At 48.3% G+C, this 288,358-nt stretch overlaps 1 protein-coding gene across 1 annotated transcript; it reads right to left on the bottom strand.

Annotated features, from left to right (window-relative positions):
* Positions 1-110,058: 110,058 nt before the first annotated feature.
* LOC138666366 (zinc finger protein 585A-like) lies at positions 110,059-280,841 on the bottom strand. Its single transcript, XM_069754594.1, has 10 exons — positions 280,791-280,841; positions 273,759-273,907; positions 273,450-273,629; positions 273,244-273,367; positions 273,063-273,160; positions 272,774-272,864; positions 266,453-267,588; positions 110,706-111,458; positions 110,309-110,618; positions 110,059-110,243 (listed from the first exon to the last, which is right to left on the bottom strand). Exons 2-10 carry the CDS (start codon positions 273,834-273,836, stop codon positions 110,059-110,061), a joined length of 2,955 nt encoding a protein of 984 aa, XP_069610695.1. The 5' UTR covers positions 273,837-273,907; positions 280,791-280,841.
* Positions 280,842-288,358: the final 7,517 nt, after the last annotated feature.

Raw genomic sequence — 288,358 nt, 5'->3', positions numbered from 1 at the left:
CACTGACATCACACATAAATCACATCGACATCACACGGACGGCTCACTGACATCACACATAAATCACTGACATCACACGGACGGCTCACTGACATCACACATAAATCACACCGACATCACACGGACGGCTCACTGACATCGCACATAAATCACACTGACATCACGCGGATGGCTCACTGCCATCACACATAAATCACACGGACAGCTCACTGACATCACACATAAATCACACCGACATCACACGGACAGCTCACTGACATCGCACATAAACCACACTGACATCACACGGATGGCTCAGTGACATCACACATAAATCACACGGACGGCTCACTGACATCACACATAAATCACACGGACGGCTCACTGACATCACACATAAATCACATGGACGGCTCACTGACAGCTAACTGACGGCTCCCTGACATCACACATAAATCACACTGACATCACACGGACGGCTCACTGACATCACACATAAATCACACTGACATCACACGGATGGCTCACTGACATCACACATAAATCACACTGACATCACACGGACGGCTCGCGTACATCACACTGACATCACATAAATCACCCGGACGGCTCGCGTACATCACACGGACGGCTCACTGACATCACACATAAATCACACTGACATCACACGGACGGCTCACTGACATCAAACATAAATCACACTGACATCACACGGACGGCTCACTGACATCACACATAAATCACACTGACATCACACGGACGGCTCACAGACATCACACTGACATCACATATAAATCACACGGATGGATCGCAGACATCACACTGACATCACATATAAATCACACGGACGGCTCGCGTACATCACATGGATGGCTCACTGACATCACACGGACGGCTCACTGACATCACACATAAATCACACTGACATCACATGGATTGCTCACTGACATCACACATAAATCACACGGATGGCTCACTGACATCACACATAAATCACATTGACATCACACGGACGGCTCACTGACATCACACATAAATCACACGGACGGCTCACTGACATCACACATAAATCACACTGACATCACACGGACAGCTCACTGACATCACACATAAATCACACTGACATCACGGACGGCTCACTGACATCACACATAAATCACACTGACATCACACGGATGGCTCAGTGACATCACACATAAATCACACGGACGGCTCACTGACATCACACATAAATCACACGGACGGCTCACTGACATCACACATAAATCACACGGACGGCTCACTGACAGCAAACTGACGGCTCACTGACATCACACATAAATCACACTGACATCACATGGACGGCTCACTGACATCACACATAAATCACACCGACATCACACGGATGGCTCACTGACATCTCACATAAATCACACTGACATCACACGGATGGCTCAATGACATCACACATAAATCACATGGATGGCTCACTGACATCACACATAAATCACACGGACGGCTCACTGACATCTCACATAAATCACACGGACGGCTCACTGACAGCAAACCGACGGCTCACTGACATCACACATAAATCACACTGACATCACACGGACAGCTCACTGACATCACACATAAATCACACTGACATCACACGGATGGCTCAATGACATCACACATAAATCACATGGACGGCTCACTGACATCACACATAAATCACACTGACATCACACGGACGGCTCACTGACATCACACATAAATCACACTGACATCACACGGACGGCTCACAGACATCACACTGACATCACATATAAATCACACGGATGGATCGCAGACATCACACTGACATCACATATAAATCACACGGACGGCTCGCGTACATCACATGGATGGCTCACTGACATCACACGGACGGCTCACTGACATCACACATAAATCACACTGACATCACATGGATTGCTCACTGACATCACACATAAATCACACGGATGGCTCACTGACATCACACATAAATCACATCGACATCACACGGACGGCTCACTGACATCACACATAAATCACACGGACGGCTCACTGACATCACACATAAATCACACTGACATCACACGGACGGCTCACTGACATCACACATAAATCACACTGACATCACGGACGGCTCACTGACATCACACATAAATCACACTGACATCACACGGATGGCTCAGTGACATCACACATAAATCACACGGACGGCTCACTGACATCACACATAAATCACACGGATGGCTCGCAGACATCACACTGACATCACATATAAATCACACGGACGGCTCACGTACATCACACGGACGGCTCACTGACATCACACATAAATCACACTGACATCACACGGACAGCTCACTGGCATCACACATAAATCACACTGACATCACACGGACGGCTCACTGACATCACACATAAATCACACTGACATCACACGGACGGCTCACAGACATCACACTGACATCACATATAAATCACACGGACGGCTCGCGTACATCACACTGACATCACATAAATCACATGGACGGCTCACTGACCACACTGACATCACACGGACGGCTCACTGACATCACACACATGAATCACACTGACATCACAGGGACGGCTCACTGACATCACACATAAATCACACTGACATCACACGGACGGCTCACTGACATCACACATAAATCACTGACATCACACGGACGGCTCACTGACATCACACATAAATCACATCGACATCACACGGATGGCTCACTGACATCACACATAAATCACTGACATCACACGGACGGCTCACTGACATCACACATAAATCACACCGACATCACACCGACGGCTCACTGACATCGCACATAAATCACACTGACATCACGCGGATGGCTCACTGCCATCACACATAAATCACACGGACAGCTCACTGACATCACACATAAATCACACGGACGGCTCACTGACAGCAAACTGACGGCTCACTGACATCACACATAAATCACACTGACATCACACGGACGGCTCACTGACATCACACATAAATCACACTGACATCACACGGACAGCTCACTGACATCACACATAAATCACACTGACATCACACGGACGGCTCACTGACATCACACATAAATCACACTGACATCACGGACGGCTCCCTGACATCACTCATAAATCACACTGACATCACACGGATGGCTCAGTGATATCACACATAAATCACAAGGACGGCTCACTGACATCACACATAAATCACACGGACGGCTCACTGACAGCAAACTGACGGCTCACTGACATCACACATAAATCACACTGACATCACATGGACGGCTCACTGACATCACACATAAATCACACCGACATCACATGGACGGCTCACTGACATCGCACATAAATCACACTGACATCACACGGATGGCTCAGTGACATCACACATAAATCACACGGACGGCTCACTGACATCACACATAAATCACACGGACGGCTCACTGACATCACACATAAATCACACGGACGGCTCACTGACAGCTAACTGATGGCTCCCTGACATCACACATAAATCACACTGACATCACACGGACGGCTCACTGACATCACACATAAATCACACTGACATCACACGGACGGCTCACTGACATCACACATAAATCACACTGACATCACACGGACGGCTCGCGTACATCACACTGACATCACATAAATCACCCGGACGGCTCGCGTACATCACACGGACGGCTCACTGACATCACACATAAATCACACTGACATCACACGGACAGCTCACTGACATCAAACATAAATCACACTGACATCACACGGACGGCTCACTGACATCACACATAAATCACACTGACATCACACGGATGACTCACAGACATCACACTGACATCACATATAAATCACACGGATGGATCGCAGACATCACACTGACATCACATATAAATCACACGGACGGCTCGCGTACATCACATGGATGGCTCACTGACATCACACGGACGGCTCACTGACATCACACATAAATCACACTGATATCACATGGATTGCTCACTGACATCACACATAAATCACACGGACGGCTCACTGACATCACACATAAATCACATCGACATCACACGGACGGCTCACTGACATCACACATAAATCACACGGACGGCTCACTGACATCACACATAAATCACACTGACATCACACGGACGGCTCACTGACCACACTGACATCACACGGACGGCTCACTGACATCACACATAAATCACACTGACATCACACGGACGGCTCATTGACATCACACTGACATCACATGGATGGCTCACTGACCACACTGACATCACACGGACGGCTCACTGACATCACACATAAATCACACTGACATCACGCGGATGGCTCACTGCCATCACACATAAATCACACGGATGGCTCACTGACATCACACATAAATCACACGGACGGCTCACTGACAGCAAACTGACGGCTCACTGACATCACACATGAATCACACTGACATCACACGGACGGCTCACTGACATCACACATAAATCACACTGACATCACACGGACAGCTCACTGACATCACACATAAATCACACTGACATCACACGGACGGCTCACTGACATCACACATAAATCACACTGACATCACGGACGGCTCCCTGACATCACTCATAAATCACACTGACATCACACGGATGGCTCAGTGATATCACACATAAATCACAAGGATGGCTCACTGACATCACACATAAATCACACGGACGGCTCACTGACAGCAAACTGACGGCTCACTGACATCACACATAAATCACACTGACATCACATGGACGGCTCACTGACATCACACATAAATCACACCGACATCACACGGACGGCTCACTGACATCGCACATAAATCACACTGACATCACACGGATGGCTCAGTGACATCACACATAAATCACACGGACGGCTCACTGACATCACACATAAATCACACGGACGGCTCACTGACATCACACATAAATCACACGGACGGCTCACTGACAGCTAAGTGACGGCTCCCTGACATCACACATAAATCACACTGACATCACACGGACGGCTCACTGACATCACATATAAATCACACTGACATCACACGGACGGCTCACTGACATCACACATAAATCACACTGACATCACACGGACGGCTCGCGTACATCACACTGACATCACATAAATCACCCGGACGGCTCGCGTACATCACACGGACGGCTCACTGACATCACACATAAATCACACTGACATCATTGAAGAGTTGGGGAAGAAAGTAAAGGAACTGGATGCACAGGTAGTTTTTTCTTCTATCCTTCCAGTAGACGGGCATGGCACCAGGAGATGGAACAGGATCCTTGATGCAAACAACTGGCTAAGACGATGGTGCAGACCACAAGGATTTGGATTCCTGGACCACGGTGTGAATTACTGGTATGATGGACTCCTCGCCAGAGACGGACTACACCTCAACAAACCTGGGAAACACACATTCGCCAGAAGACTCGCTACACTCATCAGGAGGGCGTTAAACTAGAAGAAGAGGGGACGGGAAGAAAAACATTAGACTCGAACAAAGACGACCCAGGAAAACATACTCAGAAGGGAGGTAAGAACATTTCTAAAACAATCCACAGTGAGGAGATTGGAACAAAACAAAATCCTCTAAACTGCATGCTCGCAAACGCCAGAAGCCTGACAAACAAGATGGAAGAACTAGAAGCAGAAATATCTACAGGTAACTTTGACATAGTGGGAATAACCGAGACATGGTTAGATGAAAGCTATGACTGGCCAGTTAACTTACAGGGTTACAGTCTGTTTAGAAAGGATCGTAAAAATCGGAGAGGAGGAGGGGTTTGTCTCTATGTAAAGTCTTGTCTAAAGTCCACTTTAAGGGAGGATATTAGCGAAGGGAATGAGGATGTCGAGTCCATATGGGTTGAAATTCATGGAGGGAAAAATGGTAACAAAATTCTCATTGGGGTCTGTTACAAACCCCCAAATATAACAGAAAGCATGGAAAGTCTACTTCTAAAGCAGATAGATGAAGCTGCAACCCATAATGAGGTCCTGGTTATGGGGGACTTTAACTACCCGGATATTAACTGGGAAACAGAAACCTGTGAAACCCATAAAGGCAACAGGTTTCTGCTAATAACCAAGAAAAATTATCTTTCACAATTGGTGCAGAATCCAACCAGAGGAGCAGCACTTTTAGACCTAATACTATCTAATAGACCTGACAGAATAACAAATCTGCAGGTGGTTGGGCATTTAGGAAATAGCGACCACAATATTGTGCAGTTTCACCTGTCTTTCACTAGGGGGACTTGTCAGGAAGTCACAAAAACATTGAACTTTAGGAAGGCAAAGTTTGACCAGCTTAGAGATGCCCTTAATCTGGTAGACTGGGACAATATCCTCAGAAATGAGAATACAGATAATAAATGGGAAATGTTTAAGAACATCCTAAATAGGCAGTGTAAGCGGTTTATACCTTGTGGGAATAAAAGGACTAGAAATAGGAAAAACCCAATGTGGCTAAACAAAGAAGTAAGACAGGCAATTAACAGTAAAAAGAAAGCATTTGCACTACTAAAGCAGGATGGCACCATTGAAGCTCTAAAAAACTATAGGGAGAAAAATACTTTATCTAAAAAACTAATTAAAGCTGCCAAAAAGGAAACAGAGAAGCACATTGCTAAGGAGAGTAAAACTAATCCCAAACTGTTCTTCAACTATATCAATAGTAAAAGAATAAAAACTGAAAATGTAGGCCCCTTAAAAAATAGTGAGGAAAGAATGGTTGTAGATGACGAGGAAAAAGCTAACATATTAAACACCTTCTTCTCCACGGTATTCACGGTGGAAAATGAAATGCTAGGTGAAATCCCAAGAAACAATGAAAACCCTATATTAAGGGTCACCAATCTAACCCAAGAAGAGGTGCGAAACCGGCTAAATAAGATTAAAATAGATAAATCTCCGGGTCCGGATGGCATACACCCACGAGTACTAAGAGAACTAAGTAATGTAATAGATAAACCATTATTTCTTATTTTTAGTGACTCTATAGCGACAGGGTCTGTTCCGCAGGACTGGCGCATAGCAAATGTGGTGCCAATATTCAAAAAGGGCTCTAAAAGTGAACCTGGAAATTATAGGCCAGTAAGTCTAACCTCTATTGTTGGTAAAATATTTGAAGGGTTTCTGAGGGATGTTATTCTGGATTATCTCAATGAGAATAACTGTTTAACTCCATATTAGCATGGGTTTATGAGAAATCGCTCCTGTCAAACCAATCTAATCAGTTTTTATGAAGAGGTAAGCTATAGACTGGACCACGGTGAGTCATTGGACGTGGTATATCTCGATTTTTCCAAAGCGTTTGATACCGTGCCGCACAAGAGGTTGGTACACAAAATGAGAATGCTTGGTCTGGGGGAAAATGTGTGTAAATGGGTTAGTAACTGGCTTAGTGATAGAAAGCAGAGGGTGGTTATAAATGGTATAGTCTCTAACTGGGTCGCTGTGACCAGTGGGGTACCGCAGGGGTCAGTATTGGGACCTGTTCTCTTCAACATATTCATTAATGATCTGGTAGAAGGTTTACACAGTAAAATATCGATATTTGCAGATGATACAAAACTATGTAAAGCAGTTAAAACAAGAGAAGATAGTATTCTGCTACAGATGGATCTGGATAAGTTGGAAACTTGGGCTGAAAGGTGGCAGATGAGGTTTAACAATGATAAATGTAAGGTTATACACATGGGAAGAGGGAATCAATATCACCATTACACACTGAACGGGAAACCACTGGGTAAATCTGACAGGGAGAAGGACTTGGGGATCCTAGTTAATGATAAACTTACCTGGAGCAGCCAGTGCCAGGCAGCAGCTGCCAAGGCAAACAGGATCATGGGGTGCATTAAAAGAGGTCTGGATACACATGATGAGAGCATTATACTGCCTCTGTACAAATCCCTAGTTAGACCGCACATGGAGTACTGTGTCCAGTTTTGGGCACCGGTGCTCAGGAAGGATATAATGGAACTAGAGAGAGTACAAAGGAGGGCAACAAAATTAATAAAGGGGATGGGAGAACTACAATACCCAGATAGATTAGCGAAATTAGGATTATTTAGTCTAGAAAAAAGACGACTGAGGGGCGATCTAATAACCATGTATAAGTATATAAGGGGACAATACAAATATCTCGCTGAGGATCTGTTTATACCAAGGAAGGTGACGGGCACAAGGGGGCATTCTTTGCGTCTGGAGGAGAGAAGGTTTTTCCACCAACATAGAAGAGGATTCTTTACTGTTAGGGCAGTGAGAATCTGGAATTGCTTGCCTGAGGAGGTGGTGATGGCGAACTCAGTCGAGGGGTTCAAGAGAGGCCTGGATGTCTTCCTGGAGCAGAACAATATTGTATCATACAATTATTAGGTTCTGTAGAAGGACGTAGATCTGGGTATTTATTATGATGGAATATAGGCTGAACTGGATGGACAAATGTCTTTTTTCGGCCTTACTAACTATGTTACTATGTTACTATGTTACTATGACATCACACGGACAGCTCACTGACATCAAACATAAATCACACTGACATCACACGGACGGCTCACTGACATCACACATAAATCACACTGACATCACACGGACGGCTCACAGACATCACACTGACATCACATATAAATCACACGGATGGATCGCAGACATCACACTGACATCACATATAAATCACACGGACGGCTCGCGTACATCACATGGATGGCTCACTGACATCACACGGACGGCTCACTGACATCACACATATATCACACTGACATCACATGGATTGCTCACTGACATCACACATAAATCACACGGACGGCTCACTGACATCACACATTAATCACATCGACATCACACGGACGGCTCACTGACATCACACATAAATCACACGGACGGCTCACTGACATCACACATAAATCACACTGACATCACACGGACGGCTCACTGACATCACACGGATGGCTCACTGACCACACTGACATCACATGGATGGCTCACTGACATCGCACATAAATCACACTGACATCACACGGACGGCTCGCAGACATCACACGGACATCACATATAAATCACACGGACGGCTCGCGTACATCACACATAAATCACACTGACAACACACATAAATCACACGGACGGCTCACTGACATCACACATAAATCACACTGACATCACACGGACGGCTCACTGACATCACACAGACGGCTCACTGACATCACACATAAATCACACTGACATCACACGGACGGCTCACTGACATCACACATAAATCACACGGACGGCTCGCTGACAGCAAACGGACTGCTCACTGACATCACACATAAATCACACAGAAGGCTCACGGACATCACACTGACATCACACTGACATCACACATAAATCACACTGACATCACACATAGATCACACGGACGGCTCGCAGACATCACACTGACATCACATATAAGTCACACGGACGGCTCGCGTACATCACACTGACATCACATATAAATCACACGGACGGCTCGCGTACATCACACGGACGGCTCGCAGACATCACACTGACATCACATAAATCACATGCACGGTGTCACGATATGGTATGAAATATCATAAGTAGTTCTCTAGCCTGTGTGGGCTAAGCCCCCCTTCTTGGAGCAACAGTTTGTAGCTGCAAATTCCTGGCTTTCCTTCTCTGAGAGTATGGGGGAAGAGAGGTTTTATTGCTCTGGGGTCGTAAATTCCAGGCTCAGAGGAAAGTCCCTCACCCCTCCCACATTCTCTAGTTCAAACTGGAAAAGTGGCTCCAAGATTCAGGAAAGATTCTTTGTTTAGTTTTTGTTAGATATTAGGCAAACGATTTAAGCTAGAAATACGAAAATGTATATTTTTATTCTCACTCGGTGTATCTACACAACCCGCGAAACACGAGCTTCTAACTCCATCTGGTAAAAAAGTAGGGATTTCTCTGGAAATATGTATCCCAGATAGGACATATTTGATCTCATTAGAATGCCCACGTTAATCTGAGATGAATGATGAGTTTGGTCTGACTCTGACATGTTTTGTAGTGAAGTTATAGCAATCAGAGAGAATAGTTTAACGTTTAGGCAGAATGTAGAGAGAGGAGGGTCTGGATAAGCCAGCCTTTCTGTGATGTCACAGCCTTGAAAGTATAACTGGCTGCACACATCCCCAGCTGTCTCTCTGCTAGATTTCTTCCTGACTTCTTGTCCTCTCCTGAAGCCAGCAGCATCCCATGGACTGGGATATATGGAAACTGCCCTAGCCTGGTTGCCTGTCATGCGTTGAACATGTAAGTGTTGCTTTTTCTCATTTATTCCCTTTATGTTATAATTACCCTTGTACATATTGGCAATTGTCTCCTTTGTAACTTCTTTATAAAATATTTTTCATAAAGCACTGCCTAATTAATTTCAATGGAATATACTATTATATATTAGTTCGTTCATCCATGCTCTAAACTTACCCTGTCTTCTGAAGTGAAATACGCTACTGTTACTGTTGTGTTGGGTTAGCTTCGGACCCGTTTAATCGAAGCTGGTGGCAGCGAGAAGTGTGCAGACTTTTGGGTTATGTTGTAGCGGCTGCGACGTTAATAATTATTGTTCCTGCCTGAGTGGGAGTAGTTATCGCGTCGCTGCAGCGTGCCCAATAGCCAGTACATAGCAGGCAGCCTTTCTGGCGACTAATTACCCAGGGTGCAGTACCTAATCTGACCTGAGAGTAAGGGGGCGCCAGAGAGCTGCAAGTGTTAAGTGGAACTGTAAGCGGGATATACATAAATCCCTGCAGTTCGTGGTATATAGAAAAGCAGTGGGATACCTAGAATAAGCCCCTGCTGTAAACTAAGAGGTCAATAGCCTTGTGTGTGGTTTTTTTCATCACATCGTGGAGTGGAGGGATAACTAAGATAAGCCCCCTGCACATGTGATAGCCGTCTGTTGGCCTAAAGTCACCTCAATCCGTGACGTAGGGGTGACGGTCACGGTGTGAATCCTGACCCATTGGTGACAGCGGTCAGGGGGAATCGTGACAATTGGTGGCAAGGCGGTGGGATATCTTAGAGCATTAGTGATTTGGTTTGAGTAATCATTCCTCTCACTAAAAACTTGCAGAAAGTTCTTGCGAGGACTCTGCGCAAATAAGTTTGGAGAACGAACTCAGTGCTTTTTAGTTGTGAGACAATTGCGTACTGGTAATTATCCCTTCCCTTTCTCTTCGTTTTTCTATCCTATCTTTTATTTGGCAACCATGGTTGTGCTGGGAGAAACCTTCTATGAGCAGCAGACCAGAGACACCCTTGTTGCCTTATGCAAGTCACAGCACATTGACTTTGCAAGCAAAAACAAAGCCCAACTGGTCGCAGATCTGGTGCAATGGGAAGCCGCTCGAGACCAATCTCAGAGCTCAGAGGCTGCAGAAGCCAGCACCAGCGAACATGAGGCTGCAGCAGAGGTCCAACCACTGAATACGGGCCCTACTGGCAACCAGGGGGGCGCAGACCTCCTCCTGCAGCTGGCTCTGCAACAATGCTCTGCAGATGACCTAGAGAGACGTCTGCAGCTGATCCAGCAATACCAGGAGCGAGCTGAGAGAGAGGCCCAGGCCCAGCGAGCTGAGAGAGAGGCCCAGCGAGCCGAGCGAGAGGCCCAAGCGGAGCGGGAGTACCAGCTGCAGATGGCCCGACTGCAAATGCAGGGGTCGTCCAAGTCCAGCCGTGAGCCCAGCAGCGCTCAGATGCCTAAGCCCCGGCCCGATCACTTCCCTGTTATGGAGAAGGACGGAGACTTGGACACTTTTCTGCGGGCCTTTGAGAAAGCCTGGAGGCAGTACCAGCTGCCTACAGATGAATGGGCCCGATACCTGACACCAGGGCTGAGAGGTAAAGCTCTGGAGGCGTTTGCTGCCCTCCCTCAAGAACAAGATGGTGACTATGAGGCCATCAAAAAGGCTCTGATAGCCAAGTACCAGCTTACACCCGAGGTGTACCGTAGAAAGTTCCGGACCCTCCAACGTGGCCCACACGACAGTTACAGTGATGTGGTGCATGGACTGGGGACCCACTTTGACCAGTGGACCCAAGGACTGTCAGTGACCACCTTTGCGCAGCTGCGAGACCTGATGATCAAAGACCAGTTCTTTCATCTTTGCCCAGCTGAGGTGCGACAGTTCGTGATGGACAGAGAACCCAAAGACGTGACGAAAGCAGCGCAGATTGCCGATGCCTATGAGGCCAACCGTAGATCGGAAGTGCGGAAGCCAGTCACCACCAGCTGGAGAGGGGGTAAGCCTGCAACCAACGCCAGTACCCCTGCCAGCCAGCACACCCGAGGTCCTGGCCCTGTGGCCAACAGCACCAGACCTACCACCGAACCTCGCACGTGTCACACCTGCAAGCGGCCTGGGCATATCAGTACCTTCTGTCCAGACAGGCCGAAGAACCCCCCAGCCAAGGCCCCAGGGCCTAATGCAGCAGTTCTTTTGGTGGGTGGTGTGGTTGGGAGGGTGTGTGACAACGTGCAGCCCGTCACTGTGGGAGGCCATGTTGCTACAGGCCTCAAGGACACCGGGGCTGAACGAACCCTCATCCGACCCGAACTGGCGGCCCCTGAAGAAATCATTCCGGGGAAAACCCTAACTGTCACTGGGATTGGGGGCATCAGCTGTCCCTTACCGATGGCCCGGGTTTTTATTGATTGGGGTGCTGGGAGCGGGGTGAAGGAAGTGGGGCTGTCTGATAATTTGCCCACTGATGTTTTGTTGGGGACTGATTTGGGGAGGATGTTTGCATACTACGTTCCTGACACCCCTCCCCAATCTACTAATAAGGGTAACGTTAACCCTGATGATGATGATGATGGGAAATCGCATGTGTTACCTGACCATGCTTTACCTTGTAATGATGCATCTATTAACCATTTTTTCCCTAGGATTGATGGCGAAAATGTTGTACCTGTGTCAACTGAACCTGATAATGATTTTTCTGTGAAGGTTAATGTGTCCATAGGTACAGGCGTGCCCAGCCCCGTCGCTCTGCGGAGTGAGACGGCTGAGGAACCCCTAGCAGGGGCAAGTGTCGGTGCTACAGGAAATGGGGAGAAGCATGGGAACCGTGAGAAAGGTGATGCCATGAAATTGACCAGTGCCACCGAGGAAGGTAACTGGCCCATAAGTAGCACTGCCCCTGGAGTGTTGGGGGTGGATGGGGAGGTAGAGCCCATAGCAGCATCGGCTGATGGGCCTGTAGAAATCCCCGGGGAGACAGCCTACGTAGCTGCTGTCACCCGCAGTCACAGTGCCCGGAACGCAGATAACTGTCGGCCTTCCGGACCCTCCTCAGTCATTACTGTGACTGAACCAGAGGTGGACCCAGAGCAGGTCCAAGAGGGTTCCCGTGGGGAAGGGACCCTGACATCGCTTCTGGCTTCCCCTAGCCAGGAGTTTCAGGCCGCTCTGCACACAGATGCGAGCCTAGAGAGTTTGAGACAACTTGCCGGGACGCATTTCTCCGAGACTGATAAGGAGAAGGTGTTCTGGGAACAAGGTAGGTTGTACCGGGAGACAGTACCCGGAGAATCACAAAAGGAGTGGTTGAGGGAAAGACAGCTGGTCGTCCCGCAGCAATTCCGGGGTGAGTTGTTGCGGATTGCCCATGAGATCCCGCTAGCTGGACACTTGGGGATCAGCAAAACTAAGGCCCGGCTGTCTCAACACTTCTATTGGCCTAAGATGGGGACAGATGTGTCAAACTACTGCCGCTCCTGTATCACTTGTCAAAGAGTGGGGAAGGCGGGACCTGCTAATAAGGCTCCCCTGATCCCTTTGCCAGTGATAGAGGAGCCTTTCCAGAGGATCGCGGTGGACATTGTGGGCCCGCTGGCCGTCCCCAGCAGCTCTGGAAAGCAATACATCCTTACTGTGGTAGACTATGCTACCCGGTACCCAGAGGCAGTAGCTCTGTCGTCAACTAGGGCAGATAAGGTGGCGGATGCCCTGTTGGCCATCTTTTCACGTGTAGGATTTCCCAGGGAAATGCTTACTGATCAAGGGACCCAATTTATGTCTCGCCTAATGGAGGCTCTCTGTAAGAGAATGCAGGCGAAGCACCTGGTATCGAGTGCGTATCACCCACAGACCAATGGCTTGTGTGAACGCTTCAATGGTACCCTCAAACAGATGCTACGCATGCTGGTTGAGACTCAAGGGCGCAACTGGGAGCGGTACCTCCCACACCTGCTGTTCGCTTACCGAGAGGTTCCGCAGGCCTCGACGGGGTTCTCACCCTTCGAGCTCCTGTACGGCAGGCGAGTCCGGGGACCCCTTGGGTTGGTAAGAGAATTCTGGGAAGAGGAGCCGAACCCTTCTGAAGTGTCCATAGTGGAGTATGTCATGCGCTTCCGTGACAAGATGCAGACCTTGACGCAGTTGGTGCATGACAACATGACGCAGGCTCAGGCTGATCAGAAGCACTGGTACGACCAGAACGCCCGGGAGCGGACCTACCACGTGGGTCAAAAGGTGTGGGTGCTGGTCCCTGTACCAACGGATAAGCTTCAGGCCACCTGGGAGGGCCCGTACGTCGTCCACCAACAGCTCAACCCGGTCACTTACGTGGTCACGCTTGACCACGCTCGGGGTAGGCGAAAGGCCTTTCACGTCAACATGATGAAGGCTCATCACGAACGTGAACCTTTCGTCCTACCGGTCTGCAGCTTACCCGAAGACGGGGAGGAAGACACCCTCCTGGACTTGCTGGCCCAAGCCAAGGCCAATGGGTCCATCGAGGATGTGGAGGTAAGCGCCTCGTTAACTGAACCCCAGCGGGTGCAGTTGCAAACCACACTGGAACCCTTCCGGGTCGTATTCTCCAACCGACCTGGGAGGACTGAGTTAGCAGTCCACGAGGTGGACACCGGGAATCACGCCCCACTACGGCGAACACCCTATCGAATCTCTGACCAGGTGCAGCAGACTATGCGCCAAGAGATCGATGAGATGTTACAGATGGGGGTGATTCGACGGTCAAAGAGCGCGTGGGCATCACCTGTAGTTCTCGTGCCAAAGAAGGACCGGACCACCCGGTTCTGCGTGGACTACAGGGGGCTCAACGCCATCACAGCCTCGGATGCGCACCCAATGCCGCGCATGGAGGAGCTGCTTGAGAAGTTAGCTGGCGCAGATTACCTAACAATAATGGATCTGAGTCGAGGATACTGGCAGATTCCCCTGAGCCCCGAGGCGCAGGAGAAGTCCGCCTTTATCACGCCCTTCGGACTGTACGAGTCCACGGTCATGCCCTTCGGCATGAAGAATGCCCCTGCCACTTTCCAGCGGATGGTCAACCTCCTGCTTCAGGGACTGGAGACGTACGCCGTGGCGTACTTGGATGACATTGCCATCTTCAGTCCCTCCTGGAAGGAACACCTGCAGCATCTCGAGGAGGTGCTCAGGCGAATTCACCAAGCAGGACTGACTATCAAGCCGGGAAAGTGTCAGATGGGCATGAGGGAGGTTCACTACCTGGGAAACCGGGTAGGCGAAGGCACCATGGAGCCAGATCATGGCAATGGTGATGGGTTGGCCCACCAGGGTGAACCTGCTGAGGTGCGCATGGAGGAGAACCATCAGGTCCTGCCTCCCTAGCGCACACCAAAAGGGGGAGGTGTCACGATATGGTATGAAATATCATAAGTAGTTCTCTAGCCTGTGTGGGCTAAGCCCCCCTTCTTGGAGCAACAGTTTGTAGCTGCAAATTCCTGGCTTTCCTTCTCTGAGAGTATGGGGGAAGAGAGGTTTTATTGCTCTGGGGTCGTAAATTCCAGGCTCAGAGGAAAGTCCCTCACCCCTCCCACATTCTCTAGTTCAAACTGGAAAAGTGGCTCCAAGATTCAGGAAAGATTCTTTGTTTAGTTTTTGTTAGATATTAGGCAAACGATTTAAGCTAGAAATACGAAAATGTATATTTTTATTCTCACTCGGTGTATCTACACAACCCGCGAAACACGAGCTTCTAACTCCATCTGGTAAAAAAGTAGGGATTTCTCTGGAAATATGTATCCCAGATAGGACATATTTGATCTCATTAGAATGCCCACGTTAATCTGAGATGAATGATGAGTTTGGTCTGACTCTGACATGTTTTGTAGTGAAGTTATAGCAATCAGAGAGAATAGTTTAACGTTTAGGCAGAATGTAGAGAGAGGAGGGTCTGGATAAGCCAGCCTTTCTGTGATGTCACAGCCTTGAAAGTATAACTGGCTGCACACATCCCCAGCTGTCTCTCTGCTAGATTTCTTCCTGACTTCTTGTCCTCTCCTGAAGCCAGCAGCATCCCATGGACTGGGATATATGGAAACTGCCCTAGCCTGGTTGCCTGTCATGCGTTGAACATGTAAGTGTTGCTTTTTCTCATTTATTCCCTTTATGTTATAATTACCCTTGTACATATTGGCAATTGTCTCCTTTGTAACTTCTTTATAAAATATTTTTCATAAAGCACTGCCTAATTAATTTCAATGGAATATACTATTATATATTAGTTCGTTCATCCATGCTCTAAACTTACCCTGTCTTCTGAAGTGAAATACGCTACTGTTACTGTTGTGTTGGGTTAGCTTCGGACCCGTTTAATTGAAGCTGGTGGCAGCGAGAAGTGTGCAGACTTTTGGGTTATGTTGTAGCGGCTGCGACGTTAATAATTATTGTTCCTGCCTGAGTGGGAGTAGTTATCGCGTCGCTGCAGCGTGCCCAATAGCCAGTACATAGCAGGCAGCCTTTCTGGCGACTAATTACCCAGGGTGCAGTACCTAATCTGACCTGAGAGTAAGGGGGCGCCAGAGAGCTGCAAGTGTTAAGTGGAACTGTAAGCGGGATATACATAAATCCCTGCAGTTCGTGGTATATAGAAAAGCAGTGGGATACCTAGAATAAGCCCCTGCTGTAAACTAAGAGGTCAATAGCCTTGTGTGTGGTTTTTTTCATCACATCGTGGAGTGGAGGGATAACTAAGATAAGCCCCCTGCACATGTGATAGCCGTCTGTTGGCCTAAAGTCACCTCAATCCGTGACGTAGGGGTGACGGTCACGGTGTGAATCCTGACCCATTGGTGACAGCGGTCAGGGGGAATCGTGACAGACGGCTCGCAAACATCACACGGACAACTCGCGGACATCACACGAATGGCTTGCAGACATCACACTGACATCACAAATACATCACACGGATGGATCGCGGACATCACACTGACATCACATATAAATCACACAGACGGCTCGCGTACATTACACGGATGGCTCGCAGACATCACACTGACATCACATAAATCACACGGACGGCTCGCGTACATCACACTGACATCACATATAAATCACACGGACGGCTCGCATACATCACACGGACGGCTCGCGTACATCACACTGACATCACATAAATCACACGGACGCCTCGCGTACATCACACGGACGGCTCGCAGACATCACACTAACATCACATAAATCACACGGCCGCCTCGCGTAGATCACACGGACGGCTCGCGGACATCACACTGACATCACACGGACGGCTCACTGACCACACTGACATCACACGGGCGGCTCACTGACATCACACATAAATCACACGGACGGCTCACTGACAGCAAACTGACGGCTCACTGACATCACACATAAATCACACTGACATCACACGGACGGCTCACTGACATCACACATAAATCACACTGACATCACACGGACAGCTCACTGACATCACACATAAATCACACTGACATCACACGGACGGCTCACTGACATCACACATAAATCACACTGACATCACAGACGGCTCACTGACATCACACATAAATCACACTGACATCACACGGATGGCTCAATGACATCACACATAAATCACACAGACGGCTCACTGACATCACACATAAATCACACTGACATCACATGGACGGCTCACTGACATCACACATAAATCACACCGACATCACACGGACGGCTCACTGACATCGCACATAAATCACACTGACATCACACGGATGGCTCAGTGACATCACACATAAATCACACGGACGGCTCACTGACATCACACATAAATCACACGGACGGCTCACTGACATCACACATAAATCACACGGACGGCTCACTGACAGCAAACTGACGGCTCCCTGACATCACACATAAATCACACTGACATCACACGGACGGTTCACTGACATCACACATAAATCACACTGACATCACACGGACGGCTCACTGACATCATACATAAATCACACTGACATCACACGGACGGCTCACTGACATCGCATATAAATCACACGGACGGCTCGCGTACATCACATGGACGGCTCACTGACATCACACATAAATCACACTGACATCACACGGACAGCTCACTGACATCACACATAAATCACACTGACATCACACGGACGGCTCACTGACATCACACATAAATCACACTGACATCACACGAACGGCTCACAGACATCACACTGACATCACATATAAATCACACGGATGGATCGCAGACATCACACTGACATCACATATAAATCACACGGACGGCTCGCGTACATCACATGGATGGCTCACTGACATCACACGGACGGCTCACTGACATCACACATAAATCACACTGACATCACATGGATTGCTCACTGACATCACACATAAATCACACGGACGGCTCACTGACATCACACATAAATCACACTGACATCACACGGACGGCTCACTGACATCACACAAATCACATCGACATCACACGGACGGCTCATTGACATCAGACATAAATCACACGGACGGCTCACTGACATCACACATAAATCACACTGACATCACACGGACGGCTCACTGACATCACACTGACATCACACGGATGGCTCACTGACCACACTGACATTGCACGGATGGCTCACTGACATCACACATAAATCCCACCGACATCACATGGACGGCTCACTGACATCGCACATAAATCACACTGACATCACACGGACGGCTCGCAGACATCACACGGACATCACATATAAATCACACGGACGGCTCGCGTACATCACACGGACGGCTCACTGACATCACACATAAATCACACTGACATCACACGGACGGCTCACTGACATCACACTGACATCACACGGACGGCTCACTGACCACACTGACATCACACGGACGGCTCACTGACATCACACATAAATCACACTAAGATCACACGGACGGCTCACTGACATCACACATAAATCACACTGACATCACACGGACGGCTCACTGACCACACTGACATCACACGGACGGCTCACTGACATCACACATAAATCACACTAAGATCACACGGACGGCTCACTGACATCGCATATAAATCACACTGACATCACACGGATGGCTCACGGACATCACACATAAATCACACTGACAACACACATAAATCACACGGACGGCTCACTGACATCACACATAAATCACACTGACATCACACGGACGGCTCACTGACATCACACAGACGGCTCACTGACATCACACATAAATCACACTGACATCACACGGACGGCTCACTGACATCACACGTAAATCACACGGACAGCTCACTGACAGCAAACGGACTGCTCACTGACATCACACATAAATCACACAGAAGGCTCACGGACATCACACTGACATCACACATAAATCACACTGACATCACACATAGATCACACGGACGGCTCGCAGACATCACACTGACATCACATATAAATCACACGGACGGCTCGCGTACATCACACTGACATCACATATAAATCACACGGACGGCTCGCGTACATCACACGGACGGCTCGCAGACATCACACTGACATCACATAAATCACACGGACGGCTCGCAAACATCACACGGACAACTCGCGGACATCACACGAATGGCTTGCAGACATCACACTGACATCACATATACATCACACGGATGGATCGCGGACATCACACTGACATCACATATAAATCACACGGACGGCTCGCGTACATCACACGGATGACTCGCAGACATCACACTGACATCACATAAATCACACGGACGGCTCGCGTACATCACACTGACATCACATATAAATCACACGGACGGCTCGCATACATCACACGGACGGCTCGCGTACATCACACTGACATCACATAAATCACACGGACGCCTCGCGTACATCACACGGACGGCTCGCAGACATCACACTAACATCACATAAATCACACGGCCGCCTCGCGTACATCACACGGACGGCTCGCGGACATCACACTGACATCACACGGACGGCTCACTGACCACACTGACTTCACACGGACGACTCACTGACATCACACATAAATCACACTAAGATCACACGGACGGCTCACTGACATCACACATAAATCACACAGACGGCTCACTGACATCACACATAAATCACACCGACATCACACGAACGGCTCACTGACATCACACATAAATCACACTGACATCACACGGACGGCTCACTGACATCACACATAAATCACACCGACATCACACGGACGTCTCACTGACATCGCATATAAATCACACTGACATCACACGGATGGCTCACGGACATCACACATAAATCACACTGACAACACACATAAATCACACGGACGGCTCACTGACATCACACATAAATCACACTGACATCACACGGACGGCTCACTGACATCACACAGACGGCTCACTGACATCACACATAAATCACACTGACATCACACGGACGGCTCACTGACATCACACGTAAATCACACGGACGGCTCACTGACAGCAAACGGACTGCTCACTGACATCACACATAAATCACACAGAAGGCTCACGGACATCACACTGACATCACACATAAATCACACTGACATCACATAAATCCCACGGACGGCTCGCGTACATCACACTGACATCACATATAAATCACACGGACGCCTCGCGTACATCACACGGACGGCTCGCAGACATCACACTAACATCACATAAATCACACGGCCGCCTCACGTACATCACACGGACGGCTCGCGGACATCACACTGACATCACACGGACGGCTCACTGACCACACTGACTTCACACGGACGGCTCACTGACATCACACATAAATCACACTAAGATCACACGGACGGCTCACTGACATCACACATAAATCACACAGACGGCTCACTGACATCACACATAAATCACACCGACATCACACGAACGGCTCACTGACATCACACATAAATCACACTGACATCACACGGACGGCTCACTGACATCACACATAAATCACACCGACATCACACGGACGGCTCACTGACATCGCATATAAATCACACTGACATCACACGGATGGCTCACGGACATCACACATAAATCACACTGACAACACACATAAATCACACGGACGGCTCACTGACATCACACATAAATCACACTGACATCACACGGACGGCTCACTGACATCACACCTAAATCACACGGACGGCTCACTGACAGCAAACGGACTGCTCACTGACATCACACATAAATCACACAGAAGGCTCACGGACATCACACTGACATCACACATAAATCACACTGACATCACATAAATCACACGGACGGCTCGCGTACATCACACTGACATCACATATAAATCACACGGACGGCTCGCATACATCACACGGACGGCTCGCGTACATCACACTGACATCACATAAATCACATGGACGCCTCGCGTACATCACACGGACGGCTCGCAGACATCACACTAACATCACATAAATCACACGGCCGCCTCGCGTACATCACACGGACGGCTCGCGGACATCACACGGACGGCTCGCGTACATCAAATGGACAGCTCGCGTACATCAAATGGACGGCTTGCAGACATCACACTGACATCACATATAGATCACACGGACGGTTCGCGTACATCACAAGGACGGCTCGCGTACATCACACGGACGGCTCGCAGACATCACACTGACATCACATAAATCACACGGACGGCTCGCAAACATCACACGGACAACTCGCGGACATCACAAAATGGCTTGCAGACATCACACTGACATCACATATACATCACACGGATGGATCGCGGACATCACACTGACATCACATATAAATCACACGGACGGCTCGCGTACATCACACGGATGGCTCGCAGACATCACACTGACATTACATAAATCACACGGACGGCTCGCGTACATCACACTGACATCACATATAAATCACACGGACGGCTCGCATACATCACACGGACGGCTCGCGTACATCACACTGACATCACATAAATCACACGGACGCCTCGCGTACATCACACGGACGGCTCGCAGACATCACACTAACATCACATAAATCACACGGCCGCCTCGCGTACATCACACGGACGGCTCGCGGACATCACACGGACGGCTCGCGTACATCAAATGGACGGCTCGCGTACATCAAATGGACGGCTTGCAGACATCACACTGACATCACACGGACGGTTCGCGTACATCACACGGACGGCTTGCGTACATCACACGGACGGCTCAGAGACATCACACTGACATCACATATAAATCACACGGACGGCTCGCGTATATCACACGGACGGCTCACGTACATCACACTGACATCACGTAAATCACACGGACGGCTCGCGTACATCACACGGACGGCTCGCGTGCATCACACTGACATCACATATAAATCACACGGACGGCTTGCGTACATCACACGGACGGCTCGCAGACATCACACGGACGGCTCGCGTACATCACACGGACGGCTCACAGACATCACACTGACATCACATATAAATCACACGGATGGCTCGCGTACATCACATGGACGGCTCGCGTACATCACACGGACGGCTCGCAGACATCACACGGACGGCTCGCGTACATCACACGGACGGCTCACAGACATCACACTGACATCACATATAAATCACACGGACGGCTTGCGTACATCTCACGGACGGCTCGCAGACATCACACGGACGGCTCGCGTACATCACACGGACGGCTCACAGACATCACACTGACATCACATATAAATCACATGGACGGCTCGCTGACATCACACATAAATCACACAGACGGCTCACTGACATCACACATAAATCACACCGACATCACACGGACGGCTCACTGACATCACACATAAATCAGACTGACATCACACGGACGGCTCACTGACATCACACATAAATCACACCGACATCACACGGACGGCTCACTGACATCGCATATAAATCACACTGACATCACACGGATGGCTCACGGACATCACACATAAATCACACTGACAACACACATAAATCACACGGACGGCTCACTGACATCACACATAAATCACACTGACATCACACGGACGGCTCACTGACATCACACAGACGGCTCACCGACATCACACATAAATCACACTGACATCACACGTAAATCACACGGACGGCTCACTGACAGCAAACGGACTGCTCACTGACATCACACATAAATCACACAGAAGGCTCACGGACATCACACTGACATCACACATAAATCACACTGACTTCACAAATAGATCACACGGATGGCTCGCAGACATCACACTGACATCACATATAAATCACACGGACGGCTCGCGTACATCACACTGACATCACATATAAATCACACGGATGGCTCGCGTACATCACACGGACGGCTCGCAGACATCACACTGACATCACATAAATCACACGGACGGCTCGCAAACATCACACAGACAACTCGCGGACATCACACGAATGGCTTGCAGACATCACACTGACATCACATATACATCACACGGATGGATCGCGGACATCACACTGACATCACATATAAATCACACGGACGGCTCGCGTACATTACACGGACGGCTCGCAGACATCACACTGACATCACATAAATCACACGGACGGCTCGAAGACATCACACTAACATCACATAAATCACACAGACGCCTCGCGTACATCACACGGACGGCTCGCAGACATCACACGCACGGCTTGCAGACATCACACGGACGGCTCGCGTACATCAAATGGACGGCTCGCGTACATCAAATGGACGGCTCGCGTACATCAAATGGACGGCTCGCGTACATCAAATGGACGGCTTGCAGACATCACACTGACATCACATATAGATCACACGGATGGTTCGCGTACATCACACGGACGGCTTGCGTACATCACACGGACGGCTCAGAGACATCACACTGACATCACATATAAATCACACGGACGGCTCGCGTACATCACACGGACGGCTCGCGTACATCACACTGACATCACGTAAATCACACGGACGGCTCACGTACATCACACGGACGGCTCGCGTGCATCACACTGACATCACATATAAATCACACGGACGGCTCGCGTACATCACACGGACGGCTCGCAGACATCACACGGACGGCTCGCGTACATCACGCGGACGGCTCGCAGACATCACACTGACATCACATATAAATCACACGGACGGCTCGCGTACATCACATGGACGGCTCGCGTACATCACACGGACGGCTCGCGTACATCACACTGACATCACATATAAATCACACGGACGGCTCGCGTACATCACATGGACGGCTCGCAGACATCACATAAATCACACAGACGGCTCGCGTACATCACATGGACGGCTCGCAGACATCACACTGACATCACATATAAATCACACGGACGGCTCGTGGACATCACACGGACGGCTCGCGAACATCACACTGACATCACATAAATCAAACGAAAACCTCGCGTACATCACATGGACGGCTCGCAGACATCACACTGACATCACATATAAATCACACGGACGGCTCGCAGACATCACACTGACATCACATATAAATCACACGGACGGCTCGCGTACATCACACGGACGGCTCACTGACATCACACGGACGGCTCACTGACATCACACATAAATCACACTGACATCACACAGATGGCTCACTGACATCACACATAAATCACACTGACATCACACAGATGGCTCACTGACATCACACATAAATCACACGGACGGCTCACTGACATCACACAGACGGCTCACTGACATCACACATAAATCACACTGACATCACACGGACGGCTCACTGACATTACACATAAATCACATCGACATCACACGGACGGCTCACTGACATCACACATAAATCACACGGACGGTTCGCGGACATCAAACTGACATCACACATAAATCACACTGACATCACACATAAATCACACGGACGGCTCACTGACATCACATATAAATCACACGGACGGCTCGCGTACATCACTCGGACGGCTCGCGTACATCACACCGACATCACATACAAATCACACGGACGGCTCACTGACATCACACGGACGGCTCGCGGACATCAAACTGACATCACACATAAATCACACTGACATCACACATAAATCACACGGACGGCTCGCAGACATCACACTGACATGACATATAAATCACACGGACGGCTCGCGTACATCACACGGACGGCTCGCGTACATCACACGGACGGCTCGCGGACATCAAACTGACATCACACATAAATCACACTGACATCACATATAAATCACATGGACGGCTCGCAGACATCACACTGACATCACATATAAATCACACGGACATCTCGCAGACATCACACGGACGGCTCGCAGACATAACACTGACATCACATAAATCACACGGACGGCTCGCAAACATCACACTGACATCACATATAAATCACACGGACGGCTCACAGACATCACACGGACGGCTCGCGTACATCACACTGACATCACATAAATCAAACGGACGCCTCGCGTACATCACACGGACTGCTCACAGACATCACACTGACATCACATATAAATCACACGGACGGCTCGCGGACATCACACGGACGGCTCGCAGACATCACACTGACATCACATAATTCACACGGATGGCTCGCGTACATCACACGGACGGCTCACAGACATCACACTGACATCACATATAGATCACACGGACGGTTCGCGTACATCACACGGACGGCTCGCAGACATCACACTGACATCACATATAAATCACACGGACAGCTCGCAGACATCACACTGACATCACATATAAATCACACGGACGGCTCGCGTACATCACACGGACGGCTCGCGTACATCACACTGACATCACATATAAATTACACGGACGGCTCGCGTACAGCACACGGACGGCTCGCGTACATCACACGGACGGCTCGCGTACATCACACTGACATCACATATAAATCACATGGACAGCTCGCAGACATCACACTGACATCACATATAAATCACACGGACGGCTCGCGTACATCACACGGACGGATCGAGTACATCACACTGACATCACATATAAATTACACGGATGGCTCGCGTACATCACACTGACATCACATATAAATCACACGGAATGCTCGGAGACATCACACTGACATCACATATAAATCACACGGACGGCTCGCGTACATCACACTGACATCACATAAATCACACGGACGGCTCGCGGACATCACACTGACATCACATATAAATCACACGGACGGCTCGCGTAGATCACACGGACGGCTCGCAGACATCACACGGACGGCTCGCGTACATCACACGGACGGCTCGCGTGCATCACACTGACATCACATATAAATCACACGGACGGCTCGCGTGCATCACACTGACATCACATATAAATCACACGGACGGCTCGCGTACATCACACAGACGGCTCACTGACATCACACATAAATCACACTGACATCACACGGACGGCTCACTGACATCACACGTAAATCACACGGACGGCTCACTGACAGCAAACGGACTGCTCACTGACATCACACATAAATCACACAGAAGGCTCACGGACATCACACTGACATCACACATAAATCACACTGACATCACATAAATCCCACGGACGGCTCGCGTACATCACACTGACATCACATATAAATCACACGGACGCCTCGCGTACATCACACGGACGGCTCGCAGACATCACACTAACATCACATAAATCACACGGCCGCCTCACGTACATCACACGGACGGCTCGCGGACATCACACTGACATCACACGGACGGCTCACTGACCACACTGACTTCACACGGACGGCTCACTGACATCACACATAAATCACACTAAGATCACACGGACGGCTCACTGACATCACACATAAATCACACAGACGGCTCACTGACATCACACATAAATCACACCGACATCACACGAACGGCTCACTGACATCACACATAAATCACACTGACATCACACGGACGGCTCACTGACATCACACATAAATCACACCGACATCACACGGACGGCTCACTGACATCGCATATAAATCACACTGACATCACACGGATGGCTCACGGACATCACACATAAATCACACTGACAACACACATAAATCACACGGACGGCTCACTGACATCACACATAAATCACACTGACATCACACGGACGGCTCACTGACATCACACCTAAATCACACGGACGGCTCACTGACAGCAAACGGACTGCTCACTGACATCACACATAAATCACACAGAAGGCTCACGGACATCACACTGACATCACACATAAATCACACTGACATCACATAAATCACACGGACGGCTCGCGTACATCACACTGACATCACATATAAATCACACGGACGGCTCGCATACATCACACGGACGGCTCGCGTACATCACACTGACATCACATAAATCACATGGACGCCTCGCGTACATCACACGGACGGCTCGCAGACATCACACTAACATCACATAAATCACACGGCCGCCTCGCGTACATCACACGGACGGCTCGCGGACATCACACGGACGGCTCGCGTACATCAAATGGACAGCTCGCGTACATCAAATGGACGGCTTGCAGACATCACACTGACATCACATATAGATCACACGGACGGTTCGCGTACATCACAAGGACGGCTCGCGTACATCACACGGACGGCTCGCAGACATCACACTGACATCACATAAATCACACGGACGGCTCGCAAACATCACACGGACAACTCGCGGACATCACAAAATGGCTTGCAGACATCACACTGACATCACATATACATCACACGGATGGATCGCGGACATCACACTGACATCACATATAAATCACACGGACGGCTCGCGTACATCACACGGATGGCTCGCAGACATCACACTGACATTACATAAATCACACGGACGGCTCGCGTACATCACACTGACATCACATATAAATCACACGGACGGCTCGCATACATCACACGGACGGCTCGCGTACATCACACTGACATCACATAAATCACACGGACGCCTCGCGTACATCACACGGACGGCTCGCAGACATCACACTAACATCACATAAATCACACGGCCGCCTCGCGTACATCACACGGACGGCTCGCGGACATCACACGGACGGCTCGCGTACATCAAATGGACGGCTCGCGTACATCAAATGGACGGCTTGCAGACATCACACTGACATCACACGGACGGTTCGCGTACATCACACGGACGGCTTGCGTACATCACACGGACGGCTCAGAGACATCACACTGACATCACATATAAATCACACGGACGGCTCGCGTATATCACACGGACGGCTCACGTACATCACACTGACATCACGTAAATCACACGGACGGCTCGCGTACATCACACGGACGGCTCGCGTGCATCACACTGACATCACATATAAATCACACGGACGGCTTGCGTACATCACACGGACGGCTCGCAGACATCACACGGACGGCTCGCGTACATCACACGGACGGCTCACAGACATCACACTGACATCACATATAAATCACACGGATGGCTCGCGTACATCACATGGACGGCTCGCGTACATCACACGGACGGCTCGCAGACATCACACGGACGGCTCGCGTACATCACACGGACGGCTCACAGACATCACACTGACATCACATATAAATCACACGGACGGCTTGCGTACATCTCACGGACGGCTCGCAGACATCACACGGACGGCTCGCGTACATCACACGGACGGCTCACAGACATCACACTGACATCACATATAAATCACATGGACGGCTCGCTGACATCACACATAAATCACACAGACGGCTCACTGACATCACACATAAATCACACCGACATCACACGGACGGCTCACTGACATCACACATAAATCAGACTGACATCACACGGACGGCTCACTGACATCACACATAAATCACACCGACATCACACGGACGGCTCACTGACATCGCATATAAATCACACTGACATCACACGGATGGCTCACGGACATCACACATAAATCACACTGACAACACACATAAATCACACGGACGGCTCACTGACATCACACATAAATCACACTGACATCACACGGACGGCTCACTGACATCACACAGACGGCTCACCGACATCACACATAAATCACACTGACATCACACGTAAATCACACGGACGGCTCACTGACAGCAAACGGACTGCTCACTGACATCACACATAAATCACACAGAAGGCTCACGGACATCACACTGACATCACACATAAATCACACTGACTTCACAAATAGATCACACGGATGGCTCGCAGACATCACACTGACATCACATATAAATCACACGGACGGCTCGCGTACATCACACTGACATCACATATAAATCACACGGATGGCTCGCGTACATCACACGGACGGCTCGCAGACATCACACTGACATCACATAAATCACACGGACGGCTCGCAAACATCACACAGACAACTCGCGGACATCACACGAATGGCTTGCAGACATCACACTGACATCACATATACATCACACGGATGGATCGCGGACATCACACTGACATCACATATAAATCACACGGACGGCTCGCGTACATTACACGGACGGCTCGCAGACATCACACTGACATCACATAAATCACACGGACGGCTCGAAGACATCACACTAACATCACATAAATCACACAGACGCCTCGCGTACATCACACGGACGGCTCGCAGACATCACACGCACGGCTTGCAGACATCACACGGACGGCTCGCGTACATCAAATGGACGGCTCGCGTACATCAAATGGACGGCTCGCGTACATCAAATGGACGGCTCGCGTACATCAAATGGACGGCTTGCAGACATCACACTGACATCACATATAGATCACACGGATGGTTCGCGTACATCACACGGACGGCTTGCGTACATCACACGGACGGCTCAGAGACATCACACTGACATCACATATAAATCACACGGACGGCTCGCGTACATCACACGGACGGCTCGCGTACATCACACTGACATCACGTAAATCACACGGACGGCTCACGTACATCACACGGACGGCTCGCGTGCATCACACTGACATCACATATAAATCACACGGACGGCTCGCGTACATCACACGGACGGCTCGCAGACATCACACGGACGGCTCGCGTACATCACGCGGACGGCTCGCAGACATCACACTGACATCACATATAAATCACACGGACGGCTCGCGTACATCACATGGACGGCTCGCGTACATCACACGGACGGCTCGCAGACATCACACTGACATCACATATAAATCACACGGACGGCTCGCGTACATCACACGGACGGCTCACTGACATCACACGGACGGCTCACTGACATCACACATAAATCACACTGACATCACACAGATGGCTCACTGACATCACACATAAATCACACTGACATCACACAGATGGCTCACTGACATCACACATAAATCACACGGACGGCTCACTGACATCACACAGACGGCTCACTGACATCACACATAAATCACACTGACATCACACGGACGGCTCACTGACATTACACATAAATCACATCGACATCACACGGACGGCTCACTGACATCACACATAAATCACACGGACGGTTCGCGGACATCAAACTGACATCACACATAAATCACACTGACATCACACATAAATCACACGGACGGCTCACTGACATCACATATAAATCACACGGACGGCTCGCGTACATCACTCGGACGGCTCGCGTACATCACACCGACATCACATACAAATCACACGGACGGCTCACTGACATCACACGGACGGCTCGCGGACATCAAACTGACATCACACATAAATCACACTGACATCACACATAAATCACACGGACGGCTCGCAGACATCACACTGACATGACATATAAATCACACGGACGGCTCGCGTACATCACACGGACGGCTCGCGTACATCACACGGACGGCTCGCGGACATCAAACTGACATCACACATAAATCACACTGACATCACATATAAATCACATGGACGGCTCGCAGACATCACACTGACATCACATATAAATCACACGGACATCTCGCAGACATCACACGGACGGCTCGCAGACATAACACTGACATCACATAAATCACACGGACGGCTCGCAAACATCACACTGACATCACATATAAATCACACGGACGGCTCACAGACATCACACGGACGGCTCGCGTACATCACACTGACATCACATAAATCAAACGGACGCCTCGCGTACATCACACGGACTGCTCACAGACATCACACTGACATCACATATAAATCACACGGACGGCTCGCGGACATCACACGGACGGCTCGCAGACATCACACTGACATCACATAATTCACACGGATGGCTCGCGTACATCACACGGACGGCTCACAGACATCACACTGACATCACATATAGATCACACGGACGGTTCGCGTACATCACACGGACAGCTCGCAGACATCACACTGACATCACATATAAATCACACGGACAGCTCGCAGACATCACACTGACATCACATATAAATCACACGGACGGCTCGCGTACATCACACGGACGGCTCGCGTACATCACACTGACATCACATATAAATTACACGGACGGCTCGCGTACAGCACACGGACGGCTCGCGTACATCACACGGACGGCTCGCGTACATCACACTGACATCACATATAAATCACATGGACAGCTCGCAGACATCACACTGACATCACATATAAATCACACGGACGGCTCGCGTACATCACACGGACGGATCGCGTACATCACACTGACATCACATATAAATTACACGGATGGCTCGCGTACATCACACTGACATCACATATAAATCACACGGAATGCTCGGAGACATCACACTGACATCACATATAAATCACACGGACGGCTCGCGTACATCACACTGACATCACATAAATCACACGGACGGCTCGCGGACATCACACTGACATCACATATAAATCACACGGACGGCTCGCGTAGATCACACGGACGGCTCGCAGACATCACACGGACGGCTCGCGTACATCACACGGACGGCTCGCGTGCATCACACTGACATCACATATAAATCACACGGACGGCTCGCGTGCATCACACTGACATCACATATAAATCACACGGACGGCTCGCGTACATCACACGGACGGCTCGCAGACATCACACGGACGGCTCGCGTACATCACACGGACGGCTCGCAAACATCACACGGACAATTCGCGGACATCACAAAATGGCTTGCAGACATCACACTGACATCACATATACATCACACGGACGGCTCGCGTGCATCACACTGACATCACATATAAATCACACGGACGGCTCGCGTACATCACACGGACGGCTCGCAGACATCACACGGACGGCTCGCGTACATCACACGGACGGCTCGCAAACATCACACGGACAACTCGCGGACATCACAAAATGGCTTGCAGACATCACACTGACATCACATATACATCACACGGATGGATCGCGGACATCACACTGACATCACATATAAATCACACGGACGGCTCGCGTACATCACACGGATGGCTCGCAGACATCACACTGACATCACATAAATCACACGGACGGCTCGCGTACATCACACTGACATCACATATAAATCACACGGACGGCTCGCATACATCACACGGACGGCTCGCGTACATCACACTGACATCACATAAATCACACGGACGCCTCGCGTACATCACACGGACGGCTCACAGACATCACACTAACATCACATAAATCACACGGCCGCCTCGCGTACATCACACGGACGGCTCGCGGACATCACACGGACGGCTCGCGTACATCAAATGGACGGCTCGCGTACATCAAATGGACGGCTTGCAGACATCACACTGACATCACATATAGATCACACGGACGGTTCGCGTACATCACACGGACGGCTTGCGTACATCACACGGACGGCTCAGAGACATCACACTGACATCACATATAAATCACACGGACGGCTCGCGTACATCACACGGACGGCTCGCGTACATCACACTGACATCACGTAAATCACACGGACGGCTCGCGTACATCACACGGACGGCTCGCGTGCATCACACTGACATCACATATAAATCACACGGACGGCTTGCGTACATCACACGGACGGCTCGCAGACATCACACGGACGGCTGGCAGACATCACACTGACATCACATATAAATCACACGGATGGCTCGCGTACATCACATGGACGGCTCGCGTACATCACACTGACATCACATAAATCACACGGACGGCTCGAAGACATCACACTAACATCACATAAATCACACAGACGCCTCGCGTACATCACACGGACGGTTCGCGTACATCACACGGACGGCTTGCAGACATCACACGGACGGCTCGCGTACATCAAATGGACGGCTCGCGTACATCAAATGGACGGCTCGCGTACATCAAATGGACGGCTCGCGTACATCAAATGGACGGCTTGCAGACATCACACTGACATCACATATAGATCACACGGATGGTTCGCGTACATCACACGGACGGCTTGCGTACATCACACGGACGGCTCAGAGACATCACACTGACATCACATATAAATCACACGGACGGCTCGCGTACATCACACGGACGGCTCGCGTACATCACACTGACATCACGTAAATCACACGGACGGCTCACGTACATCACACGGACGGCTCGCGTGCATCACACTGACATCACATATAAATCACACGGACGGCTCGCGTACATCACACGGACGGCTCGCAGACATCACACGGACGGCTCGCGTACATCACGCGGACGGCTCGCAGACATCACACTGACATCACATATAAATCACACGGACGGCTCGCGTACATCACATGGACGGCTCGCGTACATCACACGGACGGCTCGCGTACATCACACTGACATCACATATAAATCACACGGACGGCTCGCGTACATCACATGGACGGCTCGCAGACATCACATAAATCACACAGACGGCTCGCGTACATCACATGGACGGCTCGCAGACATCACACTGACATCACATATAAATCACACGGACGGCTCGTGGACATCACACGGACGGCTCGCGAACATCACACTGACATCACATAAATCAAACGAAAACCTCGCGTACATCACATGGACGGCTCGCAGACATCACACTGACATCACATATAAATCACACGGACGGCTCGCAGACATCACACTGACATCACATATAAATCACACGGACGGCTCGCATACATCACACGGACGGCTCACTGACATCACACGGACGGCTCACTGACATCACACATAAATCACACTGACATCACACAGATGGCTCACTGACATCACACATAAATCACACTGACATCACACAGATGGCTCACTGACATCACACATAAATCACACGGACGGCTCACTGACATCACACAGACGGCTCACTGACATCACACATAAATCACACTGACATCACACGGACGGCTCACTGACATTACACATAAATCACATCGACATCACACGGACGGCTCACTGACATCACACATAAATCACACGGACGGTTCGCGGACATCAAACTGACATCACACATAAATCACACTGACATCACACATAAATCACACGGACGGCTCACTGACATCACATATAAATCACACGGACGGCTCGCGTACATCACTCGGACGGCTCGCGTACATCACACCGACATCACATACAAATCACACGGACGGCTCACTGACATCACACGGACGGCTCGCGGACATCAAACTGACATCACACATAAATCACACTGACATCACACATAAATCACACGGACGGCTCGCAGACATCACACTGACATGACATATAAATCACACGGACGGCTCGCGTACATCACACGGACGGCTCGCGTACATCACACGGACGGCTCGCGGACATCAAACTGACATCACACATAAATCACACTGACATCACATATAAATCACATGGACGGCTCGCAGACATCACACTGACATCACATATAAATCACACGGACATCTCGCAGACATCACACGGACGGCTCGCAGACATAACACTGACATCACATAAATCACACGGACGGCTCGCAAACATCACACTGACATCACATATAAATCACACGGACGGCTCACAGACATCACACGGACGGCTCGCGTACATCACACTGACATCACATAAATCAAACGGACGCCTCGCGTACATCACACGGACTGCTCACAGACATCACACTGACATCACATATAAATCACACGGACGGCTCGCGGACATCACACGGACGGCTCGCAGACATCACACTGACATCACATAATTCACACGGATGGCTCGCGTACATCACACGGACGGCTCACAGACATCACACTGACATCACATATAGATCACACGGACGGTTCGCGTACATCACACGGACGGCTCGCAGACATCACACTGACATCACATATAAATCACACGGACAGCTCGCAGACATCACACTGACATCACATATAAATCACACGGACGGCTCGCGTACATCACACGGACGGCTCGCGTACATCACACTGACATCACATATAAATTACACGGACGGCTCGCGTACAGCACACGGACGGCTCGCGTACATCACACGGACGGCTCGCGTACATCACACTGACATCACATATAAATCACATGGACAGCTCGCAGACATCACACTGACATCACATATAAATCACACGGACGGCTCGCGTACATCACACGGACGGATCGCGTACATCACACTGACATCACATATAAATTACACGGATGGCTCGCGTACATCACACTGACATCACATATAAATCACACGGAATGCTCGGAGACATCACACTGACATCACATATAAATCACACGGACGGCTCGCGTACATCACACTGACATCACATAAATCACACGGACGGCTCGCGGACATCACACTGACATCACATATAAATCACACGGACGGCTCGCGTAGATCACACGGATGGCTCGCAGACATCACACGGACGGCTCGCGTACATCACACGGACGGCTCGCGTGCATCACACTGACATCACATATAAATCACATGGACGGCTCGCGTGCATCACACTGACATCACATATAAATCACACGGACGGCTCGCGTACATCACACGGACGGCTCGCAGACATCACACGGACGGCTCGCGTACATCACACGGACGGCTCGCAAACATCACACGGACAATTCGCGGACATCACAAAATGGCTTGCAGACATCACACTGACATCACATATACATCACACGGACGGCTCGCGTGCATCACACTGACATCACATATAAATCACACGGACGGCTCGCGTACATCACACGGACGGCTCGCAGACATCACACGGACGGCTCGCGTACATCACACGGACGGCTCGCAAACATCACACGGACAACTCGCGGACATCACAAAATGGCTTGCAGACATCACACTGACATCACATATACATCACACGGATGGATCGCGGACATCACACTGACATCACATATAAATCACACGGACGGCTCGCGTACATCACACGGATGGCTCGCAGACATCACACTGACATCACATAAATCACACGGACGGCTCGCGTACATCACACTGACATCACATATAAATCACACGGACGGCTCGCATACATCACACGGACGGCTCGCGTACATCACACTGACATCACATAAATCACACGGACGCCTCGCGTACATCACACGGACGGCTCGCAGACATCACACTAACATCACATAAATCACACGGCCGCCTCGCGTACATCACACGGACGGCTCGCGGACATCACACGGACGGCTCGCGTACATCAAATGGACGGCTCGCATACATCAAATGGACGGCTTGCAGACATCACACTGACATCACATATAGATCACACGGACGGTTCGCGTACATCACACGGACGGCTTGCGTACATCACACGGACGGCTCAGAGACATCACACTGACATCACATATAAATCACACGGACGGCTCGCGTACATCACACGGACGGCTCGCGTACATCACACTGACATCACGTAAATCACACGGACGGCTCGCGTACATCACACGGACGGCTCGCGTGCATCACACTGACATCACATATAAATCACACGGACGGCTTGCGTACATCACACGGACGGCTCGCAGACATCACACGGACGGCTGGCAGACATCACACTGACATCACATATAAATCACACGGATGGCTCGCGTACATCACATGGACGGCTCGCGTACATCACACTGACATCACATATAAATCACATGGACGGCTCGCTGACATCACACATAAATCACACAGACGGCTCACTGAATCACACATAAATCACACCGACATCACACGGACGGCTCACTGACATCACACATAAATCACACTGACATCACACGGACGGCTCACTGACATCACACATAAATCACACCGACATCACACGGACGGCTCACTGACATCACACATAAATCACACTGACAACACACATAAATCACACGGACGGCTCACTGACATCACACATAAATCACACTGACATCACACGGACGGCTCACTGATATGACACAGATGGCTCACTGACATCACACATAAATCACACTGACATCACACGGATGGCTCACTGACATCACACATAAATCACACGGACGGCTCACTGACAGCAAACGGACTGCTCACTGACATCACACATAAATCACACAGAAGGCTCACGGACATCACACTGACATCACACATAAATCACACAGAAGGCTCACGGACATCACACTGACATCACACATAAATCACACTGACTTCACACAGAGATCACACGGACGGCTCGCAGACATCACACTGACATCACATATAAATCACACGGACGGCTCGCGTACATCACACTGACATCACATATAAATCACACGGATGGCTCGCGTACATCACACGGACGGCTCGCAGACATCACACTGACATCACATAAATCACACGGACGGCTCGCAAACATCACACGGACAACTCGCGGACATCACACGAATGGCTTGCAGACATCACACTGACATCACATATACATCACACGGATGGATCGCGGACATCACACTGACATCACATATAAATCACACGGACGGCTCGCGTACATTACACGGACGGCTCGCAGACATCACACTGACATCACATAAATCACACGGACGGCTCAAAGACATCACACTAACATCACATAAATCACACGGACGCCTCGCGTACATCACACGGACGGCTCGCGGACATCACACGGACGGCTTGCAGACATCACACGGACGGCTCGCGTACATCAAATGGACGGCTCGCGTACATCAAATGGACGGCTCGCGTACATCAAATGGACGGCTCGCGTACATCAAATGGACGGCTTGCAGACATCACACTGACATCACATATAGATCACACGGACGGTTCGCGTACATCACACGGACGGCTTGCGTACATCACACGGACGGCTCAGAGACATCACACTGACATCACATATAAATCACACGGACGGCTCGCGTACATCACACGGACGGCTCGCGTACATCACACTGACATCACGTAAATCACACGGACGGCTCGCGTGCATCACACTGACATCACATATAAATCACACGGACGGCTCGCGTACATCACACGGACGGCTCGCAGACATCACACGGACGGCTCACGTACATCACACGGACGGCTCACGTACATCACACGGACGGCTCACATACATCACACGGACGGCTCACATCACACGGAAGGCTTACAGACATCACACGGTCGGCTCACAGCACACAGACATCACACAGACGGCTCACATACATCACACTGACGGCTCACATACATCACACGGACGGCTCACGTACATCACACGGACGGTTCACAGACATCACACGGACGTTCACAGACATCACACGGATGGCTCACATATATCACACGGACAGCTCACGTACATCACACGGACGGCTCACATACATCACACGGACGGCTCACATACATCACACGGACGGCTCACGTACATCACACGGACGGCTCACGTACATCACACGGACGGCTCACGTACATCACACGGACGGCTCACGTACATCACACGGAGGGCTCACAGACATCACACGGACGGCTCACAGACATCACACGGACGACTCACAGACATCACACGGACATCACACATAAATCACACAATAAAGGCACAGATGATTGGCCTCGGGGAGACCAAAACATCCAACACTGCGGAGACACCATCACGTGTTTCTCAACGCAGTGATTCCAGAACACTGCCCCCATCCCTTATCCCTTTACATGCATATTACATACATAAATCACACAGACGGCTCACATACATCAAACGGACGGCTCGTGTACATCACACGGACAGCTCACGTACATCACACGGATGGCTGACGTACATCACACGGACGGCTCACAGACATCACACGGACGACTCACGGACATCACACATAAATCACACGGACATCACACATAAATCACACGGATGGCTCACGTACATCACACGGATGGCTCACAGACATCATACGGACGGTGTGCGTACATCACACGGACGGCTCACAGACATCACACGGACGGCTCACTAACATCACACGGACGGCTCACTGACATCACACGGACGGCTCATGTACATCACACGGACGGCTCACATCACACGGAAGGCTCACTGACATCACATGGACGGCTCACTGACATCACACGGACGGCTCACGTACATTACACGGACGGCTTACATACATCACACGGACGGCTCACATCACACGGAAGGCTTACAGACATCACACGGTCGGCTCACAGCACACAGACATCACACGGACGGCTCACATACATCACACTGACGGCTCACATACATCACACGGACGGCTCACGTACATCACCCGGACGGCTCACAGACATCACACGGACGGCTCACAGACATCACACGGACGACTCACAGACATCACACGGACATCACACATAAATCACACGGATGGCTCACATACATCACACGGATGGCTCACAGACATACGGACGGTGTGCGTACATCACACGGATGGCTCACAGACATCACACGGACGCCTCACTGACATCACACGGACGGCTCACGTACATCACACAGACGGCTCACAGACATCACACGGACGACTCACGGACATCACACATAAATCACACGGACATCACACATAAATCACATGGATGGCTCACGTACATCACACGGACGCCTCACTGACATCACACGGACGGCTCACGTACATCACACGGACGGCTCACAGACATCACGCGGACGGCTCACAGCACACAGACATCACACGGACGGCTCACGTACATTACACGGACGGCTCACATACATCACTTGGACTTCTCATGGACGGATCACAGACATCACATGGACAGCAAAGACCCCAGACCCCCAAGACCCCTGCAGCCCAATGCTTAGACTGGCGGAGACACCCGAAGCCACAAGACCCCTGCAGCCCAATGCTGAGACTGGCGGAGACCCCCAAAGCCACAAGACCCCTACAGCCCAAAGCTGAGACGCATGGAGCATCAGTGCTGGAGCCGCGGGGATTTATCATTTCATGCTAATTCTTTTTACATTCTCAGTAAACCCCTGTAGTGTCTGTTCACCATTTTTGCTGTGGATTGACCTACAGTGTTGGCAGGAAATATTCGGCGTTTTCGCAGCCTTTTCACTTGCAGTTTTGTGTCCCGTTCATTTGAATAGGGAAAGAAACGCTGAAAGACGACAGCAACAGATAAAAAAAAAAGTGTCTTCCGGCCGCTGTCCATGTCTGGCAGAATGCATCGGGAGCAGTAAAGTGTGGACAGGCCCTAATATAAGACATTGGCATCAGACATACCGTATTTTTCAGATTATAAGACGCACTTTTTTCCCCAAAATGTTTTGGGGAAATGGCAGTACGTCTTATAATGCAGATATACCTTACCAGCCGCGGTGAAGCAGGGTCTCTGCAGGCTTGGATGAAGGGGTGATCGCATGTGCCGTTTGCCGCAGCGGGTGTTCGGTGCTGTGGGGGCTCTGCCAACATTTTGTGAAAGGCCAGAGCCCTCGCAGTTGCATGGTCTCCTATGGGGTGGACCCCGGGAATATGGCTGCCAGGGGCGGCGCCTGAGCAGATGGAGATCTTGGCACCAAGATCTTGGGAGATGAGATTTCAGCGCTGAGATCTCATCTCCCGAGATCTCCATCTGCGCATGCGCCGCCCCTAGCAGCTATTTTCCCAGGAGTCCACCACATAGGAAACCATGCAACTGGGGCGGCACGGGGCTCAGTGGTTAGGCTGGTTTCACATTTGTGGTTGTGTCCGCAGCGTATCGTCCACAACCACAAACGCACGAAAATCCGCATGCAAACGCAGCGGTTTTTGTCTGCATCAGCTTCTGCATGCAGTCAAAAAAACGCCATGTTAGTACGCGTTTGCGCTTTTTGTGAGTTGTGATGGAAATATCATGTAGATCTCACTTGCATGTATACTCCTTTATAATCATATATGCTCATATAAACGCAAATATCTACTATATAATTGTCTAAGGGTCACTTCTGTCTTTCTGTCTCTTTCTGTCTGTCACGGATATTCATTTGCTGATTGATCTCGCCAGCTGCCTGTCATGGCTGCCGCGACCAATCAGTGACGGCCACAGTCCGATTAGTCCCTCCCTACTCCCCTGCAGTCAGTGCCCGGCGCCCGCTCCATACTCCCTGCAGTCACTGCTCACACAGGGTTAATGCCAGCGGTAACGGACCGCATTATGCCACTGGTAACTCACTCCGTTACCGCCGCTATAACCCTGTGTGACCAATTTTTTACTATTGACGCTGCCTATGCAGCGTCAATAATAAAAGGATCTAATGTTAAAAATAATAAAAAAAATAAAAAATCATTATATACTCACCTTCTGCCGCCTTTCTGGCTCCTCGCGACCCTCTGGTAACCGCTCTGTGCAAGCGGCAGGTTCGGGTGGCAAGGATCGTGTGTGAGAAGGACTTGCCATGACGTCACGGTCATGTGACCGCAACGTCATCACACCCTGGGACCGGAAGCTGCTGCCTGTACCTGTACAAGTATGGTGAGTATGTTAGAACTACAAGGGGCCCTCGGATCGGAAGGTGAGTATTTTTATTTTTTAACCTGTGACATACGTGGCTGGGCAATATACTGCGTAGCTTGGCAATATACTACGTGGCTGGGCAATATACTACGTGGCTCTGTGCTGTATACTACGTCGCTGTGCAATATACGTCACTGGGCAATATACTGCATGGCTCTGTGCTGTATACTACATCACTGGGCAATATACTATGTCACTGGGCAATATACTACGTGGCTGGGCAATATACTACGTGGGCTGTGCAATATACTACGTGGACATGCATATTCTAGAATATCTGATGCGTTAGAATCGGGCCACCACTAGTATCTATATACTCAGCTAGTTTATAATCAATTGCTTAACTTGACCATATGAGCTAGGCCAGATGGTTCCTTAGTACTTTCCAGACACCCAAAAAGCGGAACAGCACCAGATGTATTAAGTGATGATCAGATGTCTCAACTTTGTCCTAGATGCAGAAAGATGCAGAGAGCTACATTTTAGTTGCTTAATCAGCATTCATATGTGCATTAATCACAATATTCCATATATATTTAGATAGCCAATAACAGAGGAGCTAGACAATATGGTATTTGACTAACCACCCCTAACCACCTCCTTTCTATATGCAATTATAAATCCATGTATGTACAATAAATCATCAGTATTGGTGGAATGTTATTGTCACAATGTTGTGCAGTCTCATTCCTTGAGCGCTCAAAATACTCAGTCTTATTGGGAACGGCCGCAGCACACACAGGGATAGATTTAACCAAACCAAATTTCCATAACATCTGGTGCCTGCTCGGGGGGGATTTGGACGAAACGTATGGGGACCCTGCTGACCGGAGAGACGGAGGTGTTGGCCACGGCCTTGGTTCACGGGATAGAGACTGCGCAGCTCCATAAGTAAGGTAAGAAAATGTTACCATCTTACCTGAAAGTCCCCTGTGCCCAGTCCGGGTATATACCTCTTGCCGGTCAGGTGTGGTCACCACCACATTCCCAGGGAGTGTAAAAAGTCCAAGCCCGTATCCAAACCCTGGGATATAAGTCATGTGTCTGCTGTGTGCCGTGTATGTGTTCCATGTTTGTGTAAGATCCGGGAGAAGGTAGGAACGGTGACTTTTGTTTGTGGTTGCTGGGTAACAGACGGCAGGTCAAATCCCTTGATAAATTATTGCAGGATTCCCGTGCATAGGAGGGACAGGTAGTCCCGCGGCAGGTGGTCCGAAGCTCCAGGCTCAGGTAGTGATAACTTAGAGGGCTACTGCAGATTCCCGTAGTGCTGGTGAGCCAGTTAGGATGACCGGACCGGGGTGGTAGATTTCCTGCTTGTGTTTCTCACTCGGGCGGTCCGGGCACAGGTGTGCCCAGTGCGATTGGCAGTAGTCTGTTCCCAGAGCAACCTGCACGTGTCACAGAATAATAAAGAGGGCATCGGTTCTCCCAGACGTCTATCTGTTTTGTTCATGTCACGTACTGTTTGCTTTAAGTGCATACAATTGTAGTAAGAAGTTTTTTTCCTTCCCCTTCTGCTAGCAAAGATATATCCATTGTAAATCACAGTCACATCTGTTTTTGCAAAGTTTCCTGTTTCTGCAGTGCTAGCTACAGTGTAGCAATTTTTGAAAGAAGTGAAACTAAGTGGTATCTATCATTTTTGCTGTGACATACTTGTTTTCAGATACATGATTTTAGTGACTCTGGATACAGCAGCATAAGAAAGGGGAAGTGTGTGTGTCTGACTGTGTTTGAGCAGAGACACAGTATAAGGAAAGCCGTTTTTAACTTTTTTATTCTTTGAAGTTTTTCCTTCTGTCTCTTTACTTTTAAAAGTTTTTCCTTCTGTATCAAAATTTTAAGTTTTTTGGTTGTGTACCAAGTTTTGATGGTTTTCTTTTGACTTCAACTTCTTGTGCCAACTTTTTGAAGGTTTTCGTTTTGTTTGTTTTTTGTGTTTTTATATACCAGTCTTTTTGATGTTGTTGTTGTTTTTTCCTTTTTTTTTTTTTTTGCCATGGGGAATAAGGTGGCCAAGCAACAGGAGGGTCTTTTACTTCCTGATGAGAAAACGGCCCCCCCAGATAGTGGCAGAACATGAAGGTGTTAAGCATGTGAAGAATTTTAGAAGGTATAAAGTATGTGAAATCCATCAGAATGGCAGAATTCAAGCTGCGGAATGGGATGACGTAGAAAGGAAAATAAGGGAAGTTAGCTGGTGTTAAATTGCTGAATACTAATACATGGTATAAAGTAGCAGCAGAGCTTACATCGTTTAGGTGGTCTTACAAAAAAACACAATTTTCTTGTTTTGTTGTTTTATGTTTTTTGTTTATTAATAAAATATTATGTTTTAATTGTATTCGCCTATGCCTCTTTTTCACCCACTATGGTTAGGGTGTTTTTTGTAAGATATTGTATTTGGAGGTGGTGAGTCCACTTTTTTTCTGGATTTTGTTGATATACTTATCGTTTAGGTGGTACAGAAAGATATGTGAGCAAACCAGGAAGTGATTTTTATGTCTATAAGAAGGGAGATATTAGACATGTGCAGTCTGCTCTCAACAGAATCCATGGTATAGGGAGTTTTTGCGCAGTATGTGGCGCGCCTCGTCCCTCCCTACAGGGAGAGGGCATCCTTGTTCCAACCATGCCCTCTGAGACTGCACAGGGGGGAGGAATTCTCTTCCCTGTCACTCTTTCTCTCCTCTCTCACTCTCCTTTCCTCTCCTCTTTCTCCACACTTTTTTCTTCTCTCTCTCCTTTCTTCTCCTTCTCCACACCTCTTTCCTCTTTCACTCACCCTTTTTCTCCCCTCCTCTCCTTCACTCCCCACCACACCTATCTCCTCCTGCTCTTCCTTCCCCTCATCCATCTCCACACCTCTCTTCTCTCTCCTCCCTTTGTTCCTTTTTCTCACTCCTCACCTCCTCCTCCTATACACCTTTCATCAACCCCTTTGTTGCCGGCTGGGCTAACGCCCAATTCAAACAATGTGGTGTCTCTGTATCCAGTGCTTACAGCACAAGGCACCCCTTCTATGTCCCTGGCACAGTCCAGCCATTGCCAGTTATAATATCGGGGGAAGGTGAAAAATCCCTCTACACACAATGCAGTAGGCAACCCCCAGACACATCAGACAGCTCAGCCCTGGGTGCAAAGGGGGGAGGACTGACATCACCATCTGCTGATAATGTACAACTTCAGCACCGGTCAGAGCTGCCAGTGCCTACATTCACACCAACATAGAACTATAAGCCTATGCTTCAGCAAGGGGGAGACATCCTCACACAAAATGGCAACTTCTAAGTCCAAAATCAGCCAGTGTATGATCCCAGCACATGCTATCACAAGTATTCCTCTGATGAAGATGAGGAGGGAACATCATACATGCTGCCCAGTACTAGGAAAAGAAACCCACAGGCACCAAGAATACAGGGGCAGATAGAGGCACCACAATTACACTATGTGCACTTCACCCCAAGTCAGGTGACAATCTTCCAGACCCAGCGATGCATCCCATGCTATTTTATCGAAGACTGTAGCAGAACTAGCGAACATATGCAGCCACCTGGAATGATCTCTGGGCCATAAATGGAAATAAAAGCAGGTGATGCACTCTGGCCAATCATGAAGGAACAATTCAAACTTCCAGCAGAATTAGATGTACACACTTGGGAGTCAAGGCCTCAGCTAATTGAACAGCTCAGAGAGTGGGCCAAAGGCAGATTGGCAGGACAAGCCCTCAGCTTACATGACATGAGCCAAAACAAGACAGTCTGTGTAGAAGTTTCATGGCAGAGTAATGCAAGTTTTCCAGGACCTGGGCTTCACCATTCATGACCAGATACACAGGCAAATGTTGGCACAGACCTTTGTGCATGGACTGAGATAGCTAATCAGGAAACCACTGATAGTGGCTAGGCCCAGGAACAGGTCAATAGCAGTGGACTTACCCAGCAAAACGGGTCATGTGCGCCTGGGAGACTGTTTATTGCCAATTGTCACCAAAACTGCTGCCACGAAGAGCGCAAGGGAAGAGGTGTACTTTCGTGGGCGGAGCCAGCTGGAAAGGGCGCGAAGAAGGGAACAGGTGCCGCGCTGCTGAGAACGCCAGAAGGGGAGCCAGAAGTAAAGACGCTGCAAAGTGCCGAGCGACAAACCGGAAGAACCACTGCAGACTCCGGAGAGGAGACACCGACCTCAATAAAGTTAGCAAAGGGGAGAAGCTATGTCAACCCAAGGGGAAGACGTGATGGCAGATGCAGCCGCAGCCCTTGTAATGCCCCAAGACCTCGGGTTGGATGCAGCCGCCAGTCTCATGGCACCCCTGGGCCTTGCTACGGATGCACCTGCAGGCCCCATCTTACCACCAGGGCCCGCAGCTTCGATCAGCAGGCCGGACCCCACTGCCGCTACAGTGCCCATCATGCCATTGTCCACAGTAGCCAAAGGGATTGAGTCCCAACCAGAGGTGCAGAAGACAGCCCCTCTCATGGTGACCACTGACCTGGAAGCGCAACCACCCTACAAAGACAGAAGAAGTGTCAAGTGTTACATCTGTGGCAAGTTTGGCCATTTCAGGAACGAGTGCAGAGCACCCATGCAACCCAAGAGTTGGTCCAGAGAAACAGGTCAAAGAATAAGTACAGAAAGCAGTGAAGTACCCCGTCCATGGGCAGGGGAAAGCAAGCCAGGTCTGCAAGACACTATGCTCCTGACATGTAAAACCCTGTCTGCAGGACCAATACCTCAAATTACCCTGAAAGTGGATGGCGTTGTCATATCTTTTCTTCTGCACACCAGTGCAGCCAGAAGTGTGATGATAACTGTGGAACTCCCTGATCCCACCTGCCTATCAGAATCCTCTGTCTCGCATGGGCGTTGAAAGTCAAGTCAGACATTCTCAGCTTACAAAGCCTCTGAGCGTGTGCACTCAGCCAGGACACTATCCTGTCCCAGTTTGTGGTGTCAGGGACCTGCCACTCAACCTGCTGGGAGTGGACCTACTGCAGAAGCTGAAGGCAGTCACAGTGTTCCAGGAAGATGGGACTGTGACACTTTCTTTATCCCTGACCCAAGAAGAATTATGCTGGCGGCCTTACAAGAACCTCAAACAACCAACGGAGGCCTACCCAAGGAGGTACTGGACATAGTACCAGAAAGTCTATGGTCTAAGGGACCCCAGGACGCAGGAAAACCTCAAGTTGCCCCAGTGCGGGTATCACTCAAGCCAGGCACTCCATATCCTCGTAAGGCCCAGTATCCACTGCCCATGTGTCACGGGGCTACCACGACAGAGAGGTTCCAGAGAACCGCAGCGCTCTGGGCCTCGTTAACATATGGTGAACAGAAGCTCTTCTCCTGAATTCTGACCTGGCTGTCTTGTGCCAGCAGGGCAGGAGTTAAACCTTGTTGCTGAAGTTGCTGAGAGCTTGGTCTCTCAGCTGAATTGGTTTTTGTAATCTCTCCTATATAGACTCAGCTTTGACTACAACTGTTGTCAGTGATCAGTTCTGCTGCCTGGCTTGAAGTGGGAAGGAGCGTGGTGTTAGGAGCTTGGAGGTTTATCTACAGAGATTGTTGTTGCATGTTACACCTGTTTTCCTTTCTAGTTTTTCCCCCCCTCTTCCCTTCTCTGTGTTTCCTCTGTGGTTGTGTGAGCATTTGGTGAGTTTGAGATTTTTGTTACTTTGTCTGCATACCCTGTTTACTTGTCATATTAATACACTGGTGCGGTCCTCCTCCTTGGAGGGGAGGGCCACTGAGAGGACCTGCACAGGAGACAGGTATACGCTGGCGGCTCAGGCCTCCTAACCATTATAGGTACCCCTGAGATAAGGGTAAGCCAGGGCCCCTTTATAGTGGCAGGGACAGGTGCGGGTCCCAGTACGCTATCCTGCCCCTTTATCGCCATTAATGGTGTGACACCATCGCCCAGAGTCAAGCTGCCTCTGACTAACTGAAGGTCTACCTGGAAATAGGAATCATTGTTCCTTGCACATTGCCTTGCAATATCCCGCTTTTCTCTGTCAAGAAAAAGACTGTAAAAGGAGAGCCAGCCAAGTTCAGAATGGTACATGACCTGAGAGCTGTGAATGACGCCACGGTGTTTGAAACTCCAATTGTGCCGAATCCGCACACTCTGCTCTCAAATGTGCCTTCCACAGCAAAAGTTTTCACAGTGACTGACCTGGCTAATGTTTTCTTCAGTGTTCCCCTTCACCCGGATGACCAGTACCTGTTTGCCTTAACACATCAGGGGGCACAGCACACATGGACAGTGATACCACAGCAGGCCCAGAACAGCCCCTCACAGTTCACCAAAGCAATGTCCACAGTCCTCGCCAACTGGGTCACAGAACACGCAGAAGTAACCCTGCGCTACAATACATGGACGATCTACTCCTTTGTGCAGTTGACTTTGACACGTGTAAATCCCATTCCTTGTTTCTCCTACTCTACCTGGCGGAGCAGCACTGCAAGGTCTCAAAGAACAATGTCAAATGGTGTCTGAAGCGAGTTACGTTCCAGGGACACTGTATTGCTCACCAGATGAAACACCTGACAGATAACCAGAAGACCACAGTGGAGAAGATGGTTCCTCCAACAACTCCAAAGGCGCTACAGGCCTTCCCTGGTCTAGTTTGATATTGCAGAGCCTGGATCCCTAATGTCTCAGTCCTAATGCAGCCTCTGTATCAGAAGTGTCAAACTGCATTCCTCAAGGGCTGCAAACAGGTCATGTTTTCAGGATTTCCTTGTACTGCACAGGTGATAATTTAATCACCTACACACATAATGATTACAGCACCTTGTGCAAAGCTAAGGAAATCTTGAAAACACGCATGGTTTGCGGCCCTCGAGGAATGCAGTTTGACACCCCTGCTCTGTATGATTGCGTCAACGTAATCCCGTTCCTCCAGCACTAGGCCTACCTGATTACGAGAAGCTATTCCGTCTCTACCTGATGGAAAAATAAGGCTTTGCTACTGGAGTCCTGACTCAGCCTCAGAGGGGAAAGCAGAGACCTCTAGGCTACTTTTCAGCTCGCCTGGATCCAGTTACAAGGGGAGCCCCCTCCTGCATGAGAGCAGCATTTGCAGCACACGCCCTCCTGGACAAGACTGCTGACATAATTCTTGGATATCCATTGGAAATCCTGGCATCGCATCCTCAACCAAACCCAGCCAAAACATCTCTCCACCACCAGGCATCTTTGCCTCCAGTGCTCTCTACTCCTGCCCGACAGTGTCACCATCTCCAGATGCACAGTCCTCAACCCGTCCACTCTCACTCCCAAGGGGGGATATACAGATATGGACCCTCAGATCAAAATTCTGATCAAAATCTGCATGATACCTTCTGCAGGGATCTGGATTTGCTCCGGATGGATGACCATGATTGCTTCAGCATCATGCAACAGGAAACAGCAGGACTACCCAAGAAGAGCCACTGACCAACCCAGAGTTGATCCTCTATGTGGATGGCTCCAGATTTGCAGATGATGAAGGAAGATTCACTCGGGATATGCAGTGACCAGCAATCAGGAGATCCTGTGGTCCAGAAGTCTGCTGCCTAGTCTGTCAGCCCAGGAAGCAGAACTGATAGCGCTGACGAAGGCCTACCAGATGGCAGAAGTCAAGACTGTGAACATGTATACCGATTCTTGCTACCTTGCCCTGAGGAAGCCGCCACTGCTGCGGCGATACGCGTGGGCTCGCACCCCACTTCCCTGTCTCCTTTCCTCTATATCAACATTTGCATCCCACTAGGTGTATATACAGTTAGGTCCATATATATTTGGACAGAGACAACATTTTTCTAATTTTGGTTATAGACATTACCACAATGAATTTTAAGCAAACCAATTCAGATGCAGTTGAAGTTCATACTTTCAGCTTTCATTTGAGGGTATCCACATTAAAATTGGATGAAGGGTTTAGGAGATTCAGCTCCTTAACATGTGCCACCCTGTTTTTAAAGGGACCAAAAGTAATCGGACAGATTCAATAATTTTAAATAAAATGTTCATTTTTAGTACTTGGTTGAAAACCCTTTGTGGGCAATGACTGCCTGAAGTCTTGGACTCATGGACATCACCAGACGCTGTGTTTCCTCCTTTTTGATGCTCTGCCAGGCCTTCACTGTGGTGGTTTTCAGTTGCTGTTTGTTTGTGGGCCTTTCTGGCTGAAGTTTAGTCTTTAACAAGTGAAATGCTGCTCAATTGGGTTGAGATCCAGTGACTGACTTGGCCATTCAAGAATATTCCACTTCTTTGCTTTAATAAACTCCTGGGTTGCTTTGGCTTTATGTTTTGGGTCATGGTCCATCTGTAGTATGAAACGACGACCAATCAGTTTGGCTGCATTTGGCTGGATCTGAGCACACAGTATGGCTCTGAATACCTCAGAATGCATTTGGCTGCTTCTGTCCTGTGTCACATCATCAATAAACACTAGTGACCCAGTGCCACTGGCAGCCATGCATGCCCAAGCCATCACACCGCCTCCGCCGTATTTTACAGATGATGTGGTATGCTTTGGATCATGAGCTGTACCACGTCTTCTCCATACTTTTCTCTTTCCATCATTCTGGTAGAGGTTGATCTTGGTTTCATCTGTCCAAAGAATGTTCTTCCAGAACTGTGCTGGCTTTTTTAGATGTTTTTTTTGTAAAGTCCAGTCTAGCCTTTTTATTCTTGATGCTTATGAGTGGCTTGCACCGTGCAGTGATCCCTCTGTATTTACTTTCATGCAGTCTTCTCTTTATGGTAGATTTGGATATTGATACGCCGACCTCCTGGAGAGTGTTGTTCACTTGGTTGGTTGTTGTGAAGGGGATTCTCTTCACCATGGAGATTATTCTGCGATCATCCTCCACTGTTGTCTTCTGTGGGTGCCCAGGTCTTTTTGCATTGATGAGTTCACCAGTGCTTTCTTTCTTTCTCAGGATGAACCAAACTGTAGATTTTGCCACTCCTAATATTGTAGCGATTTCTCGGATGGGTTTTTTCTGTTTTCGCAGCTTTAGGATGGCTTGTTTCACCTGCATGGAGAGCTCCTTTGACCGCATGTTTACTTCACAGCAAAACCTTCCAAATGCAAGCATCACACCTCAAATCAACTCCAGGCCTTTTATCTGCTTAATTGAGAATGACATAATGAAGGGATTGCCCACACCTGTCCATGAAATAGCCTTGGAGTCAATTGTCCAATTACTTTTGGTCCCTTTAAAAACAGGGTGACACATGTTAAGGAGCTGAAACTCCTAAACCCTTCATCCAATTTTAATGTGGATACCCTCAAATGAAAGCTGAAAGTCTGAACTTCAACTGCATCTGAATTGTTTTGTTTAAAATTCATTGTGGTAATGTCTATAACCAAAATTAGAAAAATGTTGTCTCTGTCCAAATATATATGGACCTAACTGTATGTGCTTGACTAGATATGCATGGACCCTATCATATTTAGTGGCCCTTCTATCTGTCTGGCTTCACTTTTTGTAGCTGTTTAGGCATTAACTATTTGTCTGCCTGTCAGCATTTATTTTGATCCATCTTTATAGGGCTGTGATATCAGCAGGTTTATGCATATGCACACATTGCACTTTTTGCTGTCATCTGGGAACTATATATATATATATATATATATATATATATATATATATATATATATATGTATATACTGTATATACACAAACATGCCCTACTTTTTGGCATATTAATTATATTGTATATGGTCACACTATAGGTCATTGCATTTCATATGTATACATGTGTATATATATACACACTACTATTATTATTATTTATTGTTATAGCGTCATTTATTCCATGGCGCTTTACATGTGAGGAGGGGTATACATAATAAAAACAAGTACAATAATCTTAAACAATACAAGTCATAACTGGTACAGGAGGAGTGAGGACCCTGCCCGCGAAGGCTCACAATCTACAAGGGATGGGTGAGGATACAGTAGGTGAGGATAGAGCTGGTCGTGCAGCGGTTTGGTTCATCGGTGGTTACTGCAGGTTGTAGGCTTGTCGGAAGAGGTCGGTCTTCAGGTTCTTTTTGAAGGTTTGGATGGTAGGTGAGAGTCTGATGTGTTGTGGTAGAGAGTTCCAGAGTAGGGGTGATACGCAAGAGAAATCTTGTATGTGACTGTGGGAAGAGGAGATAAGAGGGGAGTAGAGAAGGAGATCTTGTGAGGATCAGAGGTTGCGTGCAGGTAAGTACCGGGAGACGAGGTCACAGATGTATGGAGGAGACAGGTTGTGGATGGCTTTGTACGTCATGGTTAGGGTTTTGTACTGGAGTCTCTGGGCAATGGGGAGCCAGTGAAGGGATTGACAGAGGGGAGAGGCTGGGGAATATTGGGGGGACAGGTGGATTAGTCAGGCAGCAGAGTTTAGAATAGATTGGAGGGGTGCGAGAGTGTTAGAGGGGAGGCCACAGAGCAGGAGGTTGCAGTAGTCAAGGCGAGAGATGATGAGGGCATGGACTAGGGTTTTTGCAGATTCTTGGTTGAGGAATGAACAGATTCGTGAAATATTTTTGAGTTGAAATCGGCAGGAAGTGGAAAGGGCTTGGATATGTGGTTTGAAGGAGAGATCAGTGTCAAGGATTACCCCGAGGCAGCGAGCTTGTGGACTGGGGAGAGTGGGCAGCCATTTACTGTAATGGATAGGTTCGTTGGGGGGGTCACGTGAGATGGGGGAAAGATGATTAATTCTGTTTTGTCCATGTTAAGTTTCAGAAATCTAGCGGAGAAGGATGAAATAGTGGACAGACATTGAGGGATTCTGGTTAGTAGGGAGGTGAAACTGTCTCTGATGCTATCAATCTTCTGCTTGAAAAATGAGGCAAAGTCTTCAGCAGAGATAAGTGGGGAGGGAGGAGGTGCTGGGGGACGGAGGAGAGAATTGAAGGTGTTGAATAACTGTTTAGGGTTGTGAGACAGGGAGGATATGAGAGATGAGAAGTAGGTTTGTTTAGCTGTGGAGAGTGTGGTCTTGAAAGTAGTGAGAGACTGAATGCGATTTTGTGCTCGTTGGAGTGGGATCTTTTCCATCTGCGCTCAGCAGCCCTGGAAGCTCGCCTCAGTTCTTTGGTCAGGCTGGTGTGTCAGGGCTGTCTGTTGATTTTGCGAGCTTTGGCATGTGTAAGTGGGGCAGCAGATTCCAAAGCTACAGCTATTGTGGTTTTATATAGAGCGGCAGCGTCATCCGCATTGTGTAAGGAACTTATATCTGTGAGAGAGAGGAGGGATTCAGAGAGTGAATGTAGGTCAAGATGTTTAAGATTTCTGCGAGGGTGTGAAAGTTTGTGGGGTGGGGATTGTAGACATGGAGTGGAGAGAGATGAGAATGTGAGAAGGTTGTAGTCAGAGAGTGGAAGAGGTGAGTTAGAGAGGATAGAAAGGGAGCAGAGGTGGGTGAAGATGAGGTCCAGTGTGCGACCATCTTTGTGAGTGGCTGCAGAAGACCATTGAGTGAGGCCGAAGGAGGAAGTGAGAGATAGAAGTTTAGTGGCAGCTGAGAGGGAAGTGTCGATGGGGATGTTGAAGTCGCCCATAATGATAGCGGAGATGTCCGCAGAAAGGAAATGAAGTAGCCAGGTTGTGAAGTGGTGAAAGAAGGTGGTGGCTGGCCCTGGGGGGCGGTAAATAATAGCCAGTTGGAGGGGGAGTAGATGCGCACAGAGTGCACCTCAAAGGAAGGGAGGGTGGCAGTGGGATTGGGGTGAAGGAGCAGTTATCTGACAGGAGAAAGCCAAGTCCTCCTCCATGTTTGCTGCTGGGGCGGGATGTATATATATGTGCACATATATGTATGTATACTTCTACTTTCTGAGGGGACAGGGATGTGGTTTGTCATTTTCCCCATATTAGGATATGACTTTTGTGGAGTTTTGTGCTGTTTGTTGCACTTTTAAATGTTTTTAGACATGTTTTCTGTGTGATTTGTTTTTTGCTATACATATTTCTTGTGAGATTTATCAATAAAAAAATTTTTTTATTTTCGATATTTGTTTGTGGTGCTCCCATACGTGTGGACATGATGATCTTTTGCTCTTTTTCCTGGTCAGAATGTAGTTTTGCAAGTCCATGGTGAGCCCCAATATTTGTATATTCTGCGGTGCCCTCCACCTTTTTGTATTTACATACCGATTCAAGGTACTCGCATGGCATAGCACACGACTTTGGACCCATCTGGGCTGCAAGGGACTTCACAGCAAGCGGAACCATGAAGCATCATGGAGCCATCAAGGACCTGCTGGACCCACGCCAATTTCCAAAAACAGTGGCAGTACTAAAAGTCAAAGCACATGGAAAATTGAGCACAGTAGAGGCACGGGGTAATAACATGGCAGATATGGCAGCCAAAGAAGCAGCCAAAGGAAGACAATATGGAGAAGTGGGAGAATGAAGACAAGAAACCTGACCAGATGGCATCCTGGGATCTGCTCAATATGCTGCAAAAGCAAGCCCCACAAGGACAAGAAGGAATGCTGGATGCGGAAAGGAGCAACAAATGAAGAGGGAAGGGTATACGCAATGGACTACAAACCCTGTTTACCCCGAAGCATGTACCCTATGGTGGTCCAGTGGGCACATGGGCCCACACACAGATCAAAGACACAGATGAATGATCTGATTGGTGCTTACTGGTTCGCTCCAGGGATCTCCACCCTAACAGCCAAATTCACTAGCAGCTGTTTGACCTGCGGCAAATGCAACCCTGGAAGAATGGAGAAAGTTCCCACATATCATCTTGCCAGACCACGCCCCCGAAGAGACTGGAGCCTCAATCCAGATGCCGCCTAGTGGAGGATTCGTTAAAAAACACAGATGCACCAATAAAATATAAAATGATATATGAATAATAATATAAGAAATCAATAATATCAGTGCTCTGTGAAAGAATAGTGACTAAACACTAGAATGTGAAAACAAACACTACAACCAAGACCTGGAACGCCAAAGGGAGTGAATCCACACAGGAGATAAATATTAAATAGCCTTTATTATAGTGAAATGGCAACAAAGTTATACATAAAAATATTAAAAAATCAATAAAAACAAGTACGCGGTTTTATAACAGGACAATTAGAGAAAATATACAATTATGGTGATAAATATATGTGGTGACCTCCAGTACCGGTTAATACAGATAGAACACTAAAAAAATATAAAAATGTGTAAAGAAAAAAAAAAAAAATAATAATTTTTTTTTAAAAAATGTATATATACAACTATCTGTGTACTGAAACATATGTGCAAAATTGCAAAAACCAAATAATTAAATCGAGCAGCAAAAAATTATTTATCAAAAGAAACTCACTGAATAGTGGCGTGTATGATATACGATATACCCTGTGTTAAAATATATATGTGCAATATTATAACATAAATAAGAGCCAAGCTATCGGCTCAAAAGCACCGGATAAAGTGCATACGTGCAAAAAAAAAAAAGGGAAGATGCAGGAGATGGGCGAAAAAAAATAGCTACAAAATAATGAAAGTGAAGCAGCACACAATTAGCGTACTAAAATATAGTGCAAAAATATGAGGGATCTATCCTTGTGCCACATATGTTAGTGTGCAGAGCCACAAAAAACACACAGCCATAATATGCAATGTGCCATGGGTATTTTCTCAATGGGTGCAGAGCCACAAGTGAGAGCAGTACGCAGCTGCAGGCAAAGTGAACACACCAGCAAGGTGCAATAGACAAATATAAAAGAAAGGTCACTGTCTGTAAATTACCTCTCGGGAGAGTCACCAGGTCCTGACACCGCGCACCCCGACGCGCGTTTCGGAAAACACTTTCCTTCGTCAGGGGGTGACGAAGGAAAGTGTTTTCCGAAACGCGCGTCGGGGTGCGCGGTGTCAGGACCTGGTGACTCTCCCGAGAGGTAATTTACAGACAGTGACCTTTCTTTTATATTTGTCTATTGCACTTTGCACCTTGCTGGTGTGTTCACTTTGCCTGCAGCTGCGTACTGCTCTCACTTGTGGCTCTGCACCCATTGAGAAAATACCCATGGCACATTGCATATTATGGCTGTGTGTTTTTTGTGGCTCTGCACACTAACATATGTGGCACAAGGCTAGATCCCTCATATTTTGCACTATATTTTAGTACGCTAATTGTGTGCTGCTTCACTTTCATTATTTTGTAGCTATTTTTTTTCGCCCATCTCCTGCATCTTCCCTTTTTTTTGCACGTATGCACTTTATCCGGTGCTTTTGAGCCGATAGCTTGGCTCTTATTTATGTTATAATATTGCACATATATATTTTAACACAGGGTATATCGTATATCATACACGCCACTATTCAGTGAGTTTCTTTTGATAAATAATTTTTTGCTGCTCGATTTAATTATTTGGTTTTTGCAATTTTGCACATATGTTTCAGTACACAGATAGTTGTATATATATATTTAAAAAAAAAATTTTTTTTTTTTTTTTTTTCTTTACACATTTTTATATTTTTTTAGTGTTCTATCTGTATTAACCGGTACTGGAGGTCACCACATATATTTATCACCATAATTGTATATTTTCTCTAATTGTCCTGTTATAAAACCGCGTACTTGTTTTTATTGATTTTTTAATATTTTTATGTATAACTTTGTTGCCATTTCACTATAATAAAGGCTATTTAATATTTATCTCCTGTGTGGATTCACTCCCTTTGGCGTTCCAGGTCTTGGTTGTAGTGTTTGTTTTCACTAGTGGAGGATTCGAATATGCCCTTGTGGTCGTGGACGTGTTCTCAGGATGGCCAGAAGTTTTCCCAGTGAGGAACCAGTCAGCAAAGACTACTGCAAAGAAGCAACTCTCAGAGATCGTGTGCAGATACGGGGTCCCCGAAGTGATAGAGAGTGATCAGGGGCCCGCATTCACAGCAAACCTCACAAGGGAGATCTGGTCAGCAGTAGGGTCAGACTTAGGCCGGGGTCACACTAGACCGCAATACGGACGAGTGCAATGCGATAAAAAATCGCATAGCGCTCGTCCCAATGTTAATCTATGGGGCAGCTCCCATCATCCGATATTTTCTCGGCCGTATTCAGGATCCGAGTGAAATCGCAGCATGCTGCGATTGTCAGCGTTTCTCGGCCGAGAATCGCCAATGAAAGTCTATGGGGGTGAGAAAAAATAGCACAGCACACGGACCATCAGTGTGACGTGCAAGAAATTCTCAGGCATTGGGCAGGTGACAGGAAAGGCTCAGCCATTATTTGCTCATTTTGCAAGTGTGTGAGAAAATCTCACTATACGGACGCCATACGGATGTCACACGGATGCCAAACGGATCATTGGATGCGAGAAAATCGCCCCAGGTTAGGGGTATTCTTTCCCTCAGCAGCTGACTATGCAATATGATACTTTGCTTATGTAATTGAAATCACCAAGAAACTTGCTAACATCCATTCTCGAGTTTTTTCTATATTGCCAGATCCAGATTCAGTGTCCGGTACGCACTCCTTGGAGTCAGGAGATTGGGTGTTGGTGAAAAAAAGTTTGTAAGGAGAACACCACTCGATCCCAGATTTGATGGTCCTTTCCAAGTGCTGCTGATGACACCAACCTCTGTGAAGCTGGAGGGAAGACCCACTTGGATCCACTCATTGAATTGCAAGAAAGCTCCCCTAGCAGAGGATGACACCCAAGCCAGAATGATGTTCTGGATGCCCTGCCTGACCAAATAGATGACCTACCTGATAAAGAATACCCACCGCTCACTACACATGCTTTTGACTAAGAGACTGATTGCAACAAACCCCCATTAGGGACAGATATCCTGACCGCCCATTTGCGAAAAATCTGTACAGAGTGGGGCCTATGCGCTAGGCATGTGTCAGTTCACCGGCAGCACAAAAGAGTTGCAGCGCTTTGGGACAGGAGGCTAGGATTAGGGCAAGTGATATGTAAGGGGGGATTGTGATGGAAATATATATATCATGCAGATCTCACTTGCATGTATACTCCTTTATAATCATATATACTCATATAAACGCAAATATATATATATATATATACTCAGCTAGTTTATAATCAATTGCTCAACTTGACCATATGAGCTAGGCCAGATGGTTCCTTAGTACTTTCCAGACATCCAAAAACTGGAACAGCACCAGATGTATTAAGTGCTGATCAGATGTCTCAACTTTGTCCTAATATTTTGCATTAATCACAATATTCCATATGTATTTAGATAACCAATAACAGAGGAGCTAGACAATATGGTAATTAACTAACCACCCCTAACCACCTCCTTTCTAAATGCAATTATAAATCCATGTATGTACAATAAATCATCAGTATTGGTGGAATGTTATTGTCACAATGTTGTGCAGTCTCATTCCTTGAGCGCTCAAAATACTCAGTCTTATTGGGAACGGCCGCAGCACACACAGGGATAGATTTATCCAAACCAAATTTCCATAACATTGTTATGGTGAAAAATGTACCAGGAGAAAAATCTAGATAAACAGACGCCACCAATGGAACACCAATGGGCGTGTGTTATGAGATTTCTTTATATAGACCCTTTGAACAGCTGAAATACTCAGATATTTCTCCTGTATCCTCCGTCACGATGTATCTTTGCATGGAGAGCTTTTATTTCAACCTGGATTTGGATCTAAAGCTGTTTTTTGCATTTGCTTGTGAGCAACAAAGATACAGAGAAAGACTGAGAACACGGCGTCGGCATTTTTGGAGACACCCCATTATCGAAGTCCGGGAGAGCCGTGGAGCCTACCACACCCTATACAGTGAGCTCCATGCCAACCCATAGAAATTTGTGGACTATACCAGGATATCTCAAGATACCTTCCGGGATTTGCTTGGTCGTGTCCTAGGAGCCATCAGGAGACAGGACACCCAGCTCCGTAGAGCGATTCCTGCTGAGGAACGTCTCCTGATCACATTAAGGTGCGTAATAATTCTAAACAAACACCTGTATTATCGTTCTGCCATGTATTAATTGTTTTTTCCTTTATCTGCTTTGCAAAACCCCATCATAAATATTGTTCGTAATTTTTTTCTCTCTCTGGCAGATTCCTGGCTACCGCAGAGAGCTTATCATCGCTCCATTTTCAGTATCGGCTAGGAATATCCACCCTGTCTGGAATAGTTGCGGACACCTGCCCTGCTTTGTGGAACGTTCTCCGGGCTGAATTTATCCCCCTACCCACCATTGATATATGGATGGAAATTTCTGAAAAATTCTGGCGAGTGTGTAATTTCCCCAACTGTTTGGGAGCAGTGGATGGAAAACACATTCGGATTACCAAACCCGCCAGAACTAGATCGGAGTACTTCAACTACAAAAAACATTTTTTTTTGTAGTGCTCATGGCGCTTGCCAATGCTGTCACTTTGTCGACGTGGACATTGGAGCTTTTGGCCATGGAAAGCCTGGGAGCTTTCAAGGAAAGTTCCCACGATCTATGAACAGCCAGCAGAGGGCGCCTCACCGCAAATGAAGCTAAATATAGCTCATTGATCTATATTTAGACTCATTCCCCGGGGTTTTGCAGCGAGGAGTAGCATTGCATTAGCAAAGCTCCTGGCTGCAAAATGTTTTAACCCCTTCAGAAGGATTTACATCGTTGGACTTTACAGATCTGTGGAAGGTAAGTATATTGTTGGTTTATTATTTTTTTTTGTCACAGAACGAGGGTCTTCACTGAGTGGATTGGGCGTTAAATAAAAAATTACAACAACCTTTGTTTTTATTTCATTAAAATAATTTTTAATAATGTGTGTGTATTTTTTTAACCCTTTCTTTCAATTGGATTAATAATGGATAGGTGTCATAATTGACGCCTCTCCATTATTAATTAGGCTTAATGTCACCTTACGATTGCAAGGTGGAATTAACCCTTCATTACCCCATATCCCACCGCTACACGGGAATGGGAAGAGAGTGGCCAAGTGCCAGAATAGGCGCATCTTCCAGATGTGCCTTTTCTGGGGTGGCTGGGGGCAGGTGTTTTTAGCCAGTGGGGGGCCAATAACCATGGACCCTCTCCAGGCTATTAATATCTGTCCTCAATCACTGGCTTTACTACTCTGGTGGAGAAAATTGTGCGGGAGCCCACGCCAATTTTTTCCGCCATTTAACCCTTAAATATAATAGCTAGAACGCCCAAATTTTGCATATACACACTACTAACATTAGTAATGTGGAATATGCAAAAAAAATGGTGATATGAGATGGTTTACTGTATGTAAACCAGGTCTCATATCATGTCGGGTTTGTGAAGGAGAAAGCAAAAGCAGGTAATTGAATTACCAGCTTTAAAGCTATCTAGCGCTGCATTAAATATAAATATATATATAGGTGTCTCCCTGACATATATATATGTATATATACCTATTCTATGTGTATATATCTACTCTCATCTAACCTGTCAGTGTGATTTTACTGTACTCTGCGCTGAATTGCCGGCTTTTCTAAGGACACGGGTGCGTAAAAATCGGACAGCACTCGCATGGTGCGAGTGCTGTGCGTTTTTTTTCTCGCACCCATTGACTTGCATTGACGAGTCTCGTCCGAGAATCTCAGCAATACGCAGCATGCTGCGATTTTTTTCTCAGCCGACACAGATTTTTCTCAGTCCGATTTCGGCTGGGAAAAAAATCGCAAATGGAGTGTCACCTATTGATTAACATTGGTCCGAGTGCAATTCGATTTTTTATCGGATTGCACTCGTCCGTTTTCCTCACAAGTGGAGATGAACCCTTAATGCTGCAAGAAAAAAAGAGACAGAAATTAGTACATACTAAAGATAGAGAAAAGAACAGACAGATATTCGCTTTTATACTCACATTAGCCAAAGTTGTGATTCTTCACAGATGAGGAGGTTCCAGTCTGGTTCCAAGTCTGTAGATTAGTGGACTGCCAGTGCCCACACCTTTTTATCTACGTTTGTGTGGGGGGGTGGCTAATCAGTGTCTAGACAGGTTTACTCTGGAAAAACACATGCATACGAAAACGCTAGAGAACGCGTGTGCTTGCGTACACCTGCGTTCCCATAGACTGTAATGCATTGTTTCGACGCATTCCTTCCACAAGCGTCCACATGCGTTTTGGCGGCAGCAAATTGCTGCCTCCAAAATTGCAACATGTTGCGCTAGCCGCGTCCAGCCGCACAAGCAAAAACAACGCATGCATAGTCAAACGCGGCCGAAAGTATAGGAACGCATGTATCTGCGTCCACAACGTTAAAGATAGGAAAACACGACGCATGCGGATGTATGCGGAAGAAACGCTGCGGACACAACCGCAAATGTGAAACCAGCCTAACGAAAACAGCCTCACAGGCAGACTTGTCTAGTTGCCCATACCAACCAATCATAGCTCAGCTTTCACTTTATCTCAGCAGCTTCACTGATGAAAGCTCCCTGTATAGTAAGCAGTAATGACAATCTTACTATGAGGCATTTTTCGCTTGACCGATATTGCTGCTCAGTAATGTTTGTCCATGTGCGTAGGATGCATCCGAGTGTGTTTGCATGTGTGTGTGGTCCTTGTGTGCGTGTGTGGTGTGCATGTGGTATTTATGGGGTGGTGTTGTGGTATTTATGGGGAGGTGTTGTGGTATTTATGGGGAGGTGTTTGTGTGGTGTGTGTCTAGAGTGGTCTGGTGTTTGTGTGGTGTGTTGTGGCATTTGTGTGGTGGTGTGCTTGTGGGTTGGTGTACACTATGTGCAGAATTATTCGGCAAGTTGTACTTTGATGACATGATACTTTTTATACTTGTTGTCCTACTCCAAGCTGTTCAGGCTGAGAGCCAACTACCAATTAAGTAAATCAGGTGATGTGAATCTCTGTAATGAGGAGGGGTGTTGTCTAATGACATCAAAACCCTATATAAGGTGTGCTGAATTATTAGGCAACTTCCTTTCCTTTGGCAAAATGGGTCAGAAGAGATATTTGATGGGCTCTGAAAAATCCAAAATGGTGAGATGTCTTGCAGAGGGATGCAGCAGTCTTGAAATTGCCAAACTTTTGAAGCGTGATCACCGAACAATCAAGTGTTTCATAGCAAATAGCCAACAGGGTCGCAAGAAGCGTGTTGGGCAAAAAAGGCGCAAAAGAACTGCCCATGAATTGAGGAAAATCAAGCGTGAAGCTGCCAAGATGCCATTTGCCACCAGTTTTGCCATATTTCAAAGCTGCAACGTTACGGGAGTAACAAAAAGCACAAGGTGTGCGATACTCAGGGACATGGCTAAGGTAAAGAAGGCTGAAAAACAACCACCTGTCACCAAGAAACATAAGATAAAACGTCAAGACTGGGCCAAGAAATATCTTAAGACTGACTTTTGAAAGGTTTTATGGACTGATAAAATGAGAGTGACTCTTGATGGGCCAGATGGATGGGCCAGAGGCTGGATCAGTAAAGGACAGAGAGTTCCACTCCGACTCAGACGCCAGCAAGGTGGAGGTGGGGTACTGGTATGGGCTGGTATCATCAAAGATGAACTTGTGGGACCTTTTTGGGTTGAGCATGGAGTAAAGCTCAACTCCCAGACCTACTGCCTGTTTCTGGAAGACTTCTTCAAGCAGTGGTACAGGAAGAAGTCGGTATCGTTCAATAAAAACATGATTTTCATGCAGGACAATGCTCCATCACATGCCTCCAACTACTCCACAGCGCGGCTGGCCAGTAAAGGTCTCAAAGAAGAAAAAATAATGACATGGCCCCCTTGTTCACCTGATCTGAGCCCCGTAGAGAACCTGTGGTCCCTCATAAAATGTGAGATCTACAGGGAGGGAAAACAGTCCACCTCTCGGAACAGTGTCTGGGAGGCTGTGGTGGCTGCTGCACGTAATGTTGATCGTAAACAGATCAAGGAACTGACAGAATCTATGGACGAAAGGCTGCTGAGTGTCATCGTAAAGAAAGGGGGCTATATTGGGCACTTATTGTTTGGGGTTTTCTTGCATGTCAGAAAAGTTTATTTCTACATTTTGTGCAGTTATATTGGTTTACCTGCTGAAAACAAACAAGTGAGATGGGGATATATTTGGTTTTTAGTAAGTTGCCTAATAATTCTGCATAGTAATAGTTACCTGCACAAACAGATATCCTCCTAAGATAGCCACATCTAAAAAAAACCCACTCCAACTTCCAAAAATATTAAGCGGATTTCTATGTCGATACTGTGCCCGTCGCTGATTGGTCGAGGCCTGGTGGCCTCGACCAATCAGAGACGCGGGATTTCCAGGACAGACAGACAGACAGACAGACAGACGGAAAAACCCTTAGACAATTATATATATAGATACCTGTGTGTCATCTCCCCTGTATATAGTATATACCTGTGTGTCCTCTCCTCCTGTATATAGTATATACCTGGGTGTCCTCTCCCCTGTATATAGTATATACCTGTGTGTCATCTCCTCCTGTATATAGTATATATGTGTCATCTCCCCTGTATATAGTATATACCTGTGTGTCCTCTCCCCTGTATATAGTATATACCTGTGTGTCCTCTCCCCTGTATATAGTATATACCTGTGTGTCATCTCCTCCTGTATATAGTATACTAGATTGTGGCCCGATTCTAACACATCGGGTATTCTAGAATATGCATGTCCCCGTAGTATATGGGCAATGATGATTCCAGAATTCGCGGCAGACTGAGCCCGTCGCTGATTGGTCGAGGCAACCTTTGTGACATCATCGTCGCCATGGCAACCATTATGACATCTACGTCGATACTGTGCCCGTCGCTGAATCAGAAACGTGGGATTTCTACGTCCTTTATGACATTATCGTCGGCGGCCTCGACCAATCAGAGACGCAGGATTTCCAGGACAGACAGACAGACAGAAAGACAGACAGAAAGACAGACAGATGGAAAAACCCTTAGACAATTATATATATATAGATACCTGTGTGTCATCTCCCCTGTATACAGTATATACCTGTATGTCAGCTCCCCTGTATATAGTATATACCTGTGTGTCCTCTCCCCTGTATATAGTATATACCTGTGTGTCCTCTCCCCTGTATACAGTATATACCTGTGTGTCATCTCCAGGTTGCCCCCGTCTGTACACAGTGGAGGCGCCGTGTCCCCGCAGCACAGATCATTTCAGTAATCCCATTAGTTAGACATTGTATAGAAGGAGTCATGTAGAGTGGCATTAGTTGTAGCTGTATAAATAGGTGTACAGTGAACCCGGCATTGTCAGGGTGACGCTGTTACACTGAGTAAAATGTGTGTCATTATCTGTTCTTGGGTTTAATCCTGTCTGCCCTTTTTCCAGGTGGATCATGTCAAGGGTTAACTTTGCTCTGCCTCATTCTGGGTTCAGGTTTGCTATTTAGCTCCCATGCATCCTGCAGGCGGAGTCAGCTATAGTGCTGCCTTCGGAGTGTGAACTGTCATGATCCCAATGGCAGGGGATCACAAAAAGGACAAGCACAGATACAAACAAGCTCTAGGGCGATGGAACCTGAGCTGACCGCGACCCTGAACCTAACACACAAATAAAAGTAGCCGGGGAACGTGCCTACGATGATCCTAGACGTCTCGCTCCAGCCGAAGATCTAACTTCCCCTATCAGAAGAAACACAGACCTCTCTTGCCTCCAGAGAAATACCCCACAGCAAATAGCAGCCCCCCACATATAATGACGGTGAAATGAGAGGAAAGCACATACGTAGTATGAAAACAGTTTCAGCAAAATGAGGCCCGCTAAAGCTAGATAGCAGAGGATACAAAAGTGAACTGCGCGGTCAGCGAAAAACCCTTCAAAAAACCATCCTGAAATTACTTGAACTCATGTGCCAACTCATGGTACATGAAAAGCAATTTCAGCCCACTAGAGCAACCAGCAGCAGAGAATCACATATCTGCAGGCTGGACTAAAAACCAAATAAAGCAAAACACAAAACAGGAAAATCCAAACTTAGCTTGTCCAGAAGGTTCTAGGAGCAGGGAGCAGAGGTAACAAGACACACTGGATACATTGATAACCGGCGAGGAAATGCCAGCAAAGCCAGGTTAAATAGGAAACTCCCATATGCTGATGGAACAGGTGGAACCCAGAAACCCAGGAAAGACAAGTCACCCAGTACCATCAGTAACCACCAGAGGGAGCCCAAAAACAGAACTCACAACAGTACCCCCCCCTTGAGGAGGGGTCACCGAACCCTCACGAGAACCACCAGGGCGACCAGGATGAGCCCTATGAAAAGCGCGAACCAAATCATCAGCATGAACATCCGAGGCAACCACCCAAGAATTATCCTCCTGACCATAACCCTTCCACTTGACCAAATACTGGAGTTTCCGTCTGGAAACACGAGAATCCAAGATCTTCTCCACAACATACTCCAATTCTCCCTCCACCAGCACTGGAGCAGGAGGCTCAAGAGAAGGAACAACAGGTACCTCATACTTCCGCAACAACGACCGATGAAACACATTATGAATAGCAAACGATGCCGGGAGATCCAAACGAAACGACACAGGGTTAAGAATTTCCAAGATCCTATAGGGACCGATGAACCGAGGCTTGAACTTAGGAGAAGAGACCTTCATAGGAACAAAACGAGAAGACAACCACACCAAGTCACCAACAAGAAGTCGAGGACCCACGCGGCGACGGCGATTAGCAAACTGCTGAGCCTTCTCCTGGGACAACTTCAAATTGTCCACCACATGACTCCAAATCCGATGCAACCTATCCACCACCATGTCCACTCCAGGACAATCAGAAGGTTCCACCTGACCAGAGGAAAAACGAGGATGAAACCCCGAATTACAAAAGAAAGGAGAAACCAAGGTAGCAGAACTAGCCCGATTATTAAGCGCATACTCGGCCAGCGGCAAAAAGGTAACCCAGTCATCCTGATCAGCAGAAACAAAACACCTTAAATAAGTTTCCAAGGTCTGATTAGTTCGTTCAGTCTGGCCATTCGTCTGAGGATGGAATGCAGACGAAAAGGACAAATCAATGCCCATCTTAGCACAGAAAGTCCGCCAAAATCTAGACACAAACTGGGATCCCCTGTCAGAAACGATGTTCTCAGGAATCCCATGCAAACGAACCACATTCTGAAAAAACAGAGGGACCAACTCAGAGGAGGAAGGCAACTTAGGCAAGGGTACCAGATGAACCATTTTAGAAAAGCGATCACACACAACCCAGATGACGGACATTTTTTGAGAGACAGGGAGATCCGAAATAAAGTCCATGGAAATGTGCGTCCAAGGCCTCTTCGGGATAGGCAAAGGTGACAACAATCCACTGGCCCGAGAACAGCAAGGCTTAGCCCGAGCACAAACCTCACAAGACTGCACAAAAGAACGCACATCCCTCGACAAGGAAGGCCACCAAAAAGACCTGGCCACCAAGTCTCTAGTACCAAATATTCCAGGATGACCTGCCAACGCAGAAGAATGGACCTCGGAGATGACTCTACTGGTCCAATTATCCGGAACAAACAGTCTCGCAGGCGGACAACGATCAGGTTTAGCCACCTGAAACTCCTGCAAAGCACGTCGCAAGTCTGGGGAGACAGCAGACAAAATCACCCCATCCCTAAGGATACCAGAGGGCTCAGAATTTCCAAGGGAGTCAGGCACAAAACTCCTAGAAAGAGCATCCGCCTTCACATTCTTTGAACCTGGCAGGTATGAAACCACAAAATTGAAACGAGAGAAAAACAGTGACCAACGAGCCTGTCTAGGATTCAGACACCTGGCAGACTCAAGGTAAATCAAATTTTTGTGATCAGTCAAGACCACCACACGATGTCTAGCACCCTCTAGCCAATGACGCCACTCCTCAAATGCCCACTTCATGGCCAAAAGTTCCCGATTACCAACATCATAATTCCGCTCAGCCGGCGAAAACTTTCTAGAAAAAAACGCGCATGGCTTCATCACTGAGCCATCGGAGCTTCTCTGTGACAAAACCGCCCCCGCTCCAATCTCGGAAGCATCAACCTCAACCTGAAAAGGGAGCGAAACATCTGGCTGACGCAACACAGGAGCAGAAGAAAACCGGCGCTTAAGTTCCTGAAAGGCCTCCACAGCCGCAGGAGACCAATTAGCAACATCAGCACCCTTCTTAGTCAAATCCGTCAAAGGCTTAACAACACTAGAAAAATTAGTTATAAAACGACGATAGAAATTAGCAAAGCCCAAGAACTTCTGTAGACTCTTAAGAGATGTAGGCTGCGTCCAGTCACAAATAGCCTGAACCTTGACGGGATCCATCTCAATAGTAGAAGGGGAAAAAATATACCCCAAGAAAGATATCTTCTGGACTCCAAAGAGACACTTTGAGCCTTTTACAAACAAGGAATTGGCCCGCAGGACCTGAAACACCTTCCTGACCTGCTGAACATGAGACTCCCAGTCATCAGAAAAAACCAAAATATCATCCAAATACACAATCATAAATTTATCCAGATATTCACGGAAAATATCGTGCATAAAGGACTGGAAGACTGAAGGAGCATTAGAAAGTCCAAAAGGCATTACCAAATACTCAAAATGGCCCTCAGGCGTATTAAATGCGGTTTTCCACTCATCACCTTGCTTTATTCGTATAAGATTATACGCACCCCGAAGATCAATCTTAGTGAACCATTTAGCCCCCTTAATGCGAGCAAACAAATCAGTCAACAATGGCAAAGGATACTGATATTTAACGGTAATCTTATTCAAAAGACGATAATCTATACAAGGCCTCAAGGAACCATCTTTCTTGGCCACGAAAAAAAAAACCTGCTCCCAAAGGGGACAAAGATGGACGGATATGTCCCTTTTCCAAGGACTCCTTAACATAATCCCGCATAGCAGTATGCTCTGGCACTGACAGATTGAACAAACGACCTTTAGGAAATTTACTGCCCGGAATTAAATTTATAGCACAATCGCAATCCCTGTGAGGAGGAAGCGAACTGAGCTTAGGCTCCTCGAAAACATCCCGATAGTCAGACAAAAACACAGGAATCTCAGAAGGAGTAGATGAAGCGATAGAAATCGGAGGTGCATCATCATGAACCCCCTGACAACCCCAGCTTAACACAGACACTGATTTCCAGTCAAGGACTGGATTATGAGTTTGTAACCATGGCAGACCAAGTACTAGAACATCATGCAAATTATACAGTACCAGGAAGCGAATCACCTCCTGATGAACGGGAGTCATACGCATGGTCACTTGTGTCCAGTACTGAGGTTTATTCATAGCCAAAGGTGTAGAGTCAATTCCCTTCAAAGGAATAGGGACTTCCAGAGGCTCCAGACTAAACCCACAGCGATTGGCAAATGACCAATCCATAAGACTCAGGGCAGCGCCTGAATCCACATAGGCATCGACGGAAATGGATGATAATGAACAAATCAGAGTCACAGACAGAATGAACTTAGACTGTAAAGTACTAATGGCAACAGACTTATCAACCTTTTTTGTGCGTTTAGAGCATGCTGATATAACATGAGCTGAATCACCACAATAAAAGCACAACCCTTTTTCCCGCCTATACTTTTGCCGTTCACTTCTGGACTGAATTCTATCACATTGCATTATCTCAGGTGACGGTTCAGACGACACCGCCAAATGATGCACAGGTTTGCGCTCCCGTAAACGCCGATCAATCTGAACAGCCATAGTCATAGACTCATTCAGACCAGCAGGCGCAGGGAACCTGAGCTGACCGCGACCCTGAACCTAACACACAAATAAAAGTAGCCGGGGAACGTGCCTACGATGATCCTAGACGTCTCGCTCCAGCCGAAGATCTAACTTCCCCTATCAGAAGAAACACAGACCTCTCTTGCCTCCAGAGAAATACCCCACAGCAAATAGCAGCCCCCCACATATAATGACGGTGAAATGAGAGGAAAGCACATACGTAGTATGAAAACAGTTTCAGCAAAATGAGGCCCGCTAAAGCTAGATAGCAGAGGATACAAAAGTGAACTGCGCGGTCAGCGAAAAACCCTTCAAAAAACCATCCTGAAATTACTTGAACTCATGTGCCAACTCATGGTACATGAAAAGCAATTTCAGCCCACTAGAGCAACCAGCAGCAGAGAATCACATATCTGCAGGCTGGACTAAAAACCAAATAAAGCAAAACACAAAACAGGAAAATCCAAACTTAGCTTGTCCAGAAGGTTCTAGGAGCAGGGAGCAGAGGTAACAAGACACACTGGATACATTGATAACCGGCGAGGAAATGCCAGCAAAGCCAGGTTAAATAGGAAACTCCCATATGCTGATGGAACAGGTGGAACCCAGAAACCCAGGAAAGACAAGTCACCCAGTACCATCAGTAACCACCAGAGGGAGCCCAAAAACAGAACTCACAACAGTGAACCTGACTCTGGTAGCTCTTGATATTTCTCCTGCTGTGATCCCTGACTTGCCCCGTGTGTGTTGACTCCCTCTGTCTGCTCTTTTCCCAGCGTTTCCCCGTTTTTGGTTTTGATTCTCTGGTTTCTGACTCGGCTTGTATTTGGATCCACTTCTGACCGTTGCTGAACCTCCTTGCTTTTTCCTGACCACGTGTACTGCTTATCCCTTTTGTACTTCTGCCTCTTATTGTTTTTCAACTCGGCTTGTCTCACCACTCTCTCGCCACTTGGTGGCGCCTGTGCTGCTGCTCTGTGTACACAGTCACTTCCCTCTCAAGCTCCCCCTGGTGGAGGTTGTATTAAACTGCACTGCAGCAGCATGACACTGTGTTTGACATGTTTGGCATGACGCTTGTGTTTCTTTCTTTAATCTGTGGTTGAAGTTAATGAGATGCTTCATGCCAGACAAAGAGAAGTTCCTGATTCTGGGCCCTGTCATGATCCCAATGGCAGGGGATCACTAAAGGACAAGCACAGATACAAACAAGCTCTAGGGCGATGGAACCTGAGCTGACCGCGACCCTGAACCTAACACACAAATAAAAGTAGCCGGGGAACGTGCCTACGATGATCCTAGACGTCTCGCTCCAGCCGAAGATCTAACTTCCCCTATTAGAAGAAACACAGACCTCTCTTGCCTCCAGAGAAATACCCCACAGAAATAGCAGCCCCCCACATATAATGACGGTGAAATGAGAGGAAAGCACATACGCAGTATGAAAACAGTTTCAGCAAAATGAGGCCCGCTAAAGCTAGATCGCAGAGGATACAAAAGTGAACTGCGCGGTCAGCGAAAAACCCTTCAAAAAACCATCCTGAAATTACTTGAACTCATGTGCCAACTCATGGTACATGAGGAGCAATTTCAGCCCACTAGAGCAACCAGCAACAAAGAATCACATATCTGCAGGTTGGACTAAAAAAACAAATAAAGCAAAACACCAAAACAGAAAAATCCAAACTTAGCTTGACCAGAAGGTTCTAGGAGCAGGGAGCAGAGGTAACAAGACACACTGGATACATTGATAACCGGCGAGGAAATGCCAGCAAAGCCAGGTTAAATAGGAAACTCCCATATCCTGATGGAACAGGTGGAACCCAGAGACCCAGGAAAGACAAGTCACCCAGCACCATCAGTAACCACCAGAGGGAGCCCAAAAACAGAACTCACAACAGTACCCCCCACTTGAGGAGGGGTCACCGAACCCTCACGAGAACCACCAGGGCGACCAGGATGAGCCCTATGAAAAGCGCGAACCAAATCATCAGCATGAACATCCGAGGCAACCACCCAAGAATTATCCTCCTGACCATAACCCTTCCACTTGACCAAATACTGGAGTTTCCGTCTGGAAACACGAGAATCCAAGATCTTCTCCACAACATACTAGAATTCTCCCTCCACCAGCACTGGAGCAGGAGGCTCAAGCGAAGGAACAACAGGTACCTCATACTTCCGCAACAACGACCGATGGAACACATTATGAATAGCAAACGATGCCGGGAGATCCAAACGAAACGACACAGGGTTAAGAATTTCCAAGATCCTATAGGGACCAATGAACCGAGGCTTGAACTTAGCAGAAGAGACCTTCATAGGAACAAAACGAGAAGACAACCACACCAAGTCCCCAACAAGAAGTCGAGGACCCACGCGGCGATGGCGATTAGCAAACTGCTGAGCCTTCTCCTGGGACAACTTCAAATTGTCCACCACATGACTCCAAATCCGATGCAACCTATCCACCACCATGTCCACTCCAGGACAATCAGAAGGTTCCACCTGACCAGAGGAAAAACGAGGATGAAACCCCGAATTACAAAAGAAAGGAGAAACCAAGGTAGCAGAACTAGCCCGATTATTAAGGGCAAACTCGGCAAGCGGCAAAAAGGTAACCCAGTCATCCTGATCAGCAGAAACAAAACACCTTAAATAAGTTTCCAAGGTCTGATTAGTTCGTTCAGTCTGGCCATTCGTCTGAGGATGGAATGCAGACGAAAAGGACAAATCAATGCCCATCTTAGCACAGTACGTCCGCCAAAATCTAGACACAAACTGGGATCCCCTGTCAGAAACGATGTTCTCAGGAATCCCATGCAAACGAACCACATTCTGAAAAAACAGAGGGACCAACTCAGAGGAGGAAGGTAACTTAGGCAAGGGTACCAGATGAACCATTTTAGAAAAGCGATCACACACAACCCAGATGACGGACATTTTTTGAGAGACAGGGAGATCCGAAATAAAGTCCATGGAAATGTGCGTCCAAGGCCTCTTCGGGATAGGCAAAGGTGACAACAATCCACTGGCCCGAGAACAGCAAGGCTTAGCCCGAGCACAAACCTCACAAGACTGCACAAAAGAACGCACATCCCTCGACAAGGAAGGCCACCAAAAAGACCTGGCCACCAAGTCTCTAGTACCAAATATTCCAGGATGACCTGCCAACGCAGAAGAATGGACCTCGGAGATGACTCTACTTGTCCAATTATCCGGAACAAACAGTCTCTCAGGCGGACAACGATCAGGTTTACCCGCCTGAAACTCCTGCAAAGCACGTCGCAAGTCTGGGAAGACAGCAGACAAAATCACTCCATCCCTAAGGATACCAGAGGGCTCAGAATTTCCAGGGGAGTCAGGCACAAAACTCCTAGAAAGAGCATCCGCCTTCACATTCTTTGAACCTGGCAGGTATGAAACCACAAAATTGAAACGAGAGAAAAACAGTGACCAACGAGCCTGTCTAGGATTCAGACGCCTGGCAGACTCAAGGTAAATCAAATTTTTGTGATCAGTCAAGACCACCACACGATGTCTAGCACCCTCTAGCCAATGACGCCACTCCTCAAATGCCCACTTCATGGCCAAAAGTTCCCGATTACCAACATCATAATTCCGCTCAGCCGGCGAAAACTTTCTAGAAAAAAACGCGCATGGCTTCATCACCGAGCCATCGGAGCTTCTCTGTGACAAAACCGCCCCCGCTCCAATCTCGGAAGCATCAACCTCAACCTGAAAAGGGAGCGAAACATCTGGCTGACGCAACACAGGAGCAGAAGAAAACCGGCGCTTAAGTTCCTGAAAGGCCTCCACAGCCGCAGGAGACCAATTAGCAACATCAGCACCCTTCTTAGTCAAATCCGTCAAAGGCTTAACAACACTAGAAAAATTAGTTATAAAACGACGATAGAAATTAGCAAAGCCCAAGAACTTCTGTAGACTCTTAAGAGATGTAGGCTGCGTCCAGTCACAAATAGCCTGAACCTTGACGGGATCCATCTCAATAGTAGAAGGGGAAAAAATATACCCCAAGAAAGAAATCTTCTGGACTCCAAAGAGACACTTTGAGCCTTTTACAAACAAGGAATTGGCCCGCAGGACCTGGAATACCTTCCTGACCTGCTGAACATGAGACTCCCAGTCATCAGAAAAAAACAAAATATCATCCAAATACACAATCATAAATTTATCCAGATATTCACGGAAAATATCGTGCATAAAGGACTGGAAGACTGAAGGAGCATTAGAAAGTCCGAAAGGCATTACCAAATACTCAAAATGGCCCTCAGGCGTATTAAATGCGGTTTTCCACTCATCACCTTGCTTTATTCGTATAAGATTATACGCACCCTGAAGATCAATCTTAGTGAACCATTTAGCCCCCTTAATGCGAGCAAACAAATCAGTCAACAATGGCAAAGGATACTGATATTTTACGGTAATCTTATTCAAAAGACGATAATCTATACAAGGCCTCAAGGAACCATCTTTTTTGGCCACGAAAAAAAAACCTGCTCCCAAAGGGGACAAAGATGGACGGATATGTCCCTTTTCCAAGGACTCCTTAACATAATCCCGCATAGCAGTATGCTCTGGCACTGACAGATTGAACAAACGGCCTTTAGGAAATTTACTGCCTGGAATCAAATTTATAGCACAATCGCAATCCCTGTGAGGAGGAAGCGAACTGAGCTTAGGCTCCTCAAAAACATCCCGATAGTCAGACAAAAACACAGGAATCTCAGAAGAAGTAGATGAAGCGATAGAAATCGGAGGTGCATCATCATGAACCCCCTGACAACCCCAGCTTAACACAGACATCGATTTCCAGTCAAGGACTGGATTATGAGTTTGTAACCATGGCAGACCAAGCACTAGGACATCATGCAAATTATACAGTACCAGGAAGCGAATCACCTCCTGATGAACAGGAGTCATACGCATGGTCACCTGTGTCCAGTACTGAGGTTTACTCATAGCCAAAGGTGTAGAGTCAATTCCCTTCAAAGGAATAGGGACTTCCAGAGGCTCCAGACTAAACCCACAGTGATTGGCAAATGACCAATCCATAAGACTCAGGGCAGCGCCTGAATCCACATAGGCATCGACGGAAATGGATGATAATGAACAAATCAGAGTCACAGACAGAATGAACTTAGACTGTAAAGTACTAATGGCAACAGACTTATCAACCTTTTTTGTGCGTTTAGAGCATGCTGATATAACATGAGCTGAATCACCACAATAAAAGCACAACCTTTTTTTCCGCCTATAATTTTGCCGTTCACTTCTGGACTGAATTCTATCACATTGCATTATCTCAGGTGACGGTTCAGACGACACCGCCAAATGATGCACAGGTTTGCGCTCCCGTAAACGCCGATCAATCTGAATAGCCATAGTCATAGACTCATTCAGACCAGTAGGCGCAGGGAACCCCACCATAACATCTTTAATGGCCTCAGAAAGGCCATCTCTGAACTTTGCAGCCAGGGCGCACTCATTCCACTGAGTAAGCACCGACCACTTCCGAAATTTTTGACAATAAATTTCTGCTTCATCTTGCCCCTGAGAGAGGGCCAACAAAGCTTTTTCAGCCTGAATCTCTTGGTTAGGTTCCTCATAGAGCAAACCCAATGCCAGAAAAAACGCATCCGCATTAAGCAACGCAGGGTCCCCTGGTGCCAATGCAAATGCCCAATCCTGAGGGTCACCCCGCAGGAAAGATATAATAATCTTGACTTGCTGAGCAGGGTCTCCAGAGGAGCGAGATTTCAAAGAAAGAAACAACTTGCAATTGTTCCTAAAATTCAGAAAACGAGATCTATCTCCAGAAAAAAACTCTGGGACAGGAATTCTAGGTTCAGACATAGGAGCATGTACAACAAAATCCTGTATATTTTGAACCTTAGCGGCAAGATTATTCAGGCTGGAAGCCAAACTCTGAACGTCCATGATAAACAGCTGGGATCAGAGCCATTCAAAGATTAAGAGGAGGAGGAAGTAGCCAGGCTGCAATAAGGCTAGGCAGCAAACTCTGAGGGAAAGAGAGAAAAAAAAAAAAAAACTTCCTCAGACTACTTATCCTCCTACTTCAGCCAATACAATTAACACTTTGTGGGCCGGTTATACTGTCATGATCCCAATGGCAGGGGATCACTAAAGGACAAGCACAGATACAAACAAGCTCTAGGGCGATGGAACCTGAGCTGACCGCGACCCTGAACCTAACACACAAATAAAAGTAGCCGGGGAACGTGCCTACGATGATCCTAGACGTCTCGCTCCAGCCGAAGATCTAACTTCCCCTATTAGAAGAAACACAGACCTCTCTTGCCTCCAGAGAAATACCCCACAGAAATAGCAGCCCCCCACATATAATGACGGTGAAATGAGAGGAAAGCACATACGCAGTATGAAAACAGTTTCAGCAAAATGAGGCCCGCTAAAGCTAGATAGCAGAGGATACAAAAGTGAACTGCGCGGTCAGCGAAAAACCCTTCAAAAAACCATCCTGAAATTACTTGAACTCATGTGCCAACTCATGGTACATGAGGAGCAATTTCAGCCCACTAGAGCAACCAGCAACAAAGAATCACATATCTGCAGGCTGGACTAAAAAACCAAATAAAGCAAAACACCAAAACAGAAAAATCCAAACTTAGCTTGACCAGAAGGTTCTAGGAGCAGGGAGCAGAGGTAACAAGACACACTGGATACATTGATAACCGGGGAGGAAATGCCAGCAAAGCCAGGTTAAATAGGAAACTCCCATATCCTGATGGAACAGGTGGAACCCAGAGACCCAGGAAAGACAAGTCACCCAGCACCATCAGTAACCACCAGAGGGAGCCCAAAAACAGAACTCACAACAGGGCCCCCTGCAGTCTGTGGCAGAGGGGGGTCTGTGTCGGCACGGTAATAAATTGTGTTATTTCCAGCTTTACAGAAGGACGATAACACCATAGAAATGATAAGAATATTAGGCCTCAGTTACCACTACGGTCTACAAGGAAAACTTGCTCATAGCAACCAATCACAGCTCAGCTTTCATCTTTTAAACAGCTCTTGCGAAATGAAAGATACTTAGTGATTGGTTGCTATGGGCAATACAGGCAGTGTAAGCTGTTGTGGTCAAGAAGATGTGCCTATGAAATAGATATATTAGATATTTATTATACGAGGCTTTGTGTGTGGAGTGGGCGGGGCTATGTGGAGTGGGTGTGGCTTCATACACACATATATGTATGTATACATGATTGATTACCGCTTCTGTCTCTGTAAAAAAAAATCCCCTTTAACCCCTTTCCGACATCAGGTGTAAATTTACGCCAATGTCGGACTCCCTCCCTTTGATGTGGGCTCCAGAGCTGAGCCTACATCTTTTCTGGCACATGTCAGCAAGCGCACCGGAAATCCCACCCCATCAGTGATCCGTCACATGATAGCGGGTCCCCAATGGGTTGGCATGACAACCAGAGGTCTCCAGCAGAAGTCTATGGTGGTCACTGCCGGATTGTTATGAGCGCCGCCCGCTAGCCGAAAACGCATGGACCAGGGATCGTCTCACAAACTCCCGCTCTCCTTTTAACATGGGCAAAACGTTACTCAGGCAACACAGGGTGAGGGTAAAACAGTGTGTCAAAGCTTTATTGTACCACAAAATAGGCAGATAACACAGAGAACAGTCCCAGCACAGTACCCAAGATGGTGCACATTGCAGAGTCTCACCCTTCCACTGACTCGCCGGGATTATAGCAGCTGTAACTACAGATCTTCTAGGGTCGCTGCCTCACCTGTGGCACACACACAGAGAGGAGGTAATGACAAGCGTAGGGAGATGACAGTCCATACAAGGACAGTTGATCTGAGGAGCACAACATGGTTTCATATTCCAGGGTCGGTTACTCCACCTGTGGCACACACACAGAGAGGAGGTAATGACAAGCGTAGGGAGATGACAGTCCATACAAGGACAGTTGATCTGAGGAGCACAACATGGCTTATTATTTCAGGGTCAGTCACTCCACCTGTGGCACGCACACAAAGAGGTAAAGACAAGCGTAGGGAGATGACAGTCCATACAAGGACAGTTGATCTGAGGATCACAACCTAGCTACTCCAAACCTAACCATGGTTCAGCGATGGTCAATGGAGCAGATCTGTATTCTTCCAACCGAGGCTGAAAACCCCTAGGTCAGTGTTTCTCAACTCCAGTCCTCAAGACCCGACAACAGGTCATGTTTTCAGGATTTCTTTAGTATTGCATAGTTGATGGAATTAATGCTTGAGCAGGTGATGAAATTATCACCTGTGCAATACTAAGGAAATCCTGAAAACATGACCTGTTGTGGGGTCTTGAGGACTGGAGTTGAGAAACACTGCCCTAGGTTGTTTACTATAGAATGATAGATCCGTGTCCCTCGTAATGGAGCCATGATGTAAAATGGCTGCTGTCCTGTCTCTGGTCCTTTGGATGTATGGATGTCTTGGCAGAATCTCTCTGGCTGTTTCTCTCTGTCAGTCTCTTTATACAGAGGCATGTAACCTACTTTTAGACTTAACAAGTGTCCCTCATTCAGTATTTACATAAAGGGTAAGAATGGGGACGAGATCAAGCAGCATTACTTCATTATTTAAACTATCTGCATAGTTTTTCCCTCTCTGCTTTAGAAGTCAACAAGCTGGATCAATAACACAATGCATAATTAGCATATCAGCAAACATCACTAGTGATCAAGGATAAGCCAGGATAAAAGTCAATATTCCAGGTCTACACAAACAAAAGTCTGTTTCCTTGACTAACCAGAAATCAACACTTAAATTTGAAAGCCAACATACAGATAACTTTCTATTATTCTTTGTTTGCTAAAAATAGTCATCTGGTTAATTAAGATACAATGCTGTATGTCTTCACAATGCCAAAAAGTAAAAAAAAAGTTTTTAAATATACTAAAAAAAATATAAAACTTCAAATCACCCCCTTTCGCCCCATTCAAAATAAAACAATAATAAAAAAAAATCAAGCATACACATATTTGGTATTGCCGCATGCAGAATAGCTTGATCTATCAATATAAAAAAAGAATTAACCCGATCGCTAAACGGTGTAACGAGGAAAAATCAAAATGCCAGAATTACGTTTTTTGGTTGCCACAACATTGTATTAAAATGCAATAATGGGTGATCAAAAGATTGTATCTGCACCAAAATGGTATCACTAAAAACGACTGCTGGGCACACAAAAAGTAAGCCTTCACCCGACCTAAGATCATGAAAAACGGAGATGCCACAGGTATTGGAAAATGATGCAATTCTTTTATACTTTACCTAATAAAGAGGAGTTATTTTTACTGATAAATGTTTGTTTTGGGTGATTTATTTTCTGCTGGTATTTGGTTTATCCTATAAAACTCCCATATAATATTCTCACCTTGAATGCACGCTGAGCTCATCATGTTTTGTACAATTTGTCAATAACATATATAGGTTCTCCCCGTCTGAGTTATTTTTGAAGGTCAACAAAATACGATTTTCCTGTAATTCATTTCTCACCCTCTAGGTATAATAATGGCTTATCCCTGTGTGGGATTTTTGATGTTTATAAAGGTTGACAACTAGTTGGACAAGCCCTTCTCATTCCTCATGTTTGGTCCTGTTAAAATATAAATCCTCATACAATCCTCCGATGGTGGCGCCGTTTCACTGGTGTTGGCGCTTGTGTTCTTGAGGCTCTTTTGAGGTTGTTACGTCATGTGATCCCTGTGCCCAATCAGCTCTGACGTCACTGTCCCCACCTTTGGACAAATCAAGCATCATGAGGCAGAGAGCAGCCGCGGCCCTGGATTCCTGTTCATGGTCAATACGTCCGAAGGAAGGAGCAGTGAAGCTGTCGCTGATCGGGTGCAGGGCTCGTGTGATGTAACAACCTCACATAAGCCCGGGGACAGTGAGTCTCGACACCGCTGAAGTGGAGCCGGCCGCCAGCGGAGTATGAGTGTTTTTATTTTAACCTCTTCACGACCTCCGCTGTACTAGTACGGCACATGTCGTGTCTCCCCCTTTGATGTGAGCTCCGGCAGTGAGCCCACATCAAAGCCGGGACATGTGGAATTGCGATTCACCCGCAGCTATTAACTAGTTAAATGCCGCTGACAGCCATCGGGCCGGAAATGAGCGCACCGCTGGCCCCCGTCACATGAACGGGGTCAGCGATGCGTCGGCATAACAACCAGAGGTCTCCTTGAGACCTCTATGGTTGTTGATGCTGGATTGCTGTGAGCGCCACCCTGTGGTCGGCGCTCATAGCAATGCAGTAAATCTACTACATCGGGGCGATCGGAGCATTGCTCCAATGTAGCAGAGCCGATCGAGTTGTGGCAGCTTCTAGTTTCCCATGGAGGCTATTGAAGCATGGCAAAAGTAAAGAAAAAATGTTTTAAAAAATATGAAAAAAAAATTAAAAATATATAAAAAAGTTTAAATCACCCCCCTTTCGCCCCATTTAAAATAAAATAAAAAAATCAAACATACACATATTTGGTATCGCCACATTCAGAATCGTCCGATCAATAAAAAAAAGGATTAACCTGATCGCTAAACGGCGTAGCAAGAAAAAATTTCAAAACGCCAGAATTACTTTTTTTGGTCACCATGACATTCCATTAAAATGTAATAACGGGTGATCAAAAGAAAGTATCTGCACAAAGATGTTATCATTAAAAACGCCAGCTCGGCATGCAAAAAACAAGCTCTCACCCGACCTCAGATCACAAAAAATGGAGACGCTACAGATATCGGAAAATGGCGCAATTTATTTTTTTTTTAGCAAAGTTTTGAATTTTTTTCATCACTTAGATAAAACATAACCCAGACATGTTAGGGGTCTATGAACTCGTAATGACCTGGAGAATCATAATGGCAGGTCAATTTTAGCATTTAGTGAACCTAGCAAGAAGCCAAACAAAAAATAAGTGTGGGATTGCACTTTATTTGCAATTTCACCGCACTTGGAATTTTTTCCTGGTTTCTAGTACAAGAAATGGTAAAACCAATCATGTCATTCAAAAGTGCAACTCGTCCCGCAAAAAATAAGTCCTCACATGGCAATATTGACTGAAAAATAAAAAAGTTATGGCTCTGGGAAGGAGGGGAGCAAAAACGAAAAAGCAAAACCAAGAAAGGGCAGGTCATGAGGTTAATGAGGCCAAACATGAGGAATGAGTTCACTGAAAAAAAAAAAAAAAAAGATATCTATATACATAATTGTCTAAGGGGTACTTCCGTCTGTCTGTCCTTCTATCACGGATATTCATTGGTCGTGGCCTCTGTCTATCATAGAAATCCAAGTCGCTAATTGGTCACTGCAAAACAGCCACGACCAATCAGCGACAGGCACAGTCTGGAAGAAAATGGCAGCTCCGCTCCCCGCAGTCAGTGTCCCCGGCACTCCGCTCCCCACAGTCAGTGTCCCCGGCGCTCCGCTCCCCGTAGTCAGTGGCCGGCGCCCGCTCCATACTCCCTGCAGTCAGTGTCCCCGGCGCTCCGCTCCCCGCAGTCAGTGTCCCCGGCGCTCTGCTCCCCACAGTCAGTGTCCCCGGCACTCCGCTCCCCGCAGTCAGTGTCCCCGGCGCTCCGCTCCCCGCAGTCAGTGTCCCCGGCACTCCGCTCCCCGCAGTCAGTGTCCCCGGCGTTCCGCTCCCCGCAGTCAGTGTCCCCGGCGCTCTGCTCCCCGCAGTCAGTGTCCACGGCGCACCGCTCCCCGTAGCCAGTGTCCCCGGCGCTCCGCTCCCCGCAGTCAGTGTCCCCGGCGCTCCGCTCCCTGTAGCCAGTGCCCCGGTGCTCCCCTCCCCGCAGTCAGTGTCCCCGGCGCTCCACTCCCCACAGTCAGTGTCCCCTATGCCCGCTCCATACCCCCCCTGTCAGTGGCCGGCTCCCGCTCCATACTCCCCGCAGTCAGTGTCCCCGGCGCTCCCCGCAGTCAGTGTCCCTGGTGCTCCGCTCCCCGCAGTCAGTGTCCCCGGTGCTCCGCTCCCCGTAGCCAGTGTCCCCGGCGCTCCGCTCTCCATAGTCAGTGTCCAGGGCGCTCCGCTCCCCATAGCCAGTGTCCCCGGCGCTCCGCTCCCCGCAGTCAGTATCCCCGGCGCTCCGCTCCCCGTAGCCAGTGTCCCCGGCGCTCCGCTCCCTGCAGTCAGTGTCCCCGGCGCTCCACTCCCCGCAGTCAGTGTCCCCGGCGCTCCGCTCCCCGTAGCCAGTGTCCCCGGCGCTCCGCTCCCCGCAGTTAGTGTCCCCGGCGCTCCGCTCCCCGTAGCCAGTGTCCCCGGCGCTCCGCTCCCCGCAGTCAGTGTCCCCGGCGCTACACTCCCCGTAGCCAGTGTCCCCGGTCCTGCTCCATACTCCCCGCATTGTCCCCGGCGCTCCGCTCCCCGCAGTCAGTGTCCCCGGTGCTCCGCTCCCCGCAGTCAGTGTCCCCGGCGCTCCGCTCCCCACAGTCAGTGTCCCCGACGCTCCGCTCCCCGCAGTCAGTGTCCCCGGCGCTCCGCTCCTCGCAGTCAGTGTCCCCGGTGCCCGCTCCATACTCCCCGCAGTCAGTGTCCCCGGCGCTCCGCTCCCCACTCCCCGCAGTCAGTGTCCCCAGCGCTCTGCTCCCCACAGTCAGTGTCCCCGGCGCTCCGCTCCCCGCAGTCAGTGTCCCCGGTGCTCCACGCCCCGCAGCCAGTGTCCCCGGCGCTCCGCTCCCCGTAGCCAGTGTCCCCGGCGCTCCGTTCCCCGCAGTCAGTGTCCCCGGCGCTCCGCTCCCCATAGCCAGTGTCCCCGGTGCTCCACTCCCCGTAGTCAGTGTCCCCGGCGCTCCGCTCCCAGCAGTCAGTGTCCCCGGCACTCCGCTCCCTGCAGTTAGTGTCCCCGGCGCTCCGCTCCCCGTAGCCAGTGTCCCCGGCGCTACGCTCCCCGCAGTCAGTGTCCCCGGCGCTACACTCCCCGTAGCCAGTGTCCCCGGTGCTCCGCTCCCCGCAGTCAGTGTCCCCGGCGCTCCGCTCCCCGCAGTCAGTGTCCCCGGTGCTCGCTCCATACTCCCCGCAGTCAGTGTCCCCGGCGCTACACTCCCCGTAGCCAGTGTCCCCAGCGCTCCGCTCCCCGCAGTCAGTGTTCCCGGTGCTCCGCTCCCCGTAGCCAGTGTCCTCGACGCTCCGCTCCCCGCAGTCAGTGTCCCCGGCGCTCCGCTCCCCGCAGTCAGTGTCCCCGGTGCCCGCTCCATACTCCCCGCAGTCAGTGTCCCCGGCGCTCTGCTCCCCACTCCCCGCAGTCAGTGTCCCCGGCGCTCCGCTCCCCACAGTCAGCGTCCCCGGCGCTCCGCTCCCCGCAGTCAGTGTCCCCGGCGCTCCGCTCCCTGCAGTCAGTGGCCGGAGCTTGCTCCATACTCCCCGCAGTCAGTGTACCCGGCGCTACACTCCCCGTAGCCAGTGTCCCCGGCGCTTCGCTCCCCGCAGTCAGTGTCCCCGGCGCTCCGCTCCCCGCAGTCAGTGTCCCCGGTGCTCGCTCCATACTCCCCGCAGTCAGTGTCCCCGGTGCCCGCTCCATACTCCCCGCAGTCAGTGTCCCCGGCGCTCCGCTCCCCGTAGCCAGTGTCCCCGGCGCTACGCTCTCCATAGTCAGTGTCCCCGGCGCTCCGCTCCCCATAGCCAGTGTCCCCGGCGCTCCGCTCCCCGCAGTCAGTGTTCCCGGCGCTCCGCTCCCCGTAACCAGTGTCCCCGGCGCTCCGCTCCCCGCAGTCAGTGTCCCCGGCGCTACACTCCCCGTAACCAGTGTCCCCGGTCCCACTCCATACTCCCCGCAGTCAGTGTCCCCGGCGCTCCGCTCCCCGCAGTCAGTGGCCGGCGCCCGCTCCATACTCCCCGCAGTGTCCCCGGCGCTCCGCTCCCCGCAGTCAGTGTCCCCGGTGCTCCGCTCCCCGCAGTCAGTGTCCCCGGCGCTCCGCTCCCCGCAGTCAGTGTCCCCGGCGCTCCGCTCCCCGCAGTCAGTGTCCCTGGCGCTCCGCTCCTCGCAGTCAGTGTCCCCGATGCCCGCTCCATACTCCCCGCAGTCAGTGTCCCCGGCGCTCCGCTCCCCACTCCCCGCAGTCAGTGTCCCCAGCGCTCCGCTCCCCACAGTCAGTGTCCCCGGCGCTCCGCTCCCCGCAGTCAGTGTCCCCGGCGCTCCACGCCCAGCAGCCAGTGTCCCCGGCGCTCCGTTCCCCGCAGCCAGTGTCCCCGGCGCTCCGCTCCCCGTAGCCAGTGTCCCCGGCGCTCCGTTCCCCGCAGTCAGTGTCCCCGGCACTCCGCTCCCCATAGCCAGTGTCCCCGGCGCTCCGCTCCCCGTAGTCAGTGTCCCTGGCGCTCCGCTCGCCGCAGTCAGTGTCCTCGGCACTCCGCTCCCTGCAGTCAGTGTCCCCGGTGCTCCGCTCCCCGCAGTCAGTGTCCCCGGCGCTCCGCTCCCCGCAGTCAGTGTCCACGGTGCACCGCTCCCCGTAGCCAGTGTCCCCGGCGCTCCGCTCCCCGCAGTCAGTGTCCCCGGCGCTCCGCTCCCCGCAGTCAGTGTCTCCGGCGCTCCGCTCCCCGCAGTCAGTGTCCCCGTCGCTCCGCTCCCCGTAGCCAGTGTCCCCGGCGCTCCGCTCCCCGCAGTCAGTGTCCCCGGCGCTCCGCTCCCCGTAGCCAGTGCCCCGGTGCTCCACTCCCCGCAGTCAGTGTCCCCGGCGCTCTACTCCCCACAGTCAGTGTCCTCGATGCCCGCTCCATACCCCCCCTGTCAGTGGCCCGCGCCCGCTCTATTCTCCCCGCAGTCAGTGTCCCCGGCGCTCCCCGCAGTCAGTGTCCCTGGCGCTCCGCTCCCCGCAGTCAGTGTCCCCGGCGCTCCGCTCCCCGTAGTCAGTGTCCCCGGCGCTCCGCTCTCCGTAGTCAGTGTCCCCGGCGCTCCGCTCCCCATAGCTAGTGTCCCCGGCGCTCCGCTCCCCGCAGTCAGTGTCCCCGGCGCTCCGCTCCCCGCAGTCAGTGTCCCCGGCGCTCCGCTCCCCGCAGTCAGTGTCCCCGGCGCTCCACTCCCCGCAGTCAGTGTCCCCGGCGCTCCGCTCCCCGTAGCCAGTGTCCCCGGCGCTCCGCTCCCCGCAGTCAGTGTCCCCGACGCTCCGCTCCCCGTAGCCAGTGTCCCCGGCGCTCCGCTCCCCGCAGTCAGTGTCCCCGGCGCTACACTCCCCGTAGCCAGTGTCCCCGGTCCCGCTCCATACTCCCCGCAGTCAGTGTCCCCGGCGCTCCGCTCCCCGCAGTCAGTGGCCGGCGCCCGCTCCATACTCCCCGCAGTGTCCCCGGCGCTCCGCTCCCCGCAGTCAGTGTCCCCGGTGCTCCGCTCCCCGCAGTCAGTGTCCCCGGCGCTCCGCTCCCCGCAGTCAGTGTCCCCGACGCTCCGCTCCCCGCAGTCAGTGTCCCCGGCGCTCCGCTCCTCGCAGTCAGTGTCCCCGGTGCCCGCTCCATACTCCCCGCAGTCAGTGTCCCCGGCGCTCCGCTCCCCACTCCCCGCAGTCAGTGTCCCCAGCGCTCCGCTCCCCACAGTCAGTGTCCCCGGCGCTCCGCTCCCCGCAGTCAGTGTCCCCGGCGCTCCACGCCCCGCAGCCAGTGTCCCCGGCGCTCCGCTCCAAGTAGCCAGTGTCCCCGGCGCTCCGTTCCCCGCAGTCAGTGTCCCCGGCGCTCCGCTCCCCATAGCCAGTGTCCCCGGCGCTCCGCTCTCCGTAGTCAGTGTCCCCGGCGCTCCGCTCCTTGCAGTCAGTGTCCCCGGCACTCCGCTCCCTGCAGTCAGTGTCCCCGGCGCTCCGCTCCCCGTAGCCAGTGTCCCCGGTGCTACGCTCCCCGCAGTCAGTGTCCCCGGCGCTACACTCCCCGTAGCCAGTGTCCCCGGCGCTCCGCTCCCCGCAGTCAGTGTCCCCGGCGCTCCGCTCCCCGCAGTCAGTGTCCCCGGTGCTCGCTCCATACTCCCCGCAGTCAGTGTCCCCGGCGCTACACTCCCCGTAGCCAGTGTCCCCGGCGCTCCGCTCCCCGCAGTCAGTGTTCCCGGTGCTCCGTTCCCCGTAGCCAGTGTCCCCGACGCTCCGCTCCCCGCAGTCAGTGTCCCCGGTGCCCGCTCCATACTCCCCGCAGTCAGTGTCCCCGGCGCTCCGCTCCCCGCAGTCAGTGTCCCCGGCGCTCCGCTCCCCGCAGTCAGTGTCCCCGGTGCCCGCTCCATACTCCCCGCAGTCAGTGTCCCCGGGGCGCTCAGCTCCCCACTCCCCGCAGTCAGTGTCCCCAGCGCTCTGCTCCCCACAGTCAGCGTCCCCGGCGCTCCGCTCCCCACAGTCAGCGTCCCCGGCGCTCCGCTCCCCGCAGTCAGTGTCCCCGGCGCTCCGCGCCCCGCAGCCAGTGTCCCCGGCGCTCCGCTCCCCGTAGCCAGTGTCCCCGGCGCTCCGCTCCCCGTAGCCAGTGTCCCCGGCGCTCCGCTGCCCGCAGTCAGTGTCCCCGGTGCTCGCTCCATACTCCCCGCAGTCAGTGTCCCCGGTGCCTGCTCCATACTCCCCGCAGTCAGTGTCCCCGGCGCTCCGCTCCCCACAGTCAGTGTCCCCGGTGCTCCGCTTCCTGCAGTCAGTGTTCCCGGTGCTCCGCTCCCCGTAGCCAGTGTCCCCGACGCTCCGCTCCCCGCAGTCAGTGCCCCCGGTACCCGCTCCATACTCCCCGCAGTCAGTGTCCCCAGCGCTCCGCTCCCCGCAGTCAGTGTCCCCAGTGCCCGCTCCATACTCCCCGCAGTCAGTGTCCCCTGCGCTCCGCTCCCCACTCCCCGCAGTCAGTGTCCCTGGCGCTCCGCTCCCCACAGTCAGCGTCCCCGGCGCTCCGCTCCCCGCAGTCAGTGTCCCCAGGGCTCCGCGCCCCGCAGCCAGTGTCCCCGGCGCTCCGCTCCCCGTAGCCAGTGTCCCCGGCGCTCCGCTCCCCGCAGTCAGTGGCCGGAGCCCGCTCCATACTCCCCGCAGTCAGTGTCCCCGGCACTCCGCTCCCCATAGCCAGTGTCCCCGGCGCTCCGCTCCCCGTAGTCAGTGTCCCTGGCACTCCGCTCGCCGCAGTCAGTGTCCCCGGCACTCCGCTCCCTGCAGTCAGTGTCCCCGGTGCTTCGCTCCCCGCAGTCAGTGTCCCCGGCGCTCCGCTCCCCGCAGTCAGTGTCCCCGGCGCTCCGCTCCATACTCCCCTCCGGTCACCGCTAACACAGGGATAATGCCGGCGGTAACACACTCCGTTACCGCTGCTATTAACCGTGTGTGTCCCCAACCTTTTACTATTGACACTGCCTCTGCGGCATCAACAGTAAAAAGAAAGTAATGTTAAAAATAGTACAAAAACAAAAAAACTGCTATACTCACCCTCTGTTGTCTGCTGAACCGCTCGCGCCTGCCGCCATCTTCCTTTCCCAGCGATGCTTAGCGAAATTACCCATAAGATCTAGCGGTCTCGCGAGACCACTAAGTCATATGGGTAATTTCGCAAAGCATCCTGGGAATGCAAGATGGCGGCAGCCACGCGCCCATCTGCACAGCACCATTGAATCTCAGGAGGCGGAGAGACAGGAAGCTGAGGAGCAGCGACGAGAATGGTGAGTATGTTCAACTACAAGGGGCCCTCGGATCGTTAGGTGAGTATGTTTATTTTTTATTTTTCTAACCTGTGACATACGTGGCTCGGTAACATAGTACGTCACTGGGCAATATACTACGTGGCTCTGTGCTGTATACTACAAGGCTGGGCAATATACTATGTCGCTGTGCAATATACTACAAGGCTGGGCAATATACTACGTCGCTGTGCAATATACTACTTCCCTGGGCAATATACTACGTGGCTGGGCAATATACTACGTGGCTCTGTAGCCAGTGTCCCCGGTGCTACGCTCCCCGCAGTCAGTGTCCCCGGCGCTACACTCCCCGTAGCCAGTGTCCCCGGCGCTCCGCTCCCCGCAGTCAGTGTCCCCGGCGCTCCGCTCCCCGCAGTCAGTGTCCCCGGTGCTCGCTCCATACTCCCCGCAGTCAGTGTCCCCGGCACTACACTCCCCGTAGCCAGTGTCCCCGGCGCTCCGCTCCCCGCAGTCAGTGTTCCCGGTGCTCCGTTCCCCGTAGCCAGTGTCCCCGACGCTCCGCTCCCCGCAGTCAGTGTCCCCGGTGCCCGCTCCATACTCCCCGCAGTCAGTGTCCCCGGCGCTCCGCTCCCCGCAGTCAGTGTCCCCGGCGCTCCGCTCCCCGCAGTCAGTGTCCCCGGTGCCCGCTCCATACTCCCCGCAGTCAGTGTCCCCGGGGCGCTCAGCTCCCCACTCCCCGCAGTCAGTGTCCCCAGCGCTCTGCTCCCCACAGTCAGCGTCCCCGGCGCTCCGCTCCCCGCAGTCAGTGTCCCCGGCGCTCCGCGCCCCGCAGCCAGTGTCCCCGGCGCTCCGCTCCCCATAGCCAGTGTCCCCGGCGCTCCGCTCCCCGCAGTCAGTGGCCGGAGCCCGCTCCATACTCCCCGCAGTCAGTGTACCCGGCACTACACTCCCCGTAGCCAGTGTCCCCGGCGCTCCGCTCCCCGCAGTCAGTGTCCCGGCGCTCCGCTGCCCGCAGTCAGTGTCCCCGGTGCTCGCTCCATACTCCCCGCAGTCAGTGTCCCCGGTGCCTGCTCCATACTCCCCGCAGTCAGTGTCCCCGGCGCTCCGCTCCCCACAGTCAGTGTCCCCGGTGCTCCGCTTCCTGCAGTCAGTGTTCCCGGTGCTCCGCTCCCCGTAGCCAGTGTCCCCGACGCTCCGCTCCCCGCAGTCAGTGCCCCCGGTACCCGCTCCATACTACCCGCAGTCAGTGTCCCCAGCGCTCCGCTCCCCGCAGTCAGTGTCCCCAGTGCCCGCTCCATACTCCCCGCAGTCAGTGTCCCCTGCGCTCCGCTCCCCACTCCCCGCAGTCAGTGTCCCTGGCGCTCCGCTCCCCACAGTCAGCGTCCCCGGCGCTCCGCTCCCCGCAGTCAGTGTCCCCAATATACTACGTGACTGGGCAATATACTACGTGGCTCTGTGCTGTATACTACAAGGCTGGCCAATATACTACGTCACTGTGCAATATACTACAAGGCTGGGCAATATACTACGTCGCTGTGCAATATACTACGTCCCTGGGCAATATACTACGTGGCTGGGCAATATACTACGTGGCTCTGTGCTGTATACTACGTGGCTGGGTAATATACTACGTGGCTGGGCAATATACTATGTAAATGGGCAATATACTACGTGGCTGGGCAATATACTACGTGGCTGGGCAATATACTACGTGGCTGGGCAATATACTACGTGGCTGGGCAATATACTACATGACTGGGCAATATACTACGTGACTGGCCAATATACTACGTGGCTGGCCAATATACTACGTGGCTGGGCAATATACTACGTGGCCGGGCAATATACTACGTGGCCCTGGGCAATATACTGTGTGGCTCTGGGCAATATACTACGTGGCTGGGCAATATACTACGTGGCTGGACAATATACTACGTGACTGGGCAATATACTACGTGGCTGGGCAATATACTACGTCGCTGGGTAATATACTACGTGGCTGGACAATATACGTGACTGGGCAATATACTATGTGACTGGGCATTATACTACGTGGCTGGACAATATACTACGTGGCTGGGCAATATACTACGTAGCTGGGCAATATACTACGTGACTGGGCAATATACTACGTCGCTGGGCAATATATTACGTCGCTGTGCAATATACTACGTGGCTGGACAATATACTATGTAACTGGGCAATATACTACGTGGCTGGACAATATACTACGTGACTGGGCAATATACTACGTGACTGGGCAATATACTACGTGACTGGGCAATATACTACGTCGCTGGGCAATATATTACGTCGCTGGGCAATATACTACGTGGCTGGGCAATATACTACGTGACTGGGCAATATACTACGTGACTGGGCAATATACTACGTGACTGGGCAATATACTACGTGACTGGGCAATATACTACGTGGCTGGACAATATACTACGTGTCTCTGTGCTATATACTACGTGACTGGGCAATATACTACATGACTGGGCAATATACTAGGTGGACATGCATATTCTAGAATACCCGAAGCGTTAGAATCGGGCCAATATCTAGTACATATATATTTACCATATTTTTTGGACTATAAGCTGCACCTAGGTTTTAGGGGAGGAAATTAGGAAAAAAATTGAAGCAAAAATTATAGTCAATTCTGTACTTAATATCCCCTATCCTGGTATGCATGGCCCTCTCATCCCTATCCTGGTATACATGGCCTCCTCATCCCTATCCTGGTATATATGGCCCCCTCATCCCTATCCTGGTATATATGGCCCCCTCATCCCTATCCTGGTATACATGGCCCTCTCATCCCTATCCTGGTATACATGGCCTCCTCATCCCTATCCTGGTATGCATGGCTCCCTCATCCCTATCCTGGTATATATGGCCCCCTCATCACTATCCTGGTATGCATGGCCCCCTCATCCCTATCCTGGTATACATGGCCCCCTCATCCCTATCCTGGTATACATGGCTCCATCATCCCTATCCTGGTATACATGGCCTCCTCATCCCTATCCTGGTATACATGGCCCCCTCATCCCTATCCTGGTATACATGGCCTCCTCATCCCTATCCTGGCATACATGGCCCCCTCATTCCTATCCTGGCATACATGGCCCCCTCATCCCTATCCTGGTATATATGGCCCCCTCATCCCTATCCTGGTATGCATGGCCCCCTCATCCCTATCCTGGTATACATGGCCCCCTCATCCGTATCCTGGTATACATGGCCTCCTCATCCCTATCCGGGTATATATGGCCTCCTCATCCCTATCCTGGTATACATGGCCCCCTCATCCCTATCCTGGTATGCATGGCCTCCTCATCCTTATCCTGGTATGCATGGCCCCCTCATCCCTATCCTGGTATGCATGGCCTCCTCATGCCTATCCTGGTATACATGGCTCCCTCATCCCTATCCTGGTATGCATGGCCCCCTCATCCCTATCCTGGTACGCATGGCCTCCTCATCCCTATCCTGGTATACATGGCCACCTCATCCCTATCCTGGTATGCATGCCCCCTCATCCCTATCTTGGCATACATGGCCTCCTCATCCCTATCCTGGCATACATGGCTCCCTCATCCCTATCTGGTATACATGGCTTCCTCATCCCTATCCTGGTATACATGGCTCCATCATCCCTATCCTGGTATACATGGCCTCCTCATCCTTATCCTGGTATACATGGCCCCCTCATCCCTATCCTGGTATGCATGGCCTCCTCATCCCTATCCTGGTATACATGGCCCCCTCATCCCTATCCTGGTATGTATGGCCCCCTCATCCCTATCCTGGTATACATGGCCTCCTCATCCCTATCCTGGTATACATGGCCACCTCATCCCTATCCTGGTATACATGGCCCCCTCATCCCTATCCTGGTATAAATGCCCCCCTCATCCCTAGCCTGGTATACATGGCCTCCTCATCCCCATCCTGGTATATATGGCCCCCTCATCCCCATCCTGGTATATATGGCCCCCTCATCCCCATCCTGGTATATATGGCCCCCTCATCCACAGCCTGGTATATATGGCCTCCTCATCCCCATCCTGGTATACATGGCCTCCTCATCCCTATCCTGGTATACATGGCCACCTCATCCCTATTCTGGTATACATGGCCCCCTCATCCCTATCCTGGTATACATGGCCCCCTCATCCCTATCCTGGTATACATGGCTCCATCATCCCTATCCTGGTATACATGGCCTCCTCATCCCTATCCTGGTATACATGGCCCCCTTATCCCTAGCCTGGTATACATGGCCTCCTCATCCCTATCCTGGTATATATGGCCTCCTCATCCCTATCCTGGTATACATGGTATCCTCATCCCTATCCTGGTATACATGGCCTCCTCATCCCTATCCTGGTATACATGGCTCCCTCATCCCTATCCTGGTATACATGGCCCCCTCATCCCTATCCTAGTATACATGGCAACCTCATCCCTAGCCTGGTATACATGGCCTCCTCATCCCCATCCTGGTATATATGGCCTCCTCATCCCTATCCTGGTATATATGGCCCCCTCATCCCTATACTGGTGTGCAGGGTCCCTATCTCGTCCTAGTATGCAGGGCCCATCCCTATCCTGGTATACATGGCCTCCTCATCCCTATCCTGGTATACATGGCCCCCTCATCGCTATACTGGTATACATGGCCTCCTCATCCCTATCCTGGTATACATGGCCTCCTCATCCCTAGCCTGGTATACATGGCCTCCTCATCTTTATCCTGGTATGATTGGCCCCCATCCTGGTCATGGTATGACTGGCCCAATCCTTATAATTGGCCCCCACCCCCATCCTGATATGTATGGCCCCATCAGAGAACATTACACTTACCTACCCGGCGCTCCCTACCAGTGTCCTGCTCCGATGCCAGCAGCTGCTTTATGTTTGTAAGCAACACATGGCAGGGATGTCACAAGCAGAGCACCAGCCTGGTATACATGGCCCCCTCATCCCTATCCTGGTATACATGGCCTCCTCATCCTTATCCTGGTATGCATGGCCCCCTCATCCCTATCCTGGTATACATGGCCCCCTCATCCCTATCCTGGTATGCATGGCCCCCTCATCCCTATCCTGGTATACATGGCCACCTCATCCCTTTCCTGGTATGCATGGCCCCCTCATCCCTATCCTGGTATACATGGCCACCTCATCCCTATCCTGGTATGCATGCCCCCTCATCCCTATCTTGGCATACATGGCCTCCTCATCCCTATCCTGGCATACATGGCTCCCTCATCCCTATCCTGGTATACATGGCCTCCTCATCCCTATCCTGGTATACATGGCTCCATCATCCCTATCCTGGTATACATGGCCTCCTCATCCCTATCCTGGTATACATGGCCCCCTCATCCCTATCCTGGTATACATGGCCTCCTCATCCCTATCCTGGTATACATGGCCCCCTCATCCCTATCCTGGTATGCATGGCCCCCTCATCCCTATCCTGGTATACATGGCCTCATCATCCCTATCCTGGTATACATGGCCACCTCATCCCTATCCTGGTACGCATGCCCCCTCATCCCTATCCTGGCATACATGGCTCCCTCATCCCTGTACTGGTATACATGGCTCCCTCATCCCTATCCTGGTATACATGGCCCTCTCATCCCTATCCTGGTATACATGGCTCCCTCATCCCTATCCTGGTATACATGGCCTCCTCATCCCTATCCTGGTATACATGGCCACCTCATCCCTATCCTGGCATACATGGCCCCCTCATCCCTATCCTGGTATACATGGCTCCTCATCCCTATCCTGGTATACATGGCCCCCTCATCCCTATCCTGGTATACATGGCCCCCTCATCCCCATCCTGGTATATATGGCCCCTGACCCCCTCATCCCTATCCTGGCATATATGGCCCCCTCATCCCTATCCTGGTATACATGGCCTCCTCATCCCTATCCTAGTATACATGGCCTCCTCATCCCTATCCTAGTATAAATGGCCTCCTCATCCCTATCCTGGTATACATGGCCTCCTCATCCCTATCCTGGTATACATGGCCTCCTCATCCCTATCCTGGTATATATGGCCTCCTCATAACTATCCTGGTATATATGGCCTCCTCATCCCTATCCTGGTATACATGGCCTCCTCATCCCTATCCTGGTATACATGGCCTCCTCATCCCTATCCTGGTATACATGGCCTCCTCATCCCTATCCTAGTATACATGGCCTCCTCATTCCTATCCTGGTATACATGGCCCCCTCATCCCTATCCTGGCATACATGGCCCCCTCATTCCCATCCTGGTATATATGGCAGCCTCATCCCTCTCCTGGTATATATGGCCCCCTCATCCCCATCCTGGTATACATGGCCTCCTCATCCCTATCCTGGTATACATGGCCCCCTCATCCCTATCCTGGTATACATGGCCTCCTCATCCCTATCCTGGTATACATGGCCTCCTCATCCCTATCCTGGTATATATGGCCTCCTCATAACTATCCTTTTATACATGGCCTCCTCATCCCTATCCTGGTATACATGGCCTCCTCATCCCTATCCTGGTATACATGGCCTCCTCATCCCTATCCTGGTATACATGGCTCCCTCATCCCTATCCTGGTATACATGGCCCCCTCATCCCTATCCTGGTATACATGGCCCCCTCATCCCTATCCTAGTATACATGGCCCCCTCATCCCTAGCCTGGTATACATGGCCTCCTCATCCCCATCCTGGTATATATGGCCCCCACATCCCAAGCCTGGTATATATGGCCCCCTCATCCCCATCCTGGTATATATGGCCCCTTCATCCCAAGCCTGGTATATATGGCCCCCTCATCCCTAGCCTGGTATATATGGCCCCCTCATCCCTAGCCTGGTATATATGGCCCCCTCATCCCTATCCTGGTATATATGGCCCCCTCATCCCTATCCTGGTATATATGGCCTCCTCATCCCCATCCTGGTATACATGGCTCCCTCATCTCTAGCCTGGTACATATGGCCGCCTCATCCTGGTATACATGGCCTCCTCATCCCCATCCTGGTATACATGGCTCCTCATCCCCATCCTGGTATATATGGCCTCCTCATCCCCATCCTGGTATATATGGCCTCCTCATCCCCATCCTGGTATGCATGGCCTCCTCATCCCTATCCTGGTATACATGGCCACCTCATCCCTATCCTGGTATACATGGCCCCCTCATCCCTATCCTGGTATACATGGCCCCCTCATCCCTATCCTGGTATACATGGCTCCATCATCCCTATCCTGGTATATATGGCCCCCTCATCCACAGCCTGGTATATATGGCCGCCTCATCCTGGTATATATGGCCCCCTCATCCCTATCCTGGTATGCATGGCCCTCATCCCTATCCTGGTATACATGGCCTCCTCATCCCTATCCTAGTATACATGGCCTCCTCATCCCCATCCTGGTATACATGGCCCCCTCATCCCCATCCTGGTTTATATGGCCCCTTCATCCCCATCCTGGTATATATGGCCCCCTCATCCCCAGCCTGGTATATATGGCCCCCTCATCCCCAGCCTGGTATATATGGCCGCCTCATCCTGGTATATATGGCCCCCTCATCCCTATCCTGGTATGCATGGCCCTCATCCCTATCCTGGTATACATGGCCTCCTCATCCCCATCCTGGTATACATGGCCTCCTCATCCCCATCCTGGTATACATAGCTCCTCATCCCTAGCCTGGTATACATGGCCCCCTCATCCCTATCCTGGTATACATGGCCCCCTCATCCCCATCCTGGTATACATGGCCTCCTCATCCCTATCCTGGTATACATGGCCCCCTCATTCCTATCCTGGTATACATGGCCTCCTCATCCCTATCCTGGTATACATGGCCCCCTCATTCCCATCCTTGTATATATGGCCGCCTCATCCCTATCCTGGTATATATGGCCTCCTCATCCCTATCCTGGTATACATGGCCCCCTCATCCCTATCCTGGTATACATGGCCTCCTCATCCCTATCCTGGTATACATGGCCTCCTCATCCCTATCCTGGTATACATGGCCCCCTCATCCCTAGCCTGGTATACATGGCCTCCTCATTCCTATCCTGGTATATATGGCCTCCTCATCCCTATCCTGGTATATATGGCCCCCTCATCCCTATACTGGTGTGCAGGGTCCCTATCTCGTCCTAGTATGCAGGGCCCATCCCTATCCTGGTATACATGGCCTCCTCATCCCTATCCTGGTATACATGGCCCCCTCATTCCCATCCTTGTATATATGGCCGCCTCATCCCTATCCTGGTATATATGGCCTCCTCATCCCTATCCTGGTATACATGGCCCCCTCATCCCTATCCTGGTATACATGGCCTCCTCATGCCTATCCTGTTATACATGGCCTCCTCATCCCCATCCTGGTATATATGGCCCCCTCATCCCCATCCTGGTATATATGGCCCCCTCATCCCCATCCTGGTATATATGGCCCCCTCATCCCCATCCTGGTATATATGGCCCCCTCATCCCCATCCTGGTATATATGGCCGCCTCATCCTGGTATATATGGCCCCCTCATCCCTATCCTGGTATGCATGGCCCTCATCCCTATCCTGGTATACATGGCCTCCTCATCCCTATCCTAGTATACATGGCCTCCTCATCCCCATCCTGGTATACATGGCCCCCTCATCCCCATCCTGGTTTATATGGCCCCTTCATCCCCATCCTGGTATATATGGCCCCCTCATCCCCAGCCTGGTATATATGGCCCCCTCATCCCCAGCCTGGTATATATGGCCGCCTCATCCTGGTATATATGGCCCCCTCATCCCTATCCTGGTATGCATGGCCCTCATCCCTATCCTGGTATACATGGCCTCCTCATCCCCATCCTGGTATACATGGCCTCCTCATCCCCATCCTGGTATACATAGCTCCTCATCCCTAGCCTGGTATACATGGCCCCCTCATCCCTATCCTGGTATACATGGCCCCCTCATCCCCATCCTGGTATACATGGCCTCCTCATCCCTATCCTGGTATACATGGCCCCCTCATTCCTATCCTGGTATACATGGCCACCTCATCCCTATCCTGGTATACATGGCCCCCTCATTCCCATCCTTGTATATATGGCCGCCTCATCCCTATCCTGGTATATATGGCCTCCTCATCCCTATCCTGGTATACATGGCCCCCTCATCCCTATCCTGGTATACATGGCCTCCTCATCCCTATCCTGGTATACATGGCCTCCTCATCCCTATCCTGGTATACATGGCCCCCTCATCCCTAGCCTGGTATACATGGCCTCCTCATTCCTATCCTGGTATATATGGCCTCCTCATCCCTATCCTGGTATATATGGCCCCCTCATCCCTATACTGGTGTGCAGGGTCCCTATCTCGTCCTAGTATGCAGGGCCCATCCCTATCCTGGTATACATGGCCTCCTCATCCCTATCCTGGTATACATGGCCCCCTCATCGCTATCCTGGTATACATGGCCTCCTCATCCCTATCCTGGTATACATGGCCTCCTCATCCCTATCCTAGTATACATGGCCTCCTGTTGTGAATTCTATGGCAGAGCTCCCTCTTGTGGTCACAAGTGGTACTTCGGCTGATTCTCTGTGAGCTTCCGTTGGTGGAGGGAAGTGGTACTGCGGCTTCTGAGTTTCCTTCCTCAGGTGATATGGTGAAGTCGTTAGGTGCTACCCTATTTAACTCCACCTGGTGCTTGGATCCTGGCTTCCAGTCAATGTTCTAGTGTTGGACCAGTTTTCCTCCTGGATCGTTCCTGTGGCCTGCTGCTCTGCATAGCTAAGTTCCTCTTTGCTATTTGTTTGCTGTTTTTTCCATTCCAGCTTGTCATTTTGTTTTTTTCTGCTTGCTGGAAGCTCTGGGACGCAGAGGGTGCACCTCCGTGCCGTTAGTTCGGTACGGAGGGTCTTTTTGCCCCATTTGCGTGGATTTTGTAGGGTTTTGTGTTGACCGCAAAGTTACCTTTTCTATCCTCACTCTGTTCAGGAAGTTGGGCCTCACTTTGCTAAATCTATTTCATCTCTATGTTTGTCTTTTCATCTTAACTCACAGTCATTATATGTGGGGGCTGCCTTTTCCTTTGGGGTATTTCTCTGAGGCAAGGTAGGCTTATTTTCTATCTTCAGGCTAGCTAGTTTCTCAGGCCGTGCCGAGGTGCATAGGCAGCGTTAGGCGCAATCCACGGCTGCCTCTAGTTGTGTTGGAGAGGATTAGGGATTGCGGTCAACAGAGTTCCCACGTCTCAGAGCTCGTTCTTATTTTTTGGGTTATTGCAGGTCACTGTATGTGCACTGACCTCTATGTCCATTGTAGTACTGAATTACCAGCCATAACAGTACTGGAAGCCAAAAGTACTAATGATTCTCAATAGAGGGAAAAAAGAAGTTCTGAGACCATTTTTTTTTCTTTGCACTGTGTTTTGCCTTTTTTTTCCCCTAGACATTTGGGTGGTTCAGGACACAGGTGTAGCAATGGACATTAAAGGTCTGTCATCATGTGTGGATCAGCTCACGGCAAAAGTACAAAGTATTCAAGACTTTGTGGTTCAGAATTCTATGTTAGAACCGAGAATTCCTATTCCTGGTTTGTTTTTTGGAGATCGAACTAAATTTCTGAAACTGAGTTTCAAAAATAATTGCAAACTATTTCTGGCTTTGAAACCTCGTTCTTCTGGTGACCCAGGTCAACAAGTTAGGATCGTTATTTCTTTTTTGCGTGGCGACCCTCAGGACTGGGCATTTTCCCTTGCGCCAGGAGATCCGGCATTGCGTGATGTTGATGCGTTTTTTCTGGCGCTTGGATTGCTTTATGATGAACCAAATCCAGTGGATCAGGCAGAGAAAATCTTGCTGGCTCTGTGTCAGGGTCAGGATGAGGTAGAGATATATTGTCAGAAGTTTAGAAAGTGGTCTGTGCTCACTCAGTGGAATGAGTGTGCCCTGGCAGCAATTTTCAGAAAGGGTCTCTCTGAAGCCCTTAAGGATGTCATGGTGGGATTTCCTATGCCTGCTGGTCTGAATGAGTCTATGTCTTTGGCCATTCAGATCGGTCGACGCTTGCGCGAGCAAAAATCTGTGCACCATTTGGCGGTATTACCTGAGCTTAGACCTGAGCCTATGCAGTGCGATAGGACTTTGACCAGAGTTGAACGGCAAGAACACAGACGTCTGAATGGGCTGTGTTTCTACTGTGGTGATTCCACTCATGCTATCTCTGATTGTCCTAAGCGCACTAAGCGGTTCGCTAGGTCTGCCACCATTGGTACGGTACAGTCAAAATTTCTTCTGTCCGTTACCTTGATCTGCTCTTTGTCATCGTATTCTGTCATGGCATTTGTGGACTCAGGCGCTGCTTTGAATTTGATGGACTTGGAGTATGCTAGGCGTTGTGGGTTTGTCTTGGAGCCCTTGCAGTGTCCTATTCCATTGAGAGGAATTGATGCTACGCCTTTGGCCAAGAATAAGCCTCAGTACTGGACCCAGCTGACCATGTGCATGGCTCCTGCACATCAGGAGGTTATTCGCTTTCTGGTGTTGCATAATCTGCATGATGTGGTCGTGTTGGGGTTGCCATGGCTACAAGTCCATAATCCAGTATTAGATTGGAAATCCATGTCTGTGTCCAGCTGGGGTTGTCAGGGGGTACATGGTGATGTCCCATTTCTGACTATTTCGTCATCCACCCCTTCTGAGGTTCCTGAGTTTTTGTCTGATTACCGGGATCTATTTGATGAGCCCAAGTCCGATACCCTACCTCCGCATAGGGATTGTGATTGTGCTATCGATTTGATTCCTGGTAGTAAATTGCCAAAAGGTCGACTGTTTAATTTATCTGTGCCTGAGCACGCCGCTATGCGGAGTTATGTGAAGGAGTCTTTGGAGAAGGGGCATATTCGCCCGTCATCGTCGCCATTGGGAGCAGGGTTCTTTTTTGTAGCCAAGAAGGATGGTTCACTGAGACCTTGTATAGATTACCGCCTACTGAATAAGATCACGGTTAAATTTCAGTACCCCTTGCCATTGTTTTCTGATTTGTTTGCTCGGATTAAGGGGGCTAGTTGGTTCACCAAGATAGACCTTCGTGGTGCGTATAATCTTGTGCGTATTAAGCGAGGCGATGAGTGGAAAACTGCATTTAATACGCCCGAGGGCCATTTTGAGTATCTAGTACTGCCGTTCGGACTTGCCAATGCTCCATCAGTGTTTCAGTCCTTTATGCATGACATCTTCCGAGAGTACCTGGATAAATTCCTGATTGTGTACTTAGATGACATTTTGATCTTCTCGGATGATTGGGAGTCTCATGTGAAGCAGGTCAGAATGGTGTTTCAGGTCCTGCGTGCTAATTCTTTGTTTGTAAAGGGATCAAAGTGTCTCTTTGGTGTTCAGAAGGTTTCATTTTTGGGGTTCATCTTTTCCCCTTCTACTATGGAGATGGACCCTGTTAAGGTCCAAGCCATCCATGATTGGACTCAGCCGACATCTCTGAAAAGTCTGCAAAAGTTCCTGGGCTTTGCTAATTTTTATCGTCGCTTCATCTGCAATTTTTCTAGTATTGCTAAACCATTGACCGATTTGACCAAGAAAGGTGCTGATGTGGTCAATTGGTCTTCTGCTGCTGTGGAAGCTTTTCAAGAGTTGAAGCGTCGTTTTTCTTCTGCCCCTGTGTTGGGTCAGCCAGATGTTTCGCTTCCGTTTCAGGTCGAGGTTGATGCTTCTGAGATTGGAGCAGGGGCTGTTTTGTCGCAGAGAAGTTCTGATTGCTCGGTGATGAAACCATGTGCCTTCTTTTCCAGGAAGTTTTCGCCTGCTGAGCGAAATTATGATGTGGGTAATCGAGAGTTGCTGGCCATGAAGTGGGCATTCGAGGAGTGGCGTCATTGGCTTGAAGGAGCTAAGCATCGCGTGGTGGTCTTGACTGATCATAAGAACTTGACTTATCTCGAGTCCGCCAACGGTTGAATCCTAGACAAGCTCGTTGGTCGTTGTTTTTTGCCCGTTTTGACTTTGTTATTTCATACCTTCCGGGCTCTAAAAATGTGAAGGCGGATGCTCTGTCTAGGAGTTTTGTGCCCGACTCTCCGGGTGTATCTGAGCCGGTGGGTATCCTCAAAGAGGGAGTAATTGTGTCTGCCATCTCCCCTGATTTGCGGCGGGTGCTGCAGAAATTTCAGGCTTATAAACCTGATCATTGCCCAGCGGAGAAACTGTTTGTCCCTTATAGGTGGACGAATAAATTCATCTCTGAGGTTCATTGTTCGGTGTTGGCTGGTCATCCTGGAATCTTTGGTACCAGAGAGTTAGTGGCTAGATCCTTTTGGTGGCCATCTCTGTCGCGGGATGTGCGTGCTTTTGTGCAGTCCTGTGGGATTTGTGCTCGGGCTAAGCCCTGCTGTTCTCGTGCCAGTGGGTTGCTTTTGCCCTTGCCGGTCCCGAAGAGGCCTTGGACACATATCTCTATGGATTTTATTTCAGATCTTCCCGTCTCTCAAAAGATGTCAGTCATTTGGGTGGTCTGTGATCGCTTCTCTAAGATGGTCCATTTGGTACCCTTGTCTAAATTGCCTTCCTCCTCTGATTTGGTGCCATTGTTTTTCCAGCATGTGGTTCGTTTACATGGCATTCCAGAGAATATCGTTTCTGACAGAGGTTCCCAGTTTGTTTCGAGGTTTTGGCGAGCCTTTTGTGGTAGGATGGGCATTGACTTGTCTTTTTCCTCGGCTTTCCATCCTCAGACTAATGGCCAGACCGAACGAACCAATCAGACCTTGGAAACATATCTGAGATGCTTTGTTTCTGCTGATCAGGATGACTGGGTGTCCTTTTTGCCTTTGGCTGAGTTCGCCCTTAATAATCGGGCCAGCTCGGCTACCTTGGTTTCACCGTTTTTCTGCAACTCTGGGTTCCATCCTCGTTTCTCTTCAGGGCAGGTTGAGTCTTCGGACTGTCCTGGTGTGGATACTGTGGTGGACAGGTTGCAGCAGATTTGGACTCATGTAGTGGACAATTTGACCTTGTCCCAGGAGAAGGCTCAACGTTTCGCTAATCGCAGACGCTGTGTGGGTCCCCGACTTCGGGTTGGGGACTTGGTTTGGTTATCTTCTCGTCATATTCCTATGAAGTTCTCCTCTCCTAAATTTAAACCTCATTTTATTGGTCCGTATAGGATTTCTGAGGTCCTTAATCCTGTGTCTTTTCGTCTGACCCTTCCAGATTCTTTTTCCATACATAACGTATTCCATAGGTCATTGTTGCGGAGATACGTGGCACCCGTGGTTCCATCTGTTGATCCTCCTGCCCCGGTTTTGGTGGAGAGGGAGTTGGAGTATATTGTGGAGAAGATTTTGGATTCTCGTGTTTCTAGACGGAAACTCCAGTATCTGGTTAAGTGGAAGGGTTATGCTCAGGAAGATAATTCCTGGGTCTTTGCCTCTGATGTCCATGCTCCCGATCTTGTTCGTGCCTTTCATATGGCTCATCCTTGTCGTCCTGGGAGCTCTGGTGAGGGTTCGGTGACCCCTCCTCAAGGGGGGGGTACTGTTGTGAATTCTGTGGCAGAGCTCCCTCTTGTGGTCACAAGTGGTACTTCGGCTGATTCTCTCTGTGAGCTTCCGTTGGTGGAGGGAAGTGGTACTGCGGCTTCTGAGTTTCCTTCCTCAGGTGATATGGTGAAGTCGTTAGGTGCTACCCTATTTAACTCCACCTGGTGCTTGGATCCTGGCTTCCAGTCAATGTTCTAGTGTTGGACCAGTTTTCCTCCTGGATCGTTCCTGTGGCCTGCTGCTCTGCATAGCTAAGTTCCTCTTTGCTATTTGTTTGCTGTTTTTTCCATTCCAGCTTGTCATTTTGTTTTTTTCTGCTTGCTGGAAGCTCTGGGACGCAGAGGGTGCACCTCCGTGCCGTTAGTTCGGTACGGAGGGTCTTTTTGCCCCCTTTGCGTGGATTTTGTAGGGTTTTGTGTTGACCGCAAAGTTACCTTTTCTATCCTCGCTCTGTTCAGGAAGTTGGGCCTCACTTTGCTAAATCTATTTCATCTCTACGTTTGTCTTTTCATCTTAACTCACAGTCATTATATGTGGGGGCTGCCTTTTCCTTTGGGGTATTTCTCTGAGGCAAGGTAGGCTTATTTTCTATCTTCAGGCTAGCTAGTTTCTCAGGCCGTGCCGAGTTGCATAGGCAGCGTTAGGCGCAATCCACGGCTGCCTCTAGTTGTGTTGGAGAGGATTAGGGATTGCGGTCAACAGAGTTCCCACGTCTCAGAGCTCATTCTTATTTTTTGGGTTATTGCAGGTCACTGTATGTGCACTGACCTCTATGTCCATTGTGGTACTGAATTACCAGCCATAACAGCCTCCTCATCCCCATCCTGGTATATATGGCCCCCTCATCCCCATCCTGGTTTATATGGCCCCCTCATCCCCATCCTGGTATATATGGCCCCCTCATCCCCAGCCTGGTATATATGGCCCCCTCATCCCCAGTCTGGTATATATGGCCGCCTCATCCTGGTATATATGGCCCCCCTCATCCCTATCCTGGTATGCATGGCCCTCATCCCTATCCTGGTATACATGGCCTCCTCATCCACATCCTGGTATACATGGCTCCTCATCCCCATCCTGGTATACATGGCCTCCTCATTTCCATCCTGGTTTACATGGCCCCCTCATCCCCATCCTGGTATACATGGCCCCCTCATCCCCATCCTGGTATACATGGCCGCCTCATCCCTATCCTGGTATACATGGCCCCCTCATTCCCATCCTTGTATATATAGCCGCCTCATCCCTATCCTGGTATATATGGCCTCCTCATCCCTATCCTGGTATACATGGCCCCCTCATCCCTATCCTGGTATACATGGCCTCCTCATCCCTATCCTGATATACATGGCCCCCTCATCCCTAGCCTGGTATACATGGCCTCCTCATTCCTATCCTGGTATATATGGCCCCCTCATCCCTATACTGGTGTGCAGGGTCCCTATCTCGTCCTAGTATGCAGGGCCTATCCCTATCCTGGTATACATGGCCTCCTCATCCCTATCCTGGTATACATGGCCCCCTCATCGCTATCCTGGTATACATGGCCTCCTCATCCCTATCCTGGTATACATGGCCTCCTCATCCCTATCCTAGTATACATGGCCCCCTCATCCCTAGCCTGGTATACATGGCCTCCTCATCCCTATCCTGGTATGATTGGCCCCCATCCTGGTCATGGTATGACTGGCCCAATCCTTATAATTGGCCCCCACCCCCATCCTGATATGTATGGCCTCATCAGAGAACATTACACTTACCTACCCGGTGCTCCCTACCAGTGTCCTGCTCCGATCCCAGCAGCTGCTTTATGTTTGTAAGCAGCACATGGCAGGGACGTCACAAGCAGAGCACTAGCCTGGTATACATGGCCTCCTCATCCCCATCCTGGTATATATGGCCCCCTCATCCCCATCCTGGTATATATGGCCCCCTCATCTCTATCCTGGTATACATGGCTCCTCATCCCTATCCTGGTATACATGGCCTCCTCATCCCTATCCTGGTATACATGGCTCCCTCATCCCTATCCTGGTATACATGGCTCCTCATCCCTATCCTGGTATACATGGCCTCCTCATCCCTATCCTGGTATACATGGCTCCCTCATCCCTATCCTGGTATACATGGCCTCCTCATCCCTATCCTGGTATACATGGCCTCCTCATCCCTATCCTGGTATACATGGCCCCCTCATTCCCATCCTTGTATATATGGCCCCCTCATCCCTAGCCTGGTATACATGGCCTCCTCATCCCTATCCTGGTATATATGGCCCCCTCATCCCTTTACTGGTGTGCAGGGTCCCTATCTCGTCCTAGTATGCAGGGCCCATCTCTATCCTGGTATGATTGGCTCCCATCCTGGTCATGGTATGACTGGCCCAATCCTTATAATTGACCCCCACCCCCATCCTGATATATATGGCCCCATCAGAGAACATTACACCTACCTACCCGGTGCCAGCAGCTGCTTTATGTTTGTAAGCAGCACATGGCAGAGACGTCACAAGCAGAGCACAGCTGCCGGAGTACTCGCCGGGACTGTGCGCACAGAGAGCGGTGAGTATTCATTGCTTTTCAGTAGTGCGCAGTGTCAGCCACCGGCTTCCTGCTGTTACCGGCAGTCACGTGTGCTGCTACTTGAGAAATGAATATTGGATTCATTAATCAGGAGACTATTTAACCCCTTTCTGACATTAGACGTACTATCCTGTCGAGGTGATATGGGCCCGTATGACCACCAACGGGATAGTACGTCTAACGCAATCAGCCACGCTCACGGGGGGAGCGCGGCTGTGTGTCAGCTGACTATCACAGCTAACATCCGGCACTATGTGCCAGGAGCGATCACGGACCGCTCCCGGCACATTACCCCCAAAACACTGCAATCAAACATGATCGCAGTGTTCCGGCGGCATAGGGAAGCATCGCGCAGGGAGGGGGCTCCCTTCAGGCTTCCCTAAGACCCTGGTTGCAACGCGATGTGATCGTGTTGCTCCAAGCGTCTCCTCCTTCCTCCTACCTGTAGGCCCCGGATTCAAGATGGCCGCGGGAGGCCTACCGGGTCCTGTACGGAGGTGGCTTGCAAGCGCCTGCTGAGAGCGGGCCCCGGCAAGCCTGCAGCACTGCCTGTCAGATCGCTGATTTGACACAGTGTATTGCAAAATGTCAGATCAGCGATCTGACCCTATAATGTGATGTCCCCCCTGGGACAAAGTAAAAATATATTTACATATGTCAAAAAAAAAATCCTAAATTAAAAAAATAAATAAATGTAATTATTGGAACAATTTTTAATGTAAATGAAAAAAACCCCAAACAATAAAAGCACACATATTTAGTATCACGGCATCTGTAACGACCCGACCTATAAAACTATCCCGCTAGTTAACCCCTTCAGTGAACACTGTAAAAAAAAAAAAGAAAAACTAGGCAAAACACAATGCTTTATCATCATACACGCGATCAGAAAGTCGGATATAAACATTGTACCGCTGAAAACGTCATCTTGTCCCGCAAAAAATGAGCCGCCATACAGCATCATCAGCAACAAAATAAAAAAGTTATAGTCCTGAGAATAAAGAGATGCCAAAATAATTATTTTTTCTATAAAATAGTTTTTATCGTATAAAAGCGCCAACACATAAAAAAATGATATAAATGAGGTATCGCTGTAAACGTACTGACCCGAAGAATAAAACTGCTTCATCAATTTTACCAAACGCGGGACGGTATAGACGCCTCCCCCAAAAGAAATTCACGAACAGCTGGTTTTTGGTCATTCTGCCTCACAAAAATCGGAATAAAAAGTGATCAAAAAATGTCACGTGCCCGAAAATGTTACCAATAAAAACGTCAACTGGTCCCGCAAAAAACAAGACCTCACATGACTCTGTGGACCAAAATATGGAAAAATTATAGCTCTCAAAATGTGGTAACGCAAAAACAATTTTTTGCAATAATGAGCGTCTTTTAGTGTGACAGCTGCCAATCAAAAATCCGCTAGAAAACCGGCTATAAATAGTAAATCAAACCCCCCATTTTCACCGCCTTAGTTAGCGAAAAATAATAAAATAAAAAAAAGTATTTCTATTTTCCCATTAGGGTTAGGGTTGAGGCTAAAGTTAGGGTTGGGGCTAGAGTTGGGGTTAGGATTACGTTTACGGTTGGGTTAGGGGTGTGTCAGGGTTAGGGGTATGGTTAGGGTTGGGATTAGGGTTTGGGGTGTGTTGGGGTTGGGATTAGGGGTGTGCTCGGGTTGGGGCTAGGGTTTCGATTACGTTTATGGTGGTTAGGGGTGTGGTTACGGTTGGGATTAGGCTTAGGGGTGTGTTGGGGTTAGGGTTGGAGTTAGAATTTGGAGGTTTCCACTGTTTAGGCACATCAGGGACTCTCCAAACGCAACATGACGTCCGATCTCAATCCATACAATTCTGCATTGAAAAGGTAAAACAGTGCTCCTTCCCTTCCAAGCTCTCCCATGTGCCCAAACAGTCGTGTAACCCCACATGTGGGGTATCAACATATTCAGGACAAATTTCTCCTGTTACCCTTGTGAAAATAAAAAATTGGGAACGGAAAATCATTTTTGTGGAAAAAATAAGATTTTTTTTAGTTTTACGGCTCTACATTATAATCTTCTGTGAAGCACTTGGGGGTTTAAAGTGCTCATCACACATCTAGATAAGTTCTTTAGGGGGTCTACTTTCCAAAATTGTGCCACTTTTGGGGGGTTTCCACTGTTTAGGCACACCAGGGGCTCAATTCCAGCTAATTTTGCATTGAAAAGTCAAATGGCGCACCTTCCCTTCCGAGCTCTGCCATGCGCCCAAACAGTGGTTCCCCCCACATATGGGGTATCTGCGTACTCAGGACAAATTGCACAACAACTTTTGGAGTCCAATTTCTCCTGTTACCCTTGGTAAAATAAAACAAATTGGATCTGAAGTAAATTTCTGGGAAAAAAAGTTAAATGTTATTTTTTTTAACCCCTTTCTGACATCTGACGTACTATCCCATCGAGGTGGGGTGGGCCCATATGACCACCGACGGGATAGTACGTCATAGCGATCGGCCGCGCTCACGGGGGGAGCGCGGCCGATAGTCAGCTGCCTATAGCAGCTGACATCCGGCGCTATGTGCCAGGAGCGGTCACGGACCGCTCCCGGCACATTAACCCCGGCACACCGCGATCAAACATGAGGGGGAGGGGGCTCCCTGCGTGCTTCCCTGAGACCCCCGGAGCCCCCCGAAGGTCTCTTTCCTCCTTCCTCGCTGCAGGCCCCGGATCCAAAATGGCCGTGGCATCCGGGTCCTGCAGGGAGGGAGGTGGCTTCACAGCTCCTGCTCAGAGCAGGCACTGTGAAGCCTGGAGAAGTGCACGTCAGATCGCTTATCTGACACAGTGCACAGCAAAGTGTCAGATCAGCGATCTTACACTATAACATAATGCCCCCCTGGGGAAATGTTATAGTGTAAAAAAAAAAATTTTCACATGTGAAAAAAAAAATAAAAAAAAATTCCCCCCAAAAGTCTCGCCCCCCCCAAAAAAAAATATTGTTCCTATAAATACATTTCTTTAAATAAAAAAAAACAATAAAAGTACACATATTTAGTATTGCCACGTCCGTAACGACCCCACCTATAAAACTGTCGCGCTAGTTAACCCCTTCAGGGAACGCCGTTAAAAAACAAACAAAAAAAACGAGGCAAAAAACAACGCTTTATTATCATACCGCCAAACAAAAAGTGGAATAACACACGATCGAAAAGACGGATATAAATAACCATGGTACCACTGAAAACGTCATCTTGTCCCGCAAAAAACGAGCCGCCGAGCATCATCAGCAAAAAAATTAAAAAGTTAAAGTCCTCAGAATAAAGCGATGCCAAAATAATTATTTTTTCTATAAAATAGTTTTTATCGTATAAAAGCGCCAAAACATTAAAAAAATGATATAAATTAGGTATCGCGTCTTTCAGTGTGTGACGGCTGCCAACCATAAAAATCCGCTAAAAAACCCGCTATAAAAGTAAATCAAACCCCCCTTCATCACCCCCTTAGGGAAAAATTAAAAAATTTTAAAAAATGTATTTATTTCCATTTTCCCATTAGGGTTAGGGCTAGGGTTAGGGCTAAAGTTAGGGTTAGGGTTGGGGCTAAAGTTAAAGTTAGGATTACATTTACGGTTGGGAATACGGTTCGATTAGGGTTAGGGGTGTGTCAGGGTTAGGGGTGTGTTTAGGGTTACCGTTGAGATTAGGGTTAGGGGTGTGTTTGGATTAGGGTTTCAGTTATAATTGGGGGGTTTCCACTGTTAAGGCACATCAGGGGCTCTCCAAACGCGACACGGCGTCCGATCTCAATTCCAGCTAATTCTGCATTGAAAACGTAAAACAGTGCTCCTTCCCTTCCGAGCTCTCCCATGTGCCCAAACAGGGGTTTACCTCAACATATGGGGTATCAGCGTATTCAGGACACATTGGACAACAACTTTTGGGGTCCAATTTCTCCTGTTACCCTTGGAAAAATACAAAACTAGGGGCTAAAAAATAATTTTTGTGGAAAAAAAAAAGATTTTTTATTTTCACGGCTCTGCGTTATAAACTGTAGTGAAACACTTGGGGGTTCAAAGTTCTCACAACACATCTAGATAAGTTCCTTGGGGGGTCTAGTTTCCAATATGGGGTCACTTGTGGGGGTTTCTACTGTTTAGGTACATTAGGGGCTCTGCAAACGCAATGTGACGCCTGCAGACCATTCCATCTAAGTCTGCTTTCCAAATGGCGCTCCTTCCCTTCCGAGCTCTCCCATGCGCCCAAATTGTGGTTCCCCCCACATTGGACAACAATATTTAGAGTCCAATTTCTCATGTTACCCTTGGAAAAATACAAAACTGGGGGCTAAAAAATAATTTTTGTGGAAAAATATGATTTTTTATTTTTACGGTTCTGCATTATAAACTTCTGTGAAGCACTTGGTGGGTCAAAGTGCTCACCACACCTCTAGATAAGTTCTTTACAAAATGGTGTCTCTTGTGGGGGGTTTCAATGTTTAGGCACATCAGTGGCTCTCCAAACGTAACATGGCATCCCATCTCAATTCCTGTCAATTTTGCATTGAAAAGTCAAATGGCACTCCTTCGCTTCCGAGCTCTGTCATGCGCCCAAACAGTGGTTTCCCCCCACATATGGGGTATCAGCGTACTCAGGACAAATTGTACAACAAATTTTGGGTTCCATTTTCTCCTGTTACCCTTGGTAAAATAAAACAAATTGGAGCTGAAGTAATTTTTTTGTGAAAAAAAGTTAAATGTTCATTTTTATTTAAACATTCCAAAATTTCCTGTGAAACACTTGAAGGGTTAATAAACTTCTTGAATGTGGTTTTGAGCACCTTGAGGGGTGCAGTTTTTAGAATGGTGTCACACTTGGGTATTTTCTATCATATAGACCCCTCAAAATGACTTCAAATGAGATGTGGTCCCTAAAAAAAAAAATGGTGTTGTAAAAATGAGAAATTGCTGGTCAACTTTTAACTCTTATAACTCCCTAAAAAAAAAAATTTTGGTTCCAAAATTGTGCTGATGTAAAGTAGACATGTGGGAAATGTTACTTATTAAGTATTTTGTGTGACATATCTCTGTGATTTAATTGCATAAAAATTCAAAGTTGGAAAATTGTGAAATTTTCTAAATTTTTGCCAAATTTCCATTTTTTTCACAAATAAACGCAGGTAATAGCAAAGAAATTTTACCACTATCATGAAGTACAATATGTCTCGAGAAAACAAGGTCAGAATCACTGCGATCCGTTGAAGCGTTCCAGAGTTATAACCTCATAAAGGGACAGTGGTCAGAATTGTAAAAATTGGCTCGGTCATTAACGTGCAAACCACCCTTGGGGGTAAAGGGGTAATATTGACGTATATTCAAGCGAGACTAGACAAAGAAAAAGTAAAATCATGTATCATGTTATTCGAAACAGAAGAAGCCACATATTGGCAGATCCCGGACCTCAAACTATATACTTCCTAAGTTTATAATCCACTCCAGTGTCAGGAATAGATAGTATGTGACAATACAGTATATACCACTCAGGGAACACTTAACTTTCAGAGATAATTTCCATATTCATACTAAATAATGTCACAGATCTTCCAGACATTACGATTGTACACATCACTAGTCTTTATAACGATATTGCACTCATTCCTTGACAGACCGCAGCATGGCCATTAGTTAGAAGCTGCTATTGATCTTTGGAGCAGGTAAGTTTCCCTGAGTGGTACATATTGGGTCGTCTGAAAACGGAGTTCAGTCCAGGACAATTTGTCTGCACTACTAATTAACAGCTGTTACATTACCAAACTAGGGCAGTCCCTATAGGAGGAAAACACAAGAATTATACTGTATTGTCACATACTATCTATTCCTGACACTGGAGTGGCTTATAAACTTACGAAGTATATAGTCTGAGGTCTGGGATCTGCCAATATGTGGCTGGTTTTCTGACTGTTTCGGATAACATGATACATGATTTTAGTCTTTTTTTGCCTAGTGTCACTTCAATATAGGCAATATTAAATAGTCTCCTGATGAGTCGCCTTTGGTAAGGATGATGAAACCCGTAGAAATGAGAGGCTTGGAGAGTGAGTGTGTATATGTCACCTCATCCTATATACTGAACTGTGGGGTACATGTTTTTTCTATTAGTCACCTACTGACTAACCTTCAGGGGGTGAATTATGTGTATAGTTTTACATTTGGAATTAATAAAGTTTAGTTGTATCCTTTTGACAGCAAACATGAGGAATGACAAGAGACAACCCATTTAAGAAAATTCAATTTTGGTTAAAACTATTCCAACATTATGAACATACAAAAAGTTTCTCCCCCATGTGAAGCCTCTGATTTTTATTAACAGTTGATTTCCAAGTAAAATATTTCTCACATTAAGAAAATGAAAAAGGCTTCTCGTCTGTGTGAGTTCTCTGGTGTCTTACAAGTAGAACTTTCCGGTTAATATATTTCCCACATTCTGAACAGGAAAAAGGCTTCTCCCCTGTGTGGGTTCTTTGGTGTCTTACAAGACTCCCTTTGAGGGTAAAACATTTCCCACATTCTGAACAGGTAAAGGCTTCTCCCCGGTGTGAGTTCTCTGGTGACTAACAAGTAGAACTTTCCGGTTAAAATATTTCTCACATTCCGAACAGGAAAAAGGCTTCTTCCCTGTGTGGGTTCTTTGGTGTTCATGTAGACTCCCTTTATGTTTAAAACATTTTCCACATTCTGAACAGGAAAAAGGCTTCTCCCCTGTGTGAATTCTTTGGTGTGTATCAAGATTCGTTTTGAGAGTAAAACATTTCCCACATTCTGAACAGGAAAAAGGCTTCTCCCCTGTGTGGGTTCTTTGGTGTCTAACAAGACTCTCTTTGAGGGTAAAACATTTCCCACATTCTGAACAGGAAAAAGGCTTCTCCCCTGTGTGGATTCTTTGGTGTCTAACAAGACTCTCTTTGAGGGTAAAATATTTCCCACATTCTGAACAGGAAAAATGCTTCCCACGTGTGTGAGCTCTATGGTGAGTAAGCAAATCTGCTTTCTGGTTAAAACATTTTCCACATTCTGAACAGGAAAAAGGCTTCTCTCCTGTGTGAGTTCTTTGGTGTGCAACAAGATAACCTTTACGGCTATAACATTTCCCACATTCTGAACAGGAAAAAGGCTTCTCTCCTGTGTGGGTTCTTTGGTGTTCATGTAGACTCCCTTTATGTTTAAAACATTTCCCACATTCTGAACAGGAAAAAGGCTTCTCCCCTGTGTGAGTTATTTGGTGTGCAACAAGATTACTTTTATGGCTAAAACATTTCCCACATTCTGAACAGGAAAAAGGCTTCTCCCCTGTGTGAGTTATTTGGTGTGCAACAAGATCACCTTTACGGCTAAAACATTTCCCACATTCTGAACAGGTAAAAGGCTTCTTTCCTGTGTGAGTTATTTGGTGTGCAACAAGAAGCTGTTTCCATTTAAAACATTTTCCACATTCTGAACAGGAAAAAGGCTTCTCCCCCGTGTGAGTTCTATGGTGACTAACCAAACCCGATTTCAAATTAAAACATTTTCCACATTCTGAACAGGAAAAAGGCTTCTCCCCCGTGTGATTTCTATGGTGATTAACCCATTCTGATTTCTGGATAAAACATTTTCCACATTCTGAACAGGAAAAAGGCTTCTCCCCTGGGTGGGTTCTTTGGTGTCTAACAAGACTCTCTTTGAGGGTAAAACATTTCCCACATTCTGAACAGGAAAAAGGCTTCTCCCCTGTGTGGATTCTTTGGTGTCTAACAAGACTCTCTTTGAGGGTAAAATATTTCCCACATTCTGAACAGGAAAAGTGCTTCCCACGTGTGTGAGCTCTATGGTGAGTAAGCAAATCTGCTTTCTGGTTAAAACATTTTCCACATTCTGAACAGGAAAAAGGCTTCTCCCCTGTGTGAGTTCTCTGGTGAGCAATAAAATGTGATTTCTTGCTAAAACATTTTCCACATTCTGAACATGAAAATGACTTCTTTGCTTTAGGAGCAGTTTGTTTTTTAATGCTTCTTTTGTGACTTTGATTTTCCTTAGTAGTCAGTAATGAATCAGAAGATGGAACCAGTTTCATAGGATCAGATGACAGATCTTTGCTGTGAATGGATGATGGTATATCTGGAGTAATAGCATTCACTTTAGTTGTATCTTGTAGGATCTCAAGATCATTAGATTTGAAAATTGAAGATGTCAGCTGTCCCTCTGATCTCCTGGTACAGTCATCTGCTAAGATAAAAAACAATTATTATTTTTTAATAAAATATCCTTGAGTTTTATATTTTTAAACATTTCTACTTAAACGGTCCATAAAAATGGCAAGCTATGTAAAAAAAAAAACTTTAATTACACTATTTAACAATTACTTTTTTTCTGGGTAGACAGTGTGTTTTCCTAACCCTAAAACAAATAGAAATAGTTGTTGTTCCACCAAAACTTTGCTTCTGTGATCAAGACAATGACATTTTGAAATTTTTCTGTTTTCGGTAAAAATCTCTATTCTTATTCAATACTGAATAGTCTTCTAGAATACTCTTGAACTGATAGACTTGTGCAGAGGTATCTAAAATTTTCCAGAATTATTTAGAAGTTTCTAGAAATTTTTAGAACTTTCAAGAACATTCTAGGACTGTTCAATAGTAGTCATACAAGTATAAAAGCACAGGTGACTCGAACCAACATTTCGGTTTGTTATTGCTGAGTAAGAGAATAACGAATCGTAGTTAAAGAGCAATTATTTTTTTTAGAAGGCATCAAGAGGTTGTTTGCGCCCAGCAGATGCATTTTGCTACGTGTGTGGACAATTTATAAAGACAACAGCGAGAAAGTATTCCATGAAAGCATGTCGTAAGATGTGCGAGGCCTACAAGACATATTTCGGCATGCCTGTCGGGGATCAAGACAAGTCCTGGGCACCTCATTTCACATGCGAATATTGCAAGAAAACTCTTGAAGTGAACAATTGCTGCTCATTTAGATGGCAGTGCTTTATTTTGTAGCATTTCAATGATTAGATCTAGTACAGTTTAAGGCAGTGGGCCCCAACTCTAGGCCTCGAGGGCCGCCAACAGTGCAGGTTTTCAGGATTTCCTTAGTATTGCACAGGGGTTGGAATCATCACCTGTGCAGATGATCACATTACCACCGATGCAATACTAAAGAAATCCTGAAAACCTGCACTGTTGGCGGCCCTCGAGGCCTGGAGTTGGGGACAACTGCTTTAAGGAGTTGCAATTGACAAAATTTTCACATGTCAATTCACTGTAGTAAAATATGTTTTAAGTAATGTATAAAATTTCATGTTTTCAAATTTATATAATTAGATCTGCTATGCTACAGGTTGGTACAGGGGAGAAAAGAGAGCCATGAAGTTTGCTATCCCGCGAATTTGGCAGCAACCGACCGACCACTCAAGCAACTGCTACTTATCCATGGTGGATCCTGCCAAATGTCGCACAGGCAAGAATGCGCCTCAAATCATTTAGCCAGACAATCCTTCTTCCATTGCCCCAGTACAACACTGCCCCGAGATGCCTGTTCCAACTCCCTCGAAAAGGGATCAGCCATCTTCAGGAAAAAGCAGCAAGTCGGACAGCGTGGAAGATATTGGAGATCAAGATTACGTTTTTACAGATGCAGTTGAGAAGAGAAAGCCATACTTTCCTAACCAGAAAGACGTCAAAAATCTAATCAGAGACCTTCGTCTTACCAAGTCCAATGCTTAGCTTCTGACATCCAGGCTCAATTAGTGGAACTTGTTGGATGAAAGCGTGCAAGCCACAGATCAGAGAAAGCGCCACCAAACATTTTCCAACTTTTACCTTTAACATGTTTGTCTATAATTTTCTTTCTAATCTCCTGAGACAACTCTTTCCTTCGCTTCCTCTGGTCTATGTTGAGTGTGATACACACAATGTCACCAAACAGCACAGTGAGTATCTGAACAAAAACCACTGAAACATACTAATTAAACAGGTCCGATTACATACATTTTCAAGGGACTAGATCAATATGATCAAGGACACTCCAAAATAGATAATTCCTGCACAAACACATGGAGTAAATGTCTAAAAAGAATTATTTCATAAAAATAACAAAGTTTATTGAAAACATGATATTACAAGAAAATCACAAAAAAATCATGATAAAAACAGCATATCAATGACAAGGCACATAGAGAGCTTCTGTGTGAAGGACACAAAAACAGTGGCACTGAGATAAAGCAGGCTGGGCAAACAGAGGTCATAAATCTTCACCTCAATGAACTTCAATGCAACAGCAAAAAAATGCATAGTGCAAATAAGGTGCAAACATTATACCAATTATCCGAAAAAGTTGAGGGCTTAATGTGAGTATACATCACTCTAAATAAATCCATTAGCCAAATATCACTACTCTAGGGAAAAAAGCGACACTCAAAGTCCTGCTTACCCATGTTGCCTGTCAGCGTGTGTCCAAGGCAGCCCCGACGCTCGTTCAGGAGGCAGCCACCTGAAGACGACCACGTGAAAAGCGAGTCAGGGCTGCCTTGGACGCATGCTGACAGGTGACATGGGTAAGCAAGACTTTGTTTGAGTGTCACTTTTATACCTAGGGTAGTGATATTTCACTAATGGGTTTATTTAGAGTGATGTATACCCTCCCACATTAAGCCCTCTAATTTTTCGGATAATTGGTATAATGTTTGCACCTTATTTGCACTATACACTTTTTTGCTATTGCATTGAAGTTTATTGAGGTGGAGATTTATGACCTCTGCTTGCCCAGCCTGCTTTTTCTCAGTGCCACTGTTTTTGTGTCCTTCACACAGAAGCTCTCTATGTGCCTTATCATTGATAAGCTGTTTTTATCATGATTTTCGTGTAATATGTTTTCAATAAACTGTTATTTTTATGACATAATTTTTTGGATAGTGAGTATCTGTAGCCCTGTATACAGGCCACTCACTGATTCCAAGATTGTAGACCCCTGTGATGCTAGTTAGTAGTCACACCGCGATTTAACATGTCCCTTTGTCACATTATTTTCAGGGGAACCATCATTTCTGTCCAGGCCTATTTCATGAGTTTTCTAAAAAATTCTGTAGATGCATGGTGGAAAAGCAATGTCTGACTTTCATTTGTTCATTTTCATAGATCTTTTATTTCTTATTACTTTTGTCAGTTTCAAGTTATTTCTGTGACCAGTCGGTTTTTCTGCCATTTAACGAGGGGTACCAACAATTTTGACCACACATGTATAGATTATAACCCTCAGTGAATAATTTATAAAATGGAATCACATTTCTGTCATTTAGTCATATTAGGGCTTCAGCATATGGTGTGCCCAGTCTCATCTGGGATCTGTTCCTGCTGTCCAGCTGGAGTAATCTGCTCTCTACTTCAGCAAATTGGAAAGTACCACACCCTACTAAAGCTCAAAGCACATGGCCGGAATCTGCCAGAAACAGCGTTGTTCTCCTCTGGTTCAGTCCTCTGTGCTCAGCTTGTGTATTTGTTCCCTGTTGTGACCGTGGCCCGTTTACTGACTACTCTTGTGTCTTCGGATTCTGTATTCTGTCCTTCTAGTTCTGACCCTGCTACCTGACCATTCTTCTTGCCATCTAATACCACAGAGTAGCAGGTAACACCATGGTCCAAGCCTAGGGGTCCCAGTGTAAGTCCAGATCCATGTAATGGTGTTAAAGGGCGATGAGCAAGGCAATCCTTGGGATATGAAAAGCAGAGAAGATAGTGCCAAGCATGTTCATGGTGGAGATCTCTTGAGCTGCCAGTTGACCATGAACATTGCTCGCAATACATTGTGTCTGCAAACTATTCCAGCTAGATCTGCAGTCAAACAGCTAAATGGCTCCTTCCCTTCTGAACACTGCCATGTGCCCAGAGAGTAGTGTACAATCGTATGTAGGGTATTGTGAGAATCTGGAAAATAATTTGTAAGATCCATTTGTTTTCTATTATCCTTTGTGAATAATTCCAAAGTTATCACCACATAAAGTGATAGACGTCAGATTGTAAAAATGGGGCCTGATTAAGAACACAAAACTGGCTGCGGGAAGAGGATAAATCAGAGTATTCTGGACACTACTGTAATCAAAAACTGACTATAGATAATAACATCTACTGAAATGCTCAAACTGAACAGTCTCCATCAGTAATAAATGAGCAGCTAGTGGTGAAACCTCTCTGGGGTAATTAGAGCACGGGGCTCGGTGACTTCACAATCTAAACTATCGGAAGCTCCAATATTTTTTGTCAGATGAGTTTCAAGAAGAAATATTACACATTTATAGAGAACTGTATATAATAGTGCAGAGCGGAGATGTCTTAAAGGGAACCTGTCAGCAGGATTGTGCTCAGTAACTACAGACACTGTCAGGTCGGTGCCGTTATACTGATTACACCGATACCTGGTGATGAAATCCGTCTTGTGGTTGTTGTTTAATCTGTATTTGTAGTTTTCAGTTAATGAGATTCTCGTGCTCTGGGGCAGGGCTGTGGGCGGGGCTTTGTGGTGCTCTGGGGCGGGGCTTTGTGCGGCTCTGATTACATATTCATCTGTATTGGCTTATGACAGGTCGCTGATCCCTCACTGTCCTGCCCCCATTTTTACATAATGTATATAATAGTGTTGATATTATTGCTGACTAATGCCTATAATATTGTGGCTATTGGGAGGTGTCACGGATCCCTTCTCCGTGGTGTCACTTATTCGTCACGAGCCTCCTCTCACACGTGACTTGGGGTTGTGCCTGCAAGGGTTAATCTATCTCCCCACTCTCAGTCCAGCATTCAACTTCTGTCCTATGCTGTAATGGGAGCATAAATCACACACCGACCCAGGCCACACACCCGCTCATACACTCTGCCACCACTCATCGAATACACGGGCGATGAGTCCCGGAACTAATAATACTAATAATGTTTATCACTCATAAGGCTCACACACCTTAGGCTATGGATTCTTTTAGAACATTCAAGGTTCAAATTGTTAAAGTTTTATACTTTAATAACAAAAGGTTCAATGCTTACAATAAGAAAAAGGTATAAAAATATGATAATAAAAAGACATACAACTTATGCAAAACAATATAAAATAAAGAGGATAAACTTACAGAAATTATCTAACTGGTAGTTGCTTCTGCTCCCTGAGGGTAGGACGAATGCAGATTGGATCATACCAGCATCTCAGGCTGCCCTATCATGTGAACACAATTCTCTGTCTGCAGCCTAAATTTATAACTTTGGTCTGGAGGTCAGGTTTCTAGACCGGCCCCTCAGGTTAATATCATAATTGCTGGCTTTTTGATTGGCCATGGCCGCGCTACTAATGAATATATTATTTTTCTCTTGAGACACTTGTGAAAAGGTTCTCAGGAATAGATAACCTCAGGCCGCAATTAACATCCCCCCTCCAAGCGCTAGGAGGTTTCAAGTGCTACCTTTCTTCTTGGCCCTAGCTAGACCTCCTGGTGAGATATGGAGACAATTTCTACTAGTCCCAAGGAAGTACCTATTAACACCTAGGTGCGACTTGCCTTCAGGACAGATGTTAATTATCACTAGTCACACATATAACCCTAGACATATGCCCCACACACATTATATATATATATATATATATATATAGATAGATAGATAGATAGATAGATAGATAGATAGAGAGAGAGAGAGATACACACATATTTCACCACACCTCCCTCCTTATGAACGTGCATGGGGGTTGACTTACAGGTCAGCTCCCGAGCACGTATCTGGGGTCGTCCTCCCAAAAGTCCTTAAAAGGGGGAGAATACAGTGGACGCCTGGGGTACCTCTCTGTAGGCAAACAGCAGATGGGGAGGTACCGCTTCCAGTCTCTCCCTTCAGTCTCCACCAGCATTTTGAGCATTTGCTTTAACGTTCCATTAAAACGCTCGCATAGTCCTTTGTTTTGGGGATGATAGGCGCTGGCCACAAAATGCTGTACTTGTATTCTTTCACAGAGGCTTTCCATCAGGTCAGACATGAACTGGGTTCCCTGATCGGTCAACATTTCCCTGGGGAAACCCACACGAGAGAACACAGTCAGTAAAGCATCCGCCACTTTGTCTGCTCGGATGGAGGACAGTGCCACAGCTTCCGGGTATCGTGTAGCATAGTCCACCACTGTGAGGATGTACTTTTTGCCAGAGCTGCTAGGGATTGCAAGTGGCCCTATGATATCCACAGCCACTTGCTGGAAAGGTTCATCGATCACAGGCAGTGGTATCAATGGAGTTTTTTGTATACTCCCGGACTTTCCAACTCTCTGACAAACTACACATGATCGGCAGTAATTGGCAATATCTGTCCCCATCTTGGGCCAATAGAAGTTATGTGTCAGGCGAGCTTTAGTCTTTTGTATTCCAAGGTGTACGGCCAAAGGAATTTCATAGGCAATTCTCAATAATTGTTCTCTAAATGGATAAGGGACGATCAGCCGCCGTTCATGGTCCCAAGATTCTGTAGTATCCGTGGGGATAGTCTCTGTATACAGTCTGCCCTGGTCCCAGTATACTCTCTTTGCCAGAAGCAGCAGGGGGTCGGTCTGCAAGACATCTGAGCTCCTCCAGACTGACATCTGTGTGCAGGGCCTCCTGGAAGCTCTGACGGTCAGCCTGCAGGCCCTGGCCTAGTGTGACTGCCAGGCCATGGTCTGAAGCTGAGTCCTCAGTGTCTGTTATCTGGGACCTTGGTAGGTCTGCCATGTATGGAGGCTCCGGGACCACAGTATGGGCCTCCTGCCCTGGCAGTTCTGTCTGAGACTCATCCTCTAATCTCTGGGCCTGAGTCTGAGCCGCAGCCTGACTCCGGGTCACAGCTGCCACATAATTACAGTCCTGTGCATTGGGACATTTTCCCTCCTCGCACGGGATCTCAGGTGGGTCTCTTTCTTCCACCTTCTCTGCATCATTTACTTGCAAGGGAGGAACATAGTGGGACACCATCCTCCCCAGGTCCGTGCCTAGCAACACATTGGTGGGAATAGCATCTGATACTCCCACTTCCCTCAGTCCCTTCCCTGCTCCCCAGTCCAGGTACACACGGGCCATGCGCACGGCAGGGCTGACCCCTTCAATCCTGGTTATAGACATAGTCTTTCCTGGTATGATATCGGCAGGGGTTATCATGGCTGGACGCACCAGGGTCACCTCTGCCCCAGTGTCTCTGAGGCCAATGGTGACTTTATTGCCAACAGTGACAGATTGACAGTTCTCATTAGCCCTCGCATCAGAGCTGGCTACAAAGAGGACAGACGGTGGGGACACAGACGGCTTTGTAGTTGGGCGTTTCTCCCTATCAGGGCAGACAGCGCTAACATGTCCCACTTTGTTGCAGGAGGAGCACCGGCGTGCATCACCTAGAGAATGTCTATTCCCCGGGGCCCCATAGAAGGTGGGCTTGGACAGCACTGGTGATCAACCGGCAGAGGGAGAAGGGTCCCCGTTTGGCTTACTTCCCCTCCAGCTGAATCCCGATGGCTTCCGCACCTCAGGCATCCTGTTAGCCACATAGCAGTCTGCAATCTTTGCAGCCTGATCCGCAGTTTGTGGCTCCCGATCACACACAAATTGTCGTACATTCGTGGGGCACGTGTGAAGAAATTGATCCTTGACCATAAGATCCGTTAAGGCCTCAAAACTGTTAACAGAAAGTCCCTTAATCCATTGGTGGAACGTGGTCCTCAAGGTGCTCACAACATCTGCATAGCTGTCAGTTGATACACGTTGTAGGTTCCGGAACTTTCTACGATACACTTCTGGTGTCAGGTTGTATTTCCTGATCAGGGCCTCTTATGGTCTCATATTATTATTATTATTATTATTATTATTCGCATCTAGCTCTGGTGGGAAGCCAGGAAAAACTTCCAGGGCTTTGCCTCTCAACCCTGGAGTTAGATACTGCGCCCGCTGCTCACGGGGTATATGGTATTGCCTGCAGGTTTTTTCAAACCCCCGAAGGAAAGTATCCAAGTGCGTATCCTTCTCCATCACAGGGAAGTTTTCCAGACGTGGTCGCCTTGGATTTATGTCCTGGGAGGGGGTTATCGGAGGACTGATACCCCACTCTATTTGAGCCATCTGAAGCTGGAAAGCTGTCCTCCCGGCGTTCTGCAGCCTCTCTCTCAGCTCGGTCCCGGCGTTCTGCAGCCTCTCTCTCAGCCCGGTCCAGTTGTTCTGCAGCCTCTCTCTCAGCCTGTCGGTGCTGTAGGATAAGCTGCATGCGCAGATTGGGATCACTTGTTCCCAGCCGCTGTAAGTCCATTTGCAAAGTACAGTCCATAGGCTCCTCAGCACTGGCATTGCTGACATTTCCATCAGGTATCTCCGGTGCAAGAGCTGGCATTGCTGGCTCTCTCTGAGGTGGACTCTCTCCTTGCCCAGATGTTCCAGCACTTTGCTCTATGTCCTGCTCGACCAGGGCGCGTATCAGCAGCTCCCTGGATCTGTCGGCTGTCTCTATTCCTCTCTGCTCACAGAGGCCGGTCAGAGCCTCTTTGCTCTGCTTCTTGTACTGGGCTGCCATATCGATGAACAGCCTTTGCCAAATAAAAGATAGAAAAGAAAAACTAGGAGGGGAAACTGTTTGCAAGTATGTCTAAGCACTGAGTTGAACCTTGAAGAACTGGTGCACTCCTCGCAAGGATACCAATTCTTTAGTACAGGGAATAATTGCTTAAACGATGCACTAATGCTCTAATAGAAATAATTCTATCCCACCGCTCTGCCACCAATTGTCACGGATCCCTTCTCCGTGGTGTCATTTGTCGTCACGTGCCTGCTCTCACACGTGACTTGGGGTTGTGCCTGCAAGGGTTAATCTATCTCCCCACTCTCAGTCCAGCATTCAACCTCTGTCCTATGCTGTAATGAAAGCATAAATCACACACCGACCCAGGCCACACACCCGCTCATACACTCTGCCACCACTCATCGAATACACGGGCGATGAGTCCCGGAACTAATAATACTAATAATGTTTATCACTCATAAGGCTCACACACCTTAGGCTATGGATTCTTTTAGAACATTCAAGGTTCAACTTGTTAAAGTTTTATACTTTAATAACAAAAGGTTCAATGCTTACAATAAGAAAAAGGTATAAAAATATGATAATAAAAAGACATACAACTTATGCAAAACAATATAAAATAAAGAGGAGAAACTTACAGAAATTATCTAACTGGTAGTTGCTTCTGCTCCCTGAGGGTAGGACGAATGTAGATTGGATCACACCAGCATCTCAGGCTGCCCCATCATGTGAACACAATTCTCTGTCTGCAGCCTAAATTTATAACTTTGGTCTGGAGGTTAGGTTTCTAGACCGGCCCCTCAGGTTAATATCATAATTGCTGGCTTTTTGATTGGCCACGGCTGCGCTACTAATGAATATATTATTTTTCTCTTGAGACACTTGTGAAAAGGTTCTCAGGAATAGATAACCTCAGGCCGCAATTAACATCTCCCCTCCAAGCGCTAGGAGGTTTTAAGTGCTACCTTTCTTCTTGGCCCTAGCTAGACCTCTTGGTGAAATATGGAGACAATTTCTACTAGTCCCAAGGAAGTACCTATTAACACCTAGGTGCGACTTGCCTTCAGGACAGATGTTACATTATGACTAGTCACACATATAACCCTAGACATACGTCACTACACACACATATATATATATATATATATATATATACATACATACATACATATTTCACCACAGGAGGCATAAAAAAAAAATTACATCCAGCAAAATGTCACCGGTGATGGCGGCGCCTGCGCAGTAGCATCTATAAGTAAGAGATAGATGTTACTGGACAGGCGCCGCTGGTGACATTTTGCTGGATGTAATTTTTCTAATCCTCCCAATAGCCACAATATTATAGCATTATCAAAAATAATATCAACACTATTATATGAATTATGTAAAAATGGGGGCAGGTCAGTGAGGGATCAACGACCTGTCACAGGCCAATACAGATGAATATGTAATCAGAGCACCACATAAAGCCCTGCCCACGAGCACCACATAAAGCCCCGCCCAGAGCACCACATAAAGCCCCACCCACAGCCACGCCCCAGAGCACGAGAATCTCATTAACTGAAAACTACAAATACAGATTACACAACAGTAAACCAAAGTTGCATTCATTTATGGTGGACCATTGGCGCTACTATGAATCCTGACCAGAAAATTAGAGGAAATAATATTGCTCCCCATTTCAGAAGAGATTGTGCAGTAATCTGAATTTCTTAGGATCAAAAACAATGTAATTTATGAGGTGGAGTGAATCCATGAAACCATGGCTGGAGCCAACACATCTCCTGCAGGCGGGAATACATGTATATTCCAGCCATCAGCCACGCACAGCTCAGAGATATATCATGGCACCGGTGTGATGGGTTTATGTAGATTATCACAATCCTCCTGGAAGTTAGTCGGTTTTAATACAAATTGAAAAGTCCAGATAAAGGGAAACTCTGTTATTGTCCAGAAATTCACACTTGGCCTCACTGCACATTTAATGTTGTCGATCATTAAAGTGAAGTTTGGCCAGAAAGACTGGACCTGGTCTTGTAGGGACCATATGATCACATTCAGCAGCACAGAAGGGAGAGAAGGGAGATTCCTCCGATAAGATCTCAGGGTTCTAGGAAGCCAACAGCATCATTACCCTCCGCTTTCTCTTACAGGACCATCAGAATATTTTTCTTCTAGTGATTTTCTATCTTGTCAGCACATTCTACGTACGCTGTCACTTGGCTTTATAGTTCACAGATCTGGGCAGGTAACAGCGTCTCCTAAACCCAGGGGGTAGGTGGATCTACCAGGTTGTAAGTTCTACAGAAAAGGGCTTTCAATGACCAAAGTTATTTGAACAGTTTTGGGTGGAGGAGAATGTTGTTGTCTAGAGGTAAAATGGTGATCATGGTAATACGGCCGGACTACACCACCGATAAAGCAGCCACAGCCGGTGACTGAGAAGAATCTGTGACTTCTCTGCATTTAGTGGTCACTACTCACCTGGGTAGCCATATGTAGGAATCTCCTCTTTACACCGCTCATCCCAACTCACATATGTCTCTGTAGTATTAATATGGGTCAGATCTTCACCCTGAAACAAATATTATAAAAGTCACCGACAGAAGGAGAAGTCACATCTATGATCAGCTCTAATCCTGCCATCTCCACCATTCTTATTACACAAGTATAAAACATATAATACTGGTGGATAAAACAAGACTGAGCACAAGACCTTCACCGGCGTCTACACATCATAGGGGAGATCTCCTGACACCTTCTCTCCATCTACCTGATGATCCTGAGGAGCATTGGGATCTTCTTGCTTGCAGTCCTGTGGAAGAAGAGGACGGGGACATCTCTCTGGTGTTGTCTTACTGGATAGATCTGGAGGAAACACATACAGGGAGTGAATTCATTCTTTACATAGTGATAATTATAGGCCGTGTGTATTTAGTCCTGTCTATTACCTGGAGATGTGAGGGGCTGGGGAACCTCCATTATGACATTCTTGTACAGATCTCTGTGGCCTTCTAAATACTCCCACTCCTCCATGGAGAAATAGACAGCGACATCCTGACACCTTATAGGAACCTGACACATACAATGATACCATCATCCCCCGATCCCTTCATAGTGTTACTGTGTAATGTCCCAGCATTCCCAGCAGTGTCACCTCTCCAGTCAGCAGCTCAATCATCTTGTAGGTGAGTTCTAGGATCTTCTGGTCATTGATGTCCTCATGGATCAGGGGGTGAGGTGGAGGCCCCGTGATTGGGCTCAGGGGTCTTCCCCATCCCTCAGACACAGGGTCCTGACAGCGATCACTAGAGGTCTTCTTCACCACTGTGTAATCCTGGTAATGAAGAGACACATTAATAAATCTCACTACAGACATTTCCAGAGTCCTCACCTCTCCAGTTCTGTCCATCTGTTATTCCCATAGATAAGAATGATGTAATGTGATGTCATCAGAATCTCTCACCTCTCCAGTAAGCCGGAAGAGGATCTCTAGGGTGAGGTGTAATATCCTCTCCGCCATCTTGTCTCTGTCCATATCCATCTTTGATGGGTAAATCAGGAAAATTCTCTTTTGTAGAAGATCTTCACTGAGAGGATCCGATATTGTAGAGACCTGAATGAGAAGATGAGCCGATGTAACACCATAAGAATCCTGTAATAATACAATTACTGGAGATAATAAGGGAAACATATGAGGAGATTTATTATTTTACAGTATTTAGTTCCCTTCTTTACATCTACTAATAAATCCTATATATTTATGCAGCACCCCAGAGATCTGGTCGTTGCAGTATGACACTCTGCCACTAAGGGGAGTGATGGTACGTCTGATGGCACTGAAGGAATTCTCCTGACCAGGTATCACCAGCACACATTACACTTCACACTCCGGCCACTAGGAGGAGCAAAAGGCTTTATTTATTGGGCCCCTCCTCACACTGGTAAAACTAGGGGTTGGATAGGAAGTTAGTCAGAAGCTGACTGGGTTGGATTCAGGCAACATCCCGTGGCAGGGGGTGTTGCAGGGAGAAGACACAGGGGGGTCCCTGTCAGGCGTGGGAACCTGGCAGGAGCCTAGCGAACAGAACAAAACGTTACGGAACCGCGCCTGCACCTCCTTGCGGCGGTATCCTAAGAAAGAGACATTTAGCCATGTGTTCCTTGGCTTCGGTCTCTGGTACTGGCTATGGACCAGCATGTCCCTAATGGATTTGCCCTTTCTAAATGTGATGTTCGGGCGCTCTCCCACAAGGTCCTTAGGGTCCGGATCAAATCTAAGTACGTCCCAATGTCTAGAAAAGATCCTCCTGATCTCCTGATGTTGTGTATCAAATGTACCGATGATCCTCAGAATATCATCCGAACCCTCTCTTGTGTGTTTCTGCAGAAGTGCTTGTCTGTCCGCTTTTTTTGCAACATCATAAGCTCTGTTAAGAACATGCCTAGGGTATCCCTTCTCATTAAACCTGTTATACATGTCCCCTGCTTGACTTTTGAACATGTTGTATCCGGAGCAGTTCCTCCTGAACCTGAGGAACTGACCCTTAGGGATCCCTCTTTTGAGGGAGGCCGGATGGTGACTCTGCCAATGTAGCAGGCTATTTGTACTCGTCGGTTTTCTATATATACTGGTGGCTATACCCCCCCCCCCGTTAATTTTTTTGACAATTTTCAAATCTAGGAATGCCAATTCTTTTTCCGCAATTTCAGAGGTAAACCTCAGACCCACGTCATTCACGTTAAGATGTCTCATAAATGCTTCAAAACCCCTCCTTGGAACCAGTCCACACCAAAAAAACATCATCAATATACCTATACCATATAGATATATACTCATCCCACCATCTGTCATCACTTCCAAAAACTATGGTCTCCTCCCACCAGCCCAGGAACATATTAGCATACGACGGGGCACAGGGACACCCCATCGCGGTGCCCCTGAGCTGGTGGAAGTGTTTCCCATCAAAACTGAATGCATTATGGGTAAGGATAAAGCTGAGGATGCTGAGCACAAACTCATTGTGTTCCCAGCATATGACTGATCTTTGTTGTAAAAAATATATCTCACCCCTTCTATCCCTGCTTGATGCGGGATACTACTATAAAGTGCTTCGATATCGATCGAAGCTAGCCACGCATCTTGCCCCAAATGCACCCCTTCTAGTTTCAATAACAGATCAGAGGTGTCCCTCAGATAGGACGGGATGGAGGTGACAAAGGGACGGAGAATCTGGTCGACATAAATTCCACAGTTTTGTGTTAAGGAGTCCACCCCTGAAACGATCGGACGTCCCTTAAGGGGGTGACACCCCTTGTGTACCTTGGGGAGTGTATAGAATGTCGCCACCAGGGGACACTTTGGTAACATAAAGTCAAATTCACTTGGTGAGATTAATTTATGGGATATGGCTTCCTCCAGAATTAGCCTCAATTCACTCTTAAAGTCCTCAAGCGGGTTACTTTCAAGTACCTCGTATGTTGTCCTATCTTGTAGGATGGTGGCGCACATAGTGCGATACTCAAGATGGTCCATAAGGACTAAATTTCCCCATTTGTCTGAGGGTTTTATAATTAGTTGGTCGTTTTTCTAAGGGTATCTAGTGCCCCCCTTTCCTTCTCCGTAGGATTATCCTCAGTATACCAATCCTTTTTTTCAAGTTTCTTGAGGTCCCTTTCTACTAGTAGCGAGAACAGGTCAATATTTCCCATATCCCCCTGTGGGGGCATTCTCACACTTTTATACCTCTCCCCTACTATATGAATTTACTATTTGAAGATTACTATTAGGCGCGCCCTCTATTCAGCAGAGCCAGGGGACCGGAAGCAGTCATTGATCGGCGTCACCAGAGGGCGGACTACTGTGAGTAGCGTGCGATCCAGGGCGAGCACGCGCAGTGACAAGTCTGGGACGCTGTTGGGGGAGCCTCTGGCTTTGTTTGCGCTCCAGAGCGGACATGCGCAGATATGGGCGCTGAACGCTAAAGGAAGTGAGGAGGGGCCTCCTTTGTGATGAAGCTGGCGGGGATTATAAAAGCAGGTATGTGTCATAGGGCAGATTGCTTACCATTAGATATGACACATATCAACTCTGCATCAAGCCTTCTGACGAGCCCGGTTGGGTGAAATGCGTAGAGGCGCAAAATAACAAGGGCGTATGGGGAACCACCGCTGACACATCGGGAGATGAGTATCTATATATCCAATACATCTTGGTATCTATGCAAGGTGTTTTTTGGTATCAGGACCAGATTGGTTCTTGCAGGGGATCTAAACTAATATGCTTTATGAGCTAAATCTCAATTTGTCCTGCATTGCATATAGTGACACGTCTATCTAATCAAAACCAAATATTCTCTTATCCTGCATGTACAGTTAGGGCCAGAAATATTTGGACAGTGACACAATTTTCGCGAGTTGGGCTCTGCATGCCACCACATTGGATTTGAAATGAAACCTCTACAACAGAATTCAAGTGCAGATTGTAACGTTTAATTTGAAGGGTTGAACAAAAATATCTGATAGAAAATGTAGGAATTGTACACATTTCTTTACAAACACTCCACATTTTAGGAGGTCAAAAGTAATTGGACAAATAAACATAACCCAAACAAAATATTTTTATTTTCAATATTTTGTTGCAAATCCTTTGGAGGCAATCACTGCCTTAAGTCTGGAACCCATGGACATCACCAAACACTGGGTTTCCTCCTTCTTAATGCTTTGCCAGGCCTTTACAGCCGCAGCCTTCAGGTCTTGCTTGTTTGTGGGTCTTTCCGTCTTAAATCTGGATTTGAGCAAGTGAAATGCATGCTCAGTTGGGTTTAGATCTGGAGATTAACTTGGCCATTGCAGAATGTTCCACTTTTTGGCACTCATGAACTCCTGGGTAGCTTTGGATATATGCTTGGGGTCATTGTCCATCTGTACTAAGCGCCGTCCAATCAACTTTGCAGCATTTGGCTGAATCTGGGCTGAAAGTATATCCCGGTACACTTCAGAATTCATCCGGCTACTCTTGTCTGCTCTTATGTCATCAATAAACACAAGTGACCCAGTGCCATTGAAAGCCATGCATGCCCATGCCATCACGTTGCCTCCACCATGTTTTACAGAGGATGTGGTGTGCCTTGGATCATGTGCCATTCCCTTTCTTCTCCAAACTTTTTTCTTCCCATCATTCTAGTACAGGTTGATCTTTGTCTCATCTGTCCATAGAATACTTTTCCAGAACTGAGCTGGCTTCTTGAGGTGTTTTTCTGCAAATTTAACTCTGGCCTGTCTATTTTTGGTATTGATGAATGGTTTGCATCTAGATGTGAACCCTTTGTATTTACTGTCATGGAGTCTTCTCTTTACTGTTGACTTAGAGACAGATACACCTACTTCACTGAGAGTGTTCTGGACTTCAGTTGATGTTGTGAACGGGTTCTTCTTCACCAAATTAAGTATGCGGCGATCATCCACCACTGTTGTCATCCGTGGACGCCCAGGCCTTTTTGAGTTCCCAAGCTCACCAGTCAATTCCTTTTTTCTCAGAATGTACCCAACTGTTGATTTTGCTACTCCAAGCATGTCTGCTATCTCTCTGATGGATTTTTTCTTTTTTTTCAGCCTCAGGATGTTCTGCTTCACCTCAATTGAGAGTTCCTTTGACCGCATGTTGTCTGCTCACAGCAACAGCTTCCAAATGCAAAACCACACACCTGGAATCCACCCCTGACCTTTTAACTACTTCATTGATTACAGGTTAACGAGGGAGACGCCTTCAGAGTTAATTGGTCCCTTGAAAAAGAGGACGCTATGCATTACAGAGCTATGATTCCTAAACCCTTTCTCCGATTTGGATGTGGAAACTATCATATTGCAGCTGGGAGTGTGCACTTTCAGCCCATATTATATATATAATTGTATTTCTGAACATGTTTTTGTAAACAGCTAAAATAACAAAACTTGTGTCACTGTCCAAATATTTCTGGCCCTAACTGTATCTATGTGTTATATATAGGTGATTTTGTGACCCTTGCTCCATTTTAGGGGATACCTATAAAAGTAATATTTGGATCACTGAGGCTGATACATGAGTGATCTCCTATAGGGCGGTATTATTTGTTTCCCCAATCTATATACGCCATGTGTTCATACACTGTTTTTATTATATTGGGGACCTAGCTTTTCCCTAGCACAGGCAGTCCTCTGTTCAGTGTTATAGGATCCTTTAGCTTGTGGGTAGAGGTGCTCTCTAGCGGCGGTAGGACTTATCAGGGCTACTAGGGTCAGCTATCGTGGAGCGGGGGCACCATAACGTTCCCCCCTAGGGTGCCAACCTCCGCTGTCAGGCAGGGGCGTATATAGGTGCCGAAGCTAGGGCTGTCTAGTCTCTTCCCCATTAGACTTTTGTGGTTGTGTTTTTTGAGCACCTTTTTGTTTTTTTGTGTTTGTTTTCTTTTGAGCACGGCAGTCTGTCTTGGTTTTAAACAATAAAGTATTTTTTAACGTTAGGGCATTCTAAATATGATTTATACCTCTCCCCTACTATATGAATTTACTATTTGAAGATTACTAATACATGGGGGCACACAGGTGCAACGGGGGCCAGGGTGGTAGCCGTACCGAGGGATTGCTGCTGCTTCCTCATCACACATCGACGCTCCGCTACAGAAATATCATGTCCATTTTGTGGTGTGCTGTGTGTCAAGTAGTTCATCCACCTGTGAGTCAGAATCCTTCACAGCATACAGGGCATCCGTCGCAGACACACACAAATGTTATCAAAGTCCAGATTCATTTTCAATAAAACTTTACTTAACTCGTGCATCTTCATAACAGATTTAACCCAACAATCTTCAAAAGACTTAAGAACTTCTCCTCCTGCACTTTCCCTGGTCTTTTCCTTCAGCTTATCTTCTAGCACTGTGGCTTCCAGACCCGCAGTCCCCTGGGAATTCCAGCTTTCTGATACTAGGTGCTCCCCGTCCACTTTCCCCATCCTGGGTGAAAAATCAGGTTGCCTCTGCAATTCCTGTTCAGACCGTAAGTCCCGGACGTCACGGGAGGTAACCCACAGACAAGCCACCGACCCTTCCAGACTACCTCGCTTTTCACGTGCTTCAAGATCTAACATCTCCAGACCTGCTTCCCTCAGTGCTTCTTCTGTCTCTCTCAACTGTAACTCACCACACAACTACTACCACTGCTTCTAGAACAATTCCTCTCACTCTGCTCTAGCTCCTCCCACTACCTGAAAATTACCTCAGAAAGGCACTCTCCCTGCCACTACACTGGCTCCGCCCCTTTCTCGACTGTCACTACTCTGACTGAAACCAGTTCTCAACACAATCTAATCTCCTACTCTACAGCGCCCCCTTAACACTAACCCGCAACTACACTGCCATAACCCTTACCAATGCTGACCTACCACTGCCACTGACTGCCCCTATTCCTGTCCCTAACACACAGATATCAGAACAGTGTCAGCCAATGTCATATTAAACAGTGTCAACTATCATAAACTTCACAGGGCACAGAGCAAAAACATACCCAGTTTCATTAGGTAGGCATACACAGGAATGCAGGGCTCAAAGCAGTGGCCTGCACACCCCCTTACATAGGGGCCGGTAGTAATACACGGGGGCACACAGGGGCCAGAAGTGATATACGGGGGCACACAGGGGCCAGTAGTAATATATGGGGCACACAGGGGTCAGTAGTAATATATGGGGGCACACAGGGGCCAGTAGTAATATACGGGGGGCACACAGGGGCCAGTAATATATGGGGGCACACAGGGGCCAGTAGTAATATATGGGGCACACAGGGGCCAGTAGTAATATATGGGGGCACACGGGGGCCAGTAGTAATATATGGGGGCACACGGAGGCCAGTAGTAATATATGGGGGCACACGGGGGCCAGTAGTAATATATGGGGGCACACAGGGGCCCATAGTAATATACGGGGGCACACAGGGGCCAGTTGTGATATATGGGGGCACACAGGGGCCAGTAGTAATATATGGGGGCACACAAGGGCCAGTAGTAATATATGGGGGCACACAGGGGCCAGAAGTAATATACGGGGGCACACAGGTGACAGTAGTAACATATGGGGGCACACAGGGGCCAGTAGTAATATATGGGGGCACACAGGGGCCAGAAGTAATATATGGGGGGCACACAGGGGCCAGTAGTAATATATGGGGGCACACAGGGGCCACTAATACTATTTGGGGCCACATAGAAGGATTTATGGCTCCTGTAGGTGAATAGGGGAATATTATCATGTGGGGTTAGGAGGGAGAATTCTTACAGTGGCCGGTACACAGGGGAGGACATTAAGGTACCTTCACACTGAGCAACTTTACAACGAGAACGACAATGATCCGTGACGTTGCAGCGTCCTGGATAGCGATCTCGTTGTTTGACACGCAGCAGCGATCAGGATCCTGCTGTGACATCGCTGGTCGGAGCTAGAAGGTCAGAACTTTATTTGGTCGTCAAATCGGCGTGATTCGTCATGTTTGACAGCAAAAGCAACGATGCCAGCAATGTTTTTACATGGAGAAACAACCAGCGAGAATGATAGCACTGGATCGCTCCTGCATCGTTCTGGAGTAGCTGTGTTTGACGTCTCTACAGCGACCTAACAGCGACGCTCCAGCGATCTAGTTTAGGTCAGATCGTTGTCTATATCGCTGGAGCGTCGCTAAGTGTAACGGTACCTTTACTGTCTGGAGACAAAGAGGAAAACGCACTCACTGCACAGACACAGCCAGGACTATCAGGTGTGAATAAGCGCTATAGTGAGGGTGCGGAGTATGGAGGCGATATAGGAGGAGGAATCCCCCACATGGAGGATGACGAGGACTGCGCAGACTCCACCTGCAGAGCCGCACACCGGGAATCCACAGGGAGAAAGGAGCTTCTGGGGGAAACACTAGACTGTGCAGCTCCTCCCAGGTGTGACGTCATTTCCGGGGTGTGGCGTCATTTCCGGGGCGTGTCACACTGGGGGCGTGACCTGACTCAGTACAGGCAGAGAAGCCGCCATTACACAGGTTGGCTGCAGTCAGGGCAGGCAGCGGCCATACAGCCCAGGCTCACCCGGGAGAACACAGATCCCTGCGGTGTCCTGACTGCACTGTGCGGCCGGCGGCTCCAGCTCCCACCAGACAGTGTGCTGTCCCCTACTGAGCATTCGCCCGGAGGCCCCGACCCTGCCGTCACGTGGTGCTGACAGAGTCACGGGACTACATTTCCCGGCGCTCACTGCATAAGAGAAGAAGCGATTCCCGGTAACGGGCGGGAAATTCCCGGGGCGGGGCCATCTCCCGTGATTCGTGTGTCCCGCCGTGCACACACTGTGGTGAGGTGTGGAGCTTGTAACAACGCTGCTGGCACCACTGCATGGCCTCCCATCCCCCACCTGCATTACACTCAAACTCACTCACTTCTCTGGGCCTTGTTGTGACTTATCTCTGCTGCCAGCTCCATGCTGTGTGCCTCATGTCTGCTGCTTGCTCTGTGCATGCTGTCTGTGTGCATAGGGGGGCGGCGCCGGAAACTCCTGTGTCTTATTGAGTCTCTGTGCACCTTGCTAAGGTGTCCCCGGCCAATCGCCATGAGGCTTCCTGTATTTAAGACATCCCCACCCATTGGTGGGGGCCTGTGCAACTTACTACCTCAGTCAGTTCTTAGCTGCTGAGGTGCCAGGCCCTGTCTGTTAATCTTGTGTCCGCCACCCAGGGGGGCGCTGCACACTCTGTGGCTCAGCTCTGCACACTCTGTGGCTCAGCTCTGCACACTCTGTGGCTCAGCTCTGCACACTCTGTGGCTCAGCTCTGCACACTCTGTGGCTCAGCTCTGCACACTCTGTGGCTCAGCTCTGCACACTCTGTGGCTCAGCTCTGCACACTCTGTGGCTCAGCTCTGCACACTCTGTGACTCAGCTCTGCACACTCTGTGACTCAGCTCTGCACACTCTGTGACTCAGCTCTGCACACTCTGTGACTCAGCTCTGCACACTCTGTGGCTTTGCTCTCAGCTCTGCACACTCTGTGGCTTTGGACTCAGCTCTGCACACTGTGGCTTTGCTCTCGGCTCTGCACACTCTGTGACTCAGCTCTGCACACTCCGTGGCTTTGCTCTCAGCTCTGCACACTCTGTGACTCAGCTCTGCACACTCTGTGACTCCGCTCTGCACACTCTGTGGCTTTGCACTCAGCTCCGCACACTCTGTGGCTTTGCTCTCGGCTCCGCACACTCTGTGGCTTTGCTCTCAGCTCCGCACACTCTGTGGCTCTGCTCTCAGCTCCGCACACTCTGCGGCTCTGCTCTCAGCTCCGCACACTCTGTGGCTCTGCTCTCAGCTCCGCACACTCTGTGGCTCTGCTCTCAGCTCCGCACACTCTATGGCTCTGCTCTCAGCTCCGCACACTCTGTGGCTTTGCTCTCAGCTCGGCACACTCTGTGGCTCTGCTCTCAGCTCCGCACACTCTGCGGCTCTGCTCTCTGCTCCGCACACTCTGTGGCTCTGCTCTCAGCTCCGCACACTCTATGGCTCTGCTCTCAGCTCCGCACACTCTGTGGCTCTGCTCTCAGCTCCGCACACTCTGTGGCTCTGCTCTCAGCTCCGAACACTCTGTGGCTTTGATCTCAGCTCCGCACACTCTGTGGCTTTGATCTCAGCTCCGCACACTCTGTGGCTCTGCTCTCAGCTCCGCACTCTGTGGCTCTGCTCTCAGCTCTGCACTCTGCGGCTCTGCTCTCAGCTCTGCTCTCTGTAGCTTTGCTCTGTGGCTCCGCTCAGCGGCTCTGCTCCTTGTGATTCTACCTTGCTCCGCTCCTTGCGGTTCTACGTCTCTTGCTCTTGGCTCCGCCTCCTGCATTTCTTCCCCTTGCTCCGCCTCCTGCTCTTGGCTCTGCCCCCTCTGTTTCTGCATGTGGCAACGCCTCCTGCTCTTGGCTCCGACTCCTGCGTTTCTGCACGTGGCTCCGCCTTCTGCGTTTCTGCACTTAGCTCCTCCTCCTCCTGGCTCCGCCTCCTGCGTCTGTCATTGGCTCTAGCTCCTGTGCTTTCGCTCTGCATCCGCTCTTGCGGTCTCTCTCTACCTATTCTTAAGTCGTCCTGTCTGAACAGGTTCCTAAATGTTTTCATATATCTGCCTGCAGACCGGTCCCTACCGGTTCTTCCAGTGTACCAGCCTTGTCCGCCTGTCCTGCCAGAGAGCCAGCCGTACCCCCCTGTCTGCCAGAGTGCCAGCCATACCCGCTTGCCTGTCTGTCCATGTTCCGTTCCCCGGTGGGATCAGCAGCCACAGCCAGACTCCACCCTGGAGTGGCACCTGGTAGTTTCCTGCCGCACAAGTCTGACCTCACCATCAGAGGCTCCAGCGAAGACCAAGGAAGCTACTTAGTTACGCCCCTTCCAGGGAAGTCTGGTCTGTGGCCCAGTGGGGTTACACCCCCGCACCAACCAGTCCGGGCGCGAGCATGACAGAGCTCTTCCCAGTAATCCGGCCTCATCCTGGCGGTCCACACTGTGCTGGACTGTGAGAGAACCTGAGCTGTGGTGACATCATCACACTGATAACAGCCAGTGCAGGAGCATACACTGACGGCTCAAGCAGTGATAGGAGCGGCCCAGAATGGCCTCAGAGGCGCTCCGAAGGGAGAAGTGACTGTGGCCCTGAAGGGAGAAATGACTGTGGCCCCCGAAGGGAGAAATGACTGTGGCCCCAGAGGGAGAAATGACTGTGGCCCTGAAGGGAGAAATGACTGTGGCCCCGAAGGGAGAAATGACTGTGGCCCCCGAATGGAGAATGACTCTGGCCCCAGAGGGAGAAATGACTGTGGCCCCCGAAGGGAGAAATGACTGTGGCCCCCGAAGGGAGAATGACTCTGGCCCCAGAGGGAGAAATGACTGTGGCCCCCGAAGGGAGAAATGACTGTGGCCCCCGAAGGGAGAATGACTCTGGCCCCAGAGGGAGAAATTACTGTGGCCCCAGAGGGAGAAATGACTGTGGCCCCAGAGGGAGAAATGACACTGGCCCAAGAGGGAGAAATGACTGTGGCCCCAGAGGGAGAAATGACTGTGGCCCCAGAAGGAGAAATTACACTGGCCCCCGAAGGGAGAATGACTCTGGCCCCAGAGGGAGAATTTACACTGGCCCCAGAGGGAGAAATGACTGTGGCCCCAGAAGGAGAAATTACACTGGCCCCCGAAGGGAGAATGACTGTGGCCCCAGAGGGAGAAATGACTGTGGCCCCAGAGGGAGAAATGACTGTGGCCCCCGAAGGGAGAATGACTCTGGCCCCAGAGGGAGAAATTACTGTGGCCCCAGAAGGGGAATTGACACTGGCCCCAGAAGGAGAAATGACTGTGGCCCCCGAAGGGAGAATGACTCTGGCCCCAGAGGGAGAAATGACTGTGGCCCCCGAAAGGAGAATGACTCTGGCCCCAGAGGGAGAAATGACTGTGGCCCCAGAAGGAGAAATGACACTGGCCCCAGAAGGAGAAATGACTGTGGCCCCCGAAGGGAGAATGACTCTGGCCCCCGAAGGGAGAAATTAATGTGGCCCCAGAAGGGGAATTGACACTGGCCCCAGAAGGAGAAATGACTGTGGCCCCCGAGGGGAGAATGACTCTGGCCCCAGAGGGAGAAATGACTGTGGCCCCAGAGGGAGAAATGACTGTGGCCCCCGAAGAGAGAAATGACTGTGGCCCCCGAAGGGAGAAATGACTGTGGCCCCCGAAGGGAGAAATTACTGTGGCCCCAGAAGGGGAATTGACACTGGCCCCAGAAGGAGAAATGACTGTGGCCCCCGAGGGGAGAATGACTCTGGCCCCAGAGGGAGAAATGACTGTGGCCCCCGAAGGGAGAAATTACTGTGGCCCCCGAAGGGTGAATGACTCTGGCCCCAGAGGGAGAAATTACTGTGGCCCCAGAAGGGGAATTGACACTGGCCCCAGAAGGAGAAATTACTGTGGCCATCGAAGGGAGAATGACTCTGGCCCCAGAGGGAGAAATGACACTGGCCCCCGAAGGGAGAATGACTCTGGCCCCAGAGGGAGAAATGACTGTGGCCCCCGAAGGGAGAATGACTGTGGCCCCAGAGGGAGAAATGACTGTGGCCCCAGAAGGAGAAATGACACTGGCCCCAGAGGGAGAAATGACTGTGGCCCCTGGGCTCCCACTAAGAATACACAGATAGTGAGGCCTCTGAGTGGCCCCGAAGGGAGAAATGACACTGGCCTCAGGGCTCCCACTAAGAATACACAGCTAGTGATAGGACGGGGCCCAGAATGGCCTCAGTGGCCCCGAAGGGAGAAGTGACTGTGGCCCTGAAGGGAGAAATGACTGTGGCCCCCAAAGGGAGAATGACTCTGGCCCCAGAGGGAGAAATTACTGTGGCCCCAGAGGGAGAAATGACTGTGGCCCCGAAAGGGAGAATGATTCTGGCCCCAGAGGGAGAAATGACTGTGGCCCCAGAGGGAGAAATGACTGTGGCCCCTGGGCTCCCACTAAGAATGCACAGATAGTGATAGGACGGGGCCCAGAATGGCCTCTGAGTGGCCCCGAAGGGAGAAATGACACTGGCCCCAGGGCTCCCACTAAGAATACACAGCTAGTGATAGGACGGGGCCCAGAATAGCCTCAGTGGCCCCGAAGGGAGAAATGACTGTGGCCTCAAAGGGAGAAATGACAGTGGCCCCTGCCGGGCTCACAGTGATAACATCCAGTGCATTGAAGAGGACACTGACTGCTACAATGATTGGAGCGGCCCGGGGCCGGTGTTAGACAAAGTGGGGCCCATGTCCATATAAAACACGGACATGTTACATTTATATCGGTGTCACCAGTGTTTTCAATCAGTGTCTCGTCCTGCCCTGTTTTTCCGGTACGGATAATGGAAATTAAATTACAAAGCTTCTCACATACTTTCCATGTTAAACACGGACATCACAAAGACAGCACACGGACATCACATGGACAGCTCACATACATCACACGGACGGCACACGGATATCACATGGACATCACACAGACGGCTCACATACATCACACGTACATCACACGGACGGCACACGGACAGCACATGGACAGCTCACATACATCACACGGACGGCACACGGATATCACATGGACATCACACAGACGGCTCACATACATCACACGTACATCACACGGACATCACACGGATGGCACAAGGACGGCACAGTTACAGCATGTTTTCATGGACTCAGATCTTTATTGGCCCTTGTCATCTGTGCTGCTGGAAAACACAGACATGAGGGCAGCACCGCAGGTCAAATAGGGCACACGTGGCATCTGTGGAAATCATGATGGGTCGTGTGAAGGGGCCGTACAGTCACATAATAGAAAACAGCAGAATTGCCGTCTGCATCCTACCTCACTAACAGCAAAATAAAAAGCGATAAAAAAATCCTACATGTCCCCCAACCTACTCCGCTAAATCCCCTCTGGCTCCAGTGCTGATGATTATTATTCACTTTGCAGCTATAATATAAGGTGAAGCCTGAGACCAGCGGATACCCCCGAAGCCACAAGATCCCTGCAGCCCAGTGCTGAAACTGGTAGAGACCCCCGGAGGCACAAGACGCCTGCAGACCAGTGCTGAGACTGGCAGAGACCCCTGGAGCCACAAGACCCCTGCAGCCCAATGCGGAGACTGGCGGAGACCCCCGGAGCCACAAGATCCCTGCAGCCCAGAGCTGAGACTGACAGAGACCCCCAGAGCCACAAGACCCCTGCAGACCAGTGCTGAGACTGGCAGAGACCCCCGGAGGCACAAGACCCCTGCAGCCCAGTGCTGAGACTGACAGAGACCCCCAGAGCCACAAGACCCCTGCAGCCCAATGCGGAGACTGGCGGAGACCCCTGGAGCCACAAGACCCCTGCAGCCCAGTGCTGAGACTGGTAGAGACCCCCGGAGGCACAAGACCCCTGCAGACCAGTGTTGAGACTGGCAGAGACCCCTGGAGCCACAAGACCCCTGCAGCCCAGAGCTGAGACTGGCAGAGACCCCCGGAGTCACAAGACCCTTGCAGCCCAGTGCTGAGACTGGCGGAGACCCCCGAAGCCACAAGACCCCTACAGCCCAGTGCTGAGACTAGCAGAGACCCACGGAGCCACAAGACCCCTGCAGCCCAGTGCTGAGACTGGTGGAGACCCCCGAAGCCACAAGACCCCTGCAGCCCAGTGCTGAGACTGGTGGAGACCCCCGAAGCCACAAGACCCCTGCAGCCCAAAGCTGAGACCCCCTGGAGCATCAGTGCTGGAGCCGTGGGGATTTATCATTTCATGCTAATTCTTTTTACATTCTCAGTAAACCCCTGTGGTGTCTGTTCACCATTTTTGCTGCGGACCTACAGTGTTGGCAGGAAATATTTGGCAGTTTCGCAGCCTTTTCACTTGCAGTTTTGTGTCCCGTTCATTTCAATAGGGAAAGAAACGCTGAAAGATGACATCAACAGATTTATAAAAAGAAAAGTGTCTTCCGGCCGCTGTCTGTGTCTGGCAGAACGCATCGGGAGCAGTAAAGTGTGGACACTGGCATCAGACATACCAGATTTTTCAGATTATAAGACGCACTTTTTCCCCAAAAAAATTTTTGGGAAAATTGGGGTGAATCTTATAATGCAGATATACCTTACCAGCCACGGTGGAGCAGGGGAAAATAGCTGCCGGGGGCGGCGCATGCGCAGATGGAGATCTCGGCACCAAGATCTTTGGAGATGAGATTTCAGCGCTGAGATCTCATCTCCCGAGATCTTGGTGCCGAGATCTCCATCTGCGCATGCGCCACCCCTGGCAGCCATTTTCCCCTGCTCCACCACATAGGAAACCATGCAACTGGGGTTGCACGGGGGCTCAGTGGTTAGGCTGGTTTCACATTTGTAGTTGTGTCCGCAGCGTATCGTTCACAAACGCACGAAGAACCGCATGCAAATGCAGCAGTTTTTATCCACATCAGCTTCTGCATGCAGTAAAAAAACGCCAGGTTAGCATGCATTTGCGCTTTTTATGCGCAAGAGTTATGTTGAAAAATGTACCAGGAGAAAAATCTAGATAAATAGACACCACCAATGGGCCACCAATGGGCATGTGTTATGGGATCTCTTTATATAGACCCTTTGTACAGCTGAAATACTCAGATATTGCTCCTGTATCCTGCGTCACGATGTATCTTCGCATGAAGAGCTTTTATTTCAACCTGGATTTGAGATTTGAAGCTGTTTCTTGCCTTTGCTTGTGAGCAACAAAGATACAGAGCAAGACGGAGAACACGGCGTTGGCGTTTTTGGAGACACCCCATTATCGAAGTCCGGGAGAGCCGTGGAGCCTACCACACCCTATACAGTGAGCTCCATGCCAACCCAGAGGAATTTGTGGACTATACCAGGATGTCTCAAGAGACCTTCCTGGATTTGATTGGTCGTGTCCTAGGAGCCATCAGGAGACAGGACACCCAGCTCCGTAGAGCGATTCCTGCTGAGGAACGTCTCCTGGTCACATTAAGGTACGTAATATTTCTAAACAAATGCCAGTCATAATTATTGTCCTGCCATGTATCAATTGTTTTTTCCTTTGTGTTTTGCAAAACCCCATCATAAATATTATTGTTTGAAATTTTTTTCTTTCTCCGTTTGGCAGATTCCTGGCTACAGCAGAGAACTTATCATCGCTCCATTTTCAGTACCGGCTTGGAATTTCCACCTTGTCTGGAATAGTTGCGGACACCTGCCGCGCTCTGTGGAACGTTCTCCGGGATGATTTTATCCCCCTACCCACCGTGGAAATGTGGCTTGGAATTTCTGAAAAATTCTAGCTAGTGTGTAATTTCCCCAACTGTTTGGGAGCAGTGGATGAAAAACACATTCGGATTACCAAACCCGCCAGAACTGGATCGGAGTACTTCAACTACAAAAAATATTTTGCTGTAGTGCTCATGGCAATAGCAGATGCTGACTGTCGCTTTGTCGCCGTGGACGTTGGAGCTTTTGGCCGTGGCAATGACTCCCAGACTTTTAAAAACTCGGACATAGGCCAACGCTTGTATGGCAAACATTTTAATTTCCCCCTGCCATGACCTCTTCCCAACACTGAAGGCCAGCCAATGTCATTTGTTATGGTTGGGAATGAGGCCTTTCCGATCTCTGAAAACCTACTGATCCACAGATACAGCAGAGAAATATACGGTAGGTATAGTACAATGCCAGATTTCACTTCTTACATGAGTGATAGCTATTGTAAATTCTACAATACCATTGAGCAGAGGGGCTTTATATACAGTACAGACCGAAAGTTTGGACACGCCTTCTCATTTAAAGATTTTTCTGTATTTTCATGACTATGAAAATTGTACATTCACACTGAATGCATCAAAACTATGAATTAACACATGTGGAATTATATACTTAACAAAAAAGTGTGAAAAAACTGAAAATATGTCTTAAATTGTAGGTTCTTCAAAGTAGCCACCTTTTGCTTTGCTGACTGCTTTGCACACTCTTGGCATTCTCTTGATGAGCTTCAAGAGGTAGTCACCAGGAATGGTCTTCTAAGGGTATGTGCACACGTCCGGATTTTTAGCGTTTTTTTTGCGGAATTTCGCCATAAAAACGCTATAATTCCGCATCAAAAACGCTAAAAATATGCATCCTATCATTTAGAATGCATTCCGGAATTTTTGTGCAGATGGATGCGTTTTTTTCCGCAAAAAAAACGCAATCCGCAAAAAAAATGAACATGCTCATTCTTTTTGCGGATTTTTTGCGGATTTCCTGATAAAAGGACATTCAGGAAAAAAAAAAAAAACGTAAAAAATCCGCAAAAATTCCGCGCAAAATCCGCGCAAAAACCGCGAAAAATCCGCGCGGAAAAAAACGCAAATTTCTGCCAGAAAACTCCGGATTTTGTCAGGAAAATAACCTGACGTGTGCACATAGCCTAACAATCTTGAAGGAGTTCCCAGAGATGCTTAGCACTTGTTGGCCCTTTTGCCTTCACTCTGCGGTCCAACTCACCCCAAACCATCTCGATTGGGTTCAGGTCTGGTGACTGGAGGCCAGGTCATCTGGTGTAGCACCCCATCACTCTCCTTCTTGGTCAAATAGCCCTTACACAGCCTGGGGGTGTGTTTGGGGTTATTGTCCTGTTGAAAAATAAATGATGGTCCAACTAAACGCAAACCGGATGGAATAGAATGCCGCTGCAAGATGCTGTGGTAGCCATGCTGGTTCGGTATGCCTTCAATTTTGAATAAATCCCCAACAGTGTCACCAGCAAAGCCCCCCCACACCATCACACCTCCTCCTCCATGCTTCACGGTGGGAACCAGGCATGTAGAGTCCATCCGTTCACCTTTTCTGCGTCGCACAAAGACACGGTGTTTGGAACCAAAGATCTCAAATTTGGACTCATCAGACCAAAGCACAGATTTCCTCTGGTCTAATGTCCATTCCTTGTGTTCTTTAGCCCAAACAAGTCTCTTCTGCTTGTTGCCTGTCCTTAGCAGTGGTTTCCTAGCAGCTATTTTAACATGAAGGCCTGCTGCACAAAGTCTCCTCTTAACAGTTGTTGTAGAGATGTGTCTGCTGCTAGAACTCTGTGTGGCATTCACCTGGTCTCTAATCTGAGCTGCTGTTAACCTGTGTGTAAGGATTTGGACTGTACATCTGTTCCTGTCTGCTGTTGCCCTCAGTTCGGTTACTTTTGCCCTTACCTAAGATGGAGTCACTGGCCTCACGGGGGTCATCTTGCTTCCTGTCAGACTTTCCCTGTTCCTGTCTGTGGTGTATATAAGGGAGCTCTGTATATTACTCATTGCTTGAGTATCTTGTTCCTGGACTTGTGATCAAGCTGGAAGAACTGCTATCTTGCTGGTTCTTCGTTACCTTGGGATACCCCGTCTGTCTCCGGATCTACAGCTCTTCATTGTAAGACTTGTTTCCCTGGATCTGCTCTGCACTCCTCTCTGCTGCTGGACTGTTCCCTGCTAGGAGGCCTGGCCTGGTCTCCAGGTCTCTGGACCTGACATACTTGGACTTCCACGGTCTGTACACGTGCTTACTGCTTATCTAGCTCTGTCTGCTACTAACCTGCTGTGTCATAGCTGTTTACCTGCATACTATCATATTCTTGAACTCTTAACCTGTTGTCTCTCTGCCTCTTTTCTGACCCATGATACTGATCTCCACTGCACTTAGCACTAAGTTTATAACAGAATACTCAAGCCTAAAAAAAAATGGAGATCTCTGGGTCAGATTCTATGGAGGTGCGAATGAAAAAACTTTGCTCTTTTGTCTCTGGACTTCATGGGGAGCTGCAGGCTATAAAAACAAAACTGGGGACATTAGAATCGCAAACTAATCATAATGCGAATGTGGCCGACACGTCTATTCAGGCCTTAGCATCTCGACTTTCAAATGTGGAGACTACAGCTGCAACCATGGTATCTGTTCCAATCCCAGCTCCTGGTCTGGCTTTTCCTAAACTCCCACCATTCAGTTTGGTGGTGAAAGAGAGAAATGTCGGGGGGTTTTGAATCAATGTCAGCTGCATTTCTCTGCACGTGCGGCCCAGTTTGCAACTGATCGGGATAAAGTGTTGACTATAATTATGTTGCTAACAAACAAAGCGTTAGCCTGGGCTAATCCTCTGATTGAGACTAATGATGTGTGCTTGAATTCCCTGAAAGACTTTACTGCAGCAATGTGTCAAATGTGTGATGACTCTAATCTGAGTATCACAGCTGAAACCGCACTAATGACACTACATCAAGGGAAGCGTCCTGTTGTGGAATACGCAATGGAGTTTTGGAAATGGGTGCTGGATACTACATGGTGCGATTCAGCGAAATATGCAGTGTTCAGGAGAGGTTTATCTGCTTCCATCAAAGATGAACTAGCTCGAGGTGAATCACCTACTAACTTGGCTGACTTTATACATCATTGTATTCGGATTGATATTCATCTCACCGAATGTCGTCAAGAACAATGGGCCGATGCTAATCGTAATAACTTTTCGCCTTTTCCATCCCCCACCAAGGAGGCGCTGACTAAGTCTTTATCTCAGACAGAGCTGAAACCTATGCAGGTTGACGCAGTACGAAGGAAACACATTGATGCACGTAAGGAATATCGTTTCATGGAGAATCTATGTTTTTACTGCGGTAAATCTGGTCACTATATTTCAGAGTGCCCTGGGAAAAATCGCAAGTCCGCAGCTGCGGTAACTGGACTTGACTTTTCGGATGTATCTTCAGTGTGTTCTCTTCCGCACAGACAGGAAATATCCGCTGAAAACTTTGATTTTCCTGATGATTCATCGTTAACATCACCTGTGGACATAGCCTTGCTTTCCGTAAGTTCTACCACGGCGAGGAGGGATTCGCTCTGCTGCGTTTCCATCAAAATTTGGGTGTGTTCCTTGTTATGATCTGATGGTTTAGGAGCAACATGGACAAGCTCTGAAGGAGGTGGTAACTGTACTGACCACAGTCCCTAAGCTCAACACAACACTAGAAGTAGCCGTGGGATGTTCCTGTCACTCCCTAGACATCTCGTCACAGCCGGAGAACTAACTTCCCCTAAAGATAGAAATAGGAAAGCTATCTTGCCTCAGAGAAAATCCCCAAAGGATAGATAGCCCCCCACATGTAATGACTGTGAGTGGAGAGGGAAAAGACATACATAGAATGAAACCAGGATGTAGCACAGGAGGCCAGTCTAGCTAGATAGAAAGGACAGGACAGGATACTGTGCGGTCAGTATTAAAAACTACAAAAGTCCACACAGAGTTTACAAAAATCTCCACACCTGACTAAAGGTGTGGAGGGTAAATCTGCTTCCCAGAGCTTCCAGCTAACAGAATAAATCCATACTGACAAGCTGGACAAAACATAGAATGCACAGAACAATTTAGTCCACAACATGTGGACCGAAAAGAGCAAAGCAAGGACTTATCTTTGCTGAACAGGTCAGGATATCAGGGAAATCCAAGCAGAGATGTGAATCCAACCAGGAACCATTGACAAATGGCACTGGCTGAAGGGAAGGGCCAGGCATAAAAGCCGAGCAGAAAGACAATTAGTGGAAGCAGCTGCAGACTGCTAAATCCAAGGAGCAGCCATACCACTTAAAACCACCGGAGGGAGCCCAAGAGCGGAATTCACAACAGTACCCCCCCCTTGAGGAGGGGTCACCTAACCCTCACCAGAGCCCCCAGGCCGATCAGGACGAGCCAAATGAAAAGCACGAACCAAATCGGCGGCATGGACATCGGAGGCAACAACCCAAGAATTATCCTCCTGGCCATAACCCTTCCACTTGACAAGATACTGAAGCCTCCGCCTCGAAAAACGAGAATCCAAAATTTTCTCAACCTCATATTCCAACTCTCCCTCAACCAACACCGGGGCAGGAGGATCAACCGAGGGAACAACGTGGACCACATATCTCCGCAACAAAGATCTATGGAAAACATTATGAATGGCAAAAGAGGCTGGAAGAGCCAAACGAAAAGACACCGGATTGATAATTTCAGAAATCTTATAAGGATCAATAAACCGGGGCTTAAACTTAAGGGAAGAAATCTTCATAGGAACATGACGAGAAGACAACCAAACCAAATCCCCCACACGAAGCCGGGGACCAACACACCGACGGCGGTTAGCAAAATGTTGAGCCTTTTCCTGAGACAACATCAAATTGTCTACCACATGAGTCCAAATCTGCTGCAGCCTGTCCACCACAGAATCCACACCAGGACAATCAGAAGGCTCAACCTGCCCCGAAGAAAAACGAGGATGAAAACCAAAATTACAAAAGAAAGGCGAAACCAAAGTAGCCGAACTAGCCCTATTATTAAGGGCAAACTCGGCCAACGGCAAGAAAGCCACCCAATCATCCTGATCAGCAGACACAAAGCATCTCAAATAGGTTTCCAAGGTCTGATTAGTTTGCTCAGTTTGGCCATTTGTCTGAGGATGAAACGCCGAAGAAAAAGACAAATCAATGCCCATCCTAGCACAAAAGGCCCGCCAAAACCTAGAGACAAACTGAGAACCTCTGTCAGACACAATATTCTCAGGAATGCCATGCAAACGAACAACATGCTGAAAAAACAATGGAACCAAATCTGAGGAGGAAGGTAACTTAGGCAAAGGTACCAGATGGACCATTTTAGAGAACCGGTCACAAACCACCCAGATAACAGACATCTTCTGGGAAACAGGAAGATCCAAAATAAAATCCATGGAAATATGTGTCCAGGGCCTCTCAGGGACCGGCAAAGGCAAAAGCAAACCACTAGCGTGGGAATAGCAAGGCTTGGCCCGGGCGCAAGCCCACAGGACTGCACAAAAGCACGCACATCCCGCGACAAGGAAGGCCACCAAAAGGACCTAGCAACCAAATCTCTGGTACCAAAAATCCCAGGATGACCAGCCAACACTGAACAATGAACCTCAGAAATTACCCTACTTGTCCATCTATCAGGAACAAACAGCTTCCCCACTGGACAGCGGTCAGGTTTATCAGCCTGAAATTCCTGAAGCACCCGCCGCAAATCAGGGGAGATGGCAGAAAGAATCACCCCTTCCTTAAGAATGCCAACTGGCTCAAGGACTCCAGGAGAATCAGGCAAAAAACTCCTAGAGAGAGCATCAGCCTTAACATTCTTAGATCCCGGAAGATACGAGACCACAAAATCAAAACGGGAGAAAAACAGGGACCATCGAGCCTGTCTAGGGTTCAGGCGCTTGGCCGACTCGAGGTAAATCAGATTCTTATGATCAGTCAAGACCACAACGCGGTGCTTGGCTCCCTCAAGCCAATGTTGCCACTCCTCAAATGCCCACTTCATAGCCAACAACTCACGATTGCCGATGTCATAATTGCGCTCCGCAGGCGAAAACTTTCTGGAAAAAAAAGCACATGGTTTCATCAAAGAACCATCAGAATTCCTCTGAAACAAAACGGCCCCTGCCCCAATCTCAGAAGCGTCAACCTCAACCTGAAAAGGAAGAGAAACATCCGGCTGACGCAACACAGGGGCAGAAGTAAATCGGCGTTTAAGCTCCCGAAAGGCCTCAACAGCCGCAGAGGACCAATTTGCCACATCAGTGCCTTTCTTCGTCAAATCAGTAAGGGGCTTAACCACACTGGAAAAGTTGGCAATGAAACGGCGATAGAAATTAGCAAAGCCCAAAAATTTCTGAAGGCTCTTCACAGATGTGGGCTGAATCCAGTCATGGATAGCTTGGACCTTAACAGGATCCATTTCTATAGACGAAGAAGAAAAAATAAACCCCAAAAAAGAGACCTTCTGAACTCCGAATAGGCACTTAGACCCCTTCACAAATAAAGCGTTATCACGAAGGATCTGGAATACCATCCTGACCTGCTTCGCATGAGACTCCCAATCATCGGGAAAAAAATCAAAATATCATCCAAATATACAACCATAAATTTATCAAGAATTGCGGAAAATATCATGCATGAAAGATTGGAACACAGATGGAGCATTAGAGAGCCCGAATGGCATCACAAGATATTCAAAATGGCCTTCAGGCGTATTAAATGCAGTTTTCCATTCGTCACCCTGTCTAATACGAATAAGATTATATGCCCCTCGAAGGTCAATTTTAGTAAACCAACTAGCCCCCTTAATCCGAGCAAACAAATCAGAAAGCAAATGCAAGGGGTATTGGAATTTGACCGTGATCTTATTAAGAAGACGATAATCTATACAGGGTCTCAAGGAGCCATCCTTCTTAGCAACAAAAAAGAAACCCGCTCCAAATGCTGACGAAGACGGCCGAATATGCCCCTTCTCCAAAGACTCCTTAACATAGCTCCGCATGGCGGCATGCTCTGGTACTGACAGATTGAAAAGTTGGCCCTTAGGGAACTTGCAGCCAGGAATCAAGTCAATAGCACAATCACAGTCCCTATGCGATGGAAGGGAACTGGACTTGGGCTCATCAAATACATCCTGGAAATCCGACAAAAACTCAGGGACCTCAGAAGAGGGGGAAGAGGAAATTGACATTAAAGGAACATCACTATGTACCCCTTGACAACCCCAACTAGTCACAGACATAGTTTTCCAATCCAGCACCGGATTATGTTCCTGTAACCATGGAAAACCCAGTACAACAACATCATGCAGGTTATGCAACACCAGAAAACGGCAATCCTCATGATGTGCTGGAGCCATGTACATGGTCATCTGCGTCCAGTACTGAGGTTTATCCTTGGCCAATGGTGTAGCATCAATGCCCCTCAAAGGAATAGGGCTCTGCAAAGGCTGCAAGGAAAAACCACAGCACCTGGCGAATTCCAAGTCCATTAAGTTCAGGGCAGCGCCTGAATCCACAAATGCCATGACAGAAAAGGACGACAATGAGCAAATCAGGGTCACAGATAAGAGAAATTTAGGCTGTATAGTACTAATGGTAACAGACCTAGCGATCCTCTTGGTACGCTTAGGGCAATCAGAAATAACATGAGCAGAATCACCACAGTAAAAACACAGCCTATTCTGATGTATGAATTCCTGCCGTTCTGTTCTACTCAAAATCCTATCACATTGCATAGGCACTGGACTCTGCTCAGAGGACACTGCCATATGGTGCACAGCTTTGCGCTCGCGCAGACGCCGATCAATCTGAATGGCTAGACACATAGATTCGCTCAAACCAGCAGGCGTAGGAAAGCCCACCATAACATCTTTTAGAGCTTCAGAAAGACCTTTTCTGAAAATTGCAGCCAGAGCATCCTCATTCTGTCAAGGTGAAAATATATTTTCTTTATATACTTTTGTACTTTTATGTATTCTTATGCTGTGAAACAATAAGTTTTTCCCCTTTATGCTTGCTAATGCAAATGTAACTGTATTTAACATGGCTGCCAGTATTCACCTTTGCCCTAATTCTGATTGTGCCAAAGAAGAAAGTTTCACATTCCAGAAGCTAAGTATCATTTCTCTTGAAATGGAAACTTAGAGCGACGTGGAGACAGACGGATCCATCAGAAGATGTCAGGCCAATCAGAGAGACTGAATACTAGACATATTGCTTAAACCCCGCCTAACCCCGCCCTCTGCACACCTTCCCCTAATGGACCATATAATGTGTATCAGGAAATAAAGTCAGTTGCTGTGACGTTGCCACTACGTGTGGAAGTACGAGCATGCAATGAGATTGAACCAGCCTTTGTCTGAATCATTCTTATCCGGTACCAATGCTCTTAATCTAATTTGGAATGACTGGTGAAGGAAGGGTATTGTCGTGACGACCCCGACAATTCCAGTTAGTGAGCACAGACCATTTTCTAAATTTCTGGCAGTATAATTCTGCCGCTTCCTGACCTTGACACAGGGCCAACAGTGTTTTTTTCTGCATGATCCACAGAATTAGGTTCGTCATACAATAATCCGAGCGGTTGAAAAAATGCGTCTACATTCAGCAATGCCGGATCCTCTGATTCAAGGGAGAATGCCCAGTCCTGAGGGTCACCACGCAGCAAGGATATGATGATTTTAACTTGCTGAATGGGATCACCAGAAGAACGGGGTTTCAAAGCAAAAAACAATTTGCAGTTATTTTTAAAGTTCAAAAACTTGGATCTGTCCCCAAAAAACAAATCAGGAGTAGGAATTCTAGGCTCTAAAGCCGGAGTCTGGACAACATAATCTTGGATACTCTGTACTCTTGCAGCAAGTTGATCCACACGAGAAAACAACCCCTGGACATCCATGCCAGAGCATAAATCCTGAACCACCCAGAGATCAAAAGGAAAAAAAAAGACAAAACAGAGCACAGAAAAAAAAATGGTTCAGAACTTTTTTTCCCTTCTTTTGAGATGCATTTAATTCATTTTTGGCCACTTGCACTGTTATAATGCGGTGGTTTAGGAACAACATGGGACAAGCTCTGAAGGAGGTGGTAACTATACTGACCACAGTCCCTAAGCTCAACACAACACTAGAAGCAGCCGTGGGATGTTCCTGACTCTCCCTAGACACCTCGTCACAGCCGGATAACTAACTACCCCTAAAGATAGAAGTAGGAAAGCTATCTTGCCTCAGAGAAAATCCCCAAAGGATAGATAGCCCCCCACATGTAATGACTGTGAGTGGAGAGGGAAAAGACATACATAGAATGAAAACAAGATGTAGCACAGGAGGCCAGTCTAGCTAGATAGAAAGGACAGGACAGGATACTGTGCGGTCAGTATTAAAAGATACAAAAAGTCCACACAAGAGTTTACAAAAATCTCCATACCTGACTAAAGGTGTGGAGGGTAAATCTGTTTCCCAGAGCTTCCAGCTAACAGAATTAATCCATACTGACAAGTTGGACAAAACATAGAATGCACAGAACAATTTAGTCCACAACAAGTGGACCGAAAAGAGCAAGCAAGGACTTATCTTTGCTGAACTGGTAAGGATAACAGGGAAATCCAAGCAGAGATGTGAATCCAACCAGGAACCATTGACAAGTGGCACTGGCTAAAGGGAAGGGCCAGGCATAAAAGCTGAGCAGCAAGACAATTAGTGGAAGCAGCTGCAGACAGCTAAATCCAAGGAGCAGCCATTAAACTTAAAACCACCGGAGGGAGCCCAAGAGCAGAACTCACAAAAATGCCACTTACAACCACTGGAGGGAGCCCAAGAGCGGAATTCACAACACCCTTCAACCAGAGAGCACGTCTAGCCGCATTGGATAAACTTGCCATCCTAGCCACCAGCCTTACGGAGTCTGCCAAAGAATCTGCTATAAAGGCTGCTGCTCCTTTAGCCATAGTTACATTGGTTAAAATCTCTTCCCTTGGAGCTTTAGATTTCAATTGCTCATCTATATGCTGTAGCCAGACAATAAGGGAGCGTGCGACACAAGTCCCCGCAATTGCTGGTTTTAAACCCCCTGCGGTCGCTTCCCAGGTGTGTCTTAGGAACCCATCCGCTTTTTTATTTAAGGGATCCCTTAACACACCAGTCTTCTAAGGGAAGGGATAATTTTTTAGACGATCTAGCTACTGCACCATCGATTTTTGGAACCTTATCCCATATGTCTCCGAATCTTTCTCTTCAAAGGGGTAACGTCTTTTAGAAGCCGAGGGTAGATTACCCGATTTCTCCGGCTTCCTCCATTCCTTCTCTATAAGGGCTTTTACTTTGGAGTTAACTGGAAAAGTACGTTTTCTCTTTTCCTCTAAACCCCCAAGCATAATGTCCTCCAGGGATTTGGCCGCTTTTTCATCTTTTAGGCCCATTGAAGCCCTGACAGCTTTTACTAGCTTATCCGTGTTCTCGGTTAGAAAGCACGGACGGCCCCCAACATCGCTATCTGAAGAGGAGCCAGAGGACCTAGAAGAGGAGGAGCAGGGAGATAATGGTTCCTCCTGACATTCCTTGTCAGATTGAGAACACTCGGAAACAGAAACCGGTTCTTTGTTTTTACTACCCTTTTTCTTAAGGGCTGCTTTTACAGAGCCTTCTACCTCTGCTCTGATTATTGCCCTAAGACTAGAGGCAAAGTCAGGGGTTTCTTCCTGGATAGTCTTTTGGATGCAACCTACACAAAGACTCTTCTGCCACTGGACTGCCAACAGAACTCTACAGAAGGCACATTCCTTATTCTTTGACTTGGAGCTAGCCTTCCTCGGCGCCTGCCAAGTAAACAGAAAATGTAGCCCATTACCACCAGGGTGACATTCACGTAGATCACTCACCACCCGCTGGCCATAAAGGGTGCCGGATTCTGAGGCGGACTAGGAGCACGGAGAACGTTCCTTCTGGAGGCTGAAGAGTCCTGTGACGTCTGGCTAGGACGATTGCCGCTCCTTCCACTCGAGCGGCTATTCTTCTTAGCACGTTGGTGAGCCGGTGCATCACCTGATAAGGGCTCTTGCTGCTGCAATGGCTGCTGCTGATCCATACGATCCTCCATCTCTGGAAATCTGTATGGAAGTGAGCGCCGTTCCGTGCAGCTACACCCTTAATAAAGGGTCATCCACAGTGCTCCCCACCTCTTCCGGTATCCATAGCGCTCCTCTCCCCCTCTTGTATACCGCCGGGAAGCCCGTAATGTCTCTGACGTTCATTCCATGGGCGCCGCCATCTTGGATCCGGCGCGCCGCTCTGACGTCACGCAGGCACGCCCATTCCCAGCGTGCCTTGCGCTTAATGCCAGCCGCACGCCCGGATGTCGCCAGCAGAGGAGGAGAGAGCGGCGTGGCAGACACACAATGGCCCCCAGAGCCCGGACTGTGCTGGAACGACGCCCGCACGTGTGCAAGAGCCCGGAGGATCTGCGAATGGTGCTACCATCAACCTGAAGGCCGGCATACAGGCACCCTGCCTGCGCTTCCAGTGCCGGGACAGGAGTGGGTAAGTGGATCTTCAATCAAAAATACTGCCGTGATTCCAGCACAAGGGTTCCCATCAGGACAGGAAACCCAACTGAAGCGAGGGAGAGGTACCGCCCTTTTATTTCAGTAGGTTTCCTGTCCCGACTGGGCGGATCCCTCTCTCTGGTGTGCGGTCATGGGAGATGGGAAAAATACAATTATTTTCTCTTCTCTGCTCAATGGTATAAAATTCTGTGGTATCGATATGAACACTGCACCCCTAGATCAATTCATTGAGGTGTATTTTTTAAAATGGGGTCAGTTATGGGGCGGGTCTGCTGTTTTGGCACCTCAGGGGCTCGGCCGATGTCACATGGCACCCTCACACCATAACAATAAAATTGGCACTATAATATGGCGCTCCTTCCTTTCTGAACTTAATACTGTGCATCAAAAGAAGTTTTCGATTTTTTTTTTTTTTTTAAATCCCCATCAGGCACCAGTGCTGCAACATCACCGCATTTGTGATGTGCATACAAGTATTTATGGCATCCATAGATTCCTATTAAAAAAAAAAAAATCAGTTTGAAAATGGCGCCGACCGAGCCTGCACAGTAGCAACTATTGGAAGGAATCGGGACAAATGTAATATTATTGATATTGGTAAACGTATTAACTATCATAGAAATTCTGACATTTTTAGGAGTGTTGATATTCATCATTTTATGAAAAGTGTGACGTTCATTACGGACGGACGGAGAGAGGAGGGCAGCGGAGGACAGAACGGAGGGGAGGAAAGACTGACGCCGCCGTCAGTCGGTGGCAGATCGTGGTCTCCAGCCGTGACCGATATTGCAGCATCAGCCATGGCTGGATTGTAATATTTCACCTAGTTTCATTGGTGAAATATTACAAATTGCTCTGACTGGCTGTTTCACCCCAGCCCCGGGCTAAAGTACCACTCCCCCGTCTCTGCGGGTCGGGTGAAATTTGAGTTAACCCTTTCACCCGACCTGCAGGGATGCGATCATTTTGTGAGGCAGCATATGCGTCACAGGTCAGATTAGCACCGACTTTCATGACGCCTACACTGTGTCACAGGTCGGGAAGGGGTTAAATACAGTGGGGCAAAAAAGTATTTAGTCAGTCAGCAATAGTGCAAGTTCCACCACTTAAAAAGATGAGAGGCGTCTGTAATTTACATCATAGGTAGACCTCAACTATGGAAGACAAACTGAGAAAACAAAATCTAGAAAATCACATTGTCTGTTTTTTTAACATTTTATTTGCATATTATGGTGGAAAATAAGTATTTGGTCAGAAACAAACAATCAAGTTTTCAGGCTCTCACAGACCTGTAACTTCTTCTTTAAGAGTCTCCTCTTTCCTCCACTCATTACCTGTAGTAATGGCACCTGTTTAAACTTGTTATCAGTATAAAAAGACACCTATGCACACCCTCAAACAGTCTGACTCCAAACTCCACTATGGTGAAGACCAAAGAGCTGTCAAAGGACACCAGAAACAAAATTGTAGCCCTGCACCAGGCTGGGAAGACTGAATCTGCAATAGCCAACCAGCTTGGAGTGAAAAAATCAACAGTGGGAGCAATAATTAGAAAATGGAAGACATACAAGACCACTGATAATCTCCCTCGATCTGGGGCTCCATGCAAAATCCCACCCCGTGGGGTCAGAATGATCACAAGAACGGTGAGCAAAAATCCCAGAACCACGCGGGGGGACCTAGTGAATGAACTGCAGAGAGCTGGGACCAATGTAACAAGGCCTACCATAAGTAACACACTACACCACCATGGACTCAGATCCTGCAGTGCCAGACGTGTCCCACTGCTTAAGCCAGTACATGTCCGGGCCCGTCTGAAGTTTGCTAGAGAGCATTTGGATGATCCAGAGGAGTTTTGGGAGAATGTCCTATGGTCTGATGAAACCAAACTGGAACTATTTGGCAGAAACACAACTTGTCATGTTTGAAGGAAAAAGAATACTGAGTTGCATCCATCAAACACCATACCTACTGTAAAGCATGGTGGTGGAAACATCATGCTTTGGGGCTGTTTCTCTGCAAAGGGACCAGGACGACTGATCCGGGTACATGAAAGAATGAATGGGGCCATGTATCGTGAGATTTTGAGTGCAAACCTCCTTCCATCAGCAAGGGCATTGAAGATGAAACGTGGCTGGGTCTTTCAACATGACAATGATCCAAAGCACACCGCCAGGGCAACGAAGGAGTGGCTTCGTAAGAAGCATTTCAAGGTCCTGGAGTGGCCTAGCCAGTCTCCAGATCTCAACCCTATAGAAAACCTTTGGAGGGAGTTGAAAGTCCGTGTTGCCAAGCGAAAAGCCAAAAACATCACTGCTCTAGAGGAGATCTGAATGGAGGAATGGGCCAACATACCAACAACAGTGTGTGGCAACCTTGTGAAGACTTACAGAAAACGTTTGACCTCTGTCATTGCCAACACAGGATATATTACAAAGTATTGAGATGAAATTTTGTTTCTGACCAAATACTTATTTTCCACCATAATATGCAAATAAAATGTTAAAAAAACAGACAATGTGATTTTCTGGATTTTTTTTTCTCAGTTTGTCTACCATAGTTGAGGTCTACCTATGATGTAAATTACAGACGCCTCTCATCTTTTTAAGAGGTGGAACTTGCACTATTGCTGACTGACTAAATACTTTTTTGCCCCACTGTATAGTGATCATATGGTTCCAATATAAGAAAAATGCTTCAATTTTGAGTTAAATAGAACAATTCTTTCACTCATTCATAGATATTCTTATTGTGGTTCATGGCTATACATTCTTACATATTACCTACTATATAATCGTCTAATTCTGTCTGTAATGGAAATCACGCGTCGCTGATTGGTCGCACCAGCCGCCCGCGACCAATTAGCAACAGGCGCAGTCTCTCACGTTTGCTGAATAAGTTCTGTCAGTCACAGTGCCGTGTAGTTCAGTCACGTTTACTGAACAACTTCTGTCAGTCACAGTGCCACGTAATTCAGTCGCGTTTACTGAACAAGTTCTGTCAGTCACAGTGCCACGTAATTAGTCACGTTTACTGAACAAGTTCTGTCAGTCACAGTGCCACGTAATTCAGTCATGTTTACTGAACATGTTCTGTCAGTCACAGTGCCGTGTAGTTCAGTCACGTTTACTGAACAAGTTCTGCCAGTCACAGTGCCGTGTAGTTCAGTCACGTTTACTGAACAAGTTCTGTCAGTCACAGTGCCACGTAATTCAGTCGCGTTTACTGAACAAGTTCTGTCAGTCACAGTTCCAAGTAATTAGTCACGTTTACTGAACAAGTTCTGTCAGTCACAGTGTGATGTAGTTCAGTCATATTTACTGAACAAGTTCTGTCAGTCACAGTGTCACGTAGTTCAGTCACGTTTACTGAACATGTTCTGTCAGTCACATTGTGATGTAGTTCAGTCACGTTTACTGAACAAGTTCTGTCAGTCACAGTGTGATGTAGTTCAGTCACATTTGCTGAACAAGTTCTGTCAGTCACAGTGCCATGTAGTTCAGTCACGTTTACTTAGATATTGATGTATTGGTTTATATATTTTGATGATCTGTTTAATAATTTCTTTCAGTTGTATTAAGTTCTATGAGCAACAAAATGTAATGATAATGTATATATTTTACCTGGAAAATGCTGTGTATTCATTGCATTATTCTTAAATCTTCATAAATAAACTAAATACATATTCTAGAATACCCAATGCGTTAGAATCGGGCCACCATCTAGTTGGTCTAATAAATTAATAAATATAGTTTATTAATAAAGTTGTAGTAATAAAGATGGAAACACTGGTTACATGAAAGACACACTGACATCTAAAGGTAATTATACCTATGACAAAAAGGTTCTATCACATGAAGAACATGGTTAATAAAGTATCATTTATTATTGTTTTATTTTTCCAAACAAATTCCATATTAATATTCTGATAATTATATGGATAATATTGATTGCTATGGTACGCTGTGATATTATAGGTTAGGAAAATTACCAGATTTGGTATAGAATAGGGAATGAAGACTTCAATCAAGATACTGGAGTTACGTTAATAAAGACTTTTCATGTTTCTAAATTCAAATGATTCTTAAAAGTTGCAAGAAGAAAAAGCCGCTATCCAGAAGTCCCACAAGGTAACAATGCTATATGATTTCTGAGTAATAATAGACTGTGTCATTTACAATTCATGTGACCACTGACAACCACGACCGCAGTATCCATCACTGACAACCGCAGTATCCATCACTGACAACCGCAGTATCCATCACTGACAACCGCAGTATCCATCACTGATAACCGCAGTATCCATCACTGACAACCACGACTGCAGTGTCCATCACTGACAACCACGACTGCAGTATCCATCACTGACAACCACGACTGCAGTATCCATCATGGACAACCACGACTGCTGTATCCATCACTGACAACCACGACTGCAATATCCATCACTGACAACCACAACTGCTGTATTCATCACTGACAACCATGATTGCAGTAGGGTCATTCCACATCAAGTGGACCAGTTTTAAAAATCGTCCCCACTCGACCTTCTCCGATTTTGCTGAAAATTTATAAGGATGTACATGTATGGTTGAAAAGAGGTTCTGTAAATTTTTAGGGCCAGATCTCAAATACATTGGGCACTGTTGACCTTTCACTGGAGGTTCCACGAAGCCTGCGGCTTCAGCTAAGAGGATTTTGCAAACTTTGGCACATAGCCATTAGAGTTCTATACTGGCTATGATGCTGAAATTTGGCATACTAGCTCAACTTTTGCTGCTAAACACGATAAAATTATTACCGGCTATGACAAAACAATATTTCGGCCGCAGTTTTGTGTCAAAGTAGCTTGAAAAACGCGTCGCATAAAATTTATGCCAAACTTTGCCCATATATAACTCAAGACCAAAAACCAATAGTAACTGGTGCTTTGCCCTGTACACCAAACATCTACATGACTTTGCATTGCTGCAATATCACGGTCAAAGCATATGTATTTGTGGAAATATTCACACCCACATATGATGAAAAACTTAAAAAATCCAAATTTTACCTATTTTTAGGTCAAATTTCTCAAAAAGGGTACCCCTAAAATATATTCATTCTGATATCATTAGAAAGAGCACATTTTTATCTACAAGGATCATTGGGGGTTTTTTTGGAGTCTCTCAGTTTAAGAAATGAAAAATGCCACTGAACATGGTGTTATTTATGCGCGTAATGCATTGATTTTGTTTGATTTTCAGATTCTTATCACATGTTACAGAGTTTTATTGTTGCTAGCAATGTCTATTATAATCAAAGACCTATAAACCTTTTTATTTATGAAAAGTTATTGACTATTGTTACATTTTAATGCATATATTATTTATTTATTAGCGATGGAGAATGAAATTGATGAAGAATCGGCCCAGTGCTCTATCGGCCTTGCGAACAATTCAAAGTGCCACCTTAAGACATTCACCCATAGCAAGGATGAGTTGAAATTGTTTACAAGCTTTGGATTGGATGAACAGAAATTGCTGCGTTGACGAGTGGGTCTAAATTTTGACGAACATTTACAAATCTGTTTACACCATGAAGCTTCATTCTTGATCAAATATGAGCATTTGCAAAAATCGTGTTGCAATCCTTTTGGGAAGACAGGTCATAACACCAAAAAGAATTTGCGAGCTATCAATTTGTTAGCAGCTGACCAGTTGAACGAATTTACAAAGAATGATGTGAAGCCTGGCCAGAAGATGTGTGCATCATGTCGAAAAGAATTTGCTAACAGGAAAAATCAGCTGATCCAGTTTCCTCTGAATCAGATCCAGATGGAATGGAATGTTCTCCTGAAAGTCCACTTGATATGGAATGACCCAGTATCCATCACTGACAACCATGACTGCAGAGGACAATGATCCTATGATGCCAAGATGAACTGTGCTATCACATTTTTATCACGTTCCAGTGGTTTCCTATCACCTATAAGACTTCCATGAAAGATGGTGACAAATTCAAAAGTCGCCGACTTTCGGCAAAGTCGGGTTTCATGAAACCCGACCCGATCCTAGTGTGGGATCGGCCACGCGGTCGGCGATCTTGGCGCCAAAGTCGCGTTTCGTATGACGCGTTTGGTGCCATTTTTTCAGCCAATGAAGGAGCATGGGTAGAGTGATGACATAGGTCTCAGGGGCGTGCACATCTATCGTCATTTTTTTTGCTTGTGTGCTGCAGCGATTTGCAATGTGTAAAACCAGCTTTTCTATGTAGGGATGGATGGGGGGAGAGAGAGAAAAAAAATCATCCCACTGACTTTGCATTGGGTTTCGTGTTTCGGTCGATAACCGACTTTTTGCGATAATCGGCCGATTCCACTCGACTCGACGTTTGAGATAGTTGGGTTTTGCGAAACCCGACTCGACCCTAAAAAAAGTAAAAGTCGCTCAACCCTAGTCAGGACGCTACAACCCTGGCATGTGTCCTGTGCACTACATAAGAACTGGCTATGGTGCTATGTTTATCCACCTCTCCTGTCTCCCCTTTCCTATAGTTTGTAGCTTGCGAGCAGCAGGGCCCTCACTCCTCTTGGTATCTATTCTAAACTGTGATTTCTGTTATGCTGTAATGTCTATTGTCTGTACAAGTCCCCTCTATAAATTGTAAAGCGCTGCGGAATGTGTTGGCGCTATATAAATAAAATTATTATTATTATTATTATTATTATTATTATTATGTTTAGCAAGGAAGAGTCATTTGTGGTGCTGACCAAAGACGTCACACCTGTTCCAAGGTCAGTGCGGATGACATGGAGATTCCAGAAATATCCAAGGCGAGCCAATGTAAGTCCAGGTCTCTAAAGGTGACACCGCACAGATATTAAAGCTACATTTCATCTATGAACTTTGTTTTCCTATCAACATTTGAATTTATGGACTTTGATTGACACATGGTGTCTACATGCCATCATCCATTTCAAAAGAGTTATAATAAAGATTGTTTTAAAAGAATCAAGAAGAAGACAGACGACATCAATATTATTATTATTATGGACATTAAATTATTTTGCCAAAGAAAGATCTTATTATCAATATATCTTTACTTTGAGGGTTCCAGTCAATGCCTCAACCTCAAAGGGGTGACAAGTGTGGGATTGCACTTTTTTTTTTGCAATTTCACTGCACTTGGAATTTTTTTCTTGTTTTCTAGTACAAGACATGGTAAAACCAATGATGTCGTTCAAAAGTACAACTCGTCCCGCAAAAACAGTAATTAGACCTACTGGTAATTGTATTTCCAGGAATCCATCCTGACAGCACACTGGAGGACGTCCTTCTTATCCTTGATGGGACAGGAAACACGAGAGGTTAAAAGGACCCTCCCCCTACCACCCTTCAGTGCTTTTCCAAAGTAACACATCTGGATGGATGCAAAAACACAGGTTTATTTCAACAAAATAATCAATCATACAAATGTTACATCACATGAGTATAAAGATGATACATTAGGGAGGGAACTAATAGTGCTTTCAGGATGGATTCCTGGAAATACAATTACCAGTAGGTCTAATTACTGTTTTCCAGTTCACCACCTGACAGCACACTGGAGAAATACCAAAGGAGACTGGTATTTAGGGAGGGACCACTGCTTGAAGTACCTTTCTACCGAAAGCCAACTGAGGTGACACCACATCTAACTTGTAGTGTTTAGAAAAGGTACTAAGGCTAGACCATGATGCAGCTCTGCAGATCTGATCTGCCGTCGCCCCCCCTTTCTCTGCCCATGACGTGGCCATGGCCCTAGATGAATGGGCTTTGATGTCGACCGGGGAATTTTGCCCTCTAGCTTTATAAGCTAAACTGATTGTGGATTTTATCCACCGTGCGATAGTCGCTTTAGACGCTTTTCTACCTTTATTTGGACCCCTGAACTGGACGAACAAATTGTTGTCCCGTCTCCAGGGTCTGGATAAATCGAGGTACCTGAGCACTGAGTCTCTTACATCTAAGTTGTGGTAAAATCTTTCCTTTTGATTTTTAGGGAACTGACAAAATGATGGTAAAACAATCTCTTGATTCATATTGGAATCTGACACGACTTTAGGGAGAAAAGCCGGATCGAGTCTGAGTACAAATTTATCCTCGAATATCTGCAAATATGGATTCTGCACCGACAGAGCCTGTAGTTACCCCAATCTTTTTGCCGACGTGATCGCAACTAAAAATGCGGGAGAGTTTATTAATATCTATATCCCCTGTTACATCCCACGCCTGTTCACATAGGAAATTTAGGACCAAGTTCAGATCCCATGGCGGGACTGATCTTCTAATCAATGGTTTTAATCTCTGGACTGCTCTAGAGAAACGGCTAATCCAGGGATGGGCAGATAGGGAAGAATCGAAGAATACACTCAGGGCCGCTATTTGGACCCTTAATGTACTCGGTCTAAGACCTTTTTGAAACCCTGACTGCAGAAAGTCAAGAATTTTGGGGATATTTGGATGGTCAGTATCAACTGTCGTCTCTCCGCAAAACCCACAGAATCGCTTCCATATTTTCGTATAGATAGCCGATGTCACCGGCTTCCTGCTGGCTTGAAGGGTAGAAATGACATAATCTGAAAGCCCTTTTGCTCTCAAGACCTTCCATTCAGGATCCAGGCCGCCAGCTGAAGTGCTCTTGGATTCTGGTGTAGAACTGGACCTTGTAGAAGAAGATCTTCTCTTTCTGGTAACAGGAGGGGTTCTTCCACTGACAGTTTCCTTAACAATGGAAACCAACTGCGTTTCGGCCAGTGAGGAGCTATGAGTATGACTTTGGCCCCATCCTCGCAGATCTTTCTGAGTGTCCTCGGGATCATCGCTAAAGGAGGGAATGCATACAGAAAACCGGGGTTCCAGGGCTGTGAGAAGGCATCGATCGCGGCTGGACTCTCCCAAGGGTTTAGGGAGTAGAAGATCTTGAGCTTTGCATTTCCTTTTGTAGCAAATAGGTCCACCGTCGGCATCCCCCAACGTTGACACAGATCTCTGAACACCTCGTTGTTCAGTTCCCACTCCGTGGGGGATACGCTTTTCCTGCTGAGGAAATCTGCCAACTGGTTCTTGGAGCCCTCCAGGTGGATCGCCGAGATTGACAGAACCGACCTTTCTGCCCACCTGAATATCTGTTCTGCCAGGTCTTGTAACGTCAGATGTCTTGGACCCCCTTGATGCCGCAGGAAGGCTACCGTTGTCGTGTTGTCTGAGAAGACTTTCACGTGTTTGTTCTGCAGCAGATGCTGCGCCGCTGTCAAGACCTCCCAAACCGCCTGTAGTTCTCTATGGTTCGATGACTGGTTGCTGTCTTCCTTTTCCCAGCAACCTTGAAAATATCTTCCCAGTACATGACCTCCCCAACCAAGCTGACTGGCATCTGTTGTAACTGATATGCTTGGTGTTTGAAGCCATGGCACCCCCAGTCGCAGGTTTCTGGGAAAAGTCCACCACACCAGAGATCTTTTGACCTGTGAAGTAAGGCTCAGGGTCCGGTTCAGTGAGTTCTGCCTTCTGTTCCAGCTGCTCAGAACTCCCCTCTGAAGCTGTCGAGAATGAAACTGGCTCCATCTTACGCAAGGGATACAGGCCGTCATCAGACCTAGTACTTTCATCCCGTCTCTGATCGTAAAATTCGGCCTCGAGAAAAGTGACGGATCTTCTTTATTATGCCCTTTAGCCTGTCTTCTGGAAGAAAGGACATTCTTGCTTGCGAATCGAGCATGACTCCCAAGAATTTTATTCTGGGTTTTGGGATTAGATCTGATTTCTCCCAATTTATAATCCATCCCAGATTCTCTAGTGTTGAGATGAGAGACTGACAGTTGATTCTGAGCTGGATTTCTGAGTCTGCCGCTATCAAGAAGTCGTCTAAGTAGGGAACCACCATTATATCCTGATTCCTCAGGAAGGCGACTACTTCCACCAGTGGCGTAACTACCGCGGTCGCAGCGGTCGCCAGTGCGACCGGGCCCGGCAGGTCAGGGGCCCGGGCCCGGCAGGCAGGCTCGGACTGGCAGTGCCTCCCCCCGCTCCAGGGCCTCCCCCCCCTTCCCCGCCGCCGCCGCTGCCTTGAATACTCACCCTGCTCCAGCGATGGTCTCGGCGTCTGCACTGCAGCTCGTTCCTGCTTGTGCGGTCACGTTACACCGCTCATTAAGATCATGAATATGCGCATATTCATGATCTTAATGAACGGTGTCACATGACCGCTCAAGCAGGAAGAAGGTGCTGCGCCGGCGCCGCCGTCTGGAGTCGGGACAGAGCGCGAGGGATGTCGGCACGGCCGTGCAGTGGGAAGACAGGTGAGTATGAGGGACGAGGGACGGGGGGACGGGGGGACGGGGGGACGGGGGAACGGGGGGGGGGGATGAAGGAGGACATAAGCCGGCGCGCCGAGCAGGAGCGGAGAGCTAAGCCTGCATACAGGGGGGAATATGAGCCATGCAGGGGGGAATATGAGCCATGCAGGGGGGGATATGAGCCATGCAGGGGGGAATATGAGCCATGCAGGGGGGAATATGAGCCATGCAGGGGGGAATATGAGCCATGCAGGGGGGAATATGAGCCATGCATACAGGAGGGGTAATATGAGCTATGTATATGGGATAGGAGGGAGATGAGCCATGCATACAGGAGGGGGGTCATTATACAGTATTGAGCATCATGTGTGGCCATTATACAGTATGCAGCATCATGTGTGGCCATTATACAGTATGGAGCATCATGTGTGGTGGCCGTTATACAGTATTGAGCATCATGTGTGGCCATTATTCTATGGGGGTTACATTGAGTTGTATGGCAGGGCTGCAGGGGGGGGCCCCATTTGGAAGTTCGCACCGGGGCCCCTAACTTTGTAGTTACGCCACTGACTTCCACCATAAGTTTTGTAAAAACCCTGGGAGCGGAAGCTAGGCCGAAGGGGAGACAGCGGAATTGGAAATGGTAGATCTTTCCTTCCAAGTTTACCGCGAACCGCAGGAACCTCTGATGACTTAGATAAATGGGTACATGGTAATATGCACTCTTTAAGTCTAGAGTGCACATTACCATGTCTTTTCCCAACAGAGGGATGGTAGATCGAATCGACTCCATCTTGAACCTTTTGTAAAGGACCCAATTGTTCAGATGTTTCAAATTTATAATCGTTCTCGATTCTCCCGATGGTTTTGTTATCGAGAAGAGATTGGAGTAGTGACCCCCTGCACTCTTCCCGAGGGGGTACCGGAACAATAGCCGCCATTTTTAAAAGGTCTTGAATATCCGACCACATGGGGGATGACAGCTTTAGATGGGAGCTGGATACCAGGAATCTTTCGGGAGGAAGGGATGTAAATTCTATTTTGTACCCCTGGGAAACTATCTGTAAGGCCCATGGACTTGTTGTAATCTCCCTCCATCCTCCCAGGAATCCTGTCGGACGACCCCCTACTCTGATGGCGTCATTTCCTGCGGAAGCTAGACCCTGGTCCTGAGTAGCTCGCTTCTTTATTTTAAGGCCTGTTATCCCCTCCTTTCTGGTAGCTCCATCTACCCTGTTTTCCCTTACCCCTATAATCGGGTTTTTGACTATAGCGGGGTCTCCGAAAGGGCTGGAATTTTTTAGGTTTTTCTTCCCGGAAAACCTTTCTTGACATCTGCGGCTTTTTCTAAAATATCGTCGAGGACCGGTCCGAAGACCCTGCCCCCGGAAAAGGGCATAGAACATAATTTATTTTTAGAATGCATGTCCCCCGACCAGCTCTTAAAGGGAACCTGTCACCCCGTTTTTTGAGATTGAGCTATAAATACTGTTAAATAGGGCCTGCGCTGTGTGTTCCTATAGTGTATGTAGTGTACCCCGATTCCCCATGTATGCTGAGAAATAACTTACCAAAGTCGCCGTTTTCGCCTGTCAATCAGGCTGGTCAGGTCGGGAGGGCGTGGTGACATCGGTGGTTCTTCCTCAGCTTTACGTTGGTGGCGTAGTGGCGTAGTGGTGAAGACACAGCGCGCGATCTGCGCTGTAATCCCTTGCATCGGTGGGGGCGGCCATCTTCCTGGGGCCGCGCGTGCACAGATCGAGTGCTCTGCTGCACGGGGCTTCAGGAAAATGGCCGCGGGATGCCGCGCGTGCGCATTAGAGATCGCGGCGGCCATTTTCCCAAAGCCGAGATGCAAACTCGGCTTTGGGAAAATGGCCGCCGCGATCTCTAATGCGCACGCGCGGCATCCCGCGGCCATTTTCCTGAAGCCCCGTGCAGCAGAGCACTCGATCTGCGCACGCGCGGCCCCAGGAAGATGGCCACCCCCACCGATGCAAGGGATTACAGCACAGATCGCGCGCTGTGTCTTCACCACTACGCCACTACGCCACCAACGTAAAGCTGAGGAAGAACCACCGATGTCACCACGCCCTCCCGACCTGACCAGCCTGATTGACAGGCGAAAACGGCGACTTTGGTAAGTTATTTCTCAGCATACATGGGGAATCGGGGTACACTACATACACTATAGGAACACACAGCGCAGGCCCTATTTAACAGTATTTATAGCTCAATCTCAAAAAACGGGGTGACAGGTTCCCTTTAAGCCAAATAGCTCTACGGGCTGCATTAGATAGAGATTGCCAGAATCATGGATCTGATATGGGAGTTTACAGGAAAGACTTTAGAGGTCTGTGAACGCAAGCCCCCAAACATTTCATCTTGAACGGAACAAGATGGCTGCGGCTCCTCGATCTGCATGGTATGTCGCACTGCTTCCAACAGTTCTCCTGTGTCTGCGGCGGAGAACAAATATCTTCTCCCTTTCTCCGGGGATCTCTACTCTCATCTTCCTCCTCTACCTCTGACCCACAGGATGATGAGTCTACAGAAGAGTAATCGACCCTCGGCCTTTTCCTTGGCCTCTCAGAAGGTGAAGATGAGACTTGAGGGAGTACCAGACTTGAGACTGAAGCCTGAACTTCCTCCCTTATCATGGCTCTCATATTTGACATAAGAGACGCCTGTTCCTCTCCTATGACTTTGCAGGTGCATGCTTCACATAGGGGTTTCCTCTAGAGATCACTACTGCCCCTGCACCATACCTTTTTATTCTGTTCCTCATGTTCAGCGTTCCAGCGCTCTCCACCGCTCTTTTCCCTGCACTTCCTGTTACAGAGACGCCGTCCATCCCCCTCAGCCGCAAACCGGAAGTGACGCGCGGCAGGAAAGAGGAAGGTGCGGCGATGATCTGGCTCCCCCAGCGGCCGCATGGAGACGCCGGCATCAGCAGAGGCCGCCGCTGGGATCACGCGCACCAGGGGACGGAGAGATCGAGAGCCCCCGCCAGGGAGAAGCGATCCCCATACCAGGAGCAGCGCTACACTGGTAGGCCGAGGGGCCCTCGGGCGGGTGTCAGCCAGCGGGTGCCAAGAGGGTAGTTGCTAATTTTAGCAAAGGTAGGGACTTCAGGATAGTTCCTTCTGGATAATTTAGCCAAAGGTATGTCTATCTTTGGTATATCGACCCACTCTTTGCCCCTCTGCTCTAGCTGAGTCCTCCATTCTCATGGAGGGAAGGGTGAGGCCGAGCCCCCCCGATCCACATCCCCCCGCACAGAACGGCAGATCCTCTCGTCCGTTCCTATCCCTGATGGGACAGGAAAAACACTGAAGGGTGGTAGGGGGAGGGTCCTTTTAACCTCTCGTGTTCCTGTCCCATCAAGGATAAGAAGGACGTCCTCCAGTGTGCTGTCAGGTGGTGAACTGGAAAAATAAGCTCTCACATGGCCATATTGACGGAAAAATAAAAAAGTTATGGCTCTGGGAAGGAGGAGAGCGAAAAACGAAAACGCAAAAACGAAAAAGGGCTGCGGCGGGAAGGGGTTGACGACTGAATTCTGTAGTGAGCACATTGCCTCTTGCTGAAAATGCACATGTGCTATTCCTGTATATGTAGCTCACCATATGGAGAGAGCACGTGCTCTATGGGACATATATAATCACGGCTCGGGGAGAGCGGGCACTGTGGGGGACATCTATATATATCCACGGCTCGGGGAGAGCGGGCACTGTGGGGGACATTATATATATCCACAGCTCGGGGGGAGCGGGCACTGTGGGGGACATCTATATATATCCACGGCTCGGGGGGAGCAGGCACTGTGGGGGGCATCTATATATATCCACGGCTCGGGGAGAGCGGGCACTGTGGGGAACATCTATATATATCCACGGCTCGGGGAGAGCGGGCACTGTGGGGGACATCTATATATATCCACGGCTCGGGGGGAGTGGGCACTGTGGGGGACATCTACAGTGGGGCAAAAAAGTATTTAGTCAGTCAGCAATAGTGCAAGTTCCACCACTTAAAAAGATGAGAGGCGTCTGTAATTTACATCATAGGTAGACCTCAACTATGGGAGACAAACTGAGAAAAAAAAATCCAGAAAATCACATTGTCTGTTTTTTTAACATTTTATTTGCATATTATGGTGGAAAATAAGTATTTGGTCAGAAACAAACAATCAAGATTCCTGGCTCTCACAGACCTGTAACTTCTTCTTTAAGAGTCTCCTCTTTCCTCCACTCATTACCTGTAGTAATGGCACTTGTTTAAACTTGTTATCAGTATAAAAAGACACCTGTGCACACCCTCAAACAGTCTGACCCCAAACTCCACTATGGTGAAGACCAAAGAGCTGTCAAAGGACACCAGAAACAAAATTGTAGCCCTGCACCAGGCTGGGAAGACTGAATCTGCAATAGCCAACCAGCTTGGAGTGAAGAAATCAACAGTGGGAGCAATAATTAGAAAATGGAAGACATACAAGACCACTGATAATCTCCCTCGATCTGGGGCTCCACACAAAATCCCACCCCGTGGGGTCAGAATGATCACAAGAACGGTGAGCAAAAATCCCAGAACCACGCGGGGGGACCTAGTGAATGAACTGCAGAGAGCTGGGACCAATGTAACAAGGCCTACCATAAGTAACACACTACGCCACCATGGACTCAGATCCTGCAGTGCCAGACGTGTCCCACTGCTTATGCCAATACATGTCCGGGCCTGTCTGAAGTTTGCTAGAGAGCATTTGGATGATCCAGAGGAGTTTTGGGAGAATGTCCTATGGTCTGATGAAACCAAACTGGAACTGTTTGGTAGAAACACAACTTGTCGTGTTTGGAGGAAAAAGAATACTGAGTTGCATCCATCAAACACCATGCCTACTGTAAAGCATGGTGGTGGAAACATCATGCTTTTGGGCTGTTTCTCTGCAAAGGGGCCAGGACGACTGATCCGGGTACATGAAAGAATGAATGGGGCCATGTATCGTGAGATTTTGAGTGCAAACCTCCTTCCATCAGCAAGGGCATTGAAGATGAAACGTGGATGGGTCTTTCAACATGACAATGATCCAAAGCACAATGCCAGGGCAACGAAGGAGTGGCTTCGTAAGAAGCATTTCAAGGTCCTGGAGTGGCCTAGCCAGTCTCCAGATCTCAACCCTATAGAAAACCTTTGGAGGGAGTTGAAAGTCCGTGTTGCCAAGCGAAAAGCCAAAAACATCACTGCTCTAGAGGAGATCTGCATGGAGGAATGGGCCAACATACCAACAACAGTGTGTGGCAACCTTGTGAAGACTTACAGAAAACGTTTGACCTCTGTCATTGCCAACAAAGGATATATTACAAAGTATTGAGATGAAATTTTGTTTCTGACCAAATACTTATTTTCCACCATAATATGCAAATAAAATGTTAAAAAAACAGACAATGTGATTTTCTGGATTTTTTTTTCTCAGTTTGTCTCCCATAGTTGAGGTCTACCTATGATGTAAATTACAGACGCCTCTCATCTTTTTAAGTGGTGGAACTTGCACTATTGCTGACTGACTAAATACTTTTTTGCCCCACTGTATATATATCCACGGCTCGGGGGGAGCGGGCACTGTGGGGGACATCTATATATATCCACGACTCGGGGGGAGCAGGCACTGTGGGGGACATCTATATATATCCACGGCTCGGGGAGAGCGGGCACTGTGGGGGACATCTATATATATCCACGGCTCGGGGAGAGCGGGCACTGTGGGGGACATCTATATATATCCACGGCTCGGGGGGAGCGGGCACTGTGGGGGACATCTATATATAATCACGGCTCGGGCGGAGCGGGCACTGTGGGGGACATCTATATATATCCACGGCTCGGGGAGAGCGGGCACTGCGGCCTCCTCCTGCTGTCACAGTCACTCTACAGACAGACAGAATGGACACCTGGTCGCTGGGCTTATGGAGACATCTACCATCCTACATCACAGGGACAGACGGAATGGACAGCTGGTCGCTGGGCTTATGGAGACTTCTACCATCCTCCATCACAGGGACAGACGGAATGGACAGCTGCTCGCCATGTGCTGATGGAGACTTCTATCATCCTCCATCACAGGGACAGACGGAATGGACAGCTGGTCGCTGGGATTATGGAGACATCTACCATCCTCCATCACAGGGACAGACGGAATGGACAGCTGGTCGCTGTGCTTATGGAGACTTCTACCATCCTCCATCACAGGGACAGACGGAATGGACAGCTGGTGGCTGGGCTTATGGAGACATCTACCATCCTCCATCACAGGGACAGACGGAATGGACAGCTGCTCGCCATGTGCTGATGGAGACTTCTACCATCCTCCATCACAGGGACAGACGGAATGGACAGCTGGTCGCCATGTGCTGATGGAGACATCTACCATCCTCCATCACAGGGACAGACGGAATGGACAGCTGGTCGCTGGGCTTATGGAGACTTCTACCATCGTCCATCACAGGGACAGACGGAATGGACAGCTGGTCGCTGGGCTTATGGAGACATCTACCATCCTCCATCACAGGGACAGACGGAATGGACAGCTGCTCGCCATGTGCTGATGGAGACGTCTACCATCCTCCATCACAGAGACAGACGGAATGGACAGCTGGTCGCTGGGCTTATGGAGACATCTACCATCCTCCATCACAGGGACAGACGGAATGGACAGCTGGACGCCATGTGCTGATAGAGACTTCTACCATCCTCCATCACAGGGACAGACGGAATGGACAGCTGGTCGCTGGGCTTATGGAGACATCTACCATCCTCCATCACAGGGATAGACGGAATGGACAGCTGGTCGCCATGTGCTGATGGAGACTTCTACCATCCTCCATCACAGGGACAGACGCCATTTACCATTCAGAATCTCAGGAAAGTTGGGGAACAAACGTTGATATGAACAAGTGGACAATCTGTTCGGAACTAATTCACCTATTTTATGTTTTGCTGCATGGTGGGGTTCCTGTGGACAATCCAATAAACCACTACTTTTTTTTAATGAAAATATTATGACATTTTTCTTTAACCCCTTAGCGACCGCCGATACGCCTTTTAACGGCGGCCGCTAAGGGTACTTAAACCACAGCGCCGTTAATTAACGGCGCTGTGGAAAAAGTGAATAGCGCCCCCCAGAGTCGGATTTTCTCTGGGGTCTCGGCTGCCGGGGGTAGCCGAGACCCCAGAGAACATGATTCAGGGGTTTTTTTACCGACCCCCCATTTGCGATCGCCGGTAATTAACCGTTTACCGGCGATCGCAAAAAAAAAAAAAAAAAAGTGATCTTTTTAATTTCTCTTAAAAAAGGAGGACAGAGAAAAGGGGTCCCAGGTAGCCCCCCAATACTTACCTGTCTCCCCCGGTGCTCCTCGTGTCTCCCGGTGGGCGCCGCCATCTTCAAAACAGCGGGCGCATGCGCAGTGCGCCCGCCGGCCGGCCCCGGGAGAATCTTTGGGGTCTCGGCTGCCGGGGGTAGCCGAGACCCCAAAGAACATGGATCGGGGTCGGTTTTACCGATCCCTGTTTTGCGATCGCCGGTAATTAACTTTTTACCGGCGACCGCAAAAAAAAAGTAAAGTGTAATTCTCAGTCCTCTGATGTGATCGCACATCAGAGGACAGAGAAATAGGGGGATTCGGGGACCCTATTACACTTACCAGTGTCCCTGGATCCTCCTGCTGCTCCTCCTGGCTGCCGGGGAAAAGAAAATGGCGGGCGCATGCGCAGTGCGCCCGCCATCTGTCTCCATCTGCCAGCCGGCAGGAGCACAGCAGTTGGGGCTAAAATTAGGGCTAGGGTTAGGGCTAGGGTTAGGGTTAGGGCTAGGGTTAGGGCTAGGGTTAGGGTTGGGGCTAAATTTAGTGTTAGGGTTGGGGCTAAAGTTAGGGCTAGGGTTGGGGCTAAAGTTAGTGTTAGAGTTTGGATTAGGGTTAGGGTTTGGATTAGGGTTGGTATTAGGGTTAGGGTTTGCATTAGGGTTACGCTTGGGATTAGGGTTAGGTTTGGGATTAGGGTTAAGGTTAGGGTTGTGATTAGGGGTGTATTGGGATTAGGGTTAGGTTTGAGGTTAGGGTTGAGATTAGGATTAGGGGTGTGTTGGATTTAGGGTTTTGATTAGGGTTATGGTTAGGGTTGACATTAGGGTTGTTTTGGGGTAAGGGTTGTGATTATCGTTAGGGTTAGTGATTAGGATTATGGATCAGTTTGGGATTAGGGTTAGGGATGTGTTGGGGTTAGGGATGGAGCTAGAATTGGGGGGTTTCCACTGTTTAGATTCATCAGGGGGTCTCCAAACACGACATCCAATTTTGCGCTCAAAAAGTCAAATGGTGCTCCCTCCCTTCTGAGCTCTGCCGTGTGCCCAAACAGTGGGTTACCCCCACATATGGGGCATCAGCGTACTCGGGATAAATTGGACAACAACTTCTGGGGTCCAATTTCTCCTGTTACCCTTGTGAAAATAAAAACTTGGGGGCTACAAAAAAAATTGTGGAAAAAAAAATATTTTTTATTTTTATGACTCTGCATTATAAACTTCTGTGAAGCTCTTGGGCATTCAAAGTTCTCACCACACATCTAGATAAGTTCCTTGGGGGGTCTAGTTTCCAAAATGGGGTCACTTGCGGGGGGTTACTACTGTTTAGGTACATCAGGGGCTCTGCAATCGCAACATAACGCCCACAGACCATTCTATCCAAGTCTGCATTCCAAAACGGCGCTCCTTCCTCCCGAGCTCTGCCGTGCGCCCAAACAGTGGTTTACCCCCACATATGGGGTACCAGCATACTCAGGACAAATTGGACAACAACTTTTGGGGTCCAATTTCTCTTGTTACTCTTGTGAAAATAAAAACTTGGGGGCTAAAAAATCTTTTTTGTGGAAAAAAAAATATTTTTTATTTTCACGACTCTGCATTATAAACTTCTGTGAAGCACTTGGGCATTCAAAGTTCTCATCACATATCTAGATAAGTTCCTTAAGGGGTCTAGTTTCCAAAATGGGGTCACTTGTGCGGGGTTTCCACTGTTTAGGCACACCAGGGGCTCTCCAAACGCGACATGGCGTCCGATCTCAATTCCAGACAATTCTACATTGAAAAAGTAAAACAGCACTCCTTCTCTTCCAAGCTCTGCGGTGTGCCCAAACAGTGGTTTACCCCCACATATTGGGTATCCACGTACTCAGGAGAAATTGCACAACAACTTTTGTGGTCTAATTTCTCCTGTTACCCTTGTGAAAATAAAAATTTTGGGGCAAAAAGATCATTTTTGTAGAAAAAATGTGATTTTTTATTTTCACGGCTCTACGTTATAAACTTCTGTGAAGCACATGGGGGTTCAAAGTGCTCACCACACATCTAGATAAGTTCCTTAAGGGGTCTAGTTTCCAAAATGGTGTCACTTGTGGGGGGTTTCCACTGTTTAGGCACATCAGGGGCTCTCCAAACGCGACATGGCGTCCAATCTCAATTCCAGCCAATTCTACATTGAAAAAGTCAAACGGTGCTCCTTCACTTCCAAGTTCTGCCATGCGCCCAAACAGTGGTTTACCCCCACATATGGGGTATTGGCGTATTCAGGAGAAATTGCATAACAAAATTTATGGTTACATTTCTGTTTTTACACATGTGAAAATAAAAAAAATGGTTCTGAATTAGGATGTTTGCAAAAAAAAGTTAAATGTTCATTTTTTCCTTCCACATTGTTTCAGTTCCTGTGAAACACCTGAAGGGTTAATAAACTTCTTGAATGTGGTTTTGAGCACCTTGAGGGGTGCAGTTTTTAGAATGGTGTCACACTTGGGTATTTTCTATCATATAGACCCCTCAAAATGACTTCAAATGTGATGTGGTCCCTAAAATAAAATGGTGTTGTAAAAATGAGAAATTGCTGGTCAACTTTTAACCCTTATAACTCCCTAACAAAAAAAATTTTGGTTCCAAAATTGTGCTGCTGTAAAGTAGACATGTGGGAAATGTTATTTATTAAGTATTTTGTGTGACATATCTCTGTGATTTAAGGGCATAAAAATACAAAGTTTGAAAATTGCAAAATTTCAAAAATTTTCGCCATATTTCCGTTTTTTTTCATAAATAATCGCAAGTAATATCGAAGAAATGTTACCACTAACATGAAGTACAATATGTCACGAGAAAACAATGTCAGAATCAGCGGGATCCGTTGAAGCGTTCCAGAGTTATAACCTCATAAAGTGACAGTGGTCAGAATTGTAAAAATTGGCCCGGTCATTAAGTATTATTATTATTATTATTATTTATTATTATAGCGCCATTTATTCCATGGCGCTTTACATGTGAGGAGGGGTATACATAATAAAACAAGTACAATAATCTTGAAAAATACAAGTCACAACTGGTACAGGAGGAGAGAGGACCCTGCCCGCGAGGGCTCACAATCTACAAGGGATGGGTGAGGATACAGTAGGTGAGGGTAGAGCTGGCCGTGCAGCGGTTTGGTCAATCGGTGGTTACTGCAGGTTGTAGGCTTGTCGGAAGAGGTGGGTCTTCAGGTTCTTTTTGAAGGTTTCGATGGTAGGCGAGAGTCTGATATGTTGTGGTAGAGCATTCCAGAGTAGGGGGGATGCACGAGAGAAATCTTGTATGCGATTGTGGGAAGAGGAGATAATAGGGGAGTAGAGAAGGAGATCTTGTGAGGATCGGAGGTTGCGTGCAGGAAAGTACCGGGAGACGAGGTCACAGATGTATGGAGGAGACAGGTTGTGGATGGCTTTATATGTCATGGTTAGGCTTTTGTACTGGAGTCTCTGGGTGATGGGGAGCCAGTGCAGGGATTGACAGAGGGGAGAGGCCGGGGAATAGCGGGGGGACAGGTGGATTAGTCGGGCAGCAGAGTTTAGAATAGATTGGAGGGGTGCAAGAGTGTTAGAGGGGAGGCCACAGAGCAGGAGGTTACAGTAGTCAAGGCGGGAGATGATGAGGGCATGGACTAGGGTTTTTGCAGATTCTTGGTTTAGGAATGTGCGGATCCGTGAAATATTTTTGAGTTGGAGGCGGCAGGAAGTGGAAAGGGTTTGGATATGTGGTTTAAAGGAGAGATCAGTGTCAAGGATTACCCCAAGACAGCGGGCTTGTGGGACTGGGGAGAGTGGGCAGCCGTTTTACTGTAATGGATAGGTTCGTTGGGGAGATCGCGTGAGATGGGGGAAAGATGATGAATTCTGTTTTGTCCATGTTAAGTTTTAGAAATCTAGTGGAGAAGAAGGATGAAATAGCAGACAGACATTGAGGGATTCTGGTTAGTAGGGAGGAGATATCTGGTCCAGAGATGTAGATCTGTGTGTCGTCAGCATAGAGATGATACTGAAAGCCGTGAGATTCTATGAGCTGTCCCAGGCCAAAGGTGTAGATGGAGAAGAGCAGGGGTCCTAGAACTGAGCCTTGCGGGACTCCGACAGGTAGGGGGCGAGGTGAGGAGGTGGTGTGTGAGTGGGAGACGCTGAATGTACGGTCAGTTAGGTATGATGAGATCCAGGATAGGGCCAATTCTGTGATGCCAAGGGATGAGAGGGTCTGCAGCAGCAGGGAATGGTCCACTGTGTCAAAGGCAGAGGACAGGTCCAGGAGGAGGAGGACAGAGTAGTGTCGCTTGCTCTTGGCGGTTAATAGGTCATTGGTGACCTTAGTTAGGGCAGTTTCAGTGGAGTGGTGTGACCGGAAGCCTGATTGAAAGCGGTCGAAGAAGGAGCAGGAAGATAGATGGGAGGACAGTTCAATATGGACATGTTGTTCCAGTAGTTTTGAGGCAAAGGGGAGAAGTGATATAGGGCGATAGCTAGATACAGAGGATGGGTCAAGAGAGGGCTTTTTGAGGATAGGTGTGATTGTGGCATGTTTAAAGCTTGAGGGGAAAATGCCAGTTGTTAGTGATAGGTTAAAGAGATGGGTTAGGGTTGGGATGAAGACTGTGGTGAGGTTAAGATTAAGTACCAAATTGGCTCTGTCACTAAGGGGTTAAGGCTACATGAACACGTCAGGAAAGTTTTTCTAGCGGTTTTTGCGGATTTCACATTTTTTTCCAGATTTTCCCCAATTGAATAATAGAGGGAAAAACACGAAGAATCCACACAGCGTCCCCCCCGCACACACAGCGTCTCCCCCGCACACACACACACAGAGCGTCCCCCCCGCACACACACACAGAGCATCCCCCCGCACGCACACACAGCGTCTCCCCCGCACACACAGCGTCCCCCCGTGCACACGCGCACACACACACAGCGTCCCCCCCGCACACACACAGCGTCCCTCCCGCATGCACACATACACAGCGTCCCCCCTGCGCACTCGCACACACACACACACAGGGTCCCCCCCGCGCACACACACACACAGCGTCCCCCCCCACACACACAGCGTCCCCCCCCCACACACACACACACACACACACACAGCGTCCCCCCCGCGCAAACACACAGCGTCCCCCCGCACACGCACACAGCGTCCCCCCGCACACACACACACACACAGCGTCCCCCCCTGCGCACACACACACACACACACACGGTCCCCCCCGCGCACACACACACAGCGTCCCCCCCTCGCGCACACACACACACACAGCGTCACCCCCCACACACACACACAGCGTCCCCCCGCAAACACACACATCGTTCCCCCACACACACACACAGCGTCCCCCCGGCACACACACAGCGTCCCCCCCGCGCAAACACACAGCGTCCCCCCCGCACACACACACAGTGTCCCCCCTGTGCGCACACACACACACACAGGGTCCCCCCGCGCGCGCACACACACACAGCTTCCCCCCGCGCAGACACAGCATCCCCCCGCACACACACACAGCGTCCCCCCCGCGCACGCACGCGCACACACACACAGCGTCCCCCCGCACGCACGCACAGCGTCCCACCTGCGCGCACACACACAGGGTCCCCCCCGCGCGTGCACACACACACAGCGTCCCCCCGGCACACACACAGCGTCCCCCCCGCGCAAACACACACAGCATTCCCCCAGCACACACACAGCGTCCCCCCTGCACGCGCACACACACAGGGTCCCCCCGCGCGCACACACACAGCGTCCCCCCCGCACACACACACACAGAGCGTCCCCCCCGCACACACAGCGTCCCCCCCGCACACACACACACACACAGCGTCCCACACACACACAGCGTCCCCCCGCGCACACACACACACACACAGCGTCCCCCCGCACACACACAGTGTCCCCCCGCGCACGCACACACACAGCGTCCCCCCGCACACACATACACAGCGTCCCCCCCGCGCACACACACACACAGGGTCCCCCCCTCGCGCGCACACACACACAGCGTCACCCCCCGCACACACACACAGCGTCCCCCCTGCACACACAAAGCGTCCCCCCGCACACACACATCGTCCCCCCACACACACACACAGCGTCCCCCCGGCACACACACAGCGTCCCCCCCGCGCAAACACACAGCGTCCCCCCCCGCACACACACAGCGTCCCCCCTGCGCGTGCGCACACACACACAGGGTCCCCCCGCGCGCGCACACACACACACAGCGTCCCCCCCGCACACACACACAGCGTCCCCCCCGCACACACACACACACACAGCGTCCCCCCGCACGCACAGCGTCCCCCCTGTGCGCACACACACAGGGTCCCCCCCGCGCGCGCGCACACACACACACACACACACAGCGTCCCCCCGGCACACACACAGCGTCCCCCCCGCGCAAACACACACAGCGTCCCCCCCGCACACACACAGCGTCCCCCCTGCACGCGCGCACACACACAGCGTCCCCCCTGCGCGCGCACACACACACACACAGGGTCCCCCCGCGCGCACACACACAGCGTCCCACCCGCACACACAGCATCCCCCCCGCACACACACACACAGCGTCCCCCCCGCACACACACAGCGTCCCCCCCGCACACACACAGCGCCACCCCCGCGCACGCGCACACACACACACACACACACAGCGTCCCCCCCGCACACACACACACAGCGTCCCCCCGGCACACACACACACAGCGTCCCCCCGTGCACACACACAGAGCTTCCCCCCCCGCACACACACACACAGCGTCCCCCCCCGCACACACACACACACAGCGTCCCCCCCGGCACACACACAGCGTCCCCCCGAGCGCACACACACACACAGCGTCCCCCCCGCACACAAACAGCGTCCCACGCACACACACAGCGTCCCCCCCGCACACACACACACACCGTCCCACCCGCACACGCAGCGTCCCACCCGCACACGCACACACAGCGTCCCACCCGCACACGCACACACATCATCCCACCCACACACAGCGTCCCACCCGCACACACACACAGCGTCCCCTGTCATGATCCCAATGGCAGGGGATCACTAAAGGACAAGCACAGATACAAACAAGCTCTAGGGCGATGGAACCTGAGCTGACCGCGACCCTGAACCTAACACACAAATAAAAGTAGCCGGGGAACGTGCCTACGATGATCCTAGACGTCTCGCTTCAGCCGAAGATCTAACTTCCCCTATTAGGAGAAACACAGACCTCTCTTGCCTCCAGAGAAATCCCCCACAGAAATAGCAGCCCCCCACATATAAAGTAACCCCCGGATGAGGCACGGAGGGTCGGAAGGAGGGGGGCATGACCGGGGCAGGTTGCCAGTGACCCGGTGATTGGGGATTTTGGGAAAAGGCAGGGAGAACAGCAAGGAAGGAGGGGTGGAGGAAGTAAAGGATTGACAAAGGGAAATGACATAAGGGAAGTGACCTAGGCACAGGGGAGAAGGGGGGAGATCAAGGGGGATAAAAGGAGGCAGGGAGGAGCAGTAACTTTCTTTTCACTCCCAGGACAGCGGGAAAACAAGCAAGCAGACTTCTGGAAAGACATTGGAAATCCTCAGACAACTACTCCACTCATCGGTTCACATACACAATCCTTCAAGCAAACAAAGAAAACAGGAAGCGTGTCTGCTGCTTCAGGGAGTATAATATTGGGGACATCATTATGAGGGATGCGGGGACATGTACCTGATACACCATGTACTGCTGCAGTATCTGATCCTGTATATATATATAGGATCATTATATCCTGGGAGGTCTTTGCCCTCAGGGATTTCTATATGTTAGCTGCCTCAAGGGTACCTGTGGCATGGTTGCAGACACGGGTACATATATAGTATTATATATAGATAATGCTGTTATATTATGTACTGCAGGGCTGTTATGCCATGGATTATTGCCCAATTATTCATGGCGGACGTGTGTGTGTGTGTGTGTGTGTATATATATATATATATATATATATATATGTATGTATGTATGTATGCACATACATACATACATATATGCATACTGCCATAGGGTTTATATATGGGACTGGGGGTATTTAGAGATACTGTAGTAAGTTGGTGTATGGCGATGAGGTAGACGTGTTGCAGATGAGTGCATGGTGAGTATATGGGATGCTTCAATATAATGCATGACAAGGATGTATATACTGCAATTTAGTCCAGGGATATACCCCATTACAGGCATGGTGTTTGTATGGATACTGTTCTATATGACCTCCCCAAAACAACATGGATAATATTGACTATTAAGGGTTTGACATATATAACGGATGTATCACAAGTATTACTAGGGCAGACTATCCGGTATATGGGTCCTTGATTATATATTTTGATACTATTACGGTATATTATTTATATATACTGCCATTAATTTCATGGTGCAAAGGGGTTACATCAATATCACGCTCTATTAATATCCTTATACATTAATATTATATATCATAGACACTGGGTATAATATATGACGGTATATACATATTGCTGGAGGATTCATGGCGGATTTTTCGGTATTATATTATATGTAGATATATGTGTGTGTATATGTATGTATATATATATATATATATATATATATATATATATATATATATATATATGTATGTGTGTATGCATGTGTATACAGGTATATGGATATATAGGTATATGCTGTTGTATAGTACGTGTGTCGGACCTACAGATATTTTGGCATTATTCATTGCTGATATATCAGATAACTCAGTATAGGGTATGGCATATAGTCATGTATATACTACAACCATTACAGTAGAGCCGCCATTACCATGTGTCCCAAAGAAGGAGGGGGGAGGCCTGTACTTCCAGTTTTATGATACCTATTACACCAGGCTGTATGCTGGGGGTGGGGTGAGGCCCTGAGGGGAACTGCACACACACTCCCAAGGAAGGGGGAAGTGTGGCCTGTGCTATATACTCAACATATGGTGTGTATGGAGTCTATCTATCCATGCCAGTTCTACTGGGAAGATATACGCTTCACCTATATATACGTTGTACCCCTGAGGTTAGCTGCACCTCAGTATATATATATGGCTGTACCCCGGCATATATTATTATTATATTTGTTTTATTTATTTATATAACCCCATTAATTCCATGGTGCTGTACATTAAAAAAAAAGGGGGTTACATACAGTGTTATAGATATTGTTTACAGTAAGCAAATTTACAATTACAGACTGGTAAAGAGGGGAGAGGACCCTGTCCTTGCAGACTTACATACTACAAATATTTCCTCCATATGTATATTTTTAATCCAAAATTATGGCAGGCCCACAGTATATGGGGGGACTTAATAATAATAATAAAAATGGTCTTTGTTGTTGTGTCGCGCTGGCATGGCCGCGGCGCTTTGCAGTCTGCACACATTGTCATTGCTGTCCCCATTGGGGCACACAAGCTAAAATAGTATATATGGCACTTCCTCTATAGGTATAGTCGGACCCTGAAGGTATAGTGCTACCCGGGGATATACATTATATATCCATACTCCGGAAGCTCAGTATACATGGCTATACACCGCATGGGCCATTATAAGCCTGTATAGGGCTGTTTCCTGCATATATGGCGGCATTTAGTTTTTTATATTGTGCCCGGCTTGAGGGCTCTCCCTAGTGGTGCTGTATTGTCATTACAGTGGGTTAGTAGTCATGCTATTTACCCACCATTTGCTTATATACATTGCCGATGATGGCACAGAGGTTGTGGGGAAGAGTTCACTTAGAGCCTTACCTCACATGTAATCACATAATATAAAGAATAAGATGGGCGTCTACTCGTTTAAAAAAAAAAAAAAAAAAAAAAGGCTCGGTTTTTAATGGGTGTAGCCTGCACTGCAACCAAGAGGCAGAGCCAGAGGCGCCGGGTTTTTATAGGTATAGCCTGCGCTGAAACCAAGAGGCAGAGCCAGAGGCGCGGTGTTTTTATAGGTATAGCCTACGCTGAAACCAAGAGGCTGAGCCAGAAACACACATGCTGGCATTACTGAGGGCAGGCAGAGCCATGGACATACCAGTGCTGGCTATTACTAAGGGCTAGCAGAGACAGAAACACAACAGTTTAGGCCATAACTTAGGGCAGGCAGAGCCATGAGCGGTGCCTTTATCCTATTTGAATTACCGTAATTTAAGTAATATATATGAATTGCCGTAATTTAAGGAAGATAGTGGGTGAGGAATTAGTCAACACAGGACGCAGGTGACTAATGGGTATAGTCTGAGGTTATGCACGGATATGGACTGTTATACTGACCAACTCTTGTTTCTTTAAGGCTGTCTTCTGCACATCAGTAATCCAGTGCAATAAACTGAAGAGCAGTATACCTAATCGGGGTGTCTTTCAGTCCGGTGGAGTGACTAAAGAAAAATGTGAGGCCTATTCCCAGCGCCATCCAGCAGGGAAAGCAGCTAAGATGGGAGCGGCTTCAGACCTTGGGCCCCGGAAGCAGAAGAAGAAGGCCTGCCCTCCCGGACTCTGGAGGGTGGCATCAGGGCTGCCGAGCCACTGATCAAGTCATCCTTAGCAAGTACCACATGGGCAGCTTATCTATGCACATGGCAACTGGGGAAATACTGGTTGAGGCAAGGGAGGGAGGACTTGACAGAGGAAGAACAGATAGGGATTTTTATTGGTGGGAAGTAGGCAGGCCGCGGTTGGTAAGTGGTCTACAGCGTAGATCAATCAGTTAATTTCAGGTTTAGTGTTTGGGTTTAAAGCTGGGGAACAGAACGGACTTGAGAAAGAATTGTTTAGTAAGACAGGCCTTCAAGGGTGCCCGGAAAGGAAAAAGGCAGGAAGGATAGCAGGCGGCCTGTACCACTTGGTTTATGGGAGAACCTAGGATTATATTTAGAAACGGTGTGCATGTCACGTTTTGAGGTGGGGCTGTTTAGGCTGGCATTCTCATTGGCATTTTTCGGGGCAATAAGGCTAGGGGAATTGGTAGCACCGGGCGGAGGAAAAGCTGGGGGCAATTTAGCAAAAGACATGATGGCTACGCACAAATTATTAGAATTATAGATCAGAAGATCAAAACGGATCAGGGGGGGGAAAGGAAAATGGTGCTATTGGAAAAGGTCAGCGGTCTATCATGTGTCCTTGGAAATGTTTTATGATATTCACGACCACCAGGCCTCAACGTGATGGACTGCTGCTATGTCACGAGGATGGGTCCTTCTTGTCCAAGTAGCAATTTATTAAAGTATTCTGGATGTGCTTGGTAAGAATAGGCACGGATCCTGGCAAATACAAAGGGCATTCCTTTCAGATTGGGGCGGCAACGGAGGTCTCAGTGGGTGGACTGAGCCAAAAACAATAAAGCGAATTGGCCGGGGGGAGTCCCAACGGTACAGGTCTTACGTACGACCTCAAGGTTATGGGGGTACGCCACACTAATCTCTTTCTGGTTTGTTACAGGACAAGTCCCGATCGTTATCTTAATTTTTGGACAATCGGACGTTTTCATTCAGGGGAGCACAGCGGGCTGACAGATGGGGACGGGAGACAGTTAGGTTTTGCAAGAGAAAGAGCGGTGATTAGGTGGCTGGGGAACAGGGGTTTAACATGGGCCGGGTTCTACCTTCTCGGGCGGTATACCTTTATGGGACCACAGGTATATTAGTATTACACGCAAGGGGTAATGACTTGGGATCCAGCTCGGGAAAAGGACTGAGTGACAGCATCAGAAGGGAGGTGAAGCAGCTGGAATTAGTGTTTCCAAGTATGAGGCAAGTGTGGTCTGACATGGTTCCTAGAAGGAAATGGTGAGGGGATCGGTCAGTGGGAAGAATTAACAAGGTCAAGGGTAATAAAGAAGTATCAAAGATCTTGTTGCGAAACGGGGGGCTGGCGATACGTTACGCAGGCTTAGATTCTACGGAAAGAGATTGCTGGTTAGGGGATGAGTGCATTTGAGCACTGTAAGGATGGATTTGTGGATTGACTGCTTGCGAGAGGGGATACAGAGGGCCACAGCAGGGCGGTTTGGTGGGGTCTCAAGCACTTGAAGGGGAGGTCAAGTGCTCTCGGTGTGGCGCTGGTGGGTCCTCGAAGCTGGCAAAAAAGTTCGGTATGGGGGGGTTCTTGCATTGCAGGACCCCCCTACAGTGGATGGTTACGGGTTGTTGGTGGTCTGGTGAGACTTGGGTGATACCCGACGAGGCAAGTCGGGGTCACATTATCATGGGACCCGGAGGGCCACCCGATGTTGGAGGTCGGGTGCGCGGTACCGATGGGTGGGTACCCGACGATGGAAGTCGGGTACAGGTTTAACGGTGTGGAGGCAACCTCTTCCCTCAATTCATGGTGCTTCCGAGCCGGGAGGAAAAACGCGGCTGGAAGTAAGGCTGGGAGGGAAGAGGCAATGCCGACGGTTTAATCACCAGACCAGGATCGGGTTAGCTTCGAGGGCCCCACCAAGTGTCTTTAATTATTATTAGTATTATTATTAATATTATTATTATTAATAATAAATTGGCTGCTGTGGCCGTTATTATCCAAAAGTACTGGAGTGGCGTGTTTATTCAAGGGAAAAAGGGGGAAGGTCACGGAGAGTCAACCTTGCCAAGGTCAAGTAACCCCCGGATGAGGCACGGAGGGTCGGAAGGAGGGGGGCATGACCGGGGCAGGTTGCCAGTGACCCGGTGATTGGGGATTTTGGGAAAAGGCAGGGAGAACAGCAAGGAAGGAGGGGTGGAGGAAGTAAAGGATTGACAAAGGGAAATGACATAAGGGAAGTGACCTAGGCACAGGGGAGAAGGGGGGAGATCAAGGGGGATAAAAGGAGGCAGGGAGGAGCAGTAACTTTCTTTTCACTCCCAGGACAGCGGGAAAACAAGCCCCACCCACCCATCCCAGAGGAGGAGAAGAATGACTGGGTCGCAGTGGCCGGATCAATAATTCGAATAAGGATATGAAGGATACTTATGCAAACGTGTTTAATTTGGCAGTTACCTTTAAGCCCAGGGGAAGGGCAATCCAACGCCATGGTTCCCTGGAGGTTTCCCCCACAGGGGGTTTTTCCTCTCCTGACTGGTGGCGGATGGCTCTTCGTGAGCCTGAGGTTCTGTTATGTTATAATCAATGGAATAGTGATTTGAGCGCTGGTGGGTCCTCGAAGCTGGCAAAAAAGTTCGGTATGGGGGGGTTCTTGCATTGCAGGACCCCCCTACAGTGGATGGTTACGGGTTGTTGGTGGTCTGGTGAGACTTGGGTGATACCCGACGAGGCAAGTCGGGGTCACATTATCATGGGACCCGGAGGGCCACCCGATGTTGGAGGTCGGGTGCGCGGTACCGATGGGTGGGTACCCGACGATGGAAGTCGGGTACAGGTTTAACGGTGTGGAGGCAACCTCTTCCCTCAATTCATGGTGCTTCCGAGCCGGGAGGAAAAACGCGGCTGGAAGTAAGGCTGGGAGGGAAGAGGCAATGCCGACGGTTTAATCACCAGACCAGGATCGGGTTAGCTTCGAGGGCCCCACCAAGTGTCTTTAATTATTATTAGTATTATTATTAATATTATTATTATTAATAATAAATTGGCTGCTGTGGCCGTTATTATCCAAAAGTACTGGAGTGGCGTGTTTATTCAAGGGAAAAAGGGGGAAGGTCACGGAGAGTCAACCTTGCCAAGGTCATGACGGTGAAATGAGAGGAAAGCACATACGCAGTATGAAAACAGTTTCAGCAAAATGAGGCCCGCTAAAGCTAGATAGCAGAGGATACAAAAGTGAACTGCGCGGTCAGCGAAAAACCCTTCGAAAAACCATCCTGAAATTACTTGAACTCATGTGCCAACTCATGGTACATGAGGAGCAATTTCAGCCCACTAGAGCAACCAGCAGCAAGAATCACATATCTGCAGGCTGGACTAAAAACCAAATAAAGCAAAACACCAAAACAGGAAAATCCAAACTTAGCTTGACCAGAAAGTTCTAGGAGCAGGGAGCAGAGGTAACAAGACACACTGGATACATTGATAACCGGCGAGGAAATGCCAGCAAAGCCAGGTTAAATAGGAAACTCCCATATGCTGATGGAACAGGTGGAACCCAGAAACCCAGGAAAGACAAGTCACCCAGTACCATCAGTAACCACCAGAGGGAGCCCAAAAACAGAACTCACAACAGTACCCCCCCCTTGAGGAGGGGTCACCGAACCCTCACGAGAACCACCAGGGCGACCAGGATGAGCCCTATGAAAGCGCGAACCAAATCATCAGCATGAACATCCGAGGCAACCACCCAAGAATTATCCTCCTGACCATAACCCTTCCACTTGACCAAATACTGGAGTTTCCGTCTGGAAACACGAGAATCCAAGATCTTCTCCACAACATACTCCAATTCTCCCTCCACCAGCACTGGAGCAGGAGGCTCAAGCGAAGGAACAACAGGTACCTCATACTTCCGCAACAACGACCGATGGAACACATTATGAATAGCAAACGATGCCGGGAGATCCAAACGAAACGACACAGGGTTAAGAATTTCCAAGATCCTATAGGGACCGATGAACCGAGGCTTGAACTTAGGAGAAGAGACCTTCATAGGAACAAAACGAGAAGACAACCACACCAAGTCACCAACAAGAAGTCGAGGACCCACGCGGCGACGGCGATTAGCAAACTGCTGAGCCTTCTCCTGGGACAACTTCAAATTGTCCACCACATGACTCCAAATCCGATGCAACCTATCCACCACCATGTCCACTCCAGGACAATCAGAAGGTTCCACCTGACCAGAGGAAAAACGAGGATGAAACCCCGAATTACAAAAGAAAGGAGAAACCAAGGTAGCAGAACTAGCCCGATTATTAAGGGCAAACTCGGCCAGCGGCAAAAAGGTAACCCAGTCATCCTGATCAGCAGAAACAAAACACCTTAAATAAGTTTCCAAGGTCTGATTAGTTCGTTCAGTCTGGCCATTCGTCTGAGGATGGAATGCAGACGAAAAGGACAAATCAATGCCCATCTTAGCACAGAACGTCCGCCAAAATCTAGACACAAACTGGGATCCCCTGTCAGAAACGATGTTCTCAGGAATCCCATGCAAACGAACCACATTCTGAAAAAACAGAGGGACCAACTCAGAGGAGGAAGGCAACTTAGGCAAGGGTACCAGATGAACCATTTTAGAAAAGCGATCACACACAACCCAGATGACGGACATTTTTTGAGAGACAGGGAGATCCGAAATAAAGTCCATGGAAATGTGCGTCCAAGGCCTCTTCGGGATAGGCAAAGGTGACAACAATCCACTGGCCCGAGAACAGCAAGGCTTAGCCCGAGCACAAACCTCACAAGACTGCACAAAAGAACGCACATCCCTCGACAAGGAAGGCCACCAAAAAGACCTGGCCACCAAGTCTCTAGTACCAAATATTCCAGGATGACCTGCCAACGCAGAAGAATGGACCTCGGAGATGACTCTACTGGTCCAATTATCCGGAACAAACAGTCTCTCAGGCGGACAACGATCAGGTTTACCCGCCTGAAACTACTGCAAAGCACGTCGCAAGTCTGGGGAGACAGCAGACAAAATCACCCCATCCCTAAGGATACCAGAGGGCTCAGAATTTCCAAGGGAGTCAGGCACAAAACTCCTAGAAAGAGCATCCGCCTTCACATTCTTTGAACCTGGCAGGTATGAAACCACAAAATTGAAACGAGAGAAAAACAGTGACCAACGAGCCTGTCTAGGATTCAGACGCCTGGCAGACTCAAGGTAAATCAAATTTTTGTGATCAGTCAAGACCACCACACGATGTCTAGCACCCTCTAGCCAATGACGCCACTCCTCAAATGCCCACTTCATGGCCAAAAGTTCCCGATTACCAACATCATAATTCCACTCAGCCGGCGAAAACTTTCTAGAAAAAAACGCGCATGGCTTCATCACTGAGCCATCGGAGCTTCTCTGTGACAAAACCGCCCCCGCTCCAATCTCGGAAGCATCAACCTCAACCTGAAAAGGGAGCGAAACATCTGGCTGACGCAACACAGGAGCAGAAGAAAACCGGCGCTTAAGTTCCTGAAAGGCCTCCACAGCCGCAGGAGACCAATTAGCAACATCAGCACCCTTCTTAGTCAAATCCGTCAAAGGCTTAACAACACTAGAAAAACTAGTTATAAAACGACGATAGAAATTAGCAAAGCCCAAGAACTTCTGTAGACTCTTAAGAGATGTAGGCTGCGTCCAGTCACAAATAGCCTGAACCTTGACGGGATCCATCTCAATAGTAGAAGGGGAAAAAATATACCCCAAGAAAGAAATCTTCTGGACTCCAAAGAGACACTTTGAGCCTTTTACAAACAAGGAATTGGCCCGCAGGACCTGAAACACCTTCCTGACCTGCTGAACATGAGACTCCCAGTCATCAGAAAAAACCAAAATATCATCCAAATACACAATCATAAATTTATCCAGATATTCACGGAAAATATCGTGCATAAAGGACTGGAAGACTGAAGGAGCATTAGAAAGTCCAAAAGGCATTACCAAATACTCAAAATGGCCCTCAGGCGTATTAAATGCGGTTTTCCACTCATCACCTTGCTTTATTCGTATAAGATTATACGCACCCCGAAGATCAATCTTAGTGAACCATCTAGCCCCCTTAATGCGAGCAAACAAATCAGTCAACAATGGCAAAGGATACTGATATTTTACGGTAATCTTATTCAAAAGACGATAATCTATACAAGGCCTCAAGGAACCATCTTTTTTGGCCACGAAAAAAAAACCTGCTCCCAAAGGGGACAAAGATGGACGGATATGTCCCTTTTCCAAGGACTCCTTAACATAATCCCGCATAGCAGTATGCTCTGGCACTGACAGATTGAACAAACGACCTTTAGGAAATTTACTGCCTGGAATTAAATTTATAGCACAATCGCAATCCCTGTGAGGAGGAAGCGAACTGAGCTTAGGCTCCTCAAAAACATCCCGATAGTCAGACAAAAACACAGGAATCTCAGAAGGAGTAGATGAAGCGATAGAAATCGGAGGTGCATCATCATGAACCCCCTGACAACCCCAGCTTAACACAGACATTGATTTCCAGTCAAGGACTGGATTATGAGTTTGTAACCATGGCAGACCAAGTACTAGAACATCATGCAAATTATACAGTACCAGGAAGCGAATCACCTCCTGATGAACGGGAGTCATACGCATAGTCACTTGTGTCCAGTACTGAGGTTTATTCATAGCCAAAGGTGTAGAGTCAATTCCCTTCAAAGGAATAGGGACTTCCAGAGGCTCCAGACTAAACCCACAGCGATTGGCAAATGACCAATCCATAAGACTCAGGGCAGCGTCTGAATCCACATAGGCATCGACGGAAATGGATGATAATGAACAAATCAGAGTCACAGACAGAATGAACTTAGACTGTAAAGTACTAATGGCAACAGACTTATCAACCTTTTTTGTGCGTTTAGAGCATGCTGATATAACATGAGCTGAATCACCACAATAAAAGCACAACCCTTTTTTCCGCCTATACTTTTGCCGTTCACTTCTGGACTGAATTCTATCACATTGCATTATCTCAGGTGACGGTTCAGACGACACCGCCAAATGATGCACAGGTTTGCGCTCCCGTAAACGCCGATCAATCTGAACAGCCATAGTCATAGACTCATTCAGACCAGCAGGCGCAGGGAACCCCACCATAACATCTTTAATGGCCTCAGAAAGGCCATCTCTAAACTGTGCAGCCAGAGCGCACTCATTCCACTGAGTAAGCACCGACGACTTCCGAAATTTTTGACAATAAATTTCTGCTTCATCTTGCCCCTGAGAAAGGGCCAACAAAGCTTTTTCAGCCTGAATCTCTTGGTTAGGTTCCTCATAGAGCAAACCCAATGCCAGAAAAAACGCATCCGCATTAAGCAACGCAGGGTCCCCTGGTGCCAATGCAAATGCCCAATCCTGAGGGTCACCCCGCAGGAAAGATATAATTATCTTGACTTGCTGAGCAGGGTCTCCAGAGGAGCGAGATTTCAAAGAAAGAAACAACTTGCAATTGTTTCTAAAATTCAGAAAACGAGATCTATCTCCAGAAAAAAACTCTGGGACAGGAATTCTAGGTTCAGATATAGGAGCATGTACAACAAAATCCTGTATATTTTGAACCTTAGTGGCAAGATTATTCAGGCTGGAAGCCAAACTCTGGACGTCCATGATAAACAGCTGGGATCAGAGCCATTCAAAGATTAAGAGGAGGAGGAAGTAGCCAGGCTGCAATAAGGCTAGGCAGCAAACTCTGAGGGAAAGAGAAAGAAAAAAAAAAAAAAAAAAAACTTCCTCAGACTACTTATCCTCCTACTTCAGCCAATACAATTAACACTTTGTGGGCCGGTTATACTGTCATGATCCCAATGGCAGGGGATCACTAAAGGACAAGCACAGATACAAACAAGCTCTAGGGCGATGGAACCTGAGCTGACCGCGACCCTGAACCTAACACACAAATAAAAGTAGCCGGGGAACGTGCCTACGATGATCCTAGACGTCTCGCTTCAGCCGAAGATCTAACTTCCCCTATTAGGAGAAACACAGACCTCTCTTGCCTCCAGAGAAATCCCCCACAGAAATAGCAGCCCCCCACATATAATGACGGTGAAATGAGAGGAAAGCACATACGCAGTATGAAAACAGTTTCAGCAAAATGAGGCCCGCTAAAGCTAGATAGCAGAGGATACAAAAGTGAACTGCGCGGTCAGCGAAAAACCCTTCGAAAAACCATCCTGAAATTACTTGAACTCATGTGCCAACTCATGGTACATGAGGAGCAATTTCAGCCCACTAGAGCAACCAGCAGCAAGAATCACATATCTGCAGGCTGGACTAAAAACCAAATAAAGCAAAACACCAAAACAGGAAAATCCATACTTAGCTTGACCAGAAGGTTCTAGGAGCAGGGAGCAGAGGTAACAAGACACACTGGATACATTGATAACCGGCGAGGAAATGCCAGCAAAGCCAGGTTAAATAGGAAACTCCCATATGCTGATGGAACAGGTGGAACCCAGAAACCCAGGAAAGACAAGTCACCCAGTACCATCAGTAACCACCAGAGGGAGCCCAAAAACAGAACTCACAACAGTCCCCCCTGCGCGCACACACACAGCGTCCCCCCTGCGCGCACACGCACACAGCGTCCCCCCTGCGCGCATACACACACGCACACAGCGTCCCCCCTGCGCGCGCACACACACACAGCGTCCCCCCTGCGCGCACACACACACACAGGGTCCCCCCCGCGAGCACACACAGAGGGTCCCCCCCGCACACACACACACACACACACAGGGTCCCCCCCGCACACACACACAGCGTCCCCCCTGCACGTGCACACACACAGCCCTCTGCTGGTTGTCCTCATATGAACTCCAGCAAGGGAGCTTTCTAGGAAAGTTCCCACGATCTAGGAACAGCCAGCAGAGGGCGCCTCACCGCAAATGAAGCTAAATATAGGTCATTGACCAATATTTAGCTTCATTCGCCGGGGTTTTGCAGAAATGAGCATCCTGCATTAGCGGAGCTCGTGTCTGCAAAATATTTTAACCCCTTTAGATGGATCTACATCGTTGGACGTGCCAGATCCTCGGAAGGTATGTATATTGTTGGTTTATTATTTTTTTTTAAATTTACAGATCGAGGGTCTTCAGTGAGTGGATTGAGAGTAGAATAAATTAATACAACAGCCTTTGTGATTTTTTCAATAAATTAATTTTTAATAAAGTAGTGGCCGGAGCTGGAGCCGCCCCTCCCCCCAGCGGCGTAAGTGGAGGCGAACATGACCATGGGATGGAGGGAGGGGTTAGGGTTAATAGGGAGGAATAGTGGAAAGAGCGGGAGCTTATATAGTGGTGGGGGGGTGGGGCCAAGCAGTTCCCGCTCTCCAGGCATCGTGAGTACACCTTACCTGACAATGGCTGCGGTGGACCAGATCCTGGAGAGCCTGAGGGCTGCGGCTGCCTCGCACCCTCCCGACTGGCTACAGCAGCAAGTGGCGGGCATCCTGGGGAGCTGCGGTCAGGCTGCGGCGGCGGCGGCTTCCCCGCTGCGGCGCTCGCGCCGCGCCAGGCCGCCGGACCGACTCTCACCCGACTCTGCACCTCGGGCCCCCCGTAGGCGTAGGAGCCCCTCCAGGGACCCTCCAGGCCGGGCGCTAGCGGGTCGCGGTGCTAGGGGGCCCCGGCCTGGGAGGAATCCATTGGCCACGAGGGGTCCATCTTCGGCTGCTAGGCCTCAGCCTCGCAGCACTGTGGGGGCGGAGCCTGTGCGAGCTGGGCAACGTGGGAGGACTTGTGCGACGGGGGGCCACAGCGGTGATGTCCCTGCCGCGCGGCCTGCCCTAGCGTCACCGGTGGCTACGCAGAGCGGAGGTTTCGGTACGGGCGGCTTGGGGTCTCATGCCCTGGGGCCGGCCCCGAGTACTGCAGCAGGATACTCTCCTGCCCCGGGAGTGCAGGATGGGATGGCGTTTTCACCAGGACCGGTTGGTGGCTCCGCAACTTCGTCGGTGCAGTCATTTGGAGGGCGGCTGGCACCAGATCTGACACCCTCATCGGCTGGAGCAGCACAGGGATCGCAACTGGATTCAAGCCAGGGGCCCAGCACGGCATCCCCCTATGATGGATCGTCTGCAGCGGGACAGAGTCGTCAGGATCCTGGTACTCCGGCTGGAGGGATCACAGCTCCTTCGCAGCCTGGTGAGTGTGCGTCTTTGTCTTCAATATCTGCTCAATTGTTATCCACGCCAGTGGTTCGGGGTCTGCAAGGCGATGGAGGGTCTGTTTTTGGGGCCGTGGGCCCGAGTGCAGGGCGATACAGGGGGGGTAAGTGCGCTTTTGGAGAATGTGAGGGATTTATTGACAAGATTGGAGAGGGGTATGAATTATCAGAGGCATTTGGCAGCATGGATAGGTGCTGGCGGTGTGGGTATGGGAACGAGGGAGGTAGCGGTTAGCCCTGTGGCTCCGGTTTCAGTTTCAGTGCAGACGGAGAAGGAGAAAGAATGCCGTATTCACTTGGATGATAGGGCGCATGGGGAGGTGTATGTCTGTTTTGAGGGCCCCTTGGGGGCGCACCTTAAAAAAGAGGTGAGAGAAAAAATTGTAAAAGATGAGTATGTGGAGATATTTTCGTTACTTCCCCTTGAAAAATTTAACCTGGATAAAGGGAAGAAAGAGGACAGTAAAAAGGAGGAGGAGGAGAAGCGCAGATGGCGTTTAATTCCTCAGACTTTTGTTAACTGGCTGTAAGCCTTTGCTATTTTGGCTAGTGTGATTGGGGAGAAGGCGCCGGAGAATTGTTCGGGCCTGTTCTGTTACATGGATTCTATTGGGGAAGCTCATAGAGTGTATGGGGGGCAGGCTTGGTTGAGGTATGACGAACAATTTCGTCAGCGTAAAGCGATTTGGCCGACATTGCGGTGGGACCAAAAGGATATAGGGCTATGGCTGCGCGTGATGGCGCAGTATAAATTCGGTCATTCCTTTCAAGGGGGGGCCGGATCTTCCGGTCAAGGTAACCAGTCCACCAGTACAGGGGCGTCAAGCCAGTCCGGTCAGTCAGGGGGGCATAAGGCAGGTCTGTGTTGGCAGTACAACGACGGACAGTGTAAGTACGGGGTCAATTGCAAATTCAAGCATTTGTGCTCCCATTGCAATGGATCCACACACGGGGCAACAAAATGCTTTAAAAAAGGCAAGTCAAAGACAGGGGCAGGGAATTCCTATGGGGGTGACGCCGGTGAGGCTGGAAAGGATGGCCCCTTATCTAAGTAGATATCCTGAGAGGGAGGCGGCAGAGTTGTTATTCAGTGGTTTCCAGGTTGGTTTTGTTATCCCGGCTCCGTCGTTTGAGGTGCCTCGGGTCCTTAAGAATTTACGTTCGGCTTTGGTTCATAAGGAGATTGTGTCGGAAAAATTGAGTAAGGAGGTGGCGCTAGGGAGGATGTCGGGCCCGTTTTCGTCATCGCCGTTTAAGGATTTGGTAGTCTCCCCGCTGGGTGTGGTCCCTAAGAAGGAGGTGGGTAAGTTTCGGCTCATTCACCATCTTTCTTACCCGCGTGGACTATCGGTTAACGATGGTATCGCTCCTGAGCTTTGCTCGGTGGTGTATGCATCATTTGATGAAGCCATTGGGTGGGTGCGTAAGTTTGGGAAGGGGGCGCTGTTGGCAAAAACGGATATTGAGGCAGCATTCCGGTTACTGCCTGTTCATCCGGATAGCGTAAGACTTCTTGGTTGTTTTTGGGAAGGGGGTTTTTTTGTGGATCGATGTTTGCCCATGGGTTGCTCGTTATCATGTGCATTGTTTGAAACTTTCAGTTCGTTTCTGGAATGGGCAATTAAGGACGTGTCAGATTGTGATTCGGTGATACACTATCTGGATGATTTCTTGTGTGTGGGCCCGGCTGGGTCTGATCGTTGCCATAGGCTTCTGAAGGCAGTGGAATGGGTGGCGGAGCGGTTTGGAGTACCGTTGGCTCCTGGTAAAACGGAAGGCCCGTGCACGTGCTTGAGTTTTCTGGGCATTGTCATTGATACTGTGGAGTGGGAGTTTCGGCTGCCTGTTGAAAAGATTGAGGGGCTTCGCCAAGATTTGGTCAGAGCGCGTCGGGTGAAAAAATTGTCATTGCGGGATCTGCAGTCATTGTTGGGAAAACTCAATTTTGCGTGCAGGGTGATGCCGATGGGGAGAGTTTTCTCCAGACGGCTGGCAAGTGCTACTGCGGGTGTTCGAGCCCCGCATCATTTTGTGCGGTTGTCAGCTGATTTAAAAGAGGATTTGGCGGTATGGAGCACCTTTTTGGAAACTTACAATTGTCATTCATTGGTGATGGAGGAGGTTGTGGACAATGACTCGTTGGATTTGTTCACGGATGCGGCTGGCAGCAGTGGTTTCGGAGCGTACTTTCGAGGGCAGTGGTGTGCGGCACCTTGGCCGGCGGAATGGTTCTCGGAAGGGTTGGTGCGTAATATTGGAAATTTTTCCTATTTTGGTGGCAGTGCATTTGTGGAAGTAGGAATTCCGTAACAGGCGCATTCGTTTCAACTGTGATAATATGGGGGTGGTGTGTGCGGTTAATGGTCTCACTGCATCGTCACCTCCGGTGGTAAAAGTGTTGAGACAGCTGGTTCTTTGTTGTTTGGAGTTGAATTCTCAGGTTACGGCTACTCATGTGCCTGGGGTGTGTAATTCAATAGCTGATTCTCTTTCTCGTTTCCAGTTCGACCGTTTTCGGTCCTTGGCTCCAGAAGCGGAGAGCAGCGGTTTGGAATGCCTGGTGGAACTTTGGCTAGTGGTATCCGGGACGCAGAAGATCTGATAAGATCGTCGTTGGCTCCCAAGACGTGGGAGGCTTATCAGGCGGCTTGGTTGTTATGGGAAAGAGAGTTGTCTTTTCACCATGGTGAGGGTGATCCTGATGGACAGGTGGGGGTCTTGTTGTCATGGTTGAGCCGGGGGTTTTCTGAAGGTTGGTCCTGGTCTAAAGCGTCGCGTTTGTTAGCTGCTTTAGCTTTTGGTTTTAAGCTAAGAGGACAGCGGGATTTATCAAAAGTGTTCCTGGTAAAACAGGCAGTTAAGGGTTTTCGCAGACAGTATAATCGTTTGGATTCTCGGCGTCCAATTTCTTTCGTGATGTTGGAGCGGTTAGGCGAGGTGTTAGGTGAGTGTTGTGAGTCGGAATTTGAACACTGTTTGTTCAGACTGGCGTTTTCTTTTGCCTTTTTCGGCGCTATGAGAATTGGAGAGTTAGTGTCTCCCAATAAGAGAGTAGTGGGGGGCATTTTGGCACGCGACGTAATTTTGTATGACGGGCGTGTGGAATTTTGGTTACGTCGATCTAAGACGGATCAGGCGGGTCGAGGTAAGAAGATTGTGCTCGGCTCAGTTAGTGGTTCAAGAATGTGCCCAGTTGATTGTTTGAGAGTTTTTTTGGGACGGGGTTCGTCCAGGGCGGGTTCGTTGCTCTGCCACGGGGACGGTTCTTCGCTGTTGCGATATCAGTTTCATATGGTCTTTAAAAGGGCGATTAGAGCCTTAGGTCTAGATGACTCTCGATTCGCTCCTCACTCGTTTCGGATTGGGGCAGCAACCGCTGCAGCGGAAGGGGGTCTGGATTCTGAGGTCATCAAGCGCATTGGTAGATGGAAGTCTAACAGATATCGCAGTTATGTTAGGAATTGATGGTAGGGTGTTGGGTGACATCAGGTTTGGTGTCTGGGTCGTTTTAGCGTTGGTTTAACTGCATGTGTTTGTATTTTTCAGATTCCCCCCCACTGCTTGTGTGGATTTTCGGCCATTCTTATGTCCATTGGGGAGCCCTGAGAGCTGACATGCGGTCGGAGGGTAGACAGCTGGGATTCGATCGCTCGGTGGCGGTGGTTCGATGGATCGGATTTAGGGGCTTGGTCTGGAACAAGGTGCTGAAGGAAATCCACAAGGCAGTTATTTTGGATAAGTCACCTGATATTTTGGTGTTGCATGTGGGGGGTAATGATTTGGGGGCAAGACCCTTCAGAGAGTTAATCAGGGATATTAAGCAAGATTTGCTTCGGGTATGGCTTTTATACCCGGGTGTGGCAGTGGTTTGGTCCGAGATAGTGCCGCGTAAGCATTGGCGGAACATGAGATCTTTGGACAAGCTTAACAAAGCTAGAATTAAAGTAAACAGAGCGGTGTCTGCTTTTGTTGTACGGAATGGGGGAGTTGCCGTGCGGCATTTTGAATTGGAAAAAGGTGACGGGGCTTTTTGGTTGGCAGATGGTGTCCATCTGAATGCAGTCGGAATGGATTTCGGGGCTCTGGGACTGCAAGAAGGTGTGGAGAAGGCCATAGCGTTTCGTTCTGGTGGGGTCTTGGGTCTTTGAGGTGTTCAAAGCCCCTCGTTGTGGTGGCTGGGGGGAGTCCTTGGAGTTGGTGGAAATTGGGTTGGAGGAGCCATTGGCTGATGGCTCCTCTGTATTTAGAGGTCAATTGGTTTTGGATCTGGTGACTGGGGTGGGGGTTCCGGCAGGGGTGGTCGGTTCCCCTGGAATATTAGCGTGAACAGTTAACCCTATGGGGTTCTTTGGTGCTCCCGAGCCAGTAGGGTAACGGCTGGGAGTAATTTTGGTTTGGATAAAGTCACGCTATGCTGTGTTGGTCACCAGATTCTTGGGAGCTCCAAGGACTCCTTCACAGTTTTAATGATTGGTGTTTTTTATATATTCAATGTTTGTTTTATGTTAAATAAATAAAAAGGCTGCTGTGGCCGATACTATTCCAAAGAATATGTTGTAAGTGTGTTATTGGTGGGCAATGGGGTTGGCAAACGGAGGTATGTACAAGTTAAGTAAGATGGGGTGTTTTCCCCGTTACCCCAATCGCTCGACATTACCAGGGTCAAGTAGTGGCCGGAGCTGGAGCCGCCCCTCCCCCCAGCGGCGTAAGTGGAGGCGAACATGACCATGGGATGGAGGGAGGGGTTAGGGTTAATAGGGAGGAATAGTGGAAAGAGCGGGAGCTTATATAGTGGTGGGGGGGTGGGGCCAAGCAGTTCCCGCTCTCCAGGCATCGTGAGTCCCGCCCGCCCGCCCTATTTGTTATGGTTAGTGGGGGTGGAATGTTATTTTATGGGGAATTTTGTACCGGGTAACAAGGGTCACTGTGGCTTTGGTGGCTGGGGGGAGTCCTTGGAGTTGGTGGAAATTGGGTTGGGGGAGCCATTGGCTGATGGCTCCTCTGTATTTAGAGGTCAATTGGTTTTGGATCTGGTGACTGGGGTGGGGGTTCCGGCAGGGGTGGTCGGTTCCCCTGGAATATTAGCGTGAACAGTTAACCCTATGGGGTTCTTTGGTGCTCCCGAGCCAGTAGGGTAACGGCTGGGAGTAATTTTGGTTTGGATAAAGTCACGCTATGCTGTGTTGGTCACCAGATTCTTGGGAGCTCCAAGGACTCCTTCACAGTTTTAATGATTGGTGTTTTTTATATATTCAATGTTTGTTTTATGTTATATAAATAAAAAGGCTGCTGTGGCCGATACTATTCCAAAGAATATGTTGTAAGTGTGTTATTGGTGGGCAATGGGGTTGGCAAACGGAGGTATGTACAAGTTAAGTAAGATGGGGTGTTTTCCCCGTTACCCCAATCGCTCGACATTACCAGGGTCATGTGTGTGTTTTTTTTTTTAACCCTTTACTAGTATTGGATTAATAATGGATAGGTGTCATAATTGACGCCTCTCCATTATTAATTAGGCTTAATGTCACCTTATAATAGCAAGGTGGCATTAACCCTTCATTACCCCATATCCCACCGCTACACGGGAATGGGAAGAGAGTGGCCAAGTGCCAGAATAGGCACATCTTCCAGATGTGCCTTTTCTGGGGTGGCTGGGGGCAGGTGTTTTTAGCCAGGGGGGGGGCAATAACCGTGGACCCTCTCCAGGCTATTAATATCTGCCCTCAGTCACTGGCTTTACTACTCTGGCGGAGAAAATTGTGCAGGAGCCCACGCCAATTTTTTCCGCCATTTAACCCTTTATTTTAATAGCTAGAACGGCCAAATTTTGCATATACACACTACTAACATTAGTAGTGTGGAATATGCAAACAAAAGGGGGATATGAGATGGTTTACTGTATGTAAACCATGTCTCATATCATGTCGGGTTTAGGAAGGAGAAAGCAAAATCCGGTAATTGAATTACCGGCTTTCTGCTATCTCGCGCTGTATGAAGTAATAATATATATACATATATGTGTCTCCCTGACATATATATAGAGAGAGAGACAGTATATATGTTTTTTTTTTGTTTGTTTTTTAACACATGGATCCCTTGTATAGCCGTATGTCGGTTTTGCAAGCCTGCGATAAAAACACGCAGTACGGATGCCATACGGATTACATACGGAGGATGCCATGCGCAAAAAACGGTGACACACCCTGCCTATGGAGGAGCTACGGACCACTATTTTCGGGACTTTTCAGCGTATTACGGCCGTAATGTACGGACCGTATTTTCATACGCTGTGTGTGACGCCGGCCTTACATTTTTAAGCTTTGTTTTTCTTGCTGGAAAAAGTTCATATTAATGACAAACTTATTTTCAGAGTTGCATCAAGTTCTTCTTAGGGATTCAGTGTTTATTTCAAATTTAAAGTTACTATATAGAAATTTTACAACCAAGACACAGAATGAACAGTGGACGGCACTAGAGAAGCACAAATCAGTATGGACCTTGACTCTTTGAAGGATATCCGAAAAACACACAGGTGGCACGACTGCTCTGGGTGTGCGGTGCTCTGCACTGATAAGCAATCCACAGTAAATTAAATGAAACAAGAAAAGAACACAGTGCGACACTCACCCTTTTGTTTTCAAAATATTTTTATTAAATTTTTTACTTTAACAGGTAAGGGTAAGTGGGGGAGGGGAGGAGGGGAAAAGGGGGTGGAGTGAAGGTAGGAAAGAAACACCCCCTGACAAAAGGGGGGGGGGGGGGGAAATAGGCAATCATACAGTGGAGTAAAGTAAACACGGCAAAATAACAAGCATTGCATACACATATGTTAAGCCATAGATGTTTGAGGTATCGTTAAGTAAGTATCTAATACTGTGGTGATTAACTAGTAGATAGTAGAACATGAAAGCCTATTGTAAATTTTGCTTTTTGTATGGTGTGTAGTAGCTTATATCAGGGGACATCAAAGATGATCCTGTGGCTATGTGGGCGGAAAAAATATTTGGCTCAGGATTAAGGCTAATCATTGGGACTAATACACCTATTGGATATAACGGTGTGGTGTAAGTAGGAGAAGATGTATATAGTGTAAAACTACATTTTATTCAGGACCATTGTATGCTTTACGGGATTTAAGGACACGTTGGCTGGACATACTCGGAGGGTTGAGGCCGTAGTGCTGAAGAAAGGACAGGCCTTCCACAGGGTTTGTAACATGGACGCTACCCGACAAAAGTTTTATTGTAAGAGTGGAGGAGGGGGACCACGAATACGTAAAATGTGCCCTCCGTAGCTCTTGTGTAATGTGTGCAAAGTCTTTGCGTTTTTTCAGGGTGGCTCTAGATAAGTCTCTAAAAAAAGATAGTTGACCATATGAGGAGAGCTGGAAGTTCTTGTCAGAGGGGAGATCGAATAGTTTACTCCTGATCCAAGCTGGGAAGAAGGAGACGATGATGTCCCTTGGTACGCCCTGTGGGAGAAACGCTGGTCTTTTGATTCGAAAAGCTTTTTCAATAATGTTCGGTTCACTGGCCTCAGGGATGAATTTGTGGATCATTTTAAGAATATAGTTCTTCAGATGTGGCGGTTTAATAGATTCAGGAACTCCTCTTATTTTTACGTTATTTCTCCTTCTGTGGTCCTCGAGATTCGCTATATTACTTTTTAGGGTGTCTAAGTCTTTTTGAAGAGTAGTCATTTTGGTTTCCAGTATAGAAGGGGTCCTCAAGCTGGCCGAGTGTGTAAGATCTAGGCTCCTGGATGGAAGATCCTCTTCGCTGGTGTCGGATGAACATTCGGAGGGTGGATATGTGTCGTATATGAGCGATGAGCAATCACTTTGGGAGGACCCAGAGGAAGGAGCCGATGAGGAGGAGCCAATGCTCTCTGCTATAGATGACAGTGCGTCTCTTATGTAAGATTCAGACGCTGTCTCCATTCCATCTGATTCTGTGTTGGGTGATTTGAAAGAGAAAAGTTGTTTGATGTCAATACGGTGTTCCTCCAAACTATCCCTTATCACTTCACGGAGTTGTTCCAGTATATGATCAAAGTCCCTTCTAGAAGGAGGCCCTTTAGTTGTCGTTGTCTCCGCTGAGCCAATTAATGGACATGGTGTGTTTAGTGTGGGGTCTTTCCTCTCTTGGTCTAAGTGGGGTCTGGTCTGTGGAGTGAATGAAGGGGCATCGTATCTTAGTGCTGCTTGATTTTTAGTGCTGTTAGAAGCTGGGCAGCTGCGGTCAGTGGGCGGAGTTGGGGGTGGGGTCTCATCCTGTCTCTCTCTTCCCCGTCCGAGTGATCTCCCCTGTGCCCCTCTGCACCCTTTCTCAGTCCCCGCCGGCAAATGTGTGATTAAGGAATCTGTGCCGCCGAGTGCTGCGGACCGGGCTGATGTGTTTCTTGCGGCCGAGACCCTGTCCTTGGTTCCCGGTGTGATTTCGCGGCAGGCCGTGGGCGTAGTGATGGGCGGAGCCTCGGCAATCCCTCTGAGTTTCGGTCCCGCCTGTGCTTCCCGGCGGCTGCTCCAGACTGAGTGGTTGCGGCCAGGGGTTTCGGGGACTTCAGGGCAGCGATCGCAGGTGGAGGGACCTTTGCCGTCTTGGAGCTCCGTGCCTCTGGAGCTGGGTCGCCGCACGAGGTAGGCGGGGTTATGGGCGGGGCCGCGGCGTCACTCTTACCTCTCGTCCCCGCCGGTGCATGCAGTGTCGCGGCTCCCGGTAAGGTCCCCGATGCTGTGCCTGCCCGAGAAAGCTGGGTACTTGGTCCTGAGTGTCTCCGGGCGGGAGTCGCCCCTGTTGTATCTCTCCCCAGCGTTTTCGCTGCAGCGCTATGTTTTCTGTCTTCGGCCGCTGTTTCGGTATGCATTGTAGGCGGAGTCGTGGGCGGGGTTAAGGCTTCTCCTCCGTACCTCGGCTCCGACGGCTTAGGAAAGGCCGCGGCTTCAGGCCTATGAACGGAGGTAGCTCCGGTCCGAGCAGTGGCAGCCACATAAGCCGCAGATTTCAGTGTGGGTGCTACGGCGGGCTTCTCCGGTGGTCCTCCATTGTCTGAGTCCGGGCTGAAGCCTGAGGGCTTAGTTGGATGAGGTTTTCTAGGCCTCTGAGTATGCGGGCCTGCAGCAAGGCCGCGGCTGGAGCTTAGGTGTCCTTTTGCTGTGTATACCATTATTAAAGTAGCTCTGCAAGCGTTCTGTCCTGTTCCTGGTAGCTTTAGACAGGTTTAGGTGGTGTTACGTCCCCAAGAAGTAGGCTATTAGTAGCTAATTATACGGGATTTAGCAGGAGCTACCCAGACACAGGTCTGCTCCCTAGCCCGTGCAAGCCACGCCCCCGACTCACCCTTTTGAAGCTGTGTAATCGTGCTCTTTATTGGAGAAAAATATATAAAACATCCGTTAGGACTTCAGGTCTGCAGGAGGGTGCGGAGGTGGAGTGTGGATGACGGCCGTTTCGCACGGTATGTGCTTCAACGGGTCCAGTATATATATAGAAATGTATGGGTTTGCCTTGTTGAAAACGCAATTAAAGTTTAACCTCCGCTAATTTATTTTTAAATAGAGTGAAGTGGAAAGGAAAAATAGATTAAAAAAATTCAACTTTAGAAAAAAAACTACCATATGCATAGGTATGGCAGAATATGGCGTATAAAGACTGAATCCCAAAAAAGATCCTAATGAAACTTGGAAGATAACGTTGTTGTACTAATATGAACTAATTCCAATAAAAAAAACGGAGCTCAAAACCGGTTTTCCGTTTCCAAACGTGATAACACACTAGGCATAGGTATGGAAAAATATGGCGCATAAAACTGAATCCCTAAAAAGATCCTAATGAAACTTGGAAGATAACGTTATTGTACTAATATGAACATATTCCAATAAAAAAACGGAGCTCAAAACCGTTTTTCCATTTCCAACCGTGATAACACTGTAGGCATAGGTATGGCAGAATATGGCGTATAAAGACTGAATCCCTAAAAAGATCCTAATGAAACTTGGAAGATAACGTTGTTGTACTAATATGAACTAATTCCAATAAAAAAAACGGAGCTCAAAACCGTTTTTCCGTTTCCAACCGTGATAACACACTAGGCATAGGTATGGCAGAATATGGCGCATAAAGACTGAATCCCTAAAAAGATCCTAATGGAACTTGGAAGATAACGTTGTTGTACTAATATGAACATATTCCAATAAAAAAAAACGGAGCTCAAAACCGTTTTTCCGTTTCCAACCGTGGTAACACACTAGGCATAGGTATGGCAGAATATGGCGCATAAAGACTGAATCCCTAAAAAGATCCTAATGAAACTTGGAAGATAACGTTGTACTAATATGAACATATTCCAACAAAAAAAAACAGAGCTCAAAACTGTTTTTCCGTTTCCAAACGTGATAACTCACTAGGCATAGGTATGGAAAAATATGGCGCATAAAGACTGAATCCCTAAAAAGATGTTAATGAAACTTGGAAGATAACGTTGTTGTACTAATATGAACTAATTCCAATAAAAAAAACGGAGCTCAAAACCGTTTTTCCATTTCCAACCGTGATAACACACTAGGTATAGGTATGGCAGAATATGGCGCATAAAGACTGAATCCCTAAAAAGATCCTAATGGAACTTGGAAGATAACGTTGTTGTACTAATATGAACATATTCCAATAAAAAAAAACGGAGCTCAAAACCGTTTTTCCGTTTCCAAACGTGATAACACACTAGGCATAGGTATGGCTGAATATGGCGCATAAAGACTGAATCCCTAAAAAGATCCTAATGGAACTTGGAAGATAACGTTGTTTTACTAATATGAACTAATTCCAATAAAAAAAACGGAGCTCAAAACCGTTTTTCCGTTTCCAACCGTGATAACACACTAGGTATAGGTATGGCAGAATATGGCGCATAAAGACTGAATCCCTAAAAAGATCCTAATGGAACTTGGAAGATAACGTTGTTGTACTAATATGAACATATTCCAATAAAAAAAACAGAGCTCAAAACCGTTTTTCCGTTTCCAACCGTGATAACACACTAGGCATAGGTATGGAAAAATATGGCGCATAAAGACTGAGTCCCTAAAAAGATCCTAATGAAACTTGGAAGATAACGTTGTTGTACTAATATGAACATATTCCAATAAAAAAAACGGAGCTCAAAACCTTTTTTCCGTTTCCAACCGTGATAACACACTAGTCATAGGTATGGCAGAATATGGCGCATAAAGACTGAATCCCTAAAAAGATCCTAATGAAACTTGGAAGATAACGTTGTTGTACTAATATGAACATATTCCAATAAAAAAACGGAGCTCAAAACCGTTTTTCCGTTTCCAAACGTGCTAACACACTAGTCATAGGTATGGCAGAATATGGCGCATAAAGACTGAATCCCTAAAAAGATCCTAATGAAACTTGGAAGATAACGTTGTTGTACTAATATGAACATATTCCAATAAAAAAACGGAGCTCAAAACCGTTTTTCCGTTTCCAACCGTGATAACACTGTAGGCATAGGTATGGCAGAATATGGCGCATAAAGACTGAATCCCTAAAAAAATCCTAATGAAGCTTGGAAGATAACGTTGTTGTACTAATATGAACTAATTCCAATTAAAAAAACGGAGCTCAAAACCGTTTTTCCGTTTCCAACCGTGATAACACACTAGGCATAGGTATGGCAGAATATGGCGCATAAAGACTGAATCCCTAAAAAGATCCTAATGGAACTTGGAAGATAACGTTGTACTAATATGAACATATTCCAATAAAAAAACGGAGCTCAAAACCGTTTTTCCGTTTCCAAACGTGATAACACACTAGGCATAGGTATGGAAAAATATGGCGCATAACGACTGAGTCCCTAAAAAGATCCTAATGAAACTTGGAAGATAACGTTGTTGTACTAATATGAACATATTCCAATAAAAAAAACGGAGCTCAAAACCGTTTTTCCGTTTCCAACCGTGATAACACACTAGTCTTAGGTATGGCAGAATATGGCGCATAAAGACTGAATCCCTAAAAAGATCCTAATGAAACTTGTAAGATAACGTTGTTGTACTAATATGAACATATTCCAATAAAAAAAACGGAGCTCAAAACCGTTTTTCCGTTTCCAAACGTGATAACACACTAGGCATAGGTATGGCAGAATATGGCGCATAAAGACTGAATCCCTAAAAAGATCCTAATGAAATTTGGAAGATAACGTTGTTGTACTAATATGAACATATTCCAATAAAAAAAACGGAGTTCAAAACCATTTTTCTGTTTCCAACCGTGATAACACACTAGGCATAGATATGGAAAAATATGGCGCATAAAGACTGAATCCCTAAAAAGATCTTAATGAAACTTGGAAGATAACGTTGTTGTACTAATATGAACATATTCCAATAAAAAAACGGAGCTCAAAACTGTTTTTCCGTTTCCAACCATGATACCACACTAGGCATAGGTATGGCAGAATATGGCGCATAAAGACTGAATCCCTAAAAAGATCCTAATGAAACTTGGAAGATAACGTTGTTGTACTAATATGAACATATTCCAATAAAAAAAACGGAGCTCAAAACTGTTTTTCCGTTTCCAACCATGATAACACACTAGGCATAGGTATGGCAGAATATGGCGCATAAAGACTGAATCCCTAAAAAGATCCTAATGAAACTTGGAAGATAACGTTGTACTAATATGAACTTATTCCAATAAAAAAAAGGAGCTCAAAACAGTTTTTCCGTTTCCAACCGTGATAACACACTAGGCTTAGGTATGGCAGAATATGGCGCATAAAGACTGAATCCCTAAAAAGATCCTAATGAAACTTGGAAGATAACGTTGTTGTACTAATAAGAACATATTCCAATAAAAAAAACGGAGCTCAAAACCATTTTTCCGTTTCCAACCATGATAACACACTAGGCATAGGTATGGCAGAATATGGCGCATAAAGACTGAATCCCTAAAAAGATCTTAATGAAACTTGGAAGATAATGTTGTTGTACTAATATGAACATATTCCAATAAAAATAACGGAGCTCAAAACTGTTTTTCCGTTTCCAACCATGATAACACACTAGGCATAGGTATGGCAGAATATGGCGCATAAAGGCTGAATCCCAAAAAAGATCCTAATGAAACTTGTTAGATAATGTTGTACTAATATGAACTTATTCCAATAAAAAAACGGAGCTCAAAACAGTTTTTCCGTTTCCAACCGTGATAACACACTAGGCATAGGTATGGCAGAATATGGCGCATAAAGACTGAATCCCTAAAAAGATCCTAATGAAACTTGGAAGATAACGTTGTTGTACTAATATGAACATATTCCAATAAAAAAAAACGGAGCTCAAAACCGTTATTCGTAATACTTACCAAAGTGATGATGGGAGAGCCTGGTGTTGCAGATGGACTTCAGATATGCCCCAGCTAGCATGTCCACTTATCTGCATTCTGTGGTTGCTAGGGTACTGGATGTGTGAGAGGAGGGTTTATAAACTATCTCATGGTAGACAATATTAGGCTAGGTTCTCATTGCGTTACGGCAATCCGTTTAGCGCTAAGCGCTAGCGGATTGCGCTAACGCAATGTCTTTTTAGGGGTCGCGTTAAGCAAGCAGCGTCCGAGGCGCGCCACAAAAGAACGGCACATCGCTAGCGCGTGCCGAAAATGGCACGCGCTAGCAATGCGCTTTAACATTGCTGGCAATGGGAGCGCTAACGGACGCGTTGCACGGCGTTAATTTCGCCGTGCAACGCTGTCTGTTAGCGCTCACCCGAAAACAAAATGAGAACCTAGCCTTAGGGCCCCTTTCCACTTGTGTGAGAAAAAAACAGTCCGATTTACGGACCGAAAAAACTGATGTAACGTCTGCGAGTGCCATGCGAGTGCCATGCGAGTGTCATGCGAGTGTGATGCGATTTTTTTATCGCAACATCCGTATGACATCCGTATTGCTGTCCGATTTTTACGCAAGGGTCTCCTTAGAAAAGTCGGCAATTCAGCGCAGAGTACAGTAAAATCACACTGACAGGTTAGATTAGAGCAGATATATACACATAGAATAGGTATATATACATATATATATGTCAGGGAGACACCTATATATATGTCACGATTACCCTGACCGCTGTCACCAATTGGTCAGGATTCACACCGTGACCGTCACCCCTACGTCACGGATTGAGGTGACTTTAGGCCAACAGACGGCTATCACGTGGGCAGGGGGGGCTTATCTTAGTTATCCCTCCACTGCTAACAATGTGATGAGAAAACACACACAAGGCTATTGACCTCTTAGTTTACAGCAGGGGCTTATTTTAGGTATCCCACTGCTTTTCTATATACCACGAACTGCAGGGATTTATGTATATCCCGCTTACAGTTCCACTTAACACTTGCAGCTCTCTGGCGCCCCCCTTTACTCTCAGGTCAGATTAGGTACTGCACCCTGGGTAATTAGTCGCCAGACAGACTGCCTGCTATGTACTGGCTATTGGGCACGCTGCAGCGACGCGATAACTACTCCCACACAGGCAGGAACAATAATTATCAAACCTGCAGTTGCTTCAGCATAATCCAACAGTCAGCGCACTTTCGCTGCCACCAGCTTCGATTAAACGGGTCCGAAGCTAACCCAACACAACAGTAACAGTAGCGTATTTCCCTTCAGAGACTTAGGGTACGGTTTAGAACAGGAGAACGAACTAATATATAATATTATATCCCATAAAAATTAGGCAGTGCTTTATCAAAAATAGTTTATAAAGATGTTACAAATGAGACAATTGCAAATATGTACATGGGCAATTATAACATAAAGGGAATAAAAGAGAAAAGATAACACTCACATGTTAAAAGCATTGCAGGCAATCAGGCTAGGGCAGTTTCCATATATCCCAGTCCATGGGATGCTGCTGGCTTCAGGAGAGGACAAGAAGTCAGGAAGAAATCTAGCAGAAGAAAGCTGGGGAGCCTGCCACAACCTTAATACCTTAAGGCTGTGACATCACAGAAAGGCTGGCTTATCCAGACCCTCCTCTCTCTACATTCTGCCTAAACTTTAAACTATTCTCTCTAATTTCTATAACTTCACTACAAAACACGTCATAGTTCTAACAAACTCATCATTCATCTCAGATTAACGTGAGCACTCTAATGAGATCAAATATGTCCTATCTGGGATACATATTTACAGAGAAATCCCTACTTCTTTACCAGATGGAGTTAGAAGCCCGAGTATCATGGGATGTGTAGATACACAGAGTGAGACTACGAATATATATTTTCGTATTTCTAGCTTAAATCGTTTGCCTAATATCTAACAAAAACTAAACAAAGAATCTTTCATGGATTCTTGAAGTTTCTACTTCCCTTATAGCTGAACAAGAGCTTACACAGGAAATGCTAGTCGTAAATTCCATTCGGCAATAAAACCTCTCTTCCCCCATACTCTCAGAGAAGGAAAGCCAGGAATTTGCAGCTCAAACTGTGCTCCAAGAAGGGGGCTCAGCCCACGCAGGCTAGCAAGGGAACTACTTATGATATTTCATACCATATCGTGACACCTCCCCCTTTTGTTGTGCGCTAGGGAGGCAGTACCCCACAGTATGCCTTCATGGGCACCTCAGTAGGTTCACCCTGGCGGGAGAGTGCATCTGCATTCCCATGCTCTTTGCCCGTTTTGTGTTCAATGGTGAAGTCAAACTGCTGAAGGGCAAGGCTCCAGCGTAGCAACCTGCCATTGGTTCCACACATGGCATTTAGCCAGCGCAGAGGGTTGTGGTCGGTCACCACAGTGAAGGTGCGACCGTACAAGTAGGGCTGCAAGCGCTGCAGGGCCCAGACTATGGCCAGGCACTCCTTCTCGATGGTGGAGTAGGCCACTTCCCTCGGCAAAAGCTTCCAGCTCAGGTATAACACGGGGTGCTCTTGGTCCTCCGAGTCAACCTGGCTGAGCACAGCACCAAGGCCAAACTCGCTGGCGTCGGTCTGCACCAAGTACGGTCGACTGCTGTCGACTGCTTTCAACACAGGGGCGTTGCACAGTGCGGTTTTCAACGCCTGGAAGGCCCCCTCACAGCCATCTGTCCAGTTGACGATGTGGGGTAGCTTCTTCCTGATGAGGTCCGTCAAAGGTTTTGCCAGGCTACTATAGTGCTGCACGAAGCGCCTATAGTACCCTGCAGTGCCCAAGAAGGACATCACCTGTTTCTTGGTCACGGGAGTGGGCCAGTTCACGATCACTCCCACTTTGTCAGGCTCTGGCTTTAGGGTGTTCCCGCCTACCCGGTGCCCCAGGTAGTGAACCTCCCTCATGCCCATCTGACACTTTCCCGGCTTGATAGTCAGTCCTGCTTGGTGAATTCGCCTGAGCACCTCCTCGAGATGCTGCAGGTGTTCCTCCCAGGAGGAACTGAAGATGGCAATGTCATCCAAGTACGCCACGGCGTACGTCTCCAGTCCCTGAAGCAGGAGGTTGACCATCCGCTGGAAAGTGGCAGGGGCATTCTTCATGCCGAAGGGCATGACCGTGGACTCGTACAGTCCGAAGGGTGTGATAAAGGCGGACTTCTCCCGTGCCTCAGGGCTCAGGGGAATCTGCCAGTATCCTCGACTCAGATCCATTATTGTTAGGTAATTTGCGCCAGCTAACTTCTCAAGCAGCTCCTCGATGCGCGGCATGGGGTGCGCGTCAGAGGCTGTAATGGCGTTGAGCCCCCTGTAGTCCACGCAGAACCGTGTGGTCCGGTCCTTCTTTGGCACGAGAACTACAGGTGATGCCCACGCGCTCTTTGACCGTCGAATCACCCCCAGCTGTAACATCTCATCGATCTCTTGGCGCATAATCTGCTGCACCTGGTCAGAGATTCGATAGGGTGTTCGCCGTAGTGGGGCGTGATTCCCGGTGTCCACCTCGTGGACGGCTAACTCAGTCCTCCCAGGTCGGTTGGAGAACACGACCCGGAAGGGTTCCAGTGTGGTTTGCAACTGCAACCGCTGGGGTTCAGTTAACGAGGCGCTTACCTCCACGTCCTCAATGGACCCATTGGCCTTGGCTTGGGCCAGCATGTCCAGGAGGGTGTCTTCCTCACCGTCTTCGGGCAAGCTGCAGACCGGTAGGACGAAAGGTTCACGTTCGTGATGAGCCTTCATCATGTTGACGTGAAAGGCCTTTCGCCTACCCCGAGCGTGGTCAAGCGTGACCACGTAAGTGACCGGGTTGAGCTGTTGGTGGACGACGTACGGGCCCTCCCAGGCTGCCTGAAGCTTATCCGTTGGTACGGGGACCAGCACCCACACCTTTTGACCCACGTGGTAGGTCCACTCCCGGGCGTTCTGGTCGTACCAGTGCTTCTGATCAGCCTGAGCCTGCGTCATGTTGTCATGCACAACTGCGTCAAGGTCTGCATCTTGTCACGGAAGCGCATGACATACTCCACTATGGACACTTCAGAAGGGTTCGGCTCCTCTTCCCAGGATTCTCATACCAACCCAAGGGGTCCCTGGACTCGCCTGCCGTACAGGAGCTCGAAGGGGGAGAACCCCGTCGAGGCCTGCGGAACTTCTCGGTAAGCGAACAGCAGGTGTGGGAGGTACCGCTCCCAGTCGCACCCATGCGTAGCATCTGTTTGAGGGTACCATTGAAGCGTTCACACAAGCCATTGGTCTGTGGGTGATACGCACTCGATACCAGGTGCTTCACCTGCATTCTCTTACAGAGAGCCTCCATTAGGCGAGACATAAATTGGGTCCCTTGATCAGTAAGCATTTCCCTGGGAAATCCTACACGTGAAAAGATGGCCAACAGGGCATCCGCCACCTTATCTGCCCTAGTTGAGGACAGAGCTACTGCCTCTGGGTACCGGGTAGCGTAGTCTACCACAGTAAGGATGTATTGCTTTCCAGAGCTGCTGGGGACAGCCAGCGGGCCCACAATGTCCACCGCGATCCTCTAGAAAGGCTCCTCTATCACTGGCAAAGGGATCAGGGGAGCCTTAAGAGCAGGCCCCGCTTTCCCCACCCTTTGACAGGTGACACAGGAGCGGCAGTAGTTTGACACATCTGTCCCCATCTTAGGCCAATAGAAGTGTTGAGACAGCCGGGCCTTAGTTTTGCTGATCCCCAAGTGTCCAGCTAGCGGGATCTCATGAGCAATCCGAAACAACTCACCCCGGAATTGCTGTGGGACGACCAGCTGTCTTTCCCTCAACCACTCCTTTTGTGACTCTCCGGGTACAGTCTCCCGGTATAACCTTCCTCGTTCCCAGAACACCTTCTCATCAGTCTCGGAGAAGCGCGTCCCGGCGAGTTGTCTCAAACTCTCTAGGCTCGCATCTGTGTGCAGAGCGGCCTGAAACTCCTGGCTAGGGGAAGCCAAAAGCGACGTCAGGGTCCCTTCCCCACGGGAACCCTCTTGGACCTGCTCTGGGTCCACCTCTGGTTCAGTCACAGTGATGACTGAGGAGGGTCCGGAAGGCTGACAGTTATCTGCGTTCCGGGCACTCTGACTGCGGGTGACAGCAGCTACGTAGGCTGTCTCCCCGGGGATTTCTACAGGTCCATCAGCCGGCGCTGCTATGAGCTCTACCTCCCCATCCACCCCCAACACTCCAGGGGCAGTGCTACTTATGGGCCAGTTACCTTCCTCGGTGGCACTGGTCACTTTCATGGCATCACCTTCCTCACGGTTCCCATGCATCTCCCCATTTCCTGTAGCACCGACACTTGCCCCTGTTAGGGGTTCCTCAGCCGTCTCACTCCGCAGAGCGACTTGGCTGGGCACGCCTGTACCTATGGACACATTAACCTTCACAGAAAAATCATTATCAGGTTCAGCTGGCACAGGTACAACATTTTCACCATCAATCCTAGGGAAAAAATGGTTATTAGATGCATCATTACAAGATAAAGCATGGTCAGGTAACACATGCGATTTCCCATCATCATCATTATCAGGGTTAACTTTACCCTTATTAGTAGATTGGGGAGGGGTGTCAGGGACGTAGTATGCAACCATCCTCCCCAAATCAGTCCCCAACAAAACATCAGTGGGCAAATTATCAGACAGCCCCACTTCCTTCACCCCGCTCCCAGCACCTTAATCAATAAAAACCCAGGCCATCGGTAAGGGACAGCTGATGCCCCCAATCCCAGTGACAGTTAGGGTTTTCCCCGGAATGATTTCTTCAGGGGCCGCCAATTCGGGTCGGATGAGGGTTCGTTCAGCCCCGGTGTCCTTGAGGCCTGTAGCAACATGGCCTCCCACAGTGACGTGCTGTACGTTGTCACACACCCTCCCAACCACACCACCCACCAAAAGAACTGCTGCATTAGGCCCTGGGGCCTTGGCTGGGGTGTTCTTCTGATTGGTTGGGCAGGAGAGATTGATATGACCAGTCTGATGGCAGGTGTAACACGTGCGAGGTTCGGTGGTCGGTCTGGTGCTGTTGGCCACGGGGACAGGACCTCTGGGGTGCTGGCTGGCAGGGGTACTGGCGTTGGTTGCAGGCTTACCCCCTCTCCAGCTGGTGGTGACTGGCTTCCGCGCTTCCGATCTACGGTTGGCCTCATAGGCATCGGCAATCTGCGCTGCTTTCGTCACGTCTTTGGGTTCTCTGTCCATCACGAACTGTCGCACCTCAGCTGGGCAAAGATGAAAGAACTGGTCTTTGATCATCAGGTCTCGCAGCTGTGCAAAGGTGGTCACTGACAGTCCTTGGGTCCACTGGTCAAAGTGGGTCCCCAGTCCATGCACCACATCACTGTAACTGTCGTGTGGGCCACGTTGGAGGGTCCGGAACTTTCTACGGTACACCTCGGGTGTAAGCTGGTACTTGGCTATCAGAGCCTGCTTGATGGCCTCATAGTCACCATCTTGTTCTTGAGGGAGGGCAGCGAATGCCTCCAAAGCTTTGCCTCTCAGCCCTGGTGTCAGGTATCGTGCCCATTCATCTGTAGGCAGCTGGTACTGTCTGCAGGCTTTCTCAAAGGCCCGCAGAAAAGTGTCCAAGTCCCCGTCCTTCTCCATAACAGGAAAGTGATCGGGCCGGGGCTTAGGTATCTGAGCGCTGCTGGGCTCACGTCTCTGGGCGGTGGAGGGCATCCCCCCCTGCCGGAGCATCTCCAGTTCATGTTCTCGCTGGGCTTGGCGCTCGGCTCTCTCAGCCTCCCGCTCGGCTCGCTGGGCCTGGGCCTCTCGCTCAGCTCGGGCCTCTCTCTCGGCGCGCTGGGCCTGGGCCTCTCGCTCGGCTCGCTCCTGGTATTGCTGGATCAGCTGCAGACGTCTCTCTAGGTCATCTGCGGAGCATTGTTGCAGAGCCAGCTGCAGGAGGAGGTCTGCACCCCCCTGGTTGCCAGTAGGGCCCGTATTCAGTGGTTGGACCTCTGCTGCAGCACCATGTTCGCTTGTGCTGGCTTCTGCGGCCTCTGGGCTCTGTGACCTGGCTTGGTCTGCTTCAAATTGCATCAGTTCAGCGACCATTTGTATCTTGGTCTTGCCCTGGGGGTTCAGGCCATGGCACGTGCATATCCCAGCAAGAATGTCCTTCTTCTGCTGGTTGTACCAGGCTTCCCCTTTCGCAGCCATGGTTGCCAAATAAAAGATAGGATAGAAAAACAAAGAGAAAGGGAGGGGATAATTACCCGTACACAATTGTCTCACAACTAAAAAGCACTGAGTTCGTTCTCCAAACTTATTTGCGCAGAGTCCTCGCAAGAACTTTCTGCAAGTTTTTAGTGAGAGGAATGATTACTCAAACCAAATCACTAATGCTCTAAGATATCCCACCGCCTTGCCACCAATTGTCACGATTCCCCTGACCGCTGTCACCAATTGGTCAGGATTCACACCGTGACCGTCACCCCTACGTCACGGATTGAGGTGACTTTAGGCCAACAGACGGCTATCACATGTGCAGGGGGGGCTTATCTTAGTTATCCCTCCACTGCTAACAATGTGATGAGAAAACACACACAAGGCTATTGACCTCTTAGCTTACAGCAGGGGCTTATTCTAGGTATTCCACTGCTTTCTATAAACCACGAACTGCAGGGATTTATGTATATCCCGCTTACAGTTCCACTTAACACTTGCAGTTCTCTGGCGCCCCCTTACTCTCAGGTCAGATTAGGTACTGCACCCTGGGTAATTAGTCGCCAGACAGACTGCCTGCTATGTACTGGCTATTGGGCACGCTGCAGCGACGCGATAACTACTCCCACTCAGGCAGGAACAATAATTATTAACGCCGCAGTCACTACAGCATCCCTCAACAGTCGGCACACATATCGCTGCCACCAGCTTCGATTAAACGGGTCCGAAGCTAACCCAACACAGTAGCGTAATTCTCTTCAAGAGACAGGGTACGGTTTAGAACAGGAGAACGGACTAATGTATAATAGTATATCCCATTAACAAATTAGGCAGTGCTTTATCAAAAATATTTTATAAAGATGTTATAAATGAGACAATTGCAAATATGTACATAGGTAATTATAACATAAAGGGAATAAATGAGAAAAGATAACACTCACATGTTAAAAGCATTGCAGGCAATCAGGCTAGGGCAGTTTCCATATATCCCAGTCCATGGGATGCTGCTGGCTTCAGGAGAAGACAAGAAGTCAGGAAGAAATCTAGCAGAGACTCAGCTGGGGATGTGTGCAGCCAGTTATACTTTCAAGGCTGTGACATCACAGAAAGGCTGGCTTATCCAGACCCTCCTCTCTCTACATTCTGAGTACTTCAATCTTAAATTTATCTACTTGCTATAACTTCGCTACAAAACATGACAGAGTCAGACTCAACCTATCATTCATCTCGGATTAACGTGAGCATTCTAATGAGATCAAATATGTCCTAACTGGGATACATATTTACAGAGAAAACCCTACTTCTTTACCAGATGGAGTTAGAAGCCCGAGTGTCATGGGATGTGTAGATACACCGAGTGAGACTAAGAATATATATTTTGGTATTTCTAGCTTAAATCGTTTGCCTAATATCTAACAAAAACTAAATAAAGAATCTTTCATGGATCCTTGAAGTTTCTACTTCACATATAGCTGAACAAGAGCTTATACAGGAAATGCCAGTCGTAAATTCCATTCGGCAATAAAACCTCTCTTCCCCCATACTCTCAGAGAAGGAAAGCCAGGAATTTGCAGCTACAAACTGTGCTCCAAGAAGGGGGACTTAGCCCACGCAGGCTAGCAAGAGAACTAGTTATGATATTTCATACCATATCGTGACAAAGGGGTTAAAATATTTTGCAGACACGAGCTCCGCTAATGCAGGCTGCTCATTTCTGCAAAACCCCGGCGAATGAAGCTAAATATAGGTCAGTGACCTATATTTAGCTTCATTTGCGGTGAGGCGCCCTCTGCTGGCTGTTCCTAGATCGTGGGAACTTTCCTAGAAATCTCCCTGGCTCGAGTTCATATGAGGACAACCAGCAGAGGGCGCCTCACCGCAAATGAAGCTAAATATAGATCATTGACCTATATTTAGCTTCATTCGCCGGGGTTTGCAGAAATGAGCAGCCTGCATTAGCGGAGCTCGTGTCTGCAAAATATTTTAACCCCTTCAGATGGATCTACATCGTTGGACGTGCCAGATCCTCGGAAGGTATGTATATTGTTGGTTTATTTTATTTTTTTTGTTACAGATCGAGGGTCTTCAGTGAGTGGATTGAGAGTAGAATAAATTAATACAACAGCCTTTGTGATTTTTTCAATAAATTAATTTTTAATATTGTGTGTGTGTTTTTTTTTACCCTTTACTAGTATTGGATTAATAATGGATAGGTGTCATAATTGACGCCTCTCCATTATTAATTAGGCTTAATGTCACCTTACAATAGCAAGGAGGCATTAACTCTTCATTACCCCATATGTTGTGAATTCTGTGGTCGAGCTCCCTCCTGTGGTCACAAGTGGTACTTCGGCTGATTCTGTCTATGGGCTTCCGTTGGTGGAGGTGAGTGGTACTGCGGCTTCTGAGTTTCCTTCCTCAGGTGATGAGATTAAGTCGTTAGGTGCCGCTCTATTTAACTCCACCTAGTGCTTTGATCCTGGCCTCCAGTCAATGTTCTAGTGTTGGTCTGCTTCCTCCTGGATCGTTCCTGTGGCCAGTCTCTCCTGCATGAGCTAAGTTTGCTTGTGTTGTTTTTGTTTGCTATTTTTTCTGTCCAGCTTGCTATATTGGTTTTTCTTGCTTGCTGGAAGCTCTGGGACGCAGAGGGAGTACCTCCGTACCGTTAGTCGGTGTGGAGGGTCTTTTTGCCCCCTCTGCGTGGTTGTTTGTAGGGTTTTGTGTTGACCGCAAAGCAATCTTTCCAATCCTCGGTCTATTCAGAAAGTTGGGCCTCACTTTGCTAAATCTATTTCATCTCTGCGTTTGTACTTTCTTCTCAACTCACAGTCATTATATGTGGGGGGCTGCCTTTACCTTTGGGGAATTTCTCTGAGGCAAGGTAGGCTTATTTTCCTCTTAGGGCTAGCTAGTTTCTCAGGCTGTGCCAAGTTGCATAGGGAGCGTTAGGCGCAATCCACTGCTGCCTCTAGTGTGGTTGGATAGGTTTAGGGATTGCGGTCAGCAGAGTTTCCACGTCTCAGAGCTTGTCATATGTTTTTGGTTATGCTCAGGTCACTTTGTGTGCTCTGAACTTCAAGGTCCATTGCGGTTCTGAATTACCTTATCATAACAGTACTGGAGGACAAAGTACTAATGCTTCTCAGTAGAGGGAAAAAAGAAGTTCTGAGACCATTTTTTTTTCTTTGCACTGTGTTTTGCCTTTTTTTTCCCCTAGACATCTGGGTGGTTCAGGACACAGGTGTAGTGATGGACATTAAAGGTCTGTCTTCATGTGTGGATCATCTCACTGCAAGAGTACAAAATATTCAAGACTTTGTGGCTCAGAATTCTATGTTAGAACCAAGAATTCCTATTCCTGATTTGTTTTCTGGAGATAGAGCTAAATTTCTGAGTTTCAAAAATAATTGCAAACTGTTTCTGGCTTTGAAACCTCGCTCCTCTGGTGACCCAGTTCAACAAGTTAAGATCATTATTTCTTTATTACGTGGCGACCCTCAAGACTGGGCATTTTCTCTTGCGCCAGGAGATCCTGCTTTATGTAATATTGATGCGTTTTTTCTGGCGCTCGGATTACTGTACGAGGAACCTAATTCAGTGGATCAGGCAGAGAAAAATTTGCTGGCTCTGTGTCAGGGTCAGGATGAGATTGAGATTTATTGTCAGAAGTTCAGAAAGTGGTCCGTGCTCACTCAATGGAATGAATGCGCGCTGGCAGCTATTTTCAAAAAAAGTCTCTCTGAAGCTATTAAGGATGTCATGGTGGGATTTCCTTTGCCTGCTGGTCTGAATGAGTCTATGTCTTTGGCCATTCAGATCGGTCGACGCTTGCGTGAGCGTAAATCTGTGCATCATTTGGCGGTATTGTCTGAGCATAAACCTGAGCCTATGCAGTGCGATAGGACTTTGACCAGAGCTGAAAGGCAAGAACACAGACGTCAGAATGGGCTGTGTTTCTACTGTGGTGATTCCACTCATGCTATCTCTGATTGTCCTAGGCGCACTAAGCGGTTCGCTAGATCTGCCACCATTGGTACGGTACAGTCGAAATTTCTTTTATCCATTACTTTGATCTGCTCTTTGTCATCCTATTCTGTCATGGCATTTGTGGATTCAGGTGCTGCCCTGAATTTGATGGACTTGGGGTATGCTAGGCGCTGTGGATTTGTCTTGGAGCCCTTGCAGTGTCCTATTCCATTGAGAGGAATTGATGCTACGCCTTTGGCCAAGAATAAGCCTCAGTATTGGACCCAGCTGACCATGTGCATGGCTCCTGCGCACCAGGAGGATATTCGCTTTCTGGTGTTGCATAATCTGCATGATGTGGTCGTGTTGGGGTTGCCATGGCTACAAGTCCATAACCCAGTATTAGATTGGAAATCTATGTCTGTGTCCAGCTGGGGTTGTCAGGGGGTACATGGTAACATAGTAACATAGTTAGTAAGGCCGAAAAAAGACATTTGTCCATCCAGTTCAGCCTATATTCCATCATAATAAATCCCCAGATCTACGTCCTTCTACAGAACCTAATTGTATGATACAATATTGTTCTGCTCCAGGAAGACATCCAGGCCTCTCTTGAACCCCTCGACTGAGTTCGCCATCACCACCTCCTCAGGCAAGCAATTCCAGATTCTCACTGCCCTAACAGTAAAGAATCCTCTTCTATGTTGGTGGAAAAACCTTCTCTCCTCCAGACGCAAAGAATGCCCCCTTGTGCCCGTCACCTTCCTTGGTATAAACAGATCCTCAGCGAGATATTTGTATTGTCCTCTTATATACTTATACATGGTTATTAGATCGCCCCTCAGTCGTCTTTTTTCTAGACTAAATAATCCTAATTTCGCTAATCTTTCTGGGTATTGTAGTTCTCCCATCCCCTTTATTAATTTTGTTGCCCTCCTTTGTACTCTCTCTAGTTCCATTATATCCTTCCTGAGCACCGGTGCCCAAAACTGGACACAGTACTCCATGTGCGGTCTAACTAGGGATTTGTACAGAGGCAGTATAATGCTCTCATCATGTGTATCCAGACCTCTTTTAATGCACCCCATGATCCTGTTTGCCTTGGCAGCTGCTGCCTGGCACTGGCTGCTCCAGGTAAGTTTATCATTAACTAGGATCCCCAAGTCCTTCTCCCTGTCAGATTTACCCAGTGGTTTCCCGTTCAGTGTGTAATGGTGATATTGATTCCTTCTTCCCATGTGTATAACCTTACATTTATCATTGTTAAACCTCATCTGCCACCTTTCAGCCCAAGTTTCCAACTTATCCAGATCCATCTGTAGCAGAATACTATCTTCTCTTGTATTAACTGCTTTACATAGTTTTGTAGCATCTGCAAATATCGATATTTTACTGTGTAAACCTTCTACCAGATCATTAATGAATATGTTGAAGAGAACAGGTCCCAATACTGACCCCTGCGGTACCCCACTGGTCACAGCGACCCAGTTAGAGACTATACCATTTATAACCACCCTCTGCTTTCTATCACTAAGCCAGTTACTAACCCATTTACACACATTTTCCCCCAGACCAAGCATTCTCATTTTGTGTACCAACCTCTTGTGCGGCACGGTATCAAACGCTTTGGAAAAATCTAGATATACCACGTCCAATGACTCACCGTGGTCCAGCCTATAGCTTACCTCTTCATAAAAACTGATTAGATTGGTTTGACAGGAGCGATTTTTCATAAACCCATGCTGATATGGAGTTAAACAGTTATTCTCATTGAGATAATCCAGAATAACATCCCTCAGAAACCCTTCAAATATTTTACCAACAATAGAGGTTAGACTTACTGGCCTATAATTTCCAGGTTCACTTTTAGAGCCCTTTTTGAATATTGGCACCACATTTGCTATGCGCCAATCCTGCGGAACAGACCCTGTCGCTATAGAGTCCCTAAAAATAAGAAATAATGGTTTATCTATTACATTACTTAGTTCTCTTAGTACTCGTGGGTGTATGCCATCCGGACCCGGAGATTTATCTATTTTAATCTTATTTAGCCGGTTTCGCACCTCTTCTTGGGTTAGATTGGTGACCCTTAATATAGGGTTTACATTGTTTCTTGGGATTTCACCTAGCATTTCATTTTCCACCGTGAATACCGTGGAGAAGAAGGTGTTTAATATGTTAGCTTTTTCCTCGTCATCTACAACCATTCTTTCCTCACTATTTTTTAAGGGGCCTACATTTTCAGTTTTTATTCTTTTACTATTGATATAGTTTGGGATTAGTTTTACTCTCCTTAGCAATGTGCTTCTCTGTTTCCTTTTTGGCAGCTTTAATTAGTTTTTTAGATAAAGTATTTTTCTCCCTATAGTTTTTTAGAGCTTCAATAGTGCCATCCTGCTTTAGTAGTGCAAATGCTTTCTTTTTACTGTTAATTGCCTGTCTTACTTCTTTGTTTAGCCACATTGGGTTTTTCCTATTTCTAGTCCTTTTATTCCCACAAGGTATAAACCTCTTACACTGCCTATTTAGGATGTTCTTAAACATTTCCCATTTATTATCTGTATTCTTATTTCTGAGGATATTGTCCCAGTCTACCAGATTAAGGGCATCTCTAAGCTGGTCAAACTTTGCCTTCCTAAAGTTCAGTGCTTTTGTGACTCCCTGACAAGTCCCCCTAGTGAAAGACAGGTGAAACTGTACAATATTGTGGTCGCTATTTCCTAGATGCCCGACCACCTGCAGATTTGTTATTCTGTCAGGTCTATTAGACAGTATTAGGTCTAAAAGTGCTGCTCCTCTGGTTGGATTCTGCACCAATTGTGAAAGATAATTTTTCTTGGTTATTAGCAGAAACCTGTTGCCTTTATGGGTTTCACAGGTTTCTGTTTCCCAGTTAATATCCGGGTAGTTAAAGTCCCCCATAACCAGGACCTCATTATGGGTTGCAGCTTCATCTATCTGCTTTAGAAGTAGACTTTCCATGGTTTCTGTTATATTTGGGGGTTTGTAACAGACCCCAATGAGAATTTTGTTACCATTTTTCCCTCCATGAATTTCGACCCATATGGACTCGACATCCTCATTTCCTTCGCTAATATCCTCCCTTAAAGTGGACTTTAGACAAGACTTTACATAGAGACAAACCCCTCCTCCTCTCCGATTTTTACGATCCTTTCTAAACAGACTGTAACCCTGTAAGTTAACTGCCCAGTCATAGCTTTCATCTAACCATGTCTCGGTTATTCCCACTATGTCAAAGTTACCTGTAGATATTTCTGCTTCTAGTTCTTCCATCTTGTTTGTCAGGCTTCTGGCGTTTGCGAGCATGCAGTTTAGAGGATTTTGTTTTGTTCCAATCTCCTCGCTGTGGATTGTTTTAGAAATGTTCTTACCTCCCTTCTGAGTATGTTTTCCTGGGTCTTCTTTGTTCAAGTCTAATGTTTTTCTTCCCGTCCCCTTCCTCTTCTTCTGGTGATGTTCCATTTCTGTCTATCTCATCATCTACCCCTTCTGAGGTTCCAGAGTTCTTGTCTGATTACCGGGATGTATTCGATGAGCCCAAGTCCAATGCCCTACCTCCGCATAGGGATTGTGATTGTGCTATCGATTTGATTCCCGGTAGTAAGTTTCCTAAGGGTCGACTGTTTAATTTATCTGTACCTGAGCACGCCGCTATGCGGAGTTACGTAAAAGAATCCTTGGAGAAGGGTCATATTCGCCCGTCGTCATCGCCATTGGGAGCAGGGTTCTTTTTTGTGGCCAAGAAGGATGGTTCGCTGAGACCTTGTATTGATTACCGCCTTCTAAATAAAATCACGGTCAAATTTCAGTACCCCTTGCCGCTGCTATCTGATTTGTTTGCTCGGATTAAGGGGGCTAGTTGGTTCACCAAGATAGATCTTCGTGGTGCATATAATCTTGTGCGCATTAAACGGGGCGATGAATGGAAAACTGCATTTAATACGCCCGAGGGCCATTTTGAGTACCTAGTTATGCCATTCGGACTTGCCAATGCTCCATCAGTATTTCAGTCCTTTATGCATGATATCTTCCGAGAGTACCTGGATAAATTCCTGATTGTATACTTGGATGATATTTTGGTCTTCTCGGATGATTGGGAGTCTCATGTGAAGCAGGTCAGAATGGTGTTTCAGGTCCTGCGTGCTAATTCTTTGTTTGTGAAGGGATCAAAGTGCCTCTTTGGTGTTCAGAAGGTTTCATTTCTGGGGTTCATTTTTTCCCCTTCTGCTATCGAGATGGACCCTGTTAAGGTCCAGGCCATTTATAATTGGACTCAGCCGACATCTCTGAAGAGTCTGCAAAAGTTCCTGGGCTTTGCTAATTTTTATCGTCGTTTCATCTGTAATTTTTCTAGTATTGCTAAACCATTGACCGATCTGACCAAGAAGGGTGCTGATGTGGTCAATTGGTCTTCTGCTGCTGTGGAAGCTTTTCAAGAGTTGAAGCGTCGTTTTTCTTCTGCCCCTGTGTTGTGTCAACCAGATGTTTCGCTTCCGTTCCAGGTCGAGGTTGATGCTTCTGAAATTGGAGCGGGGGCTGTTTTGTCGCAAAGAGGTTCTGATTGCTCGGTGATGAAGCCATGCGCCTTCTTTTCCAGGAAGTTTTCGCCTGCGGAGCGAAATTATGATGTTGGTAATCGAGAGTTGCTGACTCATGTAGTGGACAATTTGACCTTGTCCCAGGAGAAGGCTCAACATTTCGCTAATCGTAGACGCTGTGTGGGTCCCCAACTTCGTGTTGGGGATTTGGTTTGGTTGTGATCTCGTCATATTCCTATGAAGGTTTCCTCTCCTAAGTTTAAGCCTCGTTTCATTGGTCCGTATAGGATTTCTGAGGTTCTTTATCCTGTGTCTTTTCGTTTGACCCTTCCAGATTCTTTTTCCATCCATAACGTATTCCATAGGTCATTGTTGCGGAGATACGTGGCACCTATGGTTCCATCTGTTGATCCTCCTGCCCCGGTTTTGGTGGAGGGGGAGTTGGAGTATATAGTGGAGAAGATTTTGGATTCTCGTGTTTCGAGACGGAAGCTCCAGTATCTGGTTAAGTGGAAGGGTTATGGTCAGGAAGATAATTCCTGGGTATTTGCCTCTGATGTCCATGCTGCCGATCTTGTTCGTGCCTTCCATATGGCTCATCCTGGTCGGCCTGGGGGCTCTGGTGAGGGTTCGGTGACCCCTCCTCAAGGGGGGGGTACTGTTGTGAATTCTGTGGTCGAGCTCCCTCCTGTGGTCACAAGTGGTACTTCGGCTGATTCTGTCTATGGGCTTCCGTTGGTCGAGGTGAGTGGTACTGCGGCTTCTGAGTTTCCTTCCTCAGGTGATGAGGTTAAGTCGTTAGGTGCCGCTCTATTTAACTCCACCTAGTGCTTTGATCCTGGCCTCCAGTCAATGTTCTAATGTTGGTCTGCTTCCTCCTGGATCGTTCCTGTGGCCAGTCTCTCCTGCATGAGCTAAGTTTGCTTGTGTTGTTTTTGTTTGCTATTTTTTCTGTCCAGCTTGCTATATTGGTTTTTCTTGCTTGCTGGAAGCTCTGGGACGCAGAGGGAGTACCTCCGTACCGTTAGTCGGTGCGGAGGGTCTTTTTGCCCCCTCTGCGTGGTTGTTTGTAGGGTTTTGTGTTGACCGCAAATCAATCTTTCCTATCCTCGGTCTATTCAGAAAGTTGGGCCTCACTTTGCTAAATCTATTTCATCTCTGCGTTTGTACTTTCTTCTCAACTCACAGTCATATGTGGGGGGCTGCCTTTACCTTTGGGGAATTTCTCTGAGGCAAGGTAGGCTTATTTTCCTCTTAGGGCTAGCTAGTTTCTCAGGCTGTGCCGAGTTGCATAGGGAGCGTTAGGCGCAATCCACGGCTGCCTCTAGTGTGGTTGGATAGGTTTAGGGATTGCGGTCAGCAGAGTTTCCACGTCTCAGAGCTTGTCATATGTTTTTGGTTATGCTCAGGTCACTTTGTGTGCTCTGAACTTCAAGGTCCATTGCGGTTCTGAATTACCTTATCATAACACCCATATCCCACCGCTACACGGGAATGGGAAGAGAGTGTCCAAGTGCCAGAATAGGCGCATCTTCCAGATGTGCCTGTTCTGGGGTGGCTGGGGGCAGGTGTTTTTAGCCAGGGGGGGGGCCAATAACCGTGGACCCTCTCCAGGCTATTTAATATCTGCCCTCAGTCACTGGCTTTACTACTGGTGGAGAAAATTGTGCGGGAGCCCACGCCAATTTTTCCCGCCATTTAACCCCTTATTTTACTAGCTAGAACGGCCAAATTTTGCATATACACACTACTAACATTAGTAGTGTGGAATATGCAAAAAAAATGGTGATATGAGATGGTTTACTGCATGTAACCATGTCTCATATCATGTCGGGTTTAGGAAGGAGAAAGCAAAAGCCGGTAATTGAATTACCAGCTTTAAAGCCATCTCACGCTGCATTAAAGATAAATATATATATATATATATATATATATATATAGGTGTCTCCCTGACATATATATATGTATATATACCTATTCTATTTGTATATATCTACTCTAATCTAACCTGTCAGTGTGATTTTACTGTACTCTACCCTGAATTGCCGGCTTTTCTAAGGACACGGGTGCGTAAAAATCGGACAGCACTCGCATGGTGCGAGTGCTGTGCGTTTTTTTTCTCGCACCCATTGACTTGCATTGGCGAGTCTCGTCCGAGAATCGCAGCAATACGCAGCATGCTGCGATTTTTTTCTCAGCCGACACAGATTTTTCTCAGTCCGATTTCGGCTGAGAAAAAAATCGCAAATGGAATGTCACCTATTGATTAACATTGGTCCGAGTGCAATCCGATTTTTTATCGGATTGCACTTGTCCGTTTTCCTCACAAGTGGAAAGGGGCCCTTAATATTATCTCATTCAAAACATCCCCCTGCCTGTCTCAGTTCAGGTACACAGAGAAGGGAGTTGTAAGGCTATGTGCACACGTTCAGTAAAAATGTGAAAAAAACGCTTACATATGGTTCCCAATCATTTCAATGTAAATCCGCAAAACTTGTGCAAATGTTGCGATTTTTTTCCGCAAAAAAAAACATGTTCATTAATTTTGCGGAATCGCTGATTTCCCGCACACTGTAAAAAATCTACCATTGGTATAGACAAATATGACTAAAAAAAATCTACCATAGGTATAGACAAATACATAGGCATAGATACAGACAAATATGACTAAAAAAATCTACCATAGGCATAGGTAAAATCTACCATAGGCATAGGTAAAATCTACCATAGGCATAGGTATAGACAAATATGTCACATAGGGTTTTAGTATTTTCCTGGACGGGGGTCTGCCTGTGGAGAAAGCGGTGATGTTGCTTGCATAGGGCTGCATGTGCATGGGGCTTCATGTGCACGCTGGAGGGGGGTCTGCCTGGGGAGAAGGGGGAAATGTTGCTTGCATGGGGCTGCATGTGTATAGTGGAGGGGGTCTGCCTGGAGAGAAGGGGGTGATGCTTCCATGGGGCTTCATGTGCATGCTGGAAGGGGGGGTCTGCCGGGGAAAATGTTGCTGCGTGGGACTGCGTGCTGGGGGTCTGCCTGGGGAAGGGGGTGATGCTTGCGTGGGACTGCGTGCTGGGTGTCTGCCTGGGGAAGGGGGTGATGCTTGCATGGCATTGCGTGCTGGGGGTCTGCCTGGGGAAGGGGGTGATGCTTGCGTGGGACTGCGTGCTGGGGGTCTGCCGGGGAAGATGTTGCTTGCATGGCACTGCATGCTGGGGGTCTGCCTGGGGAAGGGGGTGATGCTTGCGTGGGACTGCGTGCTGGGGGTCTGCCTGGGGAAGGGGGTGATGCTTGCGTGGGACTGCGTGCTGGGGGCGCTACCTAGGGAAGGTGGTGACGTTGCTTGCGTGGGACTGCGTGCTGGGGGTCTGCATGGGGAAGGGGGTGATGCTTGCGTGGGACTGCGTGCTGGGGGTCTGCCTGGAGAAGGGGGTGATGCTTGCGTGGGACTGCGTGCTGGGGGTCTGCCTGGGGAAGGGGGTGATGCATGCGTGAGACTGCGTGCGGGGGGTCTGCCTGGAGAAGGGGGTGATGCTTGCGTGGGACTGCGTGCTGGGGGTCTGCCTGGGGAAGGGGGTGATGCTTGCGTGAGACTGCATGCTGGGGGTCTGCCTGGGGAAGGGGGTGATGCTTGCGTGGGACTGCGTGCTGGGGGTCTGCCTGGGGAAGGGGGTGATGCTTGCGTGGGACTGCGTGCTGGGGGTCTGCCTGGGGAAGGGGGTGATGCTTGTGTGGGACTGCATGCTGGGGGTCTGCCGCGGAAGATGTTGCTTGCATGGCACTGCGTGCTGGGGGTCTGCCTGGGGAAGGGGGTGATGCTTGCGTGGGACTGCGTGCTAGGGGTCTGCCTGGGGAAGGGGGTGATGCTTGCGTGGGACTGCGTGCTGGGGGCGCTACCTAGGGAAGGTGTCGGGCAGCACGGTGGCGCAGTGGTTAGCACTGCAGCCTTGCAGCACTGGGGTCCTGGGTTCTAATCCCACCCAGGACAACATCTGCAAAGAGTTTGTATGTTCTCTCCGTGTTTGCGTGGGTTTCCTCCGGGCACTCCGGTTTCCTCCCACATTCCAAAGACATACTGTTAGGAATTCTAGATTGTGAGCCCCATCGGGGACAGCGATGATAATGTGTGCAAAACTGTAAAGCGCTGCGGAATATGTTAGCGCTATATAAAAATAAAGATTATTAATAAAGATTATTAAGGTGGTGATGCTTGCATGGCATTGCGTGCTGGGGGTCTGCCTGGGGAAGGGGGTGATGCTTGCGTGGGACTGCGTGCTGGGGGTCTGCCACGGAAGATGTTGCTTGCATGGCTGCGTGCTGGGGGTCTGCCTGGGGAAGGGGGTGATGCTTGCGTGGGACTGCGTGCTGGGGGTCTGCCTGGGGAAGGGGGTGATGCTTGCGTGGGACTGCGTGCTGGGGGCGCTACCTAGGGAAGGTGGTGATGCTTGCATGGCATTGCGTGCTGGGGGTCTGCCTGGGGAAGGGGGTGATGCTTGTGTGGGACTGCGTGCTGGGGGTCTACCTGGGGAAGGGGGTGATGCTTGCGTGGGACTGCGTGCTGGGGGTCTGCCTGGGGAAGGGGGTGATGCTTGCGTGGGACTGCGTGCTGGGGCGCTACCTAGGGAAGGTGGTGACGTTGCTTGCGTGGGACTGCGTGCTGGGGGTCTGCATGGGGAAGGGGGTCATGCTTGCGTGGGACTGCGTGCTGGGGGTCTGCCTGGGGAAGGGGGTGATGCTTGCGTGGCACTGCATGCTGGGGGTCTGCCTGGGGAAGGGGGTGATGCTTGCGTGGGACTGCGTGCTGGGGGTCTGCCTGGAGAAGGGGGTGATGCTTGCGTGGGACTGCGTGCTGGGGTCTGCCTGGGGAAGGGGGTGATGCTTGCGTGAGTCTGCGTGCTGGGGGTCTGCCTGGAGAAGGGGGTGATGCTTGCGTGGGACTGCGTGCTGGGGGTCTGCCTGGGGAAGGGGGTGATGCTTGCGTGGGACTGCGTGCTGGGGGTCTGCCTGGAGAAGGGGTGATGCTTGCGTGGGACTGCGTGCTGGGGGTCTGCCTGGGGAAGGGGGTGATGCTTGCATGGCACTGCGTGCTGGGGGTCTGCCTGGAGAAGGGGGAGACGTTGCTAGCGTGGGACTGCGTGCTGGGGGCGCTACCTAGGGAAGGTGGTGACGTTGGTTGCGTGGGACTGTGTGCTGGGGGTCTGCCTGGGGAAGGGGGTGATGCTTGCGTGGGACTGCATGCTGGGGGTCTGCCTGGAGAAGGGGGTGATGCTTGCGTGGGACTGCGTGCTGGGGGTCTGCCTGGGGAAGGGGGTGATGCTTGCGTGGGACTGCGTGCTGGGGGTCTGCCTGGGAAAGGGGGTGATGCTTGCATGGCACTGCGTGCTGGGGGTCTGCCTGGAGAAGGGGGAGACGTTGCTAGCGTGGGACTGCGTGCTGGGGGCGCTACCTAGGGAAGGTGGTGACGTTGCTTGCGTGGGACTGTGTGCTGGGGGTCTGCCTGGGGAAGGGGGTGATGCTTGCGTGGGACTGCGTGCTGGGGGTCTGCCTGGGGAAGGGGGTGATGCTTGCGTGGGACTGCGTGCTGGGGGTCTGCCTGGGGAAGGGGGTGATGCTTGCATGGCACTGCGTGCTGGGGGTCTGCCTGGAGAAGGGGGAGACGTTGCTAGCGTGGGACTGCGTGCTGGGGGCGCTACCTAGGGAAGGTGGTGACGTTGGTTGCGTGGGACTGCGTGCTGGGGGTCTGCCTGGGGAAGGGGGTGATGCTTGCGTGGGACTGCATGCTGGGGGTCTGCCTTGAGAAGGGGGTGATGCTTGCGTGGGACTGCGTGCTGGGGGTCTGCCTGGGGAAGGGGGTGATGCTTGCGTGGGACTGCGTGCTGGGGGTCTGCCTGGGAAAGGAGGTGATGCTTGCATGGCACTGCGTGCTGGGGGTCTGCCTGGAGAAGGGGGAGACGTTGCTAGCGTGGGACTGCGTGCTGGGGGCGCTACCTAGGGAAGGTGGTGACGTTGCTTGCGTGGGACTGCGTGCTGGGGGTCTGCCTGGGGAAGGGGGTGATGCTTGCGTGGGACTGCGTGCTGGGGGTCTTCCAGGGAAGATGTTTCTTGCATGGCACTGTGTGCTCGGTGTCTGCCTGGGGAAGGGGGTGATGATTGCGTGGGACTGCGTGCTGGAGGTCTGCCTGGGGAAGGGGGTTGTCACGATTCCCCCTGACCGCTGTCACCAATGGGTCAGGATTCACACCGTGACCGTCACCCCTACGTCACGGATTGAGGTGACTTTAGGCCAACAGACGGCTATCACATGTGCAGGGGGGCTTATCTTAGTTATCCCTCCACTCCACGATGTGATGAAAAACCACACACAAGGCTATTGACCTCTTAGTTTACAGCAGGGGCTTATTCTAGGTATCCCACTGCTTTTCTATATACCACAAACTGCAGGGATTTATGTATATCCCACTTACAGTTCCACTTAACACTTGCAGCTCTCTGGCCCCCCCATACTCTCAGGTCAGATTAGGTACTGCACCCTGGGTAATTAGTCGCCAGAAAGGCTGCCTGCTATGTACTGGCTATTGGGCACGCTGCAGCGACGCGATAACTACTCCCACTCAGGCAGGAACAATAATTATCAAACCCGCAGTTGCTTCAGCATAATCCAACAGTCAGCACACTTTCGCTGCCACCAGCTTCGATTAAACGGGTCCGAAGCTAACCCAACTCAACCGTAACAGTAGCATATTTCCCTTCAGAGACTTAGGGTACGGTTTAGAACAGGAGAACGAACTAATATATAATAGTATATCCCATTAAAAATAATTAGGCAGTGCTTTATCAAAAATATTTTATAAAGAGGTTATAAATGAGACAATTGCAAATATGTACATGGGTAATTATAACATAAAGGGAATAAATGAGAAAAGCAACACTCACATGTTTAAAGCATGACAGGCATCCAGGCTAGTGGAGTTTTTCCATATGTCCCAGCTCATTTGGACGTGCTGCTGGCTTCAGAAGACAAGCAGTCCAGAAGGAGACATCAGCAGAAGAGAGTGAGCTGGGGCTCCTGCCACAAACTTAATACCTTAAGGCTTTGACATCACAGAAGGGCTGGCTTATTCAGACCCTCCTCTCTCTACATTCTGCCTAAACTTTAAACTATTCTCTCTAATTTCTATAACTTCACTACAAAACATGACAGAGTCAGACCAAACCTATCATTCATCTCGGATTAACGTGAGCATTCTAATGAGATCAAATATGTCCTATCTGGGATACATATTTACAGAGAAAACACTACTTCTTTACCAGATGGAGTTAGAAGCCCGAGATTCATGGGATGTGTAGATACACAGAGTGAGACTACGAATATATATTTTCGTATTTCTAGCTTAAATCGTTTGCCTAATATCTAACAAAAACTAAACAAAGAATCTTTCATGGATTCTTGAAGTTTCTACTTCCCTTATAGCTGAACAAGAGCTTACACAGGAAATGCTAGTCGTAAATTCCATTCGGCAATAAAACCTCTCTTCCCCCATACTCTCAGAGAAGGAAAGCCAGGAATTTGCAGCTCAAACTGTGCTCCAAGAAGGGGGGCTTAGCCCACTCAGGCTAGCAAGAGAACTACTTATGATATTTCATACCATATCGTGACACCTCCCCCTTTTGGTGTGCGCTAGGGAGGCAGGACCTGATGGTTCTCCTCCATGCGCACCTCAGCAGGTTCACCCTGGTGGGCCAACCCATCACCATTGCCATGATCTGGCTCCATGGTGCCTTCGCCTACCCGGTTTCCCAGGTAGTGAACCTCCCTCATGCCCATCTGACACTTTCCCGGCTTGATAGTCAGTCCTGCTTGGTGAATTCGCCTGAGCACCTCCTCGAGATGCTGCAGGTGTTCCTTCCAGGAGGGACGGAAGATGGCAATGTCATCCAAGTACGCCACGGCGTACGTCTCCAGTCCCTGAAGCAGGAGGTTGACCATCCGCTGGAAAGTGGCAGGGGCATTCTTCATGCCGAAGGGAATGACCGTGGACTCGTACAGTCCGAAGGGTGTGATAAAGGCGGACTTCTCCTGTGCCTCAGGGCTCAGGGGAATCTGCCAGTATCCCCGACTCAGATCCATTATTGTTAGGTAATTTGCGCCAGCTAACTTCTCAAGCAGCTCCTCGATGCGCGGCATGGGGTGCGCGTCAGAGGCTGTAATGGCGTTGAGCCCCCTGTAGTCCACGCAGAACCGTGTGGTCCGGTCCTTCTTTGGCACGAGAACTACAGGTGATGCCCACGCGCTCTTTGACCGTCGAATCACCCCCAGCTGTAACATCTCATCGATCTCTTGGCGCATAATCTGCTGCACCTGGTCAGAGATTCGATAGGGCGTTCGCCGTAGTGGGGCGTGATTCCCGGTGTCCACCTCGTGGACGGCTAACTCAGTCCTCCCAGGTCGGTTGGAGAACACGACCCGGAAGGGTTCCAGTGTGGTTTGCAACTGCAACCGCTGGGGTTCAGTTAACGAGGCGCTTACCTCCACGTCCTCAATTGACCCATTGGCCTTGGCTTGGGCCAGCATGTCCAGGAGGGTGTCTTCCTCACCGTCTTCGGGCAAGCTGCAGACCGGTAGGACGAAAGGTTCACGTTCGTGATGAGCCTTCATCATGTTGACGTGAAAGGCCTTTCGCCTACCCCGAGCGTGGTCAAGCGTGACCACGTAAGTGACCGGGTTGAGCTGTTGGTGGACGACGTACGGGCCCTCCCAGGCTGCCTGAAGCTTATCCGTTGGTACAGGGGCCAGCACCCACACCTTTTGACCCACGTGGTAGGTCCGCTCCCGGGCGTTCTGGTCGTACCAGTGCTTCTGATCAGCCTGAGCCTGCGTCATGTTGTCATGCACCAACTGCGTCAAGGTCTGCATCTTGTCACGGAAGCGCATGACATACTCCACTATGGACACTTCAGAAGGGTTCGGCTCCTCTTCCCAGGATTCTTTTACCAACCCAAGGGGTCCCCGGACTCGCCTGCCGTACAGGAGCTCGAAGGGGGAGAACCCCGTCGAGGCCTGCGGAACTTCTCGGTAAGCGAACAGCAGGTGTGGGAGGTACCGCTCCCAGTCGCGCCCTTGAGTCTCAACCAGCATGCGTAGCATCTGTTTGAGGGTACCATTGAAGCGTTCACACAAGCCATTGGTCTGTGGGTGATACGCACTCGATACCAGGTGCTTCACCTGCATTCTCTTACAGAGAGCCTCCATTAGGCGAGACATAAATTGGGTCCCTTGATCAGTAAGCATTTCCCTGGGAAACCCTACACGTGAAAAGATGGCCAACAGGGCATCCGCCACCTTATCTGCCCTAGTTGACGACAGAGCTACTGCCTCTGGGTACCGGGTAGCATAGTCTACCACAGTAAGGATGTATTGCTTTCCAGAGCTGCTGGGGACGGCCAGCGGGCCCACAATGTCCACCGCGATCCTCTGGAAAGGCTCCTCTATCACTGGCAAAGGGATCAGGGGAGCCTTAACCCCTTTACCCCCAAGAGTGGTTTGCACGTCAATGACCGGGCCAATTTTTACAATTCTGACCACTGTCCCTTTATGAGGTTATAACTCCGAAACGCTTCAACGGATCCTGGTGATTCTGACATTGTTTTCTCGTGACATATTGTACTTCATGATAGTGGTAAAATTTCTTTGATAGTACCTGCGTTTATTTGTGAAAAAAACGGAAATTTGGTGAAAATTTTGAAAATTTCGCAATTTTCAAACTTTGAATTTTTATGCAATTAAATCACAGAGATATGTCACACAAAATACTTAATAAGTAACATTTCCCACATGTCTCCTTTACATCAGCATAATTTTGGAACCAATTTTTTTTTTGTTAGGGAGTTATAAGGGTTAAAAGTTGACCAGCAATTTCTCATTTTTACAACACCATTTTTTTTTAGGGACCACGTCTCATTTGAAGTCATTTTGAGGGGTCTATATGATAGAAAATGCCCAAGTGTGACACCATTCAAAAAACTGCACCCCTCAAGGTGCTCAAAACCACATTCAAGAAGTTTATTAACCCTTCAGGTGTTTAATAGGAATTTTTGGAATGTTTAAATAAAAATGAACATTTAACTTTTTTACACAAAAAATTTACTTCAGCTCCAATTTGTTTTATTTTACCAAGGGTAACAGGAGAAATTGGACCCAAAAAGTTGTTGTCCAATTTGTCCTGAGTACGCTGATACCCCATATGTGGCAGTAAACCACTGTTTGGGCGCATGGGAGAGCTCGGAAGGGAAGGAGCGCTATTTGACTTTTCAATGCAAAATTGACAGGAATTGAGATGGGACGCCATGTTGCGTTTGGAGAGCCACTGATGTGCCTAAACATTGAAACCCCCCACAAGTGACACCATTTTGGAAAGTAGACCCCCTAAGGAACTTATCTGGATGTGTGGTGAGCACTTTTACCCACCAAGTGCTTCACAGAAGTTTATAATGCAGAACCGTAAAAATAAAAAATCATATTTTTTCACAAAAATTATATTTTTGCCCCCAATTTTTTATTTTTCCAAGGGTAAGAGAAGAAATTGGACCTCAAAAGTTGTTGTCCAATTTGTCCTGAGTACGCTGATACCCCATATGTGGCAGTAAACCACTGTTTAGGCGCATGGGAGAGCTCGGAAGGGAAGGAGCGCAGTTTGACTTTTCAATGCAAAATTGACAGAAATTGAGATGGGACGCCATGTTGCGTTTGGAGAGCCACTGATGTGCCTAAACATTGAAACCCCCCACAAGTGACACCATTTTGGAAAGTAGACCCCCTAAGGAACTTATCTAGAGGTGTGGTGAGCACTTTGACCCACCAAGTGCTTCACAGAAGTTTATAATGCAGAACCGTAAAAATAAAAAATCATATTTTTTCACAAAAATTATATTTTTGCCCCCAATTTTTTATTTTTCCAAGGGTAAGAGAAGAAATTGGACCTCAAAAGTTGTTGTCCAATTTGTCCCGAGTACGCTGATACCCCATATGTGGCAGTAAACCACTGTTTGGGCGCATGGGAGAGCTCGGAAGGGAAGGAGCGCCGTTTGACTTTTCAATGCAAAATTGACAGGAATTGAGATGGGACGCCATGTTGCGTTTGGAGAGCCACTGATGTGCCTAAACATTGAAACCCCCCACAAGTGACACCATTTTGGAAAGTAGACCCCCTAAGGAACTTATCTGGATGTGTGGTGAGCACTTTGACCCACCAAGGGCTTCACAGAAGTTTATAATGCAGAGCCATAAAAATAAAACAAAATTTTTTTCCCACAAAAATTATTTTTTAGCCCCCAGTTTTGTATTTTCCCTAGGGTAACAGGAGAAATTGGACCCCAAAAGTTGTTGTCCAATTTGTCCTGAGTACGCTGATACCCCATATGTGGGGGGGAACCACCGTTTGGGCGCATGGGAGGGTTCGGAAGGGAAGGAGCGCCATTTGGAATGCAGACTTAGATGGAATGGTCTGCAGGCGTCACATTGCGTTTGCAGAGCCCCTAATGTACCTAAACAGTAGAAACCCCCCACAAGTGACACCATTTTGGAAAGTAGACCCCCTAAGGAACTCATCTTGATGTGTTGTGAGAGCTTTGAACCCCCAAGTATTTCACTACAGTTTATAACGCAGAGCCATGCAAATAAAAAATATTTTTTTTTCCACAAAAATTATATTTTAGCCCTTAGTTTTGTATTTTTCCAAGGTTAGCAGGAGAAATTGGACCCTAAATGTTGTTGTCCAATTTGTCCTGAGTACGCTGATACCCGATATGTGGGGGGGAACCACCGTTTGGGCGCATGGGAGGGCTCGGAAGGGAAGGAGCATCATTTGGAATGCAGACTTAGATGGATTGGTCTGCAGGCGTCACATTGCGTTTGCAGAGCCCCTAATGTACCTAAACAGTAGAAACCCCCCACAAGTGACCCCATATTGGAAACTAGACCCCTCAATGAACTTATCTAGATGTGTTGTGAGAACTTTGAACCCCCAAGTGTTTCACTACAGTTTATAACGCAGAGCCGTGAAAATAAAAAATCTTTTTGTTTTCCCAGATTTTTTGTTTTCCCACAAAAATTATTTTTTAGCCCCCAGTTTTGTATTTTCCCAAGGGTAACAGGAGAAATTGGTCCACAAAAGTTGTTGTCCAATTTGTCCTGAGTACGCTGATACCCCATATGTTGGGGTAAACCCCTGTTTGGGCACACAGGAGAGCTCGGAAGGGAAGGAGCACTGTTTTACTTTTTCAACGCAGAATTGGCTGGAATTCAGATCGGACGCCATGTCGTGTTTGGAGAGCCCCTGATGTGCCGAAACAGTGGAAACCCCCCAATTATAACTGAAACGCTAATCTAAACACACCCCTAACCCTAATTCCAACGGTAACCCTAACCACACCTCTAACCCTGACACACCCCTAACCCTAATCCCAACCCTATTCCCAACTGTAAATGTAATCTAAACCCTAACCCTAACTTTAGCCCCAACCCTAACTGTAGCCCCAACCCTAACCCTAACCCTAGCCCTAACCCTAGCCCTAACCCTAGCCCTAACCCTAACCCTAGCCCTAACCCTAGCCCTAACCCTAGCCCTAACCCTAGCCCTAACCCTAACCCTAACCCTAGCCCTAACCCTAGCCCTAACCCTAGCCCTAGCCCTAACCCTAGCCCTAACCCTAGCCCTAACCCTAACCCTAGCCCTAGCCCTAACCCTAGCCCTAACCCTAGCCCTAACCCTAGCCCTAGCCCTAACCCTAGCCCTAACCCTAGCCCTAATGGGAAAATGGAAATAAATACATTTTTTTTTATTTTTCCCTAACTAAGGGGGTGATGAAGGGGGGTTTGATTTACTTTTATAGCGAGTTTTTTAGCGGATTTTTATGATTGGCAGCCGTCACACACTGAAAGACCCTTTTTATTGCAAAAAATATTTTTTGCAATACCACATTTTGAGAGCTATAATTTTTCCATATTTTGGTCCACAGAGTCATGTGAGGTCTTGTTTTTTGCGGGACGAGTTGACGTTTTTATTGAAAACATTTTTGGGCACGTGACATTTTTTGATCGCTTTTTATTCCGATTTTTGTGAGGAAGAATGACCAAAAGCCAGCTATTCATGAATTTCTATTGGGGGAGGCGTTTATACCGTTCCGCGTTTGGTAAAATTGATAAAGCAGTTTTATTCTTCGGGTCAGTACGATTACAGTGATACCTCATTTATATCATTTTTTTATGGTTTGGTGCTTTTATACGATAAAAACTATTTTACAGAAAAAATAATTATTTTTGCATCGCTTTATTCTCAGGACTATAACTTTTTTATTTTTTTGCTGATGATGCTGTATGGTGGCTCTTTTTTTGCGGGACAATATGACGCTTTCAGCGGTACCATGCTTATTTATATCTGTCCTTTTGATCGCGTGTTATTCCACTTTTTGTTCGGCGGTATGATAATAAAGCGTTGTTTTTTGCCTCGTTTTTTTTTTTTTTTTCTTACGGTGTTTACTGAAGGGGTGAACTAGTGGGACAGTTTTATAGGTCGGGTCGTTACGGACGCGGCGATACTAAATATGTGTACTTTTATTGTTTTTTTTTTTTTATTTAGATGAAGAAATGTATTTATGGGAATAATATTTTTTTTTTTTTTTCATTATTTTGGAATATTTTTTTTTATTTTTTTTACACATTTGGAAAATTTTTTTTTTACTTTTTTACTTTGTCCCAGGGGGGGACATCACAGATCAGTGATCTGACAGTTTGCACAGCACTCTGTCAGATCACTGATCTGACATGCAGCGCTGCAGGCTTCACAGTGCCTGCTCTGAGCAGGCTCTGTGAAGCCACCTCCCTCCCTGCAGGACCCGGATCCGCGGCCATCTTGGATCCGGGGCTGGAGGGAGCAGGGAGGGAGGTGAGACCCTCGCAGCAACGCGATCACATCGCGTTGCTCCGGGGGTCTCAGGGAAGCCCGCAGGGAGCCCCCTCCCTGCGCGGTGCTTCCCTGCACCGCCGGCACATCGCGATCATCTTTGATCGCGGTGTGCCAGGGGTTAATGTGCCGGGGGCGGTCCGTGACCGCTCCTGGCACATAGTGCCGGATGTCAGCTGCGATAAGCAGCTGACACCCGGCCGCGATCGGCCGCGCTCCCCCCGTGAGCGCGGCCGATCGGCTATGACGTACTATCCCGTCCAGGGTCAGATAAGCCCAGGGCACCTCGACGGGATAGTACGTCTAAGGTCACAGAGGGGTTAAGAGCAGGCCCCTCCTTCCCCACTCTTTGACAAGTGATACAGGAGCAGCAGTAGTTTGACACATCTGTCCCCATCTTAGGCCAATAGAAGTGTTGAGACAGCCGGGCCTTAGTTTTGCTGATCCCCAAGTGTCCAGCTAGCGGGATCTCATGGGCAATCCGCAACAACTCACCCCGGAATTGCTGTGGGACGACCAGCTGTCTTTCCCTCAACCACTCCTTTTGTGATTCTCCGGGTACTGTCTCCCGGTACAACCTTCCTTGTTCCCAGAACACCTTCTCCTTATCGGTCTCGGAGAAGCGCGTCCCGGCGAGTTGTCTCAAACTCTCTAGGCTCGCATCTGTGTGCAGAGCGGCCTGAAACTCCTGGCTAGGGGAAGCCAAAAGTGACGTCAGGGTCCCTTCCCCACGGGAACCCTCTTGGACCTGCTCTGGGTCCACCTCTGGTTCAGTCACAGTGATGACTGAGGAGGGTCCGGAAGGCTGACAGTTATCTGCGTTCCGGGCACTCTGACTGCGGGTGACAGCAGCTACGTAGGCTGTCTCCCCGGGGATTTCTACAGGCCCATCAGCCGGCGCTGCTATGGGCTCTACCTCCCCATCCACCCCCAACACTCCAGGGGCAGTGCTACTTATGGGCCAGTTACCTTCCTCGGTGGCACTGGTCACTTTCATGGCATCACCTTCCTCACGGTTCCCATGCATCTCCCCATTTCCTGTAGCATCGACACTTGCCCCTGTTAGGGGTTCCTCAGCCGTCTCACTCCGCAGAGCGACGTGGCTGGGCACGCCTGTACCTATGGACACATTAACCTTCACAGAAAAATCATTAAAAGGTTCAGCTGGCACAGGTACAACATTTTCACCATCAATCCTAGGGAAAAAATGGTTATTAGATGCATCATTACAAGATAAAGCATGGTCAGGTAACACATGCGATTTCCCATCATCATCATCATCAGGGTTAACTTTACCCTTATTAGTAGATTGGGGAGGGGTGTCAGGGACGTAGTATGCAACCATCCTCCCCAAATCAGTCCCCAACAAAACATCAGTGGGCAAATTATCAGACAGCCCCACTTCCTTCACCCCGCTCCCAGCACCCCAATCAATAAAAACCCGGGCCATCGGTAAGAGACAGCTGATGCCCCCAATCCCAGTGACAGTTAGGGTTTTCCCCATAATGATTTCTTCAGGGGCCGCCAGTTCGGGTCGGATGAGGGTTCGTTCAGCCCCGGTGTCCTTGAGGCCTGTAGCAACATGGCCTCCCACAGTGACGTGCTGTACGTTGTCACACACCCTCCCAACCACACCACCCACCAAAAGAACTGCTGCATTAGGCCCTGGGGCCTTGGCTTGGGTGTTCTTCTGCTTGGTTGGGCAGGAGAGACTGATATGACCAGTCTGATGGCAGGTGTAACACGTGCGAGGTTCGGTGGTCGGTCTGGTGCTGTTGGCCACAGGGACAGGACCTCTGGTGTGTTGGCTGGCAGGGGTACTGGCGTTGGTTGCAGGCTTACCCCCTCTCCAGCTGGTGGTGACTGGCTTCCGCACTTCCGATCTACGGTTGGCCTCATAGGCATCGGCAATCTGCGCTGCTTTCGTCACGTCTTTGGGTTCTCTGTCCATCACGAACTGTCGCACCTCAGCTGGGCAAAGATGAAAGAAATGGTCTTTGATCATCAGGTCTCGCAGCTGTGCAAAGGTGGTCACTGACAGTCCTTGGGTCCACTGGTCAAAGTGGGTCCCCAGTCCATGCACCACATCACTGTAACTGTCGTGTGGGCCACGTTGGAGGGTCCGGAACTTTCTACGGTACACCTCGGGTGTAAGCTGGTACTTGGCTATCAGAGCCTGCTTGATGGCCTCATAGTCACCATCTTGTTCTTGAGGGAGGGCAGCGAATGCCTCCAAAGCTTTGCCTCTCAGCCCTGGTGTCAGGTATCGTGCCCATTCATCTGTAGGCAGCTGGTACTGTCTGCAGGCTTTCTCAAAGGCCCGCAGAAAAGTGTCCAAGTCCCCGTCCTTCTCCATAACAGGAAAGTGATCGGGCCGGGGCTTAGGTATCTGAGCGCTGCTGGGCTCACGTCTCTGGGCGGTGGAGGGCATCCCCCCCTGCCGGAGCATCTCCCGTTCATGTTCTCGCTGGGCTTGGCGCTCGGCTCTCTCAGCCTCCCGCTCGGCTCGCTGGGCCTGGGCCTCTCGCTCAGCTCGGGCCTCTCTCTCGGCGCGCTGGGCCTGGGCCTCTCGCTCGGCTCGCTCCTGGTATTGCTGGATCAGCTGCAGACGTCTCTCTAGGTCATCTGCGGAGCATTGTTGCAGAGCCAGCTGCAGGAGGAGGTCTGCACCCCCCTGGTTGCCAGTAGGGCCCGTATTCAGTGGTTGGACCTCTGCTGCAGCACCATGTTCGCTTGTGCTGGCTTCTGCGGCCTCTGGGCTCTGTGACCTGGCTTGGTCTGCTTCAAATTGCACCAGTTCAGCGACCATTTGTATCTTGGTCTTACCCTGGGGGTTCAGGCCATGGTACGTGCATATCCCAGCAAGAATGTCCTTCTTCTGCTGGTTGTACCAGGCTTCCCCTTTCGCAGCCATGGTTGCCAAATAAAAGATAGGATAGAAAAACGAAGAGAAAGGGAAGGGATAATTACCAGTACGCAATTGTCTCACAACTAAAAAGCACTGAGTTCGTTCTCCAAACTTATTTGCGCAGAGTCCTCGCAAGAACTTTCTGCAAGTTTTTAGTGAGAGGAATGATTACTCAAACCAAATCACTAATGCTCTAAGATATCCCACCGCCTTGCCACCAATTGTCACGATTCCCCCTGACCGCTGTCACCAATGGGTCAGGATTCACACCGTGACCGTCACCCCTACGTCACGGATTGAGGTGACTTTAGGCCAACAGACGGCTATCACATGTGCAGGGGGGCATATCTTAGTTATCCCTCCACTCCACGATGTGATGAAAAACCACACACAAGGCTATTGACCTCTTAGTTTACAGCAGGGGCTTATTCTAGGTATCCCACTGCTTTTCTATATACCACAAACTGCAGGGATTTATGTATATCCCACTTACAGTTCCACTTAACACTTGCAGCTCTCTGGCGCCCCCTTAATCTCAGGTCAGATTAGGTACTGCACCCTGGGTAATTAGTCGCCAGAAAGGCTGCCTGCTATGTACTGGCTATTGGGCACGCTGCAGCGACGCGATAACTACTCCCACTCAGGCAGGAACAATAATTATCAAACCCGCAGTTGCTTCAGCATAATCCAACAGTCAGCACACTTTCGCTGCCACCAGCTTCGATTAAACGGGTCCGAAGCTAACCCAACTCAACCGTAACAGTAGCGTATTTCCCTTTAGAGACTTAGGGTATGGTTTAGAACAGGAGAACGAACTAATATATAATAGTATATCCCATTAAAAATAATTAGGCAGTGCTTTATCAAAAATATTTTATAAAGAGGTTATAAATGAGACAATTGCAAATATGTACATGGGTAATTATAACATAAAGGGAATAAATGAGAAAAGCAACACTCACATGTTTAAAGCATGACAGGCATCCAGGCTAGTGGAGTTTTTCCATATGTCCCAGCTCATTTGGACATGCTGCTGGCTTCAGAAGACAAGCAGTCCAGAAGGAGACATCAGCAGAAGAGAGTGAGCTGGGGCTCCTGCCACAAACTTAATACCTTAAGGCTTTGACATCACAGAAGGGCTGGCTTATTCAGACCCTCCTCTCTCTACATTCTGCCTAAACTTTAAACTATTCTCTCTAATTTCTATAACTTCACTACAAAACATGACAGAGTCAGACCAAACCTATCATTCATCTCGGATTAACGTGAGCATTCTAATGAGATCAAATATGTCCTATCTGGGATACATATTTACAGAGAAAACACTACTTCTTTACCAGATGGAGTTAGAAGCCCGAGATTCATGGGATGTGTAGATACACAGAGTGAGACTACGAATATATATTTTCGTATTTCTAGCTTAAATTGTTTGCCTAATATCTAACAAAAACTAAACAAAGAATCTTTCATGGATTCTTGAAGTTTCTACTTCCCTTATAGCTGAACAAGAGCTTACACAGGAAATGCTAGCCGTAAATTCCATTCGGCAATAAAACCTCTCTTCCCCCATACTCTCAGAGAAGGAAAGCCAGGAATTTGCAGCGCAAACTGTGCTCCAAGAAGGGGGGCTTAGCCCACTCAGGCTAGCAAGAGAACTACTTATGATATTTCATACCATATCGTGACAGGGGTGATGCTTGCGTGGGACTGCGTGCTGGGGGTCTGCCTGGGGAAGGGGGTGATGCTTGCATGGGACTGCGTGCTGGGGGTCTGCCTGGGTAAGGGGGTGATTCTTGCGTGGGACTGCGTGCTGGGGTCTGCCTGGGGAAGGGGGTGATGCTTGCGTGGGACTGCGTGCTGGGGGCGCTACCTAGGGAAGGTGGTGACGTTGCTTGCGTGAGACTGCATGCTGGGGGTCTGCCTGGGGAAGGGGGTGATGCTTGCGTGGGACTGCGTGCTGGGGGTCTGCCTGGGGAAGGGGTGATGCTTGCATGAGACTGCGTGCTGGGGGTCTGCCTGGGTAAGGGGGTGATGCTTGCGTGGGACTGCGTGCTGGGGGTCTGCCTGGGGAAGGGGGTGATGCTTGCGTGGGACTGCGTGCTGGGGGTCTGCCTGGGGAAGGGGGTGATTCTTGCGTGGGACTGCGTGCTGGGGTTCTGCCTGGGGAAGGGGGTGATGCTTGCGTGGGACTGCGTGCTGGGGGTCTGCCTGGGGAAGGGGGTGATGCTTGCATGGGACTGCGTGCTGGGGGCGCTACCTAGGGAAGGTGGTGACGTTGCTTGCGTGGGACTGTGTGCTGGGGGTCTGCCTGGGGAAGGGGGTCATGCTTGCGTGGGACTGCGTGCTGGGGGTCTGCCTGGGGAAGGGGGTGATGCTTGCGTGGGACTGCGTGCTGGGGGTCTGCCTGGAGAAGGGGGTGATGCTTGCGTGGGACAGCGTGCTGGGGGTCTGCCTGGGGAAGGGGGTGATGCTTGCGTGAGACTGCGTGCTGGGGGTCTGCCTGGGGAAGGGGGTGATGCTTGCATGGGACTGCACGCTGGAGGGGCCTGCCTGGGGACGGGGGTGATGCTTGCATGGGACTGCACGCTGGAGGGGCCTGCCTGGGGAAGGGGGTGACGTTGCTTGCCTGGGACTGTGTGCTGGAGGGGCCTGCCTGGGGAAGGGGGTGATGCTTGCGTGAAACTGCATGCTGGGGGTCTGCCTGGGGAAGGGGGTGATGCTTGCATGGGACTGCACGCTGGAGGGGCCTGCCTTGGGACGGGGGTGATGCTTGCATGGGACTGCACGCTGGAGGGGCCTGCCTGGGGAAGGGGGTGACGTTGCTTGCCTGGGACTGTGTGCTGGAGGGGCCTGCCTTAGGAAGGGTGACTGCATGCTGGGGGTCTCTGTGGGAAGGGGGTCATGTTCCTTGTGAGCGGGGCTGGGTGTCTGTTGGGAAGAGGGGCTGTGTGCTGGAGTCTCTGTTGGGAAGGGGGTGATGCTTGCGTGGGACTGCGTGCTGGGGGCGCTACCTAGGGAAGGTGGTGATGTTGTTTGCGTGGGACTGCGTGCTGGGGGTCTACCTGGGGAAGGGGGTGATGCTTGCGTGGGACTGCGTGCTGGGGTTCTGCCTGGAGAAGGGGGTGATGCTTGCGTGGGACTGCGTGCTGGGGGCGCTACCTAGGGAAGGTGGTGACGTTGCTTGTGTGAGACTGCGTGCTGGGGGTCTGCCTGGGGAGGGGGGTGATGCTTGCGTGGGACTGCGTGCTGGGGCGCTACCTAGGGAAGGTCGTGACGTTGCTTGCGTGAGACTGCACGCTGGGGGTCTGCCTGGGGAAGGGGGTGATGCTTGCGTGTGACTGCGTGCTGGGGGTCTGCCTGGGGAAGGGGGTGATGCTTGCGTGGGACTGCGTGCTGGGGGTCTGCCTGGGGAAGGGGGTGATGCTTGCGTGAGACTGCGTGCTGGGGGTCTGCCTGGGGAAGGGGGTGATGCTTGCGTGGGACTGCAGGCTGGGGGTCTGTCTGGGGAAGGGGATGATGCTTGCGTGGGACTGCGTGCTGGGGGTCTGCCTGGGGAAGGGGGTGATGCTTGCGTGGGACTGCGTGCTGGGGGCGCTACCTAGGGAAGGTCGTGAAGTTGCTTGCATGGGACTGCGTGCTGAGGGTCTGCCTGGGGAAGGGGGTGATGCTTGCGTGGGACTGCGTGCTGGGGGTCTGCCTGGGGAAGGGGGTGATGCTTGCGTGGGACTGCGTGCTGGGGGTCTGCCTGGGGAAGGGGGTGATTCTTGCGTGGGACTGCGTGCTGGGGGTCTGCCTGGGGAAGGGGTGATGCTTGCGTGGGACTGCGTGCTGGGGGTCTGCTGTCTAATCAGTTCCTGAGCAATTACAAAGAGGCCTCCTGTATATAGTGCAGCTCCACCCTGTGGTCTGGGCCTGTGCAATGTGTTAGCTCAGTTAGTGTTTAGTGTTGTGAATTCTGTGGTAGAGCTCCCTCTTGTGGTCACAAGTGGTACTTCGGCTGATTCTCTCTGTGAGTTTCCGTTGGTGGAGGAAAGTGGTACTGCGGCTTCTGAGTTTCCTTCCTCAGGTGATATGGTGAAGTCGTTAGGTGCTGCTCTATTTAACTCCACCTAGTGCTTTGATCCTGGCCTCCAGTCAATGTTCTAGTATTGGACCTGTCTCCTCCTGGATCGTTCCTGTGGCCTGCTGCTCTGCATAGCTAAGTTATTCTTTGCTATTTGTTTGCTGTTTTTTTCTGTCCAGCTTGTCTATTTGTTTTTTCCTGCTTGCTGGAAGCTCTGGGACGCAGAGGGTGTACCTCCTTGCCGTTAGTTCGGTACGGAGGGTCTTTTTGCCCCCTTTGCGTGGTTTTTGTAGGGTTTTGTGTTTGTGTTACCTTTCCTATCCTCGCTCTGTTCAGAAAGTTGGGCCTCGCTTTGCTAAATCTATTTCATCTCTACGTTTGTCTTTTCATCTTAACTCACAGTCATTATATGTGGGGGGCTGCCTTTTCCTTTGGGGATATTTCTCTGAGGCAAGGTAGGCTTATTTTCTGTCTTCAGGCTAGCTAGTTTCTCAGGCCGTGCCGAGTTGCATAGGGAGCGTTAGGCGCAATCCACGGCTGCCTTTAGTGTGGTTGGAGAGGATTAGGGATTGCGGTCAACAGAGTTCCCACGTCTCAGAGCTCGTTCTTGTTTTTTGGGTTATTGCCAGGTCACTGTATGTGCGCTGACCTCTATGTCCATTGTGGTACTGAATTACCTTTCATAACAGTTTAGCTGCTGAGTTTGCCAGTTCTTGCTCTGAGTTACTCCCTCTCTGGAGGCTTTTCTCTGTGCTATTGCCTTGATCTTGTAGTCCGCCCTCCAGGAGGCAGAATATCCTGGTCCCTGTGTCTTTGTCCCTGTGTCTTTGTCCCTGTGTCTTGTTCCATTGCCTTGTCTGTACTTAGTCTTATCTCGGTCTCCTTGTCTGTGGCTTCCTTCCCTGCTTTGTCTTTCCTTGTGTTCTCTGTCTGCTTACACTCCGCACTCTTGCGGCTCTGCACTCAGACCTTGCTTTGCACTCTCTGGCTTTGCTCTGTGGCTCCGCTCCTTGCGGTCTATCTGGCTCCGCTCTTTGCGGTTCTATCTGGCTCTGCCTCCTGTGTTTCTGCACTTGGCTCCGTCTCCGCTCTTGGCTCCGCCTCCAGCATCTCCGCTCTTGGCTCCGCCTCCAGCGTCTCGGCTCTTGGCTCCGCCTCCAGCTTCTCGGCTCTTGGCTCCGCCTCCAGCGTCTCCGCTCTTAGCTCCGCCTCCAGCGACTCCGCTTAATGAAAAAATCACAAAGGTTGTTGTAATAATTTATTCTACGCTCAATCCACTCACTGAAGACCCTCGATCTGTAACAAAGTCAAAATAATAAACCAACAATATCCATACCTTCCGAAGATCTGTAACGTCCAACGATGTAAATCCATCTGAAGGGGTTAAAATATTTTGCAGCCAGGAGTTCTGCTAATGCAGCGCTACTCCTTGCTGCAAAACCCCGAAGAATGAAGGTAAAGTAGGTCAAAGTATTTTCCTTCATTTACGGTGAGGCGCCCTCTGCTGGTTGTTCCTAGATCGTGGGAACTTTCCTAGAAAGCTCCCAGGCTCGAGTTCAAATGAGGACAACCAGCAGAGGGCGCCTTCATGTGAACTCGAGCCTGGGAGCTTTCTAGGAAAGTTCCCACGATCTAGGGACAACCATCAGAGGGCGCCTCACCGTAAATGAAGGTAAATATAGGTCATTGACCTACTTTACCTTCATTCCCCGGGGTTTTGCAGCAAGGAGTAGCGAGAGTTTAGATGTGCGGTTTGACGGACAGGGCAGAGTCGAGAGTTAGGCCGGAAATACCACACTGGCAAATCTGTGGCCTTTGAAATTTTTGATGCGAAATAGTGCTGTATAGAATTTGACTATCACACAGCCAAAAAATAAGTACACCGGCCTCCAATGACCAAACATGGAGCACGCACATATATGAGGCCTTTTTCGGTGAATTTAAAACACCAAAAAAAAGTGGGCACAAGGGTCGCACACACAACTATGCTACGTATGCCTGACAAACTATAACTTTTCAACAGGCCTCAGTCTGATAGAACAGACTGTATTTTTTTTTTTTTGGGGGGGGGGCATTTTTGGAAAAAAAAGAAGGAAAAATAGGTACATAGACAGGAAATAAGCTGCAGCAGCAGCAGGCAGTTATGGAGCTTTGGGAGGGATGCAGTGGGAGCAATGGACGCACATACAGAGCCTGCAGGCCTTGCACTGGTGTGGATATGCTGTGCCCTGCCTACCTAGCGCTGCAATATCGGGACCCACGAATTAGCCCTAAAAAGGACTGTTGGTTTCTGAGGAGTTGTGAATGTAAGAGTTGCAGACCTACATTAACTCTAAGGCTATGTGCACACGTTGCAGATTATTTGCGGTTTTTTGGAGTTTTTGCGCTATAAAAACGCTATAAAACCGCAAATAATCTGCATACATTAAGCATCCCATCATTTATAATGGAATCCGCAATTTCTGTGCACATGATGCGCGTTTTTCCGCATTGCGGAAAAATAATGAACCTGTTCATTAATTTTGCATTTTTTTCACGGATTTCCCACTGTCTAATGCATTGGGAAATGTCTGGGAAAAACCTCACAAAAACCACGCAAAAACCGCGTCAAAACTGCGCAAAAAACGCGCGAAAAAACGCATGCGGATTTCATGCGGAAATCTGGCAGAAATGTCCGGATTTCCACAGGAATTTTCTGCATGAATTCCTGAACGTGTGCACATAGCCTAAAAACCACGATTGTGACCCTATCTCGGCAGCAGCTCTCCCTACTCTCGCTGAAACAGGAACAGAATGCGGCGAGCAGGGCGGCACCAAGACTCTTATACTCGGGATGATGCTGTACGGCCCAGCCAATCACTGCACAACACAAGAAAGATGGCTGCCACGTTTCATGGCCTGGCAGACAATCCCTGCGCCGTGATTGGGTCTCTAAAGTCCGCCAAAACTGCTGGGTGGAGACTGCAGTTACCGCCGAATAATCCTAGAAATGCTCGGTGCTCGCCGAGTACCCCGATACACAAGCGCATAACGAGTAGTGGCATCACTATTTCTGAACTCTTCCTGAGTTAAAACATTAGTATTGTTGTTTCTAAATGATTATGAACTTGTTTTCTTTGCATTATTTGAGGTCTACTCAAAAATATACCTATAAAGAGAAAAATCAGGCAACCTGGACATTTTGCAGTGGTCTCTTAATTTTTGCCAGAGCTGTAAGTATAATTACAACTGTGATTTGTCAAAAATCAGAGCTGACATCAAGCCCAGGGTTAGTAATAGAGAGGTGTCTATGAAACACCCCGATTACTAACACTGTAAGTAAAAATAAAGAAACACAGATTAAAAACATGTAATTAAAATATAAAAACAGACCCCCTCTTTCACCCATTTATGCCCCCAAAAACACCTGCAGGTTCAATGAGATCCACAAGGCCCAGCGTAATCCACATCGAGGTCCTAAGACGATCCCCGGCTCCAATACATACAGAAGCCACAGCCATCATAAAACGTGACCCCTCCCCGTGTCCGCCGTAAACACACTGTGGCCGGCGTCACACTGGCGAGTTTTACGGACGTATGAGCGCAGAAAATACATCCGTGAAATACGCATAACACACGGCCCAATGATTCTCTATGGCCCAGCTCCTATCAGCCGTATTTAACGGATCCGTATTATACGGTCTTCCACGGCCGTAGAAAATCGCAACATGCCAATGAAAGTCTATGGGGGCGAGAAAAATACGGATTACACACGGACCAGCAGTGTGACTTGCGAGAAATACGCAGCGCTGTTAGAGAGAAAAGCCGGCAATTCAGTGCGGTGTACAGTAAAATCACAATGACAGGTTACAGTAGAATAGGTAGAATAAATGTGTACACATAGAATAGGTATATATATATATATATATATATATATATATGTCATTGAGACACATATATGTACATATATTAATATTTCATCCAGCGCGAGAACTTTTCAGAATATTTTCCCAGCCTCGAGTTCATATGAGGACAACCAGCAGAGGGCGCATCACCGCGAATGAAGGTAACTACAGGTCATTGACCTACTTTCCATTCATTCGCTGGGGTTTTACAGGCAGGAGCACAGCTGCATTATAGCACAGCTCCTGCCTGTAAAATAATTTAACCCCTTCAGATGGATTTACATCGTGGGACGTGACAGATCATCGGAAGGTATGAGATATTATTGTTTTTTTATTTTTCCTTTGTTACAGAGCGAGGGTCTTCAGGTGGATTACCAGGATAATAAAATATTCCAACAACCTGTGTTTTTATTTCATTAAAAGACTTTGTAATAATGTGTGTTTTTTAACCATTTCATACAATTGGATTAATAATGGAGAGGTGTCATAATTGACGCCTATCCATTATTAATCTGGCCTAATGCCACCTTACAATAGCAAGGTGGCATTAACCCTTCATTACCCCATATCCCACCGCTACACGGGAATGGGAAGAGAGTGGCCAAGTGCCAGAATAGGCGCATCTTCCAGATGTGCCTTTTCTGGGGTGGCTGGGGTCAGATGTTTTTAGCCAGGGGGGGTCAATAACCATGGACCCTCTCCAGGCTATTAATATCTGCCCTCAGGCACTGGCTTTACTACTCTGGCGGAGAAAATTGCGCTGGAGCCCACGCCAATTTTTTCCGCCATTTAACCCTTTAATTTAATAGCTAGAGCGCCCAAATTTTACATACACACTACTAACATTAGTAGTGTGGATTATGCAAAAAAATGGGGATATGAGATGGTTTACTGTATGTAACCATGTCTCATATCATGTCGGGTTTAGGAAGGAGATAGCAAAAGCCGGCAATTGAATTACCGGCTTTAAAGCTATCTAGCGCTGGATGAAATATTAATATATATATATATATATATGTTTTGCAAAAAAGAAAAAAAAAAAGAGCATGAACCGCACATCCCAAAATCATACGTTGATCTAAAGCCGCTAGGCAAAAATTAATATAACTGAATATGAGGTTTTCAGTTTAACATTCTGATCAGACTGTATATATATGTGTCTTACTGACATATATATATAGAGAGAGAGACAGTATATATGTTGTTACGATTTTTTGAGAACATGGATCCATTGTATGTCGGTTTTGCAAGCCTGCGAGAAAATCTCGAGGTACGGATGCCATACGGATTACATACGGAGGATGCCATGCGCCAAATACACTGACACACCATGCCTACGGAGGAGATATGGACCACTATTTTGGGGACTTTTCTGCGTATTATGGCCGTAAATTACGGACCGTATTGTCTTGCGCCGAGTGTGACGCCGGCCTAAGGCTGGGTTCCAATTGCGTTATGGGACCGCGTTTAACAGACAGCGTTGCACGGCGAAATTAACGCCGTGCAACGCGTCCGTTAACGCGCCCATTGAAGGCAATGGGAACGCGCTTCACTAGCGCGTGCCATGTTCGGCACGCGCTAGCGACGCGCCGGTGATTCCTGGCGCACCGCGGACGCTGCTTGCAGCGTCCGAGGCGCGCCCGCGGTCCGTTCCCCGCTCTCGCAGATCGGGGATCTGCGAGAGCGGGGACGTTACCGCGACCCCGACCGCAGCCCCATAGAAAACATTGCATTAGCGCAATCCGCTAGCGCTAGCGCTAAACGGATTGCACTAACGCAATGTGACCCTAGCCTAAGGGTGGCATGGAAGCCCCCACCTGTGAGGTCACTGGAGATTACAGTTTGCGGTTATCACAGAACCCTCTGAGCTGTCAACTGTCACTTGAGGTGACGCATAACCTGGCGGAAACATTGTAGTAGCTTGGATTGCCGGACTGCCCCCTGCGTGACACAGGGGCACTACTGTACGGAAGTCCAACAGTGAACCAGTGGAATCATTACAGTGCATCAGATTGGTGAATCACTGTTGGACTGCGTTGCCCACTAGAATTTGTTACATACAGCAATCTAAACCTAAGTGGGCAGAAGGACCTGGTGCTTTTAGCTTACTAAGTCTGGTATTAAACCACTTCAAGGGACCTGGTCCTTTATCCCACTTGGATTTAGCTTTCTCACAGTGAGCAGGCTAAATCCAAGTTGGCAGAAGGACCTGGTCCTTTAGCCTGCTAGATCTAGATCATCTTTCGTCGCAATGCGTCGGGCCGACGTACCGACGGACGTTGTGAAAGTTTTGCACGACGCTGGCAGCGGATGCAGTTTTTCGACGCATCCGCTGCCCATTCTGCAGTCTGGGGAGGAGGGGGCGGAGTTTCGGCCGTGCATGCGCGGTCGAAAATGGCGGACGCGACGTACAAAAACACGTTACATTGAACGTTTTTTTGTGACGACGGTCTGCCAAAACACGACGGATCCGTCGCACGACGGACGCGACGTGTGGCAATCCGTCGCGATCCGTCGCTAATACAAGTTTATGGGCAAAAAAATGCATCCTGCGAGCACATTTGCAGGATCCGTTTTTTGCCCAAAATGACGGATTGCAAGAAAAGGAAGTGTGAAAGAGGCCTTAGCCAAATGGGATTTAGCTTTCTCACAGAGAGCAGGCTAAATCCAAGTTGAAAGAAGGACCTGGTCCATTTGGCCAATAGTTATAGTATTGATCCCTTCACAACACATGATGTAGTTACGTCATATATCATAAAAATATAAGAAAAAAAAAAATAAATTTGGAATTGACGTGTTCAGAAAGGTCTGAACAATCAAAATGTAAAATAATCTGATCAGTAAGCGGCATAATGAGAAAAAAACTCAAAACGCCATAATTACGTTTTTTTTTGTCGCCGCAACATTGCAATAAAATGAAATAAGAGGTGATCAAAACATGGTATCCGCGCCAAAATGGTATCAATAAGAACGTCCCGCCAAAATAAAAAAAATCCCTACGGCGATGTGGATGGAAAAATAAGTTATGGGAAGGAAAAAAAATGTTAAAAAACGGAAAATCGTCCGAGGGTTAAAACACTCCTAGGTGCATGCATGGAAAAAAAATCTGTGGTCGTGTGATCTACAAAAATGATCATCAGTAAATAAAACGGGACGCGGATGAGATTGGCGCAGAATATTGTACACACTGGGATTAAGGGGAAAATTCTTGCGTGTAATTGTCACATATAAATAAATGTGTGATCAGATGTCAGATCTAGTCTGCGGCTCAAAAAAATCACATGACAGGATTCATCTATATCTATATACAATAAGGGGCCTTCTATCTACTGGGATTCAGCGTTCTTATATAGAGCAGGCGGAATCCAAGTCACTAAAGGCCCCGGTCCGTCTGCAACCGGGAAATATCCGACTGTGTGAGAAAGCGGAATCCCAGTGCACAGAGGACCAGGGCTACAGCCAACTGGGATTTAGCTTTCTCTATACTGCGCCGGCTAAATCCAAGTCGGCAGAGGGACCAGGTCCTTTAGCCGACTTGGATTTAGCCACAACCGAGACCACAATGGGGCCAGATATGGGGCCAGTCTGTAGTCTCTCTGTAGGCTCCGGTACATGATCAGTTTCTGTGAGCTGATGATATCATTCTTCCAGTCACTGACATATCTCTCCTGGCTTTCGTCTGCCATCTTCCTGATTCCAGCTTTTGTCAGGTTGTTGTGATTGGTGTTCTGGTCCGGTTGGGTTTGGCTGGGCTGTTCCGAGGGTTCTGGTTTTTCTGTTTCACCTACATGTATCAGGGCTTTATGGTGATGGGAGCTTGGATTGCTCCTATGCAGGTGAGCCCGGAATGCCAGAACTGTTAGCTGTAGAGGGAATCTGCCCAGTTCGGCCCGACAAGCACTGTTGGAGGTGCTCCCCGATGGACCTGGAGAAGGTGCTTGCAGAATTCCAGGTGGAATATTTCTGCTGGACTGGAATCCCACCTTGACCAGTTTGGGTAGGTGTGAGGACCCCCAGACTTCGCTGCCATACAGGAGGATTGGGGCGATGATGGAGTCGAAGATTTTTAGCCAGACCCTCACTGGTGGCTTCAGATGGTAGAGTTTCCTTTGGATGGCATAGGTTTTGCAGGCCTTGTCTTTCAGGGTCTCTATGGCTTCTTTGAAGCTCCCTGACCGGTGAATCTCTAGGCCCAGGTAGGTATATTTGTCCGTTCCTGTGAGGTCGCAGTTGTTGAGGACAAATGATGGGTGCTGGTCTGATCTTCTCTTTCTCCTCTGGAACACCATGGTGTTGGTTTTCTTTAGGTTGACCGGTAGAGCCCAGGTTGAGCTGAATTTCTCTAGGATTTTCAGGTTGTCCTGGAGACCTGTACCCTGTCTCCTGAAGGGAATTACGCTACTGTTTTTGGGTTAGCTTCGGACCCGTTTAATCGAAGCTGGTGGCAGCTTACTGTGTGCAGGCCTCTGGGTGTTGTTGTAGCGACTGCGGCGTTGATAATTATTGTTCCTGCCTGAGTAGGAGTAGTTATCGCGTCGCTGCAGCGTGCCCAATAGCCAGTACATAGCAGGCAGCCTTTCTGGCAACTAATTACCCCAGGTGCAGTACCTAATCTGACCTGAGAGTAAGGGGGGCGCCAGAGAGCTGCAAGTCTTAAGTGGAACTGTAAGCGGGATATACATAAATCCCTTCAGTTCGTGGTATATTGAAGAGCAGTGGGATACCTAGAATAAGCCCCTGCTGTAACCTAAGAGGTCAATAGCCTTGTGTGTGTTTTTTTTCATCACATTGTGGAGTGGAGGGATAACTAAGATAAGCCCCCCTGCATATGTGATATACGTCTGTTGGCCTAAAGTCATCCCGACCCGTGACGTAGGGGTGACGGTCACGGTGTAAATCGTGACAAATTGGTGGCAAGGCGATGGGATATATTAGAGCATTAGTGATTTGGTTTGAGCAATCATTCCTCTCACTAAAAACTTGCAAAGTTCTTGTGGGGACTCTGCGCAAATATGTTTGGAGAGCGAACTCAGTGTATATTAGTCCTGAGACAATTGTGTGTACTGATAATTATCCCCTACGCTTCTCTTTGTTTTTCTGTCCTATCTTTTATTTGGCAACCATGGTTGTGCTGGGAGAAGTCTTTAATGAGCAGCAGACCAGAGACACCCTTATTGCCTTATGCAAGTCACAGCACATTGACTTTGCAGGCAAAAACAAAGCCCAACTGGTCGCAGATCTAGTGCAATGGGAAGCCGCTCTAGACCACTCTCAGAGGCCGCAGAAGCCAGCACAAGCGAACATGGTGCTGCAGCAGAGGTCCAACCTCTGAATACGGGCCCTACTGGCAACCAGGGGGGCGCAGACCTCCTCTTGCAGCTGGCTCTGCAACAATGTTCCGCAGATGACCTAGAGAGACGTCTGCAGCTGATCCAGCAATACCAGGAGCGAGCCGAGAGAGAGGCCTGAGCCGAGCGGGAGGCTGAGAGCCGAGCGGGAGACTGAGAGAGCTGAGCGCCAAGCCCAGCGAGAACATGAACGGGAGATGCTCCGGCAGGGGGGGATGCCCTCCACCGCCCAGAGCCGTGAGCCCAGCAGCGCTCAGATACCTAAGCCCCGGCCCGATCACTTTCCTGTTATGGAGAAGGACGGGGACTTGGACACTTTTCTGCGGGCCTTTGAGAAAGCTTGCAGACAGTACCGGCTGCCTACAGATGAATGGGCCCGATACCTGACACCAGGGCTGAGAGGCAAAGCTCTGGAGGTGTTTGCTGCCCTCCCTCAATAACAAGATGGAGACTATGAGGCCATCAAGCAGGCCCTGATAGCAAAGTACCAGCTTACACCCGAGATGTACCGTAGAAAGTTCCGGACCCTCCAACGTGGCCCACACGACAGTTACAGTGATGTGGTGCATGGACTTGGGACCCACTTTGACCAGTGGACCCAAGGACTGTCAGTGACCACCTTTGCACAGCTGCAAGACCTGATGATCAAAGACCAGTTCTTACATCTTTGCCCAGCTGAGGTGCGACAGTTCGTGATGGACAGAGAACCCAAAGACGTGATGAAAGCAGCACAGATTGCCGATGCCTATGAGGCCAACCGTAGATCGGAAGCGCGGAAGCCAGTCACCACCAGCTGGAGAGCCTGCAACCAACGCCAGTACCCCTGCCAGCCAACACACCAGAGGTCCTGCCCCTGTGGCCAACAACACCAGACCTACTACAGAACCTCGCCAGTGTTACCACTGCAAGCGGCCTGGACATATCAGTACCCACTGTCCAGACAAGCAGACGAACCTCCCAGCCAAGGCCCCAGGGCCTAACGCAGCAGTTATTTTGGTGGGTGGTGTGGTTGGGAGGGTGTGTGACAACGTACAGCACGTCACGGTGGGAGGCCATGTTGCTACAGGCCTCAAGGACACCGGGGCTGAACGAATCCTCATCCGACCCGAACTGGCAGCCCCAGAAGAAATCATTTCGGGGAAAACCCTAACTGTCACTGGGATTGGGGGCATCAGCTGTCCCTTACCAATGGCCCGGGTTTATCTTGATTGGGGTGCTGAGAGCGGGGTGAAGGAAGTGGGGCTGTCTGATAATTTGCCCACTGATGTTTTGTTGGGGACTGATTTGGGGAGGATGGTTGCATACTACGTCCCTGACACCCCTCCCCAATCTACTAATGAGGGTAAAGTTAACCCTGATGATGATGATGATGGGAAATCGCATGTGTTACCTGACCATGCTTTATCTTGTAATGATGCATCTAATAACCATTTTTTTCCTAGGATTGATGGTGAAAATGTTGTACCTGTGCCAACTGAACCTGATAATGATTTTTCTGTGAAGGTTAATGTGTCCATAGGTACAGGCATGCCCAGCCACGTCGCTCTGCGGAGTGAGACGGCTGAGGAACCCCTAACAGGGGCAAGTGTCGGTGCTACAGGAAATGGGGAGATGCATGGGAACCGTGAGGAAGGTGATGCCATAAAAGTGACCAGTGCCACCGAGGAAGGTAACTGGCCCATAAGTAGCACTGCCCCTGGAGTGTTGGGGGTGGATGGGGAGGTAGAGCCCATAGCAGCGCCGGCTGATGGGTCTGTAGAAACCCCCGGGGAGACAGCCTACGTAGCTGCTGTCACCCGCAGTCAGAGTGCCTGGAACGCAGAGAACTGTCTGCCTTCCGGACCCTCCTCAGTCATCACTGTGACTGAACCAGAGGTGGACCCAGAGCAGGTCCCAGAGGGTTCCCGTGGGGAAGGGACCCTGACATCGCTTCTGGCTTCCCCTAGCCAGGAGTTTCAGGCCGCTCTGCACACAGATGCGAGCCTAGAGAGTTTGAGACAACTCGCCGGGATGCTCTTCTCCGAGACTGATAAGGAGAAGGTGTTCTGGGAACGAGGAAGGTTGTACCGGGAGACAGTACCCGGAAAATCGCAAAAGGAGTGGTTGAGGGAAAGACAGCTGGTCATTCCGTAGCAATTCCAGGGTGGGACAGATGTGTCAAACTACTGCCGCTCCTGTATCACCTTTCAAAGAGTGAGGAAGGCGGGGCCTGCTCTTAAGGCTCCCGTGATTCCTTTGCCAGTGATAGAGGAGCCTTTCCAGAGAATCGCTGTGGACATTGTGGGCCCGCTGGCCGTCTCCAGCAGCTCTGGAAAGCAATACATCCTTACTGTGGTAGACTATGCTACCCGGTGCCCAGAGGCAGTAGCTCTGTCGTCAACTAGGGCAGATAAGGTGGCGGATGCCCTGTTGGCCATCTTTTCACGTGTAGGGTTTCCCAGGGAAATGCTTACTGATCAAGGGACCCAATTTATGTCTCGCCTAATGGAGGCTCTCTATAAGAGAATGCAGGTGAAGCACCTGGTATCGAGTGCGTATCACCCACAGACCAATGGCTTGTGTGAACGCTTCAATGGTACCCTCAAACAGATGCTACGCATGCTGGTTGAGACCCAAGGGCGCGACTGGGAGCGGTACCTCCCACACCTGCTATTTGCTTACCGAGAGGTTCCACAGGCCTCGACGGGGTTCTCTTTCTTCGAGCTCCTGTACGGCAGGCGAGTCCGGGGACCCCTTGGGTTGGTAAGAGAATCCTGGGAAGAGGAGCTGAACCCTTCTGAAGTGTCCATAGTGGAGTATGTCATGCGCTTCCGTGACAAGATGCAGACCTTGACGCAGTTGGTGCATAAAATGACGCAGGCTCAGGCTGACCAGAAGCACTGGAACGACCAGAACGCCCGGGAGCGGGCCTACCACGTGGGTCAAAAGGTGTGGGTGCTGGTCCCCGTACCAAAGGATAAGCTTCAAGCAGCCTGGGAGGGCCCGTACGTCGTCCACCAACAGCTCAACCCGGTCACTTACGTGGTCACGCTTGACCACGCTCGGGGTAGGCGAAAGGCATTTCACGTCAACATGATGAAGGCTCATCACGAACGTGAACCTTTCGTCCTACCGTTCTGCAGCTTGCCCGAAGACGGGGAGGAAGACACCCTCCTGGACATGCTGGCCGAAGCCAAAGCCGGTGGGTCCATCGAGGACGTAGAGGTAAGCGCCTCGTTAACTGAACCCCAGCGGTTGCAGTTGCAAACAACACTGGAACCCTTCCGGGTCGTGTTCTCCAACCGACCTGGGAGGACTGAGTTAGCAGTCCATGAGGTGGACACCGGGAATCACGCCCCACTACGGCGAACACCCTATCGAATCTCTGACCAGGTGCAGCAGATTATGCTCCAAGAGATCAATGAGATGTTACAGCTGGGGGTGATTAGACGGTCAAAGAGCGCGTGGGCCTCACCTGTAGTTCTCATGCCAAAGAAAGACCGGTCCACCCGGTTCTGCGTGGACTACAGGGGCCTCAACGCCATCACAGCCTCTGACGTGCACCCAATGCCGCGCATCGAGGAGCTCCTTGAGAGGTTAGCTGCCGCAAAATACCTGACAATAATGGATCTGAGTAGAGGATACTGGCAGATTCCCCTGAGCCCCGAGGCGCAGGAGAAGTCCACCTTTATCACACCCTTTGGACTGTACGAGTCCACGGTCATGCCCTTCAGCATGAAGAATGCCCCTGCCACTTTCCAGCGGATGGTCAACCTCCTGCTTCAGGGACTGGAGAAGTACGCAGTGGCGTACTTGGATGACATTGCCATCTTCAGTCCCTCCTGGGAGGAACACCTGCAGCATCTCGAGGAGGTGCTCAGGCGAATTCACCAAGCAGGACTGACTATCAAGCCCGGAAAGTGCCAGATGGGCATGAGGGAGGTCCACTACCTGGGGCACCGGGTAGGCGGAAACACCCTAAAGCCAGAGCCTGAGAAAGTGGGCGTGATCGTGAACTGGCCCACTCCCGTGACCAAGAAACAGGTGATGTCCTTCCTGGGCACTGCAGGTTACTATAGGCGCTTCGTACAGCACTATAGTAGCCTGGCAAAACCCTTGACGGACCTCACTAGGAAGAAGCTACCCCACATCGTCAACTGGACAGATGGCTGTGAGGGGGCCTTCCAGGCGTTGAAAACAGCACTGTGCAACGCCCCTTTGTTGAAAGCAGTCGACAGCAGTCGACCGTTCTTGGTGCAGACCGATGCCAGCGAGTTTGGCCTTGGTGCTGTGCTCAGCCTGGTTGACTCGGAGGACCAAGAGCACCCCGTGTTATACCTGAGCCGGAAACTTTTGCCGAGGGAAGTAGCCTACTCCACAATCGAGAAGGAGTACCTGGCCATAGTCTGGGCCCTGCAGCGCTTGCAGCCCTACTTGTACGGTCACACCTTCACTGTGGTGACAGACCACCACCCTCTGCGCTGGCTAAACGCCATGTGTGGAACCAACGGCAGGTTGCTACGCTGGAGCCTTGCCCTTCAGCAGTTTGACTTCACCATTGAACACAAAACGGGCAGGGAGCATGGGAATGCAGATGGACTGTCCTGCCAGGGTGAACCTACTGAGGTGCGCATGGAGGCATACCGAGGGGTTCTGCCTCCGTAGCGCACACCAAAAGGGGGAGGTGTCACGATATTGTATGAAATATCATATAAGTTTAGTTTCTCTTGTCAGCTCATGCTGGGGACTAAAACCCCCTTCTCTCTGTGGCTCTCTTTGTCTCTTTGTGTTGGAATGTATGGGGGAAGAGGGTTTTATTGCCGAAAGGTATTTACGACTAGGCTCAAATCTTCCTCTAGCAGAGAACTGTTTAGAAGTGTCTAGAAGTTTCCAGAAATCCATGAGAGTCCTTTGTTCCAATATGATAAGATATTGGGCCAACTACTGGGCGTAAGAGAATATATTAATTAGATATTGCTAAAGTCCATCGGAGCCTCTATCCATCACGGTAAACCTGAGCTTCTAACTCCATCAGGTAAAAAAGTAGGGATTTCTCTGTAATGACGCATCACACATATGACATATTTGATCTCATTAGAATGCCAATGTTAAAACGAGATGAATGCTGGGTTTGTTATGACCATGACATGTTCGGAAGCGGAGTTACAAGTCTTAGACCACATTTAGTTTACATTTACTTAGACTGAAAAGGTAGGAGGGTCTGGGATAGCCAGCCCTTTTAGTGATGTCACCAAGCTGAGCTATAACTGTTTTGCCAGACTCCAGCAGTCAGTCTGTCTGCTGGAAGCTATGTGAGCCTGACGTGAAGAGCTGTTCCTAACCAGTCCTAATGCACTGGGACAGATGGAAAAACCCCACTAGCCTGGTTGCCTGAACTGATATGAACTGAGAACATGTGAGTTGTACCTTTTCTTATGTAATCCCTGTTTATTTTATAATTATCTTGTACATATTTTCAATTGTCTCTTATTGTAACATCTTTATATGACCGTTTATAAACACTGCCTAAAACTTTTGACGGAGTATAATATTTAATACTAGAGTCGTTCTCCTGTTCTAAAATGTACCCTGTCTCCTGAAGGGAATTATGCTACTGTTTTGGATTAGCTTCGGACCCGTTTAAGCTAAGCTGGTGGTAGCTTACCGTGTGCAGGCCTCTGGGTGTTGTTGTAGCGACTGCGGCGTTGATAATTATGGTTCCTGCCTGAGTGGGAGTAGATATCGCGTCGCTGCAGCATGCCCAATAGCCAGTACATAGCAGGCAGCCTTTCTGGCGACTCATTACCGCAGGTGCAGTACCTAATCTGACCTGAGAGTAAGGGGGGCGCCAGAGAGCTGCAAGTCTTAAGTGGAACTGTAAGCGGGATATACATAAATCCCTGCAGTTCGTGGTATATTGAAGAGCAGTGGGATACCTAAAAGAAGCCCCTGCTGTAAACCAAGAGGTCAATAGCCTTGTGTGTGCTTTTTTCATCACATTGTGGAGTGGAGGGATAACTAAGATAAGCCCCCCCTGCACATGTGATAGCCGTCTGTTGGCCTAAAGTCACCCCGACCCGTGACGTAGGGGTGACGGTCACGGTGTGAATCGTGACACCCGTATACCTCCAGCTTCGGTCACTGACCCCTCTGTGTACACTGTATACACCCGTATACCTCCAGCTTCGGTCACAGACCCCCTGTGTGCGCTGTATACACCCGTATACCCCCAGCTTCGGTTACAAACCCCTCTGTGTACACTGTATATGCCTGTATACCTCCAGCTTCGGTCACAGACCTTTCTGTGTACTCTGTATACACCCGTATACCCCCTTCTTCAGTTGCAGACCCCTCTGTGTACACTGTATACACCCGTATACCCCTTCTTCAGTTGCAGACCCCTCTGTGTGCACTGTTTACACCCGTATACCCCCTTCAGTTGCAGACCCCTCTGTGTACACTGTATACACCCATATACCTCCAGCTTCAGTCACAGACCCCCCCTGTGTACACTGTATACACCCGTATACCCCAAGCTTCTGTCACAGATCCCTCTCTGTACACTGTGTACACCCATATAGATTCAAAGACTTAAAGAAGCTTTATTGGCAGGACCAAATACACATCAGTTTTGCCAAAGCAAGTGTATAAAGGCAATAGGGATAGGGACTGTGGGGATGTTGAGTAGGAGCTGTAGGGGAGGTGGATGGGGGCAGATCCAGGGTAGGGGGTATAGTCCATGGCATAGGGGATGTGGATGGGGGCAGATCCATTGTGGGGACTATAGTCCATGGCATAGGGGAGGTGGATGGGGGCAGATCCAGTTTAGGGGCTATAGTCCATGGCATAGGGAAGGTGGATGGGGGCAGATCCAGGGTAGGGGCTATAGTCCATGGCATATGGGAGGTGGTTCGGGAGTTTCTCCAGATATGGGGCCAGTCTGTAGTCTCTCTGTAGGCTCCGGTACATGATCAGTTTCTGTGAGCTGATGATATCATTCTTCCAGTCACTGACATATCTCTCCTGGCTTTCGTCTGCCATCTTCCTGATTCCAGCTTTTGTCAGGTTGTTGTGATTGGTGTTCTGGTCCGGTTGGGTTTGGCTGGGCTGTTCCGAGGGTTCTGGTTTTTCTGTTTCACCTACATGTATCAGGGCTTTATGGTGATGGGAGCTTGGATTGCTCCTATGCAGGTGAGCCCGGAATGCCAGAACTGTTAGCTGTAGAGGGAATCTGCCCAGTTCGGCCCGACAAGCACTGTTGGAGGTGCTCCCCGATGGACCTGGAGAAGGTGCTTGCAGAATTCCAGGTGGAATATTTCTGCTGGACTGGAATCCCACCTTGACCAGTTTGGGTAGGTGTGAGGACCCCCAGACTTCGCTGCCATACAGGAGGATTGGGGCGATGATGGAGTCGAAGATTTTTAGCCAGACCCTCACTGGTGGCTTCAGATGGTAGAGTTTCCTTTGGATGGCATAGGTTTTGCAGGCCTTGTCTTTCAGGGTCTCTATGGCTTCTTTGAAGCTCCCTGACCGGTGAATCTCTAGGCCCAGGTAGGTATATTTGTCCGTTCCTGTGAGGTCGCAGTTGTTGAGGACAAATGATGGGTGCTGGTCTGATCTTCTCTTTCTCCTCTGGAACACCATGGTGTTGGTTTTCTTTAGGTTGACCGGTAGAGCCCAGGTTGAGCTGAATTTCTCTAGGATTTTCAGGTTGTCCTGGAGACCTTTCTCAGTTGGTGACAGCAGCAGCAGGTCATCTGCATACAGCAGGAATTTCACATGAGCGTCGTGGAGGGTGAGACCTGGTGCTGAGGAGGATTCCAGGGCGGTAGCCAGCTCGTTGATGTAGATGTTGAAGAGCGTTGGACTTAGGCTGCAGCCTTGTCTGACTCCGAGGCTCTGCTGGAAATAAGCCGTTCTTCTGCCGTTCACACTCACTCTGCAGCGGTTCTCGGTGTAGGAGCTTTTGATGACATCGTAGGTCTTTCCTCCTATTCCACTCTCCAGCAGTTTCAGGAATAAGCCCGGGTGCCACACTGAATCAAAGGCCTTTTTAAAGTCCACAAAGCAGGCGTATATCTTCCCATTCTTTGTATTGTAGACGTGTCTCTTAATGAGGCTGTGCAGAGTATAGATGTGGTCAGTGGTGCGGTGGTTCGGCATGAACCCTGCTTGGCTCTTGCTGAGGACGTTGTGCTCGGTAAGGAAGGTGAGGATCCTCTTGTTCAGGATACTGTTTAATAGTTTTCCCAGGTTGCTGCTGACACATATGCCTCTGTAATTGGCTGGGTCATACCTGTCCCCAGTCTTGTGGATGGGTGTGATTAGGCCTTGGTTCCAGGTATGAGGGAAGTAGCCGGCACTCAGCACAATATTGAAGAGTTTAACCATTGCAGCCTGTATTTCTGGTGGGCTGTACTTCAGCATTTCTGGTAGGATTGCATCCAGGCCACCGACTTTTCTACATCTTATGGAGGAGAGTCTCTCGGCTACTTCCTGTAGTGTTATAGGTGTATCCACCGGGTTTTGGAAGTTTTTGATTTTTTCCTCCATCGCTTTTAGTTTCGCCATTATGTTTTCCTGTTCTTGGCTCCTTTGGAATGTCTTTATAGAGGTCTCTGAAGTATTGGAGCCAGAGGTTGCCATTTTGGATATGGGTGTTGTTTTCCTTGTCTTTGGTGCCCATGTTGTTCCATAGTTCCCAGAAGGAGTTGTCTTGGAGGGCATCTTGGAGTTGGTTAAGCTTGGTAGAGATGTAACTCTGCTTCTTCCTCCTGTATTTCAGATCTGCTGGAAGCTTCTTTATACTTTAGTGCCGACATTTTGGACCATTTATAGGATGGAGGCCGGGTGAAGAGGCCGCTCTGCTGTGGCTTCTGAGTGGATGGTTTCTCTGTAGATTTCATGTACAGAAGAAGTTGGCTGTGGTCTGACAGGTGCGATTGTGGGGTGACTATGAAGGCGCTGACATCTGCCAGGTTCGGATCTGTAATGGCGTAATCTACTACACTCCTCCCTACATGGGAGTTTAGTGTATACCTTCCTAAGGAGTCACCCTTGCTTCGTCCATTAAGGATATGAAGTCCTAAACTTCTACATACGTTCAGGAGCTTTCTGCCACTTTTGTTGACTGTACTGTCATAGCTGTTTCTCTCAGTGTGTACAGGATCTTGGCTGTCATTCTTTGCTCCAAGTATGTAAATGTTTCCATCCGTGGTCAGGAAGTCTCTCTCTCTCTCTCTGTTCTTGCATTGAGGTCTCCAAAGATGAGAACTTTGCCCAGGGCCTGATAATGGGCGGCTTCTTTGTAAGATCTCGAAGCAGTCTGGATTGAAGTATGGGGACTCTGGCGGTGGTATATAGGTGGCACAGAGGTGGACATCAGACTTACAGGTGAGGATGGAGGTGCTGATTCTGATCCATATGTGGCTGCCTCCTTTCTTCACCGGTTTAATGTACTGGTGGAGCTCCTCTTTATACCAGATCAATACTCCTCCTGAGCCCCAGCCCTGTTTGATGTTTTTATTTTTCTGGGCATGGACCGAGAATTCCTTGTTCCAATAGGCTCCAGGGATTCGTTTTCGTCTCTGGTCCATGTTTCCAGGAGGATCTGAATGTCTATATTTTTCAGTCTTTGTATAAAATCAGGGTCCTTTGTTTTAGATCCAAAGGTTGAGGCGTTGAGACCCTGAATATTCCAGCTGCTGATTGTAAGTGAAGACATTCTTCTGTGTATTTTGTGTGTATATACCTTGTAATAAGTATGGCTGTGTGGAACAAACTGGATTTCTGACTGTTTTATAGAAGTGCTTGGTTCCATCCAGTCACATTAGTCTGCTGCACAGTGCATTGAGCAGGTTCTTTATCTCATCCATATCTCTGCTCTGCATGTGTCTGTGTGGGCTCGGTGGTCCTCTCCGTGGAGGTGTCCACCTCTGATGGTCTGACACTGGGTGTCCAGCTTCAGGGGGTAGCATTGGGGTTTTCTGCTCTTTCGTTCTCGGGGGTCTTTCAGTGTGATTATGGCCACTGTTGAATCCAGGCCTGGGATCTCTGTTTAGCATGATGTCCTTCAGCTCTTTGGCCAGGAGGCTGACCCCTTGCTTGTTGAGATGTTTATTATCGTGCAGGTGACTGATGTTTATGGAGAGGTGTTGTGTCAGGGTCACGTTTGGCACAGTCTTGATCCTTTCAGTCAGTTCTGTATTGATGGTTTGGGTGGTTTGCCTGGATATGTCCTTTCTTGGGAGCAACGATGACAGAATGATTTTACTGTCCGAGAATTTTAGTTTTGCCATCTTTGCCAGTTTGATCAGTTGTTCTGCGATCTGCTGGTGCTGGCAGATTGTTTGTACCCGTGTGCATAATAATATGCTTTGGGTTGGTAAACCGTGGTTTACTGATGACTTCTGTCACCTGTTCAATATTTGCACAGCGGATTGTACGGACCTGTTTTCCTGGGAATAGCCGCTGTGTATTTAGGTACTTCCCATTTGAGTCCATTATTAGGACAATATCAGGACTTTGTGATGTCTTGGGTGGGCTACGGTGCTGCTGACGGGGGTCTGTGGTGCTGGCTTTGCTGGTGGCTGGTTCTCTTCTCCCTTCCGTCTCTCTGGTTTCAGGATCAGTCATATTGTTGGTTATTATTTTAATGCTATTTGGTGTCTCTACATTCTGTTTAGTGGTGGCCATTTTGTCTGCTCTCTGGCTTGTTTCCATTGCCCCCTGCTGGTTCAGATGTCCAGGGCTATGGGCTTTTAATTCTGTAATCTCCTTTCTGAGTTTATCATTGTCTTTTTTCAGTTCACCCATTTCCTGTTGAGCTGCCTTGTGTTGACATTTCAGGTCACACATTTCGTCCCTTAAGGCCCCTTCACATTAAGCGACGCTGCAGCGATACCGACAACGATCCGGATCGCTGCAGCGTCGCTGTTTGGTCGCTGGAGAGCTGTCACACAGACCGCTCTCCAGCGACCAACGATGCCGGTAACCAGGGTAAACATCGGGTAACTAAGCGCAGGGCCGCGCTTAGTAACCCGATGTTTACCCTGATTACCATGCTAAAAGTAAAAAAAAACAAACACTAGATACTTACCTACAGCCGTCTGTCCTCCAGCGCTGCGCTCTGCTTCTCTGCTCTCCTCCTGTACTGTCTGTGAGCCGGAAAGCAGAGCGGTGACGTCACCGCTCTGCTTTCCGGCTCACAGCCAGTACAGGAGGAGTGCAGAGCACAGCGCTGGAGGACAGACAGCGGTAGGTAAGTATGTAGTGTTTGTTTGTTTTTACTTTTAGCATGGTAACCAGGGTAAACATCGGGTTACTAAGCGCGGCCCTGCGCTTAGTTACCCGATGTTTACCCTGGTTACCAGTGAAGACATCGCTGGATCGGTGTCACACACGCCGATCCAGCGATGTCAGCAGGAGTCCAGCGACGAAATAAAGTTCTGGACTTTATTCAGCGACCAACGATCTCCCAGCAGGGGCCTGATCGTTGGTCGCTGTCACACATAACGATTTCATTAACGATATCGTTGCTACGTCACAAATAGCAACAATATCGTTAACAATATCGTTATGTGTGAAGGTACCTTTATTATTTGGAGGGCTGTGTAGTATTCCTGTTTATTGAGTTCATGTGTTGCTTGGTAATTTGCATTCCTTTGTGAGTTTCTTTCACATTCTAAGTTCAGTTGGACCAAGTCTCTTTCTAATTGAGATAAGAGGTCTCTGATGTTATCAGGCGAGAGGTGTGAAGTGTCCAGGGTTAGGGTACCGTCACACAGTGGCATTTTGATCGCTACGACGGCACGATTCATGACGTTCCAGCGATATCGTTACGATCTTACTGTGTCTGACACGCTACTGCGATCAGGGACCCCGCTGAGAATCGTACGTCGTAGCAGATCGTTTGAAACTTTCTTTCGTCGCTGGATCTCCCGCTGACATCGCTGAATCGGCGTGTGTGACGCCAATTCAGCGATGTCTTCACTGGTAACCAGGGTAAACATCGGGTTACTAAGCGCAGGGCCGCGCTTAGTAACCCGATGTTTACCCTGGTTACCAGCATAAACGTAAAAAAAACAAACACTACATACTTACCTTCCGCTGTCTGTCCTCCGGCGCTCTGCTTCTCTGCACTGGCTGTGAGCGCCGGCCAGCCGGAAAGCACAGCGGTGACGTCGCCGCTCTGCTTTACGGCTGACCGGCGCTGACAGTGCAGAGGAAAGCACAGCGCCGGAGGACAGACACGGAATGTAAGTATGTAGTGTTTGTTTTTTTTACGTTTACGCTGGTAACCAGGGTAAACATCGGGTTACTAAGCGCGGCCCTTCGCTTAGTAACCCGATGTTTGCCCTGGTTACCCGGGGACTTCGGGATCGTTGGTCGCTGGAGAGCGGTCTGTGTGACAGCTCTCCAGCGACCACACAGCGACGCTGCAGCGATCGACATCGTTGTCGTATCGCTGCAGCGTTGTTTCAGTGTGACGGTACCCTTAGGCAGCTCTGTCTGGGAATCCCTATGTGAGCATTAGAGGTAGCTGCTGGGGCTTGTAGTCCTTTATTGGTTTGTGCCTGCTCTGTGATATCAGAAAAACAATTTTCAAATTGCTGCAGAATCTCCTCCGTCCCCTGCACCATGACTGTGCCATTGTTGTATAGGCTTATGGTGAGCACATTGGTGTCATCATCTGCTTGGCTGTTAATTTTAATCCACAGGACATTATTAGTGTTGCATTTAGATACATGTTTATATTGTTTGCACAGGGCAGTGTGCCAGGCTGAGAGTTGGTCTGTATAGAATAATAAATTGGTTTTTCTTTTTGGTTCTTCCTTTGTGAAATCTGCATAAAGAGTCTCTGGATTTTCTCTAATATAGTCCTTCTTGGGTTTATTGCTCCACTGTGTTATCTCCAAATCTGACCCCCAGCATTCCTGTGTCTCTGGCTCTGGGCTTTGTTCATTTACTTGTTCTAAATTTGTGTTTTCCATTTTGTAGTTATATGTTAATTATAATCCTTATTTCTAAGAAGATTAATTTGTAACAAGTCTATAGGTTGTGTTGTAGTTAAAGTATTCTCCTACCTTTTATAGGTCCAGGTATCAGGATGTCAGATGTATGATGCCAGCTGTTTCCAGTCTGTATCCTCCAGGAGATTCTTGTTTTGTCCTTTAAATCCTCCAATTCTTCCTTTTTTCATAAAATTTAAAGTCCAGTTCAGTCCAGATCACTTTTATGTTACACAGAGTTGAGTTTTTCCAGGTTTTGTCTTACAGTTGCCTCATTACAAGGTATAAAGTGATGGAAATTCAGGAGCTCATGTTCAGTGCTTCTTACTCCTAGGAATGGTGGGCGGGATATCCCTGATTGCTTATGGGAGCGCTCTGGTATTGTTATGTGTACTCCCTGACTGCTTATAGGGGCCTTCTGTTATTATGTGTACTCCCTGACTGCTTATGAGGTGTGATGATAATGTATATTTTTTAGTTGTCCGTGTTTGCACACATACTGTGGGCTCTGACCTCCCCTTTCTCTCTGCGTTTCTGCTGGCAGAGATGTGTGTACGTGGATCCCAAATCCCTCATGGCCCCCCCCACAAGAATTTTTATTGCGTTTGTAACTGCAAAAATCTCCCTCCAGCTACATCTGAAACGGGTCTCATCTGTCTCAAAAGACAGGAGGTTCTTTGTTCTATTATAGTAAGATATTGGACCACCGATTTGGGCTAGAAAATTAATAAGTATATATTGCTAACTTCCATTGGTAGGTCTGTCAACCACTGTATCCACTAGCAGCTAAACGCAACAAGTAAAAAGTACGGATTTCTCCGGAACCATGTGGAACAACTAGGACGAATTTGGTATCAATAGAGAGCTAATTTTAATACAAGATGGATGAGGTGTGTGTTATGACTCTGCCAGATTCTCGAGCGAAGATATGAGTTATAAGAATTGTTGGAGAAAACTGTACAGCTGAGGAGAGGGGAGGGCGATGTTAACTCAACCCCTTTAGTGATGTCACAAGGCTGCAGTTATAAGTTTCTGCACTTCACCCAGCATTCAGTCTTGCCTGAGGAGCTGTTCCTATCCAGACCTCCTGATGCACTGGGATATTTGGGGCTCCGCTTACCAGCATGTTTGCCTGAGATGATCTGAGCACATGTAAGTTTTATCTTTCTTCTTTAATCCATCTTATTTTACAAATGCTTTGTACATACATACTTTGTCTAACATCTTTATATACCTTTTTATAAACACTGCCTGATCTTTATGCAGTAAAATATTTAAAATACTGGCTTCGTTCTCCTGCTCTTGCTAAAACGTACCCTAAGTCTTCTGAAGGGAATTACGCTACTGTTTTGGGTTAGCTTCGGACCCGGTAATCAAAGCTGGTGGCGGCATACCTTGTCCTGCGCTTTTGGGAGTCGTTGTAGCAATGGCGTCGTTGATAATTATTGTTCTTGCCTGAGGGGGAGTAGTTATATCACCACGCTGCAGCGTGCCCAATAGCCAGTACATAGCAGGCAGCCTTTTTGGTGACTAATTACCCTAGGTGCAGTACCTAATCTGACCTGAGCATAAGGGGGGTGCCAGCGAGCTGCAAGTTTTCAAGCGGAACTGTAAAGCGGGATAAACATAAATCTCTGCAGTTTGTGTTATATTGCAGAGCAGTGGGATAACTAAAATAAGCCCCTGCGGTAAATTGAGAGGTCAATAACCTTGTGTGTGTTTTCATCACATTGGAGCAGTGGAGAGATAACTAAGATAAGCCCCCTGCACATGTGATAGCCGTGGGCTGGGAAAGGTCACCCCGATCGTGACGTACTGTTGACAGTCACGGTGTGAATCGTGACACATTGGTGGCAGCGCGGTGGGATCATAGAGCATTAGTGATCTGGTTTGAGCAATCATTCCTCTCACTAAAACTTGCAAAGTTTGGAGAACGAACTCAGTGTTTATTAGTCCTGAGACAATTGTATGTACTAGTGATTATCCCCAACCCTTCTCTTCGTTTTTCTTTCCTATCTTTTATTTGGCAACCATGGCTGCAATGGGAGAAGAGTGGTATAAGCAGCTTAAGAAAGACGCTCTTATTGCCCTCTGCGGAGGGTGGCGGATTGACGCCACGAACAAAAACAAAGGCCAACTGGTCGTGGCTCTGGTGCAACAGGAAAATGGCCAGAGCCCAGCGGGCGCAGAACCCGGCCCAAGCAGAGGTGGTGCTGCAGCAGAGGTCCAACCACTGAATGCCTGCCCTACTAGCAACCAGGGCGAATTGGACCCTCACCTGCTGGCGGCCTTGGAAGAACTCCCCGCTGACGACTGTAATGGATGTCTGCAGCTGATTCAGCAGTACCGGCAAGAAGCCCAGCGAGAGGCCCGAGCCGAGCGAGAGGCCCAAGCCCAGCAAGCCAAGCGGGAGGCTGAGAGAGCCGAGCACCAAGGCCAGCGAGTCCACGAACTGGAGATGGTCAGGCAGGGGGGGATACCCTCCACCTCCCAGAGCCGTGAGCCCAACAGCACTCAGATACTGAAGCCCGGGCCCGAGCACTTTCCTTTTCGCTTCTGCCAGAACAAGATGGTGACTACGAGGCCATCAAGCAGGCCCTGATAACAAAAGAACCAGCTTACACCCGAGGTTTACAGTAGAAAGTTCTGGAACCTCCAATGTGGCCCACACGACACAGTGATGTGGTGCATGGACCCGGGACCCACTTTGACCAGTGGACTCAAGGACTGTCAGTGACCACCTTTGCACAGCTGCGAGACCTGATGATCAAAGACCAGTTCTTACATCTTTGCCCAGATGAGGTGCGACAGTTCGTGATGGACAGAGAACCCAAAGACGTGACGAAAGCAGCGCAGATTGCCGATGCCTATGAGGCCGACCATAGATCGCAAGTGCGGAAGCCAGTCACCACAAGCTGGAGAGGGGGTAAGCCTGCAACCAACGCCAGTGCCCCTGCCAGCCAATACAACAGAGGTCCTGTCTCTGTTGTCAACATCACCAGACCTACCACTGACCGCCAGTGTTTTGTTTGCAAACGGACTGGCCATATCAGTCCCTACTGTCTAGACAAGCAGAAGAACCCCCCAGCCCAGGCCCCAAGGTCTAACGCAGCAGTTCTTTTGGTGGGTGGGGTAGCTGGGAGGGGGTGTGACAACGTACAGCATGTCTCCGTGGGAGGCCATGTCGCTAAAGGCCTCAAGGACACCGGGGCTGAACGGACCATCATCCGACCCGAACAGGCGGCCCCTGAAGAGATCATTCCGGGGAAAACCCTGTCACCGGGATTGGGGGCATCAGCTGTCCCTTGCCAATGGCCTGGGTTTATATTGATTGGGGTGCCGGGAGCGGGGCTGTCTGATAATTTGCCCACTGATGTTTTGTTGGGGACTGATTTGGGGAGGATGGTTGCATACTACTTTCCTGGCACCCCTCCCCAATCTGCTAATAAGGGTAACGTTAACCCTGATAATGATGATGGGAAATAGCATGTGTTACCTGACCATGCTTTATCCAGTAATGATGCATCTGATAACCATTTTTCCCTAGAATTGGTGATGAAAATGTTGTAAATGTGCCCACTGAACCCGATAATGATTTTTCTGTGAAAGTTGATGTGTCCATAGGTACAGGAATGCTCAGCTTGGTCGCTCTGCAGAGTGAGACGGTGGAGGAACCCCTAGCAGGTGCAAGTGTCGGTGCTGCAGGAAATGGGGAGATGCATGGGAACCATGAGGAAGGTGATGCTATGAAATTGACCAGTGTCACCAAAGAAGGTAACTGGCCTATAAGTAGCATTGCCCCTGAAGTGTTGGGGGTGGATGGGGAGGTAGAGCCCACAGCAGCGCTGGCTGATGGGTCTGTGGAAATCCCGGGGGAGACAGCCTATGTAGCTGCTGTCACCCGCAGTCAGAGTGCCCGGAATGCTGTTACTGTTCTGCCTTCTAGACCCTCTGCACTCACAGGCGTGACTGAACCAGAGATGGACCCAGAGCAGGTCCCAGAGGGTTCCCGTGGGAAGGGACCCCGATGTTGCTTCTGGTTTCCCCTAGCCAGGAGTTTCAGGCCGCTTTGCACACAGATGCGAACCTGGAGAATTTGAGGTACCTCGCCGAGACGCCCACCTCTGTGACTGATAAGGAGAGGGTGTTCTGGGAACGAGGGACGTTGTACCGGGAAACAGTATCCGGAAAATCGCAAAAGGAGTGGTTGAGGGAGAGACAGCTGATCGTCCCGCAGCCATTCCGGAGTGAGTTGTTGCGGATTGCCCATGAGATCCCGCTCGCTGGACACTTGGGGATCAGCAAAGCTAAGGCCCGGCTGTCTCAACACTTCTATTGGCCTAGGATGGGGACAGATGTGTAAAACTACTGCCGCTCCTGTGTCACCTGTCAAAGAGTTGGGAAGGCGGGGCCTGCTTTTAAGGCTCCCCTGATCCATTTGCCAGTGATAGAGGAGCCTTTCCAGAGGATCGCGGTGGACATTGTGGGCCTGCTGGCCATTCCCAGCAGCTCCGGAAAGCAATACATCCTTACTGTGGTAAACTACGCTACCCGGTACCCAGAGGCAGTAGCTCTGTCGTCAACTAGGGCAGATAAGGTGGCGGATGCCCTGTTGGCTATCTTTTCACGTGTAGGATGCAGACCTTGACGCAGTTGGTGCATGACAACATGATGCAGGCTCAGGCTGAGATGTGGGGTATATGTTTTTTCTATTAGTCACCTTCTGACTAACCATCAGGGGGTGAATTATGGATTTAGTTTTACATTTGGAATTGATAAAGTTTAGTTTAATCCTTTTGTCAGCAAAAATGAGGAATGACAAGAGACAATCCCTTTAAGAAGATCCAATTTTCAACATACGGAATATAAAAAAGGCTTCTCCCCTATGTGACATCTCTGATGTTTATTAACAGTTGATTTCCAAGTAAAATATTTCCCACATTAAGAAAATGAAAAAGGCTTTTCCCCTGTGTGGGTTCTCTGGTGTTTATTAAGAACCCATTTCTGTGTAAAACATTTCCCACATTCTGAACAGGAAAAAGGCTTTTCCCCCGTGTGGGTTCTCTGGTGTCTATTAAGAACCCATTTCTGTGTAAAACATTTCCCACATTCTGAACAGGAAAACGGTTTCCCCCCTGTGTGCGTTCTCTGGTGGCTATCAAAATTCGATTTTTGGTTAAAACATTTCCCACATTCTGAACAGGAAAAAGGCTTCTTCCCTGTGTGAGCTCCCTGGTGGCTAACAAGAGCCGATTTCCATATAAAACATTCCCCACATTCTGAACAGGAAAAAGGCTTCTCCCTTGTGTGAGCTCTCTGGTGGATATCAAGAACGGATTTCCGATTAAAACATTTCCCACATTCTGAACAGGAAAAAGGCTTCTCCCCTGTGTGAGCTTTCTGGTGGATATCAAGAATAGATTTTCGATTAAAACATTTCCCACATTCTGAACAGGAAAAAGGATTCTCCCCTGTGTGAGTTCTTAGATGTATAATAAAATTACTTTTCTGGCTAAAACATTTCCCACATTCTGAACAGGAAAAAGGCTTCTCCCCTGTGTGAGTTCTTAGATGTATAATAAAATTACTTTTCTGGATAAAACATTTCCCACATTCTGAACAGGAAAAACGCTTCTCCCCTGTGTGAGTTCTCTGATGGTGATCAAGATTTGTTTTCCATTTAAAACATTTCCCACATTCTGAACATGAAAAAGGATTCTCCCCTGTATGAGTTCTCTGGTGACTTAAAAGTTCTGAATTCTGGTTAAAACATTTCCCACATTCTGAACATAAAAAAGGCTTCTCCCCTGTGTGAATTCTCTGGTGAGTAACAAAATTTGATTTACATGTAAAATATTTCCCACATTCTGAACATGAAAATGACTTCTTTGCTTTACGAGTATATTGTTTTTTAATGCCTCTTTTGTGACTTTGATTTTCCTTAGTAGTCAGTAATGAATCAGAAGATGGGACTTGTTTCATAGGATCAGATGACAGATCTTTGCTGTGAATGGATGATGATATATCTGGAGTAAAAGCGATCACTTCAGTTGTATCTTGGAGGATCTCAAGATTATCAGATTTAAAAATTGAAGATGTCAGCTGACCCTCTGATCTCCTGGTACAGTCATCTGCTAAGATAAAAAAAACAATTATTATTTTTTTAATAAAATATCCTTGAGTTTTATATTTTTGAAAATTTCTACTTAAACTGTCCATAAAAATTGAAAGTTATGTAAAAAAAATAATTATTTACTAAGACAATGACTGTTCACAGTCTAATAGAAAACCTTGTTGGATGAACCAGTAGTGTGTGGTGTTCAACTATTTGTTCATTCTGCCTCCCAAATATCGAATAAAAAGAAACCAATCATTGTTATGCAGGTGAAGTAAATATGCATGAGCAGGCACCACCTCAAAATAAATCGGGATCACCTAATGCATATCAATAGTAAACATAGCAACAAGCAAGGAAAGTATATGCACACAAAACAGGGATCACTAAAAAACAAACAATTAGTTATTAGAGAACACATACAATTTAAAAACACTTAAAATAGTCCACAACATGGATTCAAAGAATCAAGATCCAAAATAAACAGTATAATACTCGAGGACCCATTAGCCTAATAAACGACAGTCCACGTATCAAGCAATATCCCTGGAATAAAGGGCATCAATGAGTAACACTTATCAACCAGATGAATATACCCCATTTACCATATATACAGGTCCTTCTCAAAAAATTAGCATATAGTGTTAAATTTCATTATTTACCATAATGTAATGATTACAATTAAACTTTCATATATTATAGATTCATTATCCACCAACTGAAATTTGTCAGGTCTTTTATTGTTTTAATACTGATGATTTTGGCATACAACTCCTGATAACCCAAAAAACCTGTCTCAATAAATTAGCATATTTCACCCATCCAATCAAATAAAAGTGTTTTTTAATAACAAACAAAAAAAACATCAAATAATAATGTTCAGTTATGCACTCAATACTTGGTCGGGAATCCTTTGGCAGAAATGACTGCTTCAATGCGGCGTGGCATGGAGGCAATCAGCCTGTGACACTGCTGAGATGTTATGGAGGCCCAGGATGCTTCAATAGCGGCCTTAAGCTCATCCAGAGTGTTGGGTCTTGCGTCTCTCAACTTTCTCTTCACAATATCCCACAGATTCTCTATGGGGTTCAGGTCAGGAGAGTTGGCAGGCCAATTGAGCACAGTAATACCATGGTCAGTAAACCATTTACCAGTGGTTTTGGCACTGTGAGCAGGTGCCAGGTCGTGCTGAAAAATGAAATCTTCATCTCCATAAAGCATTTCAGCCGATGGAAGCATGAAGTGCTCCAAAATCTCCTGATAGCTAGCTGCATTGACCCTGCCCTTGATGAAACACAGTGGACCAACACCAGCAGCTGACATGGCACCCCACACCATCACTGACTGTGGGTACTTGACACTGGACTTCAGGCATTTTGGCATTTCCTTCTCCCCAGTCTTCCTCCAGACTCTGGCACCTTGATTTCCGAATGACATGCAAAATTTGCTTTCATCAGAAAAAAGTACTTGGGACCACTTAGCAACAGTCCAGTGCTGCTTCTCTGTAGCCCATTTCGGCACCTGTAGCCCATTTCCTGCACACGCCTGTGCACGGTGGCTCTGGATGTTTCCACACCAGACTCAGTCCACTGCTTCCTCAGGTTCCCCAAGGTCTGGAATCGGTCCTTCTCCACAATCTTCCTCAGGGTCCGGTCTCCTCTTCTCGTTGTACAGCGTTTTCTGCCACATTGTTTCCTTCCAACAGACTTACCATTGAGGTGCCTTGATACAGCACTCTGGGAACAGCCTATTTGTTGAGAAATTTCTTTCTGGGTCTTACCCTCTTGCTTGAGGGTGTCAATGATGGCCTTCTTGACATCTGTCAGGTCGCTAGTCTTACCCATGATGGGGGTTTTGAGTCATGAACCAGGCAGGGAGTTTATAAAAGCCTCAGGTATCTTTTGCATGTGTTTAGAGTTAATTAGTTGATTCAGAAGATTAGGGTAATAGGTCGTTTAGAGAACCTTTTCTTGATATGCTAATTTATTGAGACAGGTTTTTTGGGTTATCAGGAGTTGTATGCCAAAATCATCAGTATTAAAACAATAAAAGACCTGACAAATTTCAGTTGGTGGATAATGAATCTATAATATATGAAAGTTTAATTGTAATCATTACATTATGGTAAATAATGAAATTTAACACTATATGCTAATTTTTTGAGAAGGACCTGTAGATGCTGTCAGCACAATAGCTGCACTATGCCACAGCGAGAGCAAAGCAATCTATACAATGTCAGCACCATAATGTGCATAATCACAGTGGCATGGTAAAATAAAAAAACATGGGAACAGAATAAAGAAAACACAAGGATATAGAAATGTGATACTCAGTCCTGACCAAGTCCTACAGTCACCCTTGTGTACAAATAATCCGGCTAAACGGGTCCATGGACCCACGGATATTGCTTGATACGCTGACTATCATTTATTAGGCTAACGGGTCCTCGAGTATTATACTCTTTATTATTGATCTTGATTTTTTCAGTTCATGTTGTGGACTATTTTTAGTGTTTTTAAATTGTATGTGTTCTCTAATAAAGAATTGTTTATTATTTTAGTGATCCCTGTTATATGTGCATATACTTTCCTTGCTTGTTGCTATGTAGGCGAAAATAATATAAATTCTCATCTCACAAAAACAAGTCCCAACTCAGGTCCATCATCTGTCAATGGAAAAACAGAGGTTCCCACACTACTAGTGGCTCAAATGCTGATGAAAAGAAACAAGATTTCCATAAACCGACCGAGCAAAATCCACTCTCACTTCAGAGCCTTCAAACAACATTTAGGATCCCTGTATCTTACAATACTATAGTGAGAAGAATCCACTTAATTTAGTGTTTGTCTCCTGGAGCACAATCTGAGCACTATATGATGGGTAATAAAATGGCAAATGTGTAATTTTCACTCTCCAACATCCACTGCGTGTTAATTTCCGAAAAGTGGAGTCAAAATAGTCACTCCTCCTATAGATTATAACCCTCAGTAAATTAATTTATAAAATGGAATCACTTTATAGGGATTTCAACGGTTCTGTTTTTTCTTGTCATTTAGTCATATTAGGGCTTCTGCATATGGTGTGTCCAATCTCATCTGGGATCTGTTCCTACTGTCCAGCTGGAGTAATCTGCTCCCTACTTCAGCCAATTGGAAAGTACCACACCCTACTAAAGCTCAAAGCATAAACCACAACAGGAGGAAAAAAAAGGGAGGAAGAAACCTCCCATATTCTATAGAAAACACCACAGAAAAACAGGCAAAGGTGTCTAGGCCTCAAATCAAATGCACTATCATGGTGCAGCGGGCCCAAGTAAAGATGGTGACTACACAGGTGTGGCACACCAGTGCAAATAAATAATCTGCAGCAGTGTTCACACAGAGTATGCACAGCAACTGGATCATAGCCTATTAGTAACTCCCTGTGGTTTTGTAAGTTGTGGCCTCTGTTCACACAGGACACATTACAGTTAGCACTGGGCAGCCCGCCACAGGGAGTTACTAATAGGTTATCTTTTGTGAATAATTCCAAAGTTATCACCACATAAAGTGACACACGTCAGATTGTAAAAATGGGGCCGGATTAAGAACACAAAACTGGCTGCGGGAAGAGGATAAATCAGAGGATTCTGGACATTACTGTAATCAAAAACTGACTATAGACAATAACATCAACTGAAATGCTCAAACTGAACAGTCTCCATCAGTAATAAATGAGCAGCTAGTGGTGAAACCTCTCTGGGGGAATTAGAGCACGGGGCTCGGTGACTTCACAATCTAAACTATCGGAAGATCCAATATTTTCTGTCAGATGAGTTTCAAGAAGAAATATTACACATTTAAAGAGAACTGTGTATAATAGTGCAGAGCGGAGATGTCTTAAAGGGATCCTGTCAGCAGGATTGTGCTCAGTGACTACAGACACTGTCAGGTCGGTGCCGTTATACTGATTACACCGATACCTGGTGATGAAATCCGTCTTGTGGTTGTTGTTTAATCTGTATTTGTAGTTTTCAGTTAATGAGATTCTCGTGCTCTGGGGCGGGGCTTTAGGTGGTGCTCTGATTACATATGCATCTGTATTGGCTTATGACAGGTCATAAGGTCAATGGCGGCGCCTGCACAGTAGAATCTACAAGGAAGAGATAGATGCTACTGGACAGGCGCTGCTGGTGTCATTTTGCTGGATGAAATTTTTTTCTAAGCCTCCCAATAGCCACAATATTATAGGCATTATCACCAATAATATCAATGCTATTATATGCACTATGTAAAAATGGGGGGAGGTCAGTGAGGGATCAGCGACCTGTCATAAGCCAATACAGATGAATATGTAATCAGAGCACCACATAAAGCCCGCCCACAGCCCCGCCCCAGAGCACGAGATACTCATTAATTGAAAACTACAAATACAGATTACACAACAGTAAACCAGAGTTGCACTCATTTATGGTGGACCATTGGAGCTACTATGAATCCTGACCAGAAGATTAGAGGAAATAATATTGCTCCACATTTCAGGAGAGATTGTGCAGTAATCTGAATTTCTTAGGATCAAAAACAATGTAATTTATGAGGTGGAGTGAATCCATGAAACCAGGGCTGGAGCCAACACATCTCCTGCAGGCGGGAATAAATGTATATTCCAGCCATCAGCCACGCACAGCTCAGAGATATATCATGGCACCGGTGTGATGGGTTTATGGAGATTATCACAATCCTCCTGGAAGTTTGGCCAGAAAGACTGGACCTGGTCTTGTAGGGACCATATGATCACATTCAGCAGCACAGAAGGGAGAGAAGGGAGATTAATCCGATAAGATCTCAGGGTTCTAGGAAGCCAACAGCATCATTACCCTCAACTTTCTCTTACAGGCCCATCATCATATTTTTCTTCAAGTGATTTTCTATCTTGTCAGCACATTCTACGTACGCTGTGAATGGCTTTATAGTTTACAGATCTGGGCAGGTAACAGCGTCTCCTAAACCCAGGGGGGAGGTGGAACTACCAGGTTGTAAGTTCTATAGAAAAGGGCTTTCAATGACCAAAGTTATTTGAACAGTTTTGGGTGGAGGAGAATGTTGTGGTCTAGAGGCAAAATGGTGATCATGGTAATACGGCCGGACTACACCACCGATAAAGCAGCCACAGCCGGTGACTGAGAAGAATCTGTGACCTCTCTGCATTTAGTGGTCACTACTCACCTGGGTAGCCATATGTGGGAATCTCCTCTTTACACCACGCATCCCCCCTCACATATGTCTCTGTAGTATTAATATGGGTCAGATCTTCACCCTGAAACAAATATTATAAAAGTCACCGACAGATGGAAAAGTCCCATCTATGATCAGCTCTAATCCTGCCATCTCCACCGTTCTCATTACACAAGTATAAAACATATAATACTGGTGGATAAAACAAGACTGAGCACAAGACCTTCACCGGCATCTACACATCATAGGGGAGATCTCCTGACACCTTCTCTCCATCTACCTGATGGTCCTGAGGAGCATTGGGATCTTCTTGGTTACAGTCCTGTGGAAGAAGAGGACGGGGACATCTCTCTGGTGTTGTCCTCTTACTGGATAGATCTGGAGGAAACACATACAGGGAGTGAATTCATTCTTTACATACAGATAATTATAGGCCGTGTGTATTTAGTCCTGTCTATTACCTGGAGATGTGAGGGGCTGGGGAACCTCCATTATGACGTTCTTGTACAGATCTCTGTGTCCTTCTAAATACTCCCACTCCTCCATGGAGAAATAGACAGCGACATCCTGACACCTTATAGGAACCTGACACATACAATGATACCGTCATCCCCCAATCCCTTCATAGTGTTACTGTATAATGTCCCAGCATTTCCAGCAGTGTCACCTCTCCAGTCAGCAGCTCAATCATCTTGTAGATGAGTTCTAGGATCTTCTGGTCATTGATGTCCTCATGGATCAGGGGGTGAGGTGGAGGCCCCGTGATTGGGCTCTGGGGTCTTCCCCATCCCTCAGACACAGGGTCCTGACAGCGATCACTAGAGGTCTTCTTCACCACTGTGTAATCCTGGTAATGGAGAGACACAGTAATAAAACTCACTACAGACATTTCCAGAGTCCTCTCCTCTCCAGTTCTGCCCATCTGTTATTCCCATAGATAAGAATGATGTAATGTGACATCATCAGAATCTCTCACCTCTCCAGTAAGCCGGAAGAGGATCTCTAGGGCGAGGTGTAATATCCTTTCCGCCATCTTGTCTCTGTCCATATCCATCTGTGATGGGTAAATCAGGAAATGTTCTTTTGTAGAAGATCTTCACTGAGAGGATCCGATATTGTAGAGACCTGAATGAGAAGATGAGCCGATGTAACATCATAAGAATCCTGTAATAATACAATTACTGGGGATAATAAGGGAAACATATGAGGAGATTTATTATTTTACAGTATTTAGCTTCCTTCTTTACATCTACTAATAAATCCTATATATTTAGGCCACAGACAACAAGCAGTTTCTTCCTCGGAGTCGGCAGCTGAATACGTTTCTCATAGACTCATCTTCCATAACGCTAATTCTCGTCTCATTTACCGACCCTGGAATCGGCATTAGCAATACTGCAGGAGATATTCATTACAAGCGACATGAGAAATAACTACTTCATGATGAGGACGACATCTTCATCTTCTACTACGGCTCTAGAGACATATATGGCCAGAGTCGGTCACTGACTCTGCAGCACCCCAGGTGACCGGTTGCTGCAGTGGTGTTACTTTTCCTTCAGGGAAGGTGATGTCATGCTCAGAGGCAAAGGAGTTCTCTTCACCAGGTAAGACACTTAAATGCAACATAATCCAAATCCAGGCCAGGAGGGGGAGATCGCCTCAGCTATATGTTTCCTGACCTGGAGGAGGAGTGAGGCAGTTAGTCACAGGACAGTGAATGAGAAACACTGTAGTGGAAGGAAGTCTGGAGCATACATGAGAGGCCTGGCAACCAGGAGGGAGCTGCAGCCGATGGGAAGGAGTAACCTGTTGGGTTGCATGTGGAGCAGCCGAAAGGGAAGGAGCACAGAAGAGAAACAGGGCTCAGCACGGGAACAGCGGAAGGACACCCTCAGAGCCAGCACAGCAGCCGGGAACCCGAGGCTTTCGTGGACTCTACGACACTGAGCAGAACCGGAGGGTAGGACACTACACTTTACCTGCAAGCAGCACACCTGCGACACAGCAGCACCTGAGGAGCCCAGGGCATCTAAGAGTCCCTGTAAAAAGGCTCAAGCTGCCCGTTGTGCAGGTACCTGTCCCAGGACAAGAGGAAACTGGAGGACCTTGCAGGAAGCTTAAAGCAGCAGGGACCTCACCTAGAAAGGCACTAGTAGGAAAGGCTAATGGACCTCTACTGGGACAAGAGAACTCTGACTTGCCTCTGAGAAAAATGCTCATGTTACCGATCATGAATCTGAATGTACCGTATTTGTGCCGAATTTATGTTTGGCGATCGTTTTCCGAACATATTCGCTCATCTCTAATTATGGCCACCACAACCTGCCACACAAAATAAAAAAAACCCACTCAGTATGGAAGCATTTACAGTCCACCACAACCCCAGTATAATGGCCCCTACCAGCCACACATTCAGTATGAGAGTCCCAACAGCTCTTCTCTTAATATGATGCCCCCACAATTCCTGATATAAACACACACTACTCAGCCAACCCGGTTCCTGAGGAGCGCTGCTCTGGTCTGTGCGGTGTGAGTACTGAGGCTCCGTACTACAGGTGTGATGTAGTGACGTCATTGTGCCTGCAGTGCACGGAGTCTCAGACTCAGAAGTGAAGGCTGAATGGTGGATCAGGAGCTTTCCACTCCCTGATTCACTAATCTATTCAGCCGTATCACCGTCATGGGAATGTGGATATCGCTGACACTGTGATGATGGGAAGGAGAGGGTGACCAATACCGCACCCCACCGAGCCCTGTCACTTCATAGGCATCATAGCAACCGAGTGGGCTACCTTTATGGATGATACACTCCTGCCTATCCAACTATCGTATGGTAAATATCTCATAGATCCTGGGTTCATTAGTATTTGCACCAAGAATGAGGCTAAGTGAGTATTTATTAATTGTCGGTGGTCGGAGGCAGTCAGTGAGGTGGATGGTACCATATTGTGCATGTAGGGGGCAGTACTGTGGGAACATTAGAAAATGGGGGGATGGCAGTACTGTGGGAACATTGTACTGTATGAGGGGGATGTCAGTCCTGTGGAAACATTATCCTGTGTCTGTGGGAAGCCACTATTGTGGGAACAAAATGAAATACTGTGTGTGATGGGATGATGGTACTGGGGGAACTTTATACTGTGTGTGGGGGTATGGCGGTACTATGAGAACATTATAATGTGTGTAGGGTATGGCGGTACTGTAGGAACATTATACTCTGTGTGGGGGTATGGCGGTACAATGAGAACATTATACTGTGTGGGGGGGTATTGAGGTACTGTAGGAACATTATACTGTGTGTGGGGGTATGGCGGTACTATGAGAACATTATACTGTGTGTGGTGGGATGATGGTACTATGAGAACATTATACTGTGTGTGGGGGTATGGCGGTACAATGAGAACATTATACTGTGTGTGGGGGTATTGAGGTACTGTAGGAACATTATACTGTGTGTGGTGGGATGATGGTACTGTGGGAACTTCATACTGTGTGTGGGGGTATAGTGGTACTGTGAGAACATTAAACTATGTGTGGGGGTATAGCGGTACTATGAGATTATACTGTATGTAGGTTGTGGTATGGCGACTGGTCATGTGATTAATGGGCGGTATGTATCGCAGAGGTGGGTGGCCCTGTGCTGGAAGCCTGGGCGTGTTTTGCTCAGCAGATCTACTGCTGAGGGATTTGTTTTGCATTGGGAAGGCTTCCAGGTGACTTGGAGAGATGGGTGGTTCCGGTCATCTACAAACTCACCCAAAGGGGTGTGTCTGAACACCTAAGATGGTTGCATGTTTGAGGACCTGCGGTGATGTCACGAGCACCTGACTAGCCATGTGATAGGTACCTGGGTGTGATTAGAATCATGTAATGGAGGGGTGATTGGCACATGTGTGTGACTGTTTGGGAGTCTGCCAGTTTGGACAGACTTCCATGTGTCCCGGCTGGACACTACAGAGAGGCCTGTGTGTTGGACGGTTCCAAGCGGAGACGGACATCCTGAACAGCACACAGAGAGACCGTGTTTAAGTTATAGAGCTTGCGAGCCAAATATGGCACAGCCTGTTTGCCCACAGACCTGAGAGAGCGGAGGTCTACTATAGACACTGAGGACTTCTCTGTCTGATGTAAGACTGTTTGCCTTTTGTTCATGTTTCTATGGTTTATAGAGAATATAAACCACATAGACTGCTTTAAGTGAAAGATCGTTCCTATGAGCCTGAATATCACAGCCAAGCGAGTGACCCCTAAGACACGCAGTAAGTGTTATCTTACAGGGGTTATAGCGGTACTGTAGGAACATTATACTGTGTGTGGGGGTATGGCCGTACTATGAGAACATAATACTGTGTGTGGGGGTATGGCGGTACTATGAGAACATAATACTGTGTGTGGGGGTATGGCGGTACTGTAGGAACATTATACTGTGTGTGGTTGTATGGCGGTACTATGAGAACATTATACTGTGTGTGGGGGTATGGCGGTATTATGAGAACATTTATACTGTGTGGGGGTATGGCGGTACTATGAGAACATTATACTGTGTGTGGGGGTATGGCGGTACTATGAGAACATTATACTGTGTGTGGGGGTATGGCAGTACTATGAGAACATTATACTGTGTGTGGGGGTATGGCGGTACTATGAGAACATTATAATGTGTGGGGGTATGGCGGTACTATGAGAACATTATACTGTGTGTGGGGGTATGGCGGTACTATGAGAACATTATACTGTGTGTGGGGGTATGGCGGTACTATGAGAACATTATACTGTGTGGGGGTATGGCGGTACTATGAGAACATTATACTGTGTGGGGGTATGGCGGTACTATGAGAACATTATACTGTGTGTGGGGGTATGGCGGTACTGTAGGAACATTATACTGTGTGTGGGGGTATGGCGGTACTATGAGAACATTATACTGTGTGGGGGTATGGCGGTACAATGAGAACATTATACTGTGTGTGGGGGTATGGCGGTACTGTAGGAACATTATACTGTGTGTGGGGGTATGGCGGTACTATGAGAACATTCTACTGTCTGTGTGGGGGGTATGGCGGTACAGTAGGAACATTATACTGTGTGGGGGGGTATGGCGGTACTGTGAGAACATTATACTGTGTGTGGGGGTATGGCGGTACTATGAGAACATTATACTGTGTGTGGGGGTATGGCGGTACTATGAGAACATTATAATGTGTGGGGGTATGGCGGTACTATGAGAACATTATACTGTGTGTGGGGGTATGGCGGTACTCTGAGAACATTATACTGTGTGTGGGGGTATGGCGGTACTCTGAGAACATTATACTGTGTGTGGGGGTATGGCGGTACTATGAGAACATTATACTGTGTGGGGGTATGGCGGTACTATGAGAACATTATACTGTGTGGGGGTATGGCGGTACTATGAGAACATTATACTGTGTGGTGGGTATGGCGGTACTATGAGAACATTACACTGTGTGTGGGGGTATGGCGGTACTATGAGAACATTATACTGTGTGTGGGGGTATGGCGGTACTATGAGAACATTATACTGTGTGGGGGTATGGCGGTACAATGAGAACATTATACTGTGTGTGGGGGTATGGCGGTACTGTAGGAACATTATACTGTGTGTGGGGGTATGGCGGTACTATGAGAACATTCTACTGTCTGTGTGGGGGGTATGGCGGTACAGTAGGAACATTATACTGTGTGGGGGGGTATGGCGGTACTGTGAGAACATTATACTGTGTGTGGGGGTATGGCGGTACTATGAGAACATTATACTGTGTGTGGGGGTATGGCGGTACTATGAGAACATTATAATGTGTGGGGGTATGGCGGTACTATGAGAACATTATACTGTGTGTGGGGGTATGGCGGTACTCTGAGAACATTATACTGTGTGTGGGGGTATGGCGGTACTCTGAGAACATTATACTGTGTGTGGGGGTATGGCGGTACTATGAGAACATTATACTGTGTGGGGGTATGGCGGTACTATGAGAACATTATACTGTGTGGGGGTATGGCGGTACTATGAGAACATTATACTGTGTGGTGGGTATGGCGGTACTATGAGAACATTACACTGTGTGTGGGGGTATGGCGGTACTATGAGAACATTATACTGTGTGTGGGGGTATGGCGGTACTATGAGAACATTATACTGTGTGTGGGGGTATGGCGGTACTATGAGAACATTATACTGTTTGTGGGGGTATGGCGGTACTGTAGGATATTATACTGTGTGTGGGGGTATGGCGGTACTATGAGAACATTATACTGTGTGGGGGTATGGTGGTACTATGAGAACATTATACTGTGTGGGGGTATGGCGATACTATGAGAACATTATACTGTGTGGGGATATGGCGGTACTATGAGAAAATTATACTGTGTGTGGGGGTATGATGGTACTATGAAAACATTATACTGTGTGTGGGGATATGGCGGTACTGTAGGAACATTATACTGTGTGGGGGGGTATTGCGGTACTATGAGAACATTATACTGTGTGTGGGGGTATGGCGGTACTATGAGAACATTATACTGTGGGGGGTATGGCGGTACTATGAGAACATTATACTCTGTGTGAGGGTATGGCGGTACTATGAGAACATTATACTGTGTGTGGGGGTATGGCGGTACTATGAGAACATTATACTGTGGGGGGTATGGCGGTACTATGAGAACATTATACTCTGTGTGAGGGTATGATGGTACTATGAAAACATTATACTGTGTGTGGGGATATGGCGGTACTGTAAGAACATTATACTGTGTGTGGGGGTATGGTGGTACTATGAGAACATTATACTGTGTGTGGGGGTATGGTGGTACTATGAGAACATTATACTGTGTGTGGGGGTATGGCGGTACTATCAGAACATTATACAGTGTGTGGGGGTATGGCGGTACTATGAGAACATTATACTGTGTGGGGGTATGGCGGTAGTGTGAAAATACCTTTTTTACGAGAGATGCCAGTACTGTGGAAACATTATACTGTGTGAGCGCCATCATATATATTACATAAGGGGTGTAAAAAGGAGAGTCATAAAAAAGACTCCTCAGGGCTGTGCTGCATTTGTACAGACTGCTATCTGCCGTCCAGACGGGACCATGTGACATCAATGGGAAGAGGGAGGGTTTCCGGAGGGAAGAGTCTAGAGGGTGCACCTGGTCAGGAGACCTTGATGACGCAGTTACTGATATTATAAAGGCCGGAGCCCCAAAGGCAGAACAGATTTGGCGCCAACAAAGGAAAGGGGTGCGGGGAAGAATCTGAGGTACCAGCTGATGGTAAAGTGCCCGAGGCAGCTGGGTGTGGGGCAGAACCCTGCTTACAGGGCATAATGGGGGCATTACACTGTGTGGGGCCAAGAAAGGGGCCCTGTACTAGGAGAACAATCCGCTCCCTCACTTCCTGTCCTCCATAGTTGGCTCGTATGTATCTATTACAGGAAACAGAACATAGTAACATAGTAACATAGTAACATAGTTAGTAATGCCAAAAAAAGACATTTGTCCATCCAGTTCAGCCTATATTCCATCATAATAAATACCCAGATCTACGTCCTTCTACAGAACCTAATAATTGTATGATACAATATTGTTCTGCTCCAGGAAGACATCCAGGCCTCTCTTGAACCCCTCGACTGAGTTCGCCATCACCACCTCCTCAGGCAAGCAATTCCAGATTCTCACTGCCCTAACAGTAAAGAATCCTCTTCTATGTTGGTGGAAAAACCTTCTCTCCTCCAGACGCAAAGAATGCCCCCTTGTGCCCGTCACCTTCCTTGGTATAAACAGATCCTCAGCGAGATATTTGTATTGTCCCCTTATATACTTATACATGGTTATTAGATCGCCCCTCAGTCGTCTTTTTTCTAGACTAAATAATCCTAATTTCGCTAATCTATCTGGGTATTGTAGTTCTGATTCTTATAAAGAGTCTCCGTGCAGAAGGGGTTAATGTCCCCGCGCTCAGTAATGGGGAATCTCCACATACCTCCACCTGCAGAGCCGCACTCCACATATATGGCTGCTCTGTGCGCACAGGACCTGTGATGACGTCACGCCCATGTGACCGGAGGGGGCGGAGCCTCTCCCTCCATAGAGCAGACAGGAGGAAGCTATGGATGTCAGGGCGGAGTCAGAGGATTTTGTGCAGGATTTGAAGTTGTTTTGGGGTCGTTTTCCATAGTCACAGAGCAGGTAAGTGGGGGTCTGCCTGGGGAGAAGGGGGTGATGTTGAATGCGTGGTGGATCTGTGTGCGGGGGGGTCTACCTGCAGAGTGGGTCTGATGTTGTTTGCATGGGTCTGCATGGTGTGGGGGGCTGTTGTCACGTGCTGTGCAGGTCAGTGTGTGATGTCACTTGTGGTGGGGGTGCTGGGATGTATAGTGCTACGTGTGAGGGGGTGAACAGGGGAGGGAATGATGATGATGGAGATCTGAGGGATGAGTATTAACATGAGAATCTCTGCATGATGGTGCGGGGTCCGTCCTGTTTTTTTTTACATAAAACGTTTTCTCATTAATATTATTGGGCGCACATGACGTCAGGTTGATGACTGACCTATGACCTCTGGGTGATAATAATGTCTCCAGACCCCGGGCTTTATTCTGTGCTGTCAGTATTAGCCCGGTGGCCACTGGTGTCAGCCACTACTTGTATCCAGTTTTCTACATGATTTTTTCTCTTTTATTCTCGGTATTGTGGCTTTTCCCCATCCTGTGCCCCCGGAGCAGAGACCTCCCTGCAGATGTCATCTCATCACTGGACTTCTCTTCACCAAGTGGAGCTGGAGCCCCCACAATCCATGTGAGGACCCAAAGGGAGGACACTGCGGGCGTCTGATGATGTCACATAGATGAGTGGAATTACTTAAAAAACAAAAAACAAAACCTCCATTTTCTCGATTTTATATTGTCTCCCGCTCCCCTCTGTCTCCCCCGCTCCTCTGTCTCCTCCGCTCCTCTGTCTCCCCCCCCCCGCCCCTCTGTCTCCCCCCCCGCCCCTCTGTCTCCCCCCCCGCCCCTCTGTCTCCCCCCCCCGCCCCTCTGTCTCCCCCCCCGCCCCTCTGTCTCCCGCGCCCCTCTGTCTCCCGCGCCCCTGTTAATTGTTTTGATTTCTAAAACTCTTTATTATTCATTTGTATGGATGCATATATTTATATCTTTTTTATTTCTAACTATTTGACTTGTAATAAACTTGTTTGACAGCTATGAGTTGAGTTTTCATTTCTATAATTCTTAAGCGCGGGGTGATATTAGTGGAGGGTAACGCAGTTGGATCTGTATCAGGCTGAGTTCACACATTGCAGGTTATTGGGGAAACTATCTGTAGGGACGTCCTCACCAGTAGACCGGACCCGCACTGCCATGTAGCCCATACAGCTGGACGGTTTTTCTTTTTAAGTCCATAATTGTTTTTTCTTTAAAAGACATAAGCTGGTTTTCTCTGAGGGTTTCACTGCTGCTGCCACCATTGATGGGACTGGCTGTGACATTTTCCAGAGGAATAATGTATCTCTGGAATGTTAGGCAATATTCACATTTAAATTTTTTTGTACTAATGGTTTACAAAATTCTGATGACCTGTGACACAGCTGGAATGAATGTGTCGCATGGATTTGTCTTGCTCCATCAATGAAGGAATGTTCCCCTCAGAACCCCTGGAGACTTCACAACCCTGGATTCAGACCTAAATCTCAGGACAATAAAACCTCACCCTCCTCATCTATGAGCTGCCCCAATATTTATGGCCACAACTGTTTCCCCCTCCCACATTGATAGTTCTGCATCACTTGTCTTATTTATGGCCAGTTCTGTATAATATGTGACTCTTCACATTGTGTCTCGCTTTTGTTAGCATAACAATCAGTTGAGTGCAATCCTGTAAATGTCGGCTGCCCTCGGAGCAATGTTCTTCTATCAGGCCGGGCAGATCTGTATTCAGCTGCAATGTGACTGAGATCAGATGGGTGTGAGCAGAAAACATAGGATGCCATACGGCCCATCAGTGCGACATTTATAAAGATACAATTCTGTAATATGAAAAACTGGAAATGGTCCTGTAAGATTAATAAACCTGGGCTAGTCCACCACTGAGAAGTGAGAACAAATCATCCCGTTCTCCTGGATGAGGACGGCAGCGCTTTCTGTATCCACTGCTGTAAGCCTCCTCCTATACTGAGCCTGATAAAGACCAGAGGAGACGCCGGCTACAATCATTGTTACACTTCTCCTTTTAAAAGGGTATCAACCACTAATGATTCTCAAATTTTAATATTTTACTATTTTTTTTTTTAAAGAAAAATGTAGCCAATTACTGCATCCTGTTTATTTACCACCCTTGTGCAGCATGCCGTAACAACCTGGTGCACGCTGCCAGTAATGAAGCATGGGTCAGTGTGCCCTAATTCAGCCTCTTCTCTACTGGGAATTATTGTTGGGGGAGTGACATGAGGAGAGCATCAAATGAAGGTCGTGGTGGAGGTGACATAGTTGATCTGTGCCCGTTACGTGTCCACATGAAACACGTTCCTCTGGTGCATGCAGTCCACGGGACGTTGTGCACCGAGCACCGCTGGATGGATAGTGAGGCAAGAACATGTGCAGACGGTGTTAGATTGGATGGCTGATAGCGCCTCCAGTTCCTTCCACTGGGTCCACTGCTGAAAGCGCAGAGTTTTCACCTGAGGACCGTGGGCATCTTTCTACCACCTCACCCCCATGCAAATCGGCAGTATCGGCCCAAAGTCATGAAGCAGTCTCTTCTGATTTTTTTTTTACATTTTCTTAACTTGAGCACCACCTGCATTTGAGTTCTAAGTACGAGCTGCAGTAGAGTAGACACCTTAAAAAACATGACAGATGTGAGCTTTCCTCCTGCTGCGGTCTTGACCTCTTCATCCAGCTCACGAACAACAGCCTACCTGCAAAGACAGGATGTGACAGCACCACCACCAGCAGCAGTGTCACCAAGCATCTCCACCCTGTCCCATGGAAGTGTTCATCTCTCCATCACCCAAACCCCATAGAGAAAGAGGAAATACCCCACTACCCGCCCACAGGCCCTGGTCCTGAATAACAGCATTTACCAATTCCTGGCCTTTGAAACGCTGCCATTCCAGCTGATGGAGAAAAACAATTTAAAAAAAAATTATGGTGGTGGCTGTTGCAAAGTACGTGGTTCTCATCCACCACTAATGTTTCAAGTTGGCCATCCCTGTCCAGCACACAAATGTTGCAACCAAAATCAGGTGTGCACTGTGCAACGCCATCAGTGGCACGGTCCAGATAACTACCGATATGTAGACCAGTAAGCACAGGCAGGGATGTTACATCTCCCTATCGGCACACTGGGTAAATGTGGCAGCTGGGACAGAGGAGGAAGGCGTTCCTGCGCATGTCCTACATCTATTGCTGGATTTCAAAAAAATCCCCAACTTTGTCACCAGAGACAACATTACCTGTTCCCATCGCCAGGCCCTCTGCGAATTTGGGGCACTTGATGATGTTGTAATTAAGGCGGCTGACAAGGGGGGGAACGTCGTTGTATGGCCCACCATCAAATATGAAAGGGAGGTGTTATGATCTGGTGATTCAGAACCACAATGGGTCTAGTGGTTAAGAACACACAAAGTGACCTGACAGTTACCAATAATAAGGACGAGCTCTGAGACGTGGGAACTCTGCTGACCGCAATCCCTAATCCTATCATACCACACTAGAGGTAGCCGTGGAGCACTCCTGTCCAGGCCTAGGCGCCTCAAGCACAGCCTGAGAAACTAGCTAGCCCTAAGAGAGGAAAATAAGCCTACCTTGCCTCAGAGAAATTCCCCAAAGGAAAAGGCAGCCCCCCACATATAATGACTGTGAGTAGAGATGAAAGTACAAACACAGAGATGAAATAGATTTTAGCAAAGTGAGGCCCGACTGACTGAACAGACCGAAGATAGGAAATATAGCTTTGTGGTCAACACAAAACCCTACAAACAACCACGCAGAGGGAGCAAAAAGACCCTCCGCACCGACTAACGGTACGGAGGTACGCCCTCTGCGTCCCAGAGCTTCCAGCAAGCAGAAAAACCAATATCGCAAGCTGGACAGAAAATATAGCAACAAACGTAACACCAGCAAAACTAAACTTATGCAGGAAAGACAGGCCACAGGAACGATCCAGGAGAGAGCAAGATCCACACTAGAACATTGACTGGAGGCAATGAGCAAAGCACTAGGCGGAGTTAAATAGAGCAGCACCTAACGACTTCACCTCATCACCTGAGGAAGGAAACTTAGAAGCCACAGTACCACTCACCTCCACCAACGGAAGCTCATAGACAGAATCAGCCGAAGTACCACCTGTGACCACAAGAGGGAACTCGACCACAGAATTCACAACTTTCCCCCCCCCCCCTTGAGGAGGGGTCACCGAACCCTCACCAGAGCCCCCAGGCTGACCAGGATGAGCCATATGAAAGACACGAACAAGATCGGCAGCATGGACATCAGAGGCAAAGACCCAGGAATTATCTTCCTGACCATAACCCTTCCACTTAACCAGATACTGGAGTTTCCGTCTCGAAACACGAGAATCCAAAATCTTCTCCACTATATACTCCAACTCCCCCTCCACCAAAAGCGGGGCAGGAGGATCAACAGATGGAACCATAGGTGCCACGTATCTCCGCAACAATGACCTATGGAATATGTTATGGATGGAAAAAGAATCTGGAAGGGTCAAACGAAAAGACACAGGATTAAGAACCTCAGAAATCCTATACGGACCAATGAAACGAGGCTTAAACTTAGGAGAGGAAACCTTCATAGGAATATAACGAGATGACAACCAAACCAAATCCCCAACACGAAGTCGGGGACCCACACAGCACCTGCGGTTAGCGAAACGTTGAGCCTTCTCCTGGGACAAGGTCAAATTGTCCACTACATGAGTCCAAATCTGCTGCAACCTGTCCACCACAGTATCCACACCAGGACAGTCCGAAGACTCAACCTGCCCTGAAGAGAAACGAGGATGGAACCCAGAATTGCAGAAAAACGGCGAAACCAAGGTAGCCGAGCTGGCCCGATTATTAAGGGCGAACTCAGCCAACGGCAAAAAGGACACCCAATCATCCTGATCAGCAGAAACAAAGCATCTCAGATATGTTTCCAAGGTCTGATTGGTTCGTTCGGTCTGGCCATTAGTCTGAGGATGGAAAGCCGAGGAAAAAGACAAATCAATGCCCATCCTAGCACAAAAGGCTCGCCAAAACCTCGAAACAAACTGGGAACCTCTGTCAGAAACGATGTTCTCTGGAATGCTATGTAAACGAACCACATGCTGGAAGAACAATGGCACCAAATCAGAGGAGGAAGGTAATTTAGACAAGGGTACCAAATGGATCATCTTAGAGAAGCGATCACAAACCACCCAAATGACCGACATTTTTTGAGAGACGGGGAGATCCGAAATAAAATCCATAGAGATATGTGTCCAAGGCCTCTTCGGGACCGGCAAGGGCAAAAGCAACCCACTGGCACGAGAACAGCAGGGCTTAGCCCGAGCACAAATCCCACAGGACTGCACAAAAGAACGCAAATCCCGCGACAGAGACGGCCACCAAAAGGATCTAGCCACTAAATCTCTGGTACCAAAGATTCCAGGATGACCAGCCAACACCGAACCATGAACCTCAGAGATAACTCTATTCGTCCACCTATCAGGGACAAACAGTCTCTCCGCTGGGCAACGATCAGGTTTATTAGCCTGAAATTTTTGCAGCACCCGCCGCAAATCAGGGGAGATGGCAGACACAATTACTCACTCTTTGAGAATACCCGCCGGCTCAGGCAAACCCGGAGAGTCGGGCACAAAACTCCTAGACAGGGCATCCGCCTTCACATTTTTAGAGCCCGGAAGGTACGAAACCACAAAGTCAAAACGGGAGAAAAACAGCGACCAACGAGCCTGTCTAGGATTCAACCGTTTGGCAGACTCGAGATAAGTCAAGTTCTTGTGATCAGTCAAGACCACCACGCGATGCTTGGCTCCTTCAAGCCAATGACGCCACTCCTCGAACGCCCACTTCATGGCCAGCAACTCTCGATTGCCAACATCATAATTTCGCTCAGCGGGCGAAACCTTCCTGGAAAAGAAGGCGCATGGCTTCATCACCGAGCCATCAGAACTTCATTGCGACAAAACAGCCCCCGCTCCAATTTCAGAAGCATCAACCTCGACCTGGAACGGAAGCGAAACATCTGGTTGACACAACACAAGGGCAGAAGAAAAACGACGCTTCAACTCTTGAAAAGCTTCCACAGCAGCAGAAGACCAATTGACCACATCAGCACCCTTCTTGGTCAAATCAGTCAATGGTTTAGCAATACTAGAAAAATTACAGATGAAGCGACGATAAAAATTAGCAAAGCCCAGGAACTTTTGTAGACTCTTCAGAGATATCGGCTGAGTCCAATTATAAATGGCCTGAACCTTAACAGGGTCCATCTCGATAGTAGAAGGGGAAAAAATGAACCCCAAAAATGAAACCTTCTGAACACCAAAGAGACACTTTGATCCCTTCACAAACAAAGAATTAGCACGCAGGATCTGGAACACCATTCTGACCTGCTTCACATGAGACTCCCAATCATCCGAGAAGACCAAAATATCATCCAAGTATACAATCAGGAATTTATCCAGGTACTCTCGGAAGATGTCATGCATAAAGGACTGAAATACTGATGGAGCATTGGCAAGTCCGAATGGCATAACCAGGTACTCAAAATGGCCCTCAGGCGTATTAAATGCAGTTTTCCATTCATCGCCCCGTTTAATACGCACAAGATTATACGCACCACGAAGATCTATCTTGGTGAACCAACTAGCCCCCTTAATCCGAGCAAACAAATCAGATAGCAGCGGCAAGGGGTACTGAAATTTGACCGTGATTTTATTTAGAAGGCGGTAATCAATACAAGGTCTCAGTGAACCATCCTTCTTGGCCACAAAAAAAAACCCTGCTCCCAATGGCGACAATGACGGGCGAATATGACCCTTCTCCAAGGATTCTTTTACGTAACTCCGCATAGCGGCGTGCTCAGGCACAGATAAATTAAACAGTCGACCTTTAGGAAACTTACTACCAGGAATCAAATCGATAGCACAATCACAATCCCTATGCGGAGGTAGGGCATTGGACTTGGGCTCATCAAATACATCCCGGTAATCAGACAAGAACTCTGGGACCTCAGAAGGGGTGGATGACGAAATAGACAAAAATGGGACATCGCCATGTACCCCCTGACAACCCCAGCTGGACACCGACATTGATTTCCAATCCAAAACTGGGTTGTGGACTTGTAGCCATGGCAACCCCAACACGACCACATCATGCAGATTATGCAACACCAGAAAGCGAATATCCTCCTGATGTGCAGGAGCCATGCACATGGTCAGCTGGGTCCAGTACTGAGGCTTATTCTTGGCCAAAGGCGTAGCATCAATTCCTCTCAATGGAATAGGACACTGCAAGGGCTCCAAGAAAAACCCACAACGCCTAGCATA

Source organism: Ranitomeya imitator, chromosome 2 (assembly GCF_032444005.1).
Source record: "Ranitomeya imitator isolate aRanImi1 chromosome 2, aRanImi1.pri, whole genome shotgun sequence".
In the NCBI taxonomy this organism is placed as follows: Eukaryota; Metazoa; Chordata; class Amphibia; order Anura; family Dendrobatidae; genus Ranitomeya; species Ranitomeya imitator.
This window is presented reverse-complemented; position numbering and strand designations above follow the sequence as displayed.

Excerpts from the sequence above, each read along its gene's own strand:
- LOC138666366 (XM_069754594.1), bottom strand. The coding sequence starts at position 273,836 with ATGGATATGGACAGAGACAAGATGGCGGAAAGGATATTACACCTCGCC. Across the intron at positions 273,630-273,758 it reads TCTTCCGGCTTACTGGAGAG|GATTACACAGTGGTGAAGAA; the intron begins GTGAGAGATTCT and ends CTCCATTACCAG. Across the intron at positions 267,589-272,773 it reads TCCCACATATGGCTACCCAG|CAGATGACTGTACCAGGAGA; the intron begins GTGAGTAGTGAC and ends TTTTTATCTTAG.